The 288,358-nt window shown below is 32.3% G+C and overlaps 19 protein-coding genes, 4 long non-coding RNA genes and 3 pseudogenes across 38 annotated transcripts; 15 read left to right on the top strand and 11 right to left on the bottom strand.

Annotated features, from left to right (window-relative positions):
- Nucleotides 1-9,689: 9,689 nt before the first annotated feature.
- LOC25487850 (cell division cycle protein 48 homolog) lies at nt 9,690-14,555 on the top strand (annotated as a pseudogene).
- Nucleotides 14,556-19,666: 5,111 nt separating this feature from the next.
- LOC25487848 (SNF1-related protein kinase regulatory subunit beta-3) lies at nt 19,667-24,100 on the bottom strand. The gene is made up of 4 exons (XM_013609889.3): nt 23,965-24,100; nt 23,786-23,874; nt 20,241-20,332; nt 19,667-20,164 (listed from the first exon to the last, which is right to left on the bottom strand). Exons 3-4 carry the CDS (start codon nt 20,301-20,303, stop codon nt 19,838-19,840), a joined length of 390 nt encoding a protein of 129 aa, XP_013465343.1. The 5' UTR covers nt 20,304-20,332; nt 23,786-23,874; nt 23,965-24,100; the 3' UTR covers nt 19,667-19,837.
- Nucleotides 24,101-48,244: 24,144 nt separating this feature from the next.
- Nucleotides 48,245-54,510, bottom strand: LOC25487846 (P-loop NTPase domain-containing protein LPA1 homolog 1). Its single transcript, XM_013609888.3, has 8 exons — nt 54,287-54,510; nt 54,036-54,181; nt 51,614-51,945; nt 50,933-51,014; nt 50,330-50,755; nt 49,488-50,225; nt 49,242-49,355; nt 48,245-48,978 (listed from the first exon to the last, which is right to left on the bottom strand). Exons 2-8 carry the CDS (start codon nt 54,177-54,179, stop codon nt 48,604-48,606), a joined length of 2,211 nt encoding a protein of 736 aa, XP_013465342.1. The 5' UTR covers nt 54,180-54,181; nt 54,287-54,510; the 3' UTR covers nt 48,245-48,603.
- A 7,612-nt stretch (nt 54,511-62,122) lies between these two features.
- On the top strand, nt 62,123-66,527 carry LOC25487844 (phosphatidylinositol N-acetylglucosaminyltransferase subunit A). 2 transcript variants are annotated; one of them, XM_024777326.2, is made up of 8 exons: nt 62,126-62,475; nt 63,196-63,774; nt 64,261-64,415; nt 64,617-64,707; nt 64,875-64,991; nt 65,265-65,368; nt 65,796-65,886; nt 65,978-66,527. In XM_024777326.2, the coding sequence occupies exons 1-8, from the start codon at nt 62,350-62,352 to the stop codon at nt 66,056-66,058; spliced, it is 1,344 nt and encodes a 447-aa protein (XP_024633094.1). In that variant the 5' UTR covers nt 62,126-62,349; the 3' UTR covers nt 66,059-66,527. The 2 variants fall into 2 exon arrangements, 1 of the variants encoding a protein (XP_024633094.1); XR_005644215.1 differs by lacking the exon at nt 65,978-66,527 and having other exon boundaries at nt 62,123-62,475; nt 65,265-65,452.
- Nucleotides 66,528-67,229: 702 nt separating this feature from the next.
- LOC25487843 (cell division cycle protein 48 homolog) lies at nt 67,230-72,121 on the bottom strand. Its single transcript, XM_039831127.1, has 9 exons — nt 72,093-72,121; nt 71,799-71,970; nt 70,460-70,688; nt 69,535-70,301; nt 69,129-69,350; nt 68,944-69,015; nt 68,578-68,859; nt 67,759-68,118; nt 67,230-67,591 (listed from the first exon to the last, which is right to left on the bottom strand). Exons 1-9 carry the CDS (start codon nt 72,119-72,121, stop codon nt 67,298-67,300), a joined length of 2,427 nt encoding a protein of 808 aa, XP_039687061.1. The 3' UTR covers nt 67,230-67,297.
- Nucleotides 72,122-79,140: 7,019 nt separating this feature from the next.
- LOC112419028 (uncharacterized) lies at nt 79,141-81,391 on the bottom strand. The gene is made up of 5 exons (XM_024775751.2): nt 81,348-81,391; nt 80,831-80,924; nt 80,078-80,368; nt 79,855-79,956; nt 79,141-79,754 (listed from the first exon to the last, which is right to left on the bottom strand). The coding sequence occupies exons 1-5, from the start codon at nt 81,389-81,391 to the stop codon at nt 79,236-79,238; spliced, it is 1,050 nt and encodes a 349-aa protein (XP_024631519.2). The 3' UTR covers nt 79,141-79,235.
- A 6,297-nt stretch (nt 81,392-87,688) lies between these two features.
- Nucleotides 87,689-89,567, bottom strand: LOC25487842 (lysM domain receptor-like kinase 3). Its single transcript, XM_013609882.3, has one exon. The coding sequence runs from the start codon at nt 89,254-89,256 to the stop codon at nt 87,943-87,945; it is 1,314 nt and encodes a 437-aa protein (XP_013465336.1). The 5' UTR covers nt 89,257-89,567; the 3' UTR covers nt 87,689-87,942.
- A 4,807-nt stretch (nt 89,568-94,374) lies between these two features.
- Nucleotides 94,375-94,878, bottom strand: LOC25487841 (kiwellin). Its single transcript, XM_013609881.3, has one exon. The coding sequence runs from the start codon at nt 94,876-94,878 to the stop codon at nt 94,375-94,377; it is 504 nt and encodes a 167-aa protein (XP_013465335.3).
- A 12,506-nt stretch (nt 94,879-107,384) lies between these two features.
- LOC25487838 (kiwellin) lies at nt 107,385-108,242 on the top strand. Its single transcript, XM_013609878.3, has one exon. It carries the CDS (start codon nt 107,447-107,449, stop codon nt 108,107-108,109), a length of 663 nt encoding a protein of 220 aa, XP_013465332.1. The 5' UTR covers nt 107,385-107,446; the 3' UTR covers nt 108,110-108,242.
- A 9,696-nt stretch (nt 108,243-117,938) lies between these two features.
- On the top strand, nt 117,939-119,041 carry LOC25487835 (kiwellin). The gene is made up of 2 exons (XM_013609875.3): nt 117,939-118,365; nt 118,499-119,041. The coding sequence occupies exons 1-2, from the start codon at nt 118,011-118,013 to the stop codon at nt 118,810-118,812; spliced, it is 669 nt and encodes a 222-aa protein (XP_013465329.1). The 5' UTR covers nt 117,939-118,010; the 3' UTR covers nt 118,813-119,041.
- Nucleotides 119,042-124,526: 5,485 nt separating this feature from the next.
- Nucleotides 124,527-125,464, top strand: LOC25487834 (kiwellin). The gene has a single exon (XM_013609874.3). The coding sequence runs from the start codon at nt 124,648-124,650 to the stop codon at nt 125,305-125,307; it is 660 nt and encodes a 219-aa protein (XP_013465328.1). The 5' UTR covers nt 124,527-124,647; the 3' UTR covers nt 125,308-125,464.
- A 5,389-nt stretch (nt 125,465-130,853) lies between these two features.
- LOC120578098 (uncharacterized) lies at nt 130,854-131,941 on the bottom strand. 2 transcript variants are annotated; one of them, XR_005644030.1, is made up of 4 exons: nt 131,901-131,941; nt 131,778-131,814; nt 131,527-131,615; nt 130,854-131,027 (listed from the first exon to the last, which is right to left on the bottom strand). It is a non-coding gene; the product is annotated as an uncharacterized lncRNA (long non-coding RNA). The 2 variants fall into 2 exon arrangements; XR_005644029.1 differs by having other exon boundaries at nt 131,778-131,934.
- A 6,279-nt stretch (nt 131,942-138,220) lies between these two features.
- Nucleotides 138,221-142,429, top strand: LOC25487833 (BEL1-like homeodomain protein 9; annotated as a pseudogene).
- Nucleotides 142,430-142,511: 82 nt separating this feature from the next.
- Nucleotides 142,512-144,286, bottom strand: LOC25487832 (uncharacterized). Its single transcript, XR_003009230.2, has 2 exons — nt 144,243-144,286; nt 142,512-143,007 (listed from the first exon to the last, which is right to left on the bottom strand). It is a non-coding gene; the product is annotated as an uncharacterized lncRNA (long non-coding RNA).
- Nucleotides 144,287-152,101: 7,815 nt separating this feature from the next.
- Nucleotides 152,102-167,617, top strand: LOC25487831 (helicase protein MOM1). 3 transcript variants are annotated; one of them, XM_024776740.2, is made up of 15 exons: nt 152,102-152,250; nt 153,482-154,026; nt 154,343-154,537; nt 154,697-155,348; nt 156,746-156,797; nt 157,033-157,107; nt 157,193-157,459; nt 159,010-159,213; nt 160,306-161,218; nt 161,866-161,886; nt 161,988-162,112; nt 162,286-162,387; nt 163,115-165,265; nt 165,363-165,576; nt 166,757-167,617. In XM_024776740.2, exons 2-15 carry the CDS (start codon nt 153,513-153,515, stop codon nt 167,401-167,403), a joined length of 6,132 nt encoding a protein of 2,043 aa, XP_024632508.1. In that variant the 5' UTR covers nt 152,102-152,250; nt 153,482-153,512; the 3' UTR covers nt 167,404-167,617. The 3 variants fall into 3 exon arrangements, with proteins under 3 accessions (XP_024632508.1, XP_013465325.1, XP_013465324.1); XM_013609871.3 differs by having other exon boundaries at nt 154,343-155,348; XM_013609870.3 differs by lacking the exon at nt 161,866-161,886 and having other exon boundaries at nt 154,343-155,348.
- Nucleotides 167,618-168,294: 677 nt separating this feature from the next.
- Nucleotides 168,295-171,196, top strand: LOC120578267 (uncharacterized). The gene is made up of 3 exons (XR_005644214.1): nt 168,295-168,576; nt 169,123-169,512; nt 170,508-171,196. It is a non-coding gene; the product is annotated as an uncharacterized lncRNA (long non-coding RNA).
- On the bottom strand, nt 170,281-170,874 carry LOC112419292 (uncharacterized). The gene is made up of 2 exons (XR_003009494.2): nt 170,655-170,874; nt 170,281-170,532 (listed from the first exon to the last, which is right to left on the bottom strand). It is a non-coding gene; the product is annotated as an uncharacterized lncRNA (long non-coding RNA).
- A 4,264-nt stretch (nt 171,197-175,460) lies between the features above and the next one.
- Nucleotides 175,461-176,420, bottom strand: LOC112419457 (phenylalanine ammonia-lyase-like; annotated as a pseudogene).
- A 2,522-nt stretch (nt 176,421-178,942) lies between these two features.
- On the top strand, nt 178,943-184,900 carry LOC25487826 (helicase protein MOM1). 7 transcript variants are annotated; one of them, XM_024775926.2, is made up of 6 exons: nt 178,943-179,255; nt 180,296-180,417; nt 180,584-180,688; nt 181,232-182,914; nt 183,114-183,298; nt 183,395-184,900. In XM_024775926.2, exon 4 carries the CDS (start codon nt 181,657-181,659, stop codon nt 182,611-182,613), a length of 957 nt encoding a protein of 318 aa, XP_024631694.1. In that variant the 5' UTR covers nt 178,943-179,255; nt 180,296-180,417; nt 180,584-180,688; nt 181,232-181,656; the 3' UTR covers nt 182,614-182,914; nt 183,114-183,298; nt 183,395-184,900. The 7 variants fall into 6 exon arrangements, with proteins under 7 accessions (XP_024631694.1, XP_024631693.1, XP_039686773.1 ...); XM_024775925.2 differs by having other exon boundaries at nt 181,232-183,298; nt 183,395-183,527; nt 183,956-184,900; XM_039830839.1 differs by having other exon boundaries at nt 181,232-183,298; nt 183,395-184,419; nt 184,557-184,900.
- Nucleotides 184,901-185,100: 200 nt separating this feature from the next.
- On the bottom strand, nt 185,101-187,691 carry LOC25487825 (phenylalanine ammonia-lyase). Its single transcript, XM_013609864.3, has 2 exons — nt 187,255-187,691; nt 185,101-186,922 (listed from the first exon to the last, which is right to left on the bottom strand). The coding sequence occupies exons 1-2, from the start codon at nt 187,593-187,595 to the stop codon at nt 185,161-185,163; spliced, it is 2,103 nt and encodes a 700-aa protein (XP_013465318.1). The 5' UTR covers nt 187,596-187,691; the 3' UTR covers nt 185,101-185,160.
- A 15,256-nt stretch (nt 187,692-202,947) lies between these two features.
- Nucleotides 202,948-208,200, top strand: LOC25487823 (E3 ubiquitin-protein ligase WAV3). 4 transcript variants are annotated; one of them, XM_024776741.2, is made up of 3 exons: nt 202,948-203,308; nt 205,953-206,178; nt 206,272-208,200. In XM_024776741.2, exons 1-3 carry the CDS (start codon nt 203,105-203,107, stop codon nt 207,879-207,881), a joined length of 2,040 nt encoding a protein of 679 aa, XP_024632509.1. In that variant the 5' UTR covers nt 202,948-203,104; the 3' UTR covers nt 207,882-208,200. The 4 variants fall into 4 exon arrangements, with proteins under 4 accessions (XP_024632509.1, XP_013465316.2, XP_024632510.1 ...); XM_024776742.2 differs by adding an exon at nt 204,852-204,911 and having other exon boundaries at nt 203,173-203,308; nt 205,953-208,200; XM_013609862.3 differs by having other exon boundaries at nt 202,949-203,308; nt 205,953-208,200.
- A 293-nt stretch (nt 208,201-208,493) lies between these two features.
- On the top strand, nt 208,494-214,418 carry LOC25487821 (receptor-like serine/threonine-protein kinase NCRK). 3 transcript variants are annotated; one of them, XM_024776743.2, is made up of 10 exons: nt 208,494-209,397; nt 210,239-210,328; nt 210,601-210,711; nt 210,891-210,995; nt 211,415-211,693; nt 211,846-212,087; nt 212,238-212,534; nt 212,665-212,898; nt 213,371-213,601; nt 213,932-214,418. In XM_024776743.2, the coding sequence occupies exons 2-10, from the start codon at nt 210,259-210,261 to the stop codon at nt 214,193-214,195; spliced, it is 1,833 nt and encodes a 610-aa protein (XP_024632511.1). In that variant the 5' UTR covers nt 208,494-209,397; nt 210,239-210,258; the 3' UTR covers nt 214,196-214,418. The 3 variants fall into 3 exon arrangements, with proteins under 3 accessions (XP_024632511.1, XP_039686772.1, XP_039686771.1); XM_039830838.1 differs by lacking the exon at nt 208,494-209,397 and adding an exon at nt 209,436-209,819 and having other exon boundaries at nt 212,665-212,892; XM_039830837.1 differs by lacking the exon at nt 208,494-209,397 and adding an exon at nt 209,438-209,819.
- Nucleotides 214,419-221,227: 6,809 nt separating this feature from the next.
- LOC25487817 (protein CNGC15c) lies at nt 221,228-225,657 on the top strand. The gene is made up of 8 exons (XM_013609856.3): nt 221,228-221,441; nt 221,671-221,747; nt 221,835-222,381; nt 222,717-222,929; nt 223,338-223,630; nt 223,801-223,912; nt 224,280-224,516; nt 224,793-225,657. The coding sequence occupies exons 2-8, from the start codon at nt 221,719-221,721 to the stop codon at nt 225,471-225,473; spliced, it is 2,112 nt and encodes a 703-aa protein (XP_013465310.1). The 5' UTR covers nt 221,228-221,441; nt 221,671-221,718; the 3' UTR covers nt 225,474-225,657.
- Nucleotides 225,658-253,000: 27,343 nt separating this feature from the next.
- On the top strand, nt 253,001-255,787 carry LOC25487815 (protein CNGC15c). The gene is made up of 4 exons (XM_039831126.1): nt 253,001-253,165; nt 253,501-253,713; nt 254,122-254,376; nt 255,216-255,787. The coding sequence occupies exons 1-4, from the start codon at nt 253,001-253,003 to the stop codon at nt 255,729-255,731; spliced, it is 1,149 nt and encodes a 382-aa protein (XP_039687060.1). The 3' UTR covers nt 255,732-255,787.
- Nucleotides 255,788-268,429: 12,642 nt separating this feature from the next.
- Nucleotides 268,430-273,905, top strand: LOC25487814 (cytokinin riboside 5'-monophosphate phosphoribohydrolase LOG1). Its single transcript, XM_013609853.3, has 7 exons — nt 268,430-268,635; nt 268,874-268,971; nt 269,143-269,173; nt 270,093-270,192; nt 272,997-273,067; nt 273,208-273,351; nt 273,612-273,905. Exons 1-7 carry the CDS (start codon nt 268,516-268,518, stop codon nt 273,675-273,677), a joined length of 630 nt encoding a protein of 209 aa, XP_013465307.1. The 5' UTR covers nt 268,430-268,515; the 3' UTR covers nt 273,678-273,905.
- Nucleotides 273,906-282,780: 8,875 nt separating this feature from the next.
- On the top strand, nt 282,781-284,597 carry LOC25487813 (F-box/LRR-repeat protein 13). Its single transcript, XM_039831125.1, has 3 exons — nt 282,781-283,947; nt 284,053-284,205; nt 284,301-284,597. Exons 1-3 carry the CDS (start codon nt 282,781-282,783, stop codon nt 284,595-284,597), a joined length of 1,617 nt encoding a protein of 538 aa, XP_039687059.1.
- The last annotated feature ends 3,761 nt before the right edge of the window (nt 284,598-288,358 follow it).

Genomic DNA, 288,358 nt, shown 5'->3' with positions numbered 1-288,358 from the left:
ATCAATGGAAGTTAATTACCTTTATAATTTTGGTTTATTTGTTAAAATGAATCGTGAATTTGGAACTCGGCTGTTGATGCACTTAAGCTGATATCGGCTAAATGTCTTTGGTATAGGAAATGAATTTGAACAAAAAGAATTATGAATTATATTATGGTGACAATTAGGGTACTCATGGAAGAATGATGGGTAATTTACCTCAATCAATACACATTAGCCGCATAAGTACATTTTTAAGTGGTATCCATAAACTATCTTGACCCCACCAACAAATTGCTCATTTTCATTGGTTGATGGGTAAATTACCCACCATTCTTCAAAGGTAATCTAGAAAAAACCTTATATTATTAATAAGAAATCCATCTATTTTGACTTAAATCTATATATTACTAAATACTAACCTTTGATATAGTGATGAGTCAAACTCGGGAAAATTTTAACTCGACCAATTTATCATATATTGGTCCTATTAGCAAGTATTTTATAACACAAAAACATGCGAGTTTGAACTTTTATGATGAAACTGAGAGAAAAGCAAATCATTTACAAAATCATTTATATCAAGATAAAGACTCTAAGCAATACCCGAATCCAAATATAAAGAGAGAGATTTTAACAAAGAAAAAGATAAGAGCAAACACCAAATATCAAAAACATCATAAATGTCAGAGAGAGAAAAGGAAGTTTTGTTTTACTTTGTACACTTTAGCTGCTCTAAATGTTGCTCATACTACTTGACATGTCAATGGGGTGGGGGTGGGGAGGATTTTACCTTTCTCGTCCTCATACCATTCTCTCATATATTTATCTGTTATCCTACCCATATTCAATGGGGATGAGAAATCGAAACTAATTCATGTCCTCGATAGGTTCGGGTATGCCGGATCCATCATATCCCCGAACGCGATGTTGTAATATATTATCTAACAAAGCGATAATGACAATCGATGGCTATCGTGATAGAAAAGAGGGAGGCTGAGAGTGTGAGATATGTAAGGAGACAAAATAAAACTATGATATATGAGAATCATTTGAAAGACTGAGACTCTGACTGTGTGAGTGAAATGATTTAGGGTTTTGGTTTTTATTTATATTAAGAGGTAGTAAATTAATTTTCTGCATTCAAGGCAGGTTTAGATATGAGTTCGGGATGGATTCATATATCTCTGTTACCCGTCTCATACCCGTGTTTGAAAATCGCTGAAAACCCAAATTCATACCCAAACCAAATCAAAGCGGATAAAACCCGTCAAATTGAATTTGGTTCGAATAGATACCCGCGAGTATGGGTTTTGTTACCGTGCCTACAAACAACTTGTGAATATTTGATAAAGAAAATGGTCATACAAACCATACCTAATCAATAAAGAAGCTGGTCATATAATTGAGAGATCATCGAATGGATTATACTTGTAACTTCCTCAAATCTTAATCGTTTCTAATTTTGTTTGTTTGTTGTACAACCACATTGTCATTGTTGGGTCACCAGGGGAGCTCGGGGGGACATATAACTCACACTTGTACACAATAACACTCCCCCTCAAGTGTGATTCCATCAATTCATCGTGCTGAGTCCATCAATTCATCATGTTCTCCCTTCAAGCGGAAGCTCTTATCGTCGTTGTTGGGTTCTCCGCAAACGGACCAACAGTGCTTGTACCGTTGTTGCTGCTTTCTGCGCAAACGAACCGGCTGCCTCGGTCGTACCCTTTGACGAACGGGGCTCTGATACCACTGTGGTTCACTGAAGGGGAGTCAAGGGGGACCGTCCACATCGAGACTTGAACAACCACACAAGCGAGACAGACACCACACTCTTACCCAAAACTTTAAGGCTGTAGGTTATGAGCCCTCTTACTTATAAGGTGTTAAATCTTTACTCTTTTATTCGATGTGGGACATATAACTCACACTTGTACACAATAACACTCCCCCTCAAGTGTGAGTCCATCAATTCATCATGCTCCCCCTTCAAGCGGAAGCTCTTATCGCCGTTGCTGGGTTCATCGCAAACGGACCAACACTGCTTGTACTGTCGTTGCTGCTTAACGAACCGGCTGCCTCGGTCGTACCCTTTGTCGAACGGGGCTTTGATACCACTGTGATTCACTGAAGGGGAGTCAAGGGGGACCATCCACATCGAGACTTGAACTACCACACAAGCGAGAGAGACACCACACTCTTACCCAAAACTTTAAGGTTGTAGGTTTATGGGTCCTCTTACTTATAAGGTGTTCAACATTTACTTTTTTATCTGATGTGGGACATATAACTCACACTTGTACACAATAACACTTCCCCTCAAGTGTGAGTCTATCAATTCATCGTGTTGAGTCCATCAATTCATCAGTCGTCTAGCAATCATTTACCAATTATAAACATTTTTCAATCGGTAAAAGTTATGCTTGAGTGCCGTTTCTAGGTGAAAAGTCGTAAGTTTCTTAAAATAAAATAAAAACATCAAATGAACCTTAAGCTAAAGAGGTGATCACAATGTGAAAAGTCGTAAGTTTTCTTAAAGAAGCATAAATTCGTGGCATGTTGCAGCATGAGGCTTCTCGATGAAGTCGTTCTTGATCAAAACTTGTTTTTTAAGGGAAAATTATGACAACATAGCAATGATGGTAGTAGTGATTTCATAATTTCCCATGGTACTCTTATTTAAGATAAACGTTGTTAAGTAACTTTTTTGCACATGTCTTCTCTTTTTTATCCAATAAATTTCTATGGATATTAGTCTGCAAGTGCATCTTACTGTAACAAACGTAATTTACTTTTCTTTCTACAACTTTATTTTTTAAATAAAGGGGCCTAGACAAACAAAAAAAACTACCAAATATTGGTTTTCTTTTTTTATAAAGAAAATATTGGTGTGGATTGAAAATATATATTGAAGAAGTCTTAAGTTACTTAAAATTATAAAAGAAGAGGTAAACCAATACTATATGAACATAGACACACGCAAAAAGTGACTCGTATATATAATCTCTTAAGATTTTGAGTGAAGATGTGGTGTTTTCTTCTCTTGTGGTCATGGAGTATTGACTCAATGCTTCTCTTGCAACCCTCAAACTCCACAACAAGTAGTATCAAAGCATTGGTTCGGCTTGGTGGAGCAACGAGAGTGGATCTTATTATAGGAGGTGAGAACTCACACTTGAGGGGAATATTGTTGGATTTCAAGTGTGAATGGATAAAATGTTTGATATATAAGATAAGTGGCTTATATACCTAATGTCTTAAGGTATATGAATTGAAAGTGAAAAGGTCAGCTCAAAACTATGTATTCTCATCTTTTGTGAAAAATAGATCTATCTTGGATAATGTTTTAGTAGTGTTTGAAATTTTACATCACATGAAGTGCAAGTCCAAGAAAAAAAAAAGGGGGAAGCAACACTGAAGATAAATATTAGCAAATCATATGATAGAGAAAACTAGAGTTTTGTCCAAGGTATGATGAGAAAGATGGAGTTTGATGAGAAATTAGTGAAGTATATGAGAATTTGTATGGCTAATGAGTATTTGTAAATGGCCATGGTATTCATTTACAAGAACTTGGAATAGGCTTGCAATAAGGAGACCCACTATTACCATATCTTTTTATTATTGTGATGAAGGCCTCTCAGTCATGCTCAATAAATTAGAAGCTCGTGGGGACATCCATGGTATCAAAGTGTGTCGGGGAGCTCCACTCCTGACACACATATTATCTATAAGAGAATGCAACAGTGATCAGATTTTTTTTATTTTTATCAAAAGCTGGAAGAGAGGTACTTATTAAATATGTTGCTTAATCGATTCCAACATATTGTATGAGTTATTTTCTACTCCCGCCAACCTTAAGGGGGGGATGCAAAAAATGTTGAATCCGTTTTGGCAGGGAACAAATAGACAGAACGAGAAAGGTATCAACTGGTTAAGGTGGGAGAAACTCATGATGAGAAAAGAATATATGGAGGCAAGGGATTTCAACATTTGTATGGTTTCAATTTGGCAATTCTAAGGAAATGAGGTTGGAGATTATAAACCAACCATGATACTATAGTTGCAAGAGTCTTCAAAGCTAGATATTTTTTAAAATGGAATTTTGTGGATGTAAAATTGGGTCACAACTCGAGCTATGTATCGCACGATATCCATGTTTCGTAGGTAATATTCAGAGAAGGCCTCAAATGGAGATTAGGGGATGGTTCACAAATTAAAGCATGGTATGATCCTTGGATTATTAATGAAGCGAGATCATATGCGACAAGCAACATTCCCACAAGAATGGAGGGCATGATGGTTAGCGAGCTAATTGAGGAAGGCGGAAATTATTAGAAAATGGATATTATCAAGGAGGTTTTGAATGAGAGAGACGTCGAAAATATCCTACCCATGCCAATTATGGACAACGTGGGAGAACACAAATAATGCTCTAAATTCACAAACCACGAGGAATACGCGGCTAAATCAGCACATCACTATACCATGGAGAACCTAGTGGATAACAGCGAGCTGAGAGGAGAAGATGACTCGATGAAAATTTGGAGATTTCGAATCTCGCAAAAAAGTAAATGTGTTCTTATGGAGGGTAGCAAAGGGATGTCTACCCATGAGACACGTGCTTTAAACATGTGGTGTACATTGTTGTGATCGTTGCGTGCACTCTGATAGTTCATATGAAAATGACTTACATGTATTTTTTGAACATGCAAAACTAGATGAGGTGTGGAGTGCAGCAGGTATATGACACATTATACAAAACAATATGGATATGAATGATGGTTTTGTAGTTTTTTGTTTTTGTTACTAGAATCTCTATAACACCAACAACTTCTTGATTTCATAATGACCCTTTGGTGCATATGGAAACAACGAAACGACATGTTTTGGAACGACGTCGAAACACAACCGCGTATCTTAGTGCATATGACGCGTTATAACCTACTTCAGTGGCAGCAGGTCCACGTAAGTCAGGGAAGGAGAGAACAAGGAGAATACCGCAATAATGGAATGTCAGATCATTTTCGAGAGGGGTGGATTAGACCGGTAGCCGGGGATGTAACACCCCAATACTTTATACTTGTTCTTTTATAGAATTTTCTCAATTTGTAATTTAGTGTTAAATAATTTATTATATGCATAAAGAATTTAAGAAAAACCTTGACATTTTTCTACTTTGGTTAATTAATCAATTAGAACTTGAATTTTATCCCATGCACTTCATTTTATTAATCAATTTGGTGTGACAAAAATATAATAATTATATCTTACATGATTTCTTTTATTCTAGTTCTCTGTTGTGATATTTTTAATTGTGATTTGCTTTTGAATTATGTTAATTACGTTATATTTGCTTGCCTAGTTGCTCAATTAAATACGTTGCAAATGACTTCCTAATTTCTCGGATTTAGCGGTCTCGCTTGAGAGAAACAATTGATAACAAACCATTTCCTTTTATTGTGGTTATTATTTATTTTTTATAATAATATTAATTAGAGTTTTTAGTTGCCAATGGAGGGTCATCCAACGTGCATAATTTGTTCTCTACATGCCACCTTGTTGCCTTGATTTGTGGGGTAAATAAAATAGTTAGTTTGTTCCTAAAATCAAGCCACACCTAGCTAATATTACTTAAACCAGATCAGATCAAGGAAATAGGAAAACGTTCCAAGAACTTCCCATTCCATATTGAAAATATCCCATTAGCAGTACACGCCAACTCCCTTTTTATCCCAAGCCTTATTATTGAAAACCTAGTAACTGCACCTATTACACCGACGGTTTCCTCAAAAATCCTTACAACATCCACCTTGCTTTTAAAATAAATTTCCAGGTCTTATTCTCCTTCAAATTCATGTAGAACCAAGGTAAGATTTTCCCATCATTGTCACTCGTTCCTCTATCTCTACTTCATAAAATTTGTGCAGTTCTAAAGTACTCTAATGTCTCATTCATTTCTTAATTATTTTCATACCCCAATTTCTAAGTCTAGCATTATTTTCTTTGAAGCTTGTGCTCCGTTCCTTTGTGAGTATCTCGTGGGAGTAACTCCATGATTTCACCACTTGGTTCTCCTTGATTTCAAAGGTTCAATCTTCGAAATAATGCTCAGTACGGGAGAGATCGTGTCTGTATCGTAACTGCGAGTTTGAGGCTAAAGTTGTGGATTAGGAATGAAAGCAGTCTTAGGTAAGGACTTTTTTCTATACGTCCATACTAGGTGCTGGGTTGTATTATTAAGTAGAGGTAGCAATTCTTGTCTTTTAAAAAGAAAAATGATTAAAACGTATTTTCATGGTAAAATTAATCCTTTCTAAAAGTGTTTATTCTTAATTATGTTTTATATGGAAATTGTGTATGATAATGTGGTGTGAATTGATATATTTTATATTATTATGCTTTATATGTTTTTGTGATGTTGGAAAAGAAATGCTATATTTTTTTTATGAATTAAATAATAGAAAGATGAACATGTGAATTTGTGAAATGGTGGACTTTTGGTTGTGTGTTTGATGATGCGTTAATATTTGACTGTAATTGTCTTAGTGGCAGGTTATAATTATATTCTGTGTGGTGCCTTAGTGGCGGGTTTTAGTCTGCATTTTCATGATCATGCATGGCATATGCATCTGTGTGGTGCCTTAGTGGTGGAAATTGCAATTATATTCTGCGTGGATGCCTTAGTGGCGGGAATTGCAATTATATTTCTGTGTGGTGTCTGTGTGGCAGGTTATATCCGGATCATATAGTTATAAGAGCATGCATCTTACGCATAATTGCATTGAGTCGGTTGTATATTTGTGATTTTGTAATTGATTAAACTAGTATAATGCAAATGAAATATGTGTGAACTTTACTTAAAGAATATGACTTGAATGTATTTTCTTAAATCTTTTTGATTGAGAAGTTTTGATACTATCTATTTTATGACATTGTTTTGGTGCTTTGAGTATGAACCAATTTGAATAAGGAAATTGACCCTTACACTAATATTTTAGGTACCAAAGAAGAGATAGTCTATGCTTTGAAGTTTTTGCTTGAAGTGCGTACGGGGGACAAATTGGGTTTTTGATCGAATTGTAAATTTTAAACGATATTTATTTTAGGAATTTTTATTAAATTATGTTAAGAATTTTGTATAGATTTTGCTAAGAATTTATTATTGATGATGAAAAGAAAATAGTAGTAATTTTCGAAAATGAGAATGAATTAGGAGTAATGTCTTGGATCAAAATTCGGGCGTGTTACAGGGGAGGTGAAGTACAATGTAGATGCAACAATTTTTAAGGATCAAGGAGGCGGTTATGGGGTCGGAATGTGCCTAAGAGGATAGTTCATTAGAGCCAAGACATCTTGGTATACAGGTCTCCAATAACCCAAAGAAGCAGAAGCAAGAGGTCTAAAGGAAGCGACAAAATGGTTTGGTACTTTGAGGTTTACTTCGTTGTCTATCGAACTTGATTGCAAGCAAGTATTTGACGACATCTCTAGCAACTTCAGCACCATATCCGTGCTCGACGCGATCCTAAACACCTGCAAAACTTCTAAATTTTCACTGAATTTCAAACTCTGAGGATGGATGTAATATTTCTATTAAATATTTTTATTTTATTTTATATGCAAATTAGTGAGATTAAAACGTTAACCGATGACATATAAAATTGCTACATTAAGTGAGAAGAATAACCTATCGCCTATATTTGTATCTTAAGAGAGAGAGGAATAAATGGTTTTCTTATATCTTCTAAAAAAAATTGGTTTTTTTATATCAACTCAAAAAAGTTGTTTAAAAGACCAAACAATTATTTTTAGGTGGTGTTTAACCTGAGAATGGAAAGTTCTTTCCCATCGTGGGAAAGCTCCATTGCCGGGGACAGCCAGCGGTTCCAACCAGTTTAGGTGGCATTTAATCTGGGACAATGAAATTTTTTCCCACCATAGAAAAGTGACTTTTTTCCAGGCACGTGGCAGTTGCTACAGGTTGTGAAAACAATTCTATTTATTTTAAAGCAATTTGAAAACAATTAAAAAAATAAAAATCAATGAGTACTTCTCTCTCTCTCAACTATCTGTCACTATCCTCTATCACCCCCACCGTCCACCAGCTTCTCACAATAGAATTTTCTTTCATTTGCTCTTGCAAAATTATTTCCTGGAGAAGTTGTATAAAAAAAATAGTATAAGTTGAATTTAAACAATATTTTCTTCTCAAGATTAAGTTTTCAAAGTCATTGGTGGTGACTGCTTTGTTCGTTCATTCTGATTCCTTTCTATTATCTTCTTATTTCACGTTTTTGCAATTACACTTTGATAACATTTATAACTGAGTTCATACGAAATTTATGGTTGAAGTAGAAATTGGGTTGCAAATTTTTTCTTTGAACAAATTTTCATCTGACATAATAAAAATTAAAAAACATCTTAGAAGACCCATACAAGTTACAGCTAAAACTAGAAAATATGAAATTGTATTTGGTAAAAAACACTTGCTGAGGAGTTGGGATGTAAGAGAAACAATGAGGGGTTGTCTAGAAGATGATGGGTATGCAACTGAAATTAGAAATGCTACAAAGAATTTCAAAATAAATATTGACATCTTCAAGAGATACTTGAGTAAGAGCAAGTGAAGAAAAGACCCACCATTAGCGGCGGCGGTGGTGGTGTTGAACATTGACTAGAAATTATGGGTGAGAGAGAAGACCTACTGGTTTCTGCAACAAGGTTGGGTCTTTTTTTTCCAAAAAAGAATCTATCAATGCAGTTCCAATAAGTTAGTTGCAGGTAGCCTCTCTTAAATCCCAACCATTGAATAAAATAATCAATAAATCAATGGTGAAGACATCACTTTCCCATCAAGGGAAAAAACTTTATCTTCCCAAGCTAAATGCCACCACCAGTTTAAGAGGTGAGGTTTAGCATGAGAAAGGAAAGTTCTTTCTCATGATGGGAAAGTTTAACCACAACCATAGATTTAATTATTTGGTAATTATTGCAACTTGTTGTTGATTATTGTGTAAGAGAAAAACATGTCACACCAATTGATTAAATAATAACTTCAGCATTTGTTTGATTTATTGTTTTTTATTAATTCATGGGCCTTGGTAATTTGGTTTGGGTTCATTGTTTATAACTCAAAATTTTCGGTCAAAAAAATTAAATTGTGCTACATTAAATTAAATAAAAAAAAAAATTCGGTCCCATGCTTTTATCTAATATAATTGTGCTACATTAAATTGAATTAGAGAAGGAAATGATAAATTATCTAAATCTTTTGGGTCAAAAAAAATTAAATTTTCTAAATCTAATTAAAAAGATAAATAATATGTGGCATAAAATTAAATTATGTGGACTATTTTGGGACATATAATTAAATAAGTGACAGGTTTTAATTTCATGGAGTGTTTATTTATTTATTTTTTAAAAAAATGACGTAATATTTGATAACATGATTATTATTATTGTTTTTGAAAAAATTACTTAAAAAAATATCCATAATTAAAATTTATATACCCTTAATTTAGTCAAGAAAATTTATATCCATAACTCCCACCGTTTCAGGTGTGTTATAGCAGCCCAGAAGTATTCGCCAGGAAAGTTGTTGGACAAGAAGTTTTAGATTATACAATGCTTAATAGTTAACTGAATCAAAGAAATATAGTTATTCGATCAAAAGTCATAGTTACACAAACTAAAACTAACAAACATTCATCTTCTACAGTGGCGATAAACATCATTTGAAGCCAAATAAACACATTGCAGCACAACATAAACCAAACCAACTAATAAATTTGGAAGACCACCGTTACAGAGTATCCAAAAGCACCCCTTTTCACCTTCTACTTCCAATGAAATTGTAACTATTCAAGTAACATATTTTTCGCCAATAAAACTATACACTGTTTCAAACAAACACCCAGTTCATATTTTCACGAATGTGCGAAATTGTGAAACTAAATTTGAACAAAATTAATTATCCAAAACAGAAAGGGGTTTTGAATTCGAATGACAATCACAATCATCACCATTTCAGTTTCAAATGCAAATTCAACAACGGATCCGTGTAAAATCATACCTTATTTTGTAGTTTGGATTTGTCGACGGAGAAGATGAACCGAGGTCAAAGATGAACTGAGGTCGAATAAATGAGTTTAGGGCTATACATCAGTAGTAATTGGGGGGAGGTAAATTAGATAAATAAAAAAGGATTAAAAAACTAATTTCATTTATTTTTTATTTTCTTCTTAAACTGGTGGTGTTTAACTGGGAATGGAAAGTTCTTTTTTCCCATCATGGGAAAGCTCCATTTCCAACCTATTTAAATATTTGTTAATGTGGTTTATGTTGTGTTGCAGGGAAAGAAAAGGAAGGATAGTGTTTGTATTGCTCTTGGTGATGATACCTGTGAAGAGCCTAGGATTAGGATGAACAAAGTTGTGAGGTCGAATTTGCGAGTTCGGCTTGGAGATGTTGTGTCTGTGCATCAGTGTACTGATGTCAAGTATGGTAAACGTGTGCACATTCTGCCTATTGATGATACAATTGAAGGTCTCACTGGAAATCTCTTTGATGCTTTCTTGAAACGTGAGTTCCCACCTTTCATCACTTGGTTTTGCTAGCTTTGTCCTGGCGTGAATATTTTGAGTGCATTTTTTTAGCTATGATCATATTTCTATTGCTAAATTTTCATGTATTCAGCTACTATCTGTTAACTATCCTGATTAATGGTTTTCTTGATTAATTCCTGTTCAAATACTTGCTGAAAAGTTTTGGCTTTGTGATGCTATCTAGGTTTAGCGCTTGCTTGCTAACCCGTATGTTTGCTTCATGGGTTAATACTTTTGATCTGTCTTGCAATTAACTTAGTGGTTCCTGGGACAAGGCTATTTTTTTAGCGGCCTGTAGTGTGCCGGGTTTGAGCAAGGAAGATAGGGGAGAATTGCTTATGTGTCAGTTAGTAGGGATAGACAACCGAATATAGGGAAGGGAAAATAGAAAGGGAACCACTCTGTATCATTTTCGGTTAGAAGCGTAGAGGTTGGGAAAAGGAGAATATTTCTTCTCCGAGGAGCAATAGCTATGGGATTACATGTGTTTTTTCTATAATATTTCTAGAGGATTCAATGCATGCCAAGTCTAATCATTAATCTTTATTTTTTACATGTTCAAATTCAAACATGTATATTTTTGTCTCTGCACAAGTCTAACTTTTTTGATGTATCTAATTTACAGCCTATTTCTTGGAGGCTTATTGTCCGGTCAGAAAAGGAGATCTATTTCTTGTGCGGGGAGGGATGAGAAGTGTAGAATTTAAGGTCAATGAAACTGATCCTGGGGAGTTCTGTGCGGTTGCTCCAGACACTGAGGTCTTCTGCGAGGGGGAACCCGTGAAAAGAGAGGATGAAGAAAGGCTTGATGAAGTCGGTTATGATGATGTGGGTGGTTTTAGGAAGCAAATGGCACAGATCCGTGAGTTGGTCGAGCTTCCACAACTTTTTAAGTCAATTGGTGTGAAACCACCCAAAGGAATTTTTCTATATGGACCCCCAGGTTCTGGAAAGACATTAATAGCAAGAGCTGTTGCTAATGAAACTGGAGCTTTCTTCTTTTGTATTAATGGACCAGAGATTATGTCCAAACTGGCTGGAGAGAGTGAAAGCAATCTTAGGAAAGCGTTTGAAGAAGCAGAAAAGAATGCACCATCCATCATCTTTATTTGATGAAATTGATTCTATTGCACCCAAGCGGGAGAAGACAAACGGTGAAGTTGAAAGAAGGATTGTCTCACAACTTCTGACTCTTATGGATGGGCTAGAATCTTTATTTGATTCTATTGCTACTAATCGTCCCAACAGCATTGAGAAGGTTTGGTAGATTTGATAGGGAAATCGATATTGGTGTTCCAGATGAAATTGGGCGACTTGAAGTCCTTCGCATACATACCAAAAACATGAAGCTCTCTCATGATGTAAGTTGGACATTTCTAATTAATTAACTTCCACATATGTTGGTCTGTCTTTTCTGTTTTTTGGTTGTTCTAAGCCCTAAGGTGTTGTGGTTATAATTCCGTTCATCAGTTGAATTCACTACTATTTATTTAATCATGATAGCTGCAGTATTAATAAGGTTTTACCCACAATCAAGTTTATATTGCTTTGTTGTGATTTTTCTTTTCGATTTCCTCAAATTTTCATTCGCACATTTACGACTTTCTCTGTAGGTTGATTTGGAGAGAATTTCAAAAGATACTCATGGGTATGTTGGTGCTGACCTTGCTGCTCTTTGCACTGAAGCTGCTCTACAATGCATTAGGGAGAAGATGGACGTCATTGACTTAGAGGATGAGACTATTGATGCTGAAATACTAAATTCTATGGCAGTTACAAATGAGCATTTCCATACCGCACTTGGAACAAGCAACCCATCAGCTCTACGTGAAACTGTTAGTGTTTTCTTTCCGACTCCTATATTTAGAAATCATTAGTTGATTACTTGATCAGTCAATGAGTCATTCCTTTTTTGTTGTCTGTTTTCTTACGAATGTCTGTATTAACATGTTGTTGAGGTGCCTAATGTCAGCTGGGAGGACATCGGAGGCCTTGAGAATGTCAAGCGTGAACTGCAAGAGGTCAGAAATCTTTCTTAGTACTTAATTACACCTTATTTCCTTACCAATATTATCTATTTCTGATTTTGGTTAATGTGTACGCAGACTGTTCAATATCCAGTTGAGCACCCGGAAAAGTTTGAGAAGTTTGGGATGTCACCATCAAAAGGAGTTCTCTTCTATGGTCCTCCGGGATGTGGAAAAACTTTGTTAGCCAAAGCAATTGCTAATGAATGTCAAGCTAACTTCATCAGTATAAAAGGCCTAGAATTACTTACAATGTGGTTTGGTGAAAGTGAAGCCAATGTTAGGGAAATTTTTGACAAGGCTAGACAATCAGCTCCATGTGTCCTCTTTTTTGATGAGCTTGATTCCATTGCCACTCAGGTTGGTTTTCTAGTTACTATAAACTCCTGGATTGCTATGTTATTATGCTTTAACGATGGTTGATAATCTAGTGAAATGTATTTTTATATTGAGACTGTTATGATTGCTTGTACATGTTTGAAAAAAAGAAGACAACGGGGATATCAACCTGAGCCCTGTTTGGATAAACAACTTAATCAAGTGCTTATTGTATGTGTGCTTATGCATAAGCTTTTTTTATAACAAAATAAAATAAAGTCGAACTGTTTTCATATAAGCTCTTCCTAGTCTTACTAGTGCTTATGCCAATAGATAAGCTCAAATTAGAGAATCCAAATAGGCCCTTGATTTGTAATATCTTTGTGATTGCTTGCATCTCTTTGATTTCATATTTTCAGCTTGTATTTTGTATAAAATCACTGTGTCGTTTTTGCAGAGAGGGAGCCGTGTTGGGGATGCTGGTGGTGCTGCTGACAGAGTTCTAAATCAACTTCTGACAGAAATGGATGGCATGTCTGCCAAAAAGACCGTGTTCATTATCGGGGCAACTAACAGACCTGACATCATTGATCCCGCACTCCTTGGCCAGGCCGTCTAGATCAGTTGATCTATATTCCTCTTCCTGACGAGGATTCCCGTCATTCGATCTTCAAGTCCTGCTTGAGAAAGTCACCGATCGCGAAAAATGTTGATTTGGGAGCATTGGCCAGGCATACTCAAGGTTTTAGTGGTGCCGACATTACAGAAATATGCCAGCGTGCATGCAAATATGCTATAAGAGAAAACATAGAGAAGGTATGCTTTTGGCTAACAGATGTATACTTCTTTTATTCCTTAGAACTTTGAAAGATTGAACTTTCTGATTTGATAAAGAGTAGTGATATTTTGACAACCATTTTGGTACAACCTTTGAGACAACTTTGTTGTTCTCTCTTCTCATTGGTTAAAAACAATAAAAAGAGAAAAATGAAGAGAGAGAATAAAAACATAATGTGAGTATGAGAGAGAAAGTTGTACAAAAGTTGTACCAAAATGGCTGTACAAATATCATTTCTCTTTGATAAAAGTTTGCTTTGCTATTTTGTATACAAATATGAAACTAACTCGATGAATCTCTTTTGATAATGTTTGAACTAATATATTGTTGTGGTTACAGGACATAGAGAAAGAGAGGAAGAGGAAGGAAAACCCTGAGGCGATGGATGAAGACATGGTTGATGAAGAAGTTGCGGAGATCAAGGCGGCTCACTTTGAGGAGTCGATGAATTATGCACGCAAGAGTGTCAGTGATGCAGATATACGCAAATATCAGGCATTTGCTCAGACTTTACAACAATCTTGAGGTTTCGGAAGTGAATTTAGGTTTGCAGATAGCGCAAATAGGACTACTGCATCTGATCCTTTTGTAACTACTACTGCAGCTGGTGGGGCTGATGAAGATGACCTGTATAATTAGATTTTCTTTTCAAAGGAAAACTTGAAGCTTACCTTATGTTTTGCTTTTCACACATTCAAGTTAAATTAGTTTAACATATAATATTTAGATATGGTTTGTTATGTTAATATTATGGATTATGGATGGTATTTTTGTTATTTAGAATATAGTTGAACACGTCTTGCATTTTGAATGGTCGCGTTTGAAAAAAAAAAATCAAATGTATCATATATCTTATAGGCTGATGTCTTAAGCATAAGTCAGACTTCTATATAATACCAGAAAAATATGTGATCAATATATCACTCAAAATTGTAATTGGCAATATATCAATCACAAGAAAAAACATATATAATTGTGATCTTATCACTTTCTAATTCACTACTGGTGATCTTAGAAAACCATATACAAACAAAAAGAAAAGGCTTCTTCAATTCAAAGCAAAATATATATGACCTTCAAGGTTTCCCTGAATGCATTTTAGAACATCCACCAGATCCTTCAGGCTTAAAGTTAACAAATCTGCTTGGAGCTGAGCTATGCCTAGCACCTTTTGGTAAACAACCCTTCACTTCTCTTCCTAATTGAAAAACTTTCTGTTTGTGATCTTGGTTTGGCATCACAAAACTTGCAACCTCTGATGAAACTAATGGCCTTGTTACTGTGCTTGGAGCACTTGGAGGAATTATACGTCCACCTATGGTTGTTTGAAGAGAATTTAGTGAAAGAAGAAAGAAAATTGCCAATAGGGAGAAACATTTAGTAGTAGCCATTTCTGTTTTTCTCTTTTTCTTATGAAGTTTTGTATTTGTTTTGATATATGAGAGGTTTTAGAGAGGTTTTATGGTAGCTATAGATTGTTTGCAAAGAGGTTGAAACTAAGTGCTTTAAATAGGCTAGTGACAAAGGGTGTGATATATGAACACAAAGTGCTACATTGTTATATATGGTATTACTTTGGGACTGTGATGTGGTGAGTTGGCAGGGTGGGTGGACCTTTTGTCTGTGAAGCAAAGTGAGGAAGCTCGTGAGTTCATGTTTATTGCACCAAATTTCAAATATTTTCAAATCCAAGCATTAATTAAATCTTTTAGGGTTACAAGTATTTGTTCACTTTTAATGTGTGAATAAATTTTAAGAAATAAATAGCGTGACATTGTAAAATACAGAATGATTTAGTATCTCTGTGAGGAATTTATTGAAGAAACAATACTGTCTTATAAAAAAAAAAATGTGACATAACACATCATCAAAAAAAATATTGTGACATAACTTTTTTGAAAAGGCAAAACAATTTTTTAAAGTCTAAGTGGTACTAACTTTACAATTATAAATAAAGTACAAGTAGTACTCTATCCATCAAATAAATCTTCATATCCGTTACCTACCAAAACATCATATTGGGTTCGCAAACCATTCATAAAATAAGTAGAGATACCCCATTTTTCTCCCAAAAAAACCATTGCCAAGACAAGTGTTTAAGTGCTTAATAAAACTTCAATTAAGAGAAGAACTCGAGTTCGAATCTTAGTTGAAATAATCATTGGTCACCCACTTCTATTATGAATTGTAAGTGAACATGTTAGCACCCACTTCTCTCTTAACTCCACCTTAAAAGGAAAAATCTCTAGGAAAATAGTATAACCTTAACTGCATGACATGCAAGTTGGGAAACAAACTTAAAGAACATTAAAAATTACATAGTAATCTAGTTAAGAGTTTCGTGTAGTATTTTCTTCATGGCAGTTGATTAGTCATTATAAGAATTGAAGATAGTGAGCAAGTTTGTATTGTATCATCACCATAGTCTTGCCTCCCATTAATTAAATTGGTTGTAACACTATAAAATGAGCCATATCAATCTTCTAAAAAAAAAACCTACCCACAAAGTTGATTATTTATTGGGGGCCAATAATGTTTTAGTTAGGGTGGATAGTGTTCAATGTGAGGATTCAACTGCTGGCCATAGAATGTTCGGATGCAGTTGAACTTAGAAGTACATGGAAACCTTGGAAGATGGCAATTATTTGCTTTGAAATTTGTGCCAATATGTTTGAGGTGTCACAATAATTTGGTTTTTTCATTTCAATTATGCTTTGTACTACTAATAACTCAATAACTACGGTTGAGGAAAATCTTACAGATAAAATACATAAGTACATTGACAAGTCTTTTTAAATGTATGATAATTAAGTTATTTGCAAGAAATTTTCACTTCGTAAGTAATTACACATTGAAACCAACTTGGTATTGGTCAAATGGAAGCAATGCAACTTGCCTCCATATTACACACTGAAAACCATTATGAAAATACAATAAAATTGCATCATGCAATTTTTTTATATGTAAATTATGCTATTGTTTTCAAATATATAAATTATTTTTACAAGAAACAGATGGAACATATCAACCACGCACCCGCCAATTTATTTTCATTTTTGAGAAAACCCGCCAATTTAATTTATTTGTTCGGCGCCATAGGTTCAAATATATGCATTTTCAAACTTTTTAGTGTCCCTTGGAACAATTGGTTAAGTTTGGTCTGAAATATTATTGACATGCAGTGACTAGTACTGACATGAATATAAGAAATATACAAATGGAATTAAGATTCTACCCGAAGCATTTACTGAACCTTCTACTATGCAGACATTACCATTTATGATATTTCACGAATTCAATAAATTCATAATTAAACCGTTCGATTGGATAAAATAGATTCAGATTCCACACGTGAGTTTTGCTTCTTTAACCAATTTGAAATCCATGCAACACTCAACTCAAACACTAATAAATTTTACTCCACTTTGTAAAGTTTTTTTTTCAATGGACAAAGTAACATATATCAATCATCTAAACTTAATTAAAAGCGTACTATTTACCACTATTTACCAATATCGGTATTGTTAGTTGAGTTCAATCTTAAAAACACACTAAAACTCATACATACTAAATACTAATAAGTAACAAATTATTGTTTTGAAACCACACTTCTAATCCTATGCAATATCAAATTGAAAATCTAAACATATAGACGTATTCTCTCTCTTATTTTAAAGGTTGAGATTGTTAAGAGTCTCACATCGGTTAGGAGTTGACCTAACAATTTGTTTATAAGTGAGGGCAATCATCACCTCACAAACCGGTTTTGTGGAGTTGTGTTAGGCCCAACCATCATTTTTAATAAAGATTTCACTGAATCAATCGATCTCCATTCATCAGAGAGGATCCGGTTCCTATCAAATACTCTTTCATGCTGTTTTTTACCGTATAAGCTAAGAGACATTTTTAGCTCTTTTATTTCAAGATATAAAAACTTGAGTGTGTAGTTATGGTTTTGTAAATATATTTTTCTATGATTTGTTTTTGGTAAACTAATTTGAATATTTATTATAGCATGAAATCAGTTGCTATAGAGTATAGTAGTAATTAATGTTTATTGATTGCCAATGAGAAGCTGCCTAGACAAATCAGAGAGGTGCAGAAGAGACAGAACCAAAATTTACTTTCCTCACGCGGCACACGTCTTAGCTTGAGGATCTGTCCTTTTATTTATTCTACAACATTTTCAGAAGATAGTCTAATGTTTTTATTATTTTTATTTTTTGAGAGAAAGATAGAATGTTATTTAAACAACTAAAAATTTTATAACGTATTTTACGTAGTATAAAATTAAACTACTTATTGATTTGATTTGAGGAGAGAAAAATAATAATTAGAAACATAATTGTATCTGGGGTTTGTTAAGCATGTACAATATTACATATATTAAAGAAACTCAAAATAGCTATTTTTTTACTAAAAACAAAAATTATTTATTAACAAATTTTATATTTAATATAAAATGTATAAGTTTGAGTATAAAAAAAAAATGTATAAATTTCAATACAAATTTACTATTTTAAAATATTTATATAGTTTATGGATTAAATTAGAATGATATTTTAAAGATTAAATTGATAGTTTATTCTTATAAGAACGATAGGAAACATATGGATTGATTTCTATTTCACATATACAACTTTGGTATACACTCTTTAAAGAAAAAAAAGACTTAGGTTTATTTTGTTTATGGTTAATATTATGTGAACTCAAACGAAGTGGTCTAGTGTTAAAAAAATATGTTTAATTGATACACATGTTCGAATTTGAGCTTCACCAATATATTTAGATGGAGGTAAATATAAATTCATTTGTGAGTAAACTTCTCTAAACTCTAAGATCCTTTCTACTTTGAACCGAGACACAATATGCTCACTCTAAATCTTTCATAACATTTTTTTTCATTTGTTTTAGCCTAATTAAGAGAACTTTTACACGTGTTAATTTTTCAAAAATAAATAAATTTGAGACACCAAACATGGCAATGCGAAAAGAGTACACAATCAATCACTTTTGTTCTTAAACGTATAAGACATTGTCACAATAAGATTATAAAAACATCAAGAGTTGTCTAAAGATCAAACTATTTAGTAGAAGACATATTTAAAAACCAAAATAATTAATGAAAGACACACTTGAGAAATCAATTAACTAATAAAAAAGGGGGTTGAGTAGCTCAACCGGTTTGACCTAAGAGATTAAATGAGTTAAGGAGTTAAATATCCAATATTCAATTTCTGACAATTAACAATTAACATACAAATATTTACCATTAAAAAAATTAACTAAGAAAAGACAATTTCAAAATATTTTGGCAATTTTTATACATTGTATTATAGTGACTACTGCTCACACATTAATGACATTTGCTCATTTGTAATTGTAAATGAATCTCTTATGATCTAGCTGTCCATGAACCCATATCATTCCCATGCTTCTCTTAACATATTCTTCATAAAATGAAAACATTACTAACAAAATCGGTTAAGTTAGTTTACCGCAGTTATTTCTAATATAGTCAGAAAGTAAACTAGGTTGTTGCTGATATTAATAGTCAGAAGTATTAACTCAATGAAAAACCATCTTCGGAACTAATCTCATAGTGTTTTCACATCATAATTGATTCAATGGCTTCTTCCAACTCTATTAATTGAATAGCATTGTTAAAAAACAAAATTACCTTCTGTAGTAAGTAAATCACAAAGGGTTTAATCTTTCATAATTTCTCAATTCATCCCTTCATGTTGCTAGAAGCGCGCTTCTAGTAGTGTATTTTTGACAAATTTGAGCAATATATAGAGGACAGATTGAGAAATCATCTTAATTTTTTGTTTTGGTGTAGATGGTTTGAAGTTTCTATTTATTTTTTAAAGCCTTATATGCAAGGAAAAAAATTACTGAAGCCTTATAAGTCCAATAAATATCACTTCCTGCTAATTTAAACATCAAGTCTACACATTAAATCATTACAAATGAACAACAATGAAAAGTTCATGATATGCACATCAAATGATTTTGGTCCACTTCTTTAAACTGGTCTTTCGAGAAGGTTTATAGTCAGCACATCAAATGTTTGTGGCTCCCCTTCTTTGAACTGGTTTGTAGAGCACTGCTGTAACAAATTTGGTACGAAAGCGATGAGTGTATCCCAAAGCCACCACAGATCTTTGTGGCTCTCTATTCTCAATATAAAGATGATTTAGAATTGCGTTCTGAGGCAATGGAAGAGAACTAAAACTATCGACATTAGCAGGATAGCCGACCAAGGTGTTTTGCAATTGTGGAGGAATCTCAGGTGGATCACGTGCCTCGTCTTCATTCAAAGGGTATGCATTATTGTAACCGGAGTCAGATGTTTTTAAAATTTCAAATCCCATGACAGTTGCTTCACCCTGCGTGTAGATTGTAAATTTAGGCTTTACTAATGACAAGTAATAGATGTTATTATTCATTACATGAATTACTTACCGGGTTTGCAGCATATGGATTATTCATCTTGCTATTCAAGTCAACCACTAGTTGTGAATTCATCAATGAGTCCAATTAAGATTCCAAGAAACCTGAAGAAAGATACTTCAATTTAGCATAATCAACAAATAATACACAAAAATCTATTATACAACGGATACACTCCAATTGGTTAATCTAAAGAGACAACAAATTACTAATACTATCAACTTATGTACACCTAATCTGATTAAAAACTACACAACAAAGCAAAGTAATGGGAACACGAATTTATTCATAAAAAGGAAAAATCTGGTAACAACTTAAAAGTAAGGGATGATATCTTTGTAATAAAAGTTACGAGATTATAAATGTTCAAAGGATATTTACAGGCAGCACTCTAATCTTTTAAAACATAAAACAACAGATTCATAATCATAATTCTTCATACAAAATTACATCTGCCATCATTTTCAGAGCCTAATACATGCAAAGAGGAACTCAAAGTAGCTATATAATATAACACAGGCAGGCACTCACAATTACAACTACGACTCAACAGTGGATAACATATCCTTCAGTGCACAAAACAAATCACAAGTTAGCATTTCACTGAACATGATCCACAACAAATTTCAATATTTTAAACAAGTTGTATTGAATGCTAATACAGTAATAACATGGTATATTGATCAAACTCCCAAGCTTCGACATGCATCTTTGTTATTAGTATTACAAATCTGAGCAGTTGAAGATATAAATAACTTGCAAGTTTTGCATCAGATTACCAAACTAATAGAAAGAGAATAAATATCTAACATTAAAACAGGAGAAATCTCAAGAATCTTGATAAGATTCATAATAATAACAAATTACAGATTTCGACGAAACGGTGGTATGTGATGTGAAACAACTTATACTAAGAATCTTAATATCATGTCTTCTATGACCAGTAGCCACAATATCATAAAGAAAATAGACACGGAAGGTTCAACAAACGAGCAATATCATGAATTTAAAGTCTTTATAGTAAAATCAGATTATAATTTCACATCAATTTTGGCGAGATTACACTGTGGACTACCTTCAAACACACTCTAAAACTGACTATAGCCGTCCAACAACATAGACCCATCAAAAGATTCAATTTTCTCACAACAGGAAACCTACAATAAGAATATGGTTGAAGATAATTGCTTTACAGGCCCCCTTGCATTGCTGCAAAATCCCCTCAAAACACACATCGGAAGATAACTTCCGATCATTTCTATGAGCAAAAAAACAAGCCTATTGGAAGATATGTTCTGATAGGTTGAGCAACTCGGAGGGCCTATTCAGCAATTAAAATACAACATTGGCCCAGTGGTACCTAAATCTCCCCTGGTCTCAAAATTCAATTTTTATGGCTGTTATGAGTGAAACTCGAGTCAAACTGCTAAATGATACTACCATAAAAATCCAGCTAAAAAACTACTCCATCATGTCCTAAATACTGCCTCTGGTCCTTCTTATAAGAGACTTGTAGGTCAACAAAAGTTGATGTATTTGGTTCATAATATGGACCAAATACATCGACTTTTATTGAATCGTATGTCTCTTATAAAAAGGACAAGAGGGAGTATAAGAGAAAGTTGGGTTGTGTCAACAAAAGTTGATGTATCAGGTTCAAAATTTGGACCAGATACATCAACTTTCCCTTATATTTTAGACCAGAGGTAGTATATGCAAATCCTCCTAGGCCAACTTAACCTACATAATTTCTTCAATTGCATTCACAAACACAAATCCAAGGCATAGATTACACATTAAAGTAATGGGTGATATCTTTTATTTTGGAAGAAGGGGTGTGATATCTTAGTAATGAACAAAGTTATAAGATTATAAATGTTCAAAGGATATTTACTGGTAATACTCTAATCTTTAAAACATAAAATCACATATTCATAATTCTTCATACAACGGCCACCATTTTCAGAACCTAATAATACATGTAAAGTGGAAGTCAAAGTAGCTATATAATCAGTCACTCACTGTTAGAACTCAACAGAGGATAACATATCCTTCAATGTACAAAACAAATCACAAGTTAGCATTTCACCAAATGTGATCCTCAACAAATTTCAATATTTTTAATATTTGAATTGAATGCTTAATGCTTATATGGTAATAACACAGTACAATGATTAAACTGCCAAACTTCTACATACATCTTCGTTATAAAAAATCTGTGCAGTTGGAAATATAAATAATTTGCAAGTTTTGTATCAGATTACCAAACAGATAGAAGGAGAATAAAGATCTTGCATTAAAACAGGAGAAATCTCAAGAATCTTGATAAAATTCATGATAATCACAAAATATAGGATGAAAGATTCGGAAGAATAATGGCATGTGATATGACACAACCTATATTATGAATCTTATACTATGTCCTGTAAGATCCGATAACCAAGATATCACGAAGAAAAACATGAACCATGAAGGAAAGTAGACACGGATGGATCAAAAAACGACCAATGTCAAGAATCTCAATGTTTTATAGTTAATCAGAGTATAACTTCACGGCAATTTTGATGAGACTACACTATGGACTACTCTTCTACAAACCAACCGTCAAACTGACTACAGCGGTCAAACAACATAGATCCATCAAATGACTCAATTTTCTCACAACAGCAAACCTACAACAAGAATAAGATTGAAATACAATGCTGGCCCAGTGGTACCTAAATCCACCCCTGGCATTGTAGTCAGGATCGAGTGCTGGTTACGGCACCTCAATCGTGCTTCGACTTTACTCGGGTTAATTTTTCTTTTGTTTTCATCTGTTTGCTCTGTTTTTTCTCTGCTGCCTCTGTTTTTACTCTATTTTCTGTTTTTTTGCTTGTTTCCTCTGTTTTTCCTCTATTTTCCGTTTTTTCTCTCAACTCTATCAAAAACCTACCAATCCTACTTACGGACCGTGCTATGACCCTCGTGTTTACGATCTTTTACGAGCCTACCGATTCCACTTAAAAACTTGAACCTGACTACATTGCCCCCTGGTCTCAACATTCAATTTTTCTCACGGGCCATTATTATTGAAACTCAAGTCAAACTGATAAATAATGCTACCATAAAAATCCAGCTAAAAAACTACGTTGAGTCAACAAAAATTGTTGTATCTGGTTCAAATTTGGACTAGATACATCGATTTTTGTTGATTCAACTTTCTTTTATATTTAAGACCGGAGATAGTATATGCAAATCTTCCTAGGACAAGTTAACCTAGATAATTGTTTGAGTTGCATTCACAAACACAAATCAAAGGCACATACCAAACATACACAATCCCTCATCAAATGAAATACAATGACAACACCCACATAACAAGAACCTCAAAAACAAACTACACATACCAATTGAAATTGCTCCTAAGCAGAAACAAAAACTAAAACCAATAAATCCCAAAACCCTTTTACACTGAATTTGGGGGCATGCAGGTATAAACAAAATGCAATAACATAAAACACAATTTCTAACCGATTAATAACAATTCAACACAAAAATGAAGAAAAAAAACTTACCTTGACTTGAGTTATCTTGCTTAAGATTTCGATAGTGACCGAACCAAAACACAGAAGGGAGAAAGTGATCGACGATGGAAAGTGCTGAGCTGCAAATGGAAAGAAAAAGTGATTATGAAGCGTTGATTTTGAAGCAATGAAGCAAAAAAAAAAAAAAAACATTTACGAAGAAAACGAACCCTAACTAAGAGTGCATCGTATTCTGTGAAGAAGAAGAAGACAAGCAGAGCACGCAACGCAAAGTTGGCTTTTAAAGGTCGTCAAAGACTCAAATGTGGCTGTTACAACTTACGAACCTTTTTCCAACAAAGACAGATGTCATGTTACTACCCGAATATAATAACATTTTTTTTAAAGCTTAATTGCACTTTTGGATCCTATAAGTTGCGATTATGGACCCCTAACTAATTTAAATACAAAATAACCCACTATGTTTTGATTCTTTGACAGTTTTGAACCCCCAGTCCATTGTTGACTCGATCAACGCTGACGTGACACCCTAAGTGAGGTGCCACGTGTCATTTTTTTTATTTTTTTTTTTGCCTTGGGGGCCAAAACTGTCAAAGAATCAAAACATAGGGGGCTGTTTTGTATTTAAATTAGTTAGGGGTCCATAACCGCAACTTTTGAAAAGATAGGGGTCCAAAAATACAATTAAGCCTTTTTTTAATGCTAACTTGTGCGTTAAGGCACAAGTTCATGATTCAAATATAAAAATTATTTATTGAAATGTGTGTATTGTATTTAATTTTTAACTTTTTAATGAATTAAATGCACAAAATTTTATACAATATTTCTTCTTTTGTGTTTCTTAACATGTGCCCAAAAAGCACATGTTAACACTATATTTTTTTTTTATATACCAAAATATATAAAAACATTTTAACCTGATTATACTCTCTCCGTCACATCTTAAGTGAGTCTTTTGTTAATTTCACACATATTAAAAAAAAAAAATGTTCATGCTAACTTGTCCTCTAAGAGTACAAGTTAAGAAGGTAAATGCACAAGTTAAAAATATAAAATTAAAGTCCCATAAGTCCTAGCTCAATTGGCAAAAATACCGAAATAATTAGAGTGGACGTCATGACCGGGGTTCGAACCCCGGTACCTCCACTTTGTGTTTGTGTGTTTATGATGGCTTTGCAATTTCGTCTATCTACCAAAAAATAAAGATAAAATTTAAAGCTTTCAAAATTAAAAATACACAATTTTTAAGATTTAATTTCTACTTTTGATTTCTTATCCTATGTCATTAGGGCACAAGTTAACATTTCTCTAAGAAAAAATCTATAAGTGAAAAAGAGAGAAAAATAGTTTTGAGTGTTTTGTCAAATATTCGTGCATTCTTCCTTATCATACATGCAAAGTAGCATATATTGAATTGAGAGTGATGAAATTAGAATTGATCAGAGTTATAATTGAAAAAAGTAATTACTATTTTATTGAAAAGTAAAATGAGTCAATTTTTTGGGATAATATTTTTTTTTTGTTGCAAATGACTCATTTATTATGGGACGGAGGGAGTAATATAAATGATTAAGTTGAATAAAGAAAAAGATAATTGACTAAAGCGCTACCTGATTGTAACATAAAAGATTAAAATCGGAAAAAATATATAAGATAAAGGATGAAAATATTACCTGAAATTAAGTTAAGGGACGAATTGTGTAATTTTGCCTAAAATATAAGAAAAAAAGTTATAGTACTTTTATTTAAAAATACATAGACCAATAGGTTGAGGAGAGTTGGACCGAATTTAAGGGAACGAGAGTATTGAAGATATATAGACCTGAAGTCCATAATAAATTTGACTAAAAAAAGATAAGAAAAAATTAAAAGTTATATTATGTTATTATTTAAAAATACATAGTCCAATAGATTGATGAGAGTTGAACTGAATTTAAAAAAGAAGAGAGTATTGAAGATATATAGACCTCAAATTCATGATAAATTTGACTCATATTGAGGCTTATCATGCTAAAAAACTTAATTAAAGGAAAAAAAAGGTTATATGGCTCTTCTTAGGCATTGCACGGCTGACGCTAGGGCATAGGCCGCGAGTGCGACGGCCTAGGGCCCATGCCGGTAGGGGCCCATTTTTTTTTAAGATGGGGTGTATATAGAAATATTTGAGTTATGGGAGGTATATATAGTAAAATTCTTTGAAAAGACCCAAACATTAATATGATAAAGGACTGGGTTCAATGCCGCATTGAACCGGTACAACTTAGTTGCCAACACATATGTTTACCACCAGGCCATCTTTATGGTTCTATATTTGCACCTTATTAGTATATGTTGGATTTTGCCATGTATTATACATATAAAAAAAAATATTTTGGATCCCAAAATTTGATAAGTCGAGCTCGGTTGAATTGTGTTTTTTTTAGAAAAAGAGAAGTATATAATTGTTGTTGTGTATGAACGGATGTCCATTCTATAAGGGAAAATTAAATCTACTCACAAGAGCTTTCACCAAGTTGTTAGTTTAGATTCAACTCATATTTGTCATAAACAAGATTTTTAGCAAAGTTATTTCGGAGGTTGCAGCACAGGCTATAACCACAACACCGAAACATGTAGTAAAATAATCTATAGAGGTTGTAACTGCACAATCAACACAATCTGTTGGAAATATTAAGAGTAAATTAAAATTTGGATGGTTAGGAAAGAAAGAAGAGAGTTTTGTTATGCCGTGGCCAAAATCACTGCCCTGAAAGTAAATTTCCGGTGCAACCCAATATCCGGTTTTGCTCCCCAAAGTTTACATTACTGCATGTCTGAACCCATGCACTCGAGGCCAAACACGATGAACATGATTTTTGTTTTTTGATCACTTCCTCCCCGGCCATAGTTTCCATGCGTCCTTTATATATCTTGCAAGTGGCTAAATGCTTAATCAATTTCTTCATTACCGTTGCCACATTTTCATAGAAAATCAATGATATTAATGGCCATGAAAGCCTAAGAACAACGGTTAGATAAACTCTATAACGGTAAGCATTTAAACCAATTGAGTAAAGGACACTTGATTGTGCAACACATGCTTGCTTATGATCAATAATCATGTTCATCAACCAAAGCAACATTTGATTATTGATACTCACTGAGTTTTTCTATTGTCCTTCCTCCGCTTAACAACTCAGCACTCCCTTACTCTTTATCCTCCATGTTCTCTTTTATCCTATAAACTCTTTATTCCCAGCAATTTTCATCAAATCTCTTCAATATGGACGACCAAGCCTTATTCCACTAAGCGGATTATCAAATCTCTTCATCTCTATTTTTTCTAAAAAAAAAAAATCAAATTGGCTATAACTAAGGAAATTGCTAGAAAACTTACCTGAAACTGTATCACATATTAGCTCCCAATATGGAAAATTGATTGAAACTCAACATCAACCAAAATTGGAAAACCAAACCAAGAAACTCAGATAGAACCTAAAACCTTCATAACTTCTAAAAATCCCACCATCTCTTCTCCAAACACAACCTCAACTCCACTTCTCCTAGCCAAACCAAGTAAAATCAAGTCTTTTAACGAATATAAATCCAAAGATCACCCATAATTCTATTTGAGATTAGAACTGGTAAAAAGATTTCTAAAGTGGACAAAACAATTCACACCATCACAAATAGTGACTCATAAACCAATATCTCATCCCCACCTATTCCTAAAAAACATTCCAAAATCAATTCTACAACCATCTTCAGAACATGCCCTGCTAAGAAATCGTCTAGAAAATCTTCCTCCGCATTGAATGTTAAAAAATCTATTAAAATTTCGTCTTTGAAATCCACCAAACTTCCAAAGGAAATAAGTTTTTTTAAAGTATCTTTTCTGACAAAAATCCGCTCGTGTGCAATCTTAAAGGAGTTGAAATCAAGCTAACCCTATATTATATCTTCCAACTTAAAGGCACACACACTCTATGGATTAAGCTCGTATGTTACCTTGAAGATTTAGAAGAAGCAACTTCTTCAACAAATGTTCAACTTGGAAGGCAAAAACCTATAAGATCCTCCATCCTCAAATATCGCAAAGGAGTACAAACGGTTGTATAATATGTGTTATCACGACATATTTTCAAGGAAGGAAAGCAAAGAAATTTGTTTAATGATAATGACATCATGGTCATGAATCATTTGGCTAATCACATCAAGCTAAAATTGCCTTAAGTGGTACATATTTTCTCTTGTGACTTATATTAATTTTGTGAAAATTGTTGTTTATTAGACTAATTAGATTGCTCACATGCCCCTTAAACATCCCAATATATCCCCTCGGGTCCTTACTCCCGAACCTAGGTAGATCTAACTCCCAATTAGAATGCTTAAGTTCGGGAGTTATGATTCGATACACATTGGTGACATACCTGATTCAAGTTGTAAGACATTTCAAGAGTTACAACCTAATCCAAGGTAGGGTCCCAATCTATACAAAAACTTTATTTATTGCTCTTTATGTTTTGGTCTAGCAGTGATCGAGGACATTATAGATATTCTTAAAATTCTGTCTTACATTATATTTTCATACTTTGTAGTTTCACCATACACATTGTTGGGCGGATTATTCTTGAAGTTTTATAATGTGGATTCAATCACTTATTGTATACAAGCCTCTTTTTTTTTATATTTAGATTCCTGTTTATTAACCGAGTGTATCATGTCAATTTATGATAGAAGATTATAAGAAAAAAATAGGTTATTATGGTTATGCTGAGCTGAGACGGTTGGACTTTGATAATTTTTGTAACCTAAATGCCATGCCACTCCATAACCCAAATGATTTGCTTATTCATTTATTCTTGTCATAGTGGATGTTAACAATGAATTACACTTCGGTCATTATAAGTTTTCTATGATAGTTTTCCATAAATGAGTCCATTTCAAGAGTACAATTTTTCTTGTAAACTTTTTCTTCCAAAACTTATGTGTTTCCCAAGGGTTCTAGTATGGATCGGGAGTTAGGTCCTGATCTTGGATCGGGTTGTAACTCATGAACTGTCTCATAACTTGAATCTGTTGTATTGTTGATATGGATCAGATCGTAACTTTTTAATTTAAACGATCGGGAGTTAGGTCATAATAGGTTCAGGAGTTATGACCTAAGGAATATTTTAGAATTTTTTAGGGGGATATGAGCAATCCAAATCAAATTTATAATTTTGTTAGAAGAGTAAGAAACAAGGCCAGTCACTTTTTGGCTTGAGCCCAATTGTTCATGGTTTAACACCTCTACTTGTATATTTCCTCATTTGTTTGCTGTGTGGGTTAACTTTGTCTTCTAATAAAAGTACTAAGGAATGAAATTTTCACACACACAAAATTGGATAATTTTTTCTTTGGGGTACATGTACTTACTTTTGGGTGATTCTAGTCATTTTTTTGGAACAATAATATCTTCGTGTAGACATAGAAGGTGAGAAAAACAAGTGGATTGAGTACCTAAATTAGAGGATTTTGGTACAGTACAGGCCCATTCCAACATCCATCCCCACCACCATGCCAAACTTATGGGTACCTTGTGACTGACAGCTTAGAAGGGGGAGAGTGTCACGTGGGCACATAAAGAAAACCGTACGGACGGCTCCTAAACCACGTGACTAGGGGCATGGATTTTTATGGAGGGAGTGAAAATAACATGTTTGCACCTTATTCTCCCTTTGCCATAATTTATACAAAGAAATTAAATGAGTATTTTACAATCAACTGTTATTTTCTTGTTGATATAAAGCACTCAATGGTTTTCAATTGTGGTTTATTTATTAATCATTTAAACTCAATCACTTAATTTAGTTTGTCCTCGTTAGTTTAACTTAGTTGGTAAGAGGATCCCGACCATCACAAAAGTGGTTTAGTGCATAGCAGCAGGGGTAGCCCCGAGGGTGGATGACAACCTAGGACACCATTTTGTTAAAAACATCAAAATTATTACTTTTTTTTAGTAAATCAAAATTATTACTTTTACTTAGTAGTTAATTTTGATTAATTTTATTACTCTCTTTGATTAATTCTATTTAAATTTCTTTTGAAGAACCTTGATTACAAATAAATTTTTTGTAATAAAAAATGCAAGAAGAAAGACATTCAAATAATTAAAAGGGCGCATCTTTATTGATTCATCTAGGACACAAAAAACTTAAGACCGACCTTACGTAATAGTAATTAATTTCAACTATGAATCCTATAAATGTAGAGAATATATTGATTTTCTCAACTTCAACTCAGTGTCAACGGACACACACATATAGTTTTATCATTCATTTTTTTATTGGTCAAGTATCATAATGACTAGAAGTTTGAACCCCGACCCCTATTACAATGTTTCTATCAACTGAGTTATGCTGACGGAAACAATTTTATCTTTCATTTAAATCATTTTATTTATACTTGTCTTTCTCTACATAATCAATGACAAGAAAAGGGAAAATAAAATCGAGACCTAAAAAATGGAGATAGATGAGCTGGTATGTGTCACATTAATTACTCTAAATTAAATTATCGACTTAAATGCACTTTTGGTACTTCTTTTTTCATTTTTCTGAAGTTTTGGTACCCCTATTATAAAATTAAGCGTTTTGGACCTCATATTTCATTTTGTTTTATGTCTTTTGATCCTGCACCTTACTTCAAGAAACATGGCTTTCTTAGGTAAAATTTCTTTTACTGTAGGTATAATCCTAAGTACCTTTGATACCTGAATTTTAGTGATAGCAAATTTCCATAGGTAAAAGTATTTCTATCGTCGGTAAAAGTAATCCTAAGTATCTAGAAACTTGACTTTTAGTGGAGAGTAATATTCATTGATAAACATCCTTTTACCCTAGGTATAACCACAAGTACATATACCTACGGATTTGTAAGTTCTGATTAAGCTTTATACCTACGACTAAAACCTTTAGGAAAAACGAATGGTTTTGCCCGACGAGTGAAATCCGTCATTATAGGCTATAGTGAAGGGAAAAAAGTCCACAAATATAGGTACTTGGGGCTATACATACGGTAAAAAAGACTTTTTCCTACAGAAATTTACTTTTACCCAAAATTAAGTTTTTTCCAGTGAGGGTGGGGGATCAAAAGTTAGAAAAACTGAAATAGGGGGATGAAAAACTGAATTTTAAAATAGGGGTACCAAAACTTCAAATAAATAAAAATGGGGGCACCAAAAGTGCACTTATTTTTAAAAAAAATGATGGAATAAAATGGAGTGTATATGTTTGGTTTGTAAACAAAGAGAAAATTGATTTTGAATGAATTGATTATGTGAAATTGATTTTGGTTAAAATTTATTTGAATGTAAATTGATTTAATTTTGAATACATTAATATAAAAATAGGGGTAAACAATAAATTTGAGTGCAAAGATCAATTTTACAATCAAAGTTGATAGTTCTAATTAACTTCAAGTTGAATATATCAATTATAGAGACAAAATCAAATTTACATTACAGAATCCAAACATGTCAAAATCAATTATACATCTATAAAATCAACATCAACTTCTTCAAAAGTGAAATGAAACATACACACCAAATGATAACATCCCTTCTATCCTGGGACGAAAGCCAGAAATAAGGTTTGAAGCGACTAAATTTAAGAGTATAATTCAACAAAGACAATTCTTTTTAAGAAGCTAAAATGAAATACATTACTAAAAATCTAGAAATTTCAGCATAAGTGCAAAAAAAAATAAAAAATGAGTATCAATTTACATCACAAAAATAAGAAACAAAGAAAAAGTTAAGCCACCACAAATGATAAGAAAAAGCAAAATTTGGACGATTTGCTTTTAACCATCAATAAGATTGCAGCTTAATTTTATCAAGTAATTGTTGTAATGAAGCCCCTTTTTGTTAAGAAACACAAGTATTTCTTTCATTCTAGATCACCCACACAAGTAACCGGCCCACCAGAATCCAGCACACAATATGTATGACAAACGACATGATTTGCGGTGGTGCAAACCTCAATAAAAAAGGAACAAATACTCAGCTCGAAGGACACACATCATCGATGTTATTTCATAAAGATCGATTATAATATCTGAGGTAAAAATATTAACAATCTCATCTTTAATATTAACAATCATATAATAATAATAATAATAATAATAATAATAATAATAATAATAATAATAATAATAATAATAATAGTATAAATTTAAAAAATAAATAATTAAAGGAGGGAACCATGACCTCTTTTGGTCACCATTCTAGCTCTATCCCTTCTTCTATCTCATGTCATTGTTAACTTATTCTAATTTCTAACCAAATTGTAATTTCTATTCTATCATAAAATACTCCAAGCATGAATTAAAAAGAAAAAGCTAATGAATGTCCTTAAGTCTTAGAGTAACATCTAAAAATAGTAAAGTTTACATTAAAAATTATGTACTTCTGACTTTTACATATATTTAACTTTTTGTAAAGACAATTTTTTAGGTTCTTTAAACAATGACGTTAACACTCGTTAACAAAACTCATTAAACAAAGCAGGACAAGGTTTTGTTCTATTGCACTTGGCTTCATTCCATTTCATTTAAGTTATTCCCCTTCATTTCATTACATATATACCACCAATCTAACCATACTCTACAATTAACCTCACATCCATTGATAATTTATTTATGGACACAAACGTGCATCTGGCTAGATACGCGACTTTAAGGGTACGTAGCTGCTTAATTCTGGCCAGTGTGGTTTTCATTTTCATTAATATTAATTAGTAAGCATCATCTCATTCAATCAATAGCATTCACTTCTAGCATCTGTTCTTATTGTCAATTGGGACCATGATTGGCCCTCAACTTCACTTTTGGTTATTATTGTTGCTACTCTTCTATCTCCACCATCATTTATATATATCTTACCTTTACATTTTAATTAATTTTCTTTCAACTTTTTTGTGCCAAGTTCCTCTACCTTCTTTACGAGAGATCTTTAATTCTCTAGCTCCATATGGTATCCTAAAAATTGAAAATAGGCAAGTTCTATAGCTCATCACCTTTATAAGTGGTCCATAGTTAATTAGTATCTAAAATTATCAAAATTTTCAAAAACGTTCGACAATATTATCCAAAAATAAAAACTTAATACGAACTACATTTTTATTTTAGTTGTTTTATTCAAACTAACTTTAATTAAGTCGATATTTCAATCGTAAAAATAGGAAGACCATTAACATTGATATCTATTAACAAAAGACAAACATTGGTGATATTAGAATTTGTCACAAATATAATATATTTGTTAAAGATACTAATGAGTAATGAGTAATGACTAGGAATGAAAGAGATGGAAGAAAAATAAGTGATTTGTTGAATTGAAAAAAGAAAAGGAGTAGCGGAAAGGCCGCATAGCCAGATCAGATTGTACGGACTGGGTGGGTCATGCGGTTTTCAGGGTAGGACATGTTATTATGGGAGGATTGATATGTTTGTAAACTCACAAGTGTTTTCTTAAAGAGAGATTTTGGTTTGGATCAAATTATTGTCTACTATTTTAATAATAAAAATATATATATCTAAGAATAACATGCATAGAGATAGAATATAAGTGTATGTTCGTTGCATTTTTGAAGAGGGAAATTAAGTTCATTCTACAAAAATAGACATGTTTCTATTAATTTTGTGTTGGGTTGAAAATGTCAAAAATTAATTTGGATATTATTTTTGTGGAGAAGTGAATTGAACCACGTAAAAATCGTAAGAGTTTTAATAAAATGTACATCTTATCATCATCGGAAGAACCAAATTTTGCTGGAAATTAATTTTTTCCTATACATGATGAGTGAGTGAATGGGGATAACTTCCTAATCAATATTTAGTACTAACAAGCTATTTAATTAATGTGACGCTCATAATTATTGTGATTATTCCCAAACCTTGATGCTGCGACAAAATACAAACAAATTCAGGTGCAGTTGCAGTTGCGATGCTATTGTAAAACGGAAATGTTGTTTACTACCCAATAACGAGTGTGTATTTCACTAAAGAGCACCTTTTGTTGACTTCCACCTTAACATGACTATCCGTGAATTCCGCTCACTCGTTTTCTCATTGGTTAGTATTGGTTTCATGATCCGTTCGCGCAGTATATAGCACTGCTGATTGTAAAAAGCTTTAGTTAAAATCACGGTTGTTGATCACAATTTTGGTTGAGATTGAGAACTTGTAATTAGTTTAGAGCATCAAGAGAATCAACTTGTTTGATTGATAGGTCCCAACCTATAGTTTGGAGCCTGTGCTACATGTCTTTGAGGTTGGACACATTGAGTTAGATGTGTGGCCCCAAAATCCAGAGTGTACTGCCATCTTTACAAAAATAATAGAGTAATGATACATAGACACCTTTTATTTCCATACACCCTTGTACACCCGATGCATTAGGAAGAGAGAAGATGAGAGAAAAGAGAAAGTGTGATTGTGCGGGGTCCACGTAACTACGTGTCAGATTTTTGTGTGGGTGTCAAAAGGTGTATTGCCACCTAAGGGTGTCTATGTATCATTACTCAAAACAATATTTTAAAATCTGTAATGAAACCTCTAAAATTTGTTCCCACATCTACATGTATAACTTGACTTGACGAAACCAAAAGGGAGAGTGTGGACCAAGTTATACTGCAAATGAAAACCAATTATGCCAACAAGAAACTTGTGAGAGGATGATCCTTTGAGAGAATCATGAACCTAACTGGAACATACATGTGACATACATCGTCATACTTGTGGGAAAAATCCTATTATTGGTTATTTTGGGTGATGTATGCATGAGCTTCTTCAACATGCTTACTATATGTAGCACAACAAACTTCTTGCAAGATATATGTATGCAAAATAATAAAGGGGTCCATGCTATTTCCAAATATCTCCAATCCAAATTACTTTTGGATATTAATTTAATCCTTGGTTAAGTTGATATGATTATGATCCTTAAGGGATCAATTTATGTGGAAAAGAGATAATAAATGAAGTTTAATGAAGATTCACTGTAATAACATTCAATTAAAATTCATCAAATTTCCAAATAAGTTTATTTTGAACCACATATAAAAATAATAATTGTAATTTTGACTAAACGTCACACTAAAACGAGTGTACATAAGAGAGAGATAATGCAAGTTATATTTTCTCTAATAAAGAAAATGAAATACAATTTCTATCGAGAATGAATTCCTCTCATAAATATGATTTCTTACCATTCATCAAGAGAGATAAACATATAAGCAAAATTTAGATAAAGTGAATTTCAAGAGTAATAAATTGTATTTTACTCTTATGTGTAAATTACACACGAGAGGATCAATTTTAGGCTTCTACTCCTCATGCTTCTTACCGTTCACAACAAAATTGGAAGAAGGGACAACTTTTTAATTTGGCTTGGCTTTCTGTGCATTATGGGGAATTTGGGTGGCCATGAATGATTTGATTTTTAAAAAATAAGATCCCCGATGCGGGTTATCATCTTGTTGATAAAATTAAGGCTATGTCGTGCAAGTAGTTTAGTTAGCTAGGGGAAGGGAAGTCATTATATGTATTATAACTAGTGTGAGTGTACATCCACATGTAACAATATATGAGTTTGGGTGGTTATATCAGCATTTTTTTAAAAGAGTAGTGTTATTTGAACATCTATTTGCTTGACAACCAAATAGACAATCATGTTTTTATAAAAAAAAATATATATTGACACGAAAATCAAAGTAATAGAGAGATAAAGTAAAAATATAATGTGAGTATGAGAGAGAAAGTTGTTATAAAATAGTTGTACAAATACCATTTCTCTTTTTTAAAATTATATAAAAAAGATTGGTCCACTGAGCTTCAAGAAAACACATTTTAAATATTAAAAAAAAATTACTTTTGGGCTTACCTATTTGTTTTTCTTTTGTCATAATAAGTTGCTCATTTTACTCTCAACCCACTAATTTTTTAACCCTAATTAAGTCTAATTTTAGATATTTTTACCCTTCTTTCTTAGACTAGGTGACTAAAATCTATTTTTACCCTAATTATGTCAAAATATATTTTTACCCTTCTTTTTTAGATATTTTGTGACTTTGTTAAGCGTGAATGTAGCTCTAAAATCTAGTATTAATGATGTATGTATTTATAGTATGAATGTTTTAAATACAATTTTACTAGGTTTATGATGCCAAGTGATTTGTTCTATATGGATATTTATTTGTGTGATGTGTATTTTGCATTGATTTAGTTGTGAATTCGATGGAAATCACATCAATAAATTACTTGATGTGTGGAGCAAAATAATCAAGTAACCAATATCAATGTGAGAACAATTATAAACACAAGCAAAAGTAGAAAAATAGCGAGAGAAAGAAAGAGAGAACACACGAAATTTGTTTACCTAGTTCGGTCTAATACTGACCTAGTCTGGGGGAAAGAGCATCCCTCTGTTCCACTATAATGATGAGTAACTTTACAAAAGAGATATCAAAGGATTACAAAAATAAGTCTTCAAACCTAATTCTACCCAAAGTCCCAATCTCTTCTCGTGACCAAGAGACTCAATCCTAATAGTGTTTCCCAAGGTGAATCAACCAAACCCTAGTTTATTGTTTGTTTCTAAACCATTGTTTTTAGACTCTCTATCTATCTATCTATCTATCTATCTATCTATCTATCTATCTATCTATCTATCTATCTATCTATCTCTCTCTCTCTCTCTCTCTCTCTCTCTCTCTCTCTCTCTCTCTCAAGGTTTACTCTGATGCAAGGTCTATATTTATAGTAAAAGTATCCCTCAGAAAATTGGAACAAATCTCAGCCCAAAAATATGATTCTGTTATATTTTCTGATGGCAAATTCGGGCCCCGAATTCCTCCATTCGGGCACCAAATTTTCACGTAAAGAAAAGGCTGAAAACACACATCCAAATTCGGGCTCCGGACTGCACAATTCGAGCCCTAATTTTAGTAGTTTCCAAAAAACTTCAATTTTAAGTCACTTTCACAACAGATTTATATATGCATCCTAGTCAATTTAATCCATTTACATATGTTGATCCACATGGCAAGGTGGGCCAGGCCATCTCTTTTGACAACTGTAATTTTAATCGTGATTTTATATATATTGTGCTAGCATTAATGGAATGACATCATTTCCATCTAGTTGATTCACTTGGTAAGAAAGCACTTCAATAGTTCCTATTGTTTTGAAACAATCTTATTTTGGTCACATAACTAATAATCATTTATTTTGATCATTATTTGGCAGTCCCCAACGTTGGAGATTTTTTTTTTTGTTGAACAACTCCCAATGTTGGATTTAACTCATGACTAATACAATTTTATGAGTAATTAGTGTTAGAGGAGAACGCATGCATGTTGCAATTTAAATTATTTTCTGTAATTTTTAATAGAACTGAAAGTGTTACTTGATGATTCAAAAGTTAAAGAGTTGAGTTTACACCACATTTGAAAGATATATGGAATAAGGAATCTTCTCAATTCAAGAGGACCGTGGACCTTCCCTAATTGTGACACTGTTTTTTTTGGTACATCCTAATTGTGACACTTTAAAATATCAAAATAAAGATCTATACAGCCATATACACATTTTAGCCACGTTATTCAATTGTTTAATTTTTTTTAAGAAACTTAGCAGGGAAATTTATACACATGAAATGTTGAGAAGTGTATGATTACCGGACGGAATAAGAGCCCCAACAAATCAAATATCTTTAAGGTTATTTACCGTATAAGTTATACTTACGAGTTGCAACACAATTGTTTAATTTTTTGATAATTTGAAATTCTAACATTATATCTTTGTTATTTTGTTATTATGATTGAAAAGTTTTAATTATAACCATTAACCATAAATTAAACATACACGTGCTGATCCACACAATGAGGAAAATGAGTTAGATCCTCATAATGGCATTAAAATTAGGGTTTGCTAAAGATTAAAATGTGTATCTGGCCACATGTGTAACATTTTTTTTTTTTTTGAGAGGCCACATGTATAACATTTAGTACAGGACCATATATACAGCTAATTCCACCAATAGGAATAAAGAGAAAGAAATTTTTTCAGAAAAGAAAAAAGAGAGAGAAAGAGAAAGTAAATTAACCACCAATTACATAAGCACACTATGGTTTTCAACCAACAAATAGACGCGTTCCTTTCTCTATATATTGCCCAACCTCCCTCTACTGTTTCCACTCAAAATAGATCAAAATCATCCTTTTCTTCTCTCTCTCTCTCTTCTTATCTTTGTTCTCTCCTTTATTTTCCCTTCTTCTTTTGTTAGATCTCAGGCCTTTTGCTAAAGATAAACACATGTATATTTAATATAATTCTATAGGAATTATCCTTATTCATATGTTAATTATATGATTTATTTCTAAGTGTATATATATTATCTTTACTTCTTGGAGTACTCCTCCTTGATATAAGGATTTGTGATATCACTCTAATTTGTTTTAATTCATATACTTTTAAGTATTTTTTTTATTTAATTTTCTCGTTTAATTTTTAATCTTCTCTTCAGTATGGAGCTGATTGTCACAATTTAGTGTAATCTATAATTGGTTTTGAACTGTTGTAACTATTTGTCTGTTGTCCTATCTTGATCTGTTCTTGGCACACCTTGTGCTTAGAGTAGTCTTGTTAATAAATTTTTCCCTTTAAAAAATAATATTATCTTCTTTAGTAAGGAGCTGATTGTCACAATTTAGTGTAATCTATAATTGTTTTAGAATTGTTGTAACCATCTGTTGTTCTCTTATCTCGATCTATTCTTGGCACGCCTTGTGTTCAGAGTAGCCTTGTTAATAATTTTTTCTCTTTAAAAAAAATTATATCATCTCTTCCTTCTAGGGTTAAAAAGGTTTTCAAAGTATGGTTAATTTGCCTTTTAAAAAACAAAGTATGATTAACTTACTATAAATCCAGTTTTTTAGGTTTTGTTTGATCTTTAAAGGTTTTGAAAGAATGCCCTTTTGTTGTTCTTTATGAAGAAGTTGATCCAATTAATTTTTTATGTTTTTTCTTTATTTTAAAAAATTGGGGTTTTGGCTTTTTTTGTTGTTGAGTTGAGGCATGATTTGAGTTCAAATGAGTAGATTCCTTTCAAATTATGGTCCTCGTGTGCTAAACTTGTTCTAACCACTTGTAGCATGCCACATCAGCTTCTCCTCGTGGGCTTGTCCACATATATAAAATCTCAACCCTTCTTTCTCTCTATTCTTTTTTCACATTGGTCTTTCTTTTATTCTTTTATCTTTGGAGAGTGGTCTCTTTGAGTTTTAAGCTATACCCTATTAAGACTTTCTAGTCATTATATATAACCTAAAGATATCAATAATATGCTATTGGTAACAATTACATATATGCCTATGGTGGAGAGATTGATCACAGTCGTTGTTTGCAGATGTAGCATCATCAAGATTCATATGTGAATGATGCAGAGTGGAACTGCTAATATTTCAATTGATCTTTTGAAATAAGAATCTTGATGATGCTGCATCAGCCATATACGACTTTATAAGAAAAAACAAGAACAAAAGAGGAGTGCACAAACATTCAGATACTGTCTGTAAAAGACAGATACGAGATCAGGTGGGTTTCTGCTTTTTTTCAGGTGGGTTTCATGATTCTTATTTTTTATTTTTTTATAGTAAATTTGTTGTGTGAAATTTTTATTCTCATATAAACTGCTCCTATGTACTTGTTTTTCTTTAAAATATTATTTATATTAGATGTTTTGCATTTGCAGACAATATACTAGGTCTGAGTGGAGAGTGGCTGCAGTTATATTGTTAGGTTTTATTTTTTTGATGAATTTATTGTTAGGTTCTTTATGTGTACTGACTTCACAGATCTATGAATATTCTTTTACAACAGAAATAGCAACTTGAGTAATAATGGTGTCTTTTTCATTTTCTTAATTATTATATAAATGGAAATGTCATCTTATCCAATCTAGGAGGAATAAAACTTATAAAGAGAGGGAAATTAATATTTGAGATTTTAGGTCATTCAGTTGTCTATATTTTGCATTTGAATCATCTCCTTCCCTCTAGTGTAGAACAAAAGAAGATGGAAATTTCAAAAGAGTTGGATAGAGCATTGTTGATGACATCGATGCGGCTGCAATATTGCGGTTTCTCCAACCGTATCAGATTGCAATTGTGGTGCGATTGTAAATTACAGTAAAAATCACATTTTAACATTTTGGGCACAATGGCGGCATCACACTACATCAAACCGCAACATTTTGCTCACAAAAATTATTTTTCTAGCTTTCAGTCTTTAATTTTATCATAGATTTGAGGGTTTTTTAAAAGGATTTCGGATATTCTAAAGTGATGAAAAGTTGATAATGATATAAATATGAGATTTTATAGAGGAAATAGGAAATGTGTAAAGTATAAGGTAAGTAGTAAATTACTAAATTTTATGCTAATAAAAAATAATTTCACACAACAACGATTGCAATATGCATCATATAACAACGACAATGGCAGCAATCAAAGTGGCCTCAAACAAATTTGTGATTGCAACCGCAATTTAAAATCATGGAATAGATCTCTTGACAAGAGGATAGGTCTATATTTAGATTTTTGTTAATTTGATTAGTATAAATTATTCAAACAGGATTTGTAACCATCTCTATTCAATTATACTGACGCTTAGTTTATCTCCTATTGATAAATGATACAGAGAGAAAGAGAAGAATTAGGAGAGAAAAAGAGAAGTTAGTGTGATAGAATTGTATCTTTTGTTCTTGATGTTTATATCATTGGTGGTTTGTAGTAAGAAGCATGTGTCCCTTATTTGGCATTAAGCAAAAACGGGTCAAAAAAGTTAGTGTGATGAAATAAGTGTTGTTTGAAAATTGACGAACAATTGTATTTTCTCTAATTAGGTATCTATATATATTTGTCATAATGCTGGTTGAACAAATTAAGGTATATGCTCTTAATTATTTGGCAAGGGTAAGGGACACATTGTCTCTAGTATAAATGGTGTGCATACTCTACTATTGTACTTTACTATATAGCTTAACTACTTTATATGTCTCTTGATGTTTTCTTACAAATTAAAGTGTAATAGGTTGGATCATCTCTTGTATATTTTTGAAGCAATACTCTTTTTTTTCTCTCAATGAAACATCCAAATTTTCACATTTTAGTAAAAGTATGTTTTTTTTTAAGTTGCATTATATATATATATATATATATATATATATATATATATATATATCATCCTGCTGTTTTTTGGTGCCTAATCATGTATTGGAGATATATCTAGAGAGGGACAAGATACTTATGAAGTGTTAATTAATTACCTTGAGGTGCAGATATTAAAGCCAAGTGTTTTCTTGGTTTGAGGAAGGGGTTAGAATTTGAGTTCCCATGACACCAGCTTCATCCTTATTACTAGCTACATTTAATATTTTAAGGTTAAATTGCATTTTTGTTAATTATTTAGGTAGTATCGCTTTGGTCCTTTAATTAAAATTAGATTTATTTTGGTCCCTTAATTTCTCTCCGTTACACATTTTGGTCATTTCCGTTAGTTTTAATTCAAAAACGTTAGGTTTTCTTCATTTTCTTCTGAATTTTTTCTGGGATTCTTGTTGTTGAAGGTTGGTGGAGATAATATGAAGATGAAGAAAACCTAACGTTTTTGAATTAAAAGTAATGGAAATGGCCAAAATGTGCAACTGAGAGAAGTTAAGGGACTAAAATAAATCGAATGTTAATTAAGGGACTAAAACGATACTACCTAAATAGTTAAGGGACCAAAAATATAATTTAGCCTTAATTATATTTACTGTATCTAGGAATTAATTAAATTAAGAAGTTAATTTGAAGTATGGACATTGTTCCAAGTGGTTTGCATATGAGGATCAATGAAAATTGAAGCTTGCTTGGGAATTGAAAATGCAAAATCACGGAGTACATATTGTGTCAGTTTCATATTTGTCAAGGTTTGGCTTTAGCATGCACTGAATCACTCACTCACTAGCACAAGCACTCATGGCTGTGGATGTACTCTTGCATCATATTGGTAAGTCATCTCAATTGCAGAGATATTTCAACTCATCAATTATTCACAAATCAAAATACTTATTTTTATGCCATATTGATGTAAAGAAATCCACATTGTCAATCAAGTTATTATGAAGAGAAAAAGAAAAAAATTATGATTGACAAACACCATTTAATAACACATAATCCTAAAGTCATGAGTTTGAACTTAAACGAAGGTGTTCAACCTAACAATATCAACATTGTTAATTGAACCGAACCTTACATACATATATTGCTCAAAGATTTAATAAAGTAAATATTTATTTTCTTCTAAATAACAATAGATATTCAAATATCTTGTTCATAATTCATGAAAGTGATGATTCAGTCCTATTTAAGATCTTATATTTCATGGAATAAATGTGTGTTGAGCTGGCATCGGTGTCCAATCTTGGTTCACATATTCTCACTATGCTACACACACTCTTCTGTGTGCCCAAAATATATCACCATCTTGCCCTACTTCTTTGTACTACCTACTTATTCTCTTTCTCTTTTATTGGTTCTGTGGGGATCATTCATAAGAACCATTATTATGCATGGGATTCTACTGACATGTAGACAGTTTATTATGGTAGTTTGTCTCTATTTTTTTTAACTGTAGAGAAAGTTCAGGTGACGGATATTTCTTATGACATTTAATAAATTTATAAGTTTAGCAAAATTTGTTGTACAAGTCGAATATACATAATGGCTTTTTATTACATTGAGGTGTAGTGTAAAGGGGTTAGTGTGCAGAGGGTGTAATGTTGTAAATCACGGGATATTATTATTGAGTTCCATTTGTACTTCATATTTTATTTATAAGAAAAATATAAATCACAAAAATCGAAGTATTTTATCCGAATTTTAAATTTGATATATCAACTTTTATCGATCCATAATTTTTTTTTTTTATAAATAGAACCTGAAATATTATATAAACACTTCTTAAAATAAATAAATATTGTTTACTTGAACAATAACTCCAATTGGCAAAGGTGTCTCTTGATTCTACCTTTCGGTAGATCAAAGTATCTCCACATTTAACTACCAATATTAATCTTTTGAAATAATTAAAGTCTATTTAAGGGTTGATATATATATATATATATATATATATATATCTTCAAAGAACTTCATCCAACAAAAAAAAAAACAATGATATATATATTTTTTGACAAAACTGATATATTTTTCTTTTTCTGTATGGTTAACTTAAGAACCTCGTTAAACCACTTGCCTAAAGAAACTTAAGTTTAATTTACAATATAATACAGATTAGTGATACTATAAACTTAATAATAAATTCCCATGAACTGCGTATATATAATTGTTTGAGTTATAAAAAAAATGAATACTTAAATTTATTTTTAGGCGAAAATTCAATGCAAACATAATCGATCATTCATTCTCTAAAAAAGATATTCAATCATTGGGTGCGTTTGATTTGCTAAAAAATGAAGGACAAGACAGAACAACTCTAGTTGTCCAGTGTTTAATTTGTGAAACTGTTTTAGGTACAAGACAAACTGGAGACAAGGGACAGGACAAAAACTCGTATTTTTGTCCCTCACCAAACCACAGAACAACTTTTTGTCCCACGTACAAGTTGTCTAAAATAGCATTTTGTCCCTCAAAAATCGTATAAAACAAAAAATTATTCAATGCCATAAAAAATTTGTCCTGTGCTGTTTTGCCTTGTGTTGTACTGTTCTATCTTGTACTGTTATGTCTAGTATTTACTGTTTTGCAAATCAAACACACCCATAGTGTCAAATAATTTGGTAGTAATAATTAGGTTTAACTCATGTCGTCAAAGTCTTTTTTTTTTTTTTTTGTAAGCACAACTCAATTGAGAGTTGTAAGGACAATATTATGCAGAGGCTGGGGTTTGAACCTCATACTCCTCACTTCTCCATATTTAAAATTTGTCAACTCCAACCACTACTTGATCAAATATTCTCATTTCTTTTATCCCTGTCCAACAAACCCAGTTGGCCTAGTTTCTTCTCTCGATTCTCCCTTTTATTTTCGTCATTGAGGATGATTTTGGTATTTTTTTTATTTTTTTTTTATCATGAATCATCCCATGGTTTTCACATTGATTAAGTTTTTTTGTGTGACTTTTTGTTGTCTCTGTTTGACATTGTTTTGCTCGTCGTCTTGGTGAGACATTGTTTGATTTTTCATCTTGATGCAGTGTTCGCTTGGTTTAGATTGACAAATCAACTTTAATAAATTTTAGGTTTAAATGTGTCATTGGTCCCTGCACTTTCATCAGATTTTGGCATTGGTCCCTGCACTTTTTTTTGTTTGGCATTGGTCCATGCACTTTGTAAAAATATTGGTATTGGTCCCTCTGTTAACTTTCTGTTAAAAAAAAAACACAAAACCAACAGAGTGCCACGTGGCCCAATCATTTCACGCCACGTGGCACCAATATCAATATTTTTACAAAGTGCAGGGACCAATTCCAAACAAAAAAAAATGTAGGGACCAATGCCAAAATCTGATGAAAGTGCAAGGACTAAAGACATATTTAAACCTAAATTTTATATTAAATCAAATGACTAAGTGTTCAATATTGTAGATACGAAGACATGCGTAATCAAATCATCTTGATTGTGTCATATTATTTGTAGGCATTTTGTCATTTTATAGTACTCCCTTCTGTCTCATTTATAAGAGAAAGTTAACTTTTCAGATTTATTCAATAAATGATGTATCTAGTTTCTAATATAGACTAGATACGTCATTTATTGAATGGATCTAAAAAGTTAACTTTCTTTTATAAATAAGATCAGAGTAGTATTAACTTAGATATTGTGAGTTTAATTTGTTCGTAGATTCATTATTTTTCTTTTTAGTCATGTTGAATTTTTGTTTGATTCGGCACTCATGTTTCTAACAAATTAATTATCTTTTGACAATAATATTTTGTGAAAAATGCTAACAATTGCGCACTTGCTAAAAAAATTAAAGAGAAAATTTTATTTTTTGAATGGTCTATTAACACATTGAAATTTTAAAAAAAAAAGATCATTTTACATAAAATCATATCAATTATTTCTTCTTTAAGTGTCTTAAGGACACCTGTAAATATGACCTAAAATTTATTTAATAATATTAATTAATGATCAATACTTATTTTTAGAACAACTAGCTAGACTAGATGCTTGCCATTTATACACCAAACCTATATCTTCTATTCTAATTTTCAAAAAGATGCAAAAAGGTGAATTTTCCCTGTTTCCAATATGACTAACACAAGTTGGGGTAACTTTATGCGTCAAGATGAACATAATCACATGCCTCTACACCATGTACTGCATTGCTTCCATCATCCAATGTTTAAATATATACTATTACTTTCACTCAGTCTGTCTAGAATCTAAACCATTATCAATGATCCATATTTGAAGTAGGATGCTTTATAATGTTTTGTTTGAATGAGTTCTATACTTCCGTACAAAATGTTTCTGATGAGATTCGTGACATGTAGAAATGATGAAGCCTGTTGATTTTTTTGTCTAAAGTATAGTTGAAAGAATAATTAATCAATTTAGTCTCTAAAGTGTATTTTTCTCAAATTCAGTCTCAAAAATATATAGAAATAAGAAGTAGGGGTTTAAACTATATGAAATGCGTCAATTTATAGTCATGAGAGTTCGTCATTTAAATCATTGTAAACTCTTAATAGGATATTCTAAATTAACAAATATTTATACAATTTAACTTGTTTAAAAAAAATTTATATAATTTAAGTACTACTTATTATATTATTATTTTTGTTTTGACAAATACTACTTTTTTTTTTTTGACCGAGACAAATACTACTTGTTATATTTATGTACTTTAGTCACTAAATTGGAGCGATAGTAATACTTTTGTGACTAATTTGATGATTTTTGTTTTTAGATTATCATTAATATTATTGGGATTAATTTGATGGTTTTTGTTTTTAGATACAAAGAGTTATAGATATGAAGTATCTACCACCATTTAATAGTGATTAATCTTCGGCGGAGAACATGTTAGATTTTTTCATACTCAAGAGTAAGACATTAAAATAAAGAAAATTATAATTTGTGTCTTTGGAGGCACAACTTAGTGCATGAGAGGTAAGTCCGATTTCGTAGCTTATGGCAGCTGCCATGAAATCATCACCGTGAGGTGAACACAAGCGGTTGTGGTCTCATGAACGTAGAACAACTTTGGAAGGGAGATTACTTTTCATTAATACAACAAACGAATGAGAGGAATAATTTATAAACTATCGAAGACAATTAAATTAGGACCCATCTAATATAAATCTTTCAAAAATATTTTAAATGAAAAATATTAATGAAAAATAAATTTTATATTAATGAAAAATAAATATAAAATTTATTAAAACATGTTTATTATTATGTTCAAAGTCAGAAAGTTCAAATGAATTTGAGTAGTGGACCAACTATAGTGGCTCATTTTCTTTCTCTTTTGGTTATTATTATTAGGGGGGAGGGGATTTTGGTCCCAAAGTATCGTACCTTATGGTCCCTGCGTATGGCTATGCCAATACCATAGTGGTGTATATGTGGCAGACATGCAACTCAAGGACTATCTAGGGACCCATGCAGATACGATCTCCTTGCAAAAGCAAAAACAAAATATCTATTTGGAATAGTAAAACTTTTTATACTTTAATTTAAGGCTAATTTTTCGATATCTAATTTCATTAGTTTTAGTTTTATGATATGATGTAAATAATTTTGTATAACTTTTTTAATGATTACTTTTAATATAATGTTTTTACATGTCATAAATGCAAACTATCATCAACACTAATCTCTATCAGCAAATCATTGGTCATCTATAGTAGAGTGTTCCTTGTAACCACACAACCCACACCACATGGCTAAGAAATGAGCATTGGCTTAACATAATTAGTACTTGATAAAAAATAAAGATATCTCGAATAGATATTAGCGCGAGATTGTTTTGTACCAATAGAAAAACAAAAAAAAGCAAACGAGATTAAATCTAACCTATTAAATTTCTAAAACGTGTATCTAAGAGCGCTTAGGTGAGATGGAATTGGTCTCTTCTAACTTAACCAAAGTCCTGAGTCGAATTCAGCCTTGGGTTGCACAACGCTCGAGAGATTAGTCTTCGCAGTTGCGAACGGAGAATAACCGATTTATATCCAAAAAAAACTCCTAAAGCGTGTGATAGAAGAGATCTAGAGACATCCTCGTGATCTTAGCTCAGTTGGTAGAGATATTGCATTTTATATGCAGGGGCCAGGGTTCGAACCCCGGACACTCTACTTCTCCACAATTAAATTGTGTGAGCTCTAACCACTAGGCTACTTGAAAAAAAAAAATCTAGAGACCAGAGAGAGTAGAGGGTAGAGATTCCACATGCATTCTAATTTCTAGAATCCAACTTGTCACGAATTTGGGACAAATCTGCACAATTATTCCCTTCACATAAGGTTTGTTGAAAATGTAGGTTCCAATTAGAGGCATTCATAAAGGATCTAACATATTGAATGATGGGAGCATAAGGATGAGTGTATATAGGATTATTCCTTACACTCAGATTCTATCAGATTGGAGATAGTCTTGCAGTTAGATTCACAAATGGCTTCCTTAAAACCGTTACTCCAATATCCCAAGTGATCAGAACCAAACTATGAGCAAAATTGCATGTAATTCAACATCGATATTATAAGTATAGTCAATAACCTAATATTATTGGATAAACCAAACATTTTAATGGTGTGGTCAAAGATTACCTTAATGTCATTAGCAATGTCAATCTTTCCATCAATTTATAAGAAAAATCAGTCACAGAGAATGCAAAACTGTCACAAACAAGATTGTTTTCTAAAAACATTTGTGAAGACTACGGTCTGCTAAAATTGGATATCATAACAATTACAAAAATATTTGTAGTCATTTAATTTAATGTAATATAGGAAAAGACATAAAAGTCCTCCTAAATTTGAATGTGTCTAAATATTTTGGTTAAATATGGTGGTTGTCTGCTAAGCGTAGCTCAAATGGTTGAGTTGAGCATCCGAAGGAGCTTGAGAAGGAGATTCAGGTTTCTAACTTTGGCTACTAACGTCACATAATTAACAACTAACATACCCAAAAAATATACAATGCAAACTTTAGTATTTATAAAATACTTGACTCGCTTTGAGACAAGAAAAGATGTTTTTGATCCATTAATATTAGAGAAGAACCGGATTCAACTGCATTTCTTACACAACCCTATTTTGAAGAATATTTTTAGCTCTAGAGATAGTGGCCAAAATTGATTTTAAAATATGGCTTAAATTATGTCAAAAGTTAATTGAACAAGTTTGAGGCTAAAGGTTTCATTTGAAGGAAAGAAAATAAATCTGACATGCACTTAATTAATTGCCAAAATATTGAGACTAAGATTGGAAAAAAGTTGAGCATTCGGTTTAACAGAAACTTGATTGTTTAATAAAACCGCAACTGTGCATCTTAATTAGAAGAGCGCATTTTTGTTCTTCCAATTTCAATGTACAGACTGTTAGCAAAATCTCACTAGTGTTCACAACTCTCAATCTGAATTAAGTAGCTCCTCTATACCAAAACAAAATAGTTTTGATATAAACTCAAGAGACCTTACTATAGACAGCGGGTCGACTTAAGACACAGCAACAAAGTTCCACAAGCCAAAAGACATAGGACGAAAAGTTGGAATAGTTGTCAAGAATTTGAATAAAGAACGGGTATCCTACTACCTTTAAGGAGCACCAGAGATAATCGGATCCTGGACTGTGGAACTACCTTTTCCCAAAGCCGAAATACTAAGAGAACGTTTTCTCAGCTTAGCTTTTCCCGATGGTGGCAGTCGCCTTTCAGCTTTTTCCATAAGCAAAGAGGAATATGAGCATAAGGATTCTGGTACGGGCTCACTTCTGGTTCTAAGGAAGAGATCCAGGTTTTGACGATACTTAATTCCATGCATTTTAGCTCCTAGGTCCTCCTGACCAATAGCGACTTTACTCCTGAACTCTTCATCATCATCTGACCAATATCCACTTTCAGGCACATCTTGCATTGCCAAATCATCATACTCTTCATCAGACTTGGTTGATTCCTCGTCAACTGAACCTACCTGCACAACATGAAAAAGTATATATTAGAAATCAATCAAAGATAGTTCCATACCATAATAACTCAATCAAGCTATGGTATTTGCAAAAGTTCATAAATATACACAAGGCAACTGAGGCATTCACAATTTTTTAATAATAAATTCAGCATCAAGCATCAATTCATTGCCTTTGCGAGCATAAGCAACCCAAATGGTTGAGACTCTGAATTTGGGTATATTTCCTTAAATATACATGCATTTTAGATAGGTAAACTTAACACTACCTCCTCATGAATATGTTTGTCACCATCGTCACTGAAATCATCATCACTGCCCGCCTCTAATTGATCGTCAATCTCTTCTTCATCACTACCATGCACTGAAAGATCCTCTTTGAGCTAAAACATATGGCAAAAAGGGGGGGAAATCAGATGAAGGGAATAAATTTTAATTGATATCTTCCCATTTGATACAAACAAGCCATTATTTTCATGTTTGAAAGGAAAGATAAACAAAATATTCCAAATTACCTCCTTTGAAGGTCCATTAGACATCCTTGGTGAACTACAGCAGGAGGATACGTATCTACTACCTGTGTCAGTCTCATCAGCTTTTGACCCATCAACACTTCCAGCACGGCTTGTACCACCATCACAGGGCCAAGCACTGATCCCATAAAAACCAAACTGAAGATTTACAGGTTCTGCCTTTCCAATTCGCAAGGGTCCATACATTGGACTTCCAATTTCATTCTCTTGTCCGTTGCCCCAAACAGGCTTCCCGTTACAGTCCAATGAATTAACAGGCCAAGCCTTTGCCACAGACCCATCAGTATTTACAAGAGCCATAAGATGCCTTGAAGAACCTTGTCGTTGGATCAATTGAAACATTCCTTTTGAGCTCAAAGAATCGGCGGCACATTGATTTCTATATTCCTCATCAATAACAGTTACAATATTTCTACTAGGATCATATAACTTTTCCCCAACTTCCCGCCTACGTAGACAGCTGAACACGGTAGCATGGATGGCTGCTACACTCTTGTCAACATTTGTATTGTTTATTTTGGGAACTAAATGTTTGTCAGCCCGCTTACAGAGATAATCCTGGATTGTTCTTATATTTCGGATATACTTTACATATTTGTTTTTAGCAGGGTCCAGGGTCATATACTTTGCACGTACGGCAAATCGTTCCATATGCTTGTCCTCGTTTGTAATGTATATCATGAAGGGTATGATTGAAGGATGTTTCTTCATAAGTCCCATCTGCATGACATTAAGTTAGTGTTGTAATGTGAAAATGAAAGCAATACAATTTATGTACAAAAGAATCCAAGAAGTATTGAACGACCCAAGAGAATGAGACATACAACAAAGTTGAGACTCAAGTGAACACCCTCAACAACAACGGACTCTTTCCGTTCTTCCCATGAAGTGATTAGCCTATCTAGGCTGTCAATCACCATTTCACTCTGGGCCTTGAATCCTTCAACAGCCATTTGTTTTGAATTCAACCGTTCAGTCGCACCACAGCCCGCCTCCAATGTATGTATATCAAATTTGCTAGAGGTGTGACCTTCAGTTACTTCATCCTTAGGTAGTGACTGTGATACACCAGCCATCTTTTTCGCTCTCCTTTTTGCCTTTGCTTCTGCAACAGCAACAGGATCCAAGCACTCGCCTGCATGGTAGGTAGAGGCCCATAACAAGGGGTTTTCCTTTTCATTAGCAAAACCTCTCATCATGTGCCTAATGGAATCAGTTGATACAACTGTTGTGATTCCCAGCCGACTTCCCTGAAGTAAAGATATAAATAGAACTTGAGTTATTAAACTGTAAAGATATACATGGTAGTAAGTTTCATTTTCATTATTAGTCACTGCAATTACATATCCTGCCACAAACTAAGTAAAACTGGCCCTACATATTGGTTATAGCAAAAAAAAAAAAACTACTTATATATGCAAATATACCAGCAATGCAGACAATGTGGATTTCCCACAACCACTAGTTCCACACAAAAGCACTGTCACAGATTCCTTCCGTTCTCGGATCCTGCCATCAAAGAAAATAGTCACTTATTCAAGATGGGAAAATTGTACTGCATTTTGAAAATGGTGACAAATTATAGGTATAAATTTTAAACTTCAAATGTTAATATGTTGTGCTCATGTTGAGATTCAGTAATTTCACCCAGAAGGGAAAAATATTTTCTATAAAAATAACCACGAAGGAACATTTAGTCTTATCAAGAGCTTATTGATAAATAGAACAGAACCGGAGGTAGTAAATATTTACAATAAAAAACAGAAAAATAGAGTGAATTTGTTTGACCCGCCAACTAGAATCAAATTGGCTTGCCTATGATTTGAAAAACTGAGATTCCACATAAATCCAGATTCCAAATTCTCCTTTTTACAAGCTTCTTGCAAATCAATCCAGATTCCGCATATTGTCCACTTTGGCAAAACGAAGTATATGGATTTGAAAATGTGTGTGAAAGTATACAAACTAGCTGGTCCTTAAAAATATCAACCACAAGAAAAAATACGGAAAATCATTATTGGCGCAGATGCCGTAAACTACAACAAAAGAATTTATATTTTACTTCTATTCAGATTCTATCAAAATAGTTGTCAAAAAGATATAAATACCTGCAAGCTAGCATCAAGTCTGCTCTCTGGTTTGGACCCACATATTTGTACTCAGCCAGAACATCACAGACAATATCTAAAAAAGTTTCCCTCCTAACAAATACAGTTGTACGCCTTTTATACAACTCAAATGGCACGCTCTTACTTCCATTATCTTTCCCTGAAAGTAAGTGGTTGCCTACATCCGTTTTCCTCGAGCAAGCAGAAGCTTCCTGACAATCTTTTTTCACATTTCCTTTAGAAGCATCGAAACCTGATAAAACAATTCCTTCGGACTTGAAAGCATCAGTAGAACTCCCACTCCTTGTGAGTTCAAAAACCCTTCTGCTGATCTGATAAGAAGAAAAGTCATTTATTAGTAACACGGGGACTAAGTTTCAAACATTCAATAAAGAGATGATTTAGATATACAAGATATCAAGTGAATTAGCAGACGCAAAATAATGAATAATGACTACTGATATTAATGGCAGATGCAAGATTATGTTTAATATTCTGCAATATAAATAGCATGATCTGAAAAGAGGAAAAGTCAATTTATTAGAAACATGAGGATTAAGTTTCAAATCAATAAAGAGATCATTTAGATATACAAGATATCAAGTAAATTATGCAAAATAGTGAGTAATGACCACTGATATTAATGCCGGATGCCAGATTATGGCTAAAATTCTGCTGTATAAATATAGTGCTGTGGGCATGAGGCCGGCAGCGGAAACATGGTAGATATAATGGATGTTGCGGCCTGTTGCAATCGGCACAGAATCCACCATTTCATAATGCCGTGGCAGCAGTTTATTTGTTGGTAGTTCCATGGCGTCAAAATTGACGACAAACCATATTATACCGCCCAAAAAATACAAGTATTTCATTTTATTATGTGCAACAAATATTTCTCTAGTGAAGTTGCACCTTCCCGGCTAGACAAAGTTTGTATTCTAGGACTAAACAACCAACTTCGCCTTTCAGGCTTATGGCTTGGGGGCTGGGTGTTGTTTGTTCAAATCGAGCTATGTGCCCTATCTAGGTCTACCCAAGTCAACCTCGCTGTCCTTTTTCCAGGACTTATGTGGCCTACCTTGAACCACATATAATTGGTGGGCCATGTATTATTACAACTGCGCACTTGGAAGAGATGTCAGGCAATAATTAAAAACCTAAATCACGATATACCACAATTAATTGGATTTTATCATAGATTGTAATTTGTAACCAACCTAATAGGGAAACATATCCTCAATTCCCTCTTTAACAATAATGACCTCAATCAATCAATGTTCAAAAGAAGGCACGCGGCAAGAACAGGACAAGTCACATTTGACTGTGATTGAACCTCAGCTTGACACTAGCAGTTGAAGCTAAAATTCAAAACTTAAACACCAAGTGTACAAACAAAATATCCCCTATGGTCCCTTGAAGTTTAACAAAACTGAAAAAGAAGGGTCTAAATTTTAGCCACAGCAGTTACTTGACGGTGTAACTCAATTATTCTTTCACTTAAACAAATAAATAACACCAAAAAATGAAGAAAAAGGCCACAGTTTATGTGCATGTTAAACCCATCTATAGTTTTATGATCATAAAATAGACAAAACATTCCTGTTTGGATAAACATCTTATTTGCAACTCATAGCGCAAGCGCTTATCATGGTAAGCGCTTATGTATAAGCTATTTCTATAGCAAAAATAACATAAAGTTATAAGCAGTTTTCATAAGATATCTTGAGAACTTATGAAAATAAGTTGAAAACAACTTATGAACAATGTCATAAGCTATTTTAACAAGTTCTCCCAAACAATCTCACAAAACTTATGTCAGTAGTAGACAAACTCAAATAAGCCAATCCAAACCGGCTCAATATCTCCATAGGCACACCACAAGATAACAAAATAGTTCACATGGCTACAATGTTGAATAATGGAAACAGACACATAAAAGCCAAGGAAGAACTGCATTCCTGCCAAAATAAACACAGTCCAAAACCACAGCACAAACAAAAACATCAAAGTCAATTCAATCATGCTGTAGTTCAATCATGCTGTAGAAGAACACCTAATGATAGATAACTCTATAGCATAGACACTTCTGATTGAAGGCATATCCAGTGTCCAACACCAACACGACATTGACACGTGCAATTACATTGAATTATGTCATTTTCTCAAATTATTATCGGTGTCCAAGTGTAGTGTCTATGTCTAGTGTCTACTCTTCGTTGATAGATAAAGCACAAATGCAAACAAATGAGTACAAAACCCAATAAATCAACGAATTTAAACGAACAAACAAAAATTAAAACACTCACTTCACCGATCATCTATCAATGAATAAACAAAGCACAATCATAAATAATCCACAATGAAATTGAAAATAAACAATGTAATTTGCATAATAAACAAAATGATGAAATAGAATTTGAACCTTGAAAGCATGACGAGCTTTACATCCCATAAGCTGAAGTGTACTCTGTAAAACAGGACGCGTATAACGAAACGACTCCTTCTCATTTTCCTTCAACTTCACGCTTTCATCAACCACCACCATATACAATATTTTCTCAGCCATCACTGTAACAACAACACGATCCAGATTCAACAATTCAACAATAAATTCGGTAAACAAAAAAGAAAAAGATCATTGCAAATTGCAATGACGAGAGAATGAAAACAAACCTGAAGAGTTGTTTTGAGAGAGAGAGTTAGGGATTTGGATTGGATCAGAGAGAGAAAACGGTTAGGGTTAGGGATTTGGATCCGTCATTGGAAAATGCGGTTTTCTTTGAATGCTGATGATTGTTGTTTTTGGTGTTAGCGATTTTTGCATTTTCTTCTTACTCACACGCTCTCTCTATGATGTTTCACGCTGCATCTCTTTTTTTACTATATTTTTTCTTTTTCGTTTTTTCAATCGGTTTAAATAAAAATGTTTAGTCAAAACAAAAATGAAAATTATGTTTTGTAGGATATGAGATGACGGATTTGACCTTTGCACTGTGTGAGGAGAATTCCAACGGGAAACTATCAACGGAGCGAAGCGTGCTGCCTGCTGCGTCATAGCGTGGAATGGAATAAATATAATTTAATACTCTTTACTTTTTTTCTTAAAATAATATATAAATATAAATATAAGTATGTAGTACTCCCTCCGTCCCTATATATAAGACATTTTTTCCAAAATCACGGGAATTAAGATGGTGGATATTTGTATTAAAGTTGTTTGTAATCACTATTGATTTTACAATTTTATCCTTTAAGAAAGAAGGTTAGTTTATGTTTTCAACATGTTATTTATTGATGATTGAAGAAAAAGATGTATAATAAATAGGGGTATGTATGTAAAGAAATAATTAATATAGTTGAAAATAACAAAGGGGTCTTATAAAAAGGGACAAAAAAAATTCTCAAAAGGGTCTTATAATTAGGGACGGATGGAGTATATGTTATGCTACTTGGACAAAAATAAATACTACCTCCGTCCCTAATTATAAAACTCTTTTAAGAATTTTTTTTTCCCTTTTTATAAGACCCTTTGCTATTTCCAATTATATTAATTATTTCTTTACATACATGCCTCTATTAATTATACATCTTTTTCTTCAATCAACAATAAATAACATGTTGAAAACATAAATCATCTCTCTCTTAAAGGATAAAATTGTAAAAACAATACTAATTACAAACATATTTAATACAAATATTCACTATTTTAATTCCCATTATTTTTTCAAAAGGGTCCTATAATTAGGGACGGAGGTAGTAAATAATTATATTGTCTTTTATAACAGGCTAAAATGATAATATATTACCACAAACTAGGACTGGCAATGAACCGAACCAACTCAATAATAGTTCGGAATTCGATTCGATAATTGACTCGTTGAATTTAGTTATGAATCAAATGAGCTGAAAATTATGTTCGTTAAATAAATGAGCTGAATTTGAGTTATATATAGTTCGACTCGATTGGTTCATAAGCTGACTCGATAATATATATATACTAGTTTTATATAAATCGGTAAAGTACAAGCTTAAATATCAAAAGACAAAATATCTAATTTATTACAAGTACTTTTGTTTTTAGAGGAATTATTACTAATTTAATTAAGAATTAACAATAATTATAATAAAAGAGAGAAAGAAAAAGAAAAAAAATCTAATAGTGTATACTTCTCCGCCAGTGACTCAACAGTGATATCAGAGTCCCATTTGACGAATGGTACGACCGAAGTAGCCGGTCCGTATGCGCAGAAAGCAGCAACGGCAGTACAGTGTCGGTCCGTTGCGGAGAAACCAGCAACTGCAATACAAGCAAGAGCTTCCGCTTGAGGGGGAGCATGATGAATAGATGGACTCACACTTGAGGGGGAGTGTTGTGTGCAAATGTGAGTTATATGTCCCATATCGGATAGAAAAGTAAGGGTTGAACACCTTATAAGTAAGAGAACCCATAAACCCATCGCCTTAAGATTTTGGGTAAGAGTGTGGCGTCTCTCTTACTTGTGGGGTTGTTCTAGTCTCGATGTGGACGGTCAGCAAGCTTTTAACCAAACATATGTTAACTGCCGAGGATCTTCTGCTACAAATCTGGAAGAACCTCTCTCATCCATTATTCATCTCATCTTCCAAAAACAAATTCAAATCTCTCTAAAAAATCCATCCAAATTTATTCAACAAAATCACAAGTAAGTAATTATAATGCTATTAACTTACATTTTAGTTGTTATAAATGTTTTTATTTTTTAGTTTTTGAGTTGATTTATTTTATTTTAGTTTTTTAGTAGATTTACATAGTATAATTCATTTTTAGAGTAAATGTTAATTGCTTAATTTAGTTAAAATGTTTGTATGATGTTTATGTTATAGTTTAAAATTTTAGGGTTATATTTTAATTTGGTGTTTTATATTTATTTTTTTATTTTAGTAAGAGTATATGATTTATTTAAGAGTAAATATAAGTTGAATAATTTTGTTATATTTTACGTTATAACAAAAAAAAATTATGTTAAACATAAGTTGAATGATTTATGTATGTTATAGTATATGATTAATTTTTTATTTTAGTAAGAGTATATGATTTATAATTTTAGGGTTATTTTTATGATTTTTAGAGTCTATGTATAATTTGCACATTAAGTGTTTGATGAAATGTTTGAATGAGTTTTTCATTGATTTTTTTTAATTTCTTATTGTGTAGATTTGAAACAATGGTCGGGTGGATCGACGTTCATGCACAATTCAACGGCGGAGAACCTCAGAGGTTGAAGGTTCGGTGCCTTGGTGTAACGTTAAGAGGTCTCAAGGATGAACTGACTGAATTCAACCAAGGAGTCAACCCCAGAGACACAAGGAGGGTGGAACGCGTTCGGTATAAACGTCCAACACTCGACGAAGGGAGAGTATTGATGACAGTCGTCATTATGTTATTTTTATGGTCTTTTAATGATATTTTTATGGCACTTAGAGAGTCAATTGCTTGTATACATGGTTAAATCATCTCAAGATTCATAAAAGAGAAGTTTGCACAAATTGAAGAAGAATGCAAGAATTTACTGGAGAAATCGTGCCACGATGGACCTGAATCGTGGCACGTTTGAAGCGTGGAATTTACCTGAAGATGCTGGAAAAATCGTGGCACGATGGACGTATAACGTGCCACGATGGTTGAGTAAATTTGCTGCCACGTAGGATTAATGAGCAAATCGTGCCACGATGGTCTCGAAACGTGGCACGATTTTGGGCTTTTCTGAAACCCTAATTCTTTGTCTATAAAAGCAAAATGCGATCGGAAGGAGAGGGGGGCGATTTTGGAGACAAAAACAGAGCATAGAAGACACCAGGAAGCTAAAAGAACACGCATTGGATCTCACCAAACTCATAGTTGGTTCTGGTTTATGTATGTTCACTATTTTCTATGTATTTGATTGTTTAGTTATGAGTAGCTGAACTCTTAGATTGATTAAGCCATGAGATGAATCTTTGTGATCTGTGAACCATGTAATTTGTTAAGAACTCTCTTTGACATCAATGAAAACCTAGTCTTTATTCAGAATTATTTGTGCTTAATGCTTTTCTTATGATTGTTTGTATGACTACTAACCCTAGCTTCTTTCAATCACATAAATTGATGCTAGGAATTGAATGACTACTAACCCTAGCTTTTAATCCTGAAATAGTAATTCTGTTTAATTCAACATAGGAACCTAGAGATAGGAAATTGAGGATTATGACTTATGAATTAACGTTCTCACCATGCTTCCGCGATTATTCAATCGGTTTAAGAGATTAAAAGGTTATAACTTAGGAAAGGGTTTTGTGTCAAGAGATTGATCAAAACCACTTAGTTAATCCGTCGTCAAGCTAGGTTAATTTCTTTGAGAGAGAAGAGAGGCAAATTACTCACAGTGAGCAATAGAGAATTCGAAAGGCTTGATCATCTGTTTTGATCCAATTATCAAACCATTTTATTTCCTGTTATTTATTATTTTATGCAAACCAAAACTACTGCCTCAGGCACTAAAATAATTTACACATCCTAAATATTAATCTTATTGCTAAATTGAAATTAACACAGTCCTCGTGGGAACGATATTTTTACTACTTCGATAGTTATTGGTACACTTGCCAATTATCTATCAAGTATCATCCACTTGGGTGGAATTAACGAACGACGAAAACGTGACGAGCATGTTCTGGGAGCACGACATGTTCTAGTGGATCGATATGCGGGTGACGTTGCTGAGATCAACTGAAGATATCATCAAAAGTTTGATTCCGCTAGAAGATCGTCATTAGGTACGGAATGAATGCACCTTGCAGCTACACCAATTGTATTCCTTTGAATGGGGTAATTCAAACTTGCCAAACGGCAGGACTCCAATGTTCGACCGACATTCCCATTGTTCCTGTCAAAAGATTAAATTCTTGTTAGGCCGGTTTAAATGAAGGTATTGAAGTGTCAAGGAATGGACCTCATTCTTTTGACATTTGAATACCATCATTTAATCCCAGCCTAACAAGAATTTAATCTTTTGAATGGAACATTGGGAATGTCGGTCGTATATTGGAGTCTTGCTGCTTGGCAAGTTTGAATTTACCACATTCAAGGGTAACACAATTGTTGTAGTTGAGAGGTACAAACGTCCAACTGCAACAATTGTCTTCATTTGAATGAGGTAATTCCAACTTGTTAAACGACAGGAATCCAGCATTTTAAACGATGTCATTCAAGTGTCAAGGAATGCACCTCATTCTTTTGACACTTGAATACCATCATTTAAAATGCTCATCGCATGCTGGAGTTCTGCTGTTTAGCAAGTTTAAATTTGCCCCATTCAAGGGTAAGATAATTGTTGCAGTTGGATAACATATATAGTTGAATATGCATAATACATGTTGTTTTGAATGGAACAATAATTATCTTATTTATTCGCTTTTCGAATTTATTTATTCATTACGCAATTTTAATTAGTTGAATTCACGTTAGATTTAATTAGTTTTTATTCGAATACACAATTTTTCAAAACGCGACTTTAATCGAAATTATTCCAAATGCGGTTTTATTCTAAGTACCATAATGTCAAATAAAATGTGCGCGACACAAAAATAAAACATAAAAAAATCCAAAACAATTAGGCATTAAAAGCCATTACATTCATTCTTCCTAGTCACACAAGTGAATCGGGTTGCCTGCTACAGTCCATGGGGCACCTTGTTTTGATTAAGGACGAAAATAGCATGTCCTCCCGCTCCTCCTCAACCTTGACTGATTGTACACCGGCACCTTCGAATCCTTTTTTTTCTTTTCCGGAACCATCACAAACAATTTCGTGTCATGTCATAGGCAATTTTTCTTTGTTCTTCTCATCACCCTGAACTTTACTCTGATTATGATTCTGAGACATATCTACATTAAAAAAAAAAAAAAAAAAAAAACGATCAAGACCTAAACTAAACAACAATGCCATAAAATCGTAAAATCAAAAACTAAACCTAAACCTAAACTATCATCAAAACCTACACCTAAACCTAAACAATTCTACAACGATTCATCAAAACGTAAACCTAACAATTCAATAAAAGTTCTCTAACAATTCTAACCATTGTAACCTAAACTATCCTAAGATATCATAAAATCAATAAAACCTATATAATCGAAATTTAACAAAAAAAAAAAAAAAAAAAACAATTTGACCACAAAACAACAATGCAATAGGATTCAAAAAACTGACTTGTTTTTGTGATTGAAATTGGCTTGGAATGACTTCAAATTGCTCAAAATCGCACTAGGAGAATCAAAAATGTAACAATGCAGTTTTGGAAACTCCAATGTCTGTTCTATACTTATAACAAATTTTCGGCAGTTAACTACCGATGTACCTCGACAATTAACTGCAGCTAATTTTTGAATTCCTCGACAGGGACAAAAACGTATTTTACTTGTGTGTCTCAACCTTATGAAATATGTCACTAGGAATTTTCTACTAAACTTAAGTCCTACATCGGTGAATTTACAAACATTAGACAGGAGGAGTCATCGTAAAAGAGAAGCTTGTGTGTACGGATAGCATAGCACTACGGTAGTAATTGTAAGGTTTCTACTACTTTTTTTTTAGTGGTCGTAAGACCAACATGCTCAACAGTTTTATATTAGTTTAATTTTTCTTTTTATTAAATGAATTAAAAGGTCAAGTTATACCTTTTTTGACAAAAACAAAAAAAAAATTTGAATTGGGTTCTTCGAGCAAACGAGTTGAACCTATCGAGCAAAACTTGATATGCTTTTTTTTACAAAAACAAAAAAAAATTGAATTGTGTTCCTCGACAAAACAAATTGAAACCTATCGAGCCGAACCGAGTTGTTTGTGAACTTTAAACGAGCCAAATTTGAGTTAAAAAAATGGTTCGTATCGAACTCGAGTCGAGTTTCGAGCCGAACCAATTCTTATCGAATCGAGCTCAGACAAGTTCGACTCGACTCATTTCTAGCCTTACAACATACACTAAGTTATACCCGGCACAAGATGCGCCACGATAAAACTCAAAACAAGTTTAATCGGAACAACTCAAATGAGAAGCAATGTCAACAAAAAAAAACAGTAAGATAACAAACTAAATGACGACTCTCAAATGTAAGAACGGATTAAGCCACCAAGAATGAAAGTCAAAAACGAAATTATTATATTTCACCGTCAACCACCAATAAGAAAACAACTTTATTTTGTTAACAATCGATTGCAAAGATTCTTCCTTGTGCCGAAAGATGCGAGAATTTACTTTCTTTCAAATTACCCAACACAGTAGATAACCAAATAAGATGTAACAAAGAACGCACACTCTTCGAAAAGTGATAAACCATGCCTAACCAACACGCCAACAAAGGCTCGATACTGCCAAAGAAATCACAATCCAAAAAGAGATTATCAACATTTTCAATGCTTCCACAACCACTCGCACCCATATGAGAAATAACTGGAATAATGCAGACATCAATCAAATGATCCTTCGTAGGGATTGGACTACGGAACAAAGGCAAACGAAAAGAGTTACCTTCAATGGAATAACTTTGTTCCAGATAATGTACGTAACTCTCGACTGACAACAAGACTCTTCAGATGACAACAAATGATAAATTCCACTAACCATATATCCTTTAGTTGAGTCCAACCCCCAAGACCACATGTCCTTTAATTCACCCTGCAAAGTAAAAGGTCTCCAGAATTCGCAACACTCCCCCACTTGCTCTTATTTTCATGCTAGTAATTGTATCCTCCACTTCCAAGCATCACCCTCATATTCCAACCGAGCACCTTCATCTGGACAACCGTCACACATTTATTTTCAGCTAAATAAAAAAGACGGTTGAACCTAACGCCCAACAAATCTCCTTTCAACCAATGATTCCACCAAAATAAAATAGATGACTCATATCTAACAAACGCCCCACATTACATCAAACTAACTACTCACTCCTAAACCAACACTTGCCATAATTTTCATCACCTTGTTCCACCATCTCTAATTCGCCCCCTTCCTAACCATAACGCACAAGCAACACCCTATACAACAAACACCCCTTTTACATATGCAATATTCAACATCATTTACCAAGCAAAACATATTTAATGATATTGTTGAATACACAGTTTCTCCATTTTAGAAAGAGTGACAAGTTCAACAGAAAAAATGTAATCTAAAATAAAGTGGCATCGTTTATTTTCAATGCAATACTATTAATGTTTTTTCAATTATATTTTCTAGTTAATTTTACGTGCGTCATTAATAAGTCAATATTATACAATCCCTCACTCTCATGATAGGACTTTTAACCATTTTACGCAAATTAAAAAATGTACTATATAAAATATTACATTCCTCTCTAATTATAAGATCTTTTTGATTTTTTTTTTTTTTTTTATCTTTTGTTATAAAACATGTTTTGAGTTCCATTACTTACCTTTTTTATAAAACCTTTTTTATTACCCTTGACATAATTTGTCTTTATAAGATCAAGGGTAATAAATGAACGAATGAATTTAACAAAGTGTCCAATATTAGAAAGCTGGTCTCTTCTCATAGATCCCCTCCACTCCACTCCACAACAAACCACATCACCCTCAAAGCCTCCCACGTAGTCACTATTGCTTCCTATTTCTCGTCTCTCATCATCGGTGAAATTGAACAACTTCTTCTGTTACAGCAACCATTGGAATGTGAAGAGGGACACACACACGTATACAATGAGCACTGATGATCGACGAAAGCATAGAATCTTGATGGTCTCAGATTTTTTCTATCCTAACTTTGGTGGTGTCGAAAATCACATTTATTATCTCTCTCAATGTTTGATCAACTTAGGCCACAAGGTTATATTTCCATTTTTACCATTCTTTTCTAATTAAGGTAGTAATAGCTTGCTAACGTTATATTTAGTAACTTATTTGGATTTATTAGGGATTTCCAAGATCTTCTTATTTAGAGATTTATATTATTACATCAGAATTTCTGCAAGTGCTTCTAAAAATAGCTTATGACACGTGTCTGTCCCTAAGTTGTTTTTTAGCTTACCTGGAGTTTAATTTCATTTCCTTTTTTTATGGTTAGAAACAATCTTTGTAGCACTGACACTTCTAATAGAAGCTGAGTCAAGTGTCCGACATTAACAAATGTGATTACATTCAAATATTCAATTATGCCATTAATTAATCGCGTTTAAGATGAGTATTTATCATTTAAGTTTTTATGTATAAGTTATTTCTATGAAAAAAGATAAAATAAAGTCACATTGTTTTCATAAACTATAGTGCTATACTAGAGAGCTTATGAAAATAAAGTGAAAACAGTTTATGATCATGCCATGAGTTGTTTCCATAAGCTCTTCCAAACAATAGATAAGCTCAATTAAGTCAATCCAAACAGACTTTAAATTTGCAATGTGAGAGCAATTTACGTTTTCTTCTAACTCATAACAATTTAATTGTGTGATTAGTCAACTAGACATGGTGGGAAAAGACTTGGATGTTGTTAGCTATGCTTAGGTTTTTTGTTTGTAGTAATGTGAAATTCAATGAAAAATGACAATTCAGGTGGTGGTTGCAACTCATGCTTATGGAAATCGATCTGGGGTCAGATATATGACTGGTGGTCTGAAAGTATACTATGTTCCATGGAGACCATTTGTTATGCAGAATACGTTTCCAACCATCTATGGGTTATTACCAATTATAAGAACGATTCTTATTCGAGAAAGAATTACAGTGGTGCATGGACACCAAGCCTTTTCGACATTTTGTCATGAAACTCTCATGCATGCAAGAACCATGGGATACAAGGTTGTGTTTACAGATCATTCTCTGTACGGTTTTGCTGATGCTGGAAGCATTCACATGAACAAGGTGTTGCAGTTTACCTTGGCAGATGTGACTCAAGCCATATGTGTTTCTCACACAAGCAAGGAAAACACAGTGTTACGGTCAGGTTTGCCACCAGATAAAGTTTTTGTAATACCTAATGCCGTTGATACTCCCATGTTCACGCCACCAGCAGTGGATTGTCCAAGAAGATTGGAAGAGATTGTTATTGTTGTTATCAGCCGATTGGTTTATCGGAAGGGAGTAGATTTGCTTGTCGAAGTCATCCCGCAAGTATGCCGGTTACATTCCAATGTGAGTTGATAAAAGCATTGTCTGTTTTTTTGTCTTGCATAACTAGGAAATTTTGCATACCCCATTTGGAATGTTTTGGCTTTTCATAATGGTTCTTATAGTTACAAATATTTTGTTTGGTGAATTTTCTGTGGTGCTTGCCCTGATGCTCTATGCAAGTAAAAGATGCTTTCGTATGCAGCATATGGGCTGTTTCATGCTGTCTGTTAAATACTATCTGTTTTTATAAATTTAGATACTTAAAAGTTTTGCAAGGATTTTCATCAAGCAACATGCTTTAATAAGTGTGTTCCATATTTGATGGAAATAGAAAGTTGATTTTAGTCATGTCGAAGAAGAGACTAATTCAAGACGACCTTCCGTCTTTGGTGTTGACCTGTACTAAAACTGCACCAATAGAAATAAATAATGCCACAGCAATGGATTTAAGTAATTTTTTTTTTAATTGTAAACTTTCAAAGGCATAACTTATATATCTGTTTGAAGGTTCGTTTCATTGTTGGAGGTGATGGAGCTAAGCGTGTGCGGTTGGAAGAGATGAGAGAAAAACATTCTTTACAAGACCGAGTTGAAATGTTGGGAGCTGTGCCACATGCACAGGTCCGATCTGTTCTGATACGTGGGCATATCTTCTTAAATAGGTTCAGCTTCCTTAACATGTTTCTCTGCTTTTTTTTTAAGCTTTACAATAGTGAGTTTATTCTTCTTCTGCTTCAACATGGAAGTTGAACAGTTATTGAAGCTTGAATTTACTTCTGTGATGGGACGTTGGGGTTTTTAACGTCAGCACCAGTTATTGTACACATCTATTTTTAGTCTTGATAACATTTGTATTGTTTCAGTTCCTTAACGGAAGCTTTTTGCATAGCTATATTAGAGGCTGCTAGTTGTGGATTGTTAACAGTCAGCACACGTGTTGGAGGAGTTCCTGAGGTAGGCAGTACAACATATTTTGCTTCTATGCCTGTTCGGGGTGAGAACATAGTAATTTACAGTGTGTCTTAGAATTTTGTTTAAGAACTTTGGGTTCTTTCCAATTCTACAATCTTGGAATGCTATCCTATAGAGGCTTGATATAGATGCAATTCTTTGCTGTATAGGTTTTGCCAGATGACATGGTTGTTTTGGCAGAACCTGATCCCAGTGATATGGTGTATGCAATAGAAAAGGCCATACATATGCTGCCAAAAATTGATCCACAAGTTATGCATAATCGAGTAAGTTTTCTGTTTAAAATTTAAGGGTATGTTTGGATTGAGGGTTTTGGAGAGGAGGACACTATAAAACAATTTTTTAAATCAATTAAGTGTGATTGAACAATTAGATGATCATTAATCACGATGTTCTTTTAATTTTAAAAAATAAAACAAATGTATATATCAAAATATAGATTTAACCCTCCAAGCCCTCCCTCCAAAACACACCCCAAATGTTCTTTTCTGAAACATTTCGTGGGGAAGCTAATTCCTTTTTGTCTGTGTTTTCTGTAGGTGAGGGAGCTCTATGACTGGAACGATGTTGCCAAAAGGACTGAAATTGTGTATGACCGTGCTTTGAAGTGTTCCGATCAAAATCTACTAGAGCGTCTCTCACGGTATAATCTGAACATCACAAATTCAACTTGACAATAATGGCAATATGCAGTACATAGTTGTAATCCCAAGTCTACATTTATTAAGTTATGTCTTTTTGCTATTTACTTTAGCAAAACATTATTTTACCTGCTTTAACATAGGCTTGTTGACTTGTCCGAAAGAAAAAAAAGCTTATTGATACATGGTAAAGCAATGTATTTTTTGGATCTTTATTTGGCAGCACTACAATCAAGACAATTCTTTTCTATGTGTATAGTAGTTCAAGTGTAAAACTAATACCTAGTTTAGAAGAAGAAACATGAATCTTATTAAGTATATATAGATCTTCCTCTCTTTATTCAAAGATTGATGTCAGTTTAATCTTAGAACATGTATGTTGTATTGAATTGAGCAGCTACCAACGCCGATTTTCTCTATTTTCTTCAGATACCTCTTTTGTGGAGCGTGGGCAGGAAAGTTGTTTTGCTTGGTTATGACTGTTGGTTATCTGTTATGGAAGCTATTGGAACTATGGCAGGTAGGCAGTGGTCTTGGATGTATGCGACATTTTCTGTATGATTATGTTTCAGATTTTCGTAACTGTATTACTTGTATATTTCCATTATTAGCCTGCAGATGATATTGAAGAGGTGCCGGATTTCACTCTTGCACGCAACTGCGATGAAGAAATCTTGGAAAATACACAATGATATTAATGGCGTATTTTGGTGTTCCACGGAGTTCTCTTTTGCTCATAAATCTGAAATGAAGAAGAATACTGATGGTGTTTCTAGTAGCTGCATTTCATCTCAGTTCCCAGATCTTGTTAAAGCTGATAATCACTAGATCTTGATGCCGTATACCGATGTGTCTGAATTGGAGAATGGAGTCCGGATGCACTTGCCATGTAGAGAACCACGGAAGGCTGTGTTAGTGTTAATGTCAATGTTTTTAGCATTACTTTGTTGAGCTTCGTAGTTAAACACATAAATTTAGTCTGTGAAATTAAGGTTCTGATATTTTTTTGGGTACAAGAGCATCTAGAAGCACTAGCTCTTTTCATTAATGAAGAATATCCCCCCTCCCCTTTTTCCATGAAATGCCAGATTGGTCAATAAACTAATAGCTTGCATGAAATGTCACATTAGATGAACAATTAAAGATGTTAAATTCTCAACATATTCCATGCAAAAGGAATTATTTGCTGCTTTACACTATAATCAAGTTTTGGAGTGAAGTTAATTTTGAGTCGATGTGTTAAGAGGAAAATAAGTACAAGTACAAGTTATGATGGTAGTTTTAGCATACACATTTAAGGTGATACTCCCTCCGTTTCTAAATATAAGCAAAATTTACTTTTTAGATTCATTCATTTAATGATGATGTATGTGGTACATATAAATGAATGAATCTAAAAAGTCAATTTTGCTTATATTTAAAAACAGAGGGAATGCACGTTAGAATTCATGGAGCAAGAAAATAAGTGTCAAGATTGAAGTAATTTTTTAACAAAATTCCTTTTGTATAGTTGTATCCAAACGAACTATTTTTTTTTTCTTTCTAAAATGCAATTTTTATTACGATAAACAAATCATTCAATGTCAAAATCACATTCATTTTAATCTATAATAATCGGACCTAAATATACCATACCATGCAAGTTGAGAAAGTTGTGTTAGACCTTTTTTTTTTTTCAAATTAAGAAAGAAAAACTTAAAATTTTATCTAAGATAGATATTTCACTTGCTAAGTTGGTCAATTTTTAATAAAAAATATAAAAGGTTGTTGGTCAATTTATACTAAAAAGAATATCATCAATAATTCATAATATAAACATAAATAAAAGGTAGTAGCCAATTTATGGTAATTAAACTTAATAGTGTGAAATAAATAGCAGACTTGAAGTTTTCCCATTTGAAAGGGAAGTCTAGAAACACATCATAAAAAACCTAACTATATAGATCATCTTCATCTGCCCCTCCAGTAGTAGTTGTAAGGTGGTCAGATACAATAGCACTAGTTGCGGTATTTGAAAATCTAAATTCACTTCCAAATCCCCTTGATTGTTGTAGAGTCTGAGCAAATGCTTGATATTTGCGTATATCAGCATCACTGACACTCCTACGTGCATACTTCATGGACTCCTCAAAATGAGCAGCTTTAATCTCTGCAACTATTTCGTCTACCAAGTCTTCATCCATGCCCTCAGGGTTTTCCTTCCTCTTCCTCTCTTGCTCTATGTCCTGTAACCACAACAATATATTAGTTCAAACATTATCAGAAGAGATTCATCAAGTCAGTTTCATATTTGTATATATATTAGCAAGCACAAGTTCATCAAATCAGAAAGTTCCATCTTTCAAAGTTCTAAGGAATAAAAGAAGTATACATCCATTAGCCAAAAACATACCTTCTCTATGTTTTCTCTTATAGCATATTTGCATGCTCGCTGGCATATTTCTGTAATGTCTGCACCACTAAAACCTTGAGTATGCCTAGCCAATGCTCCCAAATCAACATTTTTCGCGATCGGTGACTTTCTCAAGCAAGACTTGAAGATCGAATGACGGGAATCCTCATCAGGTAGAGGAATATAGATCAACTGATCTAGACGGCCTGGCCGAAGAAGTGCTGGATCAATGATGTCAGGTCTGTTAGTTGCCCCAATAATGAACACAGTCTTTTTGGCAGACATGCCATCCATTTCTGTCAGAAGTTGATTTAGCACTCTATCAGCGGCGCCACCAGCATCCCCAACACTGCTCCCTCTCTACAAGAACGACTTAATGGTTATATACAAATACAAGCTGGAAATAAGAAATCAAAGAGATGCATGCAATCACAAAGATACTAAAAAACATCAAGGGCCTATTTGTATTGTCTTATTTGACCTTATCTACTTGGCATAAGCACTTGTGAGATTGTTTGGAAGAGCTTATGACATGTCAATAACCTCTCTAGAATAGCCTATATGGAAACAATTTGAATTTATTTTTATCTTGATATAGAAAAAGCTTATTAGTAAGTGCCAACATGATATGCGCTTGATTAAGTTGTTTATCCAAACAGGGCTCAACTTGATATCCTTATACTTTATTTTGCAGCAGAGTACAAGCAATAATAATATGATCTCAAAAAAAAAAATATATATATACCTCACTTGAGTAGCAGCCATGGTTAAAGCATAATAACATAGCAATGCATGAGTTTATAGTAACTAGAAACAAACCTGAGTGGCAATGGAGTCAAGCTCATCAAAAAAGAGGACACATGGAGCTGATTGTCTAGCCTTGTCAAATATTTCCCTAACATTGGCCTCACTTTCACCAAACCACATTGTAAGCAACTCTGGGCCTTTTATACTGATGAAGTTAGCTTGACATTCATTAGCAATTGCTTTGGCTAACAAAGTTTTTCCACATCCCGGAGGACCATAGAAGAGAACTCCTTTGGATGGTGACATCCCAAACTTCTCAAACTTTTCCGGGTGCTCAACCGGATATTGAACAGTCTACGTACACACAAACCAAAATCAGAAACAGGTAAAACTAGTAAGGAAATCAGGTGTAATTAAGTAGTAGGAAAGATTTATGACCTCTTGCAGTTCACGCTTGACATTCTCAAGGCCTCCGATGTCCTCCCAGCTGACATTAGGCACCTCAACAACCTGTTAATACAGACATTCGTAAGAAAACAGACAGCAAAAAAGGAATGACCCATTGACTGATCAAGTAATCAACTAATGATTTCTAAATATAGGAGTCGTATAAAAAAACTAACAGTTTCGCGTAGAGCTGATGGGTTGCTTGTTCCAAGTGCAGTATGCAAATGCTCATTTGTAACTGCCATGGAATTTAGTATTTCAGCATCAATAGTCTCATCCTCTAAGTCAATGACGTCCATCTTCTCCCTAATGCATTGTAGAGCAGCTTCAGTGCAAAGAGCAGCAAGGTCAGCACCAACATACCCATGAGTATTTTTTGAAATTCTCTCCAAATCAACCTACAGAGTAAAATCGTAAATGAGCAACTGAAAATTTGAGGAAATTGAAAAACCTTATTAATACTGCAACTATCATAAATAGTAGTGAATTTGACTAATGAATGGAACCATAAAAAAGAAAATACAGAGAACAAAATAGAACAACATATGTGAAAAGTTAAGTAATATGTAATGCCCAACTTACATCATATGAGAGCTTCATGTTTTTGGTATGTATGCGAAGGACTTCAAGTCGCCCAATTTCATCTGGAACACCAATATCGATTTCCCTATCAAATCTACCAAACCTTCTCAATGCCGGGTCAATGCTATTGGGGCGATTAGTGGCCCCCATGACAATAACATGAGCACGGGATTTTAGCCCATCCATAAGAGTCAGAAGTTGTGAAACAATCCTTCTTTCTACTTCACCATTTGTCTTGTCCCGCTTGGGTGCAATAGAATCAATTTCATCAATAAAGATGATGGATGGTGCATTCTTTTCTGCTTCTTCAAACGCTTTCCTAAGATTGCTTTCACTCTCTCCAGCCAGTTTGGACATAATCTCTGGTCCATTAATACAAAAGAAGAAAGCTCCAGTTTCATTAGCAATAGCTCTTGCTATTAATGTCTTTCCGGTACCTGGGGGTCCAGAAAGCAAAATTCCTTTAGGTGCTTTCGCACCAATTGACTTAAAAAGTTGTGGATGCCTAAGTGGAAGCTCGACCAACTCGCGAATCTGTGCCATTTGCTTCCTAACACCACCCACATCATCATAACCAACTTCATCAAGTCTTTCTTCATCATCTCTTTTCACAGGTTCCCCCTCACAGAAGATCTCAGTGTCTGGAGCAACCGTACAGTACTCACCAGGATCAGTTTCAATGACCTTAAACTCTACACTTCTCATCCCTCCCCGCACAAGAAATAGATCTCCTTTTCTGACGGGACGATAAGCTTCCACGAAATAGGCTGTAAATTATATACATTAAAAAAGTTAAGACTTGTGCAAAAAGATTAACATATACATATAACATATTCAAAATGTAAAATTATAATGCCTCTAAGAAACTAAAGTTTAAAGATTAGACAAAGCTAGCAAAACCAAGTGATGAAAGGTGGGAACTCACGTTTCAAGAAAGCATCAAAGAGATTTCCAGTGAGACCTTCAATTGTATCATCAATAGGCAGAATGTGCACACGTTTACCATACTTGACATCAGTACACTGATGCACAGACACAACATCTCCAAGCCGAACTCGCAAATTCGACCTCACAACTTTGTTCATCCTAATCCTAGGCTCTTCACAGGTATCATCACCAAGAGCAATACAAACACTATCCTTCCTTTTCTTTCCCTGCAACACAACATAAACCACATTAACAAATATTTTTTTAACATTGAAATTAAGTATTATATGATCACAATTTTATATATACGAAATTTTGTTCTTACATGTGTCCATTATATATATTCATTCTAAACACAAACTCTTGATTATCATTTCAACTTATACAATTAGGACCTTTTATATTTTATATTTTAGATAGATGTTAATAAATCATTTAATTAACTTTGTAAAAAAAAATCATTTTATTATTATCTATGAGACATATTTATTTTAAATAAATATTATACATAACCTAAATAATAAATATATGTAACCCAGGCAATTCGCCGGGTAATTCGCCGGGTAATTACGCTTGAAAAGTGGTGTAGTAATTAGTTGACCAAAAGTAACAGTTTATATTTCCAAGACAATTTTTTTACTTTTGGACCGGGGCACTGGTTAGAGACCCTACACTTAACCCTCTAAAGTACTCCCTCCAAAACCCTTTCCCAAAACCCTATATGCTTTGTTTGGAGTTGGTTTTTGGAGGGTTTTAGAGGAAAATGCTTTGAAGGTTTAAGTCTATATCTTGATAACATTTCATATTTAAAAAAAAAAAAAACAAAAAAACAAAAGAACAACATGATACTCCCACCGTCCTTATTATAAGAAACAAAACCAAAAAACATCAAAACCAATACAATCATTAATTAAAGAAACTTTTTGAATATTCTTACAAATATACCCTCGTAAAAAATTGTGAAACATTAAATACACACACCAATGTTAAAAAAGAGAAGCATTAAATGAGGGATATAAAAGTCTTTTAAATAATAAATACACTTTAAGAGTTGTGAAATTTTCTTATCAATTGGACCAATTTTTTTTTTTTGAAAATTTTCTTATAATAAGGACCGGGGGAGTCTTATATGCACATGTATCATATTGTTCTTTCAAACAAAATTGAGATACCAATTATATATTGAAATATATACTTAGCACTCCAAAGTCTTCCTTTCAAAACCCTAAACCCTAACTTGGTAACACACCATTTGACTTTGCCAAATTGGAAATTTACTTCATCTATTTTTGGAGGAAAAGCGAATAGTAAATATGGTAGTGATCAAAATATATTACCTTGATGAGGATAGTATCGCCTCGGAAAAGCCCTAACTTTTCCATGGTTTGAGGGTGCATGGCGACAATAGAGTTATCACCGTTAACAGCCTCGTCCACGACAAGCCGATTTGGCGCCTTCTTACGTTCCAGAATCGCGGTGGAGAAGTCCTTCTTCCCAGCCCCAGATTTCCTGAAATTCAAACCAAAAACTTCAATATTATCAAACAAATTCCCTGGACAATGATAATCAAAATTTGTGTATTAGAGAGTTAACTTGATAATCGAAATTTGTGTATTAGAGAGTTAACTTACGAGTCCGATGATGATTCAGGTTGAGACATTGTTGATGGAATTTGAAAATCCGAGAAAAAACCTTGACTTGGTTTGAGTTGATGAAAAAAAAGGCAAAGCAGTGGATAAACTTTATAGGGTTTGGTTTGAGTCGATGAAAGAAAAGGCAAAGCAGTGAATAAACCTCGTAGGGTTTCTATATATTTATAGATGTTTCAGTTTGTTTCTTAATGCCAAAATTGTCTTGTTAAGTCTATTTTACTATTTTATCTTTTTTAGAAAGATCTAGAAAGCGTGGAAGATCATTGTATTTTTGAATTTTACAATATTCGTATTTTGAATAAAAAAAAATATTCTTTCAACAAAATAAATTCTTTTTTTTTTTTTTTGTCCCCGTGAGCATAGCTCATGTATTATTATATTCAGGGGCCGAGTTTCGAACCCCGAACACTCCACTTACTTTGAAAAAAGTGAATTCTAGTCACTAGACTACATGACAAAAAAAAAATTCTTATTTTTTTAACACATTTTCTGTTTCTAGTAAAATTGATTTCATATCTTTTCTTTTTTTTCTTAACAAACAATTGATACAGGACCCGTTTGTTACGGATAAAATAAAAGTGATTTTGACATTAAATAATTTTCTTAACAAACAATTGATATAAGGCCCGTTTGTTACGGATTAGAATAAAAGTGATTTTGACATAAAATAATTTTCTTAACAAACCAATTGATATAAAGCCCGTTTGTTACGGATTAGAATAAAAGTGATTTTGACATAAAATAGTTTAGAGATTTTATGAAAAATCAGAATCTATTTTGTGTTTGTTTACAGTAATAAAAATCACTTTTTTAAATAAATAATTTAGTTTGTTTGGATACAACTATATAAAAGGGATTTTTTGTTACAAAATTAGTTCAATTTTTTAAATCATATTTTCTCTCTCCTCTAAAAAAATTTATTTTTTGAGAAGTTGCTAATAACAGCTTCTCATTTGATGATGTTTTTAGATTATTTTTATATTCTGATTTTTTTAAAAAACTTTAACAAACGGATGCACAACTCTTAAAACTCTTAAAAGTAAAAGAAAACAATAATAAACGGGCTCATACTCTCTCCAACAAACTCTTTTTTTTTCCTTTTCGCACGTGAAGATTAGCAAATTGGGTGACCACAAAGACCTTTGAGGATAATAGGTGTGAGACATGTGTCAATGGCTCATTGGTTAACTACATTGACTAATAGTAATTCCTATTGACAAGCAATATAACTTGGCACTCCACAAAACTAACTCAAGATCAATGCAAGACACTAATGAAAATTCCAAGAAGTACCCAAATGTTATCTATTGTTTAAGGATTGTAAATTATGAGTTGAGCGACTTGATTATCATATCAACAAATATTGAAACAATTCAATATGTTGGGGCCACGATTCATAACGGTCGCTCTTAACTCCACTCGACTCCTTTCATTGTACATATATCCTTCACTTATGATCATCACAATACACACTTTTTTCTTCAAGACTCATACCTCTCACTCTTTACCCTGACTAGAGTGTCTCAGTGCTTGCAGGTACCCCCCATCTTCAACTCAACAAAAGGATGCTCATCAGTCAACCTCTCATCAAAATATCAAAATTTTGTACGAGCTTTTGTGATTCTCTTCAAAATTCATTCTTTCAATGTTAAGAGAAAGTTTGTATTTATAGCCATCTACTTCATCTAATACGTTGTTACTATTCATACTTGTGGAGAGACTCTTGGTGTTTGATAAGAATTGCTAGAATGATATTTTCTCCTTTGTTTTACATGTTGAGGATAAGGGTGGTGGTTTTTTTTTTGTGGTGACCGAAGTTTGAATCTGAAACCTTACATATACTATGCATTATTCAAACCAACTGAGTTAAGCTCGGAAAAACATAAGATGGGAGTTTGATCCTCGGGTGTTATAACCATGAGGATGACCATATCTTTCTTTGGAAAAAAGTGCAATAGTAAAAGTACAATCACCTTTACAACTTTTCCTTGCTTGTCCTCAAAGATAGTATTTCTTGATTGCTTTTGTATTTCTTGTCCTCAAAGGTATTATTTATTTATCTTTTGTCTGGATTGTCCTCCAAGATACATGTTTGAAAAGTAAATTATTTGTTTATGCTTGACCTTTGTTTTTTTTTCAAGGCACATATTTTTCCTCTCATCTTCATCTTTTCTTTGTATCAAGACCTCTTAATAAATATCATTTCTTATTTATGCCTTGAATTGGATTTAGTTTCATACTCTTCTTAAAACATGGAGAATGCGATTATTTTTTAGAGCGTATGACTTTAACATGTTTGTAAGAATGAATTATTGTCCTTAATAAAAAAGCATACATTTAAATAACAATATACGATCACAATCTTAATACTTTTATCATTCAAAAATAATTTCAAAGGGATTTTTGCAAACAATGAACGTACGAAAATCACACCCATGATAAATGGATATGTTGGCACTGAATCTTGGAGACCCGGTTATAATAACATGTATAGCTGCGTGGATCAAGATCCATGTCTCCATTTAGAACTCTACATTTCTGAGTTCCTCCACTGTGTCGGCAATGGGCAGGGTACAATAATCTGAATCGACGACGTACTAAGATTCACACGAATTGCTTGCGAACTCAATCTTGATGCTAAATTTCTAGTTTCTATCAAGACTTTGGGTCGGGTTTTTTCGGTGGAGTATGAATTCTGGTGTGTCTTTGGAGTGCCATCGATACATCAACCGTATCAGACTGCAATGCAATGGAGTTATGACAAAGAAATGGTTTGTAAAGTTGTGAAGGTCAAGGGCGTTAAAGAATAGAGTGAGTTCGTCCAAGCCAAATTGATTTTTTTTTTTTCTTTCTTTTTTGGACGTTTGTTTTTAGCGGTCAGATTGTCATTTTGGTGGTGTATTATTGTGGTCTTCTATCGCTTCTAATTTTTTAGCAGCTTTGTATAATTCATTTTTCTTGGTTATTGAATGAATGGTTGGTTGGTTGAATGTTAGGAATTTCCGTTTGCCTCTCAATCAATTGATTTTTCTTGGCTATTTTTTAAATTATTTAATGATTAGTTGGATGCTATGAAATAAAACTTCTATTTGACATTTTAATCATGTTGCTGAAACATGATAAATATTAATGATAGTTTGATTTGTCTATAAACATTTTATTTGAACATTGATGCAACTCTAGATTATATTTTAGAGGGAAATGGTAGATAGTTGAATTTATATTGTTTGATGAAATTGGTGGTTTCACTGTATTAAAAATATTAAATGACATAAACAATATAATTAATTAATATTTTTTTCAATCAAGATAAGACATGTAAAATTGAGAGAGAAAACAATAAGTTTTAAATTATAAGCTACTTGATTTAACTTATAAAAAAAATGCTATAAGCTATTAAAAATAAATTATGAGCTCGTGGTAAAATGACGATTACTACAGATATCTTTTTTAATCATATGGACTTATAAGCCGGCCCTAGTTTTCTCTTTTTAGATTTTCTCTTAGAGTTTCTTCATTGAGGGTGGTTTTGAGTCAATTCTTGACCTGAAATCACACATCTTCATCTTTTTCTCTATTTCAATCTAAATAAGTGATTTTCACATAGATCTAGATTTTTTCTTTGTGATTTCATCATCTAAGTGTGGTGCTTTGTTGTTCGTCGTCTTGTGCGGCGTTGTTTGATTTCCCGTCTTCGTCCGATGCTCATTTGATTCTTACTGAAAGATCGATTATTCAATCAAAGATTTGGGCGTCAACGTTGGAGATCCGGAGGCCATGGATATTCCGGTCACTTTAATTTCATAATTTATTTCTGTAGCCATTATGCCGTTATATGCTATTAACTTGGATGTTGTGAGTTTGTTCGCAGATTCATCCTTTACGTTTTTAGCGGTGTTGAATGATGTAAACAAAATATTTACAAAGAGGCCTTTAATGGCGCAACAAAATATTTACATGCACTAAGATCATTGAATTTTATTAAATATTTGGTTATTTATCAATAAAAAGATTTTCATATATTTTTTGGTTGAAGTATTGGATAAACAATTTAAGAGTGGTTCTTCTATTTTTAGAACATATGTTGGTTATTTTGGGAGCAATCATTTGTAAAAAAAAAAAAAAATGAAGGTTAATGATTTCCTTATACATAATAAAGGTTAACAACGTTCATAACAAAACTCCATAAATCAAGTTTTTTTAATGAACAATATTTTGTTTACAATCAACATTGGCAAGAATACAGAGAGATAATAATCTACAACGATAAGTGGTAACAAAAACTCAATTGTTAACAAACGAGGAAATAAAAATGATTGACTAGACTAGTTAAAAGAATTTTTCTAATCACACCATGTTTAATTATGGTTACACTTTAAAATGAAAAAATTACCCTTTTATAAAATTTAATTTTAAAAAGCCTATTCCTTCTTCTCGTTACATCCCAAAACCCCTCTTCAGTTTAAGTAGGTCATGTAAACTGAGTTTAAGTGTACATACTTGAACTTAGTTTAAGTAGGTCATTTAAACTTAGTTTAAGTAGGTCATGTAAACTTAGTTTAAGTATGTCATGTAAACTGAGTTTAAGTGTACTTAGTTTAAATATGTCATGTAAACTCAGTTTAAGTAAGTTATGTAAACTGAGTTTAAGTGTACATCTAAAAGTTCAACATTGTTCAATGATTATGCGTAATCTCAGTTTAAGTATGTACATGTAAACTTAGTTTAAGTAGGTCATGTAAACCCAGTTTAAGTAAGTCATGTAAACCCAGTTTAAGTAGTTTATGTAAACTAAGTTTAAGTAAGTTACGTAAACTAAGTTTACATGAACCTACTTAAACTGAATTTAAGTTAACCTCAACAATGTAAAATTGAAACTGTCGTATAGTGCAGTTGAACAAGAACAAGAAAATTGAAACTAGCATTATTGAAAAAGAAGAAGAAATTCGCAGTTGAGTATGGATGAAAGATATTTTGATTCACTCTTTAATCTTCCATAGAGATTGATTGAACATCAGGATTGTTTGATCGTTTGTGGGTGAAAGAGATTGGAATTTTAGAGTAAAATAAAAATTTTACGAAAATTTATATAAAAGGGCAATTTTGATATTATAAAAAGCTTTTAATTTTTTTTGGGTGTAACCAGAAATATATGGGGTGTGAATAGAAAAATTCCTAGTTAAATTGATTTAGTAAAAGAAGCATATCAATAAATTAGTTTTGAAAAATCAAATGTAAAACAAGTTATAAAATACTTGGTTAGTGGTTAAACTATTTGGATAAGTCTTTGAAGATTGTTTTCTTGACATTCAAAACGTCATATTGACACATAAAAATGATCTTTTTATCTCCGACCGTAATCAACTACCATTCCATGCATACAGCACAAAAAAAATAAAAAAATGCGCTAGCGAACTACCGTGGAGCATGTCCAGTGATTTTTTTCTGCCATCTGCACAGTTCCAATTGAAGCTTCTAAGATCCACTTCTCACTATTTCTCATCCTCTTCCTAGCACACTACGCATTTGTGAATGGAGATGCCACTTTGATCAAAAGCACTTGCAAGAACACCAAATACTACAATCTATGTTTCTCTTCTCTTAAATTGTAATTTTTTTTTGTTCTTCCCTCAAACGGAGACTTTAGCTCAAATCAGGTTGATCTCTTTGGACAAGATTTACTCGGTGACTTCATGGATGCTCCAATAAATCAGATAAATCATAAAAGCCATTAAAAAATTATATGAACCTGTGCCTTCCTATGATAATCAGTAACCACGAACAAGCAACAAAACAAACTGAAAGGTAAACTTAAGAATCTCCCACCATGAGAGGGAGTAGAAAACCAAAACAAACTGAAATTAAAGGAAATAAATTGAATGTCTTTTTTAGTTTGGTAGCTAATCGGGGGCTTGAATTCTTGACTGTTATATGATGCCTAGCCTGTACATATAAGCACCGTCACACCGTTCCACTCCGGCACAAATCGGATCTCCCATCCTTAGGAATATGGGAAAATCAATTTTTTGATACTCCACCGTAGTTAACTGTTGGAGTTTTTTTCTTCCTTTTTTTTTTTTTGCTGTGTTGGTGTACAACGGTACCGCTAGATCAATTTGGTCCTTTTTGTCCATTTTCATATACATTTTCAAGCTTCAAATATAATATTCTTAAGCAAACATAGATAAGGATCATAGATTTGAAGACTGGAAGACCATAAGAAAATAAAATCATGAATTTTAAGCTTAAAATTTCATATGAAAATGGACAAAAAGGACCAAATTGAAATGAAAAAAAGATAAAGGACCAAACTGTTACCTGAAGTTAAGTTAAGGGACTATAAGTGTAATTTTTCCTTTTTAAAAAATAACTCTCAAACTTTTTATCAACTTTTATATATGTTTTAAATTGCAAGTATTTTGTAAATAGGCACTACAAGAAACACTGCCTTTTGCCAGGGGCAAAATCCCTGTCAAAAGGACAAAAGCCCTGGCAAACGGGACATTTGTGAGGAAAAAATGAGGGGCAGTTGGCCTGGCAAAAGCGCTCATCGCAAACACTTTGCCAGGGGCTACACCCCTGGCAGAAAAACGAGGGGCTGAACCCCTGGGAAAACGCCACGCTTTCTCCCTGGCAGAACCCCTGGCATGTTCCCTCACTGTCGTCCTGCACCTCTGACTACGACTGACCTCTGACTGAAGTGACAAGTGACAACAGCAAAAAACGAGGGACATGCGAGGGGTTTAACCCCTGGCAAATGTCCTTATTTTTAAAAAAAAAAATATTATTTTTATGAAAACGAATTTTTTTTATTAATTAATAAAATATATTTAAATTAATTTAAAAATCAATTTTTTTTTAAAAAAAATTGTTAAAAAATCAATTTAATTAAAAAATATATATTTAATTTTTTTTTTTTAAACAATTAAATGCATATAAATAAAGTTTAATCACACAAACACTAATATGTCTAATTAAAATGCATGAAATAGAAAGTGTACTTAATAATATTACAAACCGTGCAGGAAAATAAATATTGTGCCGGGAAGCATGGAAAACCTCCCATAATCATACAAACCATAACATAATAGTAAAGAAAACACACAACAAGCATAATAAGCATCAATCATCCATCTCGAGGTCGTCATCATCATCCTCTTCGCCCTCACCATACACTTCATAGGGGTCGTCCGCATCATCATCACACACTGGAGGAGCCCTCACACTCTCTCGGCTTCCACTCTGCTGCCCAACACCTTGCTCATTCATATTCCAGCCTTGCTCTTGCCTAAATGTGTCCAACTGAGAGTCTAGGAATTCTCGTTGCTTCCTAACCACCTCATGGATCAGGTCCTGTTGGGTTTGCATATGGGCAGCAAGTTGTTCTTGAGTCAACCTAGTGATCAGATCCCGCATTTCTGGAGTGAGCTCAGGTTGCCGAGAAGAGCCCTCCCCAGCATTAAGGGTCAACTTTAGAGTGGTAGCAACACCCTTGCGGTAGTTTCCAGCTAAGTTTTCTGCACCATACAATCGCCCCTTCTTCTTCTCACCAGCAACTTTCGTCCATGCACGAAGTGTGAGAGCTTCATCAACAGAGCATCCACGGGAGAGCGCCTCCGATAGCTGACGATCATACTCCTCCTAAAATAAATAAGAATAAAATAGTTAAAGATAAATAAACATTAACAAAAAATTATAATCACTAATAAAATTAATTAAAATACACTTATGTAACAATTACCTGGCATATCTTGGAGCGATCATCAACATACTGGCCTGATCGATATGTGTGGGTCTTCTTGTGGAGCTCATTTATGTATGGCTCCCTACCCAGCTTCTTTGCCTAATTGACAAGAAACACGATTATTAAGTAGTTAGTAAAACATTAAACTATATTTAAACACAAAATATTTAAAAACATACATTCTATAAAATTAATTAACAGAGTTATTATTTTTAATTACCAGTCGACGGGCATGCTCTGCTGTGCTTATGCAGCCTCTCGTGTGGATGCATCCCCCTTTCTCTGATGCTCTGTTCTTCTTTGCCTTCTCTGATTTCGTCTTAAACTCTGGACTCCCCCAATAGTCCACCAACTGCCTCATAAGTGGCTCCCCGATCCAGTAGGGCCTCTTTCCAGCAGTCTTGTGACGAAGTCGGACATGTCGCAACATGTCGGAGAGGCGGGCAGAAGCTCTAATGTGAAAGTTCCTCCTTATCTGAGCATAGTACCTGGGGTTCCAGGTACACTTCATCTGCATATTTGTTAACATATTTTAGGAAATTAGTAAATTATAACATATGTGCAGATAAGTTAAAATATATTATGATAAGTATTAATGCATATATTTTATTTTATCACAAAAAAAAAAAACAGCATGCAAATATTTCATTTCATCACAATAAATTAAAACAACATGCATATATATTTCATTTGATCACAAAAAATAAAATAAGCATATATATAAAATTCATTTTATCACAAGAAAAACATGCATTTTATTTTATCACAAAAAAAAATGGATATATTTTAAAAATTGCCAACATTCATGCATAATAATATTAACAAACAAAAATAAAATTATCATGATATTATTTTTTTTCTTCAGATTTTCGGAAAAAAATAATACTTTATCAAATAATTAGCATATTTTACATACAACACATCATCAACATGTATATCAGTTATAGTGTTATGAGAAAAAAATATCACTAACTTGTTGAAGCTTTACAATAGAAATCTGCAATGCAATCCAAAAACAGCAAGAGTTGGAGCAAAAGCTAACACCAGGAGGCGGATAAATAACACAGCTGCAAATAACAAACAAAATAAATAACATTAATAAGTAGTAAAATTTAACATCATGATAAAACATATAACAAATGAATAATTTTTTTACCAAATTAAAAAAGATTGAAGAATGTTTTGTATGAAGGTGTTGTGTTTTAAGAGAAGGAAAATTTCTAAGAGTTTTGCAAATTGTTACAACCGGTGCTTCATTTATAGGAAAGGGAAAAAACCAGGGCCTTTGCCAGGGACTATTCCGTCGGATAAAGCAGTCAAATCCTAGCTTAGGTAGGCGCAGAAGTAGGCGCAGAACGGGTGGTTAAAAGCGACGGAAATATGCAGAAACCGAGGGGTTCTGCCCCTGGCATGCCGGCAGCGCACAGCTTTTTGCAGGCCCTTGTCAAGTCAGCTGGGAAAACGCAGGGAATCCTTTGATTTTCGCAAACCGAGGGGCAGTTCCCTGGCTTTTTCCGTCGTTTTTAGCTGACATAGCAGAGATTCCCTCAGATTTTCAAAATTCAAACTGGCGCCTAAAAAAAACCGACGGATTTTGGCAAAAAGCGAGGGGCAAATCCCTGTCTTTTGTGCCACCGGTTTTCCTTGGTATTTTCCCTGGCAAAGGGTCATTATTCTTGTAGTGAGGGTTGACCCATACGAAGTCTGAAAAATAACTCTGTAAACTAAAAATCACATATTCTAACCCTCTAATTTGAGATGTTTATTATTTTTTACCGTAGTTGAGGTCCAAAAAGCTACTTAGAGGTTTAATTTTTCATGATTACGAATTAATTATGAATTTTTAAAACGTTAAAAACTAAAAAAACAAAATAATAAAAACCCAAACCTAAAAATTGAATTTTGAGTTGATTGTTTGCAGAGACATATATAGAAATACATAAAAAGGATCTGCAAAATTTCGTAGCATTTCAAAGATGTTTCGATTTAGTTTTATTTTTCAATCAAAACGTGCGAAATTGCATTTTTGTTCCGAGTAAGCGTACCCATTTTTTTTTTGAAGGAAGGAATTTATATATATTATGTCACATGTGAATTTACGATAAATTTTTCGCCCAGAGCCTATATAATTCCTAGCTCCGCCACTATATCTATATATTATTATTATTATTATTATTATTATTATTATTATACATGTATTCTAAGTTACACTTTGCTTATGTGCCACCTCACCAATTTTCCCCTATCTAACTAATTTTCTAAGCATTCACCATGTGGCTCTCTTTTTCCTTCATTTTTGACTTCTTTATTATGTAACTTCCAATTAATTTGCGTGACTCCTTCAACTACTCATTTTTTTATTTATAACCTACAAATTATTATGTAACTTCCAATTAATTTGTGTAGCTCTTTCCACTACTCATTGTTTTATTTTTATAACCTACAAATTTAGTGTATAATTTCATTATCTATAAAAATCATTGCAAGAACATGCGAAAACTTGATTACTCATTTTATTTCAAAGGATGAAGAGTATTTGGAGGAGAACGAAGGAGGTGGATTTTGTCTATCCCATGAAATAAGTCAATAACCATATTTCAGCCATTAGGTATATTGCAGCCTTTATATTACCAAAATAATATTGTAGCATTTGGATTTCATTATATATTGTGCCTTGAACAAGTTAAATCACATGTTTGGTCTTTGTTCTAGAATTTTTTTTAGGGTGTTTGACATTTGACAATATATATTAATATAAATGTTAATAATCAAAAAAGTGGATTTCATCATTTTATTTTATAGAAGGGTAGAACATACGGCTAAGATATATGTTTATGGTTGCATTTCAAAATTATTCTTACTCTATCCACTTTTTATCTATAAAAAAAATTGCATTCATATAGTTTATTAGACAAATTTTCTTATTTTGACTCTTCCATTTTTCAATTTTATTTTTTTTGTAGTTTTCATTTTTCTCTTCCAACGTCATGTACATTTCCTTTTAATATTTTGTTATCTAATGGATATCCTTTCTTTGTAGGGTTTTGGAAAAAGGAGAGTTTTTTTGAAAGGGCTCTCTATCTCTATATACATGTATTCTAAGCTACACTTTCCTTACATGTCACCTCACAAATGCCCCTTTTCTAACTTATTTTCTATAAGCATTCAACATATGGCTTCTTTTTTTTTTTTTTTTTTTTCCTTTTTTCATCTATTTACTAAATATTTATATATATTCATTCTTATATTTATTATGTAACTTGTCAAATTGAGCTTTGTAACTTCCCACTATCTATTTTTTCATCTACCAATTACAAATTTATCACATAACTTCTGATTAATTTGGAGAAAATAAGTGCAAACTCAATCTTTTAAAAAAATTGCTTTTCGTTATGAACTGATGCACATGTGTGATTGTACAATTAATATAATATTTTACCTTGGAAAAAAAAGAAGCAGAACTTACGTATATAGTGTCAATTTTGAAAAGAAAAAAAAATAAACAAAAAGGCTATATTAGAAGTTGGTAACCAATATTATAATTAAGAATAAAAAAATAAAAAAAACAAGAAGAAGTTAGTAACCAAGCATGATGGAAGATGGAAGTTCAATGACAATTGGTAAGTCACAAATAACGTAAATTAATGGTACAGTTTTTTTCTTTCACTTGAATGCAGCTTTTTTATTATGAAAATGGAGAGAATGATCACTATTTATTTTTCCTCTAAGACCTTTCATTTGCATATTAGATTTTAATTACACACCAACCTTTTAGTTCACATATGTATTTCACTAATTGAAAACCAAATGTTGTAATTCTTTAGTATATATACTGTTCTATTTTTTTCAACTATCTACCCTACCTTCTTAACATATTGTCTTTGTAGAAATCTAGAGGTAAGCAAGCATAGACATGGCAACCCAACATAGGTCAGACAACAATATTTTCAATTGCATGGGTAAGCAATCATGAAGTCCTTCGTTGCAATTATGAAGTCCTTCGTATTGTTAGTTTCGTGTTATAAGTAAGACAAGATTCTTTTCAAGAATAATAAGGTCGCTTTTGTGGTGGTGACAACATAACTTACATATATTGCATGTTTTAGTATCTAAAAAAAATTCTACCTCTCTTATTCTATCTAATTTTTCCAATGTATATGTGTTCGTATGATTGAAGAAATGTACAATTCACCTTTATAAAGTCTAATAAAAATTGTAACTTTGGATTTTATTGTATACTGTCTCTCCGACAACGATAAATCACATGTTCAATTTTTTTACGAGTAAATAGTCAATTTCCCTCCTGAAATTGTAAGTTTCATCAATTACCCCTCTGAAATTAACAAAACTTCAATTACCCCCCTGAAATTTCACAACGTTAGTCAATTTACCCCCTCCGTCAAATTTTTCTGTTAGTGAACATGACGTTTTGCAAATATCCCCCTGAAGTTTTGCACTTATGTGCAAAATGCCCCTCAAATTTAAAAATTTATATTATTTTTTTCTTAAAAACAAACAATTAATAGTTAAATATTAAAGCTAACTATTAATTTTGGAGTTTGGAAAAACTACATACATATATACATCAAAATAGGGAAAAATGTGTATTTTTAAAGTGACAATAATGGTTATTTCTAATAGACAAATTATTATTTGTAGAGGTTTATAAACAAATTAATAATCAGATTTAAATTTATATTTTCTCTTTCACCATCTTAGTCTTTTAACTCCTCCAACTCCTTCAACAATGTGCTCAAACCATTTAAACTACACAACCCCCAATATTAATCCACAAATCATCCCATTATTGTCACTTTAAAAAATACATATTTTTCTCCATTTTGGAGCCTATTTTGATGTATATATGCATGTAGTTTTCCCAAATTCCAAAATTAATAGTTAGTTTTAATATTTAACTATTAATTGTTTGTTTTTAAGAAAAAAATAATATAAATTTTTAAGTTTGGGGGGCATTTTGCACATAAGTGCAAAACTTCAGGGGGGTATTTACAAAACGTCATGTTCACTAACAGAAAAATTTGACGGAGGGGGTAAATTGACCAACGTTGTGAAATTTCAGGGAGGTAATTGAAGTTTTGTTAATTTCAAGGGGGTAATTGATGAAACTTACAATTTCAAGGGGGAAATTGACTATTTAGTCATTTTTTTACTATGCTTTGTTTGTAGTGTTCGACATATTATTTTAGTAGACTTTTTCCATGATATAACCACAAGAACAGAAAAGGTATGTAATTTTGGAATTTTTTATTCGATTCTTTTCTATTTTGTTGACCATATGAAAATCGGTTGATTTTCCTTCTTAACGCTTTCAACATGAATCAGAAAATGGTGGAATTTTGTCTGTCAAGGTTCATCAAATTTATTTCAAGTCTAAAAAGAAAATCAGCAAGCACTAATGTAAAAGAGTTGGTCATGTTATTTTTTCCATCCTCATCTTACATTTGTTTGTACAACTATAAATTTCATTATTTTTTACTTTTCAGGTTTTTTTAATCACATTATAATTCTCAGTAAAAAAATGAATTTTGAATCAGGTTTAATTTTTGTTAGAGTATGGGTTTTTTGTCATAAAAAAAATAAATTTGAATCAGCAAATCATCATCATATATAGTTAATACAAGAGAACTAGCCATTTGATCAATAGCTATGCATTCAATATTATATACAAAGTTTTCTGCATTTATATGCCGTTTTTCTTTTTCTCTATTAGTTATTGGTTATCATATGTGAAACAATTTTGTTAAATTTAAATAGATCACAAAATGAATAAGTTTTAGTCTTATGATACAAAGATTAGTTTTAGTTGCTACTCAATTGTCTTCTTCTAAGTATATTCCTTTGAATTAAGTTATCCAAGTATCTCTACATTATCTCTTATATAAACTTTAAGTGGCTTTGCTATCGCCAACCGATGTTTGTCATTGCAGTATTCCCTTACGTTAGAGGGATGAATTTATGCAATTCAATAGCCAAAATAATACATTCTACACGGGTCTAATGCCATCAATTTCATTGCAATTTTTGTTTCATTTTCCTATTAAATTTCATTAATTTTGTTCTCCCATTTAGAACCGTTTTAAACTAGGATGATGTGATAAATGTGCCTATGATGACATATGATATATCTTCTTTTTATTAAAAAGAAAATGATGTATCACGAAACATATGACATATTTTAAGTACCACAAAAAACTATATTAATTGTCATTAATTTTTTTTAACAATTATAAAACTCTCAATTCTTCTAAAATATCATGTTTTTTGAAAATATAAATTGATATAGTCATACTTACCATGATCTAAAAAATATGATTGTTCGCTTTATTTGGGTAAGGAAGATTTGAAGAAGAATGAAGGAGGTCAATTTGTTTATCCCTAGAAATAACCCTCCATTGGAAGACTCATAATATCTCTTTTAAGCCCCTCTTTGTTATTTTCTATAGCATTACTTTTTATTATCTTTAAAAAGAATTATATTATCATTTATGATCTCTTTTTATTATATTATATACAATATCATGTACATCAAAGGGCGTTCAAGAACTAATATCAAGTACTCCCTCCGTCCCAAATTGTATGACGTTTTGGGCATTTCACACGTATTAAGAAATGTAATTAATTTTGTGTGGGAAAGAGATATTATGAGTTGTTTTACAAAATTGTCCTTAATAAATGATATGGGAAAGATAAATGAATGACTTGGAAGTAGAGAAGGCAATAAATAGTGAAGGATATAATAGGAAAAGTAACATTAATGATTCATTGGTATTGTAAAACGACATACAATTTGGGACAATTTTTTTTCCAAAGCGACATACAATTTGAGACGGAGGGAGTACTATTGAAGAATCCACTATGAAGAACATTTGAAAACTCATCATAAAGATCATATCAAATATCATATCTCCTATCTCGGGAAGGTGCTCATTGAAACTAAGTTTATTTAAGGGATAAAAACTATAAGAATGAGTCTCGAGTTCTTTTGAAGAGAAAGAAAACTTATAATATCACTTACAAAGATGGATCAATGTCACACTCTTCTCAATTTGCAAATAGAAGAAACAAGTGATCCAATATTTTTATTTTGAACAAAAACATATATTGAAAACTATACTAAGACCTAAATAAGACAAGACTATTAAATTGCACTTCTATTGATTTCTATATACACTTGAGTGACACATTATCTATGTCAAGAACAATTTTTTATCTAACTTTATATATTGTAGTCACTCGGCGAGGAAAAAAAAATTAAGAAATTCAAAATCATTTTTTAAAATTAGAAAATAATTCAACATGGTAAACAAAACAGTTATTTTCAATAATCTTTCTATCTAAAACATTTTAATCAAATCCGTGCAACGCACGGGTTATATACCTAATATATATATATTCTTAAACGCTCACTCATTCACAAAAATGGGTAACTCGAAAAGCACCTCTATAAAAGTCATCCTCATTTAATGAGATTACTCATGTTTACTCTTCCAACTTCCACTCAATCTCAACAAGTAACTAGTGTTGTTCCAACAGTGATCCATCCATTCAATAAAATAAATTTGTTTTACGATTTGTATAACACCACCTCATCTAAGCTAGCCAACAGCACGAGGAATGCCTCAGCCGCCAGTCAATTAAATACACGTTTTTAGTCCCATCCTACAACATTCCACCTTTGAAGTTCAAGTTCAAGTTCAAGTTCAAAATTGAAAGCGAAGTATGTTGGAAATGGAAATAAAACAAATGAGATGAATGCTTAATTTTATATTAACCCCTCATCTAAATTCCACATATAAAAAATGCAAGCATCTTACCAAAAATATCACGCTGTTAATATCAATCATTAAATTAAACATATACTATACATCTTCCACAACTCTTGTCACAATCGAATCATCCAAGACCAATTTCTATTCAAAAAAATACCAATCATCTCTACCAATTAAAAAACTAACAACATGATCAATCCATCCTACATCTCTTATCAATTATCATATCATAATGACTTGTTATTTCAATTTAATCATTTAGAAAATCAAATAAAAAAAAAAGTGTCCTAAGAAATCATCTAGGGCCCAATGAAAAAGACATGTCAGGCAATTTCATGTTGTCAGACCAATTCTTTGATTTCAAATAAAGCGTTGAGATTTTCCCTGCAACGCGTCCCATATTAGGCCTCTTATCTGGATCCAAGTGTACACAATCCAACGCTACACGTGTCAATTTCTCAGCAACATCCACCGGAAACGAATCTTTCAACCTTCTATCCACCCACATTCTCAGCTTCCCTTCCACACCACCGCCGTCCACGGCTGCAACGGCTTCCTTAGCTGACTCAATCACCGAAATTCTCACAAATTCACGCCTCTTCTCATCAAACCTAAACTTCAACGGTTCCTCACCAGACAAAAGCTCCAACATCACCACTCCAAAAGCATATACATCACTCATCTGCGTTGCGACGCCAGTGGCTTGAAACTCCGGTGACATGTAACCTCTCACACCTTCAAATTCCTTTGATCTAACCGATCTATCTTCTTCCTCAGTGATTTCTCCTAAATTTTTTGAATCAATTTCAACGGCTTCACCGCATAACTGTGCCGCACCGAAATGACAAACCCTAGCATTGAATTCCGGTTCAGTAACAACAATCGCACTACTCTTGATATGATTATGAACAAAATTAAAATTCAAACCAGTTTTATTATGAATATAATCAATTCCATGAGCAAGATCCGTCGCAACTTGCATTCTCGAAATCCACGTCGAAAGAACAGTGTAATGAACGTTTCTTGCATTTCGTAAACAATCTGAAAGATTCGCACCGTTAACGAATTCGTAAACAAGGTAGATATGTTCACCGGAGATCGAAACGCCGAGGAGTTTCACGATGCTGACGTGGTGGCTGCGACAGATGGTGGAAAGAAGCTCTTGCAGCTGTTGGGTTTGGAGTTTGCGACGGAATTTGCGTTGGAAGATGATGACGTCAGAGTTACGTAAGGTGCAACGCCAGCATGGTGTTGAGGAAGAGTAGCGTTTGGAGAGGAAGTTATTTGTGGCGGAACAGATTTCGGAGAAGTCGTAGATGTTTGGGTTTTCTGGGAGTGAGTTGCGAAGAGAGGTTAAGGATGTTCTGCTTGAGATTGATGTATCGGTTGAGAGATGGAATCCGGTTGAACCGGCGTATGAGGTTGAAGGGTTGTCGGAAAATGATGATGTTTTTGTTTTGGTGGTTGCACGTGTGATTGTGGTACTTGCACGTGTGGGTTTAGGTGATGATGATGATGATGGTGTTGTGGGTGTTTGGGTGGTGCGTTTGGAACGTGGGGTTGTTGATTTTGGGGTGGAGGCGTTGATGGCCATTTTGGTTTTGCACATAGGAAAATGAGTGAAGAGTTGAATATGGGTTTTGAAGGGGTTTGATTTTGTATTGGTGAGGATTGTGAGAAGGTCAATATTGGGGTTTTTGAAGATTCAATGATGTTGATTGAAGTGAAACGAAAAAAAAAAAAAAAGTAAAATTAGTGGTTGGTTAGTAAAGTGGATTGGTGTGGTGTATGTAGCCTGTCAAAATTCATTCATGTGTTTCCTTTGATCAACAATAAATAATAAAGGCTCCTAAGTCCTATGGCTATGGTTGTGTTGTTAATGTCATACTATAATGGTATTATTTGCGGCCTTATCTGACACAATGGAGAAATTGGTTTTTCATACTTAGCACTCAATTGCAGCTTTTACTTGTAGTTGGCGCAAGTTGCAACCACCCGCATCTTACCTTGGTTACGACCTCTTGAAGTAAGGTTGACTTTATAGGCTTTCAATAGCACAAACACAAGTTCGTCGGCTGACTTTGTAAGGTTTTCAAATAGTTATGCGAATAAGGTACTTTCAGAAAGATAGGCGATAGAGGTTGACAAGATGTAAATTAAATTCATAGTTTTGATATGTATTTTTTTTTTTTTATCAAGAGCAAAAAGAAAACAACAAGAGAAACAAACTAAACGATTCGTTGTCTAAACACCTCAAAAGAATCCGCAAGCATGATATTATTCAATTGAGGCGGAAAAAAAAATCCACATCTTTAAAGAATCGACATCAGTAGCACAAAACATTGTTAATCATTCAACATATTTGTTTCCTTATCACATAGTATCATTAAAAGTGATCACTCATTAAAGAGACGTGAGTTTCTTGATTAGAGAAAGTAAAGTTGAAGGGGTTAAAATCATTCTACTTAGTATCAACAACCATCTATGAAGCTGATTGCGATTCAGATTCCATGATGATAAACTTATATCAATGGTCCTAATCCAATTGAAGACCTCTCCATATAGCTGAAAATTCAGCCAACAAAATTTGAAGCTCTACCACAATATCTAGAAGAAGGAAAAAAATTGAATCCACATCTCTTTATAGTTCCACAAAAGACCATCAAAGCCTCCATTATCAAGATTACCAAAGAAATTGTCCACATTAACTTTAATAAACCTTCGAAAGATACCAGCAATCATGAAGAATCACATGTTGCTTGTTAGTAGAACCAAGAGCGCATCATGGAGAAATGATACGAGAATATGTTATCGATTGAAATCCAAATATCTTTTTTCACATGTTGAAAAATATCAACATTTTTGTTCCGCCAAATATCAAAACATCTTACTATGAACATCTAAACCACATCTGGCAACCCTCCATGCTAAAGTTGTTAGGAAGCTGCACAAAAAAAACTTCTAGATAGCCATTATGTTGGGACAATCCCGATGACATACAATATTTGTGATGAGATGTCACAAACCTCTTAAGACACTAGTTGGAATACTACCATCCATCACAAACTAACAACAATGTCTAAGGTTTTCAATGATTCGCAGCCGCGAAATCCAACTCCAACAAGTTGTTGGTGCCAATTGTTGAATTGAATCTTGATCCAACCATCTATATCCATGATTGTTCGAGTTTATCATTAGGAGAGTCACTCCAAATGAGTTTATCATCAATGTCATGATGAATGGTAATGCTATGAATACAGTCATGGTAAAGTATACTAGAAATCTAAATTAACTCTTCTAGACAACATAGGAAATTTGAGGTACTTACCTAGCTGAGAAGTATGGTTAAGCTGAAGAAAAGACTCATGTTTACACTTCTTAGGCCGAGACACATTTGAAGAGGTCATAAACTTTGAATTCTGAAATTGATCTTGAATCATGAAACATATAAAAAAATTTGCAGCACATCTCGAACCAACTTAACTGGAGAGCCTTTGTCTTTAGTAAAGAGAATGCATCCATTAGCAAATAAGAGGTGAGAGAAATTAGGACCTTCACAAAAAAATCTTTATCGGCTTGCAAATATTGTTATGAACCGGATGTTGGATCATAAGTGACATTTTTTTCCATGCATAGAAGAAATAAATAAGGTGGGAGTAAATCTCCTTATCTTAAACCCCTTTAGGTTTGAAACTTTCAAGTTTTTCACCATTCCATTCAAATTAATAATGGAAGAAGGAGACCCAAATTTAGTAAAGGTTAATCTCAAAAAGTCTCAATTCACGCTATCATATGCCTTCTCAAAGTCCATTTTAAACAATAAAAGATCTTTCTTACATTTTTTGTTGTGCATATTGTTAACAATCTATTGTTCAATAATGACGTTATCAAAAGTACCTCTATTAAAATTGAAATAGTTTTAGAAAAAAAGATGATATATTATACCAATTTAAAGCACATACAACAACTTTATCATTTATTTAATGTTATTCTTATATTGAAATATTATCTATATAAAATTAATTTTACATAATCATTGTTATGGTTAAAAAAATTGGCGTGAACCAAAATCATTTGTGCGTAATTGTAGAGATTAATCTTTTAAGTAGATAGGACCATTATGTTAGTCACAAGATTTTTTTTTTACATAATCATTGTTATGATTAAATTTGATCATTTTTAATTAAAATTAGGTTACTGTATTAAATTAACCGTTAAAATCAATAAAAGACCCGAAACCAAACATTTTTGTTTTTTGAGGGAACCAAAACAAACATGTCAGCTCATAAAATTAATGCAATTACAAAGTGAAACACCGATCAAATCAATACCGGAGTAGATTCACCTATGCATAATAGAAGCGTTTTATATTACTAAAAAAACTTTTTATCCATCTACATTAGTCATGATATCTCATCAATTGTGGCCAATTCATTCCAAGGGAGTACCACTACCAAGAGTTTCTAATTTATCAATTTCAGAGTGAGGGGTTCTTGTCTTCTTTTGCACGACAAGAGATTCTTTGAGGGGATTTATTTTTTTGGAACTGTATAGTTGATGGAGGGTGAACTATGGTCACAATATGTGTTGTTGTGAGTGTGGGGATTTAGATTTTGGGGGTGAAGGCGCTGATGCCCCTTTTGGTTTTAATTTTGCTCTTCACCCAGCATATTTCGCTTGCAGCCTGCATCCATGTCTAAAATGTCCATGCGCTAGTTAACTAGCGCAAGTGTAAACTAATGCACAAGTTAACTAGCGTCGCGCACGTTAAGTGGCGCAGTGTAAACTAGTGCGCACGTTAAGGGGCGCAAAGTGCCTACTTTTTTTTTTATTTATTCTAAAATATTTTATTTACTTACTTTATTCTAAATTATTTGGTCACTTTATTCTAATTTATTTATGCACTTAAAATAAATTCGATTTTATACTAATTCAATTTTCATTCTAATTTATATATTCATTAAATACAAAATTAGAAAATGAATTCGATTTTATTTATTCAATACATAAGCATAAACATAAAATAAATGCGAAAATAAATACAAATAAAAAACAAAATTAATATATATAACTCTCATTTTATTAATATGATTCAAACATTACAATATATAATACATATATTTTACCCTCTTCTGTATATGCCAATAGCTCTTGGGGAAAATAGTGATCTGTCATGTTGGGGAAAACGACATCAAGACCCCTTGAGTTAAATTTAAATTTGGTTCCTTTTATACCCCCATGATGATTCTTTTTACCCCACGGTAAAAAGATTTTGGGAGTAAAAGGAAGCAAACCTAATTTTACCTCACGGGATGATGTCTTTTTCCCCAACCTAACAGACCACTACTTCCCCCAAAAGCCATCGGTATTTATCTAAAGGGATATAAAGACCCTAGAGACTATAGAAACAAAGAAGAAGAAGAGAAAGAGGGGGAGAGAGTGGGATGAGAAAATGTGAGGAAAAGAGGAAGTATGTGAGGGTTTTTATAGGTGGTATAAGGTATATAGTGTAACGCCTATTTCTATTAAAGCGATAAACTCGTAAATAAAGCATATATTCAAGAAATAGACGCTACGTCATCATACAAAATTCAAATTCAACATACACGTATAAAATCTCATCAGTCGCAGCGGATATAAACCAAATACTTCGAAGCATACATGTCATGATATCAAAAATACATCAACATAAATATTCTCCAAGTCCCGACAAAAGGGTAATCTCCAACATGAATAAATCCAAACAGATAATCTAGACCAACATAAACAGATGCCTAGATCAGAGCCTATCCTAAACCCTACGAAACCGATACCGGAGATAACTCCCGATATCCGACCAAGCATCAATCAACTCACCGGAGCAACTAATCATGCACAACGTCTACCCATCCATACAAACAGGTAGGCGGAAAAAACCACTGGGGGTAAGTATTACATCAATCATAATCCACATAAGCAGTTAATCATGAATAAATCAATTCTAAGTACTTAACATACACAATTAATTCAATATGTGCATTTACTTAACATTCCAAGATAATACAATCAAGTATTCACCAGACACACTTTATAACAATTCACATCATTCACAATCTCATCACAACTTCAACAATTATTTATTCACAAACTTCAACAATTACCATTCACATGCAACAAATCAACTCATGTTAATTATGCAATGCGCCTAACACCGACACCTACATGCATGTGGTATCAAGCACAACAACGTCTACGCCGTTACCCCATGATGCCAACCGCACATCACTTGTAAGAGTACATCTCCTCTTACGCACAACTATGTAAAAGTACACCTCCTTTTACATTTCACATATGACAATGATGCATGGACATAGCAAAGACCAAATGATGCAACTCCACAACTTACAACAACAAAGTGTAAAAGTACACCTTCAATTACATTGTACAACTTCAACAACAATTGCATTATCAAGCATTTACATCCACACAACCAACATGTCATTATTCAATTGGACAGCGCCAAAAAAATGAGAGAATACTCTTTATTACGACAAGATTTTCAATTTTTAATTTTTTTATTAAGACAAGATTTTCAATTTTTTTTATAGTACTCCTCTGAATAAATTTTCAAACACCGGCCACTCAAGTATTTTCCATCTGTAAAAAAGTTTTTTACAAATAATGATCCTTAAAGGTCGACTGCCAAAAAAATGAGAGAATACTTCAACCAAAAATAATTACTAAGAAATTAAAATGCAAGACTGCCAAAAAAAATGAGAGAATACTTCAACCAACATGTCATGATTCCACACCTTGAACCTCCGTTGTACCACCCAGTGGACAGCGCCACTACTCTTTCTGAGTAGCTATGGAACTGTTCGTCGCACTGTGATGGAGCTCCTTCGTCTCCACCCTCGCTGAAATCATTCAACGTGAGTAATGCTTGTGTGGAAGATGAGACTGGTGGAGAGCACTTGAATTGAGGGAATGATTCTCCGTCGTATTCTAAGGTGCCGGAAGATTTACACTTGTCGCCACTTGGTGATGGCGGTGAAGGTTTGGTGCATATGTTGGTCCCAACGTCAGGGTCATCGTTGCATTTTCCATTGATGCAAATGAGTTGACCAGCGCAGTCGTTGAGAGTTTTACAAGGTCCGTTGCATGAGGAAATAACATTTGTAAGGAATGGAATGTTTATGATGTTGAAAAGGAAAATGGAAGCTAAAAAAACAAGATTTGAAACGTGAGCCATTGAGATTAGAATGGTTATAGTATTGAGGACTTGCAATGCTATTTTGGCATAGGGCAATTGCATACCCTTTATATCGACTTTGAAAAGCTGTATTGTACCCGGATTGAGATCCTCTCCATTTGTTAAAATAAATGGAGTTTTGCAATTTGGAGAGAGATATATACAAAAGAATAGATGGTGGGTCATAATATTTTAAATACTATGACGTCATATTTTTAGAATCAGTTTTATTATATTTTTTAAAATAATTTTTAGAATCAGTTTTATTACATTTTTTAAAATACTATGAGGTCATAGTTTGATAATTTAAAATAATTGAATCAATCTTCTTACGGTTTTGAATCAAAAATTCTCAAATAACTCTAGCACCTTTGACGAGTTCATAATGGATTTCTCATTGTGTTGTTTGCTTAATTATAGTTAATTTTTTCGTGGGTTATCTGTTCGTCTTTTACCTTTGTTGTGTTTTTTTCTTAGTGATCTTTCGTTGGTTTCTTATTTGGTTCTGGTTGTCTTGTATTCTCTTATTTGGCAGTGGACCTTTTGGAATGAGATGTTAGTAATTTTCTTTTGGATTCGTGATTTGCTTTATTTTTGGTTGAAGTATTTCTTGTAAAAAAAATTATATGAAAAATTTATTTTATTTTCCATCTTGCATTTTTTCATTTTTGAATAATTAGTAATAATTTATTTTTGGTTGAAGTATTTTCCATCTGTAAAATAAAATAAAATAATTATCCTTAAAAATAGTTTTAGAATCAAGCATCCTTTGTATCCAACTGTAGAGATCATCCTCAAAAGATTACTGTATTAAATTAGTGGTAAAGATCATCCTCAAAAGATTTTTTTTACATAATAATCGGTATATAATATAAACGGTGTTATAATTAAAACTTAAATTACTGTATTAAATTAACCTTTAAACTCAATAAAATACGCAAAGCAAGCATACATTTTTGTTTTATGAGGGGGACCAAAACTGACCATGTTAGCTCATAAAAATGATGCCATTACAATGGGAAACACCGCTCAAATCAACGCTAGAGTAGATTCACCTTCTTTACGGTTTTCATCTTTAAACCAACTATACATGATAATAAAAGGGAAAACCTATTCATAATAGAAGTGTTTTATATCATTAGCAAAAAAAATAAGTACTTTATATTATTAACAAAATAAATAATAAGCGTTTTATCCATCTGCATTAGTCATGATAGCTCATCAATTGTGGCAAATTCATTTCAAGGGAGTACCAATTCAATCAAGAGTTCCTATTCATTTCATATTAATCCATTCTAATTTATCAATTCCACAGTCAGGGGTTCTTGTCTTCTTTTGCACGACAAGGTACTCTTTGAGGGAATTTATTATTTTCATAACCATAGTTGATGGAGGGTGGACTAGAGTCACAATATGTGTTGTGTAGGATTTAGATTTCGGGTGGAGGCGCTGAATGAAAGTGTTGAATATTGGATTTGTATGGGCGGAATGTGAATATGGAAGTGAGGATTGTGAAAGGGTCAATTGAGGTTTCAAGATTCAATGATATTAACTAAAGTGAAACATTATGGGAGGATGCAGCCTCTCAAAGTTCATCATATTAACCATTTTTTTTTAAGTGACTTATAATAAAAAATATTATAATTATTTTTTTCGCGACAGGCTATCCACAAAAGATAATTTGCTCCGTCGTGGTGTTATTGATCAAGGTTGTGCGTGTCTGGTTGTGGCTCCTTGGAATCATCAAATCATTTATTTTTACATTGTAATTTTTTTGGATCCGTTTGGCACTTCATTCATAGATGGTTAGGCTTGTCAGTGGCTACCCCATTTCAGGTGCCGGATCATTTTAATCTGTTTAGTTTTAGTGGTGGTACCACAAAGGTGCATCGCTCTATTCTTCATGTCATTTGGTTCGCTGCAGTTTGGGAAATATGGAAGGAAAGAAACAATAGGTTGTTTAATGTCAAAGAGTGCTCAGTTAATCAGGTGGTCGACAAGATTAAATCGCTTACCTTTACGTGGTTGATGTTGAAGTATGCTTCTCTTCCCTTCAATTACCATGGGTGGTGGCTTAGTCCGTTTACGATTTTGGACATAGGCTAAAAGTTTCTTTTATGTTTTATTTGCTCATTACAGGTTACTATTGTAATTTTATTTTGACTTTGGTGTCCTTTACTTAGTACGTGTGCTAGGAAGGATCTTTTAAGGTGGTAATATAATTCATTTTAACTTCTTAAAAAAAATATATTAGTTAAATGCTTCTATAGTTATTTAGTTAATATTGTATCGTTTGTGGCTTTATCTCAAGATGGAGAATGAGTTATTTTTTTCATAAACTTTTCAAATACTCATCCGTTCTTTATTATAAGAAGATTTTCAAAATTTTTTTATCTCATTTATAAAAAAAAATGTCACAACTTTTAACTTACAGTTATTGTTTAATAATAACTAAACTACTAAATAATTATGCCCCTAAATATAGTAGTTTAAACAATATGATTAATAATAATTAAACATACATATATTTATTTTATGTCATATTTATAAGATAGTGAAACAACAATTAATTAAATCTACCCTTAAAAAAATCAATTAAATCTTTAAATAAAAAAATATAGTTAGTTTATTAAACTAGTGATCACACATTCTTACGTACCTTTTCAACACACTACAATCTTGTGAAGCAACCTCAACCCTTCCTTACCTGAAAACATGCTACACAAGTTGAGAACGAACAAATATTATTTATTTATTTTTGGTCAAGAAACAAATATTATTATTATTTTAACTCAATACACATTGTATGAATAAATATGAAATAAAAAAACTATGACAAATTTCAATACATTGTCTTCTTCCATCTCCACAAGCCCCGTTACCCTTCCTTTCCCATCTGGCTTCCCTTTCTCTTCCACCTTTTTCTTCCCCACAAATTATTTGTTTTTGTTGTAATTGAATTGTTTGTGTTCTGGATTTTAGAGATAGAGATTCCACTTTCTATGATATATTAGGTTTTTTTTTTTTTGGGAAAAATGATAGATTGAGTTGTAGATTTTAATTGAAAACAAAAATGTAATCACACAATATTTTTAGAAAGAAGGTTGTTTTTTTAAGAAGTTAAAATAGTCTATCTAAATTGGCTCCGGTTAAAATAGCCTAAGATTTCAAGCAACATCACTAGATCAACCTAAATGGGGTTTGGAAAGAAGCTTGTTGGTATATTAAATGAACTAAACAAAGTCCATACATTACTTTGATATTTTCACCACCTCTCTTACACTATAAACACTGCAACTATTTAGGGGGCGTTTGTATCATAGATAAAAAACACATTCTTGGGAATAAGGTTGGGAAAGAAGAATACCTATGTTTGGTTGTTTGGTAGAAAGGAACAAAATTAATATGCTTAGGAATAATCAATACCCAAGAATCTACTTACCTTACATTCTAGTCATTTTTATTCCCATGAAAAAGGGATGGGAAAATTATATTCTCAGGAAAAGAGTGCCCACTTTCTTGATTTTTTATTATTTTTTTCATTTAAAGCTAAACAAATTATTCTCACAGCCAACCACGTTCTTTATAAAAACTCATAAGTATGCCCATTTTACTGTTGTGTACCCACGTTGTAAAAATTAACATAACATTTACCATTTTTTTAGTAATAAGGCATAAGGTCTATCAATGTAACCACCCACTTCTTTGAAAAGAATCCTAGGAATAAAAATTGGCAACCAAACACTTTTCTTGAAAAATTCCTAGGAATAAAATTCTCATTATATTTTCATGGGAAAGTTAACTCCAGGGAGTAATTTTTGCATCTGGAAAACACCTTTTCCTTCGCATATTACATGGCTTCTATTTGTGTATCCAATTGTGTCAACAACCAAAGTATTTCCATTCGGCCAACCTTCGCAAACATATACAAATCACCAACATCTGAAATAGAATTTGTGAAGACTAAACTCTAACGATTATCATAAAGGAGTTGAAATTGATGGCCTCTTTGCAGGCAAATGTATTTGAGGAGCTAAATATTCTCAAGGAAAAAGTAAGTATCACTGGGAATAACATAAAATGTTTAAGCAGAGTGTGGTTTGTGCTAGCAAATAGCAAAAGATTAAATTATAGAATCAAGGGTCTTTGTAAGAAAGATTATAGGGAGGGCTAAACAATATGTCACTCATTCTGCTTTGTTTGTTTTTGCGGTGGATTACAAGTATCCGACATGCGTCAAAATCAAAACTTTAGTTTGTAGCCTCTATTAAATCATGGTTGATATAGGCATATGAATGTAGTTTGGTCCATTTGGAAACCCCCTTCTTTCTATAGCTTTGGCCATCGTATGCATTCCGATGATAATGCACTATGTTGCTCGACAACCAAAACCCGTCTTTTGCGCTAACAACTGGGAGATATCTAAGTGAAACATAGGTCGAACAATGAAGGTCATTAGGAGTTGCTAAAAGACTTTATTGATATTGTGTTGCTTTTTCTTTAATTGAATTTGATGTTTAGTTTGTAAGTGTCTATATTTCAATTTACAAACTTTGTACACTAACTAGCAGAGCCGTCCCTGAGAATTCGGAGGCTCAGCTCTGGGAATGAAAAGAGGCCAGTGATAAAATCAAAACATATTTTTTTTAAAAGAGCAATGTTCTATTTATATTTTTTAAAAGATAAATACAAGGTGTCGTATATATGCGGTACACCCAGAGGTGAATCAGTTGATGATTGATCAGTGATGGTGGTTGTGAATCGGTGATAAGAGTGAGGAAACGCGTTTTAACTTTTGTGAGGGAATGAAATAATTTTTTTTTATTGAAGGATATATATTATACTGGGTATAAAAAAAAATTTGAAGCCCATCCTTGAGGGAGGCCCAACTCGTTTGAGCTGTTTGCACCCCCTTAGGGACGCCCCTTCTAACTAGTATTCATATGCATGCTTTTTTAACACTTAAATTATGTGACTGATTTATGGAAAGATAAGTGTTATTTGAAAAACCATTTTTTTGTTGATAACCCTTAGGACAACTTTAATATACAAAGAAGTATGAGTATTGACACAAAAACTAAAGTAATAGAGAAAGAAAGTAGAAATATAATATGAGTATGAAAGAGAAAGTTGTTACAAAAAGTTGTTAAAAAATAGTTATTCAAATATCATTTCTTTTGTGAAAAGAGCTCTCACACTTGCTCCTAAATTCACATATACTTCTGTCAATCTGCTATGCACACCTCAATTTTCATCGTCTTACTTATGATAGCGCGCCCACCTCTTCACATATAATGCTAGCATCAAATATCTTTGTAAATTCCATGGATCAATTCAAAGTAATCATTTGTTAAACGCCCAGTACTACAAAGTAACGGTTTCGCACCACATTTATGGAATAAAAAGTAAAGCATGTATTCTCGAGTTTAAATACACATTACACATTCCCTAACAATAATCAATCCAAACCAAACCAAACCAAAATTAATAGGTGACAACTAGGGTACCCATGAAAGAATGGTGGGTAATTTACCCCAACCAATACACATTAGCCACATAAGCACATTTTTAAGTGGTATCCATGAACTATCTTGACCCCACCAACAAATTGCTCATTTTCATTGGTTGGTGGGTAATTTACCCACCATTCTTCAAAGGTAATTTAGAAAAAACCAAATTAATAAGTTCCATTATTTCTTCTGAAACAACACAAAACTATAGAATACCAAAGATTAAATTAAATGTAATTATAAAAATAGTTGTGCAAAGATAAATAAAATAAGAAGAGTAGAGTAGTTAAATTGGCATAGGATAAGAACACCTCCAGCGGTTCCATTTTCAGGTTCGTCTGCCAACTGTAACTTCAAATATGAGTTTTTTTTGCCAAAATTCATGTATGGAGTGCGCCAGCTGTAACAATCGTTACTTTAGAAAGTAACTTTACTTTGAATACAAAATAATAACAATTGGTATAGTTCTAGCAATGGCAGGCATGCATATGGATTTTTAATAGTACTTTTTGTTACTATTAATATAATAATGATATGTGAGGTAAATTTGTGGGATTCAATATGTGTTTTTTTAGAGTGCACCATTGGAGTAAAAATATGAATGAGTTGCTTCAAGATGATTTGTCATAATGGAACCCACAAAATAATCATTTATAGAGATCACCGTTGGAGGTGCTCTAACGACACAAGGGGTATACATGGCCCTTTTGCAGCCACTGGAGAATACAATTATAGTGAAATATATGACCGCATGGCATTGTTGACACCTTCACGTCACTATTATCATCATCATGAAATCTCTCCATACAGATGGTACAAGTGCGAGGAAGTGAGTAGGCTTTTAAGGGACAAAACAGGTTCATTGGATGCAGGAATCATTTTTACAATTTGCATAGACTCTTCCACCACGGATGCACGCTCCAATTCAGTCCTTCTTTCTTCAGTTGGATGCATGTCAACTAGTATACGTAAAAGCAAAAGGAACACTGCTGTACGACCACTGGGTAATGGTTCCCCAGGTCCAAGAGAATCGGTGAAGCGGAACATCTCTTTGAGCAAGGTTTTCAGAATTCAAATACGGAGAGGAAAATCGTTGCAAGTTTAACTATAGAAAATTTTCGTCGTGAGTTAAGAAACTATTGCAATTTATAAGTATCGAAGTTGTAAACATACTTGAAATCCTAATCGCCTCATTATTTGAGGAGAAATCTCGACGGTTAGCCATGACTTCAAACTTGAAGCAATCTCACATGAGAGGCTGATGGAAATATCTTGATCGTTCTCTCGAAACATGAAAATTGCACACAACCCTTTCCTCTGCCATAGTTAATTACTTGAGAAACCGCTGAGAGAGTTAACCTAAATCCACAAATACTAGTATTGATATGCAAAACAGAATATATAGCATAAAGAAAACTACCATTCCAAAAATACAAATACAATACAAATAGATAAGAATAAATTTAAATATTAAAACAAATATGAGCAAAAAATAATGTTAAAGATTCTACTTTAAATCCTCTAAAAAAAATTAATAACAAGCAAAAAATAATGTTAAAGATTGGACTATAAATCCTCTAGAAAAAAGATTATGACTCAAAATATTTTAGAAAAAGATTTGTTAGCACTATAATAAATCTATATCTATAGAATACTACCCCTTCCAGCATTTTTGGGTTGGATTTTTCTTTCCAAAAATACCCTTAATTTTCACTACAAATAACACATCTAACAAATAGATAAGAATAAATTTAAATATTTAAACAAATATAACAAACACGATATGAATTTTTTTTTTCCTTTATCATTTAAAAAGTGTAACAAAATAAATGAATATATTTAAACTTATTTTTTCATCATTCCAATTATACACTTAAACAACTTTTTCTATAATAAAATTGTTGTTGGTGTCGTTAAAAAATAATTTAGATTTATTTTTATTATATTGTTTTATTGTCGGTGTCTTTGAAATATCTAATCATGGTTGGTTTGATTTTTTATAACGTGAAAGCAACAAACATTTATATTTTTTAATTTTAATCAAAATCAAAATTTCATTAAAAATATATATATATATATATATATATATATATATATATATATATATATATATATATATATATATCTTCGCTTGTTTTTGTTTTTTGCTACCATTAGGCCAAAAAAATAGAACCTTTAGTTAGATTGATTTTTTTTTTGTTATTTTAGAAAGAATGGTGTAATTTAAATCAACATCTATAACAATTATATCCCTTTATAAAAAAATCTATAACAATATATTAAAGAGATACAATTCTCATGAGCTTTGCTCAACTAATAGCGACGACACATTCTATATGTAGAGACCAAACATCAAACCCCAAATACCTTCACCAATGTAAGAGATCGAGAGTGTATCTACAAAGAGACTCAATGATCGTCATCGAAGTCTCAAGGTGTTTTATGATGATTTCTTAGAGTGAGGGTGTATATCTTTTTTTTCCATCAGTCTGAAACACTCTATTTATCGACAACGAACATGTTGGTTTTACCCTTATGACACGATAGTCAGGATACCGTTTGATTATATGAAGGCTCTGATATGCTTTGATCGTATTATTTGGTGCATCGTGGTTCTATTAGGATAAGATTCAAAATGCCTATAAAAAATTTAAAGATGAAAAATATATTTAAATTACATTTTTATTAGACTTTGATTATCTTATTATTTAACTTGTGTGCTTGAGGCTTTAATTAGTTAAAAGTTGAATAAAAAGTGAGTTATACCATGATCATACAAGGCGTGAATTTACTCAAGCTTGCAAGGCAAGAAATTAATCTCCAAAGCCAAGAGCATATTCTCATGGAAGAGAACTTCATGCAAAACATGTACATGCAAATCAAAGGAATAAGAATCAAGGACAAAAAGAACATCTTAAATGTGAATCAAAGATTTGAAAGCTTGCACCGTAAATATGAACTTGACTAGTTCGAATTATAGAATTTGAAATGTCCCCAGCCCTATGAAGTACGGTTTTTACACAGTCTTGAACTAGTTTGGATTATAAGCATTGCTATATAAAGCGAACAAAACCATCATGAATGCGTAGAGAATTAAATAGCAACCAATGAAATCATAGAATTTTAATTTGCAGAGTTCACGGTAAGTCAATTGAAAAAGGAGGAAGTCAATAAAAGTGGTTGGGTAGAATGCGCAGTCGAGATGTATTCGTGAGATAATTTTGCTTGAAATATTAATTTTCTTGGATTATATAATCCATAATAATTCGCATAATATTTCAGATCATATAATCTAAACTAATTCAGAACATGAACTACCACTTGATCAACAAGATTGACTCATTGAAAATATTTTTTGGACAATCCCTCGACTTTCCAGACTCTGTTGACCACATTTTTTGGGTCCCTTTAACCGTTACGGTCTATGCAGACTCTTTTCACAAATTCCCCCTATTAATGGCCACTCAATCTTCATAAATTTCCATTCCATCTCACGTTCTCTTTTATAGTTGTGTTCATGATGCCAATCTTTCATCGTTAGCATTTTAAACAATAGTTGCTCTCATTTTGTAGGGGTAGCTATGAATGGTCAAAGAAAAATGTTCCGTTTTGCAAATTTGCGCCCTCCGTCTTCTTCTTGTGCTACAAATTTAGTTTTATCCCTCCTCTTTATTCAGAGGATGTGTGAGAGGGTTGACAAACATTTCTCTCATTCTCCCCAATCTTCTATACAAAAATCTCCATAAAAGGAGTATGGATTGTATTTCAAACAGAAATATTTTCAGAATAAAATAGAGCGCATGAGAAGAGGGTATGGTGAGAAATGAATTAATGATACACTTACTTATAGGTGACAACATAACTTGGCTTTTTAGTCAAAGTAATTTAAAGATTATTTCCTTAGAGCTTTTTTTAAAAAAGAAACATAAACTATAGTAAGGTTTGTGTCTGGAAAATTCGAGACCAAATTGCATATTGGTCTTTTACTAGTTTTTTAAACCACAAAATATATTGTTTGTTGAAATCTATAATCAAACAATCGTAACATTTTACTATTTATCATTTTTATGAACAACAATATTTTTAGTTTAGAAGGAAATTCCACCATCGATCGTAATGTTTTGAGACATGTCGTGTACTAAACGTGGGTGTTTTTTTAACTGAAATTTAAACGTTAATTCATCATATGTTCAGTTCCTTCCATCTAAACTTAAACCCTCGGTCAAATAATTTTATTAGATTGAAGATTCAATTTGTTCTTTCACAATTTTCTTGTAGACAAATGTAATCTTTGACAAAAAAAATACAAAATTAACCACTGACGTTTTTACAGGACAAATTTTTTCCACTAGTATAATGAGTCTTAGACCAAAATGTTCTCCGTATAAAAATGTTAGAGACAAATTAATTTGAGTATTATTTTTTTTTTAAATTGGACTACGGAAAATTTGTCTAAGTCCAAATTAAATCTTTACTTGCTCTATTAAGAGCACTCCATGATATTGAACAATTTTTTAACTCATTTTTTTCTAATCTTTTTGTAACTTGATTTATACTTTGCATTTGACATTTTCTATGCATGTCAAAATAGTAAAAAAAAAAAAAAAAAAAAAAAAAAAAAAAAAAAAAGAAGAAGAAGAAGAAGAAGTTTCCATTAATATTTTCTAGATATCTACAAAAAGTTATAACCAATTACGTTAACAACATCAAAGCATTTCATAACAGCGTACATTAACCATTTACAGATACTCCTAGTCTCCAAGTAACAAAAACTTAAATGATGAAATGAACTTATATTTTTTAAATCTAAGTGTGTAATCTTCCGTTGACTGAATAAATATGTATGCAGGTCATCTCTGAAATGATATTTACGTATATGTGAGGTAAGTCATCGTCGTTATGGATGGTTCCGTATAGAATAATGAGTTGGATTTCAAAATTCATTTATGATAGGTGGACTGGATTTTTTTTTCTTGGTTGACGCTCTTGACTTAGGTTGCCTTAAGAGTTAAGATTGGCCAGTCAAATTTTTTTTAAGGAAGTCAATTTTTTTAATGTTATGTAAATCGTTAAAACATATTGTCCCATAAGTCTTAGTTCAACCGACAAAAATGTCAAAATTATTAGGCCGAAAATCTTGACCGGGGTTCTAACCCCTACACCTCCACTTTGTTTGTGTGAGTTTATGTTAGTTTTGTCATTTCTTCTATGTACCAAAAAAATGTTAAAACATATTTTTAGTTGAGCATATTTTTTTCCTTGGTTAACGATCTCCAACTTAGACTGTCTTAAGATTGGCGAGTCTAATACTTTTTTATGTCCAAACAAATACTTCAGTCTCAAAATAATTATCATTTGACATCCAAGCAAATCTATAGAGGCTCTATTATGAACTCTTCGGTAAGCTTTTGACGTTTTTTTTTTTTTTTTTTTTATTTGTTTGTTATTCTTATTGAATTGATTTTTTTTAGGGATGAATTGATATAGTTGTTTTCTTTTTAAGATAATTGATTGATATAGGTTGTTTCATATAAAATCAATCGGATTTTCACTCTTGATTAGCGGCGCCCTCTAACTTGGGGTATCTTTAGATTGGTGAACCAAATTTTCTTCTTTAGATGTCCAAGCAAATATAATTGTCATTCTTTAGCTAAGACAAATCAATTGTGACCTTGTCGTTAAACTTTTGACATTTTATCTTCTTGTATTTCTCTATTTTCTTATTGAACTGATATAAATTGTTTTCTATAAAAATATTGGTGGAAATGATTTCTTTTGGTTGGTATTAGGGTTGGGAATATGTTCAACCAGATCTTTTTTAGAAAACAGATAAGCGCTAAGATTTTTTTAGAAATCTATTTAACTATAAAGGTCATGCCACATCCCATAAAAATGTCTTTTAGGCATACCAGACCGTTCTACGTAAGTAAATAATAATAATATTTTTTATTACTTTTATTAATATATTAAATCTTATATTTTAAATTAAGTATAAATTTATTAACATTTTGAGTAATTTGAATTTATTAGTCTACATTAGTTTTTCGCATATTTAAATTTATTATTATAAACTAGAATTAAAATATAATATCATTACATAAAATTAAGTAAAAGGTCATGTTAAATATTAAAGGAGAGCTTGATCTCATTAATTAGTACATTAGTTTGTCTTAAGATTGACTAGTCAAATTTTCTTCTTTAAACGTCTAAGCAAATATAATTGCTCATTGTTAACCTAAGATGACTCTATTATGAACTTGGCGTTAAACGTTCTAACATTTTACCTTCTTGTATTTGTCTATTATTCTTATTGGATTGATATAAGTTGTTTCCAATAAAAAAAAAAATTGGCGAATTGATATACGCTCATATTTTATTATGAGTGTTTTCTTTTTTAAGTATACTATGAGTGTTTGGGTTTAAATAGCTCAGGTGTACACTTAAAGAATAATAATAGCTCAAAATAAAAATATTAGTATGAGGAAAAAATATAAGATGTAAGTATGTTAATGTAAGATGTATAGTTTGCTCAAAAAAAAAAAATGTAAGATGTATAGTTTAAAAATATGTTTCTAAATTCTATTCTATACGTCTTATGAGGAAAAAAAAATTAAAAATACATTATGTATTATACCAAATTGATCATGTTAATTTGTTATTTATTGTTAGATTATATGTTAATTAATTTGATCATGTTCTTTTATATGTAAAAATAGGTGTTTTTTTTTTTGACAAGATAAAAATAGGTGATTTTAACAACAAATCTTTATTCAATTGACAAATATTAAAATTATTAGGTTGAATTATGCTCCATTTTGCTACTTGCTTTATAATTTAATATAATGTTGTCACCGACAAAAGTTAGTCAAACACTAGGAATTTGTTCCAATTTTCAACATAGGAGGCTGAATTTTGTTTTTTAGTTAGGTGTAATAACTCCTTGATGGGTACAATATAATACAACTTTTGAAACTCTATATAAGGATATGCAATTGCCCTAATCCAAATTAACACTTTCAAGCAAACAAAAACAATCCACTCTCTCTGTTCTAATCTCGATGGCTCGCATATCAAATCTTATTTTTCTAGCTTGCATTTTCCTTTTCAATATTATAAACATTCCATTCCTCACAAATGCTATTTCCTCATGCAATGGACCATGCAACACTCTCAATGATTGTGATGGTCAACTCATTTGCATCAACGGCAAATGCAACGATGACCCCGACATTGGGACCCACATCTGCACCAATCCCTCACCGTCACCACCAAGTGGCGGTGGTGGCGGCACTTGCCAATCCTCCGGCACCTTACAGTGCAAAAAAAAATCATACCCTCAATATAGGTGTTCTCCACCAGTTTCATCCTCTACACAAGCATCACTCACGCTCAACGATTTCAGCGAGGGTGGAGACGGAGGAGGTCCGTCTCAATGCGATGAAAAATACCACGACAACTCGGAAAGAGTGGTGGCTTTGTCCACTGGGTGGTACAACGGAGGTTCAAGATGTGGAAAAATGATTAGAATCACGGCGAGGAACGGGAGGAGTGTGACGGCGAAAGTGGTGGACCAGTGTGATTCGGTGAATGGATGTGATAAGGAACACGCAGGTCAGCCACCTTGTCATAACAATATTGTGGATGGATCTGTATCTGTGTGGAATGCATTAGGGTTGAATACAGATGATGGTGTAGTACCAGTTACATGGTCTATGGCTTAAAAATTACTCAAGTATAATGAACATGTAATGGCTAATCAATAAGAATAAGCTTAAGGTGAAATTAAGCTTGCGTGTGTTGTATAGACACACCCTCAATCACCCATTTAACATTAGATTTTACTTGTATTTTTAAGTAAAAGTCTTGTAAACGAGTGCTTTTAAGCCATTTTTCAAGTTTATAAATAAACAAGTCATTTATTCAAAAAAAGTTAAATAATTCAACTTTTAATATATTGAATACATTTTTAAAAATTTACTATTTTAGATGCTTAAGGAGTGTTTTAAAAATACTTGTTTAATTGCATATTTATGACTTCAACAATCGTTTAATTGCATATTTTTTACGTTAAAATTGCATTTCATTTTATAGATATTCTAAAAAGAGGTAATTTTAGAAATTAATACATAATTACCGGACATTAGTACGGACCAATGTAAAACTAGTAGTTGGCAACTATGCAAACCCATTTATTAGCTTCAACCTCCTCTCCAATTCATTTATGGCCCGTTTGGTGCGTAGGATATGATAGAGACATCATAGGATTAGAAGTTGGATAAGGATATAATATGATAGTAACAAGATAGACACTTATCATTTCATGTGTTTGGTACACACATGATAAGAAGGAGGATATTCTTATTTTATTATATCATGTGTTTGATGCTCACTTGTTCTTGACATGATAAAAAAATTAACAACCCTGCAACATATTCATCTCGACCGTCCGTCCCCTTCATCATTCCATTAGACTATTAACAACACCATTGTTTGATCTGAAAATCTTCCAACTCCATTTGATTTTATCATAACAGGTTAGGTCACATATATACAAATTACAATTTATTCGTATATAGAAACCAAATCGAGAGGTGATGGAGAATTATTAGAATTGGAATCGTTGGAGTTGGAATTGATTGCAATCGTTGGAATTGGAATTGATAATCATTCCTACGTTGAAGCATTTGATTGGAATTGGAAAGAAAATTGGGAATAAAATGCAAAAAGAACAAAACGTGAAAAAAGTTGAAGTAGTGGGAGTCGAAGGAGATACAGATACACGTTTGAAAGCTTTATGCTATCAGGTTGTTAACCCACCAAAATTTAAGGATAAAAATAATAAAGGGTGAGTAGGATAGGATTAGAAATATATTTAAATTATCCTTTCCTATTGGTGCACCAAACAGCAGATTGAATCAAGATATGATAGTTTTATCATATCCTGTCTTCCTATCATGTGCACGAAACGAACGCTTAAGATTTGGATTGAAGATTGTCCTTCATCTATTATTACTCATATTGTATAATTCAATATATGCTTTTTAAAAAAGGAATTTTTTTTAACACATTAACAAAAACAAGTCTCGTGTTAAAAAGGTCGGCCCTAGTTTTCTCTCTTTAGGTTTTCTCTTCCATTTTCTTAATTGAGGGGTGATTTTGGGTCTATTCTTGACCTGAAATCACCCCTCTTCGTCTTTTTCTCTCTATTTCAATCTAAATAAGGGATTTTCACATAGATCTACGTTTTTTCTTTGTGATTTCATCATCTAAGTGTGGTGGTTTGTTGTTCGTCGTCTTGTGCGGTGTTGTTTGATTCATATTGAAAGATCGATTATTCAATCAAAGATTTGATCGTCAACGTTGCAGATCCGGCGGCCATGGATATTCCGGTCACTTTAATTTTATGTTATGTTTTTGTAGGCATTATCTTTTTATATGCTATTAACTTGAATGTTATGAGTTTGTTCGCAGATTCATCATTTACGTTTTTAGCGATGTTGAATGATGTAATCTCTCGATTTGAATGGATGAATATCATTTTGTTTTTATCAACAAAATAAAAAACAAGTCTCGTGTTCAGTGGTAGAAGTCTCCTTCTAAATTTACAAACTGGCTCACTATATTTTTGAATCTATAAATAAGATTAAAATCGTGAATTAACAAAATAGGTAACCAATGGTACATTTAAGTGCATGTTTTGTGAAGAGTTAGAAGTGTACCTTTATTGGCTATAGTCTAGATGGAGTTTTTTTTGTATGTTTGGTGATCATGTTAAGAAAAAACGTATCAAATGTTGTGATATTCAGCTCATAGAAAACTAGCGGTTAAAAGACATTGATGTAGTTAATTTTGATGATCCAACTCGTGATGAAGATCGTAAAAATTGTTAGATGTTGAAAGTGTTGCAAATTAAAATAAAAACCATCTAAGAAAATCATTTAAGAGCTATACCGTTGAAGGACTTCTTGTTCTAATTAATGATGGAACACTTGTTTTTTATTTTTAAGTAATGGAATATTAAGTCTTTGAGCATAGTTATTGGAACGACAACTAATTCGCCCCACTTGATTTATGAGAGGGGGAATTATTAGGTGAATCCTTTCTTAAATGGAGACCACACACCAATTAAATAAATAAAAAATAGAAAGAAAGATAAAAAAAAATGTGTGTTGTGTTTGAGCTTGGCCCAACAAGTGACTTTTTAGCGTGTGTGTGCGCTCGCGCGCCTTGTGCGTGCAACAAGCAAGTATATAGTCTAAAAGGAAGCTAATCCCTAGTTTCAAGTGTGTGTGCGCATTGCATGAAAACATAAAGCAGAGGCACAATGTTACAAGAAAGTGAGAATTGCATGAAAAATGAATTGGTTTCGGTGACTAAAGTGTGTTCGATAAATGTCCTGTGTTTTTTGCTAAAATATGAGTATGTTGTTTCTGCCACTAAGTTAATTAGTTAGTTAGATAGTTTTGTGTTCTCTTTGTTTTACTTTGGAATACTCATTTGTTTGTAAAGAGATTTGCCCTTTTGTTGTTAGTTTCACTGTTGTTGGTGATTTTGATATTTTGTCAATTGTTAAAAAGGATAATGTTAACTTGTGTTTTTAGGCACATGTTAAAGTTTCTATAAAGAGTATAAATTCATTGAGAAACATTAAATTTCAATTTTGTGTGAAATAAATTGGTACAATTTATTATGCATAATTTCTATCTTTGAAACCTTAATTTATATCCTTAGGACACAAGTTAGCATTTCTCGTCTCAAAATAGTAGAAAGACAATGGTTTTAACCACTGTTTTAATGGTAGAAGTTTTTGGTTGAAGTAAGTCTTGTGGTTTTTATTCTTTCAAAGAGATTTCTACGTTAAAATTTGAGGTGTCCTTCTTTATAGTTTTTACTCATATCATTTGCTATTATTCTATGAAACTATTGTTCATTGTGATCCCAACAACACCAGCTTCATTCCACCTCATCTTCAAAAATATCATAAATCAATTTACAACTTAAATCAAGAAAAACAAAATCAAAAACAAAGGAGAGTGTATATTGTACGTGGGTAGGCGAAACTTCAGGCGAGGATTCCGTTAAGAAGGTCAAATTGAACGGCAAGAAACATTCTTCAAAGGACAAAAACATTAATTATAAACCAATTTTAGGTTTCTCGTAACTTACTACTTTTGCTTGCTAGTGCTATAAAATCCATTGACCGTTGCTATAAATATCCATTTTTGCTACTAGTGATGTCATTATTATTATTTTTGACAAAATGTCATTATTTTTATTGTTATCTATGTAAACTTTGATAATTCTCACCAAAAAAAAAAATGTAACTCTCATGTAATACATTTTCTTCTGACACTGCAATTTTTTAACTAATATATAAAGATAAATTATAGCATACAAGATTTTTTTAAAATATATAACATCTAAGATGTTGTTTGATTTGTCTTAATAAATATTTTTAAATAACAATTTTTCAATATAAATATTAAAGATAATAATGGCTAGAGTTGTGCAATGACATGTGTGAAATAATTTATTGTGACATATATTTAAGGACTTAAGAAGTATATTTTAATTAAACTTTCTATTTTGACAATAAATCATAGTTTTTTGTATGAAGAAAAAAAAAGAATTCTAGTAAAAATTGATATTTCGTTTTAAAAATAAATATTGGGGCAATAACTATCATTTTATTTTCCCAACAAATCAATATTTTGTCAGATAAAAATATGGATTGAGACAAAAATTGTAACATATGTGAATATAAACGATTAAGATCTAGTTTATATTTAATTTGGTTTGTTTGTGTTTAGTTGGTATGAAAAGAAAGAAACAATAGAATTTTTAATAATAAGGAAGAATCAAGAATCGTTACAATATATTTTGGACAGAGTTAAGCTACTTTCATTATACAAGTATTGTGTAACGTTTGGTCGACTATCTAATTATGATACATCATAATTACATGAAACTAATTATAGTCAATTATGACAAAATATTATATTCTATCACACCCCGGAGTCGAAGGGGGAGGTTCACGGACGCTTATACTGATCCAAAAATCATCAAAGAGAATGCGAGGAAGCCCTTTGGTGAAGATATCTTCAATCTTATGTCGAGATGGAACATGAAGTACGTGTGCCTGACCACAAGCTACTTTTTCCCGAACAAAAAGAATGTCCATCTCAATATGTTTGGTATTGATGTTGCATAAGATTACTGTAACACCCCGTTTTCCCAACATAAAAATTTCTTAACATAAATCAGAGTAAACATCACAAAACGGGATATCACATTTCACATAATCTAAAATAGTTAAATAACAATTTAACTTCCAACAAAATATCTCAATCATCGCAGCGGAGTTAATTCAAAAATCATAAATTGTCTTGGCACGCATGCCCCATCATAATATCTCAAATAAATTCAGTTAAAACAACGTAAACATCAAAGTCAAATACGTAAAGGAAATGAAGCATGCATATCATAAACCCCATCTCGTTACGTATCAGAGCAACCTAAGACTCAGTGAGGCAAGGCCACTCACGACAGCACAACAGCAACCTACGCTCGATCACCTGCAAGTTACTCATACGAAGAGCAACGTTTCCAAGCAGAAGGGGTGAGATTTCACAAAACAATAATATTAATCAATATAATTCAACAATCATAATTAACATCATAAATCTTCAACATAAGCATCTTAAACATCATAACATCATAGATAACAATGTATCAAGTAATCACTTCATTAAAGCATCATAAATCTCATAACATCTTAACATCATTCATCATTGACTCGACTATGCAACTTAGACCTCTTATATGCATGTGGTACCAATTCAGGGCATGAGCCCCCAACATTATTTTAGTATTAATATACTTTCAGGGCATGAGCCCTCATCGTTATTTTGAGCTAATGCTCCATCGTGGTGAGTACAAAGCTCTAGGGCATGAGCCCCCAACAAATGTATGCTAATGCATGGACTCGATCTCTTAAAACATCTTAATCATCATCTCATATATATCCAATAATTTGGAGGTTCAACATCATCTTAATCATCTTATATCGACTCATGCAACTTGGTTAAATAACAATAGCAGCATAGGCAGATTACAACAACAATCATGATAATTATATCAATTCAATTCATCAACATCTTATGTATACAGTACAAATATTCTTCAAGTAATGCATAAACATTATAATACATCATAATCAACACAAACATCTCATAACAGCTTCACAGATTGCAGTTAACTTCTTATATAGGTCTCATTACTACCCAAGGGTCCATCTCTAAACAAAATATGCGAAACAGATCGCAATATCCTCACTTGCACTCAGTTCTGGAAGTGCTCGCGAGGCGAGAGCATCTGCTCGCCATGGCGAGTACAAGCCAGAATTCCAACTAAAGTTGTTCTAAGCTATACCAGGTTCAATCTCGTTCTAAGTTATCATTTAATCTTTAATATGCATCCTTAGACACTCAAAAACATCTAAGGTTCAACTCAAAAGTCAAAAATATAGAATTCAACATGCTCTCTGGTCAAGCTCGCTAGGCGAGTTCAGTTGTTCGTTGTGGCGAGCTGCGACGTGCAACTCGCGAGGCGAGGGTAAAAGGCTCGTGTGGCGAGCGATGAAGTTCATCGTTCGCGAGGCGAGGATCATCGTTCGCGAGGGCGAGTGATGAATATAGGCTCGGGCAGAAGTGCTATTTTTACAACAATTCAACAACTCACATGGTTTAAAGCCTAATTTCGATTCCAGAATTCATCCTATTCATAATCTAAGGTCAAAGGACGTTTTAAGCATCAATCTAACAACCTAACATCATTGGATCATCAAAATCACCTATTAACCCTAATTTCATAAACTTTTTAATTCAATCCTAATTTGTTAATTTGATCATCAGAATTACATGGATTAATACTACTGAATCATTAGTCTCACCCTTACCTTAATTGATGAAATCGCAGCTCTCTCCCTTGTCTTCTCCCTTCTATGGCTTTTTCTCCCTTTTCACCAAAAACAGTCGTACGTACAAAATGTTTCTAAAAACCTAGGTCTTCCTTTTTATAACTCCTCCTAATAACTTATCTTATCTCACTTTCTCCCCCAAAACTCTCTAAAATCTCAAAACAACCCCTAACTAAATATTTTATTTTATTTTCAAATCTTATTTTATTAAACAACAAAATAAGTCTCATATTCTCATAAAATCATCACATCACATAACTCATCTAAAATCATCGGAAATCATCAAAATCACACATATATTATAGAAATATAATATAACTCGTCTAGACTCGATTAAATAATTAATTAATTAAAAGTGGCCGTTACAATTACCAGAGAGATAAATGACACTAACATTGTCACAATACACCAACGTATCCTGGGGAATGGGAAAATGAAGCTCCAGTAAAAGGTTACGAAGCCAATATGACTCAAATACAACATTAGCAAGGCCTTTATATTCGGCTTCAACACTAGAACGAGAGAGAGAGTGGGTTGCAAAACGAAGACAAGATATCAATTGAAGAACCAAACAATGATTGTTGACAGGAGAGCCACTAAGTTTCTCGCCCTCTGCTCTGTTTGTGCCGCTGCCGACGCACACCGCACCACCTTACACAAGAACCCTCGGGTTTCTTCATTATGTCCGCAATTCAGATCTTTGTTCGCAACTCTGATCCCTGTTCCAACACTTCCGACGAACACAACACCACCGCGTCGTGCCTTCTCTGTTATCACAAGTTGTTTTGTCTACTCATATTCGAAATTTTGCTCGTGACTGTTCTTGCTTTTCGTATTCAATTTCTTCTTCGCACCGTGTGTCTTGATCGTGATTGTTCTCTTTTCCACTGCAAATCATGTCTGATTCTGACCACAACAACGCCGATTCCCGTTCAAATTCTGTTGCCACTCGAGATTTCAATCAACCCAAGGTAACCACACTCAAAGGTTCAAAAATGGAGTTTCATCCCGCCCTTGTCGTCTCCAATATTAGGAACCCCACATTCATATTATTCTTGAGATGAAAAAAGATCAATATGGAGCATGGTCTGAGCTTTTCTGCATTCATGCTCGCTCACATCAAGTCATGCATCACATCGTTCCATCTACGGGAAGAGAACCTTAGGAACCACATTCATATTATTCTTGAGATGGAAAAAGATCAATATGGAACCGAGGCTAAGCTTTTCCGCATTTATGCTCGCTCACAACAAGTCCTGCATCACAATGGGCCACTCTTGATGACGTCGTTCTTCAGTGGATTTTCTGTCATAATTGGCTATAATTAGTTTCATATAATTATGTTTATCATAATAATAAGATAGTTGATCAAACGTTACACAATAGTTGTATTATTCTATGGGTCTTGTTAACCATTGTCCTTAGGGCAATGGTTAAGGATTTAAAAATGGTAATAAATATAAGTTTTATGTACAAAAAGCTACTTTTTAAACTTTCAGGGTGCGTTTGATGGTCAGGATAGAGAGATAGGATATGATACATTAATCATATCCTGCTTAAATCTCATGTTTGATGCACCAAAGGGATATGATAAAATAAACCATTTTTCTATCATATCCTGACTTTCCTTCGTAATTTCTATCCTGAGTATAGGTTGGGTTAGAAATTATACTTATGGGATTAGAAGATCATTCCTTATTTATTACCTTGATATTCTGTTATTTTTAAAATATTGTCATTTTTAAAATAATGATAGCATGTATTTTTTATTATAATTAATAACTTGCCATTTTTATAATATTTAATTAACTATGAGAGCAATTTTTTCATTTAATTATAATGATATCATGTTTGTTATCATGTGCACATCAAACACATGATAAGATTAATATTTATCATATCTTATCTCTATCCAACTTTATATCATATCCTGACTCCAAAACAAATTTTCCTTTTTAGACTTCTTAAGAGGTATCCTTGAGGTACTTGTTAGCATTTCACATGAATAAAAAACTCAAGCATTCCATTATCTTACATTTTCCATGCCGGTCAAAATAGTTTTCATTAATACATAGATTTATCTTTTTTTAAAATTTTGCATTTATGTAGATGTAAGGTAAGTCTTGCTCTTTATATAGACTACGTTATCTCCTTCAGGGAAAAAATGTAGACTATGTTATCACTTATCAAATTGCAGCCGAATTTATTTAAGATTGGTGTGGCGGGTTTATTTTCTTGGTTGATGCCCTCTAACTTAGGGTGTCTTAAGATTGGCGAATCAAGTTTTCATTCTTTAGTTATGCTGCTCTATTATGAATCTGTCATTAACTTTTGAGGTTTTATCTTCTTGTATTTTGTCTACTAACACACATGTCGCAGTTGATATTAATATCTTCTTGTGTTTTGTCTGCTCTCTCTTTCTTTCATTATAAAGCTGACATTTTAAAAATATATATGGAAACAAATCGAATATATCTTATAGGTTAACATTTGTATTTATATATTATTAAAAAATATGATTAAATTAAGTTATATTAATAATGCATATGATAAAACTGCGACATGTATTTAGGAGTTGAGTATTATTATTTTTATTGAATTGAAAAGAAAAAAAAAATGTTAACTTTAAAAAAAATTGGCTAAAAAATGTATTTAATTGTTTTCAACAATACAATGCTGACTCTTGATCAACAACTTCTTGATAGTATTAAGCTTCATTTTTTGTGGTGGCTGAAGGCGAGTAAGCTGGATTTTTCTTTTGATTGTCATATTTGGTGGTCTTCGTCGTCGCTCTACATGGGTATTCTTCTTGGTAGATGAGGCCCATGTTTCTTTTTGTTTATATTTTGTTTGTTGATTTGACTCATTGTACTGTTCTTCTTTAGACACATCTTGTGTGTTAATAATTGGGATGATTTATTGTTTTATATATTGCATTTGACTTCTTAAAAAAAACTTTTATTTTACTATGGGTGTTTGGGTTAAAAATTAAAATAGATTATGTATTTTTTCTTAACGGAACAATAAATATATTTTAGAAACAAAGGAGAAAAGCACAACTAATATTTGAACCTTAAAATTGGAAGAAGTGCAAGGGCTCAACCAAAAAACAAGATTACCTAAAAAAAAAAAAAAAAAAAACCGAGTGGATAATGTCAATACTCCTCTGTCCCGAATTGTACTCACTTTACATAAAAATATTGTCTCAAACTATAGATGATTTTAAAATATCAACGAACCATTAATTTTTTTTTTTATCGTATTCCTTTTTCTTCTAATTATTTTAATTTAACTTTTTCATCTGGTAATGAATAAATTTTTTTTAAAACAATTCATAATTTATCTTTCCCATCTAAAATTAAGTATATTTCTCTTGTATGACATGCCAAAAATATCTTATAGTTTAGAATGAATTAAGTATAATTAAAAGACTCGCAAAAACTAGTCAAAACTTGCTATTTGTTCCAATTTTCAAAATTAGATGCTCAATTTGTATTCTGATTTAGGTATAATAATAACTCCATGGTGGGTACAATACAACATTTGGGACTCTATATATATGGACATGCAATTGCCCTATATATGCCAAAGTAACACTTGAAGCTCAAGCACACAAAAACTACTCACTCTCTATTCTAATCTCAATGGCTCAGATATCAAATCTTGTTTTTTTAGCTTCCATTTTCTTTTTTAACATCATAAACGGTCCATTCCTCACGGATGCTATTTCCTCATGCAACGGACCTTGTAGAACTCTCAACGACTGCGCTGGTCAACTCATTTGCATCAACGGAAAATGCAACGATGACCCTGACGTTGGAACCCGCATCTGCTCCCAACCATCACCTTCACCACCACCACCAAGCGGGGGTGGTGGGACTTGCCGAACCTCTGGCAACTTACAGTGCGATGGACAATCATACCCTCAATATAGGTGTTCTCCACCCTATGTATCCTCCGGCACACAAGCATTACTCACTTTGAACGATTTTAGCGCAGGTAACATATATAACTAACTATCAAGTGATTATAACTAACTTGTAACTACCTCTTTTTTTTTTAGCAAACTTGTAACTACCTTAAATAATATTCAAATAATTAATTTTAATAAATCTCAAACTATATTTAACAGGAGGAGACGGAGGAGGTGCTTCTCAGTGCGATGAGATATTCCATAGCAACTCGGAAAGAATCGTGGCATTATCGACTGGATGGTACAGTGGAGGTTCAAGGTGTGGAAAATTTATTAGAATTAGGGCGTCGAACGGGAGGACTGTGACCGCGAAAGTGGTAGACCAATGTGATTCAGTGAATGGATGTGATGATGAACATGCAGGTCAGCCACCTTGTCGTAACAATATTGTGGATGGATCTGCAGCTGTGTGGGATGAATTACGGCTGAATAAAAATGATGGTGTAGTACCAGTTACATGGACTATGGCTTGAAAGAATACTCAAGTAGTGGCTAATATATATAATTAATAAGACTAAGCTTAATTTGCATAAGGTAAAATTAAGCTTGTGTGTGTTATTTCGTCATTTTGTTGGTCCTTTGTTTCTATTGTAAGTGTAATAATGTAGATGATGGGAATGCTCACGATGAGTGAACGAACATTCTTTATATCTACTTTTATTTTTAATTAAATAAAGAGGAGGTACTTTATGACTTCAACAATTGTTTAATTGCATTTCATTTTATAGATATGTTAAAATGAGATTTTGTTAGAAATTAATATAAAATGTGACATAATGGTGTGATTTGGTTAGCAATTAATCTCTTAAAAATTATTTTTTATAAACAAAATCAACTTTGTAAAATAGAATATATGAGATATATTTGAAATGGATATGCCAAAAAGAGGTACGTAGTATTACTCAAAAAAAAAAAAGAGGTACGTAGCCAAATTTCCTACAAGTCTCAAATAAAAGAAGATAATGGTCATTTTGAATAAATAGGTCTCCACTTATGTATCATTAAGATGAGAATGTTATTAACATTGATCAATCTAATTGTGACACATAAGTTAATTCATCTATTCTCTTTCTTGTTCGTATATTTTTATATTTAAAAAAATTGTATTTTCACGTATCACATTCAAATTGATAAATATCATGTAATTTTTTTATTTTTTTTTTGTAATAAGTTATCCAAATATATGTTAATGTAATTAACTAATTAATTTTACCCGAGTCAGAAAAAAAAAAAAAAAAAAAAAAGCTAAATAATTTTTCCCTATTTAATTCGAAAAAAGAGGCATATACACCGTAGAAAAGTAGCAAATACTAAAATAGGAATCGAATCTATTGGTCTTCAATTTCTTGTTCTAAAAAAAAATACCGTATGAAATAAATGTAAACTTGGTGTTTTTTTAGTCCGTGGTAAAGATAAAACATGATTGAAAAAATGTTGAACATAGTCCAGTTGATAGGGATATTATGATTTGTAGAGGTTGAGATTCGAACCTCAAATTTTCTACTAATTATTCATTGAATATATTTTAGCTATTAGATTATTAGGTTAAATATGTTTTTTAAATCCTTATAAATATGCAACAAATTTGTTTTAATCCCTGTAAAAAAATTCCTTAACTTTTAGTCCAAAAAAAAAATTCATCTTCGTTTTTGATCCCTCATTTTAAGTAAACTTATATGTAGAATTCATATTTTTGAGTCAAATTTTGCTAAAAGTTATAATATTTATAAAAGTCTCTTTGGAAAAAAGTTAGAATTTTTTAACAAAACATGAATTAAATATAAATTTTATATGTTTAGCGGTTGAAAACTCATATTAATTCATGTTTTGTTAAAAAAATTCTAATTTTTTGGAAGAGATTTTTAGAATATTCTACACAATTCATTAAAAAATACAAAGGTTAAACATGAGTTGTCTTAAAAATATGAATTAAAAGTGATGGTTGAAAATTTTATGGTGACTAAAAATCGAAAGAAAATTTTAGAAAGATTAAAATAAAAAATTGATATATTTATCGAGACTAAAAATATATTTAACCCGTACGTATTTCAAAAAAAATACAAAAACCGTTTCAAATACAGTATTTGTGTTTAAAGAAAGAGGAGAAGTATTTTACTTTCATAAACAAAAATATAAATAGTGAAGAAAAAAAAATTCAACAAAAACAAAATTGGTTTTCATTTTTGTGATCGACCACCTACATCAAATATTTTTAGATATGTTTGAACGTTGGTCGACATGATTACTAAAAATTGCAATTTTGGTGGAACAACTCCTACTTTGGTCAAGCGTATTCGACAACTTTTGAGTTTGAGTTGGACTGTCAATATTACTCATACTTGGCGTGAAGGTAACAGAAGTGCAGATTGGTTTGCTAATTTCAGCATTTCGATGGATTTTCATATTATGGAGAATCCCCTTAGTGAGCTTCAGAGTCTTTTGTTTGATGATATTTCTGGGGCTTGCATGCCTAGGAACGTCCGTTTAATTTCTTAGTTTTCTTTCTCTTTGGGCTTCGGCCCTCTTTTGCAACATAAAAAATAAAAAATAAAAAATAAAAACCGTTATGATTAAATCATATTTTAGATATTTTTTAAACGAAAATTGCTTTTTTGACATAAAAAAACTTCATAAAGACACAAGTAAAATACTTAAATGCCCCCAGCAGTAGTTAACTACCGTTCTGCTAACTGGCGGTAGTTAACTACCGCTGGCACTCAGCGGTAGTTAACAATCGTTGAGTTTTGCGTTTTAACGAAAACAGAACCCTCACTTTTACATTTTCCAGAAACACAAACACTAAAACACAACTTTCAAATTTCTCCAAACTTTTACTTCACGAATTTGCGCCCAATGTCTTCGATTAATTCACAAGTAAGTTCTTTCCTTCCTATATACATGCAATGTAGTTTGTTTAGGGTGTTAGTTTTCATAATTTTGAGCAAAATATTAGTTTTAGGTTAGGTTAGAAAATTGAAAATTAAGCATGATTTAGATGTTTTAAAGTATTGTTTATGCTGGAATTGTTGTTTATAGTAAATGTAGGTACAATGTAACCCTTTAGATGTTCAAATAACATTAATTGTGCTCCTAATTTAGAATGCACATAAGGTGTTTGATGAAATGCCTAAGTGAGAAAATATTGCTTTTTTTGTGTAATTTTTTTTTTAAAATATGTTCAATTTTATAATGTATATATGTTGTAATTATTATAAGCTTGGATTAAATTTTTTGGAAGTTTGAAGAATGACATAATGTGGTATGTTATATAAATGCTTAAGGTGTTGAATGATTCTAAGTGTGGATTTGTATGAATGCCTAAGTTTAATTTTTTATATGTTACATGTTACTTGCTTGGATTTTTATGCTATGTTCAATGCCTTAAAAGTATATAGTTTTTAGGAAATGCTTAAATACATGAGTTATGATACATAGACATCCTTAGGTGGCAATACACCCTTTGACACCCACACAAAAATCTGACACGTGGCCACATGGACCCCGCACAAGCACACTTTCTCTTTTCTCTCCTATTCTTTCTTCATAATGTATGGGGTGTACAAGGGTGTATGGGAATAAAGGGTGTCTATGTAACATTTTCCTAAATACATTGTCCACTTATTTGTGTTTATTTAAATTTGTTTTGCACAGATGTGGCTAGGGATGAGGATGAGCGGCAGTGGGTTATTAGAGAAGATAGGATGCGCAAAGGTAAAGCGGCGAGTACCTCTAGCACTCGAATTATAAGATTATTTTATAATGTATTAGATTTATTGAATATTTAACTCGAGTAATTATTTTTCTGTATTATTTATTTGTTGCAGGGATGGATTTTGGAGCATTTGTCAGGTCCGTACCCAAGAAAGAAAAACAGGAGCTCCGCAGAGACCATGTGCTGGGAGATGGCTTACTAGCAAAGGGCATAAATATGTGCACCATTACCGCTTACGGCTGGATCGCTTAGAGGTGGATGATGTGAGGTTTTGTACTTATGGTGATCACATAGATGTGCGCCCTTTTCAGCTTTTGTGCACTTACTCGGGATGGCTGATGTTCGGGAAGGAGAGGGTGTACCGTCATTTACGTGAGCGTGTAAAGAGGCAGTTTTTCTTTGTACAGGATGTTCCCAGACATCCGTCATCTGTCGCTCAGATGCCTACGCAGTTGCTGACCACTGTGTTGCAAAATGCTCAGGTGTGGTTCTACCCTGATTGGGTACATGGGTGTGAGAAACAATGGCATCATGACCCTAACTACATGGTTTGGTATGCCAAAGTCTCTCACCCTCGTATTCTCCCACCTGATGAAGGATCTCCTCCCAGGTCAGCGAATGTGGAGCAGATTATAGAGGAGGAGCATGCCAGAGAGATGCCTGACACACTGACGATCATCCGGGATGTGGTTCATATAGCTAATGATATTGTGGCCAAGCAAGCCGAGATGACTAAAGAGGAGATTGTCTAGGAGGTGATGCGGATGGCCGGTACTGATCGCCCTGCCCGTACGTATCAGATTGTCAGGTGGCGCAGGGGGCAGAGGCATGGTAGGCAGCAGGGTTGATTATGATTAGGCTTTTTTTTATGTACTTTTTGACTATGATGATGATGATGTATAATTATGACATGTTCCATACATTTTTCGTATTTCTATGACATTTTCCGACATACCTTTTATATTATTTCTTGCGTTTTACTTTTATCCTGTTAAATATTATTTCGTACGTTTTATATTCATTAATTTGCAATTTGATGCAAAAATTTGTTTATCATGTTAAGGATGAAAATTTTGGATGAATTTGTTTGTTTAAGTATGAAAGAATTTGGTTATGAGCTGCTGGAAGGTGAGCTGCTGGAAATGGAACCAAACATGCAGCGGTAGTTAACTACTATCATCACCCGCAGCATTTAACTTATGTCGGCTTCATCAACGGTTGTTAACAGCCGCTGAGAGCTTTTTAGTAATTTTCTTGTATCAATAGGAAGTATTCAAAGTCAGAAAAACAATTTTCTTTTTAAACTGAACAGCAAAAGTTACACTACCAGAATAAATGCTATTTTCAAAATTTTCTACTTTTACTACTAGCACCACTATTACAAGTCTACAACCACACTATTCAACAAAAAGTCGACAACCACTACAAATATTATACCACCACCACTATGATCACTACCAGTCTACCACTACCAGAATGCGCTTAAACCTAAAAAATTGGTCTATAATAATGACCATCACTCATAAGTGACTCATACAATTTTGTGCATAAAAGTCAAATCAAGAAAATGTTTCGAAATTGGTCTATAATAATGATCAATTTTGCACTGCTCTCTTATATGCAATCTAGGATGTATATTTATATTTAAACTATTCAATCGTGATTTTTAGAATGTCAATCGATCATAAAACTATCAAATGTTTTGAAACATCATTTTTACTCGAGAGAAATATTTGACTTTAATCATATTATTAGTTTTAAAATAACACATTAAAGTCTCCTAATACTTATTTGGGTACGTTAATTTAACTTTTTCGGAGAGAAAAAAAAAAAACACATAAAAGTGATATAGAAGCACCAACGTTCTATAGTAACAATGGAACCATTGATAAAACCTAGGCAAATAAAAATGACTAATATATCATGGTAGTCCACCTCCATTTATGTCAAATTAAATAAAAATTGTGATAAAAACAATTTCTGTTTTTTTTTAGAGTTGTGTTATTTGTACAACGATATTTGTACAACTTATGCAACAACCTTTGACAATGTGAGGAGCACGCAAATCAAAATCAATAAAAATATATTAAAAAATAGCAAAAAAGTTGTTGGTTGTACAAAAATGATGTTCAACCTTAACCAAAGTTAATTATATTTGATTTGAACAAACTTAGCCAACTTTTTGTTTATAATTAAATTTAAAGTGTTATCAAATGATGAAACATTCTATCTTAATTTATTTATTTTCTCTATCATATTATAAGTACGAAGTTTCCACCATAGTTTAGTGGTAAGTGATTTCGACAGTCGAATATATTGCACACATTAAAGTGGTTTGTTTGCTCCATCTCAATTTAAGCGTCTACTGTATAGAAAATTTCTATGGAATCTAGTTTATTAGTCATATTTATAGATTAATTAAATTCATATGAAGTACAAAAATTCCTTTCACCATCTAATGGTTCTCTCTCAACGATTCAGATGGGTACAAATCAGATTTTTTCAAGCTCTATATACGGATAAGAAATTGCCCTATGCCAAAATCATAGTGCAAGCATAATAAAAAAAACCACCCACTCTCTCTACTATACTCTCAATGACTCTCATATCAAATCTTGTTTTTCTAGCTTCCATTTTCCTTTTCAACATTACAAACCTTCCTTTCCTCACCAACGCTATTTCTTCATGCAACGGAGGATGCAACGATCTCAACGACTGTTATGGTCAACTCATTTGCATCAACGGAAAATGTAACGATGACCCAGATATTGGGACCCACATCTGCAGTGGAAGAAAAACCATTAATCCACCACTGGCTGGTGGTAACTGCCAATCCTCCGGCAACCTTCAATGCGACGGCCAATCACACCCTCAATACCAGTGCTCTCCACGAGTTTCATCCTCCACACAAGCATTACTCACGTGGAATGATTTCAGTGAAGGAGGAAGTGGAGGAGGTCCGTCGGAGTGCTACGGAAAATACCAGAACAATAACGAAAATATTGTGGCGTTGTCTACTGGGTGGTATAAAGGAGGTTCAAGATGTGGGCAAATGGTTAGAATCACAGCGAGGAATGGGAGGAGTGTGACGGCGAAGGTGGTGGATGAATGTGATTCAGTGAATGGTTGTGATGAGGAGCATGCATGGCAGCCACCTTGTCGTAACAATATTGTGGATGGATCTGTAGCTGTGTGGAATGCATTAGGGTTAAATACTGATGATGGTGTGGTACCAGTTACATGGTCTATAGCTTGAATGAAAATGAATGAACGTGTACTAAAGTATATGCAACATGTAATTGGTAATAAGAACAAGCTTAATTTGCATAAGGTTAAATTAAGCTTGCTAGTGTTGTTTCTCTATGTATTTTGGTGTTCCTTTCGTGCAATATAGATGATGAATGGTGTGAGAATGCAGAATGCTCACTATGGATGAGCATTTTTTTATATCTGCTATTTTACTTAAGTAAATAAAGATGTTGTTTATTTCAATTTTGTGTTGAAAAAAAGTAACATGTATGCATTTCAATTTTTTGTTTGCTCATAGTTTTTTGTCTACAAAATGCATGGAGTAGTGATACATTGACCATCTCATGTGACAATCCATTCCACACCTTTATGTAGCAATGTTTAATGAAAGAGAGAGCAAAGGAATGATAAAAAAGGAAGAGAAATAAAAAATATCACATAGGTTGGTATATGACCGGTATGGAAAAAAATGCTTAATTGCAGTTTTGGTCCTCCTATTTTCACAATTTTACAGAATTGGTCCCCCTATTTTAAAATTTGAGAGTTTTGATCCCTCCATCATATTTTTAAACTATAAAAATGTGATGTGATAACTTTTAAATGTCGTGGAATATGATATGAAGATGAAAAAAGATTAACATTGATGAAATTGTAACAAAATTCTTATGAAAATTTTATTTAAAACATCATATCACAAAGACAAAATATTTGATACCAAGACTAAAATTGTCGAATTTTAAAATAGGAGGGATCAATTTCGCAAAATGATAAAAATAGAGGGATCAAATATGCAATTAAACTGAAAAGAAAAAAAAATGCCACTACCACAGCCACTATGACCACTACCACAACCAATAATGCACTTTACTTGAAAAATTGTTCGATAATAATGAGCACTACTCATAAGTTATTCATAATATATTTTAATTACAAGTATATACATAAAAGTGAAACCAAGAAAATAACATTAACTTGTGCTTTTCTAAAATAAAATAAAAATATTAACTAGTGCTATTCTCCTATACAACCTAGGATGTAATACTAACATTTGAATCATTTGTTCATGAGTTTAACAATGTCAATTAATCATATAGCTATTAAAGTACATGTCTCTATTCTTAAATACATGATGCAATTTTAAAATATGAATTATTTACGTAACTTACTTTGATCATATTTTTAACTAATATATAAATACAGTTGTTAACATGTATATTGTTATTTGTTAAAATGAATATTTTTAAAATATTAAGTTTTTAAAATTTTGTATTATAGATGATTAAAGATTTTAATGATTAAATTTATATATTTAAAAGTTCAATGAAATTAAACATCACTTTCAAGATCTAGGTCCATGTGTGTTTTGGCATCTTGTCTTACGAGCAAGATTTTGAGAGTGAAATTTAGTTTCATTGAACATGGTCAACAAACTATCAAGATCGGGTTAAAGAAAACAATGTGAGAATTGAACCCATGACTCTTGCTAAACGTGACAATCGTATTAAAGTTGTATTAGGTACTACAGTGTCAAAGTTTTTGAATTATTTGTTAGATGTACATATATTCACTAACTTTTAAAAGTCACATCAATGGCCATTTAACAAAATCAAGTTAATAATGAATTGTAGTCTCCATTTGATTTATGTTTTTAATACTTATAAGTTTTTTTTTTTAACAATTTACTCCCTCGTTTAAATAAAAAAATAATTAAAATGAATGTCACTTTCAGTTTCAATGCAATAATAACTTTCTCTTTCAATTGTATACTTTAATTAATCTTATATACACTACTATTAAAATATTATTTTTTCTTTAATGAAAAACAAACTTATAGTTGATTAGGATAATTTGGTAAAATAATACATTTTTTCTTTTAATTAATGTGTTTATTAATATATGTATAAAAATCTTAAACAACATTCATTTTACAACGGATGGAGTAATGTTTATAAGTTGTCTCCAGGGGCGGTTTTACCATCCATTTAGCCTGGGCACACGCTCGGGCTCAACCCATACTAAGTGGTGGATCTCTTCAAGGACTCATGGGAACTATGGTATCCACTAGATAATTTAAAAGTACTAAACTAGCCACACATTAACACATGTTTCCATCCGTCCCAGCAGCAAACGAAGTCTTTTTTTACTAAAAAAATGTATTTTTTTTATTCACTAAAAAAAAAGTTAATGCGACTCGGACCGGCTACCACACGGTGCATACATGCAAACTCAACCAACATGACTGCTTGGAATTTGTAAATTAAGTTTGTAACAATTAAAATATATTCTATATATATATATTTGGCACCCGCAATAATATCAATCAAGATCCGTAGGTAATTTTAAAGAGACTATTTTAAAAATATTATGGAGTTTTACTTATGGTTAGGGCTGTCATTAAATTGTACTTTTATTGATAAAATAACGAATCTTTTTTATTTTAATTTATGATTATTTATATATTACTTCCTCTGTCTCTAATTATAAGACCCTTTTGAAAAAATAACGGGAATTAAGATAGTGGATATTTGTATTAAATATGTTTGTAATTACTATTGTTTTTACAATTTTATCCTTTAAGAGAGAGAGGTGGTTTATGTTTTAAACATGTTATTTATTGCTGATTGAAGAAAAAGATGTATAATAAATAGGGGTATGTATGTAAAGAAATAATTAATGTAGTTGAAAATAACAAAGGGGTCTTATAAAAAGGGACAAAAAAATTTCTCAAAAGGGTCTTATAATTAGGGACGGAGGGAGTATGTCACATGTGAATGTGGTCAAAATTCTGTTCAGGCTCTACAAAATTTCTGGCTCTGGTTGTCTCAATTTCACTTTTTATTTATAAGTGTCATTTGAACATTAAAATACATACATACGCTATGTAATATCACATGTGCTAATCTCTATCTTTCTTAGTTTTATCTTTTTACAATTTACACGCACTTTAAAAATACTCATAAAAATCAAAGAACATCATGTTTAACAATTGCACAAATGTCCATATGCATATCAACTCCTTAAATATCGAAATTAGCTGGGATTTAATGAAAAATCACCAAAATGTTTTCCTTAAAAAATCACCATGATAAATAAACCAACACACTCATTCTAATGTCATTTTAATATCGGTTTTATTTTGAGGATGTTAATGGCTCTATCCTCCACAACATTAACATGATATATATATATATATATATATATATATATATATATATATATATATATATATATATATATATATTGGCATTTGACACAAACAAACAAGAAAACAAACACAAGATTTTTCATAAAAGAAAAGCAACAAATGATCGAACCAGATTTTGCTGTTGTAAAATTAGCACGCAGTTTTAAATCTAGCTGTTTATCTCATATTAAACGAGTGAGATTAAAAATTGTGTTTTTAGTTGAAATAATCTTAACCGTTCAATTGTGATTAAACGGTTGCAATTGATTACAACATCCTATTGTAACAGCTGGGAATCTTGTTCCCAAACGAACAAAGAAGAGACATTTTGAGTTATACCCCACACCCCTGCATTTATACCTTCACCCCAACATTTGACACAAACTACCAAATTTACCCTTTATATAAAACAATACACAATCACCCTTTCCCTTTTCACCCCACACCTTTTTTTCTGGAAAAAACGTGGCTGCTGGAAAACAACACTTCCAGGAAAACACGATAGAAGTTCATCCCTTCTTTCCTGTGAAAACACTTCCGATCTCCTGCTCCCAACCAACAATAAACCTTCTTTTGCGTGTCCTCTAAATCGTTTTGTATTCTTTCACTTAATTTTTTCCCGTGTTTGTTCTCTTAATCATTTACCAAATCGTTGATTGAAGTTTTCTAGGTTTGCCAAGGTTTTATAGGTTAGTGGGTTGTTGTAATCGTTCACGAAATTACTGCACCATTACTTTATAAATAAAAAGAAATTGAGATGGGAATTACCGAACCGTTAAAATTGAGACGGAAATTGCAAATTATTGTTGTTCTTTATTCATATTCTTAAACTTGATATTTGTTAATTTGTTACTTTATAGAAGCTCTTGCATACTCTTTTGTTATGAGAGAAATGGTTTTAAATATTAGTTCTTGTACAACAAAATCTAATATATTAGCTCTTGTGTACCAGTCTGTAAAGGATATACATAGCCTTCCTGTACACCTTTCAGAAAAAGCAATGATGAATTTTTCGGAAAAATATTGGAAATTCTGGAAAAATTTCTTAGAGATATTATAGGAGAAAAAATTGAGGATGAGAAATTAATGTGGAGGTGAACTCATGGGAAATGTTAAATGTGAGGGTGAAAAATTAATGTACAAAAGGTTAAATAATAAAGAGGGTAAAATTGGAATTTTTGAAAATATGTAGGGGTGAAAGTACATGTGCTGGGGTATAGGGTAAAATTTCCCATTTTGTCCACTTGTTGGGTTGGTCTATTGCTCTATTGGGCTTTTACACAACACATTCATTATACAGCGTTTCTTTCTCTACATTCCATACTTCTCGCGCGCTCTATTTTTGAATTTTAAAATTTTAAAAAATAGGAGATTTTAAAGGTAGTTTAGGGTTTTAGCATATACAATCTGACAATATTACAAGCCTTTTAATAAGAGAGAAAGGAGCGATTAGAAATTAGACTAAATATTGATCTATTAATTAATTTGTTGGTTTCATTTTAGTTCCATAAATAATTATTACTCCTTTGATTGTACTTTAGAAAATCAAGTTGGTCCCGTTCTCTAATTTTTAACTTTAATAAATACTAGACCATTGACCCGTGCTAACGCACATGTCATTTAAAAAAGATAATATTCACTGAAAAAATAAGACACTGTAGTTCGCGTGAATCTAAAAATTGTCGTGAATCAAAGCATAATGTCAATATCAAAGACTTTGTTATTGTTCCATAATTCTAGTACGTAGTTCCTGTTACTTTAAAATAACATATAATTTTGAAAGGGAAATTGAAGTTCGTTGACATGCAAATAGTTTCAATAAGTAAGAAAATGAACAGTACACAAAAAAGTCCTACACATTACGGAAAACTTCTCTGTAGACCACATTTGATGCAACATCGATATCATCGCCGTCGTCGTCATTAATCAATATTTTTAAACCACCTCTCGAAGTAACCCGTGATATTGCGACGTACAACTGTCCATGTGAAAAAACAGGAGACGGTAGATAAACACCAACATGTTTCAACGACTGACCCTAACTCTTGTTAATAGTCATTGCAAATGAGACGACAGATAACGGAAATTGCCTTCATGTCAAGCAAAACCTCATAATTTGCTAACCCGTGCTACCACACGGGTCAATGATGAGCACAATATATTAGTAATTTAGGAGTTCAACATCACATAAAAACCGTAAATTAAAATAACATGAAATATATAGCTATATTATGTAGGTAAGGTATGATTTACAATTAATGTTTTGCAATGATCATGCTTATAGTTAATGGTAAGTTAAGCATATTTTGAAGACACAATCATATGCTTAGATAGATCCTTATTCAACCAATAGAATATCAAATGAAGCATTGGGCCAATCCTTATTAAAACAATGATATGAATCATAGTTTACAACTTAATTTGTAGTTTGCATAGCTCAGGGGATATCTAAGACACAGTCACATCAGTATAATCAACCACCACCGTATAAATTATCACCGCGAGGGCCTTCTTGCAACAACCACCACCGCATAAACCTCCTTCTAGAATATAACAAACAAAAAAAGAGATGATAATAAATTAGATAGCAATCCAATTCAAAAAGTCATCGGATTACAAATAACCAAAAATCAAACTAAACAAATGCTCATACTCTTATTTCAACCCCGAATTTGAAAATTTCTGAACTGCAAAATCAACAAACCAAACCCCACACCAATCATATAACAATTACTTTGATTTTGTAAGAAGCCTAAAAAGTTGTTGCAAGCTATTTTGTACAATAGAGGAATTGAATGGAAAGAAAGATGTGTGGTTAACCTTAGTCACAGAAAAGAGGAGGAGCAGCTAAAAATCCATTTGATTTTTCTTCTCAATGTTAACACAATAACAATGTTTCTATATAAACACAAAAATTAAATTAGAATGAAACAATTAAATCATTGTGGAGCCCTGTTTGTTACATACTTAATGAATTAATTAATTAAATCAATTCCATTGTAAGATAAGCTAATAATTTTCGCATGGAGAGAGAAAACACACTTGCAATTTTGAAGTGAGATGAAGAAGTCATGACCAAGTGTAACAACGAAGCCTATCTGCAACTTTCTGGATAGAACCAACCCTTCCAGCTTCTTGGTGATAAATCCAACGACATAGTGGGAACCATCAGAGAAAGTGAGGCAATTTTATAAAAAAAAAAAAAAACTTCTATACAAACTCAAAAAAAGGGAAGAAAAAATAATAATTAGAATGAAACAATTACATAATGAAAGTGAAATAAACAAACATACCTGCATATCCCCAAATCCACATTTCCATCAACAAAATCTGCAATTTGTAAAATAAAGCTACAGATCAAAACATGGTGGAGAAAGAAAAAACATTGAAAATCATTGCATATATCATCATCTTACACAAATGATATTAGCAGATTCAGAAATTCTATGGGAGTTTAGACCAGTCAACCTCCAAGGATGCGAGTAACAAAATCTATTAGCAAAAGCAGCAGGAAATAATGATTTGTTTTGTTAAAAAAAAATAGGAGTGATTTGTTTTGTTCAAAAGAATAGGAGGGATTTGTTTCGTTCAAAAGAATTGGGAATTTCTGCAATAAAATAGGAACAATTTGTTAATAGGAGTGATTTATTTTTCTTTTTTTTAAGTTTATCTGTTTAGTAGGAAACAATTTTTTTAAAAAAAAAAAAATAGGAGATTTCTGCAATTTGATATTTTAAACATGGGTAATACAGTAAAAGCAAGCACTGAATTTAAGTTAAATTAGGGCAACAATTAGCATTCGGGTTAACTTTAATAAATAAAAGATAAAATATAATATATTAGGGTAAATGAGTTGAGGAAGTGAGGAAAAAAATATGGCAACAGAAAATATGGAAATCAATTAGATAGGTTTTAGGAGGAGGGAAATTAGGAAATCATGGTTAGGGTTTGGAGGAGGGGAATTAGGAAATATGGTTAGGTTTTAAAGGAGGGAATTAGGTTTTAAGAGGAGGGAAATTAGGAAATCATGGTTAGGGTTTGGAGGAGGGGAATTAGGAAATATGGTTAGGTTTTGAAGGAGAGAAAAGTGGCTATAATTTTTTAGGTTAAATATTAGTTGGAATTAGGGCAACAATGTTAGGTTTATAAATAAAAAGAAATATGGTTAGGTTTTGAAGGAGGGAAAAGTTGCTAAAATATAAGGTTAAAATTAGGGCAACAAAGCTTTGTTTAGGAACGTTTAAGAGAAATGTATGGTTTTAAAAAGAGATTACGGTTTAGGAGAAAGGATTAAAATATATTGGTGAGGGTTTGGAGGAGGGGAGTTAGGAAATATGGTTTATCGAAATCAATTAGATAGGTAGAAATTTCAGTTTAAGTGAAAGGTATGGTTTTAAAAAGAGATCTCGGTTTAGGGTAAAGGATTAAAATATATTGGTGAGGGTTTGGAGGAGGGGAGTTAGGAGATATGGTTTATGGAAATCAATTAGATAGGTTTTAGGAGGAGTGAAGTTAGGAAATCATGGTTAGGGTTTGGAGGAGGGAAATTAGAAAATATGGTTAGATTTTGAAGGAGGGAAAAGTTGCTAAAATATTAGGTTAAAATTAGGGCGACAAAGCTTTGTTTAGGAATAAGAAGATTTAGAGTAGATTATTATTCTACGTAACCCACCAAAAATTTCGTTAATTTTTTTTTAGTTTTAACAATTTTTGTTCATTTTGTCAAAACATATTATAGAAATCAAAAGAATAATTAAAAAAAGCCCACATATTAAAAAAGCCCACTAAAAAAAGAATAATTAAAAAAACTAAAACAAAAAGCCCACATATTATAGAAATCAAAACATGTTTGTTTCCTTAAAAATGATATTTGTACAACCACTTTTTGACAACTTATAAAGCAACCTTCTATCTCATACTCACATATGTTTTTATTCACTCTCTTATTCTTTCTTTCTCTCTCTATTGTTTTTATCCAATAAAAAAAGAGGAAAAAGTGGTTGTCACAAATGTTATCTAGGATTGGTTGTATAAATATCATTCCTCTTGTTTCTTTTAACAAGTTTAGTACTTTGCATTTTTTTTCTATTAAATTTCAACAAATTGTAAGAGTGGCAGAGGCGTAGATACATGGAAACTAGAGTGGCAAAAAGAAATATTAAAAAAGGTAAGGTAGAGTAGAGTGATGATGATAAAAGAATAGAAGGATTGACATTTGATGGTGACAAGCACTGATCGATGTTAATTACTACACTATCACTGTTTTAAGTTTAACTCACACAGTTCCAGTTCCAGACAGCAAGAGCCTGAAACCGAATGGTTTGATGGTGCCCCAACAGTGTAAGTAGGATTTATGTATTGATTTGACGTGGTACCATCACCTCTTTGAATCTTTAATTTAGAGCTATACTAATTTATATGCACTTTCTTCTTGTATTTTTCTTTGGAAAGTTTTATTTTGATATTCGAATTTTAATGTGGAATATAATATCTTTTTAATTTTGTGTGTATTTTTAAATATATGCAAGCTATCTTTACGGTTACACGTAAATGTTATTCAACTTACATGAAAAATGCAAGTTATTGAAGATAAATTATGAGATATCCATAAAAAAACTATAATATCATGATATATGTTTCGCATTCAAATAACGCAACTAATTTTTTCTACTCCCTCTAAATTTTATCATTAGAAAGAACATTCTAGAGATCAAAGAGACATATTTATCCAATAATTAATACTCAGATGAATTTAAATTTATTCCGTGAATATTTTATATTAAATGTTATGAAGTCCACCAACTTATTTATTAATATTGTTCTTTTTCATAATAAATAAGGTACAGATAAAATTTTATATTGTATTCATGAGTTTAATTTAATTGAAAATGATATTATATTATATATATATATATATATATATATATATATATATATATAAATTGAATTTTCTACTTATTAATCTTAGATGATGAATATCTATCATTGAACCACTTGATTCAAAAAATATTTAACATTTAATACATTTTAAAATTGTTAAATATTTGTAATTTAAAAGACAACAAATAAATTTTTTTTTTATTTTCAATAAGGACGGAAGATGTGTTAGGTTTTTTTCCTTGAAGAAGGTGTATTATTAGTTATTGTTTATTAAATATAGTTAGATTTTGAAGGGACAAGCATGTATGATTATGATTACTCTCTAGGATGAGGGTGGCGATGGATGGATGGGTATAGTATAGATAGGTTACGTTAAATCATTTTTGGCATATTTAATGCATATTGCGTGCAACATCACCTATGAAATTGCCTCAAAATAGAAAAATCTCAAATGTAGTTTAAGCAACACAGACACATTGATCCCACAATACAATACCCACAATTATTATTATCAGTGCCGATTTGATGGCTATGAATGAGCACATATACACACTTTACTGAGTCATGTCTCCAACTCATGTTTTTGCAAATTATGTAACGCCACTTCTTATTCTTATTAATTAAAATATCATAGCATCCCCTAATATTTCAAAATTAGAAGAATAAGTTCTTATTAAAATACTACACCTTTTTTTTAATTTTTCATCGATGCTCCATGTACTAAACCTAAAAATACTCCTTATATAAAATCTTTAGAAGTACTATCCTTCAATAACTGGCACTGGCAGTGACAATTCCAAGATTGTAGATAGACATGATTTAGGGTAGTACTCTCACTCCTAGTCCAATAGATATGGTTCAAAATTCAAATAATGAGGGATATATTATGATTAGTGATGACTAATGAGGAAAGAGAATAATGATATAGGCCAGGAATTTAGTGTGATCAGCTTTTGAATTAATAAAAACTCTGATGTTTAAGCAAAAGATATGCTGAAACAAAACTGTGACCTGTTTGGTTGGAACTCCCAAAAGTGTCATACTGTTTCCTTCTTTTCCACTGAAAACAACAGCGTACAATATGCAGGTGACGTAGTCTCCAGTTGCCTCCTAAGCCCAACATCATGATTCATGTGCTCACATTTTCATTTAAAAGCATACTATAAGTTTACTCCTATTCTTCAAATTTTCTTACCCTTAAATTCTTGCACAAATTAATTCTTCTATGTATGTATGCTAACAAGTGTCTTAAGTTATTTATTAAGGATTCAAAAATAAAAATAATTGATAAATTTTATAAATAAAAACTAATTTTTAATTTATTGTTTTAATGTCTTGAATATACAATTTCTAAGATATAATTTTTTGTTTTAGTGTCATAAGAGCATTTGATAGCATTTCTTATTCTTCTATTACGGCGAAATAAAAACAGGTTTATCTTTAATATAAAATTAACAAAGCCTGGTTTGATTTTCCTTTTCATAAATTAAATTGTACTGTAAAAAAAGTATGAGAGATTAAATTGAGTTTTCATTCTTTTGATTTAAATCATCAAAGATTGAAATAAAAAAGTTTATTGATACACTTAGTGCCTTAAAATATTGGGTGAAAATATAGTATCGTTCTTATTTGTGTGGTTCCTCTCTATTCGATTCAATTTTGTGGGGAAAGCAAGAGTGATTCAAGGTGGTAGATCACAGATGCAAAGAGTCTCATACTTGAGGAAGAGATGTTAATGTGTTAAGTGTAAGTTAAAGTTTTGCATGAATGCAAGAGTAAATTTTAAAGAGCATTTAAATGATATATCCATATACCTAGCTAATTCCTTAAAGTTCTATATTGGATGGAATATTAGATTTTGAAGAAGGTATAAGTAAAAAGACTCATATACTTGATGTTATAAGATTTTTTGTAAGGATGTGGTATCAATCTCACTCGTGTGATTTTTAGTCTAATGTGGGAATCATATCCAGTGTAGGATTCTCCGGTAGTTCCAACATTATGATGAATTTTTTTGTTAGTTTTTGGATCCCCGACAACTCAATATATTTCGTATACTCTCACAGACAAAGCACACACTCCTTGTTGCTAAAATGATATTTGTACAACCATTTCCTAACAATTTTTGTGACAACTTTCTCTCCATACTCACGTTATATTTTTACTTTCTCTCTATATTGCTTTGGTTTTTGTGCCAACATATTTTTTTTTGTAAAAATATGATTGTCAACCAAATTAATGTTCAAATAACATTGCTCATCTATAAAACTAATTCAATTCTAAGGTTATTCACAATATTATAAAAAAGAAATTTACATTAATTGCTTTCGAATGGTTTTAATGACTATGTTGAATGAGAAAGAAAAAAAAAAGAATAATAAATCTCATCGTATAACGTATTATAGGTCAAATAAGGGCCCGTTTTCGGTGGGAGACCTCAATAGGTCTCCTACCATAGGAGACATACTCTTTTTTTTTTTTTTTTTTTTTACAAAAATGAATGTGAGCCATTGGATAAAGGTCAACCAACCCTTAGATTAAAATGCTTACCGTACACCTTCAACATTCAATTGTTTTCTTTTATTTTAAATTAGTAGTGTATTTTTCTTGTGTTGGTCTTATAACTTGCATTTGTAGGTCAAATCAGTATTAGTTACCTGTTGTTGCAGGTCATCAGTAATATATTAATCACATGTAACTTTAAAAATAATTTGATGTATATATGTATGTGGTTTTTCCAAACTACAAAATTAATAGTTAACTTTAATATTTAACTATTAATTGTTTGTTTTTAAGAAAAAAAATAATATAAATTTTTAAGTTTGGGGGACATTTTGCACATAAGTGCAAAACTTCAGGGTGATATTTGCAAAACGTCATGTTCACTAACAGAAAAATTTGACGGAGGGGTAAATTGACTAACATTGTGAAATTTCAGGGGGTAATTGAAGTTTTGTTAATTTCAGGGGGGGTAATTGATGAAACTTACAATTTCAGGGGGGAAATTGACTATTTACTCATTACTTTATTAAAGACAAAAATTAAACATTATACTCCCTCCCTCAATAAATGACCTAGTTGACAATATACATTATTAATTTAATATACTTTGACCATATTTTTCTAATAATTCACAAAGATAAATAATATCATGTAAGATGTTGTTGGAATCGTCTCGATGAATATTTTTAAAATATTAAGTTTTCATAATTTTTTTTTAATAGAGAATTGAAGATATCAAAGATAAAACATATGCATTGGTACGTGTGTCGAAGTCAACTAGATCATTTAATATGGGACGGAGGGAGTAATATACATTACTAGTGGGTCAACATGTCTAAAGATCTATGCCATTGAAAACTTCTTTCCAAATCCAATGGCTAAAAAGCATTTTAGAAACCAAAAAAAAAAAAAAAAATGTAGTCTCCTACCGTAGCCTAAGCCGTCAAATAATCCATAGTGCACAAGGACATAAGTCTTACATGTATAAGATATTTTTTTTCAAGAGATTGTTTTTTATTCGGTTGATAAATCTCATCGGATTAAATATGATGAGATTTGTTAATCTAATGACGAAAATAAATTTGTGTATAATGCAAAACAATTTTTTTTTCTGAACATTAAACAACGTCGAATATATAATTTCACCATTTTAAAAAAATATTCAAATTTTCCTTAAAAAAAATAATATTCTAATTAACAAGTATTAAACTCCAGGAGGGACAGAATTTCAAAAAGTAATAAAAAGACAGACAAGAAAAATATGGAAGGTGGAATAGGAGGGCCCCCAACCACACAACACAAGCGTTGAATGTTGTTGAGGACTTATATTGCTCCTCATTTTACGTTAGTAAATTATTTATTTATGATTTATGAGTGGATGTATCATAATAAATGATTGTGTGGTGCGGTTGTAGCATAATGTATGTAGCTAGCTTCTTGAAAACTACTCATCATATTCATATACACGAACTCTACTACTGCTGGGTTTGGTCTGCAAGCATCTCCATACACAAAGCTACAGTACAGGTAACCCTAGCTTTCTCTCTTTCTAAGATCACTCACATGTTTCACCTGTCTACTACACTCTACACCTATAAACAACTTCACGTTTTGTTTCTTTAATTTTCTTGGCCCTTGCTAGCTAGGGTTGTTGATTCTTTTATTTCGTCTCTTCACTTACCTACCTAGCTTCAACTTCAAGCCCTCTACTTACTTTTAATTTTTTCCTAAACGAATGAAATTAGGGCTTTAAACTATTTTAATTTATATGCAATATGTATATATATGTTTCTTTACTGATTTTCTCTTGCATTATTCTCTTTTCTAATTTTTACTATTGATTATATTAACTTCTCTCCCATGTTTCTCTTTAGATAATCTTTCTGTAATTTTTTGTAGTTATTAAATATGTATTTTATTTTTTTTGTGAGCAAAAAATATGTATGTATATTTCTCAAATCATATACAGTCCGAGTTTTTTTTTTTTAATAAATATTTTCCCCTTAATTAATAGGACTTAAATAAACATGCATATATAAGGTGATGTTTGATATGTTCTTTGCAGGATAGCAAGTCTTTGATGTTGTAGACTTGTTGGGTTGGAACTTGGAATGAATAGCATAAAGCCTGCAAATTCAGCGTGATAAATTAAGATTCTGTAACAGTTCCCATCATTTTCAAGAATATCTATATTAACAATCTAGTCTACAACAGTACATAGTTATCTTTACTCACATTAACAACTAAGTTAAAGATGCAGGATCTTGTTCAAGTTAGAAACATTAGAAATGCAAATTATAAGCTTGATGAACCAGTTTATTCATCAACAGAAATGCTCAACTTCTTAACTACTACTACTTCAAATCCTTTGGAGTATCAAGAACTAGGTGCAGCTTCAGAACCAAGTAGGTTAATGATGCAACATTATCATCAGCAACATTATGGTTCATTACCTCATTCTGAACTGAGTGATTTTGGAAATTGGAGAAACAGTGTTCCTGCTCCACATCAACTCACTGATCAATATTGGTTATTAAACAATGCAAACAATTCTCTTTCTTATGTATATGGTGCTGAAAAGCAATTAGGTTTGATGCATCAGAATCAGAATAATTCTTTGCAGGATGTTGTCAAGTCTATCACTTCCAATAGGTCAGATTCAGAAATGGCATCACTTATGCATCATAATGGTCAAGGAATTTGTGTAGGAAATGCTTCTGAACTTCAACTTCAACCAAAACCACAAAGCTTATCATTATCACTTTCATCTAATAATATTACACAAAGCAAGCCTTATGTTTCACATTTTGAAGAGGGGACTTCTTCAACAGATGAATTTCGAAGTATGAAGCATATGAAGCCTTCCATCATTTCTAGAGATTGTGGAAAATCACATCAAGACTTGGTGGTTGGAATAATACCTAATTCAAAAAGTCCTGCTAGTACTAGTTATGGAAATCTGGGTCCACTTGGCCCTTTTACTGGTTATGCTACTATTCTCAAGAGTTCAAGATTCTTAAAGGTTGCACAAAATTTGTTAGATGGGATTTGCTCTCCAAAATTGGTGACAGCATGTGATGTTTCTGAAACTGAGGTTGCTTCTAAAGGGAGTAATTATTCATGTTCTTCATCATCAATGTTCCATAGTGCTGATTGGGGGAACAGAAGTAGCTTGGGTGTTTCTTTGCGGCCAGATTATCAGCAGAATAAAGCAAAGCTTATGTTCATGCAAGAAGAGGTTGATTTTCTTACTACTTTCTATATAAATCTAGTTTAATGATTTGCTTCTATGACTATTTATTTTGCATTAAATAATGTCTGTCTCAGAAACTATACTTTACAGTAACTTGTAAGTAAAAGGCCAAATGCCTTTATGCTGTTGTGTGCACTGCAAAAAGTAGCAAGTTTTAATTTCTGACAAGGTTAAGTTGCAAAGATAAATAAATTGGTTATGTATCACTCTCTAGAGAGCATGAGGAAACAAATTATATCTTTGCATATTGTTGAGACAATTGTATAAAAATCTATCTTGAGTTGAGACATTTGTGTAAACATCTATCTTGAAATGCGTACAACTCTCTCTTGATGTATCTAGAACTTCCCCGTAGAGCCCGAAATGGTCTAACAGATTCATAAGAATATATCATGTTATCAGCATCACTTTAATAGGCATGCTACTACTCTTATTTGTTTTGAAACTAGGTGTGATGAATTGGTCATGTTAAGTCAAAGTAATTTTATTGGTTTGAACCTAATTTTATTTGATTCTTGTGATTATGCTAATGATAGTTATCATTTTTTTCGTTAATTGTCTTCAAAGATTGGTTTTGACACTGTTTTGCCGGGATATGTGTAATAGGTTAACAAGCGATACAAGCAGTACCATCAACAAATGCAAATGGTTTTTTCATCCTTTGAATCAGTAGCAGGTCTTAATTCAGCTACTCCTTACATCGATCTGGCTTTGAAGACGGTATCAAAACACTTCAAGTGCCTAAACAATGCTATTTCAAATCAGCTCAACCATATAAGCGAAGTCCTGCGAAATGATTTGTCGATACCAACCACAACCAATAGTACTAAACTAGTTGACACTAATAATGTGGCAAGCCTAAGATGCATGGATCAAAGCCTACAAAAGAATAAACCTGAAACGGTTCCATCAGGTTTTCATGATCCACAACAACATGTTTGGAGGCCTCAGAGAGGCTTTCCGGAACGTGCAGTGGCGATTCTTAGAGCTTGGTTGTTTGAACATTTTCTTCATCCGTACGTTTGTCTCTCTGTCTCAATTAATTCTTAACTACATGAAGCTTTTCTATGTGTTATTTGTTAAGGAAGAAATTGAGTTTGAATTATGATTTTTTTTTTTGTGTTGAATTTGTTTTCAGTTACCCTACAGACACTGATAAACACCTGTTGGCTACTCAAACAGGTCTTTCGCGAAACCAGGTAGTTTCCTACTCCTTTGAATTCACTATCATGATACTTGTTGACTTTTTTATTTGTTTGATTGAAACTGTATAATAATTGAGACATTTGGTCACATTGTTAGCTCTTGAGTTGTCCATAACATTGATCAAATACTTCGAATTTTCGACTACCAAAAATTACCAGAATTGGTAAATCCATGGAATTTTTTGATAATGTGTTGCTAAATTACCAATTCCATTCCTTTTAAAATATTGTTTTAAGTTTATTTGTACATACTAAGAAAATCAATAGGTTTTGTTACTTTTGATAAAATTAATCGTTGTTTTCCTATAATACACTTGATTATTTATCATGGTGTAAACTATATCCGATTAATGCAGGTATCAAATTGGTTTATTAATGCTCGAGTTCGCGTGTGGAAGCCTATGGTTGAAGAAGTACACATGCTTGACAAAAAAACAGCAGATGCCAGTGAGAATTCCAGTCTAAATGAGAGAACATATGGCACCGAAGTGGGTACATGCAGCCAGCCTAGAATGGATAAGGCATTGAACAAGTTTGTTATGCATTCAATACCTGAAAACCAAATTCAATGTATAGATACAAATGCAGAGGAAAATGAGTTAAATGAGGCAGAACAATGGAGTAGAGAGAAGAGGTATAAATTGGAATGTGGAATGAGTTCAAGAATGGATGGAACACTTATGGATTTTTTGCCATATAGACATAGTGGACATGATGTTGTGAGATCACTTGGATTGGATCTGTTTCATTGACATTGGAACTTAGGCATGGTGTTGAAGGTGTGCAACTTAGACATCTTGACTTTGTAGGATGATTATTGGCATGTGCCTTGTAATGTGGTCTTGACTCTTGAGCATTATTGAAATGAAGGTAGATAAAATTTGCTTCCAATGTTTTAGCTAGATTTTTGTGTAGTGCAAATCATTACACATTGTTTGGTTTTACTATTTGAGACACCGTTAGACACTAAATATGAATATATCTTCTAGGCAGAATTTGAACATTGATTGGTCTCTTCGGAGAAGTCTGGCTCCTTCCGGTAGATCCAAACTCCTTTGATAAATTAGTAACGCTTTATTTATTTACTAATACAATTATTACACGTTTAGTTAATTATTACACATTGTTTAGGTTAAGTCTACTGTGGATAAATAAGATAGTGCTTATTTTCTATCATTATATCTTCCTTGATCCAACCCTGGAACTTATTGATTTAATAGTGAAAATATACATGTTCGTGGTACTACACCGACCTCATTAGCTTGTGCAGAACAAAAGTAACTTACAACTTATTGCATATATATCTTCTTCTCGTAGTCGTAGACCAATTCATCCATTGCCAGGATGCGTACCGTAATCCTTGCGAGGTATGTAATGATGATCATTATCGTCATTGACACCAAAATGGCTAGATCCACCGGGTTTCCCAAAGTCCTTCCGAGAAGGAGGAGTTGGGATTCGATGGTGATTCTTGAGGTCAATAAGTTCATGATCTCTTTCCATGCCTTGCTCTTGTTTCTGGTTTTCAGACATTTGGTACACTAATTTTTTTTTATTGATTGCCATACAAGAGCTAGCTAGCACCAACAGTGCAAGTGCAATTGCAAGAAGCTTCATTTTGGACAAGAATATTGATACAACCTTCTTTCTTCTTGCGTCTGGTTAATTTTGTAGCTGGATTTGCTTTGCAATGAAATTAGAAAAATGTTAAATATAAAGACATCAACTGAGGAGGAGTAGTCATACAGTTTATGACTGTACTATCGTGAAATAGATTAAATGAGACAATTTTAACTTATATTTTTTGTTCGGAGATAGACAAATCGACAATAATCATTAGAAACTTATACATAAAGAGGAGTTGAGGTTTGAACACCAATCCGGTCTAACAATTTCAATTTTTTATTTTGCCAATTTGATGTAGGAATTATGGACATTTTTGTTTATATTTTGTTAAACTTAGATACGTCAATTTTGTCTATATTTTGTTGTGTGGAGAATATATAAGGAAACAAATGTTTTTTTTTTTTTTTTTGGTGGATAAACAAAATGGCAAAGTTATTATAAACTCACACGCACAAGTGGAGATACCGGGATTCGAACCCCGGTCATGGCATCCGACCTAACAATTTCGGCATTTTGCCAGTTGAGCTAGGACTTCTGGATAAACAAATGCTCTTTCTAAAAGGGGAAAATATCTCTCTCGTAAAAAATAAAAATAAAGTGATTAGTTCATTTGGTAGGACATTGCATATTACAAAAGTCGAGACTCGAATCCGGACACCTCACTTATTCTCTTTAAAAAGAAACTTTCTAACAACTAGGTTAGTGAAGGAAAAAAATTAGAGATCGACCCGCATAAAAATAGTGGATAATTAAATTTGACAAATCATGATATTCTAGGGATAAAATAAAGTCCATAAAAATGGATCAAATAAAAGTGAGTTAAAATCTTATTATAGTTTTCAAGGTTCTAATTATTTTCAAAAGGTTAAAGAAATGAGGTAAAAAACCTTAAAAGTGATTATTTAAAGAAGTGATTAACCATTGACTAATCCATAACAAATAAGATGAAAGAGTTAATATAGATAAAGTTTTCAAAAATCACTTATGAAATTGAAAAGCAGCAGCTGCGAGTATTTTTCACAACTTCTCAATATATAAGTTGAAGTCAGCTTGTGCATCTCAATTTACTTAGTTCCTTTTTCTTATTTATCTATTCCATATAGATATCTATAAATGAACAACTATAAGCTCATGATACATATAAATAATCCAAACTACTTAAAGTAAGAAAGAGTGAGTTGAAAAAGAGATCATGATACATATAGTTAGTTAATCTATGCATGACCTTTAAATTATGTACGGCATATATGTGTCCAAAAAATTACCACATGTGGTTGCTTTAAGGTACTCACCAGATAATAATAAGGATGCTGCATCTGTGGTAGTGTTGTGTCTTTTGTGTGGAGAAGAAAGAAGAGGCTCAATCGGCTTTTATAGGGGCATTAATCCCCTCCAATATTAATTATGAAAGACAGTAAATAAAAATTGATGCATTTGGTCTATAAATGTTTTTTTTTTTAAATTTAGTATCCGATTCAAGGACCGATTAATTCGGACCGATTAATTTGAGGGGACTAATCTCGCCGCCCACTTTCGGGGCCCTGTTCTAAGCCAAATGTTTGCTCTGTATGGACTTGCCCACCGAAATTGCCACCAGAAGAAATCAAACCTGAGACTTTGAGAGGAGCACACTCCAAGATCTCAAGCCAACTATTAGGTCAACCTTAAATGAGTTTTTTAGTCTATAAATGTTAAACTAGATCTATCAATTTTTGTCATAAAAGTTTTTTTTACAACTCAAAAATTGTCTTATACTGTATATTAATATGTTAATGAATTTAATAATAATTTTTTATCTTTCTTATAATTAAAGTAACACTTGATTTATAAGCAAAAATCATCATTTTAGATATATATCATTAATTGAATGAATTTAAAATATTAATTTTTATTTATAATGATGATCGAAAAGTGTGTGTATCTTTATACTTTTTTTGACAAAATGTATTTTTATACTATTATTTTAAACATTATCACATTTTAATTGTTCAAATGTCAATCATTATTTTTTATTGACCAAATTGTTAATTTTCAGGACGGAAGGGAGCAATGAATTAAAAAATTTGAAGTCAACTCCAACTAATAATATTATGGTGGGGTTGTGAGAAAAGTTTTAAGTGTCATGTCCATTAAATTGTTAATGCTCCATCTTATAATTACATGTGGACTATACATAGGAGATTTCCATCTGATCCGGGTGTATTGGTTATGTTCATTGATATGCAAAGTAATTTGTGATCTTTCATTTCCTCCTTCAAAATACTCTCATTATTCATTTGCAACATAAAATGGTTATTTTGTCAATGTTATCTTTAGTTAAAAAGGAATCGAATGATAATTAAATAGAAACCCTACATTAATGTTCGTATTTTAAAAATATTATAAATTTTATCATAGCGACTTTCTTATATTGGCATATACCAATTTCTTTCAACAAATGTAAACAAATAAAATTGATAATGGGTGCAATACAAATATTTAATGGTGCAAATAAAATCTAAGAAAAAATTGATTTAATTTAAAACATTATATTGTCTAAAAAATTTGATTTAATTTCGGTTTAATCTAAAAATTCTAGTAAAACATTACATTAGTGCTAATAATTTTGATTTAATTTATTTAAATATTTCAAAATGTTATTAATGTAATTATTTTTTATATAATTATTGCAATATTACACAACATGTGCAAAAGCACGAGTGTTTTACTAATATGTATTTAATCTCTACAAAACTACGATTTTGTAAATTTAGTTTATACAAAATAAAAATGTTCAATTTTAGCCATATTTTTTTTTAGGGATTAAATGCAAGGACTAAAAATACTCATTCTTTTTTTGTGTGGAAATTAATAGAACGAGAGAGAAAAATTGATTAATTTTTTCAAAGGACTTAATTCAAAAAGTTGTAATAATTTTGTAGAGATTAAAATTATATTTAACAATGTCTTTTTATTTCAATGCCGACATGTATGCTTTCTCCTATAGCTTCTTAGGGATCATGAGTGCTAGTTTAGAATTTGGTTTAATCATCGATTCAATTGAAATAAAATATATCGGTGCATTTTTTGTTCAAAAAAAAAAATATATTGGTGCATTTAAAAGTTATTTTTACTTACCTGGTGCATAAAACATTATCATAAATAGAACCAAGATGACTTTTAGTGAATCATGCTAGTTAGTGCAATTAAAAATAATCATATCAAATTATATAGGGAAAATTACATTAACCTTTCTTAAGTTTTTTCGTTGAATGTCACAAACATTCCTCTAGTTTCAAAATGAACATCCACCTTCCTTAAGTATCTTTCTAATTGACACATGTACCTCCCTTTTGTTTTAACATCGTTTATCCACCATTAATGGCTATTCAGCTACTCAAATCAATACAACAAGAAAAGCGACTCGCAAATGAACAGACCATTATAAGTTGATCTCCACTGAATATTAATTTATGAGATATGGCACTGATTTCCCTTTTCTCCTTTCATAATCAGCGTATGAGTTCCTCCGTTCCCTTTTTTCTTTCTTTTAATCTAGGGTTTTGTATTTAAAATCCATTACCGAGTTGGAATCTACAGTATTGTGTTTGGGCAAAAGTGGTTTTGCTTATGAGCATGTTGTTGTGAATGTCCGACTAATATTTTGGCCTTCAAATAAATTAGTTGTTAATTGTTTGAAGTGTAAGTCTCGGAGTTTAAGACTAACAAGTTAATGAGTCATCAAGTACCGATTCTCACAAGCCTCCAACAACCAACATTCTGAGTTGGTGGCCTTGAAAAATAATCATCTCCCTGACTCCTCGCTCGTGCCATTCACTCAACTGAGGGGCTTCTTCGCCTTATTGATGTTATTGTTTACTTGTCGAGTTTGTCTAACAAGACAATTATTTGTAGGTTTAAACATTGCTTATAACATTGTTGAAGTTCTAACACATAGGGGACAGATGTCGAATACGATGTCAGGATATCAAGAATGTTGATGCAATGTCAGGACACCGTAACAACACAATTAATAATAAACAAATTAAAGTCAATTGCAGGAAGTAAATAACACAGGGTATTTGTTAATCCAGTTCGATGCAACGTCACCTACATCTGGGGGTATCCAAGCTAGGAAAAATTCACTATAATGGTATTAATTCAAAACCCTATGTGAACAACCTCCAGTTCACTGCCTTCTCACTTAATCATTACATGTAGTATTTCTATCTAAGATTCTCCTAGATATGAGACTTCTCTCACTTCCTCTCAATCACTCACTAGTGATCAGTGGCGTAGCCAGGACCTTGGGTCAGGAGGTGCAATTTTTTTAAAATTTTTTATCATCATTATTGTTATTTTTTCTACATATCATTAAAATTATATATCTAAATTTTAATAAAAATATTATTTACCTCACATTTTTATCCTCTTTACATTTTTATCCTCAAATTAATATTTCTTTTTATAAATTCTTCTTGTTGAGGATAATCTTATTTGAGTTTCGAGATACGTCAGGTACAAAACACAAGTATCTCTTTAAGTCAGATTTAAACATTAGTCTGTCACATTGTAAGAGTTTAGTCTCTTAAATTTGATCCAAATTGGTGTCAAGTTACATTTTAAGTGTACCGGTATACTTGTTTTTTAAAATAACCAATTATTTTTATGAAATAAAGAGCTATTTTTCAAATTGTTATTTTATAAAATGTCATTTCATAAGAAAAAAATATCATCTCATTGTTTATAAGAATCATATCAAAAATTTTATATTTTATCGTAAAAAAACAATCAATAAAATTTATTTCGTCACTTTGGATAATGAATTTAGTTGTTGTAATTTTTTTAAAATATAATGCATTTAACTATTAATTAAAAGACCGAATATATTGATACAAATTAAATTTTTGAGTGTCCCATAGTTTTTTTTTTTTTTCAAGTATTAAGTGTAACATATATATTGCCCTATTATTATTAGCTGCATATATCACTACATTTAGTAGGGTCCAACCCAATGGCTATGTTGTTTTGGCCTATTATTATTAGCTGCATATACGTCACTATTATTATTACCATTGTGCAGTGGCAAGATTTAAGCTGGTGCAAAGTTATAATTTGAGCAGGTTCAAAATGAATAAAATAAGAAATATTGGTCTAAATTTAAAACTTTGAGGGGATGCAGCTGCACCAGCTGACCAATACGTGGCTCCGCCACTGCTAGTGATAACAACAAATACAACCAAGATGGAGACACACTCCAATAACATAATCTTCTCTTGCTTAAAAGCTTATGAGTGATTCACAGTTACAACTCAATTATTAGTCCAACTCCATCATCAAGATGATACAAGAGTGGCTCACAAATAACAAGGACAAGCACGAAACCCCAAATGACTCTTTTCTAAAATGACGGTTTCAGTCCTTTTACAACTCAACTAAACAAACCATTTATGTTCTTTGATAATCAATGGCAGCAACGAGAGAGGTATACAAAATAAAGCACAAGGCTTAACAACTAAACCCTAAAAGACTCAATTTTGTAATATTGATTTCGTGAATGAAACTAGGTCTGAGTCTTCCTTTATACATTCAACAACTTGGGCTTTAGCTTCAAAGGCTAAACAATCAGCATACCAAATATATGGTCTTCACGATATTCTAGGAGCAAATATATTGTTTCCTTAAATGTTTTGACATCCATTCTTAGGAAACACGACAAATCTTAAACCGAACTTTGCTGCTTCTGAAAACACACGCTTCTTGGACAATACTTTACGTGAATCATATCTTCAGAGATTTCGCACTTAAAACAAATATTCCAAGAAATCGAAACAAGGCATGTAACGCCCTAATTATTTATTTAATTATTTTATTATGTGGAGTATATATATATTATTATATATGATGTTTGATGATTTATGCGGAGTATGTATATGCATATATTTGTATATATGTGATTTTTGGATGTTTTATGTGGTGCATTGTTTTATTATATGGTTTATTTAATAATAATTAAAATAAGTATGAAATAGTAATTATTTTGAGGTTTGGGGAAATAATAGGAGTTATTAGAAATTATGGGGAGTTAAGTGTAATTAGGAGGGAGTTACTTTTAAGAGGGAAGTTATCAGAGAAGTTAGAATTAGTTTTACGTAGAAGCAGTTTTTGGGAGAAAGCAAGAGAGAACCAAAGAGGAACCAAGAGTGGACTTTTGCTGCACATTTCTTCTGCAATTTTAAGGTAAGGGTGGGGTTTACTTCAATAGTGTAGATTTTAAATTCTGATTTTGTGTTTAACAGAGTTCTGGTGAAAATTTGGAAATTATGGGTTTTGTGAGAATTGATGATTTTGGGGTAGAGAATGTAGTTCTGGTGTTAGAAATAATCTCTGAATGTATGCAGCAAGTCAATTTACATCTGTAAACTAATTTGGGGAGTGAATTGAAGAAAAATGGGATTTTGGGGAAAAACCAGTTTTCTGCCCGTACAGAAGTTCATCGCTCGCCTCGCGAGCAGCTGTTCTCGCCATGGCGAGTGAGCAACTTCATAGCTCGCCTCGCGAGCAGACCAACTCGCCATGGCGAGTAGCCCAGATCAAAACTTGATTTTTGAAAAGTTGTTATAAGATGTTTTGGGAATGGTTTAAGATACCTAGATGATTATAAAGAGGAATGGTGAAAGTTTTAGGTTAAAAAGATGAACAGGGAGCTTAGAATTGGAGTTTGAGTGAGAAAATGTCACTTTTTTCCGAAAGTACCTGATTTTCACTCGCCTCGAGTTCGCCTTGAACTCGCCATGGCGAGCTAGTGTTTTTGTGAACTCGCCATGGCGAGCAGATGTGCTCGCGAGGCGAGTTGCACAGTTCCTGAGTGCTAACTTGCTTGTATGTTTAGTAGTGGTTTGAGGTTGTTGGATTTGAGCATAGTTATATTTAATTGTGCATTATTATGGATTGATGAATTGCTGGTTGTTGTTATTACTGATGGCTATGATGTATGATTATTTATTAAACCATACATGTTGTATTAATTGGAGTCACATGGAGTTGCATTGCATGGTCAGTTGTATGTAGATATACACAAGTAGGTCCATTGCATATGCATAAAACAGCGGTGAGGGCTTCGGTCCTGGAGTACTAGTTGCTCAACAGCGGTGAGGGCTTCGGTCCTGATGAATGCTTTAACCATTCAAAAGCGGTGAGGGCTTCGGTCCTGATTGGTACCACATGCATAATGCATTTCATTAAGAAGTCTAAGATGGTGTCTTAGCAGTGGTCATGTCATTTGCATGAGTCTTGGTTGTTGTTCGATTTTATCTGATGTTGTTGTTGATGTTGAATATACATTTATTTATATATATATATATTCATTGTGATCTTGATGTGTTGTTGATGTTATTGGTAATATGTACATTGTATACATACTTGCTAAATGGATTATTATGGTGATGTTGTTGTGGCTTGTGAATTAAATATTGATAATTGCAAGATTAATATGTTTGAAGTAATAGGGTGTTAGATTCATTTGATGATTTTAATATCTATATTTATTGTTGTGAATCTCACCCCTTCTGCTTGAAAACGTTGCCCTTCCTATGGGTAACTTGCAGGTGACCCTGAGTAGTAGGTGGTGGCTCAAGAGTCGTGTCTAGGGCTCTGATACGTGGGATGAGAATTATTATATTATATTATTGTTGTTCTCCTTTCCATGTATCGAATTTTGGAACTTGTTGATGTGGCCCTTTGTTGGTCGACTTATTGTTGTTAGGCTTAATGCCAAGATGTTATTGGAGACTTAAACAGTTGTTGTTGTTATTGAAATGCAAAACTTTCCGCTGCATGATTTTGAAGTTATGAATGATGTTGAATTAAATAGTTTTATTTTCTATTTAAGAATTTTGAAATGACGTGTAGCATGCCCGTTTGTGGAATTACTCTGATGTATATATATGCTATGTTATTGTTTTTGGGTAACAGGGTGTTACAAGGCACGCTACAATGTCGTACCTACATGTCAAGACATCTTGTCCAACATCTTGCTAGAACATTTGTTTTAAAAAAATGCGGTCCATCACAAACTACAAACCTAACAATTGTCTTGTTCGTCATGGTTGAGTAACTTATAGATTAAGTTAGAAAGACAAACTTTCATCTTTTTTTTTAATTTTTTTTTTTAAAAAGCATATTTTTCAAGAAAAACTTTTGTTTATTTTCATGAAATTAAATGCAAATTACATTCAATTTTCTCTCTCTTTCATTTTTCCCATAACCAACAACCAATGAAAATTGTTTTTACATCTTCCCATAAAACTTATTCTAAAGAAAACACAAAATTATGCTTCAAATTTTTAGGTGAATTATAGGGTGAGGGTTCAACTAGGTCCCTCACCGGTGAACCACCGTTAACAATAATTGAGAGCCATTAGATCAATCAAGCGCATAGATTCTATTATAGACTATATGCAGTATATCTTTTTGATTCATTTTCGATTTAAAGTAATCTTTCATGCTTCATTATTCTTATTGAAATTATGAAGATGAAAAATTTATTTTTAAAATTATCAAATCATTTATGCAATGAATTTGAATGAAATCATGGTGGGTCATGAATCAATTTTGTTGAGACGAGTGGTTACTTACAACAAATTGTAACTCAAATTTGCTTAACCAAACATGGTGAGGAGAAAGATATGGAACCGTCACACTATTTCAAGAAGATAAATGCTTATTAAAAAAATAAAAAGTGGAGCAAGTCCATATTTCCATTGCACACCTTCAATTATCGCTTAAAGCATTATGTTATGCAAAATTTTTGGCCGCAGCCATCTTGTGCAGAATTTTTGGTTAGAAAGGAATCATATGGGGAAGAGAAAAGGAAAGCGACGTGATTGTATGTAGCAACGTAAAGTTGTTCTATTTTTATTTTTCAACAAAATCTAACCGTTAATTAAATCTAATGTTATTTTATTCACGGTCCATCGATGAAGGACTTAATTCAACCCTCACTTTAGAATCTATCAAATTTTTATATTTTAGTTTTCAATAAGCGTGATTTGTTTCTTTCTTTCTTTCTTTCTTTTCTTTAGGAGTAAATTTTTAATTAAGAAGATATTATTTACTTTTTATATCAATGGTAATATATGATTTGGAAATACTTCATCTTAATGAGTATATAAATATATTTAATCCTTTTCTCAATGAAAATATGACACCATAAGTAAAACTCTGATACCAAAACCGACCCTGAATTGTTCTTCGTCTGTCAGATTTCCGATTCCGTTACAATCCATCCATGCAGTGATTGGCAGTGATTGTCAGATTCAGGTTTTTCTTCTCTCTCTCTCTCTCTCTAAAACTACTTGTTCATTACGCTTTATCTCTCTATAAGGTTAACGTTTCTCTGATTTCTTCTATCACTGATTTAGGGTTAGATTTCATCGTTGTTTCCATATTCGTTTTGCTTCGAAATTACATTGATAGATTGAATCGAAATCCATCGATTTTTCTTCATACATTCACCGTTTTGTTTATGTGATTTCTATTTGAAGCATTAAATTTGAAATTTCTATGAACTATGCAATATTATTGTTGATGATGCTAATTTTCAATGAGATGGTTTGAAACAATTGCATGATAGTATTTTTCAGGGTTAAATATGTTTTCAGTACCTGTGAATATCTAGAATTTCGATTTTAGTCTCTGTATCCACCTTTTAGTAGTGCAAATTAAAAACAATGTAGTTTTAGTCTCTTTCTACGGAGGGACTAAAACCACGTGGTTTTGTATTTTGCGGGACTAAAGAGTAGATTCAGGGACTAAAAACAAAATACGGTAATTTTGTAGCTACTAAAAATATATGGGCATTTAACTTTGAATTTTAATATAATGTGTATGTCACAATGTTCTAGTTTTTGTTTTTACTTTGTGTATGCTTGGTTAAGCAGTGAGAAAATTTAGTTTTGGGTGAATTGATTATGTAAATTTGAGTTGAAGGTAAAATGATTTATGTCTGAACAACGAATTTAAGTGTAAAAATCAATTCTACTTTAGTGAACCAAACATGTTAAAATCAATTCTACACCTCTAGAATCAATTTTGGCTCTTCCAAAAGTGGAACCATACCTAGAATTTATTATTTGCTTTTGATCTGTGTTTGAAGGATTCATGTAATTAGGTTGGGTTTTTTTTTGTTATGGAGATTGATATATTCTTTGGAGATGTACACTTATTCATTTATGTTTGCTGTGTTTGTTTTTGAGACTGATGTCCTCCCCTCTAGTAACTTGAAAAAATATTTAGGAAAACCAAATTAAAATCTTCTTTTACCAGTGGCAAATATTGTTATTATTGTTATCAGTTTATTGTTTGTAACAATATCTCACTGAATAGTGATTAGTGTTTTGATTGCATTGATTATATATAGTACACATTCCTTTGTAGTTGGTACTATGGTGTATGCTTAGTCTTGACGAAGTTTTCTACATGCAAAATGATATCTGTGTATTGTATTTTGGTTTTTGTTGTCTTTATACTGATCAAATTTATTATTTTGTAGATTTCAAAAGTCAAATTTTTTATTTAAACCAATGGTAAAAAGTACTCGTTCTAGTCAAAAGGCCAAGGATGAAGAAAATAATAATGGGAGGGTGACCCGAAGCAGCGAGAAAGCAAAAATCAAAGCACATCCCAATGTATCGGATACAGCTGGTATTAGAAAGTCTTCTAGAGAAAAACCATCAAAGATAATTGCAACCTCTTCAAGTACTCAGAAGTCTGAGCAAGTAGAGAAGGGAACACTGCCAGCTCCTGAAACCAGAAGGAAGTCTGTAAGGGTTGAGAAAATGAAAACGCCAAGTCCTTTGACGAGATCTGGCAAAACTAGGAATCATTCTTTTTCTGGTCCTTCAGATTCTAAAAGTGCAGGGTCTCTTGGTTCAATTTCAAGACAGAAGCTACAAAAAGAGAAGAGTGTGAAACATTTGACATTTGAAGCCAAGGAAGTGAATGAAAATGAGGAACACAACCGGGAAAGTTCCCAGGTGAAAAGAAAGAAAATGACCGCCCTGATGTATCGGTCTCTCTTTACACAACCAAAGAAAGGTACTTTGGTGTTTTGTATAATGTCATTCTTTTTTGCCAACTTTCTTCTTGTTCACTCAGGCACGAGTTTTGTTACTTATCCAAATCCAAATGTAATACAAAGCGATGTTAATTTGATGGTTAACGTTAAGTGCATTGTCATGTTAGAAGAAAGTAGTTAAATGAAGCTAGCGCAGGGGTTTCTCCTAATCGCTGGTTGGGTTGTTTTTATTTACATATCAATTTATTAGAAGTGGACATTTTTTTTCGAGTAAGGCATGCTAATTATTGTTGGCTATTATTTAAATTATCCACTTTTTGATTGCTTGATTTTCAGATTGCCTTGGGAATTCTGATAATAATAGCAAGTCAAATCAGGAAGGTGACAACAGTAGTGGAGCCAAGATTGACGAGTTATCTAAAGGAAGTTGTTCAGATAACAAAGAAGTATCAAAGAACGGTACACTGCCATCGGAAGATGCCAGAGCAAAAGAGACCACAGTTGACTCTAGGATTGGCGATAAAAGCAAAGGTGACAATAGTAGTGGAGCCAAGATTGATGAGTTGTCTAAAGGAAGTTGTTCAGACAATGAAGAAGTCTCGAAGAATGGTACACTTCCATTCAAAGATGGGAAAGCAAAAGAAACCAGAGTTGACTCTAGGACTGACGAGCCAAGGTGCCAAAGCAAAGGTGACAATAGTAGTGGAGCCAAGATTGATGAGTTGTCTAAAGGAAGTTGTTCAGACAATGAAGAAGTCTCAAAGAATGGTACACTTCCATTCGAAGATGGGAAAGCAAAAGAAACCAGAGTTGACTCTAGGACCGACGAGCCAAGATGCCAAAGCAAAGCTGACAACAGTATTGGAGCCAAGATTGATGAGTTATCTAAAGGAAGTTGTTCAGATAATAAAGAAGTCTCAAAGAATGGTACACTGACATCTGAAGATGCCAAAGCAAAAGAGACCAGAGTTAACTCTAGGTTGAGTGGGCCTATGACAGATTTAGCAGAAAATTGTGCGACTCCCGGTTCATTTATACCATCTAATACCCCAACTTATGAGACTAGTGTGGTACCCAGAAGAGTACAGCCTGATTGCTGCGGAGAGGAGACATTACCAACATTAGTGTCAGGAGATTCTGTATTCGATGATGATGACTTGGTCAATAACAATGCTGGTCTTGGTGGGGGTGAAAAATTAGCACCTTCTAAGAGAAAGGCAATCACAATGGACATTGATTCAAATGTTCCTTCCTCATTATCTAAAGGAGACAGCAGCAACTTGATCCCTGATGCTCTCCCTTCAAAACTAGGTGGCAACGAGTCATGTTCCAAACGAATAAGGTACTTGTTGTTAAATGGCAGTAAATGGTATCAAATCTAGCGACATAAGAATTCGTTGTTCAATTTTTTGGTGTGTTCTGTTGTTTTATTTATTTTTATGAGGTTTGGCTTTAATAATGTTCCCTTCCTCTATATCAAACCATCTGATTTTTTTTTTTTGTGCCTATAAAGCTCATATACACATTTCTTTCTTCTCTATTTAATATTCAAATTCATGGTCGTGTTACAAAGTTCTTCTATTGAATCATTCATATCACACATGCTGCTTGATATATCATATTAACCACCTTTTGTCCTTTTTGATTATTTTTTACTCAACATGTTTGTTTGGATGGTGTCGGCCTATTGTATATTCTTGCGAGCTAATATGAAAGTTATTTCTCCTTTTGCACAAGTCATCTGCAACTCTATTGATTGCAAAGTCCTTGATTTGATTACAAAGTTGAGAAAGAGAAAAAAAAGAGGAAGCATATATATATATATACATATGATTTGCCAGAATACACCAACTACTTTTTATGGAATATTTACCGAGTATGGTGGGACCCCTTCCCGGACCCTGAGTATGCGGGAGCTTTAGTGCACCGGGTTGCCCTTATTTTAGCAACACGCACCTTAGGGTGCATTTAATTACTTCAGTTATCACTTGCTAATTGAATAATTTTTTGAGGTGATGGGTTGGAGAGACTGGGTGCTTATTAAGTATTTATTATAAAATGAGTGCCCGTTGAAGAACCTAAACGGGAGTTCCACTATGGTTGCTCTTACTACCATGGCAATCCCATAAAATATCCATTATCTCTACCACTCTCCCTCAAGCTAGAGCATATAGATGACAGATCAATCATATGCACCAAGTTCGTTACATAGGTAATTTAAACGAATGGAGAAGAGAAATAATAAGAGCTAGATAACTACTGATAAAGACTTGATAATAGCATGATACGAAGGACTAAACACTAATCCTTACTTATAGGGATAGATAGACTTGGTCCTAAATAAACAAGGAAATCAGGAATCAAATAACTTCAACAATCATCAATAAATATAGCAAAGTATTTGATCTTTAAAGTTGACTCAGTATGGTTAGGTCCTCATGCGCGCGCTCACACACATATTATAATGAAACAGGCAAAAGAAGACTTACAGATTCAATTATGCAATGAATTACAAAAATGTTTTTCAAGTTGGATAATTTTGGCGAGTATTAGCCAATTTTTGTAACTTTTCAAGGGCAGAGCTACTCATTTACTATATTTACATACAAAAATGTAAATATGTGGACGAAATATTTTGCTAGGAATAATATCATTTACCCTTTATCTGTTGATCTGTTCATTGGCACTTTGACGTATTAGGCGTTTTCAGGTCTAAGTGATTGGTTCTTTACTTTGCAGGTTGGATTTTAATCCTACAGTCGAGGAGTCGCGTGACCCATGTGCAACTGAGGTTGGGTGTATTTATTTTATCCACATCGCCCCCCCGTCTCAATTTACTTAAAATTTGTTACAAATGGGCTTACAATGCACTAATGATAGATTGCTGGTTAATAATTAATCAACAACCCTCTGGTGCATAGAATCTGTTCCCTTAAATCAAAATTAGCAACATGTATCTATGTACATTCATTTCTGTTCATTTGGGGTAAGTCTCTTATTTCTTTGTATCTTTTCATTGGCTTCAGGACATAGATGTCATTGAGGCAACCATGCAGCAGAAGGATAAGAGCGACCACGCAAGTGGAACTGGACACCTTAAGGTTTGTTTCTTTTGATGTATAGGTTTGGCCTTATCCCTCAACTCAAATGTTTTTTGCTGCCTATTTAATTCTACTGGGATTTCAGGGTACCACTGTGGAAGACAAAAATATTCATGCTCTTCTTGATAGTCAAAGTGTTGTTCATCCGAAGGAGAAAGTGTCAAGTCATATTGCAAATAGATGCAAGTCGGACTCCTATAAGTTGGTTGAGTATTGGGTTCCTGTACAGATATCTAATGTGCAGCTTGAGCAGTATTGTAATACTTTACTTTCAAATGCTTCATTTCTTTGCTCGTCGCCAAAGATTGATAGTGTTGGGGCCATCCGTGATGTCCTTATTTCAATCCGTAAGGTTAGTTTGCACTTTTTGAATGATTTGCATAGATTGCGTAATATCAAAGATCATATATATTTGCTTTAGATTCTAGCCGTTTCATTCCGCCGCATTTGGTTAGTACAATATATTGGTTAATTTTCCTTTATTATTAGATTAGATGGTTATCAATAAATAGATCATAATTCTCTAGCAGTATCATGTAAAATATTTAAATTTTATCCTTTCATATTTTTTTAATAATTTTAAATATTACATAGCAGTTATAATCAATCTTTGACATGCATGATTCATTTTTGGAAAACGTCCTATTTCACCTAGTGGTATGACCTAAATAGACCTTATCCAACTTTGACAATCCTCACCTTGCAAGCAAGTTTTGTGGGGCTGCGACGTTGAGTTTAGATAAAATCGGAACCTATTCTAGATTGCCACCCAAATTGTTCAGGCCTAAGGCACAAGAGCTCTGAGTGTGAGGTGGTACTCGAGAAAAGTACAAATCTCACATTGCCTAGTAGTGATATGACCTTAATAGAGTTTATAAAGCCTGCACAATTTTCACCTTACAAGCCGATTTTATTTGTTTTTAGTTAGATCTACTATCTAAGATTCATCGATCAGTGATCGAAATAGGTTTGGATTCATGTGGTTAAATTGAATCTTTTTTATTATTATGCGTATAAAGAAATCTTGCTCCGAAGTTTATTTGGTCTCCCTAACTAAAAACTAGAGCGAATTTGGTAAACAACCCTGTATATTTTTTAGAGGAATTCTTCTATAAAATTGCACATAACACAATCTTCACACACAGCGAATGATAATTTGACTTGTAAGTAACATTAAAAAAACTTAAAATCTACAACGAATGAAAATCAGGAAGGTCCTTCTCTCTCTCTCTCTCTCCATCCATTGTTTTGGGGGTTTCACCCAGATCTGTTTCATGCGTTAAATAAAAAACAGACACTGCTATTCAGTAAAAATACAGCACTGCTTGGACATCAAATCATCTTCCTACCGAAATCATCCTTAATCAAACTCTGAAAAATCACAGTTCACTTCATGCCCATCAGCTACGGCTTCACATGCAAATGGGTGCCCATATCCATTCCCATAATCTCTATACCTAAATATTGTGCCTGAGTGTGATATCTTTGTATATGGTACTTCCTACGCAGCACACTCTTCAGCCCACACAAGCATTGTTCTATTGCTATAATTTGCTTTAACCATTGCTTATCGTATATTTTGATTTTAAAATTTGGGGTTTTTAGCCCCTTTTTGCCAAAAAAAAATCAGTATTTCTCATTTTAATGGTTGATGGGAGAGAGAGAGAAAAAAGGTTTCCATGTTCTGATTTAACATTTTTTTTTTAAAAATTTTAATGTGTTGTGGTGTTTTAATTAGTTGTTTGGAAGAGTTAAGTCCTAGGTGCGTTTCCATCCGAGTATTTCTCTACTTTTTAGTAGTTGATATGGTGCTCCTTTATTCTTTCAATTAACTCCACAGCTTTGAAGTGGCTATGAATTTTCGTAACGGTTTCATTTTTTTGCTGTGGTATCTCTTGACAGTGTTGTAATCATCCCTATATTATTGAAGAATCCCTGCAACCTTTACTACTAAAGGGCATTGAAGAAGTTGAGTATCCGAGTCAAAAAGAAAAAGCCGTTGCATATCTGAATGTTGGAATAAAAGCAAGTAGCAAGCTTCAACTACTTGATTCAATGCTCACAGAGTTGAGAAAAAATAAATTAAGGGCACTCATACTTTTTCAGGTATGTATTTTGCAAACTATATTCCCATATATTGACTACAGGTATCTTTCCATACTTCATAAAGTTGCTGACGTTTGTGTTTTTCTATTACCGGGTCACGTACTTGACCCACGTGCCCAGTAGGATGCGACTTGGTAACTCACCAAAAGCACACAGAAGCAGACAATCCCGTCGATTTTATGGCTCTATACGGCGGTTCCGCCGTGCCCACACGACTTCTGATCCTGGTCTTGCATGAGCACATTTTAGTCACATTCAGAGGCAGCAACATTGTGGTCTCGTTATGAGTCGACTCGTGATTCTGACTACAACATGATTAGATGTCAATGATTTGGTTAAAGATATGATCTAAGATAGAGCATTATGGCATCATTTGATCCATGCAGTTAACCCCACCTTTTGTTAGAGGACGAATTTGTTGTGTGTTGTGTGTGTCTGAGAGAGAGAGTTAAAGTTTCACTTTATTAGAGTAAGAGAATTCAAGAGAGGTCTCACTGTTCAAGTTTTCTTTTTAGATTGTTGTAGAAAGCTTAGAAACATGTTTTTAGTATTAATAAACAAGACTCTTTAAGAGTAATCAGGTCATGGTATAGCTTTTGATTCTCTGTTGTTTGGTAGTCATCGTACAACACTAACTGTTTTGAGTAGAGGAGGGGAAGAGGGATGGAGAAAGGTTGAGCCATTGATGGAGAGAAGGAGACTTGAGGATGAATGCCATCAAGAAGTGGAAATAGTTTTTTTTAAGTTGTGGAAGGGACTAGAAGTTATCCCTTGATTTTCTTGAGAAACAAATACATACTTTTTCCCCATCTATTATCTTTGATTTGTTTTGTCCCATGCCGATTTTCAAAAAATAAAACAAGTATTTTTGTATTGTCTAGTTATTCTTTTTTTAGCAAATCAAATGCACAGAGGCATGGAGTTTTTTTTTTAATTGTCATGGCCACTTTCTAATTTTCTCATTGTACTGGTGTATGTGTGTTGGTTACTGCTTAGGGAATGTCATACCCTGCTTTCTTTTATGTTGTGTGTTTATGCACTTTGAGAAAAACCAGGTCTTTGAGTTATAAGAAATTGTTATTAAATTTGCAGCCAATTGGAGTTTCTGGAAAGACTTCAATAGTAGATATTTTGGATGACTTCCTGCGACAAAGATTTGGCGAAGATTCGTATGAAAGAATTGATAATTGTCTTACGGCTTCCAAGAAGCAAGCTGCAACGAAGATATTTAACGACAAGAATAACAAGCGATTTTTCTTTTTGATGGAAACAAGTGCCTGCCATCCTAGCATAAAATTGTCATCAATTGACGCCATTATTATATTTGACAGTGACTGGAACCCGATGAATGATATAAGATCCCTTCAGAAGTTGACACTTGATTCACAGTTTGAATCGATCAAAACATTCCGTTTATATTCACCTTTCACTGTTGAAGAGAAAGCTTTGATTCTCTCTAGGCAAGGTAAGACCCTGGACATCAACTGTCCATCTTCAAGCCGGGGTCTCAGTCATACTCTCTTGATGTGGGGCGCAGTTCATCTTTTTGACGAGTTGAGAGTTTTCCATGACGGTGCAACTTCCACGTCAAATCTAAAACCACTGCTGGAAGAAACAGTTTCACAGTTCTCATCCTGTCTAGCTGATGTTGGTGAAGATTCTGACACAAGCAACTGCTCAATTTTATTGAAAGTCCAGCAACATGGAGGAGCCTACCTTGCAAATTCTCCTTTGTTTGGTGAGCTGGAATTTAGGTCGCCGGATGAAGAGTCACCACAAAAGTTTTGGAATAATCTGTTGGTGGGGAGACAGTTTCAATGGAAGTACTCATGTGGTTCAACTCAGCGGAGCCGGAGGAGAGTTCAGCCTTTTAATAATTTGGCAGGTGGGACCGACCTTGTGAATGAAGGCACAACAAAGAAGCGCTTGAAAGTAAGCAACAATAATGTTGATCAGCCTTCATCAAAATCTGTAGGTGAAAAGTTACCCAATGGAATCAAGGCAGGTTAGTGTCTGGTTTGTTACTTAAACTTTGTTATGATCTTTTATTGTTGTAGATTGATTTGTTTTAGCTTATTTTGTGAAAAAGATCACCTATTTTAAAGGAAGAATATGTTCAAAGTTATTAATAATATTCATATTAGAATACGAGATATACTTAAGAATTATCATTAAAACCTGCTGTATTAAAAAAAGGAGAATGCTAACCAGTGCCCCAAGGGCAATGGTTAAGCATCCAAAACAAGTACATTTTCATGAAAAAGTTGTGTAATTATTACTCTATCAAAAGTTACATTTTATATTTCCAAGACAAAATTTCTATTTGTAGATTCCTTAACCAGTGCCCCAAGGGCAATGGTTAGCAAGACCCAAAAAATGTAATTTTTCTTGAAAATGTTTTTTTTTTGTCATTTCGTGTAGTTTTTGTGGAATATAGGCACTTCTATGTTATTGTAACCAGACGAGTTAAAAATAATTTTTTTTATTTGTGAACAAACATAAATCAGCTTTTTCTTAACATCTGTAATTTATTTCTATCAAAATTACATTTATTTTGATTAACCAACATGCCCTTAATGAGGTTAACTAACAGTAAGAATTATCTTTGATATGTTTATGATATCTTCTGAAGCCAGTAATTTACTTATGCAGGAACCTTTGTAGATCTAGTGGGTAAAGTCACTCAATTCTTTCCTAGTTCAACTTTGTGTTGGTGTAGCCATTCAATGTGAATTATAGTCCTTACTCACTTTGTTTGCTTGATCATATGCCAGATAAACCTCAGGGTAATGATGATGTTGAATCCGGGAAAAACGGCAGAGTCCATGATGAGCTGAGGAGCTTACATCTTTCGCTGAAGCCACAGATCACAGAGCTCTGTGAAGTTCTTCTTCTTCCAGTATGCAGCATGTTTTTCTCTTTGTTAAGTTTTTCTTGCTGTTTATTTTCCTGCTTTGGTCCATTGACAAGATTGCATTCTAATAACCAGATCGTTTGTGCTAATGAAATCTGAGCTCTATTGTAAGTTGGAATTTGATTGGATGTTATGGTGACATATATTTTGTAATGCAGGATAATGTTAGGAATGTGGTTGACAATTTTCTTGAGTATGTTACGAACAAGCATCATTTCAATTGGGAATCTGTTTCAATACAGTCTTTTCAAATATCTCTGGTCAGAATATTTCTTTCTTAGCTTTTGATTGCTTGAAAAAAATTAGACTTTCGTTTGTTTGTTTTTTTATTCTTGATTGTTTCCATATTATTTGTCTTATGTGATTCTTGTTACGATTTGGGCTAGCTTTTCCTTTCAAGCAGTAGTATTTTCTGGAATTTGATTTCGGTGTATCCTATCTAGCCTTCCTAATTTTGTGTACTATGTGCTTCATTTATTTATTTTTGGGAAAATCTAATAATCAATTTGTTTATTTTTGCATATTTGACATTTTTCTGTTGCAAGCCAACCATTAAAGCCATTTTTTGTCTGTACTTGATCTGGATAGTCAGCTGCATGTATGCCTTGAAATTTTGTTTCAACTGACATTCGTGTCTCTGGGTAGTTTAGTGAGGTCGTTTATAAGGTGGCTAGACTCAACCTCATTGTCATCAGTGCAGGACATAAATATTATTATGAAACAAACTTGGCTTGTAGTTGTTTTGTCATCATCTTGTGGAAGATAATATAGAAGAAATATATATTTTTTTGTTGATATTTTCCCCTGCTGTTTAATATTTCTCATTATTATGGAACTTCCACTTTTTTTCTCATGTCTCTTGTTCCTTTTGAAATGGAGAGAATCTAACTGCCAAACCATTTTCTTATCGCAACTATGATATTTCATAATAGCATAGTATGTATAAGTAGGACTGATAATCCCCTCCTTGTATTGTTCAAATTTCAGATCAGGGCTGCTGCTTCTTTGCTAAATCACAAAGTTGACCAGAAGACTATTCTTGCTCTTTCAAAAGAACAATTGAATTTTGACTGTAAGCAAGCAGAGGTGGACTATAGTTATTCTTTTCTGCAGTGTTTGAAGAAAATCTTTGTATATCGTACAGGCACTTATAATGATAATTCTTCTCCGAAAGTTTGTAAATCATTGAACGGAGTTTCATGTACAGAAGTAGTACAAGAGGTTGAATTGTTCAAAAAAGATTTGTCCAAAAGCATTAAAAAAATTCAGAAAAAGTTTGTAAAAATGCTGAACAAGGTACGCCTTATGTACCAGGAAGAGAAACATAGGTTGAGGGTGGTGAATGAGGATGAAAAGGCTGAATTGGAGAGAAAATACAAAATACAGTTAGCTATGACTCGATCCTGCTATCCTAATGAGGTAGTAAGAACGGAAACACTCAATATTTTGAATGTTGACCATCAAAAAAGTATTGAAGAACTGAAATGTGAGCATGAAACAAGACTCAAGGAACTTGAGGACGAACACTCAGAACATATTCGAAAGTATCAAGTCTGGGAAGCATCTTGGGTGGAAGAAGTGAAGTCTTGGGCAAAGAATGAATTACTGAACATAGTTGCTTCAAAGGGACCTGGGACTGGGATTGATTACTTGCAGATGTGTGATAATGTGGTTGAATCCATGATAGAGGCTGGGGCTATGGTTACTGAAACCAATTCCCCTTCAGTTGGTAAAACTGTTAAACTACAAAATTCTCTGGTCAAGCATGACAGGGCTAATGAAATGGACATTTTGGTTCCAAATGATCAACCAATCTCTGGAAGTGAGGACCATAATATGACTGAAAATCAATATAGTCAGGAAAACATTATCTCTAAACATTCCCATTCGAGAGAGCAGAATTCTGATGGTGCTACAAGCATGACAGATGAAACTAATAGGTCTGAAAATTTTGGACATGAGTCTCAAGATGGTTGTGAGAGGTCTAATTTAGGTATCACGAGCTTGCCAGATTATGAGAATGCCACACATACAGAGCACCAATGTTCAGATGGAGTTTCATCAGGCGTAGAAGGGCAAATTCCAGTTGAATTGCAAGAAACTACTGATAAAGGGGACTCTGTAAGCATCTCAGAAAGACAGGTACAAGTTGAAATGCCTGTGACCGACAATTCTACTGATTGTCAGCTAGAGAATGCAAATCAACTGAACCCGCCTTCATCTATGGATCAAACATCCGACAAAGTTTCAATAGATGTGCCAGTTGTTGATGGTGTTTTATCATCAAAGCCTTGTCAAGCTGTTGGTTTAACCGGTTGTCAAGATAAAATTTCCCTTTCAAATCCACCTTTGGAGCAACAAATACCTGATGGAGATGTTCCTGTTATGGAGCCAGAAAATAGTCATGCAGTTGCTGAGTGTCATATGGAGCCTTCAATAAATGCTATGCTGGTAGATAATAGTACCACAGATGACCAGGAGGGAGGAGTACAGGGAAATGTGACCAGTGCTCCAGTACCTAGACCAGTTAATGTCATGGAGCCTCTAGGACAAGGGAAAGAATTGCCATCTGTGAAGTCTGCTGCTGACAAGAATTCAGATGGGGCTATGCAAAATTCTTCGGAACAAGTTCAAGTGGCATCTAGTTCAGCCGATGTTGTACCAGCCAATCAAATCACAGTGCCTTCAAAGCAGGTGCATCAATTAGCTGCTGCAGAGCCATCTTCCAACTTGGCTCTGTCGGGTTTTTCTACTGTTCATTTAGCAACTGAAGATGAACATCAGCTGAACAGCGTACATAGTCTCCCCACTCATCATTCTGAGCCAACTTCTGTGGTTCCAAACAAAGATGCTGGGCAGTCACACTCAAACTCGGCACTTGGTTTACATTCAAATCAAGTTGCTGTGCACCCTATCTCAAATTCTGATCTTGATTTGCTTACAGCCAGTAGAGTAAGAGCACAGTGTGGCTACAGAAGAAATTTGTCAAATCCTTTGGAGATGAATAATCATCCAATTCAATCTACACCCCCTTCATCTTCCAGAAGGCTTCAACATTTGTCCTATGATCCGCTGAACATTGAATTTGAAAGAATACAAAAAGTAATAGAGCAATCTTCGAAAAACCATGAAGACACGGTTAGTTTCTGGTTTGCTCATATTATCGTACTCTGATGATACTTATTCTAGGTTTCTATCTTTTCTGATTACTAAAATATTATTCTTGTTGGAGCAGAAATTGCGGTTGAAATCTGATTTTGAAAAGGAATTGGCAGAGCTCCGAAGAAAGTATGATGTTAAATTTCAGGAGATTGAAGTTGAATTTCAGCAAACAAAGAAGACACTGGATACAAATCTTAACACGGTTTATGTGAATAAGATCTTGGCGAACGCTTTTAAGTCTAAATGTTTGGATCTTAAAGTATCTGGTGCATCAGGAGTGCAGCATGGTATGTTTGCTTTTCATAGACATCTAAGGGTGTGTTTGTTTCAAGTTATAATTGTAGATTCCTGGGAATAAAATCATAAAAACATACATGCCTATGTTTGTTACAAGTTTGTTAAATTTTATTCCCGGGTATAAAATGTTCCTGGGAATAGAAAATTTTTCCCAAAGAAAATGGTGGGAATAAAGAAGTTCCCATGGAAATGGGAATAAAATCATGTATAATTACCTATTATAATCCCTATTTTTGAGGTTCCTTGGAACATTATAATGTTAACCAAACATCTTTTTTCTAAATACCTTGGAATAAAATTTACATATATATATTCCAAGGAATGTTATTCCTAGAAATAAATTTGGTAAACTTGAAACAAACACACCCTAAGTTTTAATATTGCTTTTGCAGCTTTGACTTGGCTTATTTTTAATAAACACTGTTCATAGCATGGACCCCATTCTCAGCTTAATACTAACAATTTACTGACAATACCAACATTGGCCATTTGAAATGAAAAATATTCATAGCAAAGACCATATGTATCTTTTGAAGTCGTGTACATCCCATGCATTGATTGACACAGATATTGGTTGTTTGATTGAAAACCATATTTACCTTTTCAATCATATTTCATCGTAGATTTTGTCGCATTTCTATTTTTGTATTAATTAGATGCTTTGTACTTGTGAATTTTATTGCAAATATTAGTTCATTTTACCATACTATACTTATTTCAGCCTACTTAACAAATACAATCTTTGAAAGTTTCCAACCATGTTTCGTGTTGGTTGGTGTCTTATTTATTTTTCCTGTCCATCTGTGTTTTTTTCTTGACTGATCAAGTTTCAAACTAAGGAATAAGCCTGAGTTGGTAGATACTTCTAAAGCTTTTTAGAAGACTTCTTGCCAAGGATAATAACGTGCTTCTCTTATTTATTTTTTAAGGTCAACTTTTAAACTAAATTATATATGCAGTTTTTGAAAAATTAGTCATATACCGACTGTTTCAGTAGTTTTGTGGTGACAAATTTACGTGCTTAAATATGTGCTCTTCATAGTGTGTTTGCATTCATGTCTTGTTTACTAATTCTATTCAGCAGCAGGCATACATATCACTAATTGTGGATGACTTGCAGCACTGAGTTTTCTGTTTCACATATTTTTCTAACCACTATCTTGATTTCAGATTCACTTCCACAGCATTTGCATCAACTTTCGAGACAACAAGCTGCTACTCGTCCATTCTTGGTTTCTGGTTCTTCTTCCGGTGAGTCTCCTGTGACCAGTCTGCCAAGTCCCTCCATTGCTCCTAACTCACAGCACATGCTACCACCTGGTTACAATATGTCGGGAACTTTCTCCAGTGCCTCTGCAAGACCACCCCTCATAAACACTACTAGGTCTTCAATTGCCCGAGATATTCAAGGTGGTGAGATACGTGCCCCTGCTCCACATCTCCATTCTTCTAGACCTTCAATATCTGCTCCACCCTCCAGTTTCAATCCCCTTCAACGTGGGATTCCAAGTCAGACAGCAGCTAGTAATCTTCGAGCAACTTCTCCCTCATATGCTCATGTCTCGCCTTGGCAAAGACCGCCAAGCTATCAGTCTAATCCACAAATGGGACGCCGGCCTGACAGTGCAGGCAGGTCAGCCTTACTTGGGAATTTTAGCAGTCAATCTACTAAAACGCCCCCAAATATTATTTCACGTTTGTCAGATGTGGCTCCGGCTAACTTATCCAGATCTGGGCCCAATAGCAGTAGTGTGGTGGCCAACTCGTCACATCAAGCTGCATCTCAGAATTTAGTATGTTTATCAGATGACGAGTGACCAGGGCAATGTCTTGAATTTTTATTTTTACTGGGCTAACTGTTTGCATTTAATTATTGATAGTAAAATGTATATAGGTAATCAAGGCAGCTTCATCTTTAAGCTCATTGATATTCCGATATTTATCTATCAAATTATTAATTAATTAATGAATGACAGAAGGAAGCACTGTGAATCGTTAACTGGCTCTGCAGTGATCTATACCGTTATCGTATTTAAAAATTTATTTTATATTAGATTAAATGTTATTTGGGTTCACAGTAGGTTACGTGATTGACACAGATCAACGAGGATAATTGAATGTACAAATTATAATGGATGGTCTATTGGTCTTGACAGATCAATGAGGATAATTGCTCATTTGTCAAAAAAAGAAAGTTTAATTGCTCGTACACGTAAGGAAATTGAATCATGTATAAGTACTAGTCTAGTGCCCGTGCGCACGGGTGGATACCAACAATAAGAAGCAACATGAGCCTCAAATTATCCAATATCAAACAAAAACACAAACATAATGACAACATTAAAGAATTTTCATAAATATCGAGACACAAAAAACATAAAAACAAATTTTAAAAATTAAATAAGAGCAATACAACCATATTGATTAAAACACCGATTTATATCGTTGTTGATTTCAAAGTCAATAAATCAACATTGGGTTCATACTACCAAGATAATTGTAACGATCCAGCTCTGATTAATAATAATTGTGTGAATTAGAGACTCCATATAAAGGATGAGATAAAATTTTATATAGTAAATTGGAGAAATATTGATGAAAGAAAACAATTATGCTTTAGTAGTAAAAGGAGGGGCAAAATAGTAAAAGAGGAAAGGGTTAAATTTAAATGTGATTAATAAGAGGAATGAAAATCAGAATTTTCATTATATCTCTCTCTTCTTCTCTCAGACGTCATCCTCTCTTCTTCACCTTGGTCATCACCTGCAAATTCCTTCCTCACCAATCCCTCAAAATCAAGCACATGCATGAATGAAAATCATAAACCCATCATCAAAGAAACCCATTTCCAGTAATATTTTGCTCTAATTCTCCATTTTCCCTCCTGTTTAGAATCAAACCAAAAACCCCCACATTTCTATTCTTCAAACCCTCCTATTGCATGTACGAAATTCTCATGAAAATCAAGCTTTGGATGTCTAGAAACTGAGGTAAGATGAATTAAACCTTCTCTCTTTATTCTTTTCTTTCTCTTTCATGCCAAACCTGAGACCCTAAAAGATGGAAAATGAAGGGATTTTATAAGTTAAATGGACTGGTTTTGGCTATTATTGGATTGTATATGTTTGGTTTGCAAGTTCATATAAAAGAAGAGTTGTTTGTGTGAAATTCGTGTAAACATACCTCTGGTAAAATTAGCATAACTCTCTGAAAATAGGTCATATGTTAATGATTCTTAATCCAATGTAAAGAAGACAAAATTTCCTATAGTTTAGACACTAGAGTTGTTAAATTTCATTAAGTATAGTAGGAGAAAAGCTGCCTACAAGTTTGAGAAAGTTTCAGTCATGTTTATGTACCAATACCCGCTCTTTTGTTAAACTGAACCAATTGAATGGTTAACCCTCAAAACAAAAATTATATTTGTAATCCTGACACCCTAAGCTTTCCAATGAGTGGTCGTTAGCTCAAAACGGATATTGTTTAGTATTTTAATTAAATTGTGAAAGTTAAGGTACTGATGCTGGAATTTGCAGGGTGGACCCTGCAGGTTTGACATAGCCATACAAACCGGTAAGTGAGATGTTCGGAACATGAGGGTCGTCTTTTCATGTCACTCTGATTCCCTGGAGGCTTAGGAGCACTTAAAGAAACTGATTTTAAACATTTGGTTTGAAGTAGGAGAGCTTGGAAAGAAATTGAAGAATAAGCATAAGCTGAAGCAAGAATGTAGGAGCTTGAGACTTAAAGTTTGGAGATAAGCTAGTGAAGGCAAGGTCTCTGTGATGTTTATGCATATTGGGCTGACAAGAACAAGTAGGAAATTGGATTTAGGGGACTGGAGAAGACAGAAGCAAGAGCTTGGCAGACAGAGGCTTAAGTTGAAGGTGGAGCTTAAGCTGTTGAAAGTGGTTAGATAAGTCGCGGTGAGTTCCTTTAGTTGTAGAACCCACCTTTTAGATAGTTTATGATTATGTTTGAGTGAGATAAATAATTATCTTAGATTAAATTAAGTTAATTAGTACCCCATACGATGGTTGTGTCGATTTAAGTATATGTTTGCCTTGCTATGATTTAAGTATATGTTTTACTGTGGTAATCGATTACCACATACCGGTAATCGATTACCAACCCCGGGAATGTAATTTTTACGCAACAAAACATTGATTTTTCATTTAGAATGCCATTGAATCAAGTACGAACATTCCTTTTAATCCCGGATGAATTTCTGATGGCAAAATGAGGCTAAAACACATATTTAATTGCACAATGCATTATCATGAGAGATACCCTAATATTTATGTATAAGGAAATATATACTCAGTAGAATGTATTCAGATATACATATGATCAGAAAAGTATATCAGACTTATGTTACAAAAATTATATAATTAGATAAGTTGTGGCTCAGACAAGCTCCAGATTATGTCTGGATGGGAGTATGTTCATGTTGGCAGTATAGTATGAGATAATTCAAGCAAAATGCTTCCAATTTTACATGGTTTATGTACTTTTTTGGACTATTGGATGTTGTAAATACAAAATCTGTTAGTTTTTTTGGACCAACCTGGAATAGAATGCAAGAACTGCTCAGAAAATCTGTTAGTTTTCTTTTTTAAATGTGTGTTTAGATAGATTGCATTTTATAATTTAAAATACAAAATTTAAACTTAATATAACATGTTGCTGGTGTGTTTGCTTCAGACACTACTCAATAATTGATAGACTGAATTCTTGAATAAACATGAGAACCTTTTTGTTAAACTATATTTACTACTTGGACAGATTACATAAACATTAAAAGATTCAATATTTCTTTCACACTTTAACCATCTTTCCTTTCAAAATAAAATTTAAACCTTAGGGACTAATTGTGTATTTTTTCTGGTGTGTTTCATGTTGCTGGTGTGGTTGCTTCAAGAGTCCCATGAGTTAAACGTGTAAACCTATGGATTGGAGACAAAGAAGAGACATGAAATTGCATGCATAAAGTTGTTGAACAGACAAATGCAGAAATACAGAAGAAGAAATTATGGATTTTACATATCTTGTATAGAAGACTACATACCAATAACAAAATTTGTTGATTTATATCCTCCAATGGACCACTTGCATCATCACAAATTTAGAGCATGGAGCACAATTATGGAGATAAATCTCAGAATGAAGGACAAATTTATAGATATGCATAAATAATAGAAAGAAAAAACAACAGCAGTTCACTTAGCGAAGAGAGTATGAAGGGTTCAAGTGATTCACATACCAAAGAGAGCGTATGGAGGGTTCAGGGGATGGAATGCACTTCAACAAAGGCAACATGTATATATAGAAAAATATAAATCCAAATAAGACAAACTTGCATAGTAGGTTTGTAACCTATATTGTAGCTTTGTAGGTATTATATGAGGAAGGCTTATTTAGCAAAGTGGATGAAAAAAAAGACAACCATTGCAAGTGGATGTTGATTAATTTGAAAAATGCCCAATGCGGGAAGCCTACCATATCATTTTACATACAAAAACAAAGATATTATATTATAATTTATTCGTGTTTGAACAGTGGTCTTTTGAGATGACTGTTGTTAAGATTATTGATAAGTTTGTTTTTTACCATTTGATCCAATAATGAGATTTACTGATCTAGTGGTGCAAAGCCTATCTCACTTGTGCATCATTAAACTAGCCAAGTTAAATTATACTAAGCCTTATAAAGTTTAAGCTTACTTATAAGTATATTTGAAGGATTTAATGATGGAAGGACTAGAATTAGCATATTTTACAGATAGTTGCAGGCAAAGGAAACATTGATAATCTTTTTCTGAAAGGTTTGCAGGCAGCACACACTGTATTTATAACACATCTACACAGTTTTAGGTTTTACAGGATATCGGGTATACAATGTCGAAATTGTAGCTAAAATATCAGTGTTGCGATTTTTTACCTGTTTTGCAAGGGGAGCGCAAAGATTAAAAAAAAGAGTAATGCTTAGTAGTACGGAAAAATTGAAGACGGATACTAACGAATATGTTAATAGATTGCTTTTAACCACACTCCATTAAGCAACATGTTGTATGATTATTATTTTTATTAAAAATTAATATTAACCAACCACCCCATGTATTGTGGAAAGTGGGACTCTTATAATAATTGTAATATTAGTTAAGAAAGCTATTTTCGTCAAATTTCGTATTTAATCTTCCGTACTAAATAGCAGCACTGTAAAAAAAAATGTCTTTGGCACATTCTGTAGCCAAACTTTTCAAGTAATTTTTAGATTTGTTACATTCTTTTTGAGAAGAAAACAAATGTGAGAAAATTTCCAAAAATGATTATTTTTTAAAAGTTATTTATAAATAAATGTGTTCATTATGTACTCTTTTAAGTTCCCCTAAAAATAAATGTACTCTTTTAAGTTAGACTGTAAAATGGTCGTGAATACGATTTTCAATTTTACAATAGAAGTTTCCAAATTTGGAAATATGATTCATGAATGTTGAGTCGATTTATTTTAAACCAAACTTTTGAGGTCTTATTTATTTTATTTTTTTGACAAATTGAGGTCTTATTTATGTCTAGTCATTATTATCTAAGTTGTATTTTTTGTTGTACTCTGCCGATATTGTTGATGCTATTTTTAGTTATACTTCTCTGATCAAATATTATAAACAAAAAATTACTTTTTAAATTTATTAAATAACAACTTATGTATATGGTCTATAATATATCAGATACACCGGTTATTTAATAAATCTAAAAAGTGATTATTTTATTTTATAATATTCATTAGATGGAGTATTGTTGATGCTATTTTTAGTTATACATGCAATATGTTTGTTGTAGTAAAATTGCAAACCAAACTGATCCAAAAGAAATTGAAAATTGAACAAAACCGAAATTTATTGGAAGTCTTGAATGTGTTTTAGTAACTTTTTGGAAGGCATTGAATGTGTTTTAGTAACAACTGCTCCATTTGGATCAGATTTTGATTCCTTTTTTTTTTTTTTTTTTTTTTAAAATTGAACAGAACCAAACTTAACCTAACAGCAAATATATATATATATATATATATATATATATATATATATATATATATATATATATTACATTAATATATTATTTGTTGGTTTTAATTTTTTTAATAATTTCTTAGTTAAATTTAATCTAGTTTTTTTTTTTTATTATTTCATATTTTTCAAACATAACCGATAATTATCATTTCTTATTGTTGATTATTAGTATATTATATGTTATATTTTTATCAAACCTATGATTTTATTGTGTCTTTATAATATTAAATCTAATAGATTTTTTTACAAAATTATATTTTGAATATCCGAAATTGATCCAAATTAGACTGCATAAAATTGGACCGTGTCATTCTTTTTTTAAGATAGTCATCTAAAACAAACCGTGAGTAATTAAATTTTTAAATCTGATGATTTTTTATCACACTATGAGTATTTAAATTTTTTAATCAATAGAATTTTATCACACAAATGATTCAAACCGCACCACGAGTATAACTAGATCTAAAGCACATCTAATACGGAGTAAATTAAATAAGGCAGTCTCCGCAAACATAACTCAGTTGGCAATGACAATGTATCATTATATGTAGGGAATGAGAGTTCGAACCTCGGACACCCTACTTATTCACTTTTAAAAAATGAATTTACAAAGAGAGAGGCAAAGCTATGTTGCCAATTTTTTTAAATTTTATTCGAATAGATTAGTATATTTAGTAAATAACTATCCAAGTAATATATATCTAGCTACCACATATAAGTTTATTTGTCAAAAGTTAGTATAAATAATTTTTTTAATAAGATATGAGTTTATCTACCATTTGCAATATTGTACATGTTAAAGTAGTTAAAAGCAGTAAGTTTTTATTGAAAATCAACAATTATTTATTAAAGAGTTATATATTAAATACAAAATATAAAAGTTTCAATGCAAAGTTAATATTTTAAACTTTTTAACATGTGCAAATTTATAAAAAAAACTCATAAGATATTCACTTGTTTCATTGATGTATTTCGTCTTATTTTGAAACTATGCATACCTATTACCATACATGAGAAATAGCAACACTTGTAAAACCATGTAGTAATGAAAATCGACTAATACCTCAAATTCGTCTTTGAATTTTGAAAAATCGGCCAATTTCGTCTCTGAATTTTGTGAAATAGCAAATTAGTCCCTGAATTTACAAAATGTCAATCAAATCGGTCCCTCCGTTAAGTTGGTTTGTTAACGGAGGTGACGTGTAACGTTAACCTCTGACAAAGCTTACCACGTCAGATGCCACGCAAGCAGGGACCAAATTGATTGATTTACACAACATTTCCAAGGACCAAATTGATGGATTTTCAGAAAATTGGCAACGGCTATTTCTCTTCTTTGTGAGTAACGGCTCTTTCTCCTCTTCCTCATTAAGGGCTATTTATTCCTCAAATATATAAATTTGGAACCCTAATGTTATAATTCCTTACATAGAATTCAAAATCCCCAAAATTTCTTCCATAAATTGATGTCAAATTTCTTCCCCAATTCAAAAAACTTAGAACCCTAATTTTTTTGATTAAATTCGAAATTCATAAATCAAGTGGTCTGCCTTGTAGATTCGGTGTTCAGAATTTATGGGTGGTGCGCGAATGGGCAAAAACAACTACAACAATCGGTATTCATCTTCGAGCTCTATGTACAATGATGATGTGAGAGAGCTTCAATGTTGGTGTCCTATAATTTGTGTTGTAAGAAAAACCAACATTGTCCTAGAATTTGTTTGATTGAGTTGTTTAAAATGCTATTGTATTGTGCCAAGTCCATGTAATGTTGTAATGAAAAGATGTTGTCAATGAATGAATCAAACCTTTTTGTTAAAAAATTTCAATTAAATTGGTCCTTAAATTATATGCACATCCATCATATCGATCCTCAAATTAGTGAAAATACCATCAAATAGGTCCTTGAATTTTCACAACAGATATCATTGTGATCCTTGGTGCATACATTTGCTGAACAAAGTAAAAAGTAAAAGCCATACACTTTGATTATAAAAAGACAGACATTTGCATATCATCATAAATCATATATTTGATGTTCATCAGTAATTACATAGCCAAAAAAATAACATTACATAGCTATCAAGTCATCAAATCATTTGATGTTCTTAGGTGATTACATATCCAAAAAAGCATAAACTAAACAAGTCCAAAAAACATTAATTAAACTAGTCCAGAAGCATAATTTAAACATGCATCAATGCTTTGGAAATTCTAGAGTATGGATAAACTCCATGTATTGGGGGTTGAGTAGAAGCGGATGACCCGTAATTTAGATTTGGAACTCTAATAACTCTAGGAGCAGTTGGATTTTGTGGAGCAGGACCCCTCAATGGTGTTTGTTTATGCATGCCATTTGAAATCATTGGTCCTCTCATGCCATATCTTCGTGTACTCATTCTCTGCAAATAAAATAAATCATATCAGCCCTTAAATTATAACAAAATCCATCAAATTAGTCCTCAAATTATGACAGTAAGTCTCAAATCGATCCAGGACAACACAGGTAATAGAGGGGTATAATTGGAAACACAAGAAAAATTACACTGAAAAGTTAAATCTTGAATTTTTACCATTTCCATCAATTTAGTCCTTGTACACGTGGCTGCCTTGTTGACACGCGTACATGACAACACAGCATGCAAGAGGACACATCATCACCACTAACAGAACTTTTGGACGGAGGGACTATTTTGATGGACGTCTGTAAAATTCAGGGACTAAATAGATATTTCGCAAAATTCAGGGACGAATTTGGCTGATTTTTTAAAATTCAAAGACGAATTTGAAGTATTAGTCAATGAAAATCTATAGGAAGGTACGTGTACCATCTCAATCCTTAAGGCATTCAAACATTGGATCAATTATCTTTCCAAGAGTAATTGCATTCAAAACTTTATCAAAATCTTCTCCTGGTGATTTAACTTTTTCACCAGTTAAAAATTCAGTCCACAATTCCTCTCTAACAAACTTATACAACGGATACAACCTGCATTCCTTGATTTTGTTCGGATTTGCTAAAATCCCTTTTTCAAAAGCAATTCTCGTAGATTTAACATCTTTTGGAAATACCCTTTTTAGTTCCTCCTCAAATGCTTAAGGAAAAAAAGAAGCATTTATATTTTTCAAACCATTACTATTACTACTCCTCAATGCATGTTCCACAAACACTTGCCTCAATATTTGCATGATATGTGTCATTACAAGGGTCATCAATATAGGTAAAAGCATACTCACAATCAACCATTTTAAGCAAATCTTTCTCACAATACATATAATGATGAATCTCAACACTAACTCCTACATTTAAGATTTTTCTAGCCATTTGACTTGCTTTTTTCTCAAAAATTGTCGGTCCTAACAAAAAATTGTATAACTGAGGTGTACACTATGACAAGGTGGTTAGGTGTGTACCCTTATGTTTTCTCCCACATTTAAGATTGTGGTACTAACAAAAATTGTATAAACGAGGAACAATGGAAGTTGAACTCATGACATGTACAAGAGAAAAGAACCGTAAACAAGATAATATGTGCAATATATATAATCAATATTTTGAGGCCTAGTAAACAAAAAAAAAGGATAATAATTATGCGTGGCGATAGCCACACTTAGCTACATGGTGGATTCGACCCCGTATTTTCTTAACTATGGACTATGGTCTTTAGATTCTCAAGTGGGAGTTAGAAGTTAGAACCCAATGTTGTAAGATAGGGACATTATAGACAACTTGAAGGGCATGTGAGCAAACAATTAATTACTCACCATCGATCTCATTCTCTTCAAACAATTAAGGCTTAATTCGATATTTGGTCCTCTAACTAATTTGTTGTTTTCATTTTGGTCCCATAAGTTCTAAAATCAATGATTTGGTCCCTTTGCTTTTGCCTCGTCAGTCAATATGGTCCCTTCCGTCAAATGCTTCTATTTCCCGTTAGTTCTTGCACACGTGGCACGTATATAACGCGTTTTTGGACATAGAGAGAGAAACGGAACAGAAGCTGGTTTTTGAAAGTTGGAAAGGTTTTTAGAGAGAGAAAGCGAAGAAGAAGAAGAGAAAGGGTTGCTGAAGAATCAAAGAGGAAGAAGAAGGTCGTTTTCGCTAGCTGAAGAAGAAAATGAGTGCAGAAGATCCGGATTTTGAGGGTCCGATTGTGGAGGTATGTCTTCTCTGTCGTTTTGCTTTAGGGTTTAGGTTTTTTTTCAAATTTCCGGTTTAGGGTGTATGGTTTCTGGTTTTTCATGCTTGTTTCTGGGTTTGGGATCTGGTTTAGGGTTAGGGTTTTCGGAAAATAATAATTTTTTAATCAATTGTTTATCGTTTTAGGGTTTCCAAATTAAATGTTCTGCAAATCGTTTTAATCTTGTTGTTTACTGGTTTGAGTTGTTTTTTTTTTATTTTATAACAGTTAGAAGGAAGGTTTATGCTTGTGGTTCATCATGGGGGGGTGTTTGTTGAATTTCACCATGCCAAATATATTGGAAAACAAACTGTGTTAGAAGCTGAGCCAGATTACTGGAGTTACTTTTCGTTGCTAGAAACTATTAAGAGACTAGGAGGCCCCATGATTATGAGCATTTGGTACCATGACCCTTATATAGAGGATAACTTGATTAGGTTGAGGGATGACCATGGTTGTAGAAGGATGCAAGATATAGCAGAAATGGATAAGGTGGTTCATCTTTATGTAATACACTCTGTAGACCCACGAGCCTTTGGAAACCTTAACCCTTTAGATGAAGCCAATGACTTTCTTGTACCCAATGCCGGAGTTGTTTTGATGTAATGCAAGCTTATTTTGAAGCCTAAGTGCATATATTTTGATGTACTAATGTCACTGATATGGTTTATTAATGACCAATTACTTTATGAAATATTGCAATTTCATTTACATCTGTTCTTGCTACTGATTGGAGGTTTACCATGTTTAAGCCTTACTAATTACATCTGAATTTTAAGTGCATAATCTGGTATTATTTGACAGTCCAAAACATCTTTCATTTTCAACCACCAAATTTGGTGTTCAATATAAAGCTGCCTAGCCTACTTTTTACAAACATTTTCATCATTTCATATCAAATTACACAACATTTTAAGCAACAACTTCAATTCAAATCACATATGAAAACAACAATTTAAAGGCTAATCAGGATAATTCATTCATTTCAAACTTGTTAATGTTACACAACCAACCAAAAGTACATATCATCATTTCAACTTGCTTCAATCTAACAGTACAACTTTCTAACAATCTTCCTATTTCAAATAAACATTACTGAAGTTTCCATTAGGTTTGCATAATTGCATTGTTCCTAACACTAGGCAAACTCCAAAACATAATAATCCTAAAATAATTGAGATCTTAAGCCAAGATCTGGTCTTCCCCAATTGATTCTTCAATTTTGTATTCTTTTTCTCCAACTTTGCAATCTTCAAATCCTTGTCATCACATAACTCTTCATCAACTAACTTGAAGAAAATACAACCCTTGTCATATTGATTTTTGTAGTTTTTGCAACCCAAGAACTTTTTTCCACAGTTTGGATTGTAGGTATCTGTAACAGTTCTAACAATTGTTTCTTCTCCACACCTGCATTCCGTAATTGCTCTCTTTCTCAAATTCGAACCTACAGACATAGCTGATTGACCCAAATGATTTGACATTTCTTAGATTCGAATACAATAGGATTGCTTCGAATTTGGGGTTTCAATTGAAGGAAAAACGCAGAGATGATTGACCCAAACGATTGCTTCAGCTTCGAATTGAAGGATTCTGAATTTGAGATTTTAATTCTGGATTTCAGAGAGAGAGTGAAGTGAAAGAGAGAGAGAGGCGCGATTCATTTGCTTAGAACCCTAATTTTGGGTGTTCTGATATGAGCAATGCCTTATATATGTGCCACGGTGTAGCCACATAGGATCGTCCACGTGTGCAAGAACTAACGGGAAATAGAAGCATTTGACAGAAGGGACCATATTGACTGACGGGGCAAAAGCAAAGGGACCAAATCGTTGATTTTAGAACTTATGAGACCAAAATGAAAACAACAAATTAATTAGAGGACCAAATATCAAATTAAGCCAACAATTAATTACTCACTATCGATCTCTTTCTCTTCTTCTTAATGACAATTTTGAGAACTCTTGTTTTGTTAGGACCCACAATTAATTGAAATTTAAAAAAAAAAAAAAAATAAAGGTGAGACTTTTTTTTCCATTTTTGGGTATGTTTAACATGTGGTCCATTCCCTTTTTTTTTCTTTCTTCTTTTTTCCCAGTTTGTGTTTTTTTTTTTGAAAGGTTTTTCCAGTTTGTTATTCCCCCACACACACACTCCTTCGTAGTACTTACTTACAACAACTACTTTCTTTTGTTTTGTCACAATAAAAGTGTGATAGAGATAGAAATTTCATATCAATCTTAGTACTCAAAATTAGTCACAATGGAGGAAGGGATTGATGTAGGTAGAGGACACAAAACCCATTATAAAACATTGCACCTACAAAACAATGACAAGATAAAAGGAAAAGCAAAGGAGCACATGAATATCAGCAACAATAATGTTGATGATCAGCCTTCATCCAAATCTGGAATCAAGGCAGGTTAGTTGCTGCTTTCTCAGTTAAACTTTGTTATTACCTTTATTGTTAGATTGATAATTTGTTTTAGCTTATTTTGTGAGGATGAATACGTTTGAAGATTATAATAATATATGAAACATTATTAATAATTTTTTGTGTTAACCCTCCGGTTTATAAAGGAAGGGGCCTTAATAATAATTCAGAGTTTGACCGAGAGGTAAATAAATCCCGGTCAATAATTGTTTACACAAGGAATCGAACCCAGGTTCTCCAAATATTCATCCTAGTGGGTAGTGGGAGCTCATTAATCACTTGATTACTTAAGAATTATCATTAAATCCTATTGTATTTAAATTTATTTTTTTAAGATGTTTTTATTTATTTAGTGTAGTTTTGAAGAAAATAGGCATTTCTATGTTATTGTATCCCACAAGTTAAAAATTGTTTCCTCCATCCTACAATGAGTGACCCAGTTTTGCTATGTGCAGTATTCGCATTACATACTTTAACCATATTTTTCTACTAATTTATAAAGAGAAATGGTAGCATATAAGTTGCGTTAGATTTTTCTTGATGAATATTTTCAAAATATCAAATTTTTATAATATTTGCTTTTAAATAATTAAAGATATTAAATGTCAAAATTATGCATTGGCATGTGTGAAATAGTCAACTGGATCAGTCATTGTGGGATGGATGGAGTACTTTTAAAAAATAATTTTTATTATTGTAAACAAACATAAATCAGCTTTTTCTATACATTCTAATTTATTTCTATCAAAATTACATTGATTTTGAGTAGTAACCAACAGGCCCTTAATGAGGATAACTAACAGTAAGATTCATTCCATTTCAATGATCAATCTCTTAGAATTAGTTGAATAATTTATGATTACAATGACATTGCTTTATATAGTAGATCAAACTGTTAACAAACTTCGCCTAGTGACAGCTTTGTAGTGTAACTAACTTGGCAGCTGTATGCCATGTCAGCAACTAGCTTAGTGACATGACACATGATACATATATATTGATACTTTGTTTGCTTGATCAAATGCCAGATAAATCTCAGGGTAATGATGTTGAATCTGAGAAAAACGGCAGAGTGCATAATGAGTCGAGGGGCTTACATGTTTCGCTGAAGCCACAGATGACAAAGCTCTGCGAAGTTCTTCTTCTTCCAGTATGCAGCATGTTTTTCTCTTTGTTAAGTTTTACTTGCTGTTAGTTTTCATACTTTGGTCCTTGACAAGATTGCATTCTAATAACCAGATTGTTTGTGCTAATGAAATCTGAGCTCTATTGTAAGTCGGAGTTTGATGTTATTGTGACATATATTTGTAATGCAGGATAATGTCAAGACTATGGTTGACAACTTTCTTGAGTATGTTATGAACAATCACCACTTCAATATGGAATCCGTGTCAATATTACAGGCTTTTCAAATATCTCTGGTCAGAATATTTCTTGCATATCACCCCTTCTCTCTCACATCCTTCTTTCTAATATAGTTTATGCTTTCTTAAATAAATTTGGACTTCTGTTTGTTTATTCTTGATTGTTTCCATAGTATGTGTCATATGTGACTCTTGCACAATTTGGCTACCTTTTCCTTTCATGCAGTAGTATTTTCTGAATTTGATTTCGCTGTATCCTATTTAGCCTTCCTAATTTTGTGTATTTTGTGCTTTATTTTATTTATTTATTTTTGGGAAAATCTAATAATTAATTTGTTTATTTTTCACACATTTGACATTTTTCTGTTCAGAGCCACCCATCAAAGCCATTTTTTGTTTGTACTTGATCTGACTACTCAACTGCATGCATGCCTTGAAATTTTTGTTTCTGCTGAGATTCTTGTCTGTGCATGTAAAATAGGCTTGTGAAGTATTACATGAATTTGTTTCCTACCTCATGCAGGTGCACATATTCAATAATTGCATTTAGCATTTCTAAGCATGACTGATATTCCCCTCCTTGTATTGTGCAAATTTCAGATTTGGACTGCTGCTTCTTTGCTAAGGCACAAAGTTGAGCACAAGGCTTCTCTTACTCTTGCAAAACAGTATTTGAATTTTGACTGTAACCAAACAGATGTGGACCACAGGTATTCCTTGCTGCGGTGTTTAAAGAAAATATTTGTATATCGTACAGGCACTTATAATGATACTTCTTCTCCAAAAGCTTCTAAATCATTGAACGGAATTTCATGTTTAGAAGTGGCACGGGAGGTTGAATTATTCAACATAGATTTGTCCAAAAGCATTAGAAAAATTCAGAAAAAGTGAGAAAAAATTCTGAGTAAGATACGCCTTATGCACCAAGAAGAGAAACATAGGCTGAGAGTGATGAATGAAGATGAAAAGGCTGAACTGGAGAGAAAATACAGTTAGTAGTGACTCGATCCTGCTCTCCTAATGAGATGGCGAGAACTGAAACAGTCAATATTTTGAATATTGACCATCAAAAAAGGATTGAAGAACTGAAATGTCAGCATGAAGCAAGTCTCAAGGAACTCGAGGACAAACAATCAGCTCTTATACTAAAGATTCAAGACTGGGAGGCCACTTGGGTGGAAGAAGTGAAGTCTTGGGCAAAGAATGAATTACGAAACATGGTTGCTTCAAAGGAACCTGGGACTGGGATTGATTACTTGCAGATGTGTGATAATGTGGTTGAATCCATGATAGAGGCTGGGGATATGGTTACTGAAACCAATTCTCCTTCAGTTAGTAAAACAGTTCTACTACAAAATTCTCTGGTCAAATATGACAGGGCTAATGAAATGGACATCTTGGTTTCAAATGATCAACCAGTCTCTGGAAGTGAGGACCATAATGCAACTGAAAATCAATATGTCAGTCAGGAAATCATTATCTCTAAACATTCCCATTCCAGAGAGCAGAATTCTGATGTTGCTACAAGCATGACAGATGAAGATAATAGGTGTGCAAAGTTTGGCCATGGTTCTCAAGATGGTTGTGAGATGCCTAGTTTAGGTAACACGTGCTTGCCAGATTGTGAGAATGCCACACATCTAGAGCACCAATGTTCTGATGGAGTTTCATCAAGCATACCTGAAGGGAAAATTCTTGTTGAAGTGCAAGAAACTAACAATGAAGGGGACTCTATGTGTGTATCAGAAATACATGTTCAAGTTGAAATGCCTGTGACTGACAGTGTTACTGATTGTCTGCTGCAGAATGCAACTCATCTGAACCCTCCTTCATCTATTGATCAAATATCTGACAGAGGTTCAATAGATGCGCCAGTTTTAGATGGTGTTTTATCATTAAAGCCTTGTCAAGCTGATTGTTCAACCAGCTGTCATGATAAAAATTTCCCTTTCAAATCCACCTTTGGAACAACAAATACCTGATGGAGATGTTCCTTTTATAGTGCCAGAAAATAGTCATGCAGTGGGTGATTGTGACAAGGGTATTGGGCCTTCAACAAATGCTACGGCAGCTACGCTGGTAGATAATAGTACCACAAATGCTATAGTGACTTCAGTTAATGTCATGGAGCCTCTAGGACATGGGAAACAATTGCCGTCTGTGGAGTCCGCTGCTGACAAGGATTCAGATGGGGAAATGCAAAATTCTTCTGAACAAATTCAACTGGCCTCTAGTTCATCTGATATTGTACCAGCCAATCAAATCACAGTGCCTTCAAATCAGGTGAATCAATTAGCTCATGCAGAGCTCTCTTCCAACTTGGTTATGTCGGGTTTGTCTAATGTTCATTTAGCAACTGAAGATGAACATCAGCTGAATAGTATATGCGGTCTCCCCGCTAATCATTCTGAGCAATCTTCTGTGGTTCCAAATAAAGATGTTGGGCAATCACACTTAAATTCAAATCTTGATTTGCTTACAGCCAGCAGAGTAAGAGCACAGTCTGCCAACCCAAGAAATTTTTCAATTCCTTTGGCGATGAAAAGTCATCCTATCCAATCTAAAACCCCTTCACCTTCCAGAAGACTTCCACATTTGTCCCATGATATTGAATTCAAAAGAATACAAAAAATAATAGAGAAAACATCGAAAAACAATGAAGACATGGTTAGTTTCTAGTTTACTCATATACCTTACTCTCATGATACTTATTCTAGGTTTCTATCTTTTCTGATTACTAAAATATTATTCTGGTTGGAGCAGAAATTGCAGTTGAAATCTGATTTTGAAAAGGAATTAGCGGAGCTTCGGAGAAAATATGATGTCAAACTTCAGGAGATTGAAGTTGATTACAGAAGCTAAATTTCATTTCAGCTCCTTTCCAACTAGATTTCGTGTTGGTTTATTTATTTTTCCTTGCCGTTGTGTTTTTTTTTGTCAACTGGTCAAGTTTGAACCTAAGCCTGAGTTGGCAGATACTTCTAAGGTTTTGAGGAGAGTTCTTGCCTTGCGCTTATTTATCTTTTCCTAGGGCAATTTTTAAACTAAATTATACGTGTGCAGTTTTTGAAAAATTAATCATATACGGATTGTTTCAGTAGTTCTGTGGTATTATTGTTTTCAGTTGTTTAGATCACTCTAACATTGGGATAGGGCGACAAATTTACATACTTAAATCTGTACTCTTATGCATGGTTATTTCGCATTCATATCTTTGTTTATGTATTCTATTTATTAGCAGGCATACAAATCACTAAATATGGATAGCTTGTAGCACCGAGTTTTCTATTTCGAGTATTTTTCTAACCACTATCTTGATTTCAGATTCATTTCCGCAGCAGTTGCATCAACTTTCGAGACAACAAGTTGCTATTCGACCATTCTTGGTTTCTGGTTCTTCTTCCGGTGAGCCTCCTTCGACCAGTTTGCCAAGTCCCTCCATTGCTCCTAACTCGCAACATATGTTACCACCTGGTTACAATATGTCAAGAACTTTCTCCGGTGTCTCTGGAAGACCACCTCTAATAAACACCACTAGGTCTTCAATTGCCCAAGATATTCAAGGTGTTGAGTTACATGCACCAGCACCACATCTCCGTTCTTCTAGACCCTCAATATCTGTTCCACCTTCCAATTTCAATCCTCTTCAACGCGGGATTCCAAGTCAGACAGCACCTAGTAATCTTCGAGCACCTTCTCCCTCGTATGCTCATGTCTCACTCTGGCAAAGACCGCCATGCTATCAGTCTGATCCACAAAATGGGACGCCAGCCTGATAGTGCAGGCAGGTTAGCCTCTCCTAACTTACCTGTCTCTGGTTACTTGGGAATGTTAGCAATCAATCTACTATAACATCCCCGAACGTTATTTCCCGTTTGTCAGATGTGGCTCCTGCTAACTTATTCGGATTTGGGCCTAATTGCAGTAACATGGTGGCTACCTCGTCGCATCAAGCTGCATTTCCGAATTTAGCATGTTATTCAGATGATGAGTGACCAGACAATTGTCCTAACACCTGACCATGATATAGCTTTGTTTAGTTTGGAGGTTATATTGAGGCTGATGGAAGTGTCTTGAATTTATTTTGTTTGCTGGGCTAACTGTTTGCTCTAATTATTGAGAGTAAAATGCATATAGGTAATCAAGGGTAGCTTCTTCTTTAGCTCATTGATATTCTGATATTCATCTAACAAATTATTATTAATTAACAATATGAGGTGACTTTTGTAAAAAAAAAGTAATCAAAATTCTGTCTGATTTTCATCGGAACTGGCTCGTGAACTTGGCTATTCAGTGATCTATATTGTTATCTATACCCTATGTGAATGATCGCAGAAACATATACTTGTGCAGTAATTGAATCTGGTTATGATTTCTTTTTTGTTTGAATTTCTTAATATACATAAATAAAATTCTATATTAAAACACATGATATTAACACATTTCCTTTCTCTTAAGCAAAAGGAAACCACTGTGCATACCTATTACCTTACAGGATAAATACATTGCAATACTAGTAAAACATTGTACTAATGAAATTCTATAGGAAGGGGAGTACCATCCCAATCCTTAAGGCATTCAAACATTGGATCAATTATCTTTCCAAGAGTAATTGCATTCAAAACTTTATCAAAATCTTCTCCTGGTGATTTAATTTTCTCACCAGTTAAAAATTCAATCCCCAATTCCTCTCTAACAAACTTATACAATGGATAAGACCTGCATTCCTTGATTTTGTTAGGACTTGCTAAAATCCCTTTTTCAAAAGCACTTCTTGTAAATTCAACATCTTTTGGCAAGACCCTTTTTAGTTCCTCCTCAAATGCACCTATCTTAAGGAACATAGAAGCATTTATATTTTTCAAACCATTATTACTACTCCTCAATGCATGTTCCACAAGCACTTGCCTTAGTTTTTGCATAAGTGGGTATGTGTCCATACAAGGGTCATCAATATATGTAAAAACATATTCACAATCAACCACTTTAAGCAAATCTTGCTCACAAGACATATAATGATGAATCTCACCATTGACTCCAACATTTAAGATTTTTCTAGCCACTTGACTCAGTCTTTTCTTAACTGTGATCTTTAGATTCTCCTCCAAATACCTCAAATCTATTGCTTGACATAAAGCAATCAAGTAAGTTGAACACATAAGCTTTAATATCTCAACAGCTTCTGCTGTTTTCCTTGCAGAGATTAATCCAAGTGAATTAACATCTTGATTATGCTGTTCAGCGCTTTGGACATGATTAGTAACAGGGTTAGCTAAAAACTGAAGCTCAGAACAATATGCAGCCATCGCTATCTCACCGCCTTTAAGTCCATAATCCAAGCTTAAACATTTACCACCCGAGAGATTTGAAGGCAAACCATTGTTGTAAAAATCATTAACCAACTCAGACATTTGAGCAAAAAGTAACTTTCCAATAGCAGCCAAAGCTAATCTTGTATTATCCATAGAAACACCAATTGGTGTACCTTGAAAGTTTCCACCATGCAAAGCTTTGTTCCTTTTCACATCAATCAAAGGATTATCATTCACAGAATTAATCTCTCTCTCAATTGATTTTGTTGAATACCTAATAACTTCAATTTGTGGACCTAACCATTGCGGTGAAGTCCTAAGTGCATATCTATCTTGTTTAGGCTTTCTATGAAAATCTATCTCATGCGATTTCGTTGCGGCATGAACACAGGCACTTTTATGCAAAATATGTTCCATCAAGGCTGCAGCTTCAATTTGACCAGGATGATGTTTCAATTTATGTGTTAAATGATCTGTAAACTCTGGCTTTCCTTGCATAACTTCAGCGAAAATCGCTGACATAATTTCAGATAAAACAGTTAAGATATTAGCATCAAATAGAACTATAGAAGCTAAACCAGCACCAACACCAGTTCCATTAACAAGTGCAAGACCTTCTTTAGGTTGCAACTTGAAGAATTCTTCACCTATATCAGCTAAATTAAAAGCTTCTGCAGCATTTAGGGTTTCACCATTGGATCCATTAATAGCTTTTGAATTAGGCCTGCCAGTTAAAAGTGAAGCTATGTAAGAAAATGGAATCAAGTCACCTGAGGCGGAAATTGATCCGCGCAAAGGTAAACATGGTGTAATGTTGTGGTTGAGAAGTTTTGTAATGGCTTCTAGCATTTCATATCTGATTCCTGAGTAGCCTTGAAGGAGTGTGTTGATTCTTACTAACATTGCAGCTCTTGTTGCATTTTGTGGCAATGTATGGCATTGTTCTGTTCCATTACCAAAAATTCCAGCATTCAAAAACCTGTCACAAACAAAGAATCACAATTTACATGAAAAATGTTTCCATAGTACTATTAGGCCATGATTCAATTTATTGATTGCATCTCGCACTTGACTTCGCACCGATAGCTTTAAATAAGAACAAATACCTATTTTAGTCTATGAAAAAATACGGTATCTAATTTAATCTCTCGTAACAAAAAAATATCGATAGAATAGTCTTTTAAAATTACCAGTTCAGACACATTAATTCCTAGTTATAAATTTTACACCCAAAATAAATCTTCTCTAAAATATTAAAATGAGTCTTTACTCTTAAATTATGTAGTATGGGATAGAAAATTGAGTACCTACCTAATGAGCTCAGTTTGAAGTGCATGACCTTGGTTAGTTCTTCTATGGGATGTTGAACCAAAGCCAGTAGTGACACCATAAAAATCAGTACCTTTATTGATACTCTCCATCACCCACTCACTACTCTCCTTAACTCTAACCCTTGCCTGCTCATTCAGCTCTACGGCCGCCAACCTCTCTGCGACCGCCACTACCTCCCCCACCCTCAGTGTCTCTCCTCCCACCCTTACCACCTCCTTCCTGTAATCCTCCACCATCCTCTTCACTTCCTCAAAATGGCTTCCCTTCAACGCCTCCGCCGCCTCATCCCACTTTAATGGATCCTGGTCACGTCGTAACATTATATTTATTGTATATGATATGATGAAATATATGAATGAATGATTAGAAAAAAATATTTGAAAGAAGAAACAAGGTTTAATTGAGTTTTGGTATGTGTATGGACTATGGTATGTTAGAACATATGATTAATATATGTATTTATATATCTGTACATGTAATGTGAATGAATGCATGAGTTATATAGATGAATTTCCTAATCTCAGCATAGTAACATTACAAAAAGAAATAATGAATGAAAACAAAGACTCATTCATATATAATGTGCTTACATAACTGGCTTGCTGTCCATTTCCTCGGGGACTTGCCCTTAAATTCAGGGGAACGTGAAATTTACTGAATTTTGTTACACACGAAAAATACTGTCTCTCTTTCTTTTCATTTTTTTATAATATTAATTGTTCTTGCCTACAAAAGACAAATGTAATTAATATATAAGTTTTTTTTTTTTTTTTTGTGTTAACCTCCTTTTCTTATGGAAGAGGGGTCTTAGTAATTCGGAGTTCGATCGATAAGAATAAAGTTTGATCAAGAATTGTTTCCATCAAGAATCGAATTCGGTTTCTCTTGACCGATTCATCAAAAGAGAAACTCATTATCACTTGGTTCAATTAATATATAATCTGTGCTTTTTTTTTTTACCTTGACTTGTATAATTTGTATACGAAATACTTTAGACGAGTTGGATTTTGAAAAATTTATCGGAATTAAAGAAAGTCTGAAAATTTAGCCAATATTTATTTATAGAAATAATTTTGTATATTTATCAAAGCCATATGCTAAGCATTTTGCTTAAGTGAATTTTAGGGTTTAGGGTTTAGGGTAAGCATTGTATTCCTTGGCATATGCCACATTAGCTACTAGTGGTTTAGAGTCATTTCACAAATCGATCACAGACTTATTTGGTCTCTATGGTGACTGAAATAACTCGGTCATTAAACTGGTTGCTACATGGTGAATTTTTAGTGGTATATGAGCACTACGACATTCCCATGAAAAATGACCAAATTTATCACTGTTATAAGCATTATGATTATGATAATAATAGCCATGTCTTCTTCCTCTTCTCTTCCACGTTTCTTGATGATGAATGACTTAATTCCTCTTCATTTCAATGGCCAACATTTCTTCCTCCCCTACCTCGTCCATGGATCCACATTTGTTTTGATTCTTGAATCCTCTATAATTCTTCGATGACAACTTTTTATTCCACTCTACTAACTTCTTGCACGCCTACTACATTTCGAATGATATAATTCAAAAGGTGTGAAAACATGTTAAATATTATAATTCGAATTATTTATAAATGATGCCAAAAGAATTTGTCTTCTTCAATATAGCCGAGTCTTGAGAACTTGGTCTAGTGGTTTTTCCATTCTTTTCTTCTTTCTTTATGTCTTTGTACAGAATTTTTTTAATTATTCAATGATCATCAAGTATTGATCATTTGATTTGTCAAAGGCACACACAACACAATCCAACTTAATTAGGATTCAAAGTTCTCTTCTCCACGAACATCTTTTGTTTCTCTCTCTCTCTCTCTATATATCTCTTCAATGTATTGATCATTAGTTACCTTCAACCTTGAGCAATAATTTGATGAAGTATATTGCATACAAACAATTCGGTTAAAATATGTTAGGATGCAATTTTTTTTATTAAATTAATAATGTTAGTATTAATACACATGCATGCGAACTTTGTCTTATTTTTTGGTGTTGTCTGGGGTTTGAACATCGAACATTGCATATATTATGCATTGTTCTTATTAACTGAGCTAAGCTCACGAGGATGCGAACTTTGTCTTATAATAATGCTTCATCAATCACATTGTATAATCAATATTTTTTTTTTTTTTTGACAAGAGTATAATCAATATTTGTTTACCAAGTTCTTTTGTTCATAAAAGTTGATCACTTCAATTAGAACATTGTGAACTTCATTTAATTCAACTGTGACACCACCAGTTTTCAATGCGGACAACATTATGTACCAAAACTCAAATTTATTTATATGCTTCATCTACAAAGCTAGCTTACACTGAATTAGTGGTGTAAGAAAATGTATATGATAGTTTAACAATAAAAATATTATTAACTATTGTTAATAATAATGTTATTAACTTTAATAAAATTCATAATCCCATTTGTCAAAAAAAAAAAAACTATGTTAAGGAATTAAAAAGTAGAAATTTTGTATTAGAAATATAACTTTTTTGAAAGGAAAATAAATTTAAAAATTTAAAAAATCGAATGCATAACTTACGAAATAAATTTTTTACATTAAGTTCTATAATACTACCACTCTTAATCATTTTCAATATTTAAATAGTTGTCCAAAGTACATTTTTTCTAGGGGAGTCCAAAGTACCTTTATTGCAAAATATGAAAATAAACAAAATAGAATAAAAAGAAAATTTATTTTTCATTTTCTGACAGTGATCTTCAGCGTTTATCTTTCTTTTTCCTAATAAAACCCCAAATTTCACCAACTACACAAGTAATCATAAAACTAAGTCTGACCATTCCTTCTTTGTCATCTTACAAACAACAAACAAGAATTCAATGCTCATTTTTATCTCATTTTCAGTTTGTCACAATGGCTTGCTGCATGGAGAGGACTGAGGAGTCTGAGTGTGTGACTATAAATTGAGAATTTAGGATCAAAGAGGAAGAAGGAGAGAACCGAAAATGAACGAGTGAAAAAAACACATTGTAATTATTTTTTTCCCACTTACTTTATGAATCTTTAACTCTATTTTTTTTGTTGATTAATTCTATTCTTACTCTTTCTTTAAAGTTTGGTGTTTAATTTCGTTCTTATACAAAAATCTAATTCTTTTAAGAATAAAACAAAATATATTTAGATCATTTTTTACTTATGGTGTTTAACTTTGTCTGAACTTTCATCGCTCGTCTCATTTTTAGATCATTTTTTACTGATGTAGTTTATTCATTAATGATGTGACAACGTTATAATGTTTTTTTTTATTTTTTTATATTATTCAATGAGGTTATGTAAGCTATGTCATATCATTAATGAATAAGTTTCATTTGCAAAAATTATCTTAAAATATGATTGGGGGACCATAAATCTAATTTACAAAATGGGGATCAAAATTTCATTTATAAAAAAAAAAACAAAAATTGAGAGATCAAAGTGCATTTAAGTCTTCACTTTTATAATAAAATTAACAAATCTTCAAGTATTTTTTAGAAAAATTAGGTGACTTTTGAATTCCTCGTTACACATGAACATGATAAGTAGGAGTGGGGATCCAACCTATTGTGCAATATTGCACTTGTTAAAGCAATAACATATAAGTTTGAAACGACACTCATTTTAAAATGGGGGAATATTGTTTTTCCAATTTTATCCTTAATAGAGATGGCTAATTTATCTTTTCAACATAATATTTATTGTTGATTGAAGAAAAAGATGAAAAATAAATAAGGGTGCGTAACATTAACCCAAAATTATACTACCTCCGTCCCTAATTATAGGAGTCTTTTGCAAAAATGATGGAGATTAAGAAAGTTGGTTGTAATATTAAATTTGTATATAATTACTATTGTTTTTATAATTTTATCCTTAAAAGAGAGAGTTAATTTATGTTTTCAACATAATATTTATTGTTGATCGGAAAAAAAAAGATGCAAAATAAATAAGGGTATGCCGGTAAAGAAATAATTAATGTACTTGGAAATATCAAATGAGTCTTATAAAAAGGGACAAATTTTTTTCAAGGGTTCTTATAATTAAGGATGGAGGTAATAACATATAAGTTTAACTTTTATCAGAAAATATATACTACTGACTTTATTTTCTGAAAGTTTGATGTTAAAAATAATAAAGGTTTTTTCTAAATTACCTTTGAAGAATGGTGGATAGTTTACCCACCAACCAATGAAAATGAGCAATTTATTTGTGGGGTCAAGATAGTTCATGAATATATGCTTATGTGTATTGGTTGAGGTAAATTACACATCATTCTTTCATGGGTAGTCTAGTTGTCACCAATAATAAAATATCATTGTTTAAATAATATATATATATATATATATATATATATATATATATATATATATATACTGCCTACATACTGTCCTCTCCATGAACTTTATTGTATCTCACATTTTTAGGGAAGGAAATCAGTGTGCTGATATTTTAGCTAATGTAGGGTTAAACTCTGATGTGCCTATAGTTTGGTTGGAGAAACCTTCTTGTATTAATTCTTCTTTTGGGCAAAAAAAATTAGGGTTACCTAATTATAGGTTTGTAAATTACTAGGGAGGTCTTGGTTTGATCCCCCTCCGCTTTCTGTTTCTCCATCTTTTAATATATTTTTCTGGTAGCATAGCACTTTGCTAGCTACTTTTTTTGGAAGAAAAAAATAAAAAAATAAAATATATATATATATATATATATATATATATATATATATATATATAATCTTTTGTGTTTACCATGTCCATATAATAGTAATATATATCGTTGTTCTTGTTCATAATACAGCATATCATTGAATGAATGAAAGATGGCTTAGTAGAATTTTTAGTTAGAACTTAGTATTCATTATATTATTCTGTAGCATTTTTTTACAGGTTAGGTTTTTATTTTGACTAGAAATAAGAGATCCAGGGCGTAGGAGGACAACACTCCCGTTGTGGAGAACGTGAAGGAACGACAAAGATGAAGTTGATGATGAAGAGTCTTAGGGGCTGGTTGATCCCAGCCTGACAAGAGGGTGTCTGAATTTCCTCCGTGTGTAGATGTATTCGAGCGAGAAAATGAAAGACGATGCTGGTATCGAATATGGCAGTGGCTTCTACTAATGCGACAACGTTAAATGCAGAGATTGGTTTGATGATTTGCTGTTATCCTCTATTGTTGATGACGATTGTTCTCTCCGGATTGAACACCAAATGCCTTCTTCAAGATCTCTTGCTATGGCGTTGTTGTTTCTTCTCTCACATATGGTTTTGCATCCAGTGACAAAATTGCAAAATCATTAATGAAAGAACTTGCACAAGTTTTCCCTTTAAAGTTGTGAATGTTAAAATCATGTTTTCATATAATGAAATAAGATAATTAAAGATAACCAACTCTTAACTCAATACTTATTTTGAAATTACGGCAAATACAATATCTCATGTATACCACACAACTTTAAAATGAAAATTGAAAGGAATCTGGATTTATGGTGTTTGTGGAAGTTTTGGAATGGTAAGGGGATTGGAAGCTGGATCATGATCTACGCAATTTCATTTTCAAAGTCTCCACTAACACTATCTGATCCAAGTAACTTTTAAAACTGATTTTAACGTTGAAATAAAATGAGGGTTTCCAGAAGGTTTTGTATTTGTGCGACTGTGATCTATTTGTTGTTTGTTTTCTTTGTTCATAAAAGAATTGACGCCATTGAAGGTGAAAAAAAGGGTGTTAGTTTTGAATTGAGTTTGTGGTTGAAGATGATGGATTTGATTTATTGTGAGTTAGTTGATGGTGGTTGTGTTAATTTTAGATTTAACTGTTTAATTATGTCGTTTTTTTTTAAAGTTTTAATGATAATTTTTTAAAGAAAAAAAATTGGGTTTTTTATGAAGATGATGAAGATTGATGAATGTTGTGTGAAGATGAAGATGTGAGAAGAAGATGAAGAAAAGTAGAATAAATTAGGTATTGATGATACACCGTTAAATCCGATGGACCTCCTTTATCTAACGGTCTCCTTTTTTAGGGAGTTAAAATTAATGAAATAGGACCAAATTGACCGACTTAAACACATATAAAGGACCAAATTACAACTTTTAAAAATTATAAAACCAATTTTAAAAAAAGAATTAAGTTAAAGGACATGGAGTTCAATTAAGCCTTTGTTTCTTTATTGGTAGTTAGATATTTGAATGTTGAACTCTCTAAATTGATAATTGCAGCATCTCTTACATTACCTTGTGTTAACCCTCCTTTGATTTTGCCTCATCGGTTTTATTTTGAGGTTAGCCTCAACATCATCATTATTCACATGATCTTTATCGATCTTGCCGTAATCAATGCAACGATCAATAATTTTGCTAAATTAGTTAGATTTTCATAATCTAATTAAACAAATAAAAAAGAAGGAGAGCCCCTCCTTTCAACTAGAATTTTATATCTGATTCTTGTCGTAAGGTTCGTATCAATCAAAACTCTAACAAAATGGCCAAAAGATTTATCAAACATAGATTTGTTGGTTGTTTCATCCACACAAATAGGTGTACTGATACTGCTAGCTGTAGAAAACAATATAGCAGATCTCCAATATATATGTGACAATCCATCGTTTTGATCCCACACTTGAGTAAGTTGTTGATTGTTGTTGCACATTAGGGTTAAAATCACGACTCTAAGTAAAGATTTTCAAGTAACCAAGTTTAAATTCAAAGAGGATATTGCTCTAACACTTCTTCTTACATCTTCAAGCAATGAAAAATATAATTCAGAAGTTTTTACCATGGAAAATGATTCCCCTCTTTCCAAATAAAGTCTAAAGGATCGATAGTTTGGTGCGCAAGGCATCTACTCTCAATGGAGTTGCACCCTTAGACCAAATTATTCTACCGTACAAATTGTTTGCATGTTTCCAATCCAACGAGATATTCATCTTTTGATATTGTAATTGCAATTCTATCACCTTTAACACAAAGTTGAAGTAGTTGACTCAACGGAATGTGTTGCAACAGTTGTTGAGAGCTTGCACAAAAGTCTTTTGTTGTACATGTGGTTTCAATTTGTTTTGGACCATCGAATGAGATGATTGTGTTCGTTGATCAAAAAGAATTAACATGTCAATAAATAGGACTAATTTTAATTTAGACACGACTTAAAGATAGCAAAATAATTAAATTAAATCATTTATTAAAAAAAATGTTAACAAGTATTTTTAAGACATTGTTTAAAGATATAGATATAAAAAATTTGTATTGGAAAAGGATGTACTTAATCTTTAGAAAATAAATGATGTTGTTTTCAATTCAAAATGTCTAACTTTAATTTCTTTAACAAATACCATTAGAGCATTCGGTAAACATGACAATTTACTTTTGTAAAAAAACATGACATTTTAATAAAAACATATCAAACTTTTTTTATAAAGAAAAAGCATATCAAACTTTTAATGCTATAAATACCTATATTTTAATCAAATAAAAAGTGGGTGGAAATGGACAAATTGACATTGACATGTACTAATACTATGTATGGAAAATGAAACTATGGGATGTCAAGCAATTTGCCTGGTGCATATTAATTATGTGTTTATTATCATTGCTCACCGTATAAATTGACTATCGAATTTTCCCATTTTAATAATGTACCCACAAGTAAATTTATTAAGCACTTTCGCCTACTTTTCTCAGCAAATCTCCAATAAATTAATTTGACAACTACCCAACACACTTTTCTAGCCTCATGTCAAAAATATTAAAAATTGGCACATTAGCCCTACCATTCATTTTTAGCTTACTCCTTTAACATGTTCGCAGGTAAAAATTTAAAAAGAAAGAAGCTAACAGTGCGTAAAAACACTTGATAAAAAAAGTATAAAACAGAAACTTTATATTAAAAATAACATTTTTTTAAATTATAAAAAGTTAAGCATACGTTTTTTCACTACTTATCATGATAATATTTTGTTTTAATATTTTTAACAAATATTTTAAGGATACTCTTTAACATACAAAAAGTAAAAATGAAAATGATCGGAATAAAAAGAATAACACACTGCAAGACTGAGGAAAATATTACCGAGTGTCTTCAGGGCACTAGTTAAGGACCATAAGTAGTATATATTTATAAAAAAAAAATGTATAATAAATGTATTGAAAATCAAAATATTTAACTTTTTTAAAAAATATGTTAACTTTTTAAAAAAAGACCTAAATGCTAAATACTTTCACTTCTCTCTTCTAATCACTTATGTGACTACCCTCTATCCATGAAACTAGAACATAATCTGATTCGATATCTTAAGTTTAAAAATATCAACAATGTTGAATCAACCTTCATTTTTATCTACGTATGTTCTTATTTGATTATTCAAAAAGGAAAATTGCATATTTGATCTATCAAGATAACATCCAAACAAGATAACCTCCAAACTACATTATAATGATTGTTGTAGTATCAAATCTACCCAAATTAACATGATTTTTAGCTTTTATATAAGAAGATTGTGACCTGGTTTGTTTTAAACTAGGATCTAATTATGGGGTTGAGTCACGAAATATTCTTTACGATATATCTTTTAATGATTAAATACGGAGTCCTTGAAGGAATAATCTAGTGAAATGAGTTGGGACATTGAATAAGTGTCTTGCGGAGGAGGTCTAAGATTTATCCTTATTATTAATAAATAATAAATTAACATTTATTCTTTCTCCCAACAAATTAACTACTAATATTTGTCTTTTAAAATGATCAGATATATAAATTTGTAACAAAGGCATGCTAAGTATTTTTTTTAAAAGGAAAGTATAGTATTACTAAGAACAAAATTTGGTTCAATGGTGTAATCATTTTTAAAGATAGAAAATTATTTTGATACGATAAAAAAGATAAAGAACCCATTCCAAACTAAATCAAGTTAAAACACCTATGATTTAGTAGAAGAAAAACCTGATCGGACTGAACTGTTTAGTCAGTTGAATAACTACAACCAGTTCATAAGTTTTTATTTATTTACTAGTTGAAAAAAAGTTTTTATTTGTTATCCAATTGAACCAGTTAAATCGTATTCTAGAGGTGTTACACTTGCATTCTTGTTTTTACAACATTGACATAAAGTCAAACCAGTTTAAAATTTCTCATGGTCCATGCATGAATTGTTCGAAGAAAATTGTTGTTGACACATCTTGTTAGGCTGAGAAACACGAGTAAAATACCAAAATATCCCCTCGATAGTTAACTGCCGAGGAAATATGAAACTGACTGCAGTTAACTACTGAAGATTTCCTCGACACTTAACTACCGAGGATTTCCTCAGCAGTAAACTGTCGAAGCGTCCTGAAGCCAAGGCAGAGGCAGTAGCTTCATTTCCTGAACCTGTAATGTGTTTCAAACACAAAAAACATATGTACCTGTTTTTTTTCACGAATAATGGTTCAATTGGCAAAACAAAATTGGCTCATGTTAACAAACACTTATTAAACGAAGAAACTAATGAACCAATGTCATCAAAATACAAACAACATAATGTCATCAAAATACAAACCAATTAATGTCATGAAAATACCAAAAGTAAAAAACAAGTCCTAAAAAACAAACTATTTTGTTGGTCCTGGTCCTGCTTATGCTGCTGGTGCCTCCTCCTCGGCCTCTGGCCTCGCCTACTGGTAATGATCGGTGCGATCTGCTGCCTAACATCATGCAAAGCCGCATACAACTGCTGAGGGGTCATGCTCATCACCTCCTAACCCAAAAACTCATCAGCATGGGCAACAACGCCGCTAACATTGTCATAAGTATAAAGCGAGTTTCTCGCCTCGTATCGCTCCCACTGCTCTGCATTGATCTGCTCCTCATTTGGAGGCCTCAGAATATCTCTTGGAAGAAGTGGCAAAATCTGAGGGTGAGACACAATGGCGTACCATCGTACATAATCATGTCTCCTCTCCTGCATGCTCACCCCAATCGGCCGCCTTAAGCGTGTGAGTGTGGAAGTCGACAAAAGCCTACACAATCTCAGCCGGTGACAGCTCTACAACCTCCAACAGATGTCTAGGGATGGTCTGGACGTATCCGTACTGCCTCAAAACCCTCTCGGGAAAGTGACGGTGCACCCTACGATCATCGCACATAATCCAGCCTGAATACCAAAATACCTCCTCGAAAGCCTGGAAGTCCCTGTGCTCTTCGTACGGCCTCCAGCATACGTCATCAAACGTAATACAATCAAGCAATGACCTATATGTGACCCCCTCTCCATGACCTTCTGAAGCTTCCACCTCGCCGCAACCTGTAAGTTTTCAGCATACTTAGTGTTTGGATCAACAACATAAAACTTAGGAAAGTACGCCAAAAACCATGCATGCACAAACCAAACAAATCACATTTATAAATTATTACACATGAAAAATATAACCAAAAAAATAATAGTTAACAAAAAAATAAAATATAAGTTTTCTTACAGTGAGCAGTGTCATGCTTCCCCCAATCTGCCTGTCTCCAAGTAAACAACTCTCAACTAACTCACTGTATAGGTATGCAAGTGTTATCCCTCCCCACGAATAATTACGCATCCCCGCGTAGCCGTCCTCCATGCTCGTTAGATAGATCAACTCGATGCGTTTGTTGCTTTTATCCCCAAACAACAAGCATCCAACCAAGTAGAGAAGGTAACACTTCACACAATAAGTCCTAACCCTTTCCAACTCCTCCAACTCCTCTGGATCCTCTATATCTGCAAAAATGTTAGCCCTACCAAGGCTAGTCGTATATAAGTCCTTCAACTTTGGATAACTAATGTACCCACCATACTCTTTATTGCAAATTTTCTCTGCCTCCTTCTTCGATGCACCCAAGTGCTTCACCAGTAGTGCCTCTCCCTCCCGTCTCAACATCTTCTTTCGGTGGCCCAACATCCGCCCTTCAATCTGAAGATGCATTAGACATGCGACATCCTCCAAAGTCACAGTCATCTCCCCCTGGGCATGTGAAAATTGTTGGTCTCTGGATGCCACCTCTTGCATAGAGTCATCAGCAATGCATGAGGCACAGTGGTGTAGCCCAAGAAAACCAAATCATGCAACCCACTCTCCTTAAGCGGATCCGAAAACCATCTCTAATTGCCGTTTGGACAAGGTGACACGTGTCACTTTGTCATTCGCTTTGAGATTTTTTTTTTTTTTTTGTAAAAAAAAAAAATCTCAGACCCAACGACAATGTAACACCTGTCCAGGAGGAGTTAACTTATTTTTATATATTTTTTTAACCCTAACGAAAACCTAACAGAAGGGACCAAAACGAGACTAAAAAAAAACTTAAAGTACTCAAACAATCTTTTTTTTAGTTAAGGGACCAAAACGATATCAACTAAATACTTAAAGGACCAAAAGAGCATTTAAGCCTACTTTTTTTTTTTTTTTATATATATATTTTGAGACCTGAACTTTGGACTTAATTTTTTGGGTTTAGAACGGTCGTCCTCTTCACCGTAACTTAGATATGACTCTAAATGCTCCGTTGGATGTTATTAGACTTTAGGGGCGTTTGTTTCAATTTTTATTCAAATAATAATAATGCGATATGAAGTCCGGATACAAGATACGATACAGATTCGATACGGCACTGATACGCCGATACGAAAAAATTTCAAAAATCAAGATACGATACGGCCGGGATACGTTAATAAAAAAATAATATAATTAAATGTAGAATATAATTATAACAATTTTTTTAATATGCAAATATATTAACAAACACAAGAAACCAATCATAGGCTCGTAAAATATCAACATAAATATAAGTAATATTGACGATTAAAAGAGTGATGATTAGTCAATTACATATACAATATATTCCAAAAAGAGCACCATCAATGTTATACTATATCCAAAAGGAACATTGTCACTACTATAATAATATAATGTTTTTTTCCCTTACATTTTAAAGAAAAAAACAGAAATCAAAATAATATAAAAAAACAAAATTTATATTATCTGATACGTACTCTTCTCATACGTATCGGGAAGTATCGGATAATTATTTAAAAAATAAAATAAAATTTAATGATCTGATACTCTTCCGATACGTATCGGGTAGGTATCGGTGCAGGATACGCATGTGATACAGTACGTTACCCATTTTGAAGTATTTGGGCTTCATAACTAAGCAATTTGATTTAAGTGGTTAATGAACTTCATCAAAGACGAATTGTTCATGAAAATCTTAGTTTGGTTACTAGATGAAACGATTTTGACCAGATATTATTTACCTTCAAGTCAAATTTAAGATCATCAGGGTCTTTTTTCTCTAAAACAAAAGGTTTAACACAAAAAATAATGTGTGATAATAATAACAATTGGTCAAAAAATAATTATACATTTTTATAATTATATATTTGGTCAAAAAATAATTATACATTTTTATACTCCTTTGAGACGTTTTATTGCCTTGTAACTCCAACTCGTCTCAAGTGATTAGACTCTACGGTTTCACATTTACACCTACAATCTCTCTTACTCCTTCCGTCTTTAATTATAAGCACTTTCAAATTATTAGTTACATTTTTTTTCTTCAAACCTATCCTTAATACTACTAACTTATCTTAAAATTTGAAAAGTCAAATTAAATACGCATATATATAAAATATAATTTAAAAATATTTATAAATAAAATAGACACGTTAACTAGGTTAACAACTTTTTTTTATGCATATAAAATTGGTCAAAAAACTTATAATAATGGACATAGGAGTATAAAAATGTATAATTATTTTTTAAGGGAAAAATGTATAATTACTATTTTTTTTAAAAGGAAAATGTATAATTAATATTAGTATTCTTAAATATTATTATAGTATGCAGTAAAAAAAAAATAGTATATCCCCGTGAGCTTAGCTCAGTTGGTACGGATATTGCATATTATATGCAGGGGCCGGGGTTCGAACCCCGGACACTCCACTTCTCCACAATTAAATTGTGTGAGCTCTAGCCACTAGGCTACTTGACCCAAAAAAAAAAAAAAAATTAGTATCAAACTTTTAAATTATTTTCTATAATAATAACAAAAAAAAATAGTATCAATTTTTTTTAAATTATTTTCTATAGTAGTACTAATGTGAACCAATCAATTGGATCAAGCGGTAAATGAACTCCATTAAAGACGAATTAGACAGGAGAATCTGAGTTTGATAAATGGGGGAAACAATTTTGATATGATATTATTTACTTGAGGAATGCTAACAACACTATCTTTCGAGCACCCTCTCTAACACTCACTCTTTTATTGGGTAAAATCAATATATGTTCCACTCTTGAGGAATGCTAGTCAAGATTCGGATTATCAGAGTCTCTTTTCTGAAAACTAGAAAGTTAACAAAAAAAAAAAAAAAAGTGTGAATTTTTTGACCAAAGTGTGAATTATATCTATACACTTTAAACGTTTCTATTATGCTGGCGATTCCATCCTGTCTCAAGTGATCACTAGACTTTGTAACAAAAAAAAAAAAGTGATCACTAGACTTTATGGTTTCACACCTACACGCACAATCTCTCTTTACTCCATCCATCCTTGAATATAAGCACTTATTCAAATTATTAGGTGCATTTTTTCAAACATACCCTTAATTAATTCAAATAACTTCTTCAAAAATACGAAAAGTCAAATTAAATACTCCTTCCGTTTTAAAATATAAGTAAATTTTAACTTTTAGATTCATTCAATTAATGATGTATGTGTTTATACTCCCTCCGGTCCTTATTATAAGATAAAGTTGACTTTTTAGGTTCATAGAATAAATAATGTATCTTATTGTAAATATAGACTAGATACATCATTTATACAATGAACTAAAAAAATCAATTGTTTCTTATAATAAGGACCGGAGGTATATTATAGATCACATACATTATTAATTGAATGAACTTAAAAGTCAAAATTTGCTTATATTTAAAAACGGATTGAGTACATATATAAATAAAATATAATTTAATAATATTTATAGGGTTATGTTAACTTGTGCTCTTAGGGCACATGTTAAACATTAATTTCATACCATTAATAGTAAGAATTTAATGGAAAAATTAGTATTAAACAACTTGAGTAATAAATTAACACAATTTTCAATACACAATTACGATTAGTGGAATTCTTAACTTGTACCCTAAATGTACAAGTTAACATTTCCCTTATTTATAATACAATAGACACATTAACCACGCTATCAACTTTTCATGATAAAATTGGTCAAACAACTTATAATAGTGGACATAGGAGTGTAACAAATTATAATTATTTTTTTAAGGGAAAAATGAATAATTCATTTTTTTAAGGAAAATGTATAATTAATATTAGTATTATTAAATATTATTATAATATGCATTAAAAAAATTAGTATTAATTTTTTAAATTATTTACTATAATAATAATAAAAAGTTAGTATCAATTTTTTTAAATTATTTTCTATAATAATAATAATAATAATTATAATAATAATGTGAACCAAGCAATTGGCTCAAATATTCAATGAACTCCGCCAAAGAGGAATTGTTTAGGAGAATCTGAGTTTGATTACCGGAGGAAACAATTTTGACTAGATATTATTTACCTTGAGGTCAAAGTTTGGATTATGAGAGGCGTTCTATTATGCCCACGATACCAATCTGTCTCAAGTGATTACTACTATATTCTACGGTTTCACACTTACACCAACAATCTCTCTAACACTCTCGGTCCTTAATTATAAGGGAACTTCTATGGTACACTCACAATTTTGAGTGTACCGGTACTCTTGTTTCATAAAATATATAAATTAAAGATCACTTTAATGAAATAAAAAGGTATTTGTCAATATTTATATTTTAGAAAACATCATTTCATAAGAAAAACCATCATTTCATTGTTTATAAGGATCATATTACAAAATTTACATTTTGTCATAACAAATAATCATTATTCATTGTTATGAGTAATAAAAATTCTTAAAAATTAAATTTTATTTCGTCGAAACTTTTGGTATATAAAATTTAATTATCTTAGTTGTCAATGATAGAAAATAATTATTTTTCTTCAAAAAAACAACTCATTTATTATTAATTTTACGATTTGGTGTACCGATACACCCAAATTTATTGGGTGTACCATAGAATTTGCCTAATTATAAACACATATTCAAATTATTAGGTGCATTTTTTTTTTACAAATATACATTTAATTAATACTACTAACTCTTCTTAAAATATAAAAAGTCAAATTAAATACAAATATAAATAAATGATCATTTAATACTACTTATACATAAAATAGACACATTAACTAAGTTATAAAAAAAAATTAATACATATAAAATTGGTCAAAAGGTTTATAATAAATATATAATAATCTTTTAAGGGAAAAATGTATAATTAGTAGTATCGTTAAATATTAAGTATTACCATATGCATAATACCAAAAAAAAAAGTATTACCATATGCATTAAAAAAATGTATTAATTAATAAGATTTGATTTAATATATTTAGTAGTATTATACTTGATGTATTTGATATATATTATAGACCAAATACATTAAATATTAAATAAATTTTTACTTATAAATACAAGCGAAAAAAGCACGATAATTACATTGAAAATTCTCAACAAACATAATAATAACATTAATATCCATCCACTCATCTCCATCCCATTAAAATCACCCATAATAATAAAACACTTTTTCTCTTTTCTTCTTCTTTCTCTCCCTCTCTCCCTCTCTCCCTCCCGTGACTATTGTGGGCCATTACTACAATCTCAATCCTCCGTCGCTTTTTCAACCAAATGGAATCTAAATGGCGAAAACTCAAACTCGCTCTTGGCTTCAAAAAAACCTGTATTCTTCCCAAAACCACCGATCAACCTTCTTCCTCCATCTCCGATCGTCTCTCATCCGCCTCCGCCTCTCTTTCCGGCCGCCGTCCCTCTACTCCGACACCTTCCTCCTCCGGTCTCCGTCTCTCCTCATCCTCCTCTTCCTCCTCCAAGGTTTGCATTTTCATCAATGAATCTCAATTCTCTTCATTTTTCACTTCTTAGGTTTATTTTGTTTAAATTATGATATTCTGTGATCATAATGATGAGTTTGATGACTAATTTGCATGTAATTATTAGGTTGTAATCACGGGTTAATTTTTAATTTTTTTTTTTTTTTTTTTTTTTTTTTACTTTTTGTGATGTTGTTGTTTTAATTTTGGGGATAGTAATGGATTAAAAGAGTGTGATTGTGATGTGTTGTATTGGTTTTATTATGCATTTTATGGCGGTGGTGGAAATGTCACTTTCATAGCAGCTATTATGTATGTTGTACCCTTTATGAACTAGTTGTTTAGTTTATGTGAAAAAGTGGTTGTGTAATTGACTAATGGATTCATTTCTATGCCCCTGACGGTGTAAAATTATTTTTTCACATGAATATAATCAAATTTTATTATAATGTCATTTTTATAGATTGGTTCATAAAATATATTTATGTGATTTGATTGGATTGGATGTATTTGTAAAAATGTTTTTCACTGTCTGTGTATATACCATATTTGATTTGATTTTAAAGAATGTTGACCCTCTATAGAGTAAAAAACATCATTTTTTACTGTTGATTGTGAAAAATCCAGCTGCAAACAGTGAAAAAGTTTGTATTTTGATACGTGTGTATGTTATGTTGAATGTTGAATATGTAAATGTAAAAGATTTGATTGGATGCATTTGTAATTGATTTTGATGGGTGTTAACCCCATGGAGTAAAAAAAAAAAAAAAACACTTTTGGCGGTTGTTTGTGGAAAATCCAGCTTTAAACAATGAAAAAGTTTGGATTTTGATATGTGGGTATGCTATGTTGAATATGTAAATGTAAAAGAGTTGAATTGAATAGAGCAGGGTAAACAACTATTTTAGTTTCTGAATGTGTGAGACATTGAGACAAGGTTATTTTAGTCTTAGAATATATTGAATTGCAAAACATCCTCACGTGTCTGTTTAATTTGTTATTTTGATCCTCAAATGTGATTTCTTTAGTTGATTTAGTCCTTATAATTACAAATAAAAAAGACACTTGAGGACGTATTTGTAATTTTGATGCATTTGGTGACTGTAATGATAGTGTCTCACATATTCAAGGATCAAAGTGTTTTCCTTACCCGAATGAAATATGATGAAATGTAATAGAGTTGAACAGATTGGAATGACATGAACTTGTTGATTAGAAAATTGGAATGGAGAAAAAGAATTGTTCCATTCCACTTCATTAAATTCCCTTCCATTCCATTTTATTATTTAATTTTGTAGAAATGTGTGAGTGAAGGAATCATCTTTGATTTCTCCTTCTTTTGATTATATTTTTATATATTATTAATTTATTTATCAAATTTATCGAAATTTTCAAATTTTCCAATTAATATTAGAGTTGCGTATCACCTTTACTTTGCTGAAAATGGTAGGCTGATTGTTGTTAGTTTTTCCTTGATGCCATCAATATGTATGACCACCAAACGCTGACTTTTTTCTTTTTTTTTTTGTATACTTGAGTTGTAGATTTGTCAGGGAATCCTATAGTTGACGTAATTAGACATGCAATAGTGATGGGTGTTTTTGGTAAAGATAGTATTCTATTCCATCCTTTTATGCACTGGTTTTTGTGGTGGACCTGCATCAAGACAAGAGGGGTGGTCACTATTAGACAAAATAATCTAATAGTGACTTTTGTATTTATCCATGGATACAGGATACTTAATTGCTCAGCTTCACGGATTTTGAAAACAACTGATAACATACAATATCTGATATTTTATATATTTTAAAAATACATAGTATTGTCTTTATATGATTAATAATTAAATTGGTTTTTTTTCCTTTTAAAAGTTTGGTGCCTTGGTTAATGTAGATGGTGGATTGGTTGGATTGATGGCCACTATTCCATGAAGTCATGTGACATATTCATTTTCTATTACTGATTTTTGTGTGATGATGATTATAAATGTTAGAGAAATGCTGAATGATACAAAAACTATTTTTAAAACAATTTACAAAAAAAAATATTGTGATTTATTGGATGCTTGTTTAGTGTATAAGATGGCCACTATCCATGAAGTCATGTTTGACATCTTCAATTTCTGCTACTGATTTTTGTGTGATGATTATTATAAATGTGAAATGCTCAATGATTCAACATTTTTTATTAAAAACAATTTTCAAATGAAAAAAATAAAAATAAAAAATTGTTGTGTTTTATATGATGCTTGTTTACCGTATAAGATTGCTCCCCTCCCCCTTTTTTCAATTATGATTGGCCATTAATCTTTTGTAACAATTTTGTATAGAAATTTCTGTAACAAATAGCATTGTTATCTAAATTACATTCCAAGTAAAGGAATGCTCTACGGGTTAGATTATATCAACATGGTGTGTTCAACTAAGCATTGTTGAATAAGGTTTTAAACAATGCTTTGAATGATATTTTATTTTATTTCATCTTGGTTTGTGGGTACAAAGTTTGTACAGTTTTGGTTAATGTCTACTAGGAAACTTCTTGATAAAATTTTATATATAGTCTGTATATCAGTTGTTCTTAACGTTAGCACTTCGGATTTTATTTTCCTCACCTTTTTCTTTCTTTCTTTCTTTTACATTTTGTAGGGAACGTGTGCAATATGCTTGAATACAATGAAACCAGGGCAGGGGCAGGCCATTTTTACTGCAGAATGTTCTCACTCTTTCCATTTCCAATGCATCACATCTAATGTAAGATATGGGAATCAGATTTGCCCTGTTTGCAGAGCAAAATGGAAAGAAGTTCCTTTTCAAAATACTGCATCCAATGTCTCCCATGACATCTCTCAACCAAGAGGTGACACCTGGTCAGGTATACTACGGAGACTTTCTTCCTCACGACAAAATGGTACAGTTCGGCAGGGTTCTTCACGTCTTAATCTTAACCATAATCATAATATAACAGAACCAGCTATCTTTGATGACGATGATGAAGTCTTGGATCAACAAACTTCAATTACTCACCATGTTAATGATGTTGATCATAGCATAGAAAATAGAATGGAGATCACAACATATCCTGAAGTTTCAGCTGTTTCAAAATCAGACTCTCATGATAACTTTACTGTATTGGTTCATCTTAAGGCTCCACCTTATTCCATCAAACAAAATGGTGGCAGAAGCAGTGTTGAACCTTCAGTTGAGACATCGCCTTCGCGTGCTCGAGTTGATCTTGTCACAGTTCTTGATGTAAGTGGTAGCATGACAGGTTCAAAGATTACATTACTGAAACAAGCTATGAGTTTTGTCATACAGAATCTAAGTTCCTCAGATCGTCTTTCTATCATTGTGTTTTCCTCAACAGCCCGTCGCATCTTCCCTCTACGACGGATGAATGATGATGGGCGACAACAGGCATTGCGTGCAGTTAACGCTTTGGTTCCAAATGGTGGAACAGACATTGCTGAAGGATTGAAGAAAGGGGTTAAGGTGTTTGTTGACCGTCGATGGAAGAATCCAGTGGGCGGTATCATGTTACTAACTGATGGACAGGATACTCATAATATTTGTACCACAGCTGGTATCGGAGAAGGTTATCAGTCTCTTGTTCCGAACTCCATTCATCGTAATAACGGTGAAGGTTTGAAAATACCAGTGCATGCATTTGGTTTTGGTGTTGATCATGATGCTACTTTGATGCATTCCATCTCTGAGATTTCTGGAGGCACATTTTCCTTTATTGAAGCTGAGGAAGTGATTCAGGATGCGTTCGCTCAGTGTATTGGGGGATTATTGAGTGTGGTTGTTCAAGATCTACATGTGGAAGTTCGGTGTGCTCAGTCTCGTTTGCAACTTAGTTCAGTAAAAGCAGGAAGTTACCAAAGTACATTGACTAACAATGCAAGAATGGCTTCCATAAAGGCAGGAGATTTGTATGCTGAAGAAGAAAGAGACTTTTTAGTGACACTCAATGTTCCAGTTGAGAAATCTAGTGATGAGATGTCATTGTTGATCATTACATGTATTTATAGTGACCCCATCACAAAAATGGAGGGTTTGGATGTAACAAGTGAAGTGAAGATTCAGAGACCTAATGTGGCTAGAGATCAAGTTGTATCAATAGAAGTAGATAGGCAAAGGAATAGACTTCAAGCTACTGAGGCAATGGCTGAGGCTAGAGTCGAAGCAGAACGTGGTGATTTGACTGCTGCAATTTCTGTCCTAGAAAGATGTCAAAGGGCATTATCTGAAACTATTTCTGCTCAAGCCGGTGATCCATTATGTACTTCTCTTTCTGCTGAACTAAAGGAGATGCAGGATAGAATGGCAACTCGACGTGTTTATGAAGAATCTGGAAGAGCTTATGTACTATCAGGAATGAGCTCTCATTTAGGGCAAAGAGCAACTGCAAGAGGTGATTCCACAGACTCCACCAGCTTCGTGCGTGCGTACCAAACTCCTTCCATGGCTGACATGGTATCACGTTCCCAAACCATTCTTGTGAGGACACCACAATCATCGGGAAATATTCTACGACCTACTAAATCCTTTAGTGGTCGGCAGCAAAGAAAATAATCAGGGGAATTTTACATTGCTCTATAGAGATTAGCTTTTATTTTTAAAGCTAGATAGGCAGCAGGAAGGAAAGGAAATGATTTTAGGCATTTTGAATTGTAAATGCTCCATGCGATACTCTTCTAATTCTTTTTTATTAGTGGGTGCTCTTCCTTCTGTTTTTCCTTTTGAACAAATAAAATAGTATTTTTTTTTCAGGTGATTTTTTGTGCCCAACACAGCATCGGGGTTTCAAATTTTAGCTACATACATACTTATATGAATGTATGTACTTCTATTAGTTGATTCAATTGAATACAAAAAGCAGTTTGGATTCTAATTCGATAAAATTAGCAAAATACTCATCATGATTGCTGCCACCGTATCTTTAAATGTTTCACATGATTTTGGGTCATGCTAAGAAGTGCCATAAAGGCATTGTTTAAAGAATTTGTAAAAAGAAAACCTAGTCTTGAAAATATAAGTCAAATTTTTTATGACTATTTAAACAATGCCCTTATGATACTTGTTGGTATTCTCCTATAATTTTTTATACCCAGTTTTAATAGGGTATGATTTCTATATGTTTTAGTAAATGTTTTTCAGTTTTAGATTTCTTCATCATTACTATTAACATTTATTAATATTGTCATGGAATTTATTGTTTTAGTGTCTCCTTTTGTTCCTTTCGAGTTAGTTCATGTGCTATGAGCATAGTATTCATCGGGTTTGTGACTTGAAGTTCGTCGTATCACTCCTCTTGTTTCCTTCTCATTTTACGTTTACTTCACATATTCAACTTTAAACAAAACTGGAAGGTGTTAAAGGGTCCCTTTCAGTAAGCAAAGTGAATGCTTTCAGAAAAGTGGTAGACTTGAATTATCATTTCCACTTTTGTGTGGCTGAGGTTTTTCAAGGGTTTACTTGTTATATAGAGCTGGACGCTATATGTTGTCATTGCCTGTTTAGCCATGCTAGTTCTTCTCCAAATTATTTTCTTATCTGTTTACCAACGTTGATGTTAAGGAATTCATATTTTACTTTCATTTTGTGAAAGAGAAAGAAAGAGTATGTTATGTGTACGTGATTAACACATGCAGGTTTGTGAAGATGACTTCCCTCCTATTACTCCAAAATTTTCACTGTTTTCTCTTTATTACACTTAGTTCTTTGAATTAGTTAGTTAATACTTCTTTCCAAAACAAGGAAACCAGATAAAAAAATAAAATTAGCCTTTGCTTTCTCAGAGATGCTAATCATTCTGCTTTCTTATAATTTTCACTACTTTGCTAAAACAACTTCAAATTTGTTGCATTTCTCAACACTTTCAGTGAAACTCATCATTGTCAAGAGTTTGCAGATGGAAACAAGGATGTGTTCTTTTGGCAGTTGTTAATTTCATTCTTCCATTCCTAGGCTTTGGATTATATAGAAGCCATCTCAATCAATCCATAAAGGAAGTTCTACACTTCTACCAGCTCATTACCTATATTTATTGTCTCAAGTGTCTGACCAATGACCATGGAAGCATTCAAATGTACGTGTCCTCCTTCTATTGAACCTTTTTATGTTTAAGCTCATCACACAGTCAGTTGTTGATTCATGGTAGTTTGAGAGTCCATTCTATTACAGTGCTTGTAGGCTAAACATTCATTTCTTCTTTCCTACTCTCTTTCCTTATTTACTTTCACAAGCCACAAAGTTGCGGTCAGACACAAAAAGAGTTGCTGCCTACTTATTCAACATGAAATGACTGGCATTTTCTTTTTACTGCTACATAGAGATAAAATGAAACTGAAACCTGAGTGTTACTACTGTTTCTGGATTATTTGTCAGCAGTTTTTCTTTGTTTGTTAGCTAGTTCATATATATATATATATATATTTTTTTTTTTTTTCTTTCTGAAAATGATGATTGGATCAAGGAGAATTTGAAGGCTTATTCCGTTCCCTTTAACAGGTTCACCAATATACCACTTCCCTTTTCTTTCTGCCAGTTGTGAATCTACGATCTTTACTACTGAAGATAAGGATATGTTTTTTGAGTTTTTTCAGAAGAATGTTAAGAGCTCATATATACTTCTCAAGTTATTCGCATACACTTCTATAGTTTGATTTTCTCCACCATATCTATACATTGTTGAATGATATGGCCTGGTAGTGTTGATATTTCAGATTGAAACTTGTGTTGCTCTTGTATATTCATACTTTAAAAATATTGAAGCCATTTATGGTGCATACATGGTGCTTACCATCTGTCTGCTCATGAATTTATCATGGAGATTCATCTAAGAGATCTGTTTTTTTCACAACGTAGGAAAATTGCTTCTCTTAGATTCATGCAGAGCTAAATGTTCCTTTTCTTTCCTTTCCTTGTAGTGATATATGGGTTGGAATAAATGAAGCATCAACTCAAAGTTTCTGTTGCTCTTGTTATTAGCTTGCTATGGTTTCAGCACTCATTTTGCGGTTAGTACCACGATTGATAATTCATTGGTTTTTGGCTTTCCAACTTTCATATGTAAGATACTGTGTATTAATGGTCTTTGAACGCTTAACTGCCAAAAGTGAAAAAAAAGATATGACAGATTTTGATTTGTTGTTGAGCATCCTTTGAACACTTCACTCCTTCATTTTTAAGTCTTTAGAGGGTCTGTTTACTAGTTTCTCCTCTGTCATGTGTATAATCTAAATTAGCCACAATACTCTTCATTTTTACCTTTTGCTTCTTGTTTTACCAGCAAAGGAACCATCTGATAGTGGTCGAAACAAGTGGAAATGTAAATGTTCTTTACGAGCGAATCAGAGATACTCTATCTCTAATTGTTCCAAGTCATGTGATTGCCATTCAGGTATACTAGCAATTCTTTCTGTGCTGATAAATCTACCACTTCCCATTGATTGTGCTTTAAGGAAGGAAGGCCATAAGTGTATTCACCAATTTTAGGCGAAAACTGTGATCACATCCTGAATACTGTTTTGTTTGCTGCTTTACTTTTTTTTTTTCTTTCCTTCCATGTATATGCTGAAGAGAGTGCATCCATATGGACATGTATATGTGATTCAAATGGATTTCCTAAAGTGGCAGCAGGAAGCCATAATCCTAATTGCTTTATTGCCTGCAACTGTATCTGGGGTATCTTTCCTTCTTCCCTTTTTCTACCATCTTGAAAGTTCACTAGTTGATGCTTCCGAAAAACTGACATAGATTGATGCTTAACCAGCTATTGTTTTGCATGGAATAAAAATCCATCTGTATATAAGACTATGTATTTGGAGATTCTTTGTTAAGTTGTTTTAAAACAAATTTCTTTTGATTAAACAGTATTTATCGCAATGAAAGTGTCCACATTAAGACTATGTATCTGGAGATTCTCAGGCAAAGAGAAAAAAATAAGATATTTTTCATTCTAAATCACTTCTTGTTTTGAAGCATGATTTACTTTCAATTTATTTGTGTCTTATTGATGATGACATAACCCACTACTTTCCTGGCAAAAGTGAATGGATTCTTCTAAGATACTCAAACTAATTTTAAGATTTTGAGTCATGCAGGAACTGCTAAGATGACACTAGGTTCAAAGTCACACATTTCGAGCAAAATTGTAATTATCATTCTAATAATGTGTGTTACATGCACAATCATTGCATTTCTCGCCTTTGTTGTATGTTATGTTCGCCGAAGGGAAATACATCATCCTATTCAATCACCAATGGTTTCGTCATCAGATAAGGAAACAAGTTATAGTAGTACCAGTAACTTCATTAGTCAAAGGACTTCTTTTGTTCCGGAAACAAAAAGCGTTATAAATTCTCCTATTAGTCATATTACAAGTAAGTTTGGTTTTGAGTTAACCATCCCTAATTTGTTAGTTGAAACATACTTGATTCAATCTGTTGGATTTTATACAGACTCCAAAGTTCTTCATCTACCTTATTATTATATTTTGTTATTATTTACCTTTTTCTGTTTTTTCTCTCGTTAGGATGCCTTCAAAAAGCCTCTATCTTGTTTGGGAATCAAAGAGAAATGTTTCATGGAAATATTATTCAATTCTCATTTGCTGAACTGGAAAATGCCACTGAAAACTTTTCAGCTTCAAACCTCATTGGACTAGGTGGAAGTAGTTATGTTTACCGTGGTCAACTGAAAAATGGTAGTAATGTGGCTGTCAAGCGACTTAAAGATCAAGGAGAGCCTAAAGCAGACACTGAATTTTTCACAGAGGTTGTACCTAATCTTAACAATATTCAGTTTTCATTGGTTTATCATGCTATGTTATAATGTTTCTTAGTATCTACATAAAAAATCATGAGCCTAGATTATCTTTTTTCTTTCTAAAGCATTCATTTTAGTTAGCATATTTTTTTGGTTCAGATTGAACTATTGTCTAGACTTCATCACTGTCATCTGGTGCCATTGATTGGATACTGCTCAGAATTGAAAGGAAAAAATGTTCAGAGGTTACTTGTGTTTGACTACATGAGTAACGGAAATTTGAGGGACCGTTTAGATGGAGTTTTTGGAAAAAATATGGATTGGTCTACTCGTGTTACAATTGCATTAGGAGCTGCAAGGGGCTTGGAGTATCTTCATGAAGCAGCTGCGCCAAGAATTCTCCACAGAGATGTCAAATCAACAAACATTCTTCTTGATAAAAATTGGCAAGCAAAAGTATGAGTCTTGGATTTTCTAAATGGTTCCAACAAATTCTTATGTTTAGTGGTTTTTAATGTATTATGTAATTTTTACTGTCAAGTTCCTAATATATGCTTTCACAAACTTTTATCTAATAAATTTGCAGATAACTGATCTTGGTATGGCTAAAGACTTGAGATCTGATAGCCTCCCAAGTTGTTCATATTCTTCACAAAGAATGAAGGGGACATTTGGCTATTTTGCACCTGAGTATGCAATTGTTGGGAGATCCTCTATTGAGTCAGATGTCTTCAGTTTCGGCGTGGTTCTTCTTGAACTTATCAGTGGTCGCCAACCAATCCTTAAATCTGCAGGCAAAGAAGAAAGCCTTGTTGTATGGGTATTGTAAATCAACCTATGAAACACTTGCACATGCATTGAAAACAACATTGACATTGACACGTAGACATAAATTATAATATGAAAAATAAGTGATTAAATGTAACTTTACGAGTGTTGGGCACTCAGACACACCTTCAACTTGCAGTGTCAGTGCTATGTCGAAATCAACTTATCCATTACTACATTTGTTCACATTTGAAGGATTTTGTTGGCTCTCAACTTTGTGCACTGACTATGACAGTTATTTTTTTCTTGAGAAGGGTGGTCTTTGTATAATAGCTCAGACATCCTAAATTGTATTTTTTTTTAATGTGTCTTATTTTCCATTTATAAACTGGAATTTAGATGACTATGATAATTACATACTTTAGTTTGAACATTGCATATAGTTTGTTTAATAAGTTTTACTAAGAAATAGATGATGGACACTCATTATATTGATATAGATTGCTAAACTTGTTTTGTTTTAGGCTGCTCCTCGCTTACAGGATAGTAGGCGAGTATTGACAGAGTTGGCTGATCCACAATTGAAAGGAAACTTCCCAGAAGATGAGGTGCATATAATGGCAAACCTAGCAAAGGAATGCTTATTGTTGGATCCTGATAATAGACCAACTATGAGTGAAGTTGTTTTAATTCTTTCAAGTATTTCTCGAACCAAATCTAGAAGGAGAAGATACGTTCAATTGTGCCTTTTTCAGGTAAGCACACTCGCCGTTGTGTCCTCAGTTCTTAACTTCAGCATTCTAGTTTGATAAAGTGTTTTTACCTATTCATGTTCAAATATTCGAAACACAGGAAACATAATGAAAAGAAGAGGTAATTTTGCAATTAAAAATAAGAGTACGAAATGAAAATAGCGAACGTTATCTCAAACCAAACAGAACTAAAATTTTGTTTGATGTATATTTCATTTGTCAGATTATTACACTGGCAAGAGTTATCATAATATATTGTATCCTCCGATTACTATAGCATGAACATAAAGCCTTATCCTCACTTTTTTTTCTTTCTTTCTTGTGAAAATAAAGGACAGAGATGATGATGCAGAACAGCAAAGACAATCTTCATTGAGTAGATTTCCACCTCATAATTCATTGCCGCCTTGTACTGACTATGATCTTCGTGTTGGAAACGAAGATAAAGATGTAGACACAATTTCAACCGAGTATATGAAAAGTTTGATCCTCTTGACTTCAAAAGGTGAGAAGTGGCATGCATCCGAAGAGGAAATGGTAGACCTATCCGAGCCTCGGTTGGAATCCTTTTGCATGGAAAACATCAGTTTCCCTTGATAGCATACACGTTCTATTATGTATTGGCACTACTACATCTCTGTAGCATTTACTATGATACATTATTGTTTTAGATAAACAGAAATATATTTGTTGAATTGTTCTACTTGTACAGAAAAGTATACATGATTCCGGCTCTACTTTATTTGTCAAAGAATCGGATGTGATAGATGTGAAAAATCATTGTAAATTTGAAAATATATGTACAAATAGATATATCACACATAGAATTGTATATTGTATATCTATTGCATTCTCTATCCTAAGAAAATGAATTTTTATTAGTGAGTAACTTTTTATTGTTTGATTAACAAGGTTTATATGTTAGTTGGGGTTGAATTTTTGCCATTGAATGAATTATCAGCCTTTGAATGGTAGATGAAAGGTTTGACTTGTTGAAAGCAAGTTATTCAACATTTACATATTTATTGAATGGTAGAACTGAAGAAGCAGCCGTTGTAACTTGTAAGTAGGTAATGGATCCACCACCTCCTCCTCCTTTGAGCACACCGTTGCTAGGTCCAGCTCCCCCTATCAGCGGATTCTTGGATTCTTGGTAAGTCACTTCTTTTTGCTCGAGTTTTGCAACCGTATATTTTTCCATAACCATGTTTTCCTGTTAAACTAAGCAATATGAGAAAGAAAAAAATATGAAATAATTGACCATGTATTTGTTCTCTTGATTTTATGTCTTCCAGCTTATGGTTTCTATGCTGCTGTGGTTTATTCAGTTGCTGCTTTCCTCCCCTCTACGAACCAGGACCTCCTCCTCTCTAATGCTTGCTGCATTTTTCTGTCAAATCTGTTTAAGTTAGGTATTTTCTTATTGTATTAGCCACTGCAAGGAAACTGGAGAAAAATGGTGATAAATAATATACTTTTCTATGCATCAATACTTATTACTTGTATTAGTAGCTTTAACCTTGATCATTTGTCATGGGAAAGTCAATCAATCGATGCATCATGCATGCCATTTGAAAGTTAATGAGATCTTTATCTGATCATTCTTATGCATCTGGACAAAATCAATAGAACATCAATGTACAATCAACCAAATCTCAGATAATTTAAGAACATTAAACTCTAATTAAACAACTGCATAACTTATGCTCACCGTTGTCCTATACATAGATTAATTACACTTTCTTCACTTTTCTTTCCAGCCACTGATTCAAACAACTTTTGTAAATGGCTGGCAATTGATATATCATTTTGATTTCATGTAAAGATCGTCTTTGAGCAGATAATTTGCATTTTTTTCTTATAAAAAGCCTCCGATTGTTTAAATAAATTGCATTTTTTTCTTATATTACACATATCAGCCAATCAAAATGTAACATTGTTGGAACACTAGTGTATAATGGAGGAAAAACTTGGGAGTATACTAGTGAGTTTGTGGAGCCTTTGGAATGTAAACACAAGGATGGAGAAACTAGTGTAAAGTGTGAATTGAAAATTTTATGTCCCACATCGGGGTAGATCACACACTCTAGTAGAAATCCTCCTTATGAATAAATTGAGAGCTCGGGAATAGTATTCTTCACTCCAAAACTGAGAATCGAATACTCTTCTCTGGTTTTCTCTCCTCTCTTCTCCCTCCAGCGGTTTGTGTTGACGAACCGTTCTTTCTTCCTCCTTCTTTGGTTTATCGAGTGGTCTACGTACCATATTAGATTGGTTTTTCGAAACTTTTTGAAAACCATATTGAGGTGTTATTCTCGAGCGATTTTTGGCAGTGCAGCCTTTAATCGTACAGTTAGAATCTGGGCTGTTTTATCCTGGAGACGGCGCGGTTGCTAGTCTACCTTGCACAACTTAGGTAGTGCCGCGAAACGTCTTAAAGAAAGCGACCTGGTCGTGACTCACCCCGGTAACAGTTTCAAAGCTCTGTCGTAATTTTCAAATTACAAAAACAACATTTTTAAGACGTTCTGCGGTTTCAGCTAATGACTTTAACAAACCGTTTCTGTTTACGGGTAGCACTTCAAACGTTGGCAGCAAAAGATGCTGTTCTTCTTGACCACTAAAAAGGTTGCCTACGTTTTGAAGGAAGCTATGCCTGTAGCACCTACGAGTTCGACTCCTGCTGGAGCGAATAATAACGGTAAGGCAGCAGACCCTACTGCTGCTGAGAAAGCTGACGCAAATAAACAGCTAGAAATCATCGCACCTACGGTCCATCCAATTGGGAGAGAATCAATAGATTCCTTTTCGGGAACGATTCATCCTTCCCGAACGCAGCATACAACTATCCATTGTACTGCGCTCTCCAAGTGTGCTTGTTTCCCCTTCTTCCTTCCCATGACAAGTATTTGTGGAATAACAATAACTCTGATGAGAAGAAAAAAGAAGGCGTTAAGAGACACTCTAAGATCCTTTTTCTTACCTGCAGGTGGAAAAGAGATATATTGAAACCCACCATAAGTATCTGGGGGCGATTTCCCATAAGCAAAAGCAGCTACTGAGGCGGAAGGATAAGAAAAGGTCTAAACTTGAACCCTAGTTTCCATCAATCAAGACGGACCGAGTCTTCGTTGAAGTGAGCATTAAACTCCTGTATGGTCTTTACCGCTTGGGAACCTCAAAGCTGCTCTATGGCTCGCTGGAGTTAAATAGTTGTTTATCTGCGTCAGCTTTCTCAGCAGCAGTAGGGTCTGCTGCCTTACCGTTATTATTCGCTCCAGCAGGAGTCGAACTCGTAGGTGCTACAGGCATGGCTTCCTTCAAAACGTAGGCAACCTTTTTAGTGGTCAAGAAGAACAACATCTTTTGCTGCCAACGTTTGAAGTGCTACCCGTAAACAGAAACGGTTTGTTAAAGTCATTAGCTGAAACCGCGTTAATCTTTTCAGAACTCATCGTATCGTATTCGAAACGTCTTAAAAATGTTGTTTTTGTAATTTGAAAATTACGACAGAGCTTTGAAACTATTACCGGGGTGAGTCACGACCAGGTCGCTTTCTTTAAGACGTTTCGCGGCACTACCTAAGTTGTGCAAGGTAGACTAGCAACCGCGCCGTCTCCAGGATAAAATAGCCCAGATTCTAACTGTACGATTAAAGGCTGCACTGCCAAAAATCGCTCGAGAATAACACCTCAATATGGTTTTCAAAAAGTTTCGAAAAACCACTCTAATATGGTACGTAGACCACTCGATAAACCAAAGAAGGAGGAAGAAAGAACGGTTCGTCAACACAAACCGCTGGAGGGAGAAGAGAGGAGAGAAAACTAGAGAAGAGTATTCGATTCTCAGTTTTGGAGTGAAGAATACTATTCTCGAGCTCTCAATTTATTTATAAGGAGGATTTCTACTAGAGTGTGTGATCTACCCCGATGTGGGACATAAAATTTTCAATTCACACTTTACACTAGTTTCTCCATCCTTGTGTTTATATTCCAAAGGCTCCACAAACTCACTATTATACTCCAAGTTTTTCCTCCATTATACACTAGTGTTCCAACACATATAAATAGGCAACATTAGATGTCAAATAAAAGAGTCAATTTTAATCTTAAGATAACTTTTAATTATATCTAGGTGGTCAATCTTAATTAATTTAAACCACAGGACTTATAACAATTATCCAGGTGTTCGTGTTCAATTCAATCCAAAGCAAACACAAAAAAAGCAATTTTAAATGGATTGGATTGATTTTTGCTTCCCTTAATGTCGATCCAATTCAAACACATGTACTACTTTAAAAAAAAATGGAGTATGTAACGCAACCGGATCGGATCTGTCAAGAGTTTATTAGTTTTTTTTTTTGTGACAAGTTGTTAATTTATTTAGGTTTATCCATACATGAAATGGAATGACACTCGTGCATCAAAACTGATGCTCAAATACTTTGGGATGGGTCCTCTTGTATGATGGGATCCAGTCTGTACTTGAGTTAACAATTTCCGGAAGGTACAACCATCGCACTTGTTCATTTAATGCTACCACAAGGCCTGCTTGCTCCTAGGTCAAGACTTTGTATAGTTTGTTTGTACTCTACTTATTATATAATAATGGATTATATTAAATTAAATAATATAAAATCAGTGTTTCACTCTTCTTCTACATTGAAATAGATAGGGCAAAAAAACTCATGTTATATTGCACTTCATTTATGGAGCTTATCTGGTGCATATATAACAGCTAACTAACATGTTTGTGCATAGTACTCGAGAGACGTACATGCATGAGAACACAACACCATATATAGTAAACATATATAATGGTCTAAAATTAAGTTATATATGGACACCTTTGAGTAGATAATCAATGAATGATCCCATGCTAGACGTGAATTGTTGCACCGACTCCTGCGACAGGAAAACAAGGTGGAACTCGAGTTGACGTAGGAGATTAATGCTTTCTCACTCGAAAGTATTATTATTATTTTTTTTTTGGAGGGGACACATATCCCATTAGTTGATCACTAATAATCAATCTTTTGTTTTAAAAATAGATTGAATTAAAACAATCTAGAAATTTTAAAAAAAATCTAAAGCTATTTTTTTGTTTACTAACATAATTTTTTTTTTTTTTTTTTTTTTAAGATTTGAAGTTCTTACACTTAAATTTATTGTTTTTAGATTTTTTTTTTTGTTGGAAAAGTTACTCATAATAGCTTTTTATTTTGAAGTTGAAAATGATTTTTTTTTTAAAAATCTGAAATAAACTCTACAAACATAGAAAAGGTGATTTTTTGGTTTAAAGAATAGATTTTTGTTCAAAAAAATCTCAATCAAACAAGGCCCTTAAGCATATAAAATCATTATAAAAAAGTGTCAAATTTAATTTTCAAAGTAATTATAAACATGTATTTTTCAATGTGAGACATCTCAAAAGAGTTTGAATAAATTCCACATACGGTAGTGTAAAGAAGAAAGAAGTACTCGTATATTATATGAAGAGTTCTTTTGAATTTTCTTCACCAAAACGACTCAGGTCTTTTGGATGTACCAAACTTAGATATGGTATGTCTACAAGAGGAATTTAAAAACTTATGGTTAGTCGGAGGATAGCTCTTTTACTCTGAGAGGATGAAGTTTTTTTTGTTTTATTTTGGCAACATGTTCGTAATTGGTTGGGTGTTTATTATGCGGATCCATCAACCAATGTGGATCACTTCCTTCGGTTTCGTACCTGTTCAGGGCATGTAAAATCAAGGTGTTCTTTCATGTCTTTGATCTGATTTGCAAGTTCTTGCGTGATTTGGAAGGAAAGAAATTATAGGATTTTCAAAGGTAAAGAAAAATCCCCTTATCAGCTTTTGGAGAGTATCAAGCTTATTTCCTTTTGGTGGTTCAAGGCTAAGTTTGCTGTTTTTTATTATAAGTTTAATGATTGGTGCAACACCCTTTTTTATGCTTGTGTGTCGGCTAATTGTTGTTTTTGTTGTTGAACACTATGATGTAATATTTCGGTTATCTTCTCTGGCACACCTTGTGCTAGGGAGATAATATGATGGGTTTAATATAGTATTTTATTTTGATCTTTTAAAAAAAAAAAAAAAAAACTTAAATATACACGAACAATTAATGGTAAAATGTAAATGTTTTCCTAAAAATAACAAATGGTAAATCTTCTACATTATGGAAAAGGGATAATGAGATCTAGTTCCCTCTTGCAAGTTGCAGGCTCATTAATATATGTAGAAATGCAACCATTTGGCATGAGTTGTGGAAACATGAGCTGGAAATGTAGGGGTATGCTTGAGTAAGAAAAGAGCAACACGTGTACAGATTCCATGGCAGCGTATCTAGCGCAGTCAACTCCTCTCCTCCTCGGATCGATGATCATTTTACACATACTATTATTATTATTATTATTATTATTATTATTATATGTGAATGTTAAACAACTATAGTAGTAGTAAGTAACCATAGCCATTCCTTCTTTCACTCTCTCCAACCGACCAGTTTGGTTTAATTGAATGGGATGGAAATGAAATGAAAACTAAACTAACTCCCCTCGGCCCTCTCTATATCTGTATTCTGTTTGGCAGTATGGGTATGTATGGCTAATATGGCCCCTACTTATCTGCCGGACAAAAAACAAATTCTTTAATTTATTCGCTCGTATTTATAAGAGATATTTAAATCAATAAAAATTTATGTATTTAATTAAGAGACTATCAAATATTTGTCTAAATAACATTTATTTTTTAATCATCAATTTAATCATTACACTCGGATTAAAACTTTATAAAAGATAGAAAAAATGTAACTGGTGATAGATTGACATCCTTAGGTGGCATATCACCCTTGCACACACTTCTACAACATAAATTTTCCTTATAATTAAAGGGTTAAAATGCGTGTTAAAAGAAAAGATGACACTTATCATAAATGTATGTGAAGGTTAAATGGTGTGTACAATTAAAGGGTGTCAACCTATGTATATATTTTTTGAAAGTACATTTATCAAGTACTACTATAATGCATTGACATGTATTCATCATTATCATCATAAATATAATGAGAATGATAACAATTGGAGTAATTCATATAGATTGATGGTGTAAAAAATTTAAAGTCAATTGGTTATGATTTACACAGTTGTCAATCATGATTCATATTTCATACTATAAGTCAAACTGATCGGTAATAACTTTGATTTTATTCGCATCTACTTTTAGAATCATATATGGAAGAATATAAAACATTGTAAACTCTGTGAGAAAATAGTCTCCTAGATTTTTATATTTTTCAAATTAAATTGTTAGTGAAATAAAGTAGTCTGTCTTTCAAATAATGTAAAAAATAAAATAAGATTAAATAACGACAAACATTAGGATACATTTTAGTTAGGTATGAATAAGCGTGTATCAATAAATCATATGTCCAATATCAAAGTCACATTGAAAAACAAATAACTGGCATATATACTTTCTCTATATAGTAATAACCTTTATTTAAATCTTATTATCTTCCTGACCAAAAAAAAAAAAAAGTCTTATTATCTTTATTTTTCATTATAGTTTGATATTTTCCTATATGATTATAAATAAACGTGCATTCCATTTCTTTTAGTTTTTCAAATCTTGGTTTGATACTATTCCATATTTTAAGGGGAGTATGACATAACATTTATAAGAAAATGAATCAATGAATGAATATACTTCTGCATTACCTATCTTTTGCTTTTCAATAGCCTCCATAGGTGTGGAGGATAAGTTGCTTGCAGCAGAGGGAAATGCTTTGGAATATTTCTCACTTTAATTGGTGCTCCTTCCATTTTTTGTTGGTGTATATATGTAAGAAACTTATTTTGTTGTTTCTTCTTCTTCTTCTTCTTTATATATGAAGCTTTTGCTCATTTGCATTTTCTTGCTTCAACTATAGTGTTCTAAAATGCTTTTACACGTTCTTGTTCGAATATTGGTATTTGAACAGAATAAGAATAGAGTGCTAATTGCCTTAGTGCGTTACCATCATCGATATTTGTGGCCACAATACATTAACCAATTTTTTCTTGTTATCTAGATTCATAGTTTTGGTCGAAGAGAAATTTGATTCTTTTGGAAAACCAGTATGGGATTTGATAATCCAAGATCTGAAAGGTGTGTTTCCTAAATTCCCTCAAATAATTTTCAAAATTCCAAGTTATTTAGTACTAATTAGTCTTCAAGTTTATGAACTTTTCATAGGTTTGAAGATGATCCTGAAATATCAAAAATTCCCACAACAAGTGGAGTTAAGGTGAAATACCACATTGATGGAACACAAATACCTGAACAAAGTTCGAAAAAGTCTCGAAAGAATGAAACAAGGAACAAGTTTTTGAAAACAAGAGTATTGTCAAGAGTATTCTCAGAAGACTATGAAAGAGTTAAAAAAAGAGTATTAGTATTAGATCCTAGGGGACAACTCATACATCGTTGGAACAAGATATTTTTAGTAGCATGTTTAGTTTCTTTGTTTGTGGATCCACTGTTCTTTTATTTGCCAGTGGTTAGAGAAGAAGTTTGCATTGATATTGGAAAAACTCTTGAAGTTATTCTCACAGTTGTTAGATCATTTGGAGATTTGTTTTACATAGTTCAGATTTGTATGAAGTTTCGTACAGCTTATGTTGCTCCTTCTTCCAAGGTTTTTGGTAGAGGAGAACTTGTTCTTACCTATTCTAAGATTGCTCTTAGGTACTTCAGCAAGGGTTTTTGGTTAGACTTTATTGCCGCATTGCCTCTTCCTCAGGTACCTATGAGTCTGTTTGTTTATGTTTAAAAGGCCGCTTTGGTCCTTGAATGTGTCAGATATTGTCCCTACAATCCCTAATTAACCAAAATTACAAAACATCCTTAAAAAGCGTCTCGTAGTTATTTAGTTTGATTCTTAAAAGTGTATCCACTAGTTAATTTGATCGTTTAATGTGTCTTTTATTTGTCAGTTTAGTCTATCAAATTACTAGTAGATAATATGCTCAAGGGTATTTATGTAATTTTGATACATTCAACAATTATAGGGTTAGGACTCGAACCGAAATGTGTATATTATTGACATGCTAAATATCTGTTATTTTGTTATTGCAGGTGTTGATTTGGATTATTATACCAACACTTAGGGGTTCAACAATGGCAAATACCAAAAATGTCCTTCGTTTTTTCATCATTTTTCAATATATTCCAAGGCTGTATTTGATTTTTCCACTTTCATCACAAATTGTAAAAGCTACAGGGGTTGTGACAGAAACAGCATGGGCAGGTGCTGCTTACAACCTCATGCTTTACATGTTGGCCAGCCATGTAAGTATATCACAAACTATATTTCCTTGATTGTTCAAACAAATTGGACCGTTTTACTATTTTGTAGCATGCTTATTAACAAAATCAAGTCTTAAATTAAGAGAAACATTTGTATTATAGCTTATTTGAGATTATCCACTGCTATAAACACTTGTGAGACTATTTCAAAGAGTTTATGGAAACAGCTTATGTGAAAATAGTTTGACATTATTTTATCTTTCGTAGTAGAAATAGCTTATACGCTTAACCTATGAGCGCTAATTAACCTGCTTATCCAAATTTGGCCTATACTAGAATGTGGAATAAGTTTTTTATCATATACATATACATCATATAATATGACAGTAAAGTCATCATAGAAATGTAATACAGAAAAATTGAAATACCATACTTTTATATTCTGAATAGATTTTAGGAGCTTGCTGGTACCTTCTTTCAATCGAGCGTCAAGAAGCATGTTGGAAAAGTGTGTGCAATATGGAGAAATCAAATTGCCAATATGGATTCTTCAATTGTCACAGTATTAAAGATGCTCCAAGAGTAGCTTGGTTTATAGCTAGTAATGTCACAAATTTATGTTCACCAAATGCCGGCTTTTATCCGTTTGGTATATATGCTGATGCCATGACTTCCAAAGTTACATCATCACCATTCTTCAATAAGTACTTCTATTGTCTCTGGTGGGGATTAAGAAACTTGAGGCAAGTAGCTTTATCTAGTTGTTTTATATCATTATGTTGAATAAAATATAATGTATTCACTCTTAGAAGCTAAATAACTGATATAATAATGAAATGTTTGTCTTTGCTCTTCAATTGAAGCTCTTCTATTTCTTCTCGAGTATTAATACTTTTCTGTTTGGAGGATGCAGTTCTTTGGGACAAGGTCTTCTTACTAGCACTTTTATCGGAGAAATAATGGTTGCTATTGTGGTTGCAACTCTTGGATTGGTACTTTTCGCATTGTTGATTGGTAATATGCAGGTAAGTGCGGTTAATTTATTTATCTTGGCACAATAGGAAGCATTTTTCACGTTGGATGAAATATGGCGTGGAAACATGTTTAGAAGTGTGATGCATCTCTCACTTTCAGAACCAGTTTTATAGGATTGAATTACGCCTAATCCAAATTTTAAGAATTCTTTTATAAAGAAATTTAATCATTTAAATGAACTAGATAGTTTGAAGATAGCGTCAAAGAACAATCCATGAAATACATGCATCCTCTATTTATATCTGCTTGTGAAGTCACGCATAAAGGGATGAAGTTTTTTGTAATTTAGTTTGCCAAATTGAATTGTATAGGAAATTTTTATCAGTCCATACCTCTAATAGAACTCGAATTTCGCAGACATACCTTCAATCGATAACTGTTCGCCTAGAAGAGTGGAGGGTGAAAAGAACTGATACAGAACAATGGATGCATCACAGGCAACTCCCTCCAGAACTAAGAGAGTCTATTCGTAAATATAATCAATATAAATGGGTGGCTACACGAGGAGTAGAAGAAGAAGATCTGCTCAAAGGACTTCCGCTGGATCTTAGGAGAGAAATCAAACGCCACCTTTGTCTTGAACTAGTTCGAGGAGTAAGTCATTAGACATCAAATTTATATTCATTTATAAGGAAGTTTTTGGTTCCATGTTGTGATCTTTGATATTCCATAGAAAACCTTGATGTTGCGATCCTGATTACAGTCGCAGATCTTTTTTTAAAGAAAAAAGTATTGAAACAGTTTGTAAAGAGTAACTTCTACTATAAGTTAAAATCAGCGTCTGACTGAATATAATTTTGTTTTTAATAATTTATCAAGTTTAGCATCTCTATAAGAATCGAAACTATTCACTAACTTAATTGTTAACAGGTTCCCTTGTTTGATCAAATGGATGAAAGAATGCTAGACGCAATATGCGAAAGACTAAAGCCTGCATTATGCACCGAGGGAACTTATCTTGTCCGCGAAGGCGATCCAGTGAACGAAATGCTCTTCATAATTAGAGGCCATCTTGATTCTTACACAACAAATGGAGGCCGTGACGGATTCTTCAACTCATGTAGAATCGGTCCAGGCGATTTCTGTGGTGAAGAGCTCTTAACATGGGCCTTAGATCCAAGACCAAGTGTGATACTCCCTTCCTCAACAAGAACAGTTAAAGCTTTCTCAGAAGTAGAAGCTTTTGCACTCATAGCTGAAGATCTTAAGTTTGTTGCATCTCAATTTAGAAGACTACATAGTAAACAACTTAGGCATAAATTCAGATTTTATTCACACCAATGGAGAACTTGGGCTGCTTGTTTTATTCAAGCTGCATGGAGAAGGCACAAGAAAAGGAAAGAAGCTGCTGAATTGAGGGCTAAGGAGAATCTTGTGGCAGCTTCAGAGGCTGAAAATGAAATAGCAAAAAAATATGGTAAAGGTTTTGTTGTTTATGGAACAAGGGTGGCAAGGAGTACTAGGAAAGGTGTTAATATGCATTCTGGGACAAATTCTGGAGTAGTTAGCTCTTTGCAGAAACCAACAGAACCTGATTTTTCTGATGAATAATAATGAATGTATATTGTTACATTAGTCTTTTAATTGTGTAATTTGTTTGTTTTGGATCATTTGTTTATATATAAATTAGAGATAGGAATTCTTGTAACCATTTGAAAAACTGTGTTTAATTACTAGAACATGCACTTTGTGGATGATGTCTTGGTTAAAAATAAGGTGAGATTTGTTTGCTTCACTTGCTCTTTGGTTAAAAATGTGTTAGGTAAATTTTTTAATGAAAAAGACTAATGTTGTCCGGTTTATTTGTATGAGATGTTGAAGAATGTTGTAGGGCGTTGAAGGATGTTGTAGGGCGCACGAGAAACTAATAGGGTGTGATAAGAAACTCTCAAAAACAAATATGGACTAATGATGTATTTGACACCGAATAATATGTACTTGTATAGAAGGAAACTACTCTTTAGGCACCTCAAAAAACCGAACGGTAATGTTTCAACCCATCTCTCAGTGTTGCCACGGTAGAGAACTGTTGGGCTATGGTACATAGTGTTTGGCCCATAACTTTGTTTGTCTCTCTCTGGCCCATCCAATCTACTTGCTTTTATGTTTTGTTATTCTGACCTCTTTTGTTCACTCAAGCAAAGTTAGTTATTCTGTTTTAGTGGATAACTAATTTCAGTTGTAGCCATTTTGGGTTGGTTGAGTGACTATGATCTTCATGTAATGAATACATTTCATTTGACTTTAATTTCGTTCAGTATGGGACAACTGTTTAGGGGGACAAGATGATGTTAGTAAGGAGACTTCCTTATAGTTATCGTTATTGTTATCGTTATATGTTACAATTCATGACTATTTTGTGCTCATTTTGGGATTTGAGGAAGAAGGAGTTTAGTAATGATACTTTTTTGGTGTTAACCCTACATTCCTAGAGGAAATGAGTCATAGTTAATCCGGAGTTCGGTTGAAAGGTAAGTAAATTCTGATTAAAAGTTGTTTCATATAAGAATCAAACTCGAATTCTCTTAAATGTTGGTCCTTTGATGAACCTTATAAACCATTTGATCACAATCACTTTGTTGGTTTGACAGTTATTTCATACTTGTGATGTGGTTAATAATTTTTTTTGAAAAAACAGACTTGCTTATCAAACCTCAAAGTGTGTTAGGTTTTCCTTAATTATCGAATATGTTAAGGTTGTGTCGTGGAAATGGTTTTTGAAGAAATCTAATGTAAGTAATTGTATCTTTTATTTGAAGCTTTGATGAATGAAGTAGATATATAGTATTAAAGAATTTGAACCTGAGACATAAAAAAGAACACACTATTAGATCCCAACCTTCTACAACTACTGGACGAACCCCTAGCATTATTCTTGTATTTGAGCTCTCTAGTTGAAAGGAGCTTGTATTTGATTCAAATATTCACCCCCTATACATCTTTTTAACATACTTTATTTGCTATTCAATAAAAAAAAGAACTTTTATATATTAATCTTTTTACAAACTCTCTGAATTAATTTCTACATAAAAATCAAATAATTTAATTATACATGACCAATTACTTAAGTTTAAGTGGTTAAACTATAAGTTCATGCCTCATATTTTCTATGAGCGTCTACAAGTTCTAGACCAACTGATAAAAGTGTCGAAATTGTTAGGCTGAACGTTGTGATGAAGGTTCGAACCCTTGTCCATTTACTTATATATGTGAGTTTTAATAGTTATTTATCATTTTGTCTATCTAAAAAATAAGTTACACAAGTTAAAAATAATGCGCCTGTTTTCTGATAGACCACTTGTTTGGAATTTAATCTTTCAATGTTGTGGTCTTTGGTCATGACATAAAGTGAAGAAGAGCTAAAAGTTAATGCAAAAGGACACTAAATAACAAGAGAGCTAATGATATATTGGATTGGAGATTTCAATGAGTTTATAATCTTCCTTATCTTATAATTGTTTTTTCAGAATGTAAAAACAAGACAGATAGAAATCAACTTGTGTTTTTGTCAAGAAAAGCAGATTGTCTGTATTGCTTTCTTTAGACATGGAGAGTAACCTTCATCCCTTTAAACAATCCTAAATCATGAATTTTCTGGATGAGAAAAAGGCTGTAGACATATTAATGTTTATATTTGAGCTCTCTATTTGAAATGAGCAATGTAATTGATTAAAATAGTCATCACTTTTGTACATCTTTTCTAACATACTTTACTTGGTATTCAAATTCAAGCAAAAAAGAACTTTTATATATTATTTTCTTATGAACTCTTTGGATTAATATCTATATAAAAATCATTTTTTTGTTCAAGAAAAATCAAATAATTTAATTATACATGACCAAATAGTTGAATGTAAATGTTTAATGTACTTCAAATTTTTTAAAAAAAAAACATCGGTTTTTTTTTTTTGAGGAATATACTTTAATTATCTCTTGACTAAACTATAAGTTCATGGCTCGTTTTTAGAGATGACAATGAGTACCTAATGGATAGGGTACTATAGTACCCTTCCCCATACCCGCGTTTGTAAAAAATGTTTGTACCTTCGTGGGTAACAACTTTAATGCCCTTTCTCATACCCGTATCCATTATCTGCACTTTAATTATAAAAAGACAATAAAAAATATCACAATTGAAATAAAATCATGATCCAATTTTTTTTAAAACAACTTATAAAACAGTAAATATCGTAGTATTAAGCCAAATAAAAAAAACATCTAAAATATTCCTCGAAAATTAAAATAAATACATTCAAAATACATATAAAAAAGTGCATGCTAAAATAAACATCAAATTGATTTAAATCATAAATTTGTAGCTCGTGAAATTATGAAGGTAAGGATGAAACGATTACCGTATTAGTTTTTAGGTTTAGATTTATGCTTAAATAGCTAAATAAATTAAATAATTGTACACCAAAAATAAATAAAATATTTATTACATTATATAAACATGTATATGCGGATTGCGGGGCTGGGTAGTATAGTATCCTTACCCGCACTCATACCCGTCTAAATTTGCGGGTAATTACTCGAACCCAAGTCCATATCCATAAATGCGTGGATACACCTCAAGATGCTTCACATTTCAATATATGATGGATCTGATCGTGGAATCCAATTCATTGAGTTTGTTTTAAAAAATGCAAGACTTTTAGAGGACATCCAGATAACTTATTCGGCATATATACGAGATAAATTCCACAACTTTTTCATGAACCTGGCGGATGTCAAGAACCAACTTGCAGGCATGGGAAGTTGTGATATTAAGTATCATGAAAAAAAAAAATATTGGTAGGAATTAAATTTATTCGTCTCTAACATTAATTCAAAACTTTGTGCTTAAGTTAAATAGCTTCCATCACTTAGGTAGACTAATAATAATAGTATATGGAGCTTGCACTTTTCATGAACCAAATCAGTTTATGTTTTATATTATTGTACAAACTCTCTTTTGTTTTGTTGCGTCTGAAATTCACCCCATATTACGTACTTTGGGAATTCTGTTGCTAAAATTACATTTTGAGATGTGGGCTTGTTCAAGTTTCTTGGATTCAATTAACTCGGCAATTTTTTTCTTTTTCCTACACTTCTCAACGCCAGACTCAAACTTTCTAATCTTAGGCGGCAATCTAGGAGGAGCCAATTTAGGAGGCATAGAGGAAGATTAAAAAAAAAAAGAACATGAGATTCTTCACTGTTCTTGAGCAATTCCGCAATGTCGAAGTTGAACCACATCATTAGACATACAATGTTGAGGTTGAACCATAAAATAAAGGTTTAATTGCACTTTTGGTCTCCTATCTTTCTAAAAGTTGCGGTTACGGCCCCCTAACTAATTTAAATACAAAACAGCCCCCTATGGTTTGATTCTTTGGCAGTTTTGGACCCCCAGTCCATTAGTGAGGTACCACATGTATTATTTAGGGGGCCACATGGCACCTCACCAATAGACTGAGGGTCCAAAACTGCCAAAAATTCAAAACATAGGGGGCTGTTTTGTATTTAAATTAGTTAGGGGGCCATAACCGCAACTTTTGGAAAGATTGGGGTCCAAAAGTGCAATTAAGCTTAAAATAAAATAAAAACTAGTAATTAGCAACATATATGTTGATGTATATATATAAAATTCGACAAGGACACCTACATGGAATAAAATATGAACAGGGTTTATAAAGATATTTCTATATGTTGATATATATATATATATATATATATATATATATATATATATATTTGATCAATTTGTTTTATTCAAATAAATTTCTTAACAAAATTTGATAGTTTCCATTTTCATTCATCTATCTATTGTGCCGAAAAGCTAAAAATGATATGTAATCAAATTGAATATATTTGATCATAATATGCTTTTGCCAATTTCGAATTAGATTTTTGCTTCATTGTTTGAGATCCTAGAGCAAATAACCGGCTCCTGCTCATTTGAGATTGGTCAAAAACATCCTAATAGAGATGAGAGGGGAGTGTAAAATTCCAAACAAACCAAGAGTCCTAACTCCTAGGGGTCGTAACAATTAGATTATTTCATTCCTTTGAAGTTAAAAAAATAGGACAACATATATAAGAGGAGAATATAGAGAGCTATTGCCTATTAGTAACTAAAATCCCTAGTAGTACGTATCAATTAGCTTATTTAATTTCATTCCCTTGATTTTAGAACTTTTAATCAAGTTAAAAAATTTCCAGCCATGTAAACCCTAGTTGACAACCTCAACCACAATTTGAAAATCATTGCCATACTCCAACAGTTTGACAACAAATCCACTTATATACAACGCTGAAAAACAACAAAAGTAACGCATAAACCTTTGTTTCATTCATATTTTATTTTCCAACATAACAAAATTCAATAAACCCCAATTCAATTCTATCATATGAATAAGGTCATACAATAATTACATCGTAAATATTGTCTAATGATATTGGTAGTCGTGATTGTATTCAAGCGATTTCCATTTTATTAAAAACAAAGTCCAAGATGAATAAGTTGCAGAAATACAAATAAGTCAGTTAATAATCGAGTATCAAAGAGATACAAGTGTTTCCAACTTCTTTCCATATTGCTTTGTAGATTAAATTGCATACAATGTTACATGATCTTCACTTCAAATTGATTTATAATATTTTTAAGGGTTAAATATGTTTTTGGTCCCTATAACTATAACAACTTTTTGTTTTACTCCCTCTAAAATTTTCCTTCAACTTTTAGTCCCTATAAAATTTTCAACCACTACATTTGGTCCCTATTTTTAAGTTAATTTTTGTATTTTTTAATGAAATTGTGCATCAATGTGTAGAATATTGTAAAAAAAACTAGATTTTTTTAACAAAACATAAATTAAATATGAGTTTTTAACCGTAAAAAATATAAAAATCCGTATTAAATTCATGTTTTGTTAAAAATTCTAAATTTTTTTGGGAGAGACTCTTATAATATAATGAATTTTTCTACAAATTTTTATTAAATAATATGAACTCGAAATATGAGTTTATTTTAAACGAGGGATCAAAAGTGAAGATGGAAAATTTTTTAGGGACCAAAAGTTGAAGAAATTTTTTAGAGGAACTAAAATGAAAAGTTGACATATTTATAGGGACCAAAAACATATTAAACCCTATTTTATACGGTGTAAATAATTTTCAACTACTTTAACTATTTAAAATTAATATAAATTTAATGTTATATTTTGTTTTTTATGCGCGTGTCACTCTCATGTTAATTTCAATAAAATAAATTATTTGCGAAATTAAATTTGTTTATCTATAAAATATACCTCAAAAAGTTCACCATATTTTAATCACTTGCAAATTTAAAAATAATGTCTTTATATCCTAATTTTTAAAGAGAAGTGTTATTTGAACAACCATTTTTGTTGATAACTTGTGGGACAACCAAAATATATAAAGAAATGTTAGTATTGACACAAAAATCAAAGCAATAAAAAGAAAAAAGGTAAAAACAAAATGTGAGTATAAGAGAGAAATTTGTCACAACAGTTGTCATAAAATGGTTGTTCAAATATCATTTCTCTTTATAAAGGGTTTGATTGGTTATCACCTTTTGTCTTTTAGCAACATATTTCCTTAAATGATCTTTTTATTCCTTAAATGATCTTTTTATTTACCTATATACTTTGTGTTCTTTTAACAAATACTCCATTCCGTCCTTATTATAAGAAGAAAAACCGAAAAACATCAAAATCAATGTAATCATTAATTAGTGTAATCTTTTGAATATTTTTACAGATATACCCTCATAAAAAGTTGTGAAGCATTAAATGCACCTACTAATATTAAAAAGACAAACAATAAATAAGGGGTATAAAAGTTTTTTAAACAATAATTACACCTTAAAAGTTGTGACATTTTCTTATAAATGGGACCAAAAAAAATTTGAAAATTTCTTTTATATAGGACCGGAGAGAGTAATTGCTAACATTTATCATTCAAAAAAAAAAAAACTTTTATCTTTAGGCCAAATTTTAGGTGCATTTCCTATACATATTTTTCGCATGGTTCTTCACATAAAATTCATTTTGTGTGGTTATAACAAAATTTGAGAAAAATGTGGATTTGAGAAATTATAGATAGTCACGACGATTTTATGTGAAGTACAACATGAAAATCATGTAAGAAAATATACCTAAGTTTTATCCTTATTTTAATTCTTGCAAAAAACTTATGCATTTTCTTAAATGTTTTTCCTATGATTCATAAATAAACTATTCATGAAAAGTGATTTTTAGCTAAGAATCATACGAAAAACACATAGAAACTCACATAAGTTATGTCCTTCATTCCAACTATTTATTTGTTTATCATTCTCTCCTTTATAATATTTCATTTTGAATTATATTTAATTAAGCATTTTTTTTTACGGGATTACACATAGATTTGTCAAAATTTAATATATAATCTATTATTTTTTAAATTTGTAGGTGAAAATCCCAATCCTGCTCAAGTGCCAAAGCTCCAGAATTTCTTGGATAAGCTTGGCATTTGGAGGATTATTAGCAGTGGAGCTAAACTATTACTCTACAATTTGAGTCATTCTTTCCTTAAAATAAAATAAAATTGAGTCATTCTTTTAGAATGATTTATCTAACATATGCAATATCACACATATTAAAACAATTAAAAGTAACAAGTTTTTATTGAAAACCAACAATTATTTAACAAAAAGTTATATATTTAATACAAATTTATACAGGATAAAAATAAAAATAAACCTTTTTAGAATACTTGAAGTTTTAAATCAGAAGTTAACTTCTATGTTATTTTTAGCAAAATAACATACATAGCAAAATAACATACACACAATAAAGTATACTTGAAGTATTTATGAGAATAGTTCACATTAACATGGAAGGACAACTATGTAAACAAATTTCTATCTATAATATCTCATTTGATATTTAAGAATAGATATTTAGTTTACAAAATACATAAAAACAAAAGTCACATACTAAAGTCAAGATTGTAAATATAGAATGCATTATGCATTCCTACTTCCAAATTGAAACAGAAATTTCTAATAAAATTTTGACGAGGTTTGCACCTAATAAAGATTGAATGTGAAAAACGAGGTTTAAACTAGTTGCTATTTAAGATGAGGAATGCTATTAACAAACGCTTAAACAAACTCCCTCAGTCACACTCTTTCTGATTGGACCACGTCATCTTGTTTTCAAACTTGTTTTTTGGATACCGGTTGTGCAGGTTTTACTTGCAAAAAGAACATGTTTTTTTTTTCTTTTCAATTGGGTTTCAATTTGTCTCAGCGTCTATCATTTTTACAAGAAACCATCATCGTCATCATCATCAACCTATTAAACTTACTTAAATTAGAATTAAAATAAAATACATATCCCTCCTTAAACTGCCACTTCCAACTTATCCCTATGTCACTTCCAACTTATCCCTATGTCACTTCCAACTTTTCATTCAATCTTCTATTTCTACTTTCTTGTTCCTCCATTGTTTTATTTCTCCTTTGGTTTTTCTTTTATTGTATTGATATTTCGATTAAACACGTTTGAAGTTTGAACATGTAAAGATCAAAGTTTTTTATCCTCATCGGCATTGTTTGTGTGTGTCGTGATCCCTCGTTAAAACACACCAATCAGATCTTGACGACGAATCACCCTTGTGATGTCGTTGCACTGCCAAAGATTACCACGTCAGACTCTTACCTGAAGAAAACTAAGAACAAGACGGAAGTTGTAAGAGATGATTCCGGAGGCAAGGGTTATCCTTCAATGATAGCTGCAACGAGAAAAAACAAAAAACACAGTGAAGTGATCTAACCCTAAATTCAACAAGGTTGAATGGTGAATGCGCACAAATCTTGAGTACTCTATCGAAACTGTGAAGTGAGTGAGTTTGTTATTCTTCTGGTGAATAATTTCAATCAGTTGAGGATGAAAACTTGGCGCGTATAGCTTATATAAGAATAGAGCAACGACTAGTTCCTACTATATGGGCTAATTTTCGAGGTTATCTATTAGGGTGTTAGGCCCAACCCAATGTCTTTAGAATATTGCTGTTCACACTCCACCATCTTTGGAATATTACGGGACTGATAGATAAAGAAAAAAGTTTTTCTATTTTTAATGTATACAATTATTTTAAAATAGAAAAAAAAAAAAAAAACATATTTTGATAGATAGGTATTAATAGGCCAGTCTATCAGGCTTAACATGTTTTTTAAAAAGCCTAAGTCTAAACCTTTCTACTAAACATGCCAGGTCAGGCCAGGCCATAACAGGCCAAGTTGTAGGCTCCTGTAGGCCGGTATGACCTATTCTCAACCTAAGGATGAGGAAAATTGTTTTTCTCCCAACAAGAATTGCTCACTTTTGAAGTAAATTTCCAAAATACCTCCACATGACTTAGCTCACGTAGGTGTATAACCAACGTGACTTAAGTCACGTTCGATACATTGATAACGTGAATTAACTCACGTTGGGTTACGTTATAAAAACATAAATGCACCATTCAGTTGATCCTTCAGATCTTTTAATGTGACATCGTCCCGAACCTTGAACAAATAAGGGTTTCCACGGTTGAAGCATACTTGAGCGTTGAAAAAATTGTCCATTGTTTCAGATCTACACCATAAGAAATTAAACAATCAATGAAAAACTCATTCAAATATTTCATCAAACATCTGAAGCGCAAATTATACATAAACCCTAAAACTAAAAAATACAACATAAACATGCAAACATCTATACGTTTAAGCAACATAAGTCATTCACATGTAAACAATGTATCATTTCTTGCAAAAAAAAATCAAAATTTAAACAAACCCTAAAATTAAAATTTCTAATTTAAGAGGAAAAATGTAACATATAAACATAAAATGTTAATGATACTTGATTATGAAAACTTAATTGTTATTTGAGTGTTGGTTGATTTAAACTTGAAGAAATTGGGGATATGGTTGATTTGAGAGAGTTTTTAAAGATTTTAGATGTGAAATGTTAAAGAATGAGAAAATGAGGTATTGTCTGATCTTTAAATACACGCCATGTGACTTAACTTACGCTGGATCTACCGAATGTGACTTAAGTCACGTAGGTTGTATTCCAACGTGACATAAGTCACATAGATTATATACTTACGCGAGTTAAGTCACGTAGAGGTATTTTGGAAAGTTCGGTTGGGAGTGAGCAATTTATGTCGAGAGAAGAGCAATTTTCAAGGATGAGGTTTTGTTTTATTGCACTTGTCATCATTCCATTTCATTTAGTTTATTCCCCTTCATTTCATTACATATATACCACCGATCTAACCATACTCTACAATAAATCTCACATCCATTGATGTTTTTATTTATGGACACAAACGTGCATCTGGCTAAATATGTGACTTTGAAGGTACGTAGCTGCTTAATTATGGCCAGTGTGGTTTTCATTTTGTGCTTGCAAAGTTAGTAAGCATCGTCACATTCAATTATGGGTCATACTAATTTGTTCCTTAAAGGCATAAATTAATATCTAAAAAAATAATTAATTTTTACATTTAACTTTTTAACTTATGTCTTAAAGGCACACGTTAACATTTCCCTTCGATCAATAGCATTCACTTCTAGAATATGTTGTTATTGTCAATTGAAAACACGATTGGCCCTCAACTTCACTTTTGGTTATTATTGTTGCTACATTTATATTTTCTCTTCTATCTCCTCCATCGTTTATATATCTTACCTTTACATTTTAATTTTCTTTCCAACTTCTTTGTGCCAAGTTCTTCTTCCTTCTTTATGAGATCGATAGATAATTCTCAGGCTCCATATGATATCTAAAAATTGAAAATATAGGCGAGCTCTATTGTTGATCACCATCATAAGTGGTCTATTGTGAATTAGTATTTAAAGTTATCAAAGTTTTCAAAAACAATCGACAATACTATCCAAAAATAAAAACTCAATGCAAGCTACATTTTTATTTTTGTTGTTTTAATCAAACTAATTCCAATTAAATCAGTATTTCAATAGTAAAAATGTGAAGAATCATTAACATCTAAGAACAAAAGACAACGTCGGTCATATTAGAATTTCTCACAAATATAATATATTTGTATTATATCTATACTATATATAAAGAAAATAACCCCTTTCAAATTTTTTGGGATGACTTTTTCTTTTCAAAAATGCCCTCAATTTTGAATACAAATAATACATGTAACAAATAGATAAGAATAATATTAAATATTAAAAAATGTAACAAACACGTTAATAATATATATATATATATATATATATATATATATATATATTTGTTTTTTTTTTTATCATTTAAAAAATGTAACAAACTAGATGAGTATATTTATACTTACTTTTTCATTATCCCAATTTCTACAATAAAGATCGTTGTTGGTTTTATTAAAAAAATATTAGATTATATTTTTTTGTAATATTGTTGGTGTCATTGAAATAAATAATCATGATTATTTTAGTTTGTTATAACTTGAAAGCAACAACGTTTATATTTTTAGTTTTAATCCAAATCAAAATTTCATACAAAAAACATTGTTAATAATTTTCAAACAACGCAATAAAAAAAATAGAAAGACGAACACGTGAGTGCAACGTACCCTTCTTTTCGCTAGTTACCATATAATTTGCCTATTTGGTAATGACTTGGAATGAAGGAGATGGAAGAAAAAGAAGTGATTTGTTAAATTGAAAAAAGAAAAGGAGTAGCGGAAAGGCCGCATAGCCAGATCAGATTGTACGGACTAGGTCATGCGGTTTTCAGGTAGGACATGTTTTTATCTATGAAGTCCCGATACGGATACGGGTACGCGGATACGGAAATTTTTTAAAATTTAGGATACGATACAGCTAAGATACGTTAAAAAAAATTTATACTAAAACTTATATGTATGTAAAATACTTGAAGAAAATAAATATTGATTAAAAGAACTCAACACAAATTTTATCTAATGTTGATTAACTGAATCAGCTCTCTCTCGTTATCTTCATCCAAAAGAAGTATAATTTTAAGTGGTTCATCGAGAAACAATTCTAGTGATGCATATCTAAAATTGAATCATATACAAATAATTCTAGTGATGCATATCGAAATTGAATCGTATACATCTCTACTGAATGTTTACAACATTGTCTCACTTTTATACTCTTCATCTTTTCCTAGGATACGTATATATGAAGTATCTTATAAATATCCTTGTGTATCTACGGAGTATCTTATAAGTATCCGTTAAAATATTTTTTAAAAATTTAAATAATTAAGTTCGATACTTCGTGGGTGCGTATCCACGAGTATCTGTGGAGTATCGGTATCCGATTCGTATCCAATACGGATATGTCTCCGTTTTGTAGTATATGAGCTTCATAAGTTTTTATGGGAAGACTGATGTTGTAAACTCACAGGCGTTTTCTTAAAGAGAGATTTTGGTTTGGATCAACTATGTATGTACTTCAATTAATAATTAATATGAAATTATTGTCTACTATTTTAATAATAAATATAATTAATAATTGTTAGAACATAAACTATGTTCTAATGCGCAGCAGAAGTGCTTATTTTAATAAGCTATTTTTTTTTTATCAAGATGAATCTAATGAAATAAAACTATAAAAATGAAAGAGATGAAGGGAGAAATTATGTTTGCAATGTGAATCTCATTAAGAATTAAAGTTGCACAATACAAAGCCTTTTATATGCACAATAGCACTTGCCGGTAGAACAAGCAATCTAACAAACTAACAAACTTAGCTAGATTTCCTAACTAGTAACAAACTTTTATACCCCCACGAGTATAATATATATCCCTACAGGTATATTATATCTTAACGATTATGTATTAATCTATACTATTCTATACTGTATACAAAGAAAACAACTTCTTTTACCTCTTTTGGGTTATATTTTTCTTTTCAAAAATGTCCTCAATTTTCAATACAAATAACACAGGTAACAAATAGATAAAAATAAATGTAAATATTAAAATAAAAGTGTAACAAACACAAATGTAATTTTTTTCCTTTATCATTTAAAAAGTGTAACAAATTAGATGAGTGTATCTATATTTAATTTTTCATTATCCCAATTATACCCTTAAAGAACCACTTTTTCTATAATAAAGATTTTTTTTAAGGAATAAAGATTGTTGTTGGTGTTATTAAAAAAATTGAATTTAGATTATATTTTTTTTGTTATATTGTTGGTTTCATTGAAATATATAATCATGGTTAGTTTGATCCTCTAAATCCTAGATACTTTAAAAATGGATGACGTACCTTATCCCCTGCGTATCTTGCAGTGATACCTGTCTGATACTTCCCGATACGTATCAGGAGAGTATCCAAAGATTAAATTTTATTTTTAAAACAATTATCCGATACTTTTCAGATACATTTGGGATACGAGGAATAGGCAGTGGAAAACTGATATGTGCGGACTACCAGATGTTTCTATTATATTTGGTATATATGTAATTGACTAAATAATGATGTTTTCTATTTAAGGTACGTCATCCATTTTGAAGTATCTGCGATTCAGAGAATTCTTGCCAAACATTAGAAAAATGATATATTCCTCCTTTTTTGTTTTGGTATATAATTGACAAGAATGCATATTCGCGCGGGTATCAGTGCAAGATATATTCCCGGGCAAGAATGTGTCTTTGTGCGTCACCGATACCACACGAAGACGCATTCTTGCCAAACATTAGAAAAATGATATATTCCTCCCTTTTTTTTTTTTCTGCACCTAACTTTAAGAGGGTGAATGTTTACAAATTTTTAAAACTTAAACGTTTGACATAAATGATTTAATTCTCCATTTGAATATCATGGCTTAAATCAGAACTCTATCCATTTCTAAGCACATGCCGCAATCAATCACAACACATATTAATACTCAACTTTAATCATTAATATTTTTATTTAGAGCTTTGCTAAACAATACCAAGGATAATCATGGCCATCGGTGAGAGAAAATCTACGAAGCATGATATGCTCATGCTTTTCGTCAATTATTGATTTCATAAGATTTAGAGTTTTCCTTTTAATTATCTATGATCCAAAATCATAAAAATTTAATATTTAAAAATATTCATCGAGATAAATTAAACTGAAAATCTTCAACAGTTGGTGGTGGCTAGTGAGCTATTGGATACTACTGAAGTAGTCCAGGAGGAGAGATCTGCTTGTTCAGAAAATAATTTTAAAACGAAGAGTTATGATATTTGTACAACCATATCTAATAACTTTGATGACAACTTTTATTTACTCTCTTCCTATTGGTCCAAAACAATAGAGAGAGAAAAAAGAAGAGAGAGATTAATAATATAATGTGAGTATGAGAGAGAAAGTTGTCAAAAAGTGGATTTACATATATCATTACTCTAAAACGAATGGAGTTAAAAAATAAAATAAAAACCACAATGCTTAAAAACGTCAACCGGCATGAAATCATTCTCGTACATTGATGTCAAATCTTCCTTACACCTTATTACAATTCATAATTCTTAATATATAAGATCAATGCTCACGTTTTATGCATCTGGACAAAATCAATAGAACAACAATGTACAATCAACCAAATCTCATTACATTAAACATTCACAATCAGATAATTTAAGAACATTAAACAACTGCATAAGAATTGACAAAACTTCAGTTGTCCTATACATAGGTTACACTTTCTTCACTTTTCTTTCCAGCCACTGATTCAAACAACTTTTGTAAATGGCTGGCAATTGATATATCATTTTGATTTCATGTAAAGATCGTCTTTGAGCAGATAATTTGCATTTTTTTTCTTATAAAAACCCTCCGATTTGTTTAAACAATTTCCATTTTTTCTTCTTCTTATATTACACATTTCAGCCAATCAAAATGTAACATATAAAAGGGAACTTCTACTGTACACTCACAAAATGAGGTGCACCGATACTTCTGTTTCTTAATTTTATAAATTAACAATCATATTTTATGCAGGAAATAGTTATTTGTCAATATTTATATTTTATAGAACAACATTTCATAAGAAAAAACATAATTTAATTGTTTAAAAGAATCATACTAATTTTTTGATGAATGTTCTCAATTATAAGTGATAAAAATTTTAAAAAATAAAAAATTATTTCGTTGGCACTTTTGATGAATAAGATTTAGTTATTATAATTATAAATGATAAAAAATAATATTTTTCTTCAAAAAAAACAACTCATTTAACTATGAATTTAAAGAGTAAGTGTACCGGTACACTCAAATATAGTGGGTGTGCCGTAGAATTTGCCACATATAAATAGGCAACATGAAATGTCAAATAAAAGAGTCAATTTAATCCTAAGGTAACCTTTAATTATATCCAGGTGGTCAATCTTAATTAATTTAAACTATAGGGCTTATAACAATTAAAATTTCACATCAAATTTTTTTGATCCGTATGACCTTAAATACATCGGTTACCTTCATACAATTTCTTCCATTCCATAACCCAGAACACCCAGAACTTGAGAACAAAAACATCTCATTCATTCTAATTTCTTCTTCATTATTCTTCCCATTGATCACACGAACCCAAAACGTGAGCCCAGGAACATGCCCTTCATTCCAATTTCTTCTTCATTCTTCTTCCCATTTTGATTGTTCAAGAACTGCCGCTGTTTCCAATCATCATGAGAATCACTACCGTATATTTGATTCCAAACATTGTGAGAATCGCCGTTGTGAACACAAACCATGTTTCTTACGATGCAGTTATGGAAACAACGACAATTTTCACGATGTCTGAAATCAAACGGACGACGACGATTCTCACGATAATTGGAAACGACGGCAGTTCTAGAACGAGAGAAATGAACAATCAAAATGAGAAGAAGAATGAAGAAGAAATTAGAATGAATGGGATGTTTTTAGACTCACAGTTCGTGTGATCGATAGCAATGGGAAGAATAATGAAGAAATTGGAAGGAAAAGGATGGTTTTGTTCTCCCGTTCTGGGTGTTCTGGATTCTGGAATGGAAAATTTTATTAACATAACTGATGGATTTAAGGACATCTAAATGAAAGAAATTTGAAGTGAAATTTTAATTGTTATAAGCACTATAGTGTAAATTAATTAAAATTAAACACCTAAATATATTAATTAAAAGTTACCTTAGGATTAAAATTGATTTTTTTTATTGAAAAAATTGACTCATTTATTTAATATTTAATGTTGCATATTACATTTTGATTGGTTGATATCATTTTCAAAAGTTGTTAACTAGGTCTCACTCTCATAAATACATACAAATACAAATACAAATGTTTGGAGAGAACTCATTTGCAAATTCCAACATCATGTGAAAGATGAGAAAGTATACATCATTTACAATTTTCATGTTACATTTAATAAACTAGAAGCAATGACAACATCCCACAAATATTATCTTAACTTTACTACCCCATATTAAGATCAAAATAATTGATGATGTGACTCTACCTTTTAATTTCTTTTATTTCCATGACCATGTTGATTTCCTTTCAAAACTTCATCTATGAAGTTTTGGTCCACGAGTTTCAATAAAATTATGATATTATAAATTATTTTATTGGGATATTTATTTATCGAATTTGTATTTATAAATTTTGTAGATGTAATTGGAATGCTCGCCAAAGTTAAAGTCGATTACATTGATGTAGAAATGAAGAAAATTGTCTCAATAAAATTTAGCAAATACTAGATCATTTTTTTCTACAATCTATTATCAGTTAGATTCATAAACATATCTTTCTTCATTCCACCATCAATAAAATAAGGCTTAATTGCACTTTTGGACCCCTATCTTTTCAAAAGTTGCGGTTATGGACCCCTAACTAATTTAAATACAAAACAGCCCCCTATGTTTTGATTCTTTGACAGTTTTGGACCCCCAAGGCAAAAAAAAAAAAAAAATTGACACGTGGCACCTCACTTAGGGTGCCACGTCAGCGTTGACCGAGTCAACAATGGACTGGGGGTCCAAAACTGCCAAAGATTCAAAACATAGGGGGCTGTTTTGTATTTAAATTAGTTAGGGGTCCATAACCGCAACTTTTAAAAAGATAGGGGTCCAAAAGTGCAATTAAGCCATAAAATAACTGTCTCAAACTTTTGAGAGCATTCCAATTTCGTCTGGAAAATTTACAAATTCAACAAATATCTAAATAAAGTAAAATTTATAATATAAGTATTTTAATTGAAACTGACCAAAACATCATGGGTGAAGTTTTAAAAGGAATCATCAGAAGATAAAAAAAGGAATTGTGAGGTACAATACCAATTGTACATAATATACACATCATCTTCTTTCATAGATTGTTGGAATGTGGAATTGAGTTACCTAAAAACAATTACATGTATATGTATAATATGTATTGTATGGCCCTTTGAATAAAAAAATACAAATTATCAAAGCAATCAATCATATACATACAAAGTGACACACCCTTTTGAGTTGTTTCTCAAATTTATAATTGAGATTTTTTTTAACAATCAAATGAATCTTGAATCTTTTTTTTTTTTTGAGGGAAAATGAATCTTCAATCTTGTTGCCCGTATCCAATAAAACAAGATTAGTTACATAACCCATGTAAAAGGTACATTGCCAGAATAATAAAATGGAGAGTGTCCAGTTTCATTCCTTTGGAGCAGGCAACAAGGATTGATGGTGAGATATATAAACTCTGAAAGAAAGAAAAAAATGAAAACTCCATTGTAGAATAATTCCTTAATTTTATTTTTTTGAAAAATAATAAAATTATCACATTAAAAAAATATACTTATACTTATAGAGTTGTCAAGATGAAAAAAAATATGGAAGGCATAAGAAAGAATAAAGTATAAAATTGATTGTCAAATCGATCACATTAAAATGATCGATATTACTATTAATTAAAACATTAATCACTATTACATCGACTGATACGATCATTGATTGTGAAATCAATCACAATTAAGCTGATTTATATTACCATTAATCTCTTCCATTTTGGTTGATTTTCTTTTTAATTGGCTTTTAAAGTATTTTAAATAAGATTGACGTTGTGGAGTATATGAAAACAAAGAAACAACAGAATGTGAGGTAATTGATGCTCCATTTTATGTTGTGGAGAGAGAGAAAATTATGCTTAATGATTGGCAAGATGCACGTAGGATTTGTAATACACCTTGTGCACATCCGTGACAAGAAGGAAATGTGAAATGGATCAAACCAGCTGAAGAAATTGGCCTCTCGAGCAAATGTGTGAGCGACCTCATTCGCTTGTCTCCGACTAAACTCTACCTTTAGAGTTTACAAAATAAGTAGACAATTTCTCCGACATTCCTCAACTATTGCTCCAAACTCAGAAATGTCATTATGACCTTTGTTAAAATAATCTACAACTTTCTTTGCATCCAACTCAAAATCCACATTTGTAAGTTGTAAATCATGCACCCAAATAATAGCATATGAAAGACTCAAGGCTTCACCAACTTCCGGCATACAAACGGAATGACGCATCTACATTATACTTAAGCATCTGATCCCACTTTCAATTCTTTAGGCGTGATGTTTTCTTATTCCTCTCACAAATGGACTTTATTTTTAAAAGATAGTTTTTTTACACATTTTTTTATAATAAAAAAAAAAAGGATTTTTCTGTGGGAGCAATAGCGAAAAGAAGCTTAAATGACGCAGTTGCAAGCGACAAAATCCTTCAAATCAAGCAAAGCTTAACGGACGGTTGATCATTACGGGCAACCGTATGGTCTTCTGACTTCTTTGTCAATTCGTACCATTTTTTTCAATTTAATATTTACTTCTTCTTCACTCAAGAAACCGAAAACAAACCAAAAGTAGTAAAATGCAAGTAAAAATAATAAAAATTTGATAAATTATTTAATAAAATAAGTAAATTCTAGGTTTATCAGACACAAAAAGTCAATAATTAATTTTTTTTAGCAAAAAGAAACTTTTATCAGATAAAAGTACACCCGAAAAGTACAAGATATGCTAAATACGTGCAAGATCAAAGTTTACAAAGGATAATTCCTCTTGTGAACACCTCAAATACAACAAAGAGTCCTTTGGTAAAAAAAACAAAGAGTCTTAAAACTCTTAATAAAATACATAATTTAACGCCTTTAAGACAAACCATGACCAAATCTTTAGCAACGAAGATAGAACTCCAAAAAGTAGAACTTTAGTTGATTACATCATTCTAACATTCTTTTAATCTTTTTCCTTAAATTTCTTTATGTTTATGTCTCCTTAAATGATGTTCTTTATTAGGGGTGTTCGTGTTCAATCCAATCCAAAGCAAACCGCACTAACCGAATTAAAAAAACCAAACCAAACCAAAATCCAAAAAATCGAAAATAAAAAAAAACCGCAATTTTAAATGGATTGGATAGATTTTTGGTTCCCTTAGTATAAACCGATCCGATCCGATCCGATCCAAACACATGTACTACTTTAAAAAAAATGGAGTATGTAACGCAACCGGATCTGTCAAGAGTTTATTAGTTTTTTTTTTTTTTTTTGTGACAAGTTGGTAATTTATTTAGGTTTATCCATACATGAAATGGAATGACACTCGTGCATCAAAACTGATGCTCAAATACTTTGGGATGGGTCCTCTTGTATGATGGGATCCAGTCTGTACTTGAGTTAACAATTTCCGGAAGGTACAACCATCGCACTTGTTCATTTAATGCTACCACAAGGCCTGCTTGCTCCTAGGTCAAGACTTTGTATAGTTTGTTTGTACTCTACTTATTATATTATAATGGATTATATTAAATTAAATAATATAAAATCAGTGTTTCACTCTTCTTCTACATTGAAATAGATAGATAGGGCAAAAAAACTCATGTTATATTGCACTCCATTTATGGAGCTTATCTGGTGCATATATAACAGCTAACTAACATGTTTGTGCATAGTACTCGAGAGACGTACATGCATGAGAACACAACACCTTTGAGTAGATAATCAATGAATGATCCCATGCTAGACGTGAAATGTTGCACCGACTCCTGCGACAGGAAAACAAGGTGGAACTCGAGTTGACGTAGGAGATTAATGCTTTCTCACTCTAAACTTTAAGTTGCTTTTTATTTTATTTTTTATTTTGTTCAATTTTCAAATGAAGAGACAGACTAATACACATATCCATTAGTTGATCACTAATAATCAATCTTTTGTTTTAAAAATAGATTTTGAGTTAAAACAATCTAGAAATTTTAAAAAAAATCTAAAGTTATTTTTTTTGTTTACTAACATAATTTTATTTTTTTTTTTAAGATTTGAAGTTCTTACACTTAAATTTATTGTTTTTAGATTTTTTTTTTTATTGGAAAAGTTACTCATAATAGCTTTTAATTTTGAAGTTAAAAATGATTTTTTTTAAAAAATCTGAAATAAACTCTACAAACATAGAAAAAGTGATTTTTTGGTTTAAAGAATTGATTTTTGTTCAAAAAAATCTCAATCAAACAAGGCCCTTAAGCATATAAAAAAGTGTCAAATTTAATTTTCAAAGTAATTATAAACATCTATTTTTCAATGTGAGACATCTCAAAAGAGTTTGAATACATTCCACATACGGTAGTGTTAAAGAAGAAAGAAGTACTCATAGATTATACGAAGAGTTCTTTTGAATTTTCTTCACCAAAACGACTCAGGTCTTTTGGATGTACCAAACTTGGATATGGTATGTCTACAAGAGGAATTTAAAAACTTCTGGTTAGTCGGAGGATAGCTCTTTTACTCTGAGAGGATGAAGTTTTTTTTGTTTTGTTTTGGCATCATGTTCGTAATTGGTTGGGTGTTTATTATGCGGATCCATCAACCAATGTGGATCACTTCCTTCGGTTTCGTACCTCTTCAGGGCATGTAAAATCAAGGCGTTCTTTCATGTTTTTGATCTGGTTTGCAAGTTCCTGCGTGATTTGGAAGGAAAGAAATTATACGATTTTCAGAGGTAAAGAAAAATCCCCTTATCAACTTTTGGAGAGTATCAAGCTTCTTTCCTTTTGGTGGTTCAAGGCTAAGTTTGCTCTTTCGCATTATAAATTTAATGATTGGTGCAACACCCTTTTTTTATGCTTGTGTGTCGGCTAATTGTTGTTTTGGTTGTTGAACACTGTGATGTAATTTTTCGGTTATCTTCTCTAGCACACCTTGTGCGAGGGAGATAATATGATGGGTTTAATATAGTATTTTATTTTGATCTTTTAAAAAAAAAAAAAACTTAAATATACAGGAACAATTAATGGTAAAATGTAAATGTTTTCCTAAAAATAACTAATGGTAAATCTTGTACATTATGGAAAGGGATAATGAGATCTATTTCCCTCTTGCAAGTTGCAGGCTCATTAATATATGTAGAAATGCAACTATTTGGCATGAGTTGTGGAAACATGAGCTGGAAATGTAGGGGTATGCTTGAGTAAGAAAAGAGCAACACGTGTACAGATTCCATGGCAGCGTATCTAGCGCAGTCAACTCCTCTCCTCCTCGGATCGATGATCATTTTACACATACTATTATTATTATTATTACTGGTATACTGACCCGTGCCAAACACGAGAAATTAAAAACTTTTTTGATCAAATATATAGATTTTATACTATGTTAATTATAAAGTTATAAGTGTTATTATAATTTAAATTTGATATGGAAAAACATATCATCTTAATTTTGTTAATTTTGTATATATTTTTAAATATCTAAACATTGCACATAACGATTAAAGTATTTAGATTTATTATACTTATACTAATTATTTGTAGTATAAGATATACTCATTGTTAAACTTAACATATGTAATATTTTTGCAAAAATACGCCGACGTACTGTATATTATTATTTGTTGACATAATGTATATTAATCATAAAAATTAAAAAATTTGTATTTTTTTTATATAATAGTGAGTGTCAGATGTAAACATCTATTCTGTGAATGCAAACGTTAAATTTTTTACGGGTGTGTACAAATATAGTTTGGGCTACAGAAACGTTGATTGTTATTTATTTTTATTTTTTACAAAACCAATGGTCTAATGTAAATATTGTATTTTAGGGTAACAACGATGTAAAAAAAAAGTTCCGCGTATTGTTATACTTGAAAAGCGCATCAATTAAAAGTCAAAGGCAGAAGGATCTGTTTATGTAGAAATTGCATGTCATGTAATGACCAGTACGCCTTACAAAGAAATTAAAAAATAAAAAAAAACAACTTTCAATCAATACACAACTTTAGTTTTCTAAATTATAGCAACAACAGTTCTAAAACATAATCAATGATCATACTTTTTGAAAAACTTCACAATACACAACATTTATGGTCTCCTTGCAAACATTATTATCTTCATCCAAGATGAACAGCTTCAAACCTTTTCTAGAAGTAACTCGAGAGACAGCGACATAGAGTTGCCCATGCGTGAACACGGGCTTAGGAAGATTAACTTTAGAATATTCTTCCAAACCTACCTAAGATGGGTAAACACTCATAACATTAAAGATGTCTTATTTCCATTAAAAAAAATAAAAAATAAAGATGTCTTATTAAACTAAAAATTTGTGGGATACAATCAAATCTCACATCCTCTTTACATCCACAATATCCTTTTTCAATTCCTTATCCACAATAATGCCTACACAATTTCTCGATCTAACTTTTCTAGTTTATCAATGCTTAAATTTTAAACTATCTAATTCTTTCGCCTTTTCACCTACCTACATAGTTTTTTGTTGGCACATAAAATTAATCTTCATTTTAGTCATAACGTTAACTATTTCTATATATGTGATAAAAAAAAAAAAAAACTATTTCCATATATGTTCAAGTAAGAGTACCTTTATTCCATGTTCTAAAATGTATCATACTCTCATTAACTAACTTCTTTACCCACACTCGTTCACAAAGATGTGGAGACCCTTGCTTATATTTTACTGCATTCAGGCAGCGATGTATCCATCCTTGCTCATTTAACATTGTAATTGAGCTATACAACGTGTTTCTTCTACGCATTGACCCAGTTTCACACTATTATATACTCGGTCCATGTCATAGAGATTTAAAGTGTTTCAATTAAATTCAAATGTTCAAATTTTAATTAGTAGAATCTAGTCCAAGTCTTGAAATTTTTATAATATAAAATGTCATTTAATTATATATATATTTTTAAGATTTTTTTTTTAAAAAAGTTACGTGTAATTATTTATTGATCAAACCTAATGAAACTTGATTGCATCGGGTAATATATTACAATGAAAACCGACTCATCCCGTGAACACATGTAGGCGTGGGTGCTGAAGCATGTTTGCTTAATTTCTTTTTAAATAGGTATCATCATCCATAATTAACTTTTTTTATACCCATGACGATCACAAACTTATGTTTGCTTAAATTTAATTTTTTTTATTGAATGATTTTTAACTAATTGGTAGAAATTTAAGGTTGACCATAATTTTTTTCCGTTGAATTTTAAATTAGCAACCACATGATATCAAATAAGTTATTTGTCCCAAATTTTTTATTTCATACTTTGATTGATTCTCTTAATTCCGAGAACTTTGTTTGATTTTTTTAAATGATGGTTCAATGATTTATTGTTTACCAAGAATAGTAGAAACATGAATTGAAGAACGGGATGAGGGTCAAGATTAAATAGAAATAAGAAAATGAGACATACATATTCATTTTTTTTTAAGAAGACATACATATTCATTATTGAGTGATTTAAAATATTCTTTGAATTTGTTTTTTGTGATTGCCTTGATTGAAGCATTTCAAATTTTCTACAATTTGTTTACCTTTAATGCAATTAATTCTTGATTCATGAGTTTTATTTTTTTAAATAAAAGAGGATTTTTTTTATGATGGTTTAAAAGTTATTCAATGGTGATTGACTATGGAAAACAGAAAATTTGTTATATATTCTTAAATGATTTAAAGAATATCGTGAATTTTTAAGATATCTTTGATTGCAGCATGTCAAAGTTTCAACAATTCATTAATACTTCATCCGTTTCATAATACATTTCACAATTTTACAATATGCATTATTCACATAACTTACTTTGACCACATTTTTTAACTAATATATAAATACAAATGTTAGCATGTAAGATGTTGTTTGATTTGTCTCAATCAATATTTTCAAATAGGATTATCAAAGTATGTGTTCATTTTTGAAAAAAGAAAATAGGATTTTTTTTATGCTTATTTAAAGATTATTGACCGTAAAAAAGGATAAATATTAGAATTAATGCATATATATCTTGCACATTAATACATATACAATTCTACAAATGTATTTGTTGGATCCAATTAAGCACCCAAATTTAGGAGCTCCGTTGTTGACCGTCTTAGTCTCTATTTTGACATCACGATGTTAGGTTTGTTTGAAGTCTAATTCGAAATGTTTTTGAGGCAAAATATCATATGATCCAAATATAAAATCAAACATGGTTAACTTTGACTTGGATGACTCTTTTGAAGAAAAAAAATTCAATCAAATATAATGCAATATAATTTGGATCAATATTTACATATCCAAAATAAAGTTTTAGAAAACTCTTTTAATGTTAATAATATAAAGGAACAATAGATTAATAGGTTTGATACGAAAATATTTTAAACTAATAAATATTATTAAAAAAATTGGAAACCCTTTTCATTTCATTTTATCACAAGTTGATAAAATTTGACACACACATTCATAAGAGTAAGATGAAGTATAAAAAAAAAAAAAAAAATTAGCAAATAATAGATTAATGTAATAAATTTGTAAAAGTTTAGTCTAGTGGTAAAAAGACATATCTTAGTTATTAAAGACATATCACCAAATTAAATCAACTTGTGATAAAATGAAATTGACCACTTTTCCAAAAATGGTTAATATAATTATTTTAAAAATGTCTTTAGGTTTCAATTTTTTAAAAAAGATCAAAGTATTTTTATTCATAAATATTTCATTTTTTTTTTATAAAAAAGTTAGTAAAAAAATTAATCAATTTATTCATAAAAAATTAAATACGTTATACATAACAATTATTATTAAAATTTGTCATTAAGGATAATCTTCTCATTAAAGCTAATTATTATTTGAAATCTTATAATAAAATGACTTATTTGAAGACATCATTATTCATTAAGGAAAATATTCTCATAAATATTAATGTTTATTCAAAATATTACAATTTGATGAATTGTTTAGGAAGTTTGTATCGCATTAATATTTTTTTTGGTTACAGAGGGAAATATCGCATTAATATATTTTATTAAATAATTTTATTTTTATTATTACTTTGTTACTTGTATTTATTTGATTGGTTGTATATAACCTTTTTTTTTTTACAGAAATATTGGTTGTATATAACTATTAATTATTATGTGAGAGTTCACCTTAGAATTTCTTACGTGAAAAGTGTTACCGAGGATGTCGATAAAAAATCATGCAAAAATAATCTAAATTCATGCACATGTATTAATTAATATACTTGTATTATTCATGTACATGTGATATACAATAAATTATAAATTACAAATCATGAAGAAAAAGGGGCATTCACTCCTATTTGAATAATAATTACAAATCATGTGAAAGGTGCACTAAAATTTCCAATATAATAAATACAATCTTCAGTTTCTTTGTCATTCTTGTATTTGAAAAAAAAAACAATTAAAGAATAGTGCATTATTTCTTAATACACTAAATTTAAACGCCTCATTATCAATGTCTTTTGCAATGCTCCATCATATGACTCTTCTTCCTCGTAAACGACTTTTTGTGTGTCACAATTTCTAATCACTTTGTCTCCCTGTCTAAACTAAAAAACAATAAAAGTTATAAAAATAAAAGCTTTATGTAATCAAAATTAAAAATGAAAACGGCAATATATGTTAATGAGAATGAGAGATTAACATTTTTCAATCACATATAAACCAAAGTCTAAAAATAAAAACAATGAAAATTGAAATGATTATTCAAATAGGAGTCATAGAAAATAATATGAAAATAAGAAAACAAAGAAGAATTCAACAAAAAAATTGAGTTATAGAAGACTTAATTTGAGTTTATAGAAGACTTTCAGAAAATTTGAGTTTATACAAGACTGTCAGAAAATTTGTGTTGCATTTTCCAAGTGATGTAAAACTTGTGAGTGCAATATTTATAGGAAAAATCATCAAGTAATAACAATAATCACTCCCTTGATTTACGGATAAAATAAATGTGAAAAATATCCATTAATTTTTAAAAAGTCACACATTTGAAATCAGAAACAAAATCATATTATGTTAATTATTAGTGCATTTTTAATGATTTTTTTTATTATTCCTTTATTTGTTTCAAAGTCAACAAAGTTAATTATGGTATATTTTTATTCTTCCAAAGATCTGAATATTTTTAATTTAATAATTTTTTGTGGTAATTTTCTTTAGCTAATGAGGAATTACATCAATATATATTTTTCGTAATATTAATAATAAATATATGCTAGTACTATTTGTTTTTAAGGAATAATATATGCTAGTACTATTTGTAATCCAACAAATTAAAAAACAATTTATTAATCTTCTTGTTAATAATATATCAATTAGTACTATTTTCTTTCTTTGCAAAATTCTAATATATTAGTATCATTTTATGAAATCCAATAATTTATAGACGTCATTCATAATGAAAACAATAATATATTACTACTATTATCTCGATAGTTAATTATTATATTATTAAAAAAAATTATGAACAATATTAGGCCTATTCTTTTTATTTTGAAGAGATATTAGGCCTATTCTAAAAAGTAGTATATAGAATCATGCATATTGGTGTACAAAATTAATTTGAAACTACAATGCATATTCTGGTTACTATCATAATAACGTTTTTCTCTAAAAGATAATAATCATAATAATGTTTTTTTAGGAATATTAATATTGCAATTTATTTATAATATCAAAATCAAAAATATAAATGGTTATAAAAATTAATTTGGGATAGCATTAAATATAAAATGCATGAGAGAAGAGTGCCACATGTTGAGACTTGGAGCAAATGCAAATGCTTGAGGAAGAGTGCCACATGTCATAACCAAAAGAAGAGAAAATAACTTCCATAATGGGACATGAAATAGGTCCTAAATTTATATTATATAGATATAGATTATTATTATATGTGAATGTTAAACAACTACTCCCTCCGTCCCAAATTGTACGTCGCTTTGGAAAAAAATTTGTCCCAAATTATATGTCGTTTTACAATACAAATGAAATATTAATGTTATTTTTCCTATTATATCCTTAACTATTAATTACTCTCTCTTCTTTCAATTATTTCATTTATCTTTTTCATACCATTTATTATGGATAATTTTGTAAAACAACTCATAATTTCTCTTCCCCACACAATATTAATTACATTTCTTAATACATGTGAAATGGCCAAAACGTCATACAATTTAGAACGGAGAGAGTAGTAGTAAACCATGGCTCTGGCTACGGTACAAGACCATCATGGGTCTCTCACGGTGCAAGACTTTGTTCTTTTTTTTTTTTGTTGCAATTTGTTTTTGAACCATTGGATTTACTTTTGTTAATTAGCGAAGGGTAGGGATTGGTCTAAAAGTTCCCAAAGTTGGCCTGTTAAAATTTGTATTATTGATAAAGAGTGGAATTTATACTTTCAATTGAAAAGGGTGATTTAGTCAATAAACCAAAAATGCTGTTGAAAAACACGGTGGATTTGGATGTTGTGGAAAGTCATTGAAATGAATGGATTTGCACCATATATACTTGAAAAAATTAGATCAGATTTTTAAAACCGTTATTAATAATTGTCTTTATATTTACTAGCGAAAAGACGGGCACGTTTTTTATTGTGTTAACGTTTGAAAATTATGAACGGTGATTTTTTTTTTAATAAAATTTTGATTTTGATTAAAACTAAAAATATAAACGTTCGTTTTCAAGTTATAATAACAAACTAAACTAACCATGATTATCTATTTCAATGACACCAACAATATAATAAAAAAAATATATAATCTAATTTTTTTTTTTAATGATACGAAAACAATCTTTATCATATAAAAACAATCTTTATGTTGCTCCTTCTTCCAAGGTTTTTGGTAGAGGAGAACTTGTTCTTACCTATTCTAAGATTGCTCTTAGGTACTTCAGCAAGGGTTTTTGGTTAGACTTTATTGCCGCATTGCCTCTTCCTCAGGTACCTATGAGTCTGTTTGTTTATGTTTAAAAGGCCGCTTTGGTCCTTGAATGTGTCAGATATTGTCCCTACAATCCCTAATTAACCAAAATTACAAAACATCCTTAAAAAGCGTCTCGTAGTTATTTAGTTTGATTCTTAAAAGTGTATCCACTAGTTAATTTGATCGTTTAATGTGTCTTTTATTTGTCAGTTTAGTCTATCAAATTACTAGTAGATAATATGCTCAAGGGTATTTATGTAATTTTGATACATTCAACAATTATAGGGTTAGGACTCGAACCGAAATGTGTATATTATTGACATGCTAAATATCTGTTATTTTGTTATTGCAGGTGTTGATTTGGATTATTATACCAACACTTAGGGGTTCAACAATGGCAAATACCAAAAATGTCCTTCGTTTTTTCATCATTTTTCAATATATTCCAAGGCTGTATTTGATTTTTCCACTTTCATCACAAATTGTAAAAGCTACAGGGGTTGTGACAGAAACAGCATGGGCAGGTGCTGCTTACAACCTCATGCTTTACATGTTGGCCAGCCATGTAAGTATATCACAAACTATATTTCCTTGATTGTTCAAACAAATTGGACCGTTTTACTATTTTGTAGCATGCTTATTAACAAAATCAAGTCTTAAATTAAGAGAAACATTTGTATTATAGCTTATTTGAGATTATCCACTGCTATAAACACTTGTGAGACTATTTCAAAGAGTTTATGGAAACAGCTTATGTGAAAATAGTTTGACATTATTTTATCTTTCGTAGTAGAAATAGCTTATACGCTTAACCTATGAGCGCTAATTAACCTGCTTATCCAAATTTGGCCTATACTAGAATGTGGAATAAGTTTTTTATCATATACATATACATCATATAATATGACAGTAAAGTCATCATAGAAATGTAATACAGAAAAATTGAAATACCATACTTTTATATTCTGAATAGATTTTAGGAGCTTGCTGGTACCTTCTTTCAATCGAGCGTCAAGAAGCATGTTGGAAAAGTGTGTGCAATATGGAGAAATCAAATTGCCAATATGGATTCTTCAATTGTCACAGTATTAAAGATGCTCCAAGAGTAGCTTGGTTTATAGCTAGTAATGTCACAAATTTATGTTCACCAAATGCCGGCTTTTATCCGTTTGGTATATATGCTGATGCCATGACTTCCAAAGTTACATCATCACCTGTTGTGAATCCGGTTCTACAAACGAACCTTTACACCAATGAAATAAACCAATGATGTGTGGAGCAAGTGATAGTGATAATCAATGAGAACAAATGGCTTCCAAGCAAACAACAACAAACAGCCCTAAGCTAGTGTATAGCAAAACCACACAAGAGATTCCAAAGCACAAACAAGATAAGCGGTAAAAGAAAGAACAAAACACCGAGAAGATTGTTGACCCAGTTCAGCCAATATGGCCTAATCTGGGGGAGAGAGCAGCTCTCCAATCCAATATGTGAAGTGTTACAAAAGGTTACAAGACTCTAGCTTATCAAGCTTTACACATGAACAAACCCTAGAACTACCCTTTGGTATTTTCCCACTCTCACACTATGAACCCAAAATCCCAAGGTGATTACAATGTTTTTCCCAACCTAAGAAACTCTCTCATCAAAGGCACACACCCCATAGGATCCCCTCTTTGATCTCCAAGATTTCTCTCTTAAGCTCTCTTAAGGTTCTCTTCAAAAAACACAAGAACACAATATATACTAGTCTTCCCCTGAAGAAATCGTGCCACGATTTCCCTAGATCGTGTCACGATCTGCAACGGTCCCCAGGTTGACCAGTCCTTATCAGTGATACTTAACCAGCAAGTTTCTGAATCGTGTCACGATTTCCCAAGATCGTGCCACGATTTTGCATCCAGCAAACTTGGCTCACGGCACCTCCAATCGTGTCACGATTCCAAAATCGTGTCACGATTTCTCTGTTCTTCCAGACCACAAATTTGAAGCCAATTTCAACATTTCTCCACCTTGACTTCTAATTTGGTGGTGATGTCAATTTAACCATCAACCACCTTGCTGCTCTCTCGTGACGGATTCTTCAACTCATGTAGAATCGGTCCAGGCGATTTCTGTGGTGAAGAGCTCTTAACATGGGCCTTAGATCCAAGACCAAGTGTGATACTCCCTTCCTCAACAAGAACAGTTAAAGCTTTCTCAGAAGTAGAAGCTTTTGCACTCATAGCTGAAGATCTTAAGTTTGTTGCATCTCAATTTAGAAGACTACATAGTAAACAACTTAGGCATAAATTCAGATTTTATTCACACCAATGGAGAACTTGGGCTGCTTGTTTTATTCAAGCTGCATGGAGAAGGCACAAGAAAAGGAAAGAAGCTGCTGAATTGAGGGCTAAGGAGAGTCTTGTGGCAGCTTCAGAGGCTGAAAATGAAATAGCAAAAAAATATGGTAAAGGTTTTGTTGTTTATGGAACAAGGGTGGCAAGGAGTACTAGGAAAGGTGTTAATATGCATTCTGGGACAAATTCTGGAGTAGTTAGCTCTTTGCAGAAACCAACAGAACCTGATTTTTCTGATGAATAATAATGAATGTATATTGTTACATTAGTCTTTTAATTGTGTAATTTGTTTGTTTTGGATCATTTGTTTATATATAAATTAGAGATAGGAATTCTTGTAACCATTTGAAAAACTGTGTTTAATTACTAGAACATGCACTTTATGGATGATGTCTTGGTTAAAAATAAGGTGAGATTTGTTTGCTTCACTTGCTCTTTGGTTAAAAATGTGTTAGGTAAATTTTTTAATGAAAAAGACTAATGTTGTCCGGTTTATTTGTATGAGATGTTGAAGAATGTTGTAGGGCGTTGAAGGATGTTGTAGGGCGCACGAGAAACTAATAGGGTGTGATAAGAAACTCTCAAAAACAAATATGGACTAATGATGTATTTGACACCGAATAATTTGTACTCGTATAGAAGGAAACTACTCTTTAGGCACCTCAAAAAACCGAACGGTAATGTTTCAACTCATCTCTCAGTGTTGCCACGGTAGAGAACTGTTGGGCTATGGTACATAGTGTTTGGCCCATAACTTTGTTTGTCTCTCTCTGGCCCATCCAATCTACTTGCTTTTATGTTTTGTTATTCTTACCTCTTTTGTTCACTCAAGCAAAGTTAGTTATTCTATTTTAGTGGATAACTAATTTCAGTTGTAGCCATTTTGGGTTGGTTGAGTGACTATGATCTTCATGTAACGAATACATTTCATTTGACTTTAATTTCGTTAAGTATGGGACAACTGTTTAGGGGGACAAGATGATGTTAGTAAGGAGACTTCCTTATAGTTATCGTTATTGTTATCGTTATATGTTACAATTCATGACTATTTTGTGCTCATTTTGGGATTTGAGGAAGAAGGAGTTTAGTAATGATACTTTTTTGGTGTTAACCCTACATTCCTAGAGGAAATGAGTCATAGTTAATCCGGAGTTCGGTTGAAAGGTAAGTAAATTCTGACTAAAAGTTGTTTCATATAAGAATCAAACTCGAATTCTCTTAAATGTTGGTCCTTTGATGAACCTTATAAACCATTTGATCACAATCACTTTGTTGGTTTGACAGTTATTTCATACTTGTGATGTGGTTAATAAATTTTTTTGAAAAAACAGACTTGCTTATCAAACCTCAAAGTGTGTTAGGTTTTCCTTAATTATCGAATATGTTAAGGTTGTGTCGTGGAAATGGTTTTTGAAGAAATCTAATGTAAGTAATTGTATCTTTTATTTGAAGCTTTGATGAATGAAGTAGATATATAGTATTAAAGAATTTGAACCTGAGACATAAAAAAGAACACACTATTAGATCCCAACCTTCTACAACTACTGGACGAACCCCTGGCATTATTCTTGTATTTGAGCTCTCTAGTTGAAAGGAGCTTGTATTTGATTCAAATATTCACCCCCTATACATCTTTTTAACATACTTTATTTGCTATTCAATAAAAAAAAGAACTTTTATATATTAATCTTTTTACAAACTCTCTGAATTAATTTCTACATAAAAATCAAATAATTTAATTATACATGACCAATTACTTAAGTTTAAGTGGTTAAACTATAAGTTCATGCCTCATATTTTCTATGAGCGTCTACAAGTTCTAGGCCAACTGATAAAAGTGTCGAAATTGTTAGGCTGAACGTTGTGATGAAGGTTCGAACCCTTGTCCATTTACTTATATATGTGAGTTTTAATAGTTATTTATCATTTTGTCTATCTAAAAAATAAGTTACACAAGTTAAAAATAATGCGCCTGTTTTCTGATAGACCACTTGTTTGGAATTTAATCTTTCAATGTTGTGGTCTTTGGTCATGACATAAAGTGAAGAAGAGCTAAAAGTTAATGCAAAAGGACACTAAATAACAAGAGAGCTAATGATATATTGGATTGGAGATTTCAATGAGTTTATAATCTTCCTTATCTTATAATTGTTTTTTCAGAATGTAAAAACAAGACAGATAGAAATCAACTTGTGTTTTTGTCAAGAAAAGCAGATTGTCTGTATTGCTTTCTTTAGACATGGAGAGTAACCTTCATCCCTTTAAACAATCCTAAATCATGAAGTTTTCTGGATGAGAAAAAGGCTGTAGACATATTAATGTTTATCTTTTTTGTAACATCCAAAAGAGAGACAACAGAGAAAGAGTCAGAGTCCAATATATTTTGTTGTGCAGAAAGGAGTTTTTTCATTTTGAACATTGCTCTTTAGGCATCCAAAAAATCGAATGGTAGTCAACAACCATTCAAAAACATTTAAAACAGTTCATCAGTTTAAAAAGTGTTCTCAAACGATAGTTAACTACTGTTTGATTTTAATTGAATTTAATTTCGTTCAAGTATCGGACAAGTGTCTAGGTGGATACGGGTGATGTTAGTGAGGAGACTTCGATATATGTTACAATTCATGACTAATTTGAGGGGTGCGGTTATGGTGCATAAGGAAATTCTTATGCACCCTGCATAAATTCAGAAATGGTTTTTGTGAGTTGTACTTCAAAACCATTAGATGTACTTAATAGTTTCCAGCAGGTGAAAAAAACTAAGGACCTAGAGCCATTGTCATCATTCAGTTTTGGACTCCAATTGGAGGAGGATGAGGAAAAAAATGGTTTCTGTGAGTTGTACTCCAAAACCATTAGATGTACTTAATGGTTTTCTTTGATCCAGCAGGGTGCAATTGAAAACAGAACTGCCGGAAGTCAGTACTCTATAAAGGTACGATGAGCTTTGCCGGTGAAATTGAAAACAGAACCACCTGAAAACAGAATCGGAGGAGTTGGAAACAGAATTGGAAACAGAATCGCTGGAGGTGGAGAGATGAGAGGGGGCGGTGAGCGTGAGATTTTCGGAGAAGAAACATAAAGGCGTGTGTGCGATCAGATTGTGAGAGTGTGAAGGAAATCTAATGGTTGTGAAATGTTTATACATGGTGCATAAGGAAATGGCTTATGCACCATAATTTTGCCCTAATTTGAGGAAGAAGGGTTTGTCAATGGTATTTTTTTTTTTTTGTGTTTCTGTTTTGTGGGAAGTATATTTTGTGTTAACCCTCCTCCTATTATGAATAATAATTGTTCCATTGGAAATCAAACTCGATTCTTTCAAACAATTTATTTTTGGTGAAAGTTATTAATCACTTGGGCACAATCACTTTGTTGGTTTGAAAATTATTTGATTTATCAAACCAAATAGTCTAAGGTTTTCCTATTTGTTTTTTGTGAAGAAACTAACTTAACCCACCAAGACAACACTGGAGTTTGTTCTTATATTTGAGCTCTCTATTTAAAATGAGCAATGTAATTGATTAAAATAGTCATCACTTTTGTACATCTTTTCTAACATACTTTACTTGGTATTCAAATTCAAGCAAAAAAGAACTTTTATATATTATTTTCTTATGAACTCTTTGGATTAATATCTATATAAAAATCATTTTTTTTTTCAAGAAAAATCAAATAATTTAATTATACATGACCAAATAGTTGAATGTAAATGTTTAATGTACTTCAATTTTTTTTTTAAAAAACATCGATTTTTTTTTTTGTTGAGGAATATACTTTAATTATCTCTTGACTAAACTATAAGTTCATGGCTCGTTTTTAGAGATGACAAGGGGTACCTAATGGATAGGGTACTATAGTACCCTTCCCCATACCCGCGTTTGTAAAAAATGTCTGTACCTTTGTGGGTAACAACTTTAGTGCCATTTCCCATACCCGTACCCATTATCTGCACTTTAATTATAAAAAGACAATAAAAAATATCACAATTGAAATAAAATCATGATCCAAATTTTTTTAAAACAACTTATAAAACAGTAAATATCTTAGTATTAAGCCAAATAAAAAAAACATCCAAAATATTCCTCAAAAATTAAAATAAATACATTCAAAATACATATAAAAAAGTGCATGCTAAAATAAACATCAAATTGATTTAAATCATAAATTTGTAGCTCGTGAAATTATGATGGTAAGGATGAAACGATTACCGTATTAGTTTTTAGGTTTAAATTTATGCTTAAATAGCTAAATAAATTAAATAATTGTACACCAAAAATAAATAAAATATTTATTACATTATATAAACATGTATATGCGGGTTGCGGGGCTGGGTAGTATAATATCCTTACCCGCACTCATACCCATCTAAATTTGCGGGTAATTACTCGGACCCAAGTCCATATCCATAAATGCGTGGATTTACCCTATCCATTACGGGTATTTTTTGCGGGTGTCCATCGAATCTGGGTCCAATTGTCATCCCTACTCGTTTTCTCTATGAATAGGTTTAAGAAAATAAATAAATATTAACTTCATTTAGAAAGTTCGTATAAGCTAAAAATTAATACAAAGTGACACTAAATTACAAGAGAACTAATGATATATTGGAGCTTTCAATGAGCTTATGATTGTTTTCTTCAGAATGTAAAAACAAGACAAATAGAAATCAACTTGTTTGTTTTCTTCAAGAAAAGCAGATTGTGTGTATAGCTTTCTTTAGACATGGAGATTAACCTTCATCCCTTTAAACAAATCTTAAATCATGAAGTTTTTTTGATGAGAAAAAGGCCATAGACATATTAATGTTTATCTTTTTTGTAACATCCAAAAGAGGGACAATAGAGAAATAGAATCAGAGTCCAATATAATTTTTGTTGTGCAGAAAGGAGCCATTGCCATTTCAACACTCCAGCTAGACTGCAATATTGGGCTCACAATTTTGTTTCAATTTGAGATTGCAAAAATATTTTCATTCTTCCACGAACATGATTCATTCCTTTCCATAAAGTCTTATGCATACGATTGTTTTTCCTTTAAAATAAGGTATCTTTTATTTTCAAAATTTATTGTTCTAAAATTTTGATATAATTTAGAATAAATAATAAGAAGTGATGAAATTACTATGATGTAATATTTGAGTATTGTTACGCAATTTAATATTTATTATCATATATTTGAACCAATTAGAATTTCCATTGAAAAAACACAACCAAATCTACTTGAAGTTTAGAACATGAATGAGAGGTGAAATTTTGACACACATACCGTGAAGCAAGCAAATATGTGTACGGATGGTCTAGCTAATATTGGTTATAGTGGAAGTGGTAATACCGTAATACTAATATACAAGTTACAAGTGTTAGATAGAAAAATCAACAACTTCAAAACAAAACAAAAAAAATTGAAAAATTACCCATCAAAATTTGGCATTATACTCCCCAAGCAAAACCCTGAAAATTGAAATGTCTACAAATTAGGCATACTTAAGCATCATGTAGTCCCATGATATAGCTTTCAAACTGACTCAATTCATTTGATTAACTACAAAATTTATCCTTTTTTTCTTCTTCTAACAAATGCTCAGTATGCATTGCATTGCTGGGATTGGCTAATAGAGAGATTACTACTTGCGTGGACAATAGAATGAAAGAGATGTGATCCCCGTGAGCTTAACTCAGTTGGTAGAAATATTGCATGTTATATGCAGGGGCTGGGGTTTGAACCTCGGACACCCCACTTCTCCACAATTAAATTGTGTGAGCTCTAGCCACTAGGTTACTTGAAAAAAAAAAGAATGAAAGAGATGTGTGCCTTATCCGAAAAGGAAACTCTTGGACTAACGTTTAAACTCCTATTATGAATGTGACCAATTGAGGACATCAATTTGCATCGCCAATCATATTCACCGCTTGATTTTCTGTCCATAATACTATATAAATGTCTAATAACTCTTGTGAAATCCCGTAAATGAATTACTATATAAACATTTTTTTTTTCTTCGAACCCTGACCTCTGCACACGTAAATTCTTAGCTTTTTTTTTTTTTTTTGAAGGGAACAAAACTCATTGCATTTCATTTATAATAATTGTTTCAATACAAGAAGTGATATGATAATAAATGACGGGACTAGCTAGAAATGTAGCCTCTCTTGCAAGCGCATGAGCTGCTGCATTTGCTTGTCACCTAGTGAACTCTACCCTAGAGTTGATGAAGAAAGCGGAAAAGAGAGCTTTACAAGATGCAATGACATGTCCAAACTCAGAGACATCGTCTTTACTGGAGCGGAATGCATCACAAGTAATTTTAGAATCAAGCTCGAAGTCGATATTATCTAACGACATGTCACTAAGCCATTGGAGAGCTTCAAATAAACCCATGGCTTCACCAACCGTAAAGTTCAATTTTATATGAATATATTTAAATAAGTAATTTGATTTATGTTTGAGTAAACTAACGGGCTAAAAGAAAAATGAAATTAAACTTTATTTTGATATTTATGATGACATATTAAAGAATCAGATTATATATGATATCATATATCCAATTCTTTTGAAATAATTTATTCAATTCTAGTTTATAATAATAAACATAAATATGCAAAACAATTAAAAAAAACTCATTTATGGTGGTTTAAGCAGCCAGAAATAGGATATATTTTTTTAAAATATTTAAAAGTCATTTAAAAAAAATTATTAAAAAAATATAATCATTCATAATCACCATCATACCAATAATGATAGAAATAAAATAGAGAGAAAAATGAGTGAATAATAGTAAAGAGAATGTAGAGAAAAAAAAATTAGAGAGAAGATAGAAATGAGATATGAAGAAATTTGTGGTGGTCTACATCTTCACAATGTTTGTGACCATCAAAGCTACTACAAATTTGCTTCTTATGCAACTATTTTAGCTTTCACAAAGTTTGTTGATGTCAAAACAGCCACAAATTAAATTTGAGTTTCCTCCATACATTTTGTGGCTGCTAATCACAAATTCGAATTCGAATTCCCTCCACACATTTTATGGTAGAAAAATCCCTTGTAAAAGTTTCTGAAGGTTTTTTCGGTTAGTAATAACAAGAAATTTAAATTTACAGTTGGTGAAGGCTTTTTTACGGCAGTAATTTGCAATGGTCTCGTGGCAGCGAATAATCTTTTTGAAGTTGTCAAGTAATATGTATTTTTTATAGCGAAAATGTTGGCCTAATAGGTTTAAAATGCTTTTCTATGTACAATAATATAACTTTTTTAGTTGAATAAACTCATAAAAAAGTGTTATCATTTACTCCCTCCGTCCCTTAATAAATGACACAGTTGACCCAATTACGCATACCAATGCGTAATTTTGAGTTTAAATATCTTGAATAATATATTGAAAAAAATTATGAAAATTTGATATTATGAAAATACTCATCGAGACGAATCTAACGACATCTTATATGATATTATTTATCTTTGTATATTAGTAAAAAAATATGATCAAAATAAGTTAAGTCAAAATTGCACATTTTCAAACAGGTTATTTATTGCGGGACGGAGGGAGTACTGTTCTAGAAAAAAAGTTTGAATTCACATTAGCTATGTCATGCATCCCTATAGGTCAGTTTGATCTATTTCCACTCCTATGAAATGCAGATCAAAAACTAACATTAATTACACGTGTCCATAAACTAATGCTATGCACATGACCAAATTTATTTATTGGTGGCTAAAATTGGTGAGCAAATGTGACTAGATGAAATGAGAGAGGAGGATATAATAAAGTGGTGTGCGAAAATCACCACTCAAGTGCAAAGGGTAGATACATGGATTATTAACTTTGTGCGTGGATGATTGATTATAATCCGAGTAGGATTCCACCATTTTGGTGCGGTAGAAACTCAATCATTCATTGGCCCTGCAAATGCACAAGATAATGACATTTTCTCTCCCTTCACAACTCCAACAAACAAGGGCAAACAAAAACGGGTCACTTAGTTAGGTGATCTCAGTTGTCTATTTTTTTTTTTGTCAGGTAGTCTGTGGCTATAATTCTCCTTTTTGAAGAAGAATAAGTGGGGTGTTCGGGATTCGAATCCCAACCCCTGCATATAATAATGCATGTCCCTGTCAACTGAGTTATACCCACGGAAACCAGTTGTCTAATCTTTATCAAATGATTAATATTCCGACTTCACAAGAGATGTCTAAAACAAAAAATTGGAAAAAAGACAATCAAATTCATATTCATAACAGTATTAGTGACAATTTATTTCCGTGTTAATCTTTCTTCCTCCAACATAGAAAACTTTGACATAGATAATGTATAATATAACTTAATAATTCATATTTGACTAATGATTTATCTAGTGATTAACTTTAAGTAATTCTAGTTTAATTAACTTCTTTTACAAATTAAGTGGATGAAAAGTCAGGTTAACAAACTTTTTATTTTTTAATTAGCAAATTTTATTAAAAATCAGATTCTTGCTCAAGACGAACAGAGATCAGTTTAACAGAGAATACAAACGAAAGACACTGTATATATGCGGAACACCTTAAAAAAAAAAAACATAAAAAACCCTTACACATAAAACACCTAGTTAAATCCAACCTGACAACAGTCACCAAAATAAACATCACCACCTAAACTTAAAACTTAAAGCATTAAATATATTACAACCCCACATAGCTTTCTTTCATTGGACATATTCATTTAATATAAAACAAAGTGCAATGCTTTCCCCCAACAAAAGAATAAAGAAAGCATAACGCTAATAGAAAATGTTTGCCAATAAAATGCCACACATCTTATCTGAAAATACAAAGATGTGAAATTTGGTGATACGTAATTGATTAAAACAGTCAAAAGTTTTGGCTAGTTTGTTATATGTGAGGGAGACAGAAAGGGTAACATCATAGTTGAGTTTGTAATTCTAAAAATGGCTAAACCAATTTGTGATGGTTTTCAATATGTCAAATTCTTATTGGTTTAGAGAATATTAATTTGTAAAAGAAGTCTTTGTGACTTCAGGGTCATGATTTTTTTTCCACAAAGAATGGTTGGGAATGAATGACTCAAGCCTATTCTTACCTATTTTCTAGAGTAAGGTAAAGCAAAATTGGTGGCAGTAAAAGTAGTCATTCACTATTTGTCCTCTCTTTTAACCTCTATTCAACATCTATTATTGCACGGATGAATTCATCAAAACCATTCAAATTTGAGGTTTTAATTAACAACAAAAAAAAAACTTAACATTAAACTTGTATGTGTATGTACAAATAAGAGGGGGTTGGAAAAATTTAAGAACACCTTCATCTTTGAGTTGTGTTATTTAAACACACAAAAACAGACATAATATGTTGCGGTCGGCATAAGTGTTGATGTTAGATCCGAGAAAAGAGAAAATATATTTAAAAAGGGGAATTATGTGTTTTTGTGATTAAAAAACATTTATGTTATTATTTTTAGGTCTTATTGTAATCAATTAACCATGAAGGTTTGGTAAAAAAAAAAAGGTTTAATTGCACTTTTTCCCCCTATCTTTTGCTAATTGTGCGATTTTGCACCCCCTCTTTTTTTTTGAGCGATTTTGCACCCCATCTTTTTGCCCCCTTTCTGATTTTGCACCCCATCTTTGTGTTCAATTGCACTTTTCCCCCTTATCGTTTTGCTAATTGTGCGATTTTGCACCTTCTCTTCTTTTTTTTGAGCGATTTTGCACCCTATCTTTAGCCCCTTTTCCTCTATTTTAATGATGATTTTGAACAAAACACAATTGACAAAAGATAGGGTGCAAAATCGCTCAAAAAAAAAGAGGGGGTGCAAAATCGCACAATTAGCAAAAGATAGGAGGGAAAAATACAATTAAGCCAAAAAAAAAAAACCATGAAGGCGTAAGTACTATTTGAATCAATTCAAATTCTACTATTGCACGGATGATAAAGCAAAAATCCTTCCCAAACCTCATAAAACTCTCATTCCTCAAGATGTTATGTCATTTTCTTTTTTTTTGTAATTTATCTTTGAACAATTTATTTTCTCGTACATTTAAATTTCTTGAAATTGATCTTTCTCAAATCAATTCAGGCACAGATCCACATTAAACACAATGGGGCAGCCAACCCCACTGATGAATAATTTTAGGTTTAAATGCGTTTTTGGTCCCTTAACTATTTATTTGGTATCACTTTGGTCCCTTAATTAAAAAAAATATTGTTTGAGTACTTTATCTTCATCTTCGTTACCTGTTTTGGTCCCTTCCGTTAAAAAAATTCAAAAAAACGTTAGGCTTTGTATTATTCATCTTCTTCATTCTCTTTCCATCCTCTTCTTCATGATCTTCATCATCAACAACACACCAACCCAGATTTTTTTTTTTTCCTTTTCATCATCTTCAACAAATATATAAACATAATCAATTTCATAACTTAATCAATAACCAATTTTTTCATTCATAAACATCTATTTCAATCTAAACAACACAATTTCTCAATCTCCCTAATTAAAGCAAATCAACCAAAATCTTCATATCTATTTCCTAATTTATTTTTTTCCAGATTCAATAACAATGGGAAAATCAACCAAAATCTTCAAAACATCCACAACAACTACAACTAGCAGTTGAAAAAATCCAACAATAAAAATCCAAAAATTAATTATCAAGAAAAGTGATTTTGGTGCTAAATCCAATTTGGTTAACTAGCACCACAACACCCAATTGAATCCAAGGTTGAATAACGGCACCATTTTCCAATTTTTTTCTGAGGTAGATTGAGTGTTGTTGGTGTTTTTGAGATGATGAATTTGAGTTTTTAAATGTTTTATATTTTAGGTTTGAATATGAATGAAGGTGTTGAAATGATTTGATTTTGTTTGGAGATTTGTCTTTTTTTTTTCTTTGTTGTTGTTGCTGCTTATTGGGTTGTTGTTATTGTTTGTTCTTGTTGTTGGTGTTGTTCTTTTTTTCTTTTTCTTTTTCATGAAAGTGTTGTTGGTGGTGTTCTTATTTTCCAGAAAATGGGGGAAGAAGATGAAGAATTTAAGTGGAGAAGATGAAGAAAATAAATTAAGTTTTTCAGCCAATGCCAAAATGACACTTGGATAGCAGTTAACGTTTTTTTGATTAAAACTAACGGAAGGGACCAAAACATGTATCGGAGATAAAGATAAAGTACCAAAACAATCTTTTTTTTACTTAAGGGACCAAAGCGATACCAAATAATAACTTAAGGGACGAAAAGAGCAATTAAACCATAATTTTATTTGTGAAAAACCAAATATACAACATTACAAGAGATAAATTGTTGAATGGTCGATTATTTACATGCCCAAAGAAACATATTTAATAGTGTTAAAAACGGAAGAAAAAAAATTCATACAACAGTTTTAGAATATGAATACTTGTTGAGAAATAAAATTCATATCTGATTATATGTCTTTAATTTCTTGTTATAAAATAGTATAATTTTGCTTAGCGATAACTATAAAAAATTTTCATGAATGCATTGATAAATTTTTGTATATAAACATTTTATAGCATATGATCTCTTAAATATATAATCATTTGCTATTGTCTTTATTAATCAAAATTTCTGAATTCGTCATTAAATATGCCACACATTTAATAAGTGAAATCTGAATTCCGCAATGGATCACTCTAAGCTTAAATGTAAAACATGTTCCTAAGCTAAATTAAAAGTAAACTTATATATCATCTCATTGGACGCCATAATTGATGGTACAGGATATGTATTGGCAAATGCACTAGTGTGTGTCGTGGTGTGTGATTAAAGGTAGAATGTCTTATATGATAGTATATCATCATGGTTTTTCAGAATTATAATGAACAGTGTCAGGTAGAGAGAGAAAGATAAGAGTTGGTGGATGGCATAAACAAGTCAACCTAAATGAAAGATACCTATAGTTTAGTAGCTAGTTTCCATTCCTTTAGGATTTTAGGATTTGACAATTTTTTCAAGCAAGAACGAACAATATGGGTGGAACAAGATAGGGTTTCACGAGCTCATCACATACAGTACGTTCCAAAGTGTGTGACAAAAGTTTCAAGACTAGCTATGGGTGGATCACGAGTGCAATAAGAGAATAAGTTTCAAAACTATTTTTTAAAAGAGCAAAATATACTAGAATATAAGTTTCAATCCTAATTGAAGTATTTGTCAAATTGTTTATTACCTCATAGCCAACTAGGGTTAAGACAAAAAAAAAGTTATTACCATTTTGCCAAAACTTGAAAGTATTGAGTATATAAATCAGTTTTTTTTTTTTTTTTTTATATATCTTTCATCTAGTTGATATCTCACTAGCAACTCACACTTGAACTTCAACACGGTTGATTTCTTGTGTTTAACTTACACATGTTGAAGATTAACTATCGAAAGAGCAAACAATCATATCTTCATTAAAACCTAAAAATATTGAGCATATAAATCACTTTTCTTGTATATCTTTTAATAAATACTCACGACATTCATTTCACTAATCACCCACATTTAAATTCTATGAAGTTTTAAAGTGTAGTTTTTGAAAAAATTAGAATGGTACACCGTGATTTTATTATAATCATCGTGAATTCAAACATGCATGAACTTACACAAGTTGAAGTGACACATTCAATTGACTTGAAATTAAAATTAAAGGGCTATCTATTGGGTGTCACAACTCATCACAAGTCTTTGAAACAATTGGAGTACCTATTTTACTAAAAGGAAAAAAAATAAAATAAAAACACAATGATATTGACATAGGACCACGAATTGTGTTTGGTTTTTAGATTTTTTTGGTTAAAGAGGGGACCATAGTAATTAAAGTAGAAACACACAAACACAGATAAGACATTGGATCAAGTTTTCCTTGGTTCCCTATAGACGAGTCAGCATCATTTTAATGATGTGGTAAATACGAGTTCAAACTTTATGCTTATTTTTGCCTTTATATATACCATATAACCGTGCTTATACACCATCAACCACTCATATCAAAGGTTAGAGAGAGAGCAACCAAAAATAAACAAAGAGAGAAGAATATGGAGAGAGAGATAGAAATGAAGGTATCAAAGTTTAAGAGAATTTGTGTGTTTTGTGGTAGTAGCCCTGGTAACAAAACTAGCTATAAGGATGCTGCTATTGAACTTGGAAAAGAATTGGTAATTATTACTACTTTTGAATTTTTTTTCATTTTCCTTATTTTATCATCATGAATAATACAATATTTTTTCATAACTTCGTCTTTGTACTTTAGTGCTTAATTTATTTATATACTCTCTGTAACAAAATATAAGTAAAAGCGAGTCAAAGAAATTTGACGTATTTGTTTCACCTATATACCTATGATATAATATGGTGTTTAGTTCTAAACTTCGTTGTATTTTGATATATAAAAAGGTGTCAAGAAATATTGACCTAGTTTATGGAGGAGGCAGCATTGGTTTGATGGGGTTGATTTCTCAAGCTGTTTATGATGGTGGTCGACATGTAATTGGGTAAGCAAGAGCTTCATCTTCTTTTTAAAGCTATTTGTTTGTATTTACGGAAACCCTAGCATAATCACATTGTGTCACCGTGATATTGTCAAATTTTTCGTGATTCTAAAATGCACGACTGCTATATATTTAGTTAAACTCAACTAACTTTTGTTTTGTTTTTGTTTTCAGAGTGATTCCGAAAACACTAATGCCAAGAGAGGTAAAGTTATGCAACTTTGGAAGCTTGCATTCATATCATATCTTCATTTCAAAATAAAATAAAATAAAATAAAGAAAATGACTAAACATGCTACACAAGAGTTGCTTATTTTAAGTGAATTTCAACCATACTTTTGTTATCTCAATATCTAAGTTTCGAATTTGTATTTTTGTGTGTGATTATTCATTCAAGTGGGGGAACTAGTGGTTGCATGATTTTTTTCTCTTGTAGCATTTTTATGCTATAGTTCAAATTTACAAACTTATCTATCAATATACACCTGGCAATCTGGGGTTGTTTATCCTTCTGAACCATTTTGTCTTTCTCTCCATGTTCCATATTACACCCTTTAGATTCTCATTGGCATTATCCTTTTTTTATATTCTTTATCATCATTGAGGAAGTAACTTTCTTCTTTTGTTCTCTCTTCTTGTTTTTTTCTTTTCCCTATCATAAATTTAAGCTTGGCCATATAAATCTAATATTTAATTCGTTCAACAATAATTGTCATAATATTTAACACAGTTTAATACAATTAAAAAAAAATTAAAATTACATTAATAATTAAAAGGAAGCTTTTTGCGACAACTTTTTATTTTAGTTCCCTATAAATAAACTCCACTAAAGATAATTTTATTCGAAATATGTCATACATAATTAACTGTCGATTTTTTTTATTCGAGATTCAAACATTCATTTGTTACATTGTGAAGTCTAGTTTGTGTGCGACAATTTATTTTAGTTACATTTAATTATTGAGTCCACTACCTTCAAAAAAACTCATCATTACATCTTTCCCTGCTGATACAAATGCATTTTTGGAAGACCCTACTCATATCACTCTCTCCCTCACACGCGCAAAAGCTGTTTATAACTTTACTATTGTTTCAGTGATAATTTGTTATATACTATGCTGCAGCTTACTGGTGAAACAGTAGGAGAAGTGAAAGCAGTAGCTGACATGCATCAAAGGAAAGCTGAAATGTCTAGAAATTCTGATGCCTTTATAGCATTACCAGGTTGGTACAACCTTCTTTCTAGCTCAAATATTTTTCTCATGGATGGTGTGGAATTTAAATTCCAATAGGTGATTCATTAAGGCACATGTCAAAAGAATTACCGGTCAAACTAGCGAGTCTTTGATCAAACCGCATGATTATAGACGAATTTGGATTTGAGAAGTTAGAGGATCCCGCATTAATTCATGCAGTTGTGACAACATTGGCAGTCGTTTAATCAAAATTAGACAATTCATAAAATGTAAATTTTAATTTAGACCTTCTAATATTTGATTAAATGGGCACTGATATTCTAACCGCGTGAACTAGGGGTATCTCTATAAATGTAAGGGTGCTGAATCCACTATTAAACTTGTGAATCATTCCAAAAATTAGTGAATCACTACTACGATGTAGTATATAAGAGATACTAGTAAATATTATTGGTCATATATGTTTTGGTAAATTTTGATGGTCTATTATAGACTAAAAATATAACCGAAATATATTTAAGGTATCTTATTTTTGCTATTTTAAAAAGTTTAAGGTATCTTATTTTATTTTGTAAGAAAGTTATTCACTTTGCAAAAGTCAAAACATACCTTCTTTAAACAAATAAGTCAAAACATACCTTTTTTTTTTTTTTTTTTTTTCTTTTCTCTTTTCATTTTAGGAGAATGTTTTGCACAAAGTTTCCACTTGTGACGTACCAACTTCAAATCATAGTGTTTTTATTTTTAAATTAGAGACGAAATGAAAAATATATAATCAATTTTTTCCCCACTTTTTGTTGGAAAGCACTTAAATTTTATTTGGAATTTGCAAGAGTGGTGCAGGTTTCCTTTAAGATGAATTACACATAACATGACGACTAAAATAATCATTGACAACATCTTATCATAAAAAGTTGACAAAGTCAATGGAAGAGATGGTGAAGAGGATGACCAATGAATAGCGATTGATATTGAGAACAAGTCGACGTGCTAGAAACACATATTTTAACCCAAACTTTACAACCTATTCTTATTGTTGGTTAAAATCTACATAGGTCCGCCAAATTTACATGGAAATCATGATTTTGCGATATGGATGTAAATTTTAATCAATCAAAGAGAAAATAAGTTAGAAAATGCATGTTAAAGAATGTGTTGTTAACTTTTCTCCATGGAACATTATTAACAATCCAGTCAACCTTTTTTTAACCTAAAATAAATAAAACTTAACCAAATGATCGAACTCAAATGACTCGTAAGCTTAATCAAAAACAAATTGTTTGAAATAACTCACGTTTGATTTTTAAGTGAAATAATTCTTGATTAGATTATAATTATTTTACGATTGAATTTTAAATTATCAATATCTTTTTCTCTGGAAAAACAGAAGGATTAAAAAAAAATATTATTAAAGATAGGATTAGACTTCTAAGTGGGGTATTGTCGTATTGACATGTTTTGATGAAAAGACCATACGATGTCCAAATAGAATTTTTGAACTTACTTACATTATATGATGCGCCACTTCGGTTGTCCATTAATTGTTACATGACAAATATTCTTAGATGAGATCATTTTAATTTAATTTAAAAACATCAAAAATAAAGATTAGGGTACACCCATTAATTGAAAAGTGATTAGATGGAGAAGGAGTTTATAGTAGATAAACTAGTAGACAGCTAATGAATTTATAGTAGATAAAGTATAAATAAATTTATAGTTTATATTATCAAATTGAACTTATAGTTGATACGATCAAATTGAATTTAGTTGACATATAAACACATTATTAAACAAAAAAACACATTATTAAACATTTTTTTTTTCATTTAAGATTATAAGATAAAAATGAAAAGAAAAAAAAATATCATAAGTTAGAAATTCAAACGTTACTTGAAATATAATCTTAAAATAATACTTTAGCCTACTAAAAAGTTATTTTAAAGCTTGTGAGAGAATTATCATTACATTCAAATTTTTAAGCACTAAATTATTGTATACTATAAAGTATAAACTTTGTCTTGTGAAACATAGCCTTAATCTCAAAGCCTTGCAATAATGGGTATTTTGATCTAAGATATAGGGTCCCATGATAAGGGCAGCTTTCGTTCTCTCTCTTGATGAATCGTTCATAAGCTTAGCAACTAAAACAAATCCATACTTCATGGTCATCTACTTATGTTATTAAACAAAAATAGATAGTCCTCTAATTCTGGTGAGAGAATATGGATATTCAAATACTTTAAGTCTTAAGATAAAGGTTTTCTTGTCTTTTTTCCATTTTGCTTGGAGGGGCTCCACATATTTTCGAAACTAATAACAATTTCATAACATTAGGAAAAAAAAATTGTCTTATTTGTAGTATATTATATATAAGAAAAATGATAACAAGTACCTTATGACACTTCTTAAAAGTTTAAAGAGAAAATTTTGTCTTGAGAATGATATATTCAAGATATTAGAAATTTAAAAAGTAATTTTTTCTACATAAAACTTATAAATTGCTTCTATTTTTAAATCTTTAATTAGTGTCCTAAGGATATTGGTTAGCAAAATCCTATATATAATCATCTAAAAATTAGTTTGAACTAAGAGTTAAAGAAGTTGGAGGCCCGAAATTCATATTCAGGTGAAGAAGAAAAATCATATTAACCTAACAGCTAATCACTAACACTGCTCCTTAAAAAATTATATATATAATCATCTAACAAAACTAGAGAAGTGATTAAGTTGTTTAAGTAGTACAGCACTAATTTTTTCGCAATTTTGAAACCAATTTTTTCTATTTCTAGCACCATGTTTTCTAAAAGGGTTATATATATGTGCATGAAGGTGGGTATGGGACACTTGAGGAGCTCCTTGAGGTGATAACATGGGCTCAACTTGGCATCCATGATAAACCGGTAAAGATTTTCATTCTACACAAAATATATATATATATATACACACTAATTCTACACACAAATGTTATTATTATATATTGAAATTTGTTCTCTTACCCGTTTATGAGATAAAATATGCTTAAAAGTTTTGGTTTTTGAAGGTGGGATTGCTGAATGTTGATGGATACTACAATTCCTTTTTGACTTTCATTGACAAAGCTGTGGAGGAAGGATTCATTAGCCCCACAGCTCGCCATATAATTGTGTCTGCCCCAACACCAAAAGAGCTTGTCAAAAATATGGAGGTAATTCCAAGCCAACTTTTTCGATTTAATCGATTGAACTGAGAATATACTAGTTAGTTAGTTGGTTTAATCTCGATTGTATTGTAGTCTGATTGAATCAAGTTAATCTAAGATTGAACCGCATTAAATCGGTTGAATCGCGGTTGATTCAATTAATTTTTATTTTGTGTATTCTTTTATTGAACCATAACCCTAATTTTCACCGGTTCTTCAAGATTTTTTTAGAATTAGTTTTCATTCTTTTGGTTTCATTCATGTAGGAGTATTTCCCACAGCATGAAAGAGTTGCCTCCAAGCTAAGCTGGGAAAATGAACAGCTAGATTAGAAATCTAAGATGATTAGATGGTAATCGATGGCAGTTTGTGTAGAGAAGAACAATTGTTAGTCAAAATGAGAGACAACTCAATGAACTACTATGGTAGAAGATCACAATTTCATGGAGCCGAGATTTTTGTGTGCTCTTACATTTTCTTGTTAATGTAAACTATAGATTTGGAATCTGGCTATGAATGCTAACTTTATGTTCAATGTGAATTCAATTTTTTCTTTGCTATATCTGTTGACCTAAAAAGAGACGTTGAGAGAGTGAAATTAAACTCAGACTCATTAAACAAAATTTTAGATTCGAGTTTTGTGGATGGAAAAAATGTAGTTGTATAGGGACAATCCTATTAAAGAGAGTGAGTTGGATAAGTTATTTATTAATAAAAACAAATGGTTACCTCGCACAAGTAACTTAGTTAAAAAAAACACAAAATTAGTGTCCAATGCTAATAATACTAATACTGGTAAGTAAACGATATACTAAGTAAGTCAAACTCTCCTCTTCCACACAAAATTTTAAGAACAATCCCAAAAGTTAACCCATAAATAAGGCATATTCATCTAAAGTTCTTCTATACCATAAAACAACATCCAAACACATTTAAAAGTATTCGATTTTTTCACGGTGTCAACTATAAACTCTCACAAATCAATCAAATTTCCAAAGCATTACATTATAATTTTTCTTTTTATCTACAGCAAACAAAAGTTACCAAGATACACTAGGAACTGTCTTTCAAGTTCTGGTTGTCAAAGTAAAATGACTGTACCCAATTGGAAATTTTTTGGCAGCATAAATCATTAGAGGAAAGACGGATGATGTTTCCATTATCAATTTTAACTACATTGTTAAAAATGTGAAACATAAATCGAAATAATTAATCAACAGAAGCATATACATAGACAAAAAAATGTGAAAAGATTGTGATCCAAAACATCCTAAAGACCTTGCCCCCAAGTAAATGTCGATTTGTTTCCACCACTACAATGGTGTAGTGTCGTTATAGCAGGCATTTTCAGAACACATTTGTATTAACTAGCTTACCATTGAACAAAAGTGATTTATTAAATTTCTACTATGCTATAGTGTCTCTGTTTAACAACACTAGTGTTTCAGCTGTTGTTGATCAGTCTGTTGTGTTGGAATTATCCCAATGCCTAGGGGAGTGATTCCTTTTCCTTTCAGAAGTCCTTTCTTCCATGCCTTGGATTTGCTTTTCAGCGTTGCTTTATGCTCCCTTTAAGTAACACTCGGCTCGCGAGCATGACCTCTTGCATTGAGATTGCCGACTTATGAGCTAAAGACTCATTGAAGTGTCATGCTTTTCAAGCCGTTCTGAAAAGCTCCCAATATTTCTTAATTTGGGTTGGATACTCTTATCGTTGCATCATTGAATCACTTAAGTATTCTTTCAAGGGCTTTGCTAGACTGTGTCGAATGTTGAACATGCTTGTTGCAGTGACCTTTTCTAGTGCTTTTTGCCCGCGACTAATGGACTAATCTGCGGTGGAAGTCTATGTACCCAGTGATGGAGTGGCTTGGGATTTTCATATATCATCGAAGGTTTGCCTCCTTCAACGTGTCGGAACAAATTTTACACTTTAAGGACTCGGTTGCGCCAATGATCACCATTTGAGTGCCGAAAGCCATCAAATGCTCCAATGGATCTCTTTTTAGGTTGAACTTTTCTTGGTCCAGTGCTTTGAAGTTCTCCGAAGCAAGGGCGTCCCATATCTCCTGACTTAAGCGTTGGTGGTTATCGATCTCTTCTCCATTAAAATCACCATCGGACTCTTGTGCTTGTTGTTTTCCATGTACTTGTGTTTATAGGTTCTCGTTCTGGCGATGTAGGTCCTGGACTATACGGGTTGGATGGCTTGTAACGTCTCATATCTACCAATGGCACCATCTAGTTCATAATGATAGAGCAAGGTCAGGGAATAATTTTACCACGGTCCCATGATGGGCGTCAAACTTTCTTGCTAGTAAATTTATTATCGACCTAATATTAAGGGTGCTACGTACTAAGCCTAGGGCTGACAATGAACCGAACCAACTTGAAAATAGTTTGATACTCGATTCAATAATTGGTTTGTTGAACTTGGTTCACGAACCAAATGAGTCGAACTTGAGTTGAAAATTAAGCTCGTTAAATAAATGAGCTGAACTTGAACTAAGTATAGTTCGACTCGTTTGGTTCATGAACCAACTCGATATATATAATATGAAATTTATTACAAGTTTCTTCTAATAATTACTATTTGAATAAAAATCAACGATAATTGTTATACTAGAGAAAGGAAAAAAAATAGTTAATAGTACCTTCACATGACTTTTAAACAAACGTATGCATAAAATTTGTCCCACATCGGGGAGTTTCGAAGATACTAGAAAGGAGCAGTATATATATATGAACAGCATCACGGATTCAATGTAAAACATAGCAGTAGTATGTGCTGCATTAAAGTGCTACTACCATACTGGTAGTTTTATTTAAAATATAATTTGTTTTTCTAAAGGTCAAAGACATGTGTTTTTGACAAAAAAACATTTAAAAAAAACCTTTTGAAATATGTAATTTGAGCAAATGAGTTGAACCTAACGAGTCGAACCGAATTGCTCGTGAATTTTAAACGAGCCGAACTCGAGTTGAAAAAAATGTTCGTTTCGAACTCGAGTCGAGTTTTGAGCCGAATCATTTCTTATTGAGTCAAGCTCAGAGGGGTAGAAATTGGATGCTCCAGGGTTTAGCAAAGGCCTCGTTTTAGAAATAGAGATTATTTTTTTTTTCCTTCTTGATGGCTCAATGACTTTCTCCTATAAATATAGATAGCCACTTGCTCCTCAAGTATCAGATAGTAATTAGGGTTGGTATGTTAAAATAAGTCAACTGTTGTTATTCTAGGAAGAGATATTTTTGGTATCAATTGATTTGTATAGCTGTGATTTAATTTTTAGTTTTAAAGCCTCCTGTTATTAAGGAGAGACATTAGGAACAGAAGCTGTATATATGTTTATGCCCTCTGTGAATAATAATATATCAGAATTTTCTCTTTGAAACTATTCTATATGGTATCAGAGCCAAACCGAAATCCCTAATATAGGAATCAGTTACTTTGGTTTCATTGAGTAATTTCTGATGGAGCATCCCAGTAAAGATAAATCTGATTATGGGACTTCTGGGACTACTCTCCATCTGCAGGAGTTTTCTTCCGCACTAACACCTGAACGACTTGACGGCACCAACTACGTCGAGTGGTCGCTAAACGCCCAAAACAAGATCCGAGGCAGAAAACGTTGGGGTTATGTCTCTGGAACAAAGGCTGCACCAAAAGATGAGAAATTCGAGGAGTATGAAACATGGGAGGATGAAAACTGTTTGGTTAAGTCATGGCTTCTTGACTCTATGACCAAAGACATCAGATCACTCTTTATTCGTTTGGCTACGGCGAAGGAAATATGGGACACCATCAAGGAGACGTATTCAGTCAACCAAGATGCATCTAGGGCATATCAATTATACCGTGAGATAATTTCTACTCATCAAAATGGTGGTTCTATGATTATATATTTTGGAAAATTAAAAAGGTTGTGGCAAGAGTATGATGCCATTGCAAATTGTACCATGGAGTGCACTAAAGATGTTGAGAAGTATAACACCACTGTTAATTCTCAACGTGTTTATATTTTTCTGGCTGGTTTGGATTCACACTTGGATGGAGTCCGCGGTCGTGTTCTTGCTACAACTCCACTCCCAAGCGTTCAAGCTGTTTATGCAATTGTTTGTGCTGAGGCAAATCGCCAAGAAGCTATGCTTGGTAGTGAGTCTTTCGAGGGGTCTGCCCTTGCTGTCAAGAAGTATCCTAAGAAAGGAATTCGCAAGTGTACCCACTGTAATGGTGATAATCATGTCAAGGAAACATGTTTTAAACTCCATGGTTATCCAGATTGGCACCCAAAAGGCAAATCTACTTCCAATAACAAGGAAGAAAATATTAAGGGCCATGTTTCTACTGCTGCTGGTTTTGCAACAAAGTCAGGTATATCTAACTCTGCTATTAATCTTTCTGTTGTTACTAAGGATAGTGATTGGATAATTGATACAGGTGCTTCTGATCATATGACTTGTGATCCACACATATTTACTAATTTTTCTCCTTATTGTTCCAAAACTGTCATTATTAATGTCAATGGAGTCCAATCTCCTATTGAAGGTGTTGGTACTGTATCTCTCTCACCGTCCCTAACAATATCCGATGTCTTATTTGTTCCTACTCTAAATGTCAATCTTATCTATGTTACTAAATTAACCAAATCACATTCTTGTGTTGCTATGTTTTATCCAACCCATTGTTTTTTTCAGAACATACATACCAAGGAGAAGATTGGCAGTGGTAGACGCAGTGGAGGGTTGTATTATCTTGAAAATGTCTCACAACAAACTCATAAAGGAGCATTGGCTCATCTTGCGAGTGACCTCACACAAGATAAAAATAAAAAGGAAATTTGGTTATGGCATAGATAAAAATAAAGAAATTGTTTCCATCGTTATTTCATAAATGCAATATTTCAGATTTTCTTTGTGAAACTTGTGTATGGCAAAAAGTCATCGTGTTGTTTTTCCCTTAAGCAATAAAAAATCTGTTTTTCCTTTTTCATTAGTACACACAGATGTTTGGGGCCCTTCCCCGCAGTCTACACATAATGGAAGAAAAATGGTTTATCAGTTTTGTTGATGATTGTACTCGGGTAACTTGGGTATATTTGCTTAAACATAAAAGTGATGTGTTTCGTTCTTTTTATCAGATGATAGAAACACAATTTAACATATGCATAAAGGTCATTAGATCAGACAATGGAGGGGAATATTTTAAAACCGAATTAACAAAGTTTTTAAACTCTAAAGGCATTTTGCATCAAACTACATGTCCATATTCACCTCAACAAAATGGAGTGGCTGAGAGGAAAAATAGACATTTATTAGAGGTGACAAGATCACTCCTAATAGATGGTAACATTCCATCTCATTTATGGGGTGAGGCTGTCAACTTTGCAGTTTATTTGATTAATCGGACCCCTTCTAGTGTTCATAACTTTAGAAGACCTCTAGATGTATTGTCTGATCATCATGTTCTACCCCCTATTGTTCATTTACCACCTCGTGTTTTTGGATGTGTTATGTATGTTCACTTACACTCACATCAACGTTCAAAACTTGATAAACGAGCCATTAAATGCGTCTTTGTTGGGTATGGATCAACTCAAAAAGGTTATCGTGCTTACCATCCAACATCAAAAAGATTTTTTATTTCTATGGATGTAACGTTTCATGAAGATAAATTTTTTTATGTTGATTCTACACTTCAAGGGGGAATGAAAGTGAAGTGCAGCATCATGATGTTAGTATGTTTGACATCTCATATACAAAAATATTTTGTGAAAATAAATTATCTTGTGAGGATCACTCCGCAGGTACTGAGCCAATCCTAAATATGGATCTATTAACTTTAGACAATACAACGTCTCCTGATCATAACCAACTAGCTCAATCTTCTCCACAAATTCAACTTGACTCTTCAACGGTAACTCTTGATCCTCTCCCTATTGATACAAGTATAGATGAAGTTGATCTTGTTTTTGATTCTGAAATTGATTCTGTTTTAAATGAAATTAATCCTTATTTGCATGATACCACCAAGACACCTAACACTGAATCTACTAATGTCAAATATGATCTTCCAACCCGTTCTAACCGTGGTAAACCTCCCGTCAGATATGAACCAGACCTCCAATCCAAAGTAAAATATCCCATTGGTAATTATGTGTCATCTCACAAGTTATCTCGGTCATATGCATCTTTTGTATCTCAATTATCCTCGATTTCTATTCCTAGTAATGTACATGAAGCTTTAGCAGATCCTAACTGGACTGCTGCAATGGTTGAGGAGATGACAGCTTTAAAAAAAAAAAAACACTTGGGATCTTGTAACTTTACCAAGAGGGAAGAAAACGGTGGGGTGCAGATGGATTTTTACAATTAAACACAAAGCTGATGGAACAATTGATAGGTATAAAGCACGACTAGTGGCTAAAGGTTACACTCAGTCTTATGGTGTAGATTATCAAGAAACATTTGCGCCAGTAGCCAAGCTTAACACTGTGAGGATACTTTTGTCACTAGCAGCAAACCAAGATTGGCCTCTTCTACAATTTGATGTGAAAAATGCTTTCCTACATGGAGAAATTTCAGAAGACATTTATATGGATACCCCACCAGGTATGGTATATTCAAATGGATTGAAGGTTTGCAAATTAAAGAAGGCTCTATATGGATTAAAACAATCTCCAAGAGCATGGTTTGGAAGGTTCACTAAGTCTATGAAGACTTTTGGCTATAAAGCAAGTAACTCAGATCACACCTTATTTTTGAAGAGAGGAGAAGGTAAAATTACCGCCTTGATTATCTATGTAGATGATATGATAGTTACAGGAAATAACCAAGATGAAATTTCTAGTTTGCAAAAATACCTTACTTCTGAATTTGAGATGAAACAACTTGGAAACCTCAAATATTTTCTGGGTATTGAAGTAGCGAGATCAAAACATGGTATTTTTCTATGCCAAAGAAAGTATACTCTTGATTTGCTATCTGAAACTGGGTTGCTTGCCTCTAAACCAGCAGAAACTCCTATTGAACAGAACCATAAGCTCTTTCATTATCTAAACTCAAACATCACAGATAAAGGGAGGTACTAAAGTTTGGTTGGGAAGCTGATTTATCTCTCTCATACACGACCAGACATCACTTATGCAGTGAATGTTGTGAGTCAGTTTATGCATGATCCGCGTAAGCCTCATATGGATGCTGTAGAGAGGATATTAAGATATTTGAAATCCACTCCAGGTAAAGGAATATTGTTCTCAAACAATGGTCACTTGAGGGTAGAAGGATACACAGATGCCGATTGGGCAGGTTCAGCAGATGATAGAAGATCTACCTCAGGATATTTCACTTTTGTAGGAGGAAACCTTGTAACTTGGAGGAGTAAGAAGCAGCCAGTAGTAGCTAGATCAAGTGCTGAAGCAGAGTTTAGAGGTATGGCACTTGGAATGTGTGAACTGTTATGGGTAAAAAGTGTGTTGTCAGACTTGGGTTTTGAGCCAAAAGAAGCTATGAGTTTGTATTGTGATAATACATCTGCCATAGAGATTGCACATAATCCTGTCCAACATGATTGGACAAAACATGTTGAAATTGATAGACATTTCATCAAGGAGAAACTTGACGCTGGGACAATTGTTTTTCCGTTTGTAAGATCTGAGCAACAATTAACTGATATGCTCACTAAAGGAGTATCAAGCAAGGTGTTTAACGAATCTCTACTCAAGTTGGGAATGTGTGACATCCATGCACCAACTTGAAGGGGGGTGTTAAAATAAGTCAACTGTTGTTATTCTAGGAAGAGATATTTTTGGTATCAATTGATTTGTATAGCTGTGATTTAATTTTTAGTTTTAAAGCCTCATGTTATTAAGGAGAGACATTAGGAACAGAAGCTGTATATATGTTTATGCCCTCTGTGAATAATAATATATCAGAATTTTCTCTTTGAAACTATTCTATAGGGTATCTCGACACTTCCTTCTCCCTCAAGAGTCAAGTCCCGACTCATACTAGATGAGGCTTAACTCCCAAGCCATATGGCATCAACGTTCAGGTCATGGGATTCTTCACTCTTCAAATGAGTTCTAAGAGTGATGGCTATTTGGGTCATGCGATCCATGCATGGCCGACTATGTGCAAGTGCATCAAGGCCCTTGGCACAGGGCCTCAAAATTTAAAGAAAAAAAAAAGGAAGAAAAAAACTTGTACCAATAGACAAAATCTGTCACTAAATGTATTTTTTTTCGTAGGTAAAAATTCCGAATTCAACTATTTTACTGTCATTTATACATTGTCCGTAGGTAAATATCTCTATTTATATGTGGGTAGAAGTCCCCTCTAAATTGTCGGAGATGGCACTGGATCATGCAGTCCTCATTCCTTATTACTCTGCATAGGTGGCTATGTGTTTGAAAAATTTGAATGTTCAACTAACAAATCGAAATTCCCTCAACAACCAAAAAAAACTAACCAATCGAAATACACTCTTAATCTCATAAGTTTCATAGAATTTCAAATTACATCATTCACTTTCACTTTAAAATGAAAAAAAGGGGAGCGTGAGCAAAATACAAAGTCAACACACTGCGCAGCTCTCACTCAGGCAGCAAGGTATGATTCATTTTCATTTACAATCAACCAATCGCCTAATTATTTAATTATTTATAAGTGTTGTTCTGATTTTTTTTTTCTTTTTCAAATTAAGAACATATAACTATGTTTAAAAAGAAAAAGATGGAAATCAGCAGCAACAGCAAGGTATGATTCATTTTCCATTACATTCAATCGCTTCAATTCAAATACCTAATGCTTCCTTAATCATTATTTTATTCTCAATAAGTGTTGTTATATTTTTTCAAATTTAAGAACGGTTGATTTATGCTTTTGTTATTAACAATTATTTTTATTCTTGTCAAAAAAAAAATTAACAATTATTTTTAGGGTTAAATAGTATTTCCCACTTTAATTTGAACGAGTTATGGTTTATACCATGAAATCCTGTAATATTATTTTTTTAGGTTCTAACATTATAATTTAAGGAAGGTAAACCAAAATTCGCTCAAAATTACATAGGCAAAAGTACCTTAATTTTAAAATTTGATATCAAGAAGGTCTGAAAAAAAAAAAAGAAGAATTTTCAAATTACAAATTGTAATCTAAACGAAGGTATTACAGGGATAAATCAATCTTCGTGCAAATTACAACTCTTAATTTTTATTAGGGTTAATAGTGTTTTTCACCCCTATAATATATGTCTATGGTGCAAATCAAACCGAAAATTTTATAGGGGCGAAAGTCGGGAATGACATATATTACAGAGGTGAAAAGGACTATTAACCCTTTTTATTATTATTATTTATTTATTTTTAAAACTTAGCATTAAGCTGAGTGACCAATCCCATTGTTCATCATCAACAGGACCTAATTGAAGCCAGGGTAATGCCTGAATGGACTCGTCCAACATTTGAATTGTTATCACCAGATTTGAACATGAGACCTAGAAAGATGAGCAGCAACATGGTGTCCAAAGATGTCCACCATCTTCCATACCTTTTCTTGGGCAATCAAGCATATCTCATCAATGAATCATTACACGAAAAGATGAAAAATCTCATCAATGAATCATCATCACTCAAAATGGAGAAAAATATTAGTGACTTACCCGATAACATTCTTCACCATATTCTTTCATTTCTCTCCACCAAGGATGCTGTCAAAACATCCATATTAGCAACAAAGTGGAGGTACTTGTGGACCCAATTATCCGTCTATGATTTTCATATTATTAGTCCTTCTCATTCTCAAAATCAAAACTCAGCAACAGCAAATTCTCTTTTAGGTTTAGTCACCACACTACTTCACAAATCTAATGTAGAAATACAAAGCCTCGCCATTGAAATAACACCTCGAGTTATTTGGGATGCACACAATCATTTTTCTCGACTATCAGTTACTCTTGATGCACGCAAACTTACTTCTTTACTATCTTCTCTACTTACCCACAAAGTTCAGCACCTTCAACTTTTCATAAATGATATAAAATATCGAAATACCACTTGTGTGTTACCCCGTTGTTTCTCAACTTCTCACTCATTGACTAAACTATCATTACAACTTGGCGGCTTTACACTATTTATTCCTACCGGTATTCTATTCCCTACCCTCAAGACTTTAAATCTTTCATATGCTACCTTTGAAAGTGACAAGTCAATTAAACAATTTTTTTCTGAGGGGTGCCCTGTCCTACAAGAATTGACTTTGAACTATTGCTATTGGTTGTACATCAAGCAAATCACCATTGCTACCTCCACATTGAGGATTTTGACCATCCGTTCTGACCCTTATTGCCTAAATTGTGATGATTTATCCGATTTCTCAGTCAAGATTGATGCTGTCAATCTTGTATCTTTAACTTGCACAAGTCGTCCAAGCATACAATATATCATTGTTAACCCCCCAACTTCCATAGTTGATGCATATATTGAATTTGACACACGCCTTCCAATTACGTATTTAATGCAACATGTTTCCTCTCCTTATTCGGTTGTGCTACTGAGTGGACTTGCAAGTGTCAAGTCTCTTACACTATCAAAGGACACTTTTAGGGTATGTATTACCTTTTCTCTCATCATCTTCATTTAATCTTTTTAAATATTGTGTATAAAATGATGTGTTTTCCCATGCAAATTTATTTTTGTTTCCTTTTTCTAGAAACCTCTCTATGTAATTGATCATCTCCATCTCCTTCCTGAGTTCCACAATTTGACACATCTTTGTCTGACTTTGGAGATTGACTTCAGTAGAAAAACATTAATGGAATTTCTCCTAAGGTGTCCTAAACTGGAAGCACTTGTTTTACCTCTGGTACACCTTATATCCTTCTTATAATCTCCCCCATTTCTAGGTTAAATCAATGATATTATTTCCATCCATTGACTTGTTAATTGATTCTTATTTAGGCAGTTACCAAATTCTTGGATATGAATGACTCGACATTAATTCCAGTGCCTTGTTGTTTCAAATCTTCTCTCAAGATGCTTCACATTTCAACATATGATGGATCTGATCGTGGAATCCAATTCATTGAGTTTGTTTTAAAAAATGCAAGACTTTTAGAGGACATCCAGATAACTTATTCGGCATATATACGAGATAAATTCCACAACTTTTTCATGAACCTGGCGGATGTCAAGAACCAACTTGCAGGCATGGGAAGTTGTGATATTAAGTATCATGAAAAAAAAAAATATTGGTAGGAATTAAATTTATTCGTCTCTAACATTAATTCAAAACTTTGTGCTTAAGTTAAATAGCTTCCATCACTTAGGTAGACTAATAATAATAGTATATGGAGCTTGCACTTTTCATGAACCAAATCAGTTTATGTTTTATATTATTGTACAAACTCTCTTTTGTTTTGTTGCGTCTGAAATTCACCCCATATTACGTACTTTGGGAATTCTGTTGCTAAAATTACATTTTGAGATGTGAGCTTGTTCAAGTTTCTTGCATCTCAAGATGAAACATTGTAGTTATGCTAATTCATTGCATTTTACTTTGGCTCCATCTGTTGCCATTCTAGAGACTTTACATAACTAATTAAATTCAGGTTTGTTTCCATAAGTCCTGTGCACAGCAATTTCTCCTTGTAATATTTTTTATGAAGTTACATGGTTTGGTACAAATGCTGTTGTTTATTTATTTGATTTTCAATGTGAAGTTGTCCGTTGAATCCATTTTAGGAACAACTATCGTTATTGATGACAAAACGCAAAGCAATTGGAAGTGAAATTGGCATGCTCATGTTCAAAGAGAATGGATTCGGTTGATATATAGAGGACAAGTTATTACCTGAAAACTCACGTTAGATAGAAAGGTATTCAACATAACAATCTTGATATTATCAGTTAATTATGACTTACACAAATGACATTTTCTTTCAAATCATATTCTCAAATCTTATTATGGTTTTTCAAATGGACAATGCAATGATTCTATGAAGATAACTTTACCACCATTTATAGGGAATTTCATTTCCTGTAAGCTATCAATTATTCTTTGCACTCAAGTATAAAAAATAAAAAATTAATGTGTATATATATATATAAGAGAATAATGTATATAGATTATAATCTATATACTAAACACTCCCTCCGTCTCAAAATAATAGCTTTTGAGATTACACTTATTTTCTATAACAAGAATCAAATGAAACATATGAATTATTAGATTGTATTTGGATGATAGTTCTTTAAAATAATAAAATTTATAACCTAAAAGTTAAGAATTTGAAATTTATTTCTCACTCTACTTTTTTTTTTTTTTTAAGCCAAGAATATGTACATGCAAAATGGTTAATAGACCTTCCATCTAGGTTGGTATTTCTAACAATCATTTATCACCTACCAAATAGTCATGCTCTTAATGTGTTCTGAGCTTGCCTCACGCTCTTTAAGTCTAACACCAACATGTGACCAATCACTAAAACCCTCATTTCTTAATTGACTTCTAACAATCCCTCTCTTAAAAACTTTACAACAAAACAAAATAATCTATCAAGCTCTTTTGCATAAACAAGCCAATCTCTATCACACTTCTCTCAATTTAATAAAGTTCTAGTATACAAATTAACCGTAAAGCGTCTAGAAAATTTATCTCTAGGACCCTTCACAATTCTTAAATCTCTTATAGGGTCTTTTGTAGCTAACAACTCAATCATTTTAGACTCGATAGAATCCCAATTTCTTGGATCAAATATATCTACACTAATGTGAATGTCATTAACATTATCAACATTTTAATTATCATCTTCATTATCATTAAGATTTTCAACATCAACATCCACATCAACATTATCATCGATAGGAATTGTAACGCCCCGGATTTTGGTCCAAGACATTACGCCTAAATCATTTTCCTTTTCTGAAAAACACTACTATTTATTTATTTCATCAATAATATGTTCTAGCAAAATCTATACAAAATTCTTAACATAATGTAATTAAAACTCTTAAACTAATATCCTTCAAAATTTCTACTCAAGTTACAATTCAATCAAAAACCCAATTTCGTCCCCCGTAAGCACTTCAAGCAAAAACTTCAAAGTATAGATCATCTCTTCTTTGGTACCTAAAATGTTAGTGCAAGGGTCAATTTCCTTATCCAAATTGGTTCATACTCAAAGCACAAGAACAATGCCACAAAATAGATAGTATCAAAACTTCTCAATCAAAAAGAAATAAGAAAAATACATTTAAGTCTTTAAGGTAAAGTTCATACACATTTCTTTTGTATATATAACAGTTTAATCACTTATCAACACACAGATGAATAACAGATCCAATGCAATGCAATGATGTGTAAAATGCATGCTCTTAGGTACTACATGATCCGGATATAACCCGCCACACAGGCACCACACAGAAATATAATTGCAATTCCCGCCACTAAGGCATCCACAAAGAATATAATTGCAAATCCCGCCACTAAGGCACCACACAGATGCATATGACATGCATGATCATGAAAATGCAAACTAAAACCCGCCACTAAGGCACCACACAAAATATAATTATAACCCGCCAGTTAGGCACCACTAAGAAATATTAACCCGCCACTAAGGCAATTACAGTCAAGTATTAATGCATCATCAAGTACACAAACCAAAAGTCAATCATTTCACAAACTCACATTTTCATCTTTTTCTTCTTTAACTCATCAAGAAAATGTAACATTGCTTTTCCAACGCCACAAAACATATAAAGCATAATAATATAAAATATATCAATCCACACCACATTATCATACACTACTTTCATATAAAACATAATTAAGAATAATCACTCATAATTAATAATAATCACTTTTAGAAAGGATAAATTTTACTATGAAAATACGTTTTAACTATTTTTCTTTTTAAAAGACAAGAATTACTACCTCTACTTAATAACATAGTCTAGCACTTAGTATGGACGTATGGGAAAAAGCCCTTACCTCGTAAGCTTTCCTCCCAATCAAACGACTACAAGGTCCTCTAAATTTGCAGGTTCAAAGCATGGACAATTTATCTCGCTCTAGACTCCGTTGAAAAAGAATAACCACAAGTTGGAAAATGTTTTCCTAAAATTTAACCCGATCGAACGGTGAATGAATGCTCGGTCATATGAATGAATGCTCGGTCATAATTCCACCAACAACATGTTCAGGGGAAACAAAAGTAAGTTCCACGAAACAATAATTTCATGATTAGAGATTGGAGAATAAAATTAAACTAGAAAATAGGACATGGAGTACCTTAGGACATACACGAATTTTGTGAGGAATAAACTCTAGGAGTTGATTGATGAGCTTGGAAAACATTTGTATACAAAATGATTTGTGTAGTCAAAGAATAGGAAGTAATAAGAGAATACTGTGAGAGGGAACAATTTGCGTATGATCCTTTGGAGGGGGATGGAGTTTGCCTTCTAGGTTTGGCTAATTATATTGGTGGAAGAAACTGATTTCAATGTGTAACTCACCCAACTAATTGATCCAACGTGTGAGAGAAAGGGAATACATGGTATGGCTTTAGCTTGGACAATGAAATAGAAATATTTTCACCATGAATTCATATGCTCATATGTATAGGCTGAGTTAGAACTGGCTGGTAACTCTCCTACACTCACGTCCTATACTTTTTATACGCAGAAGGATATATAACTGTTGCTATTATTTCTCCCACTCAAAGCCACTAGAACCGATAAATTAGGATGCAAAATGCAAGGTATTTGACTCGGCAGTTAGGCAACCAAAGAACTATACTACATCTATAGATCCCTTAAAAAAAAACGTGTAGTATATATCTCAAAACTGAAAACCAACTTATGCAATAATTAATTTAATACCAAAAATTACCTTTAAAATAAGTTACAAAAAGATGCAGCACAGTAAAGGATTTTATTAGAATAAATATAAATAATTTAAGAAATAATTATCCTATTTTTTTCACACCAAATTGATTAATAAAAATGAAATA

The sequence above is a fragment of the Medicago truncatula genome, chromosome 2 (genome assembly GCF_003473485.1).
Source record: "Medicago truncatula cultivar Jemalong A17 chromosome 2, MtrunA17r5.0-ANR, whole genome shotgun sequence".
NCBI lineage: Eukaryota > Viridiplantae > Streptophyta > Magnoliopsida > Fabales > Fabaceae > Medicago > Medicago truncatula.
Note: the sequence above shows the minus strand (reverse complement) of the source record. Positions and strands in the feature narration are given on the sequence as shown.

What these genes read in the sequence shown, in the direction of transcription:
- LOC25487848 (XM_013609889.3), bottom strand. Translation starts at nt 20,303, where the DNA reads ATGAATTCACAACTAGTGGTTGACTTGAATAGCAAGATGAATAATCCA. An exon ending in ATCCATATGCTGCAAACCCG is followed by an intron (nt 20,165 to 20,240) that starts GTAAGTAATTCA and finishes ATCTACACGCAG; the next exon opens with GGTGAAGCAACTGTCATGGG.
- LOC25487846 (XM_013609888.3), bottom strand. Translation starts at nt 54,179, where the DNA reads ATGGCTGAGAAAATATTGTATATGGTGGTGGTTGATGAAAGCGTGAAG. An exon ending in GACTTGATGCTAGCTTGCAG is followed by an intron (nt 51,015 to 51,613) that starts GTATTTATATCT and finishes CTTTGATGGCAG; the next exon opens with GATCCGAGAACGGAAGGAAT. An exon ending in CTAATGGACCTTCAAAGGAG is followed by an intron (nt 49,356 to 49,487) that starts GTAATTTGGAAT and finishes CATATGTTTTAG; the next exon opens with CTCAAAGAGGATCTTTCAGT.
- LOC25487844 (XM_024777326.2), top strand. Translation starts at nt 62,350, where the DNA reads ATGAGCACTGATGATCGACGAAAGCATAGAATCTTGATGGTCTCAGAT. An exon ending in CACAAGTTATGCATAATCGA is followed by an intron (nt 64,992 to 65,264) that starts GTAAGTTTTCTG and finishes TGTTTTCTGTAG; the next exon opens with GTGAGGGAGCTCTATGACTG. An exon ending in AGCTATTGGAACTATGGCAG is followed by an intron (nt 65,887 to 65,977) that starts GTAGGCAGTGGT and finishes TTCCATTATTAG; the next exon opens with CCTGCAGATGATATTGAAGA.
- LOC25487843 (XM_039831127.1), bottom strand. Translation starts at nt 72,121, where the DNA reads ATGTCTCAACCTGAATCATCATCGGACTC. An exon ending in CCTGAATCATCATCGGACTC is followed by an intron (nt 71,971 to 72,092) that starts GTAAGTTAACTC and finishes TTTGAATTTCAG; the next exon opens with GAAATCTGGGGCTGGGAAGA. An exon ending in CATCAGCTCTACGCGAAACT is followed by an intron (nt 69,016 to 69,128) that starts GTTAGTTTTTTT and finishes CTGTATTAACAG; the next exon opens with GTTGTTGAGGTGCCTAATGT.
- LOC112419028 (XM_024775751.2), bottom strand. Translation starts at nt 81,391, where the DNA reads ATGTCAGCTAAAAACGACGGAAAAAGCCAGGGAACTGCCCCTCG. An exon ending in AGCCAGGGAACTGCCCCTCG is followed by an intron (nt 80,925 to 81,347) that starts GTTTGCGAAAAT and finishes TGTTATTTGCAG; the next exon opens with CTGTGTTATTTATCCGCCTC. An exon ending in CTATTGTAAAGCTTCAACAA is followed by an intron (nt 80,369 to 80,830) that starts GTTAGTGATATT and finishes ACAAATATGCAG; the next exon opens with ATGAAGTGTACCTGGAACCC.
- LOC25487842 (XM_013609882.3), bottom strand. Translation starts at nt 89,256, where the DNA reads ATGTGCAAAACCAAAATGGCCATCAACGCCTCCACCCCAAAATCAACA.
- LOC25487841 (XM_013609881.3), bottom strand. Translation starts at nt 94,878, where the DNA reads ATGGCTCACGTTTCAAATCTTGTTTTTTTAGCTTCCATTTTCCTTTTC.
- LOC25487838 (XM_013609878.3), top strand. Translation starts at nt 107,447, where the DNA reads ATGGCTCGCATATCAAATCTTATTTTTCTAGCTTGCATTTTCCTTTTC.
- LOC25487835 (XM_013609875.3), top strand. Translation starts at nt 118,011, where the DNA reads ATGGCTCAGATATCAAATCTTGTTTTTTTAGCTTCCATTTTCTTTTTT. An exon ending in TTTGAACGATTTTAGCGCAG is followed by an intron (nt 118,366 to 118,498) that starts GTAACATATATA and finishes TATATTTAACAG; the next exon opens with GAGGAGACGGAGGAGGTGCT.
- LOC25487834 (XM_013609874.3), top strand. Translation starts at nt 124,648, where the DNA reads ATGACTCTCATATCAAATCTTGTTTTTCTAGCTTCCATTTTCCTTTTC.
- LOC25487831 (XM_013609871.3), top strand. Translation starts at nt 153,513, where the DNA reads ATGGTAAAAAGTACTCGTTCTAGTCAAAAGGCCAAGGATGAAGAAAAT. An exon ending in GTGGAACTGGACACCTTAAG is followed by an intron (nt 157,108 to 157,192) that starts GTTTGTTTCTTT and finishes CTGGGATTTCAG; the next exon opens with GGTACCACTGTGGAAGACAA. An exon ending in TCCTTATTTCAATCCGTAAG is followed by an intron (nt 157,460 to 159,009) that starts GTTAGTTTGCAC and finishes ATCTCTTGACAG; the next exon opens with TGTTGTAATCATCCCTATAT.
- LOC25487826 (XM_039830841.1), top strand. Translation starts at nt 181,657, where the DNA reads ATGGCGAGAACTGAAACAGTCAATATTTTGAATATTGACCATCAAAAA.
- LOC25487825 (XM_013609864.3), bottom strand. Translation starts at nt 187,595, where the DNA reads ATGTTACGACGTGACCAGGATCCATTAAAGTGGGATGAGGCGGCGGAG. An exon ending in CTTCAAACTGAGCTCATTAG is followed by an intron (nt 186,923 to 187,254) that starts GTAGGTACTCAA and finishes TGTTTGTGACAG; the next exon opens with GTTTTTGAATGCTGGAATTT.
- LOC25487823 (XM_013609862.3), top strand. Translation starts at nt 203,105, where the DNA reads ATGGAATCTAAATGGCGAAAACTCAAACTCGCTCTTGGCTTCAAAAAA. An exon ending in CCTCCTCTTCCTCCTCCAAG is followed by an intron (nt 203,309 to 205,952) that starts GTTTGCATTTTC and finishes TACATTTTGTAG; the next exon opens with GGAACGTGTGCAATATGCTT.
- LOC25487821 (XM_024776743.2), top strand. Translation starts at nt 210,259, where the DNA reads ATGAAGCATCAACTCAAAGTTTCTGTTGCTCTTGTTATTAGCTTGCTA. An exon ending in ACACTGAATTTTTCACAGAG is followed by an intron (nt 212,088 to 212,237) that starts GTTGTACCTAAT and finishes TTTTTGGTTCAG; the next exon opens with ATTGAACTATTGTCTAGACT. An exon ending in AAGAAAGCCTTGTTGTATGG is followed by an intron (nt 212,899 to 213,370) that starts GTATTGTAAATC and finishes GTTTTGTTTTAG; the next exon opens with GCTGCTCCTCGCTTACAGGA.
- LOC25487817 (XM_013609856.3), top strand. Translation starts at nt 221,719, where the DNA reads ATGGGATTTGATAATCCAAGATCTGAAAG. An exon ending in GATAATCCAAGATCTGAAAG is followed by an intron (nt 221,748 to 221,834) that starts GTGTGTTTCCTA and finishes AACTTTTCATAG; the next exon opens with GTTTGAAGATGATCCTGAAA. An exon ending in TTTACATGTTGGCCAGCCAT is followed by an intron (nt 222,930 to 223,337) that starts GTAAGTATATCA and finishes TATTCTGAATAG; the next exon opens with ATTTTAGGAGCTTGCTGGTA.
- LOC25487815 (XM_039831126.1), top strand. Translation starts at nt 253,001, where the DNA reads ATGATACGAAAACAATCTTTATCATATAAAAACAATCTTTATGTTGCT. An exon ending in CCGCATTGCCTCTTCCTCAG is followed by an intron (nt 253,166 to 253,500) that starts GTACCTATGAGT and finishes TTGTTATTGCAG; the next exon opens with GTGTTGATTTGGATTATTAT. An exon ending in TTTACATGTTGGCCAGCCAT is followed by an intron (nt 253,714 to 254,121) that starts GTAAGTATATCA and finishes TATTCTGAATAG; the next exon opens with ATTTTAGGAGCTTGCTGGTA.
- LOC25487814 (XM_013609853.3), top strand. Translation starts at nt 268,516, where the DNA reads ATGGAGAGAGAGATAGAAATGAAGGTATCAAAGTTTAAGAGAATTTGT. An exon ending in TGCCTTTATAGCATTACCAG is followed by an intron (nt 270,193 to 272,996) that starts GTTGGTACAACC and finishes ATGTGCATGAAG; the next exon opens with GTGGGTATGGGACACTTGAG. An exon ending in AGCTTGTCAAAAATATGGAG is followed by an intron (nt 273,352 to 273,611) that starts GTAATTCCAAGC and finishes TCATTCATGTAG; the next exon opens with GAGTATTTCCCACAGCATGA.
- LOC25487813 (XM_039831125.1), top strand. Translation starts at nt 282,781, where the DNA reads ATGCCTGAATGGACTCGTCCAACATTTGAATTGTTATCACCAGATTTG. An exon ending in TATCAAAGGACACTTTTAGG is followed by an intron (nt 283,948 to 284,052) that starts GTATGTATTACC and finishes TCCTTTTTCTAG; the next exon opens with AAACCTCTCTATGTAATTGA. An exon ending in AAGCACTTGTTTTACCTCTG is followed by an intron (nt 284,206 to 284,300) that starts GTACACCTTATA and finishes ATTCTTATTTAG; the next exon opens with GCAGTTACCAAATTCTTGGA.